Source organism: Limanda limanda, chromosome 17 (assembly GCF_963576545.1).
Source record: "Limanda limanda chromosome 17, fLimLim1.1, whole genome shotgun sequence".
Lineage (NCBI taxonomy): Eukaryota > Metazoa > Chordata > Actinopteri > Pleuronectiformes > Pleuronectidae > Limanda > Limanda limanda.
Window position 1 is genome coordinate 12,753,920 of NC_083652.1, and position 282,144 is coordinate 13,036,063.

The 282,144-nt window shown below is 45.1% G+C and overlaps 19 protein-coding genes and 1 non-coding gene across 26 annotated transcripts in view; 8 read left to right on the top strand and 12 right to left on the bottom strand.

Moving 5' to 3' along the window:
- The first annotated feature begins 10,207 nt into the window (after window positions 1-10,207).
- Window positions 10,208-11,140, top strand: foxd7 (forkhead box D7). The gene has a single exon (XM_061090734.1). It carries the CDS (start codon window positions 10,208-10,210, stop codon window positions 11,138-11,140), a length of 933 nt encoding a protein of 310 aa, XP_060946717.1.
- A 20,947-nt stretch (window positions 11,141-32,087) lies between these two features.
- si:dkeyp-69e1.8 (uncharacterized protein LOC100001340 homolog) lies at window positions 32,088-34,686 on the bottom strand. The gene is made up of 3 exons (XM_061090639.1): window positions 34,579-34,686; window positions 34,152-34,297; window positions 32,088-33,382 (listed from the first exon to the last, which is right to left on the bottom strand). Exons 1-3 carry the CDS (start codon window positions 34,601-34,603, stop codon window positions 32,528-32,530), a joined length of 1,026 nt encoding a protein of 341 aa, XP_060946622.1. The 5' UTR covers window positions 34,604-34,686; the 3' UTR covers window positions 32,088-32,527.
- Window positions 34,687-35,258: 572 nt separating this feature from the next.
- On the bottom strand, window positions 35,259-40,704 carry hmgxb4a (HMG box domain containing 4a). Its single transcript, XM_061090638.1, has 13 exons — window positions 40,648-40,704; window positions 39,867-39,972; window positions 39,149-39,288; window positions 38,963-39,038; window positions 38,300-38,887; window positions 37,989-38,192; window positions 37,564-37,742; window positions 37,376-37,457; window positions 37,222-37,286; window positions 36,998-37,094; window positions 36,744-36,907; window positions 36,440-36,562; window positions 35,259-35,984 (listed from the first exon to the last, which is right to left on the bottom strand). Exons 2-13 carry the CDS (start codon window positions 39,901-39,903, stop codon window positions 35,940-35,942), a joined length of 1,800 nt encoding a protein of 599 aa, XP_060946621.1. The 5' UTR covers window positions 39,904-39,972; window positions 40,648-40,704; the 3' UTR covers window positions 35,259-35,939.
- Window positions 40,705-40,962: 258 nt separating this feature from the next.
- ankrd54 (ankyrin repeat domain 54) lies at window positions 40,963-44,649 on the bottom strand. Its single transcript, XM_061089715.1, has 8 exons — window positions 43,986-44,649; window positions 43,116-43,163; window positions 42,928-43,026; window positions 42,626-42,697; window positions 42,376-42,423; window positions 42,046-42,170; window positions 41,848-41,955; window positions 40,963-41,690 (listed from the first exon to the last, which is right to left on the bottom strand). The coding sequence occupies exons 1-8, from the start codon at window positions 44,359-44,361 to the stop codon at window positions 41,616-41,618; spliced, it is 951 nt and encodes a 316-aa protein (XP_060945698.1). The 5' UTR covers window positions 44,362-44,649; the 3' UTR covers window positions 40,963-41,615.
- A 309-nt stretch (window positions 44,650-44,958) lies between these two features.
- On the bottom strand, window positions 44,959-50,354 carry foxred2 (FAD-dependent oxidoreductase domain containing 2). Its single transcript, XM_061089617.1, has 10 exons — window positions 50,242-50,354; window positions 48,906-49,111; window positions 48,488-48,793; window positions 48,141-48,392; window positions 47,303-47,629; window positions 47,057-47,223; window positions 46,811-46,976; window positions 46,417-46,643; window positions 46,078-46,248; window positions 44,959-45,774 (listed from the first exon to the last, which is right to left on the bottom strand). The coding sequence occupies exons 2-10, from the start codon at window positions 49,106-49,108 to the stop codon at window positions 45,542-45,544; spliced, it is 2,052 nt and encodes a 683-aa protein (XP_060945600.1). The 5' UTR covers window positions 49,109-49,111; window positions 50,242-50,354; the 3' UTR covers window positions 44,959-45,541.
- A 968-nt stretch (window positions 50,355-51,322) lies between these two features.
- Window positions 51,323-53,035, top strand: hmox1a (heme oxygenase 1a). Its single transcript, XM_061089618.1, has 6 exons — window positions 51,323-51,372; window positions 51,445-51,503; window positions 51,629-51,740; window positions 51,826-52,041; window positions 52,117-52,389; window positions 52,780-53,035. Exons 2-6 carry the CDS (start codon window positions 51,454-51,456, stop codon window positions 52,969-52,971), a joined length of 843 nt encoding a protein of 280 aa, XP_060945601.1. The 5' UTR covers window positions 51,323-51,372; window positions 51,445-51,453; the 3' UTR covers window positions 52,972-53,035.
- Window positions 53,036-53,182: 147 nt separating this feature from the next.
- On the bottom strand, window positions 53,183-57,978 carry mcm5 (minichromosome maintenance complex component 5). The gene is made up of 16 exons (XM_061090403.1): window positions 57,806-57,978; window positions 57,010-57,136; window positions 56,770-56,898; window positions 56,506-56,678; window positions 56,259-56,414; window positions 56,009-56,178; window positions 55,736-55,907; window positions 55,540-55,651; window positions 55,305-55,448; window positions 55,150-55,215; window positions 54,668-54,844; window positions 54,472-54,584; window positions 54,245-54,373; window positions 54,009-54,151; window positions 53,656-53,783; window positions 53,183-53,536 (listed from the first exon to the last, which is right to left on the bottom strand). The coding sequence occupies exons 1-16, from the start codon at window positions 57,976-57,978 to the stop codon at window positions 53,435-53,437; spliced, it is 2,214 nt and encodes a 737-aa protein (XP_060946386.1). The 3' UTR covers window positions 53,183-53,434.
- Window positions 57,979-59,249: 1,271 nt separating this feature from the next.
- Window positions 59,250-63,793, bottom strand: gcat (glycine C-acetyltransferase). The gene is made up of 9 exons (XM_061089413.1): window positions 63,550-63,793; window positions 62,180-62,310; window positions 61,996-62,097; window positions 61,764-61,910; window positions 61,423-61,577; window positions 61,229-61,311; window positions 60,953-61,124; window positions 59,969-60,090; window positions 59,250-59,682 (listed from the first exon to the last, which is right to left on the bottom strand). The coding sequence occupies exons 1-9, from the start codon at window positions 63,770-63,772 to the stop codon at window positions 59,531-59,533; spliced, it is 1,287 nt and encodes a 428-aa protein (XP_060945396.1). The 5' UTR covers window positions 63,773-63,793; the 3' UTR covers window positions 59,250-59,530.
- An 852-nt stretch (window positions 63,794-64,645) lies between these two features.
- On the bottom strand, window positions 64,646-71,666 carry tom1 (target of myb1 membrane trafficking protein). Of its 4 annotated transcripts, XM_061090435.1 has the most exons (15): window positions 71,514-71,666; window positions 70,418-70,502; window positions 70,230-70,308; window positions 70,002-70,151; window positions 69,768-69,902; window positions 69,543-69,677; window positions 68,772-68,888; window positions 68,460-68,593; window positions 68,310-68,352; window positions 68,111-68,219; window positions 67,948-68,008; window positions 67,240-67,309; window positions 66,382-66,444; window positions 65,937-65,976; window positions 64,646-65,368 (listed from the first exon to the last, which is right to left on the bottom strand). In XM_061090435.1, exons 1-15 carry the CDS (start codon window positions 71,563-71,565, stop codon window positions 65,280-65,282), a joined length of 1,362 nt encoding a protein of 453 aa, XP_060946418.1. In that variant the 5' UTR covers window positions 71,566-71,666; the 3' UTR covers window positions 64,646-65,279. The 4 variants fall into 4 exon arrangements, with proteins under 4 accessions (XP_060946418.1, XP_060946420.1, XP_060946417.1 ...); XM_061090437.1 differs by lacking the exon at window positions 69,543-69,677; XM_061090434.1 differs by having other exon boundaries at window positions 70,002-70,308.
- A 3,820-nt stretch (window positions 71,667-75,486) lies between these two features.
- On the bottom strand, window positions 75,487-80,240 carry zgc:171844 (uncharacterized protein LOC100151763 homolog). Its single transcript, XM_061090821.1, has 6 exons — window positions 80,159-80,240; window positions 78,731-78,851; window positions 76,994-77,067; window positions 76,200-76,314; window positions 75,739-75,809; window positions 75,487-75,605 (listed from the first exon to the last, which is right to left on the bottom strand). Exons 1-6 carry the CDS (start codon window positions 80,238-80,240, stop codon window positions 75,487-75,489), a joined length of 582 nt encoding a protein of 193 aa, XP_060946804.1.
- A 407-nt stretch (window positions 80,241-80,647) lies between these two features.
- On the bottom strand, window positions 80,648-83,332 carry mfsd6l (major facilitator superfamily domain containing 6-like). Its single transcript, XM_061090506.1, has one exon. The coding sequence runs from the start codon at window positions 83,320-83,322 to the stop codon at window positions 81,556-81,558; it is 1,767 nt and encodes a 588-aa protein (XP_060946489.1). The 5' UTR covers window positions 83,323-83,332; the 3' UTR covers window positions 80,648-81,555.
- A 1,714-nt stretch (window positions 83,333-85,046) lies between these two features.
- Window positions 85,047-90,133, bottom strand: pik3r6b (phosphoinositide-3-kinase, regulatory subunit 6b). Its single transcript, XM_061090735.1, has 20 exons — window positions 90,118-90,133; window positions 89,895-89,969; window positions 89,293-89,405; window positions 89,105-89,173; window positions 88,867-89,002; window positions 88,717-88,786; window positions 88,434-88,620; window positions 87,937-88,084; window positions 87,749-87,841; window positions 87,312-87,696; window positions 87,138-87,234; window positions 86,914-87,033; window positions 86,135-86,245; window positions 85,946-86,043; window positions 85,770-85,824; window positions 85,597-85,687; window positions 85,458-85,510; window positions 85,280-85,380; window positions 85,144-85,191; window positions 85,047-85,107 (listed from the first exon to the last, which is right to left on the bottom strand). The coding sequence occupies exons 1-20, from the start codon at window positions 90,131-90,133 to the stop codon at window positions 85,047-85,049; spliced, it is 2,127 nt and encodes a 708-aa protein (XP_060946718.1).
- A 785-nt stretch (window positions 90,134-90,918) lies between these two features.
- LOC133023299 (phosphoinositide 3-kinase regulatory subunit 5-like) lies at window positions 90,919-96,620 on the bottom strand. Its single transcript, XM_061090297.1, has 17 exons — window positions 96,345-96,620; window positions 95,818-95,918; window positions 95,659-95,727; window positions 95,426-95,564; window positions 95,015-95,084; window positions 94,544-94,721; window positions 94,295-94,466; window positions 94,127-94,195; window positions 93,202-94,028; window positions 92,636-92,761; window positions 92,295-92,426; window positions 92,102-92,195; window positions 91,910-91,986; window positions 91,730-91,829; window positions 91,560-91,642; window positions 91,356-91,474; window positions 90,919-91,263 (listed from the first exon to the last, which is right to left on the bottom strand). The coding sequence occupies exons 1-17, from the start codon at window positions 96,442-96,444 to the stop codon at window positions 91,122-91,124; spliced, it is 2,598 nt and encodes an 865-aa protein (XP_060946280.1). The 5' UTR covers window positions 96,445-96,620; the 3' UTR covers window positions 90,919-91,121.
- A 3,834-nt stretch (window positions 96,621-100,454) lies between these two features.
- ntn1b (netrin 1b) lies at window positions 100,455-136,613 on the top strand. Its single transcript, XM_061090509.1, has 7 exons — window positions 100,455-100,472; window positions 100,610-101,654; window positions 122,213-122,401; window positions 125,896-126,045; window positions 127,729-127,782; window positions 130,248-130,322; window positions 136,291-136,613. Exons 2-7 carry the CDS (start codon window positions 100,613-100,615, stop codon window positions 136,611-136,613), a joined length of 1,833 nt encoding a protein of 610 aa, XP_060946492.1. The 5' UTR covers window positions 100,455-100,472; window positions 100,610-100,612.
- A 27,151-nt stretch (window positions 136,614-163,764) lies between these two features.
- Window positions 163,765-208,852, top strand: usp43b (ubiquitin specific peptidase 43b). The gene is made up of 15 exons (XM_061090103.1): window positions 163,765-164,669; window positions 169,707-169,853; window positions 181,600-181,715; window positions 186,649-186,741; window positions 190,026-190,161; window positions 190,755-190,899; window positions 195,278-195,440; window positions 197,502-197,613; window positions 201,856-201,959; window positions 204,008-204,085; window positions 204,186-204,315; window positions 204,404-204,746; window positions 204,880-205,038; window positions 205,676-205,840; window positions 206,014-208,852. Exons 1-15 carry the CDS (start codon window positions 164,070-164,072, stop codon window positions 207,147-207,149), a joined length of 3,627 nt encoding a protein of 1,208 aa, XP_060946086.1. The 5' UTR covers window positions 163,765-164,069; the 3' UTR covers window positions 207,150-208,852.
- Window positions 208,853-210,247: 1,395 nt separating this feature from the next.
- grb2b (growth factor receptor-bound protein 2b) lies at window positions 210,248-235,222 on the top strand. Of its 4 annotated transcripts, none has more exons than XM_061090099.1 (7): window positions 210,248-210,399; window positions 211,985-212,240; window positions 228,946-229,043; window positions 231,380-231,424; window positions 232,503-232,625; window positions 233,032-233,200; window positions 234,426-235,222. In XM_061090099.1, exons 2-7 carry the CDS (start codon window positions 212,163-212,165, stop codon window positions 234,642-234,644), a joined length of 732 nt encoding a protein of 243 aa, XP_060946082.1. In that variant the 5' UTR covers window positions 210,248-210,399; window positions 211,985-212,162; the 3' UTR covers window positions 234,645-235,222. The 4 variants fall into 4 exon arrangements, with proteins under 4 accessions (XP_060946082.1, XP_060946083.1, XP_060946084.1 ...); XM_061090100.1 differs by having other exon boundaries at window positions 234,459-235,222; XM_061090101.1 differs by lacking the exon at window positions 231,380-231,424.
- Window positions 235,223-240,924: 5,702 nt separating this feature from the next.
- trnas-aga (transfer RNA serine (anticodon AGA)) lies at window positions 240,925-241,006 on the bottom strand. Its single transcript has one exon. It is a non-coding gene; the product is annotated as a tRNA-Ser (tRNA).
- A 1,364-nt stretch (window positions 241,007-242,370) lies between these two features.
- bptf (bromodomain PHD finger transcription factor) lies at window positions 242,371-262,795 on the top strand. The gene is made up of 31 exons (XM_061090532.1): window positions 242,371-243,112; window positions 244,374-245,196; window positions 245,831-246,051; window positions 246,774-246,950; window positions 247,041-247,223; window positions 248,200-248,355; window positions 248,448-248,533; window positions 248,626-248,978; window positions 249,189-249,320; window positions 249,464-249,593; window positions 249,858-249,993; window positions 250,112-250,408; window positions 250,513-252,022; window positions 252,132-252,256; window positions 252,454-252,582; window positions 252,690-252,840; window positions 252,946-253,063; window positions 253,159-253,390; window positions 254,566-254,702; window positions 254,789-254,900; window positions 255,009-255,214; window positions 255,305-256,316; window positions 256,420-257,696; window positions 257,785-257,867; window positions 257,978-258,203; window positions 258,632-259,191; window positions 259,270-259,446; window positions 259,538-259,730; window positions 259,870-259,954; window positions 260,080-260,266; window positions 261,143-262,795. The coding sequence occupies exons 1-31, from the start codon at window positions 242,581-242,583 to the stop codon at window positions 261,156-261,158; spliced, it is 9,762 nt and encodes a 3,253-aa protein (XP_060946515.1). The 5' UTR covers window positions 242,371-242,580; the 3' UTR covers window positions 261,159-262,795.
- An 859-nt stretch (window positions 262,796-263,654) lies between these two features.
- Window positions 263,655-267,272, top strand: kpna2 (karyopherin alpha 2 (RAG cohort 1, importin alpha 1)). Its single transcript, XM_061090582.1, has 11 exons — window positions 263,655-263,723; window positions 263,912-263,997; window positions 264,106-264,246; window positions 265,034-265,122; window positions 265,211-265,479; window positions 265,570-265,664; window positions 265,799-266,062; window positions 266,147-266,380; window positions 266,508-266,690; window positions 266,793-266,942; window positions 267,055-267,272. Exons 2-11 carry the CDS (start codon window positions 263,944-263,946, stop codon window positions 267,142-267,144), a joined length of 1,569 nt encoding a protein of 522 aa, XP_060946565.1. The 5' UTR covers window positions 263,655-263,723; window positions 263,912-263,943; the 3' UTR covers window positions 267,145-267,272.
- A 1,430-nt stretch (window positions 267,273-268,702) lies between these two features.
- The window catches only part of smurf2 (SMAD specific E3 ubiquitin protein ligase 2), a 40,658-nt gene continuing 27,216 nt past the window's right edge, over window positions 268,703-282,144 (top strand). Inside the window, exon 1 of the mRNA XM_061090565.1 lies at window positions 268,703-268,955. Within this exon, the coding sequence (XP_060946548.1) occupies window positions 268,904-268,955 (52 nt within the window). The 5' untranslated portion in view covers window positions 268,703-268,903. The remainder of the gene's footprint in view (window positions 268,956-282,144) is intronic.

Genomic DNA, 282,144 nt, shown 5'->3' on the forward strand with positions numbered 1-282,144 from the left:
TCTCAGACCATTTAGCTCCGCTCTGCTCCGTCCTGACGTCTTTATCGTCAACCTGTCGTCCAACATCTACGTCTCATGGTTATTCAAGTTTCCAAAGATATCATCGTGTCAAATCATCAAGACAACAAGCAAACTTGGTGTGTGAGACTTTTTATTTAATCATATTACATGAAATTAACATGAACGGAAACAGTTTTAACTTATTACTTCTAGAGGTACATGTTGTGTTTGAGACTTTTAACATGTCAAAATCTGTTTAGAGACATTTTTCGTCCTGAAATTGAGATGATTGAGGTGATGACGGGTTTTGAGACATTTCAGGAAACCTCATTATTAACCTCATCTTTATTAAACATCCTTTCATCTGACAAACCAACTCAGTTTCCTGTTTTTAACCAGGTTTATCAGGTTATGCACCTGTTATAATGACATTTAATTGTGCATGCAGTTTGTGTGTGTGTGTGTGTCTGTCTGCCCAACCCGGTCGGATCAGACGAGCGTGAGGTCCGGTGCGTCTGCAGGAATTCTCTCCTCTGAACCTCGGGGGAAGAGTTATGGGTACCAGGGGTGCAGGGGGATGATGGCTCCACTCAATGTCTTCATTGTTCTGGGAACACGTGTTCTGGACCTGGTGCCGGGCGCAGGAGGAAAACGGGGGCGACGCTGCAAAGGGATTAAAAGGGCAAAGCAGACACATGTAGGTCTGCACAGCACCTACAACACAATGAAACAATGAAATATAGTAGACTTAAAAGATGGAAAATGTCCAGATTTGAGCATTTTGATGGTTTCAGCTCATTAGTTTTACAGATTAAAGTCTCAAACATCACAGACCAGTTAAATGTATATTATATATGTGATTATAAACTGTTTTGATCCAGGATCAAACAGTTTTAAAGGGACACTGACCACGTTTACATGGACTCAAATATTCTGATATTGACCTTATACTGAATAAAACATTACTTTGATTATTGTGTGTTTAGTTGTTCATAGAATAATCCATGTCCATATGTCACAGAGCATTATCTGATGATGACTCCGACCTGTTGGTTTTATCGGGTTAACATCAGAATGTTGGTGCCATTAGTTTTGTTATTGTGGCTCGGCTTGTGCAATAATATCCCATTAAACACACACTTGCTGGATCAGTTGTGTTCACATTGTTTATTTAGCAGCTGTGTAATAAACATTATGAGGCTTTTAATCGCTCAGCTTGTCAGACGAGTGTTGACTCGACCGAGGCTCCCGGTCTTACATCAGGACAAAGTACAACTGGTGAGATTCATGTTAGTGGTGCAGGTGAAATACCAGTGAAATCCTCAAACCATTCAAGATAACATTAATCCTATTTGTTATATATTTAAATTGTTATGCTAAATAACACAAAATGTGCTTTTCATTTGTTTAATGAGCCGTTAGTCTTGTTTTGACGACAGGATTTTAAAAGTACTTTAAATACACATCTATAAATTAACTGATGAACCTTCTTTAGTCCACGGGTCTAATCTGAACTTTGTTTTAAAGTTGTGAAGTTGCATAAACCTGATTGACATCACTTCTCCTTTTCAGACCGACTGCAGCTCGTTGTGTTTCACTCTCACTTTCCCTCCCAGTGCTCGACTGTCAAGCGAAGTCAACAGCAATAAAGATTTAATCATTTAGAAAATAGAAATCAGTTTGGATGCCAGAAGACAAAGACAGTTTGGACAGGAAGTCGTCTCGTTGGTTCCTGTTTTCTTTGGCTCATCAATAAGCTCGGACTCTGGAGCCTTCGGGAAATGTACTCGTCGTCTCTTTGGCCATTTCCAAGCTCAGCACTTTTCCCACGTTCTCGCTGATGCAGTCATCGATATTCTGTCATCGCTGATCATCAATCATTTTCGTTCCTGATGAAATTTTCCGTACAGGACATTAAGTCCTGACTCCAACATGCAGGACTTGTCAGAACCTGCTCGCCCTTTGTTACTGTTTGAGATTGTGATGTCAGACTGACGGTGGATTCCAGTCAGTAGAAAACCACGCATGTAAACACGTTGCATTGTTGTAAACACAGAATTTGGCAAGAACAGGGTCAGATAGGCTTCCAGTTAATTATACATGTTCTACTCTGGAAGCCGAAGCTGATCTAACACAATTTGGCCTTTTGATACTTCGCCTTCTCCAAAACCAACACAGGGTTTGTGCTAGAAAGTCTAAAATCCATTAATCTGAAGTTTGTAGTGAAGTTTATTGAGGCGTGAAGACATTAAGTTCAATATTACTGACCCCACTGAGGAGCTGTTTACCTTCTGTTAGAATTTAGAAATACGTAGATTCGTCTGTCAACAACTGATCTGGAGCAACGTGCACGAGCTGCGTCTCACGTTCATGTGATCTGCACATCCTTTTCCCGGAGGATGAGTTCGGTGCAGCACTGTGTTTGTGGGTTCGTGCCGCAGAGCAAGAATGAAAACCTTGGAACCTTCTGCCGCCTGTCATCCTGCACGGCCTCACACGCTTCCAGAGAAAACAGGCTCGCGCCAACAAAAATACATTCTGCAGACATTAGCAGTGGAAAAACCAGCGGCGAGGGCACAGCGTCCACCACAAAGGAAACAAATCTATTATGTGTCTCAATCATCCTCTCTGCGCCTGTGTTGCAGCGGCTGTCAGAGGTCAGAGGTCACGGAGCCGGGGACAGTGGGGCCTGCAGAGCATGTGGCAGCTCACAGGGACCAGGTGGGGGTGTGTAGGCATGTCGGTGCAGGAATGTATCTGTCAGCGTTGAACTTGTCCGGTGGGAATCACCCCTGGAATGTGTTTGGAATCACAGCTGAGGGCGTCGGGATCAGGTGGCCGGGGGGGACAGTGCGAGCTCGAGTGTCAGTGGACGTCCTGCAGAAAACTGTCCTGCAGAAAACTGTCCTGCAGAAAACTGTCCTGCAGAAAACTGTCCTGCAGAAAACTGTCCTGCAGAAATATGTCCTGCAGGATTTATCTTTACCTTTATTTCTATTTTTAAAGCTTTAAGAAGGTTTGAATCCTGGTTCTTCTTTTGGAGAAACAGAAATCTCAGGTGGCAGAATGAAGCTTGTGTCTGTGAATGTGTAAAACTTAAGAATATATATTTATAAAACCATGTCTGTATGATTTATCCAGAAGCTTGCATCATGTATAAGTGTGTGTGCACATGCAGACTAAATATGGATAAGATATAAAGATTATAATATGTCATGTTAATATATGTTTTGACATTTTTCAAACAACATTCCAACCAGATCATGTACAAGAAAAATAAAATAAACAGAAAACTTGGAGCTTTGCCGTTTGAAACTGGAATGTCACCACATTTAAATACACTAGATCTGTCATTTTATTTGGATCGGCACCAAACTCATAAATATCTGGATCTGAACCCTGATCCAAATCTGCACCAATGTTTAATGGGTTTTGTCCCTGAAGGGTTCAACATCCTTAGAAGCTTCCATCAAGCAGTTTTTGCATAATCCTGCTAAAATAACACGACTGGAAACAAAAGCTCCCTGACGCAGGTAATAAAATAATAAAAAACACAGTCATTCATCTACAAATCCCCTCGGGCACATGTGTGTGTCTGTCAGTCGGGCGCTGATGGCTGATGAAGGGGCCGGAGCTGGGAGGACACCAGGCCCTCGCTGTAGCAGCCTGACCTCTAAACACACACTGCAGCCCCCAGAGGTTGCGACCCCCGGGCATCCTGGGACCAGTTGCCGTGTGGCCCCCCTCTCCCCTCACGAGAGAGCATGTGACCCAACCACTTGCTTGAGATGTCAGGGAGTTATTTACTGCGGCGCCTTTGTGCCACAGCAGCAGTTCTGACAAATGTTCCAGCACCTTCAGAAAAATTCTGTGTGCGTGTGAACGTTTCGCTTGGTGAACCTGGAAGAATTCTGCAGCTGTGAAGAGATCTGTGCTCAGTAAGAGGAGAAGTTTGGTTTTCTGAGGTTTCAGCTGAAAAAAAAAACATCTTAAAGTTCAGTTCTTACCAGAACCAGGTGGTCTCGCCCCTTTCGACCTCTGAGATTTCTTCCATCCAGACTCGGGAGCAGCCTCATGAAAGAAAGTGTGCGGCTGCAGCTCAGAATCATCGCCCACGGCTCCGTGCTTCTGCCCGATCTCGTCCCGGCAGCTCTCAGATCTCCTCACTCCTCAGATCCTCGTCTAAACAAACACATGCACTTCTCTGTAACTGCTCCTTCTCGACATGAGGTCATCAACACTACATGGGTTTTGTACACGATCCCATCGGAGGCAGCGGGACGGAGAAAAGAAAAGTGAACCTGGTGTGAACAGACAATTTAGATTCTCCAATTAACTTAACCTGCGTCTTTGATCCAAATCAGAATCTGTATCTGCTGAATTTAAAGAGTTTCATAAAGCCTCCATTGGTACATTTCTATTTTTAACTTTGATCATATCAACTAGATAGACTTAAATCTAAATTCAACTCTGAAGTTCAGATAAATGTTTGATCTGCATGAACACACACACTAATACAAGATGCAGGATTGGTTCTATAGATGCATCTGCCTGAGTTACACACACATACACACACACACACACACACACACACACACACACAACAGTCTCTCTCGCCTTCTTTAGATTTCTCTTTCTCAGAAGCCGGGATTTGAACCTTCACGCTGTGAGGCGCCTGTGGATCTGCTACAGTCTGAAATCAAAGAATTTTACATGGTGAGATCAAGATATACAACATGGCAGAGAAACCCACATTTACCAAACGCTGGGTGACAGGAGGTGTCAGACTAGTTGTTATTACGCCAACATCAACTTGTGTCATCCATCCACCTCCATCCACCTCCATCAGGCCCAACCTCACCTCCTCTCATCACTCTCTCTGGTTCATGAGCTCACTGGTTGCAGCAGCCAGCATCCTGACCCCCGACTGAGCTTTAAAACACGGCTTGTGCATTCCTTCCATCCTCAGGCCTCATCCGACTTCAGGGGTGAACTCGACACTGCAGACAAACCGCCGCTGTCAGTCCTAATATAAAGAAACGCTGGAAGACACCGCTGTGTGTTCCAAAGAGCGTCTGGCAGAGGGCAGGAGGTTTTCAGCCGAGCTCTGATGTGTCCTGACACCAAAGTGTTTCTGTGTCTTACGAGTCAAACGCTCTATAAACAGTCGGGGATCTGACAGCATGATGATGTCTGGGAGAGGGAGACGTCTCCAGAACCTTAAAGTACCGAGGTGGATAAGTGTGTGTTTGTATAAAGTCTAGTTTAGAAATAAATGTCACTTAAAGTTTCTCTTGAAAGCAAGAACTTATATTTGGTGCAGGAGCGCCACCTGCTGGACGAGTTAAGGAGCGTATTTAGTTGAGTTCAGTGCAGAATACTTTAGGTGTTAAATAAATTCCAGTAACATCAACTAATTGATCATTTCAAAAGTTGTGAGAACTCCCCCTGTAACAAAATAATGTTGTTTATCCAGATTCATCAACATATTAATTTGATTTTAGAGTTAAAGAGATGAATAGGCCACATTTTCCTGATGAAGGTTGAACTACGTTCATGTTTTACCAGATAAATCTTATAATTCCTGTTGAATTCATCCTGAAATTCCACCAAATAGAAGGTTTTCGACACAAATCCAGTTTACTATTAGTTTGTTTTATTTATTGTTTTGTTTAGGAGCGATAGTGATTTAGTTATAAAAAGTTATTAAGTCATCTTAGAAAGCATAATTAGAATAAATAAAATATAATCTGACAATCCGTTTTACACCCTCCCTTACTACTACACTCTGATTATTGATCAATTAGCTTTTACTACAACAGCCGCACAATAAAATCCACTTTCAGAGAGTTGATGATGTCATGACACTTTGAACGTTGTTTACTTTCCAGATTGTACTTATGTCATTATAAGGGTTGCAAAATTCCGGGAATATTCAAAGTTGGAAACTTTCCATGGGAATTAACAGGAATTAACGGGAATTAACGGGAATAAACGGGAATATACGGGAATTAACAGGAATAAACTGGAAATGTTGTGGGTAATTTATACTAACTGTATTTACCTTGTCATATACAGACATAAATATAAACATTTTGTTTTGTCATAGGCTGATTTGAGCCCTGAGGAAACTTTGGGCACTTGACTATATGCTTCTGCATCGTTGTGTCATTCTTAACATATGTCTTTGCACAGTATTTGCTAATGCACACAGCCTTTCCTTCTACATTGGATGGGGTGAAATGTCTCCACACATGAGATAGTGCACGTGGCATTGTTCTGTAGAATAAGATGAGAAAAAAGTTTGTAAAAAAACACTAATGCAATGCCAGAGATATAAATAGTTAGCCAAACAATTGGAATCGTCTGTAAACATATTTTACAATTGATGGATAAATGAATGGAAATGGGCTAGATGAACAGATGAACAATCCTCAATCAGCATGCTAATATATTTTCCCCAGTAATATCATCAAAACTTACGTGACTAGTCCTGCACACTACAGCAGGCCTCAATAGCCCTGCTGTAGTGTGAAGGATGCTGGGAATTATCTGTGCAAGTGATGGAAGAATGCACAGTGGAGGGTTGAAATTCAACGTGCAGCGTGTGCTGCATTCCATTCATCTTTAAAATAGAGTTTTGAATGATGTTTTTATTGCTCAGCGTTTAATTTGCGTTTTTTTTTTGTTTTTTTTTCAAAATTCCCGAGCTAAACTTCCCATGGAAAGTTTCCGGAAATTTACCGGAAAATGTCCACCCCTTTGCAACCCTAGTCATTATTGAGAAGTAATTTGTCATTTGTACAGTCTGATGTTCCTGAAGTGGAAACCACAACAGATCTTAAAACACAAAGGAATTAACTTCCAATCAAAATAGTGCAATGGAAGGAGCTCGTCGCTGATTGGATGGACACACTGTTTGATTTTATTTATGAGGGATATGCTGAGAAAGAGTGTTTTTAATTGCTGTCATGTTTTCTTATTGTTTTTTATTTATTCTGGTGATTTATTCACTGTTTAATTAGCTTTTTGTGTTTTATTGTTCTCTTTTGTATTGTTTTCGTATTTATTGTGTTTTTGATTTGCTGTTGGGTTTTCTTTATTGTTTTTTTAATTTATTCACTTGTTAATTTGCTCTTTGTGTTTTATTTTTCTCTTTGGTATTGTTTTCTTATTTATAGTGTTTTTAGTTGCTGTTTCTTTAATGCTTCTTAATTTATTCACTTGTTAATTTGCTCTTTGTGTTTTATTGTTCTCTTTTGTATTGTTTTCTTATTTATTGTGTTTTTTAGCTGCCTTCATGTTTTATTCTTAATTGTGTTTTCTTCTTTATTGTGTTTTTTAGTTGCTGTTTCTTTAATGCTTCTTAATTTATTCACTTGTTAATTTGTTGTATTTTGTGATTTGTTGTTTTAGTGATCTTCACTTCAGGGCCAGCCAGTGCACCACCCATTGAGAACCACCAGATGTCGCCAAACGGTCAGATTTACCACTCTCCTGTGATTGACAGGTCCTCAGATCTTCTGCTTCCGTCACTCCTCATAAAAGACTCACACACACACACACACACACACACACACACACACACACACACACACACACACACACACACACACACACACACACACACACAAACACAGTGAAGTGAACAGGTTGCATCCGCGTGCATGTGACAGGGTCCGTTCATCAGCTCATAAATGTGATGTCAGTGTTTTATAGTCTCTCACATGTGTTTGGCTTCTCTCACTTTTGTTTCTTGCAGTTATGATTCACGATACCTTCAATTACACGTTATATTATTGTCCGGTGCGTTGCCAAGACTGTAAGGGGATCAAGATGAGGGAGGAGGAGGAGGAGGAGGAGGAGGAGGAGGAGGAGGAGGAGGAGGAGGAGGAGGAGGAGGATGTGAAAACAACCTCAGCCCTTTGAAGCACTTTCCAAACTCTCCCAATGAGAAACACTCTTCTCGTTATTATCAGTCTCTGAATCATGCGAACGGCTTCAGGTTTTCTCTGAGATAAGAAAACATTTCTAACTGAAGGAGCCGGAGTCTGACCTGCGTTTATCCCTGGTGATCCAGCGGATCCCCGGGGCCTGTTTAGTTCCTGCCAGATGATGTTATTACTCCGAGCCCCTGGTGGCTGCTGCTCGGCCTCCCACTCATTCATCTGCGATTCAAAACAAATAGAACACCGCTAACAATGGAGCTTCTTGTGAGATAGATAGTTGTTCGAACCTCTGCGTAAAAATGGCCTCGTGGATTCTGCCTGTTTAGAAAAACACCTTAAACTGAGCCGTGGGATCTTTTTGTCATGGTTGGGGGGCTAGAGGTCCTTTATTACCAGGAATATAAATAATTGGAGGCAATATCTGCAAATGTATGACATCAGGAAACATTCAGGCCTTTTCTATCTCTTTTCGTCCACACGTTCGAACCCTCGGTGCCACGTTCACCTTCAGCTTCTCGCGGGGATTTGACGCCCCTGCTCCTGCCACACAACGCGCACACGCACTGGGGTGGGGGGTGCCTGTTTCCAATCTGAGGACATGCGTGATGCATTTGGGGGAAATCATCTGCAGCTTTAGACTGGTACCGTGTGGCCCACCCACCCAGCCCGGACCCGGTCCCCCCCTCGGCCTCGGGGTATCAATACGATTAGAGGCAGGAAATGTGGGAATCCCCAACAAAGGCTCCATCATTAAACACAAACAACCAGAGGCCTCGCCACGCCACCAGCAGCAACCTCCGCTCCTCAACACGCTTTAATGTCTGCGAGAGTAGAAAATCTATTACTTTCATCCCAATATCAGAACCCTGCCTCTCCGTTGCCCATTATTAAAGAAGATCATCCAACAGGGTTACTGTGGACTCTCAGGTCTGAGCTCCAAATGGAAACCAGCGGTGCGCACTTTCTGCCTCAGAAATCTCAGGTTATGCAGATTAAACTTGATCCCTTCTCCATTTCACACACGCATTTTTCAGTATATGTTGTGTGAGTCTGAGCCTCCTCACCGGAGAGACGCCGCGACGCAGAAGCTGCAGGCGACAAATTATTATTTTCCTTCCAGCTGCACAGAAATCAGTCATTGCAGTTGTGTGATCCTCTGTTGTACGTCTGAAAACGTGTAATTGTGCGTCAAGTGTGTGCGTAACGTGCGTCTGCAGGAGCCTTCCAGCGGGATTAGGGTTTAAATCCCTGCCTCACGTGGAAGAGTGTTTGGGGATTTCCCCCCCCCACTCGGTGTTAGAATTCGTGACGGTGATGTGATGTCCTCGAATAGTCTCTGAGATTATTACAAAATCTTTATTGTGTCTTGAGTATTTTCTATTTTATTTGGTCTCTTTTTTGTTTTCATATATTAAAAATATCAAATCAAATCAAATCAAAGTTTATTGTCACCTGCACCAAATAACAGCGTCATCAGAGCAGTGAAATTCGTATGACCTGGCAGGCAGGTTTTTAAATTAGTTTTTGACATAGAAATATTCACGTAATTTTCTTTTACTGCTTTACTCTTTTGAATCATTTCTGACAACTAAAAGTTATATAAAGAAAAGTTATATAGCTCACGAGCAGCCTCGATAAAAGTTGGTGTATCACATTGTTCCAAATGATCAGAAGCTTCTTTTTCTCTTTATTAAATTCAGATTTATCAAACTAAGTTTTAATCCTCTCCAGATAAAATTCCTTCTGCTCTTGTTGTTCATGCGGATGTTTTTAGAAGCTGGTTTTCCATCGCCCGCGTCCACTTGGCACAGATGCCTGAGTGATGATGAAGATGAAGATGATGATGAGAGTGCGCTCCTTGGTAACATTTGCCTCGTTTCCATTGGTCAGAATCCTTTTCCTTGTGACATCACATCCCACCCCCAGCCGCAGAGAAGCAGCGGAGCCTCCAGAAGATGCTGGACACCTCGGAGGACGCACGCACTTTTACGCGTTATTACGCACGACCACTCGCCGACTGCACTTCTGCGCTTTAAGGCAACAAAACACAGGAAATCAGCCTCGATGTGGTGCGGTTTGGAGAATCCGGTTCCAGAGAAGTAGGGGTGGGGGGGAGGAGGAGGAGTGAATTCGGATTTTCTCCACACGTTGCTCCATTTGTTTTGTGAATGGAGAGGAGTCGTGCGTAAAAGAGGGTTTCCCGGTTCCAGGAGCAGAGCTGTCACTCTCCCACCTGTTGGCAGGTGGTGTCATCTACTATGACATTGGGTCTGGACATCATGGAGGATCTTGTTATCGACGTGGTCGGGGAAGGACTCAGAGACCCCGGAGAGGAGCAGCCGGACCCTCTGGATGAGAAGGAGCCAGGAGCTTCCAGCAGCCCGAGCAGAGACACGTTCAGCCCGGTCCCGGGGTGCGATCCCCCGGCTAAGAGCAAGGGTCCCACCTCGGTGAAGCCTCCATACTCCTACATCGCCCTGATCACCATGGCCATCCTGCAGAGCCCGAAGAAGAGACTCACCCTCAGCGAGATCTGCGACTTCATCAGCCAGCGCTTCGCCTACTACCGGGAGAAGTTCCCCGCGTGGCAGAACTCCATCCGGCACAACCTGTCCCTGAACGACTGCTTCGTGAAGATGCCCCGGGAGCCCGGCAACCCGGGCAAGGGCAACTACTGGACCCTGGACCCCAACTCGTCGGACATGTTCGAGAACGGCAGCTTCCTGCGGCGGAGGAAGCGCTTCAAGCGGCAGCACTTCCGCTTCGACCCGCTGAAGGAGCAGCACCTGGAGCCCAACGGCCTGCACGGCTTCCCGGGGGCGTACGGCCTGCAGCTGCCCGGCCTGGAGGTCTACCCGTACCTGCAAGCCCCCCACCACCACCACCCCCCCTCCTCCATCCCACCTGTCAGCAGCATCCTGCCGGCCCTGTCCAGCTTCTTCTCCCGCAGCGCGCTCACAGCCAAGGCCTTCCTCCTCCAGTCGCAGGCGGCGGGCATCGAACCCTTCTCCGCGGCGGTGGCCCAGTGTCCAGGCTTCTCCTCCCCCCCACTGGGCCCCGGTGCACCGTACGGATCCCCTGGGCTGTTCCACCCGCCCCCCCACTTCCTCACTTTGCAGCAGGAGTATCAGAAACTTCAGACTCAACGCGTGGCTCTGGTCAAACACATGCACAGCAGCAGCATCGAGTGAACTTCTCAGGTAAAAACAGACAATTCCAGCAGAAGCTCCGAGTTTCTGCAGCGATGGAAGAAGGAAGATCCGTTTTTAAAAGAATGTTGTAAATAAAAAACAAAAAACTCTTCCCCTTATTCCCCCTTTTTGGATAAAAACATTTTCTAACAGGTGCTTTTTCTTTTTTTTATTTGATCTGGAATTGTCTTCTTTTTTATTTGTAAAAAATATATTTAAATGACGAGTTTCCTATACGTTTCTTTTCTGGAAATAAAAAAGTAAATATTTAAACTTTGGGTTCAGTTGTATATTTTTTTGCAGATCCGCGCGCTCGTGTTTTATTTCCCTCGTGGAGGAAAAATCTTTAAATTCTTTAAAAAGCTTTAATTTCTTGCTTCGAATTAACATTTGGATCAAACTCGTTATTCGGACATTTAAACGAATTCTTCCTCATTATTAAAAGCTTTAAATATTTTAATTGAATTGTTATTAAAGTGTTGCATTGGCATGTAAAGAAAATGTATTTATGCAACTATAGAAAATTAAATCTTCAATTTAAATCAGCTGCAGCTCGATGAGGCCTAATGCATTGAATCACGGTTCAGTTCCAGTTATTTGCGTAATTGTAAATCACAGGGAAATATTTATTATATTGTGATAATAAAAATAAACTGCAATACAGCTTGTAAAATAATATTATAGGATATTTATAGGATAAAATATGTAATTGATAAAGTGACATTTTGCATCACGTTGGAAAACATCCTGGTGCGTCACGGTCGAAGTTAGGAAACGTCCGGATTAACATTTATAGTAATGCAATATTATTATTGTTATGTTATATTATAATTATTTATTACACCAGTTATAATCAAACAGGATGAATTATACTGTTAATCAGCAGCTAATGGACTTCAGGCCAAAGATAAGCGCACAAAGACCTGTCAGTTTGTGTGTGTGTGTGTGTGTGTGTGTGTGTGTGTGTGTGTGTGTGTGTTTGTGTGTGTGTGTGTAATTGGCTTAATTAAACAAAAATGCTTTATATTGCAACACACACACAAACACACACACACACACCTTGTCCCCCTGTTAACACAAGAAAAGTAACTTACGTTTAATCATAAGCTTCTGTCCGATGTTTATTATGAGGAAGTTAAATCCAAAATATGTTTCTAATTATGTTTCCATCATTTTATTTCAGCACATTAAATAAATCCTTTAAAGTCCTAAATAAACAGATCAATTCCTAATTTAAATATTAGGTCACATGATGAATGATAAGATTTAAAAGACATTTGTCTTCTGTGGTGTATTTAATTAGAATTTAGTTTATTCTTCTTAGTAAATAATCCATCTGTTCATTTTCACTCATAAGAATTGGATTTTTCCTGTTTAGTGACATTTCACAGATTGACCTCTCACAGGTTATTTCTTCTTGTGTCTAAAAGGTTAAAAACTGAACTGGTTGAATCAAAATCAAAGAGATTAACTGGTCATCATCGTCATCGTCATCTATCACCAGCTCAACCTAACAAGTCTTTTCCTCTGAAACAGTCCTGGTGTGATTAAGACCCACAAGCCTGGAACTCTCCACCCGTGGCTCCAAGGCCCTAATTCACATTAACTCATTTATTTTTCTTTTCTTCTTCACTTAAGCGAAAGGCAGCGCTGCTCTGCCCTGAAAATGACAGTAGTAAAATAATTCTAGGTTTCCGAGCATGGAAGTATTTATTTAATTCTATTCCCGAGTCTGGTTTAGATGGATTACCGCTCTGGAGCTGTTGGACGGAGCTGATGGATCCCACCACACGCTCAGAGCTCCAGAGACTCTGGCACAGGCAGAGACTGAAACAAATAAAGAGATTGTTACCTGATGCTGAGCTGTGAAGGTGCCCACTGCTGAGAGAGAGAGAGAAGAGAGAGAGAGAGAGAGAGAGAGAGAGAGAGAGAGAAAGAGAAAGAAGAGCTCACTCTCATTGTCTCCTTCTCTCATTACTCTGCCTCCTCTTTTATTTCCCTCCGTTCAGGGACATCTTCACAAACCGGCCCAACATTTCAGATGGTTAGATTTAATCCAATCTGTTTTGAGGTTTTCTCCATTTTTTTTTATTTCACCAAAGCCAAATGTCTAATATTTGCACGGCTGATCTCAAACAGTGCGGCACGAGCTGCGGTTGGAATGAGATTCAAATCACACGCCACAGTATTTCTGCTATTAGAACTTATCTGATTTAAAAAACCAAATATACAAATGAACGGACGTATTTGTCCTCTGAGATTCGGTACTTTGCTGAAGTCGTAAAACTTTTGAAGAAGTTTTTGTGTCTGGAAATCATCGATGCAGGAGGGAACGAGTCCTGGTGAACCTTCTGAGCTGCAGTTCAGCTTCATGGTGCATCTCCTCACTTCTGTCCTTTAACGCAGGCTCCCAGTAAACCCAGTCAAACCACTGAAATACACTGGAACCACTGTCTTCCTCCTCATACACCTGCAACATGAAACCAAACAGAACAATCTGAAGCTCAACTCATCTTCCTAAAGTTCATAATCACACCTCATTTTACCTCCTGCTCTTCTTGTTTGAGTTGATTCCTTTGCCTTAAATCAAATGTTCTGTATTTATTCCTCAGACTTTTACTTTTCCTCATCTTCTTTGTCTTTTTTTTAAATGTTTTGTTTATTTTCTGTACTTTCTCATAGTTAATGAGATCATCTGTATCCAGAGGTGAAATAAAGGTTGAATGAATATGCTTCAACCTCAGAAATCCTTTTCATTATAATGGAGTCTGTTTTCTCAGCAAGAAACTCAGAGAAGAGAAAGTGAAGCAGTTGCAGCAGCTGATCAGCAGCCAGGGGTTGGGGGGGGGGGTCAGGGTCTTTTCTTTGGAGGGGGTGTTGGGAAGCTGGTGCACCTGATAAAATAAGCAAGTCAGACACTCCAGACTGTGTGTGTGTGTGTCTGTGTGTGTGTGTGTGTCTGTGTGTGTGTGGCTATGACTGCACATCAGTTTTCCATCCTGAAGGACGTACAAGTTGCCAGTTGCGCCGCTGCAACTCTTTCTACTTTCCCTCTTTTCCTTTGTGCGTCACTGAGTGTGACACGCTTTATTAAATCTTCGCCGGTATTAAAAGGCAAAGCCTCGTTTTAATGATCAGCAGCAAGATTTTCCTGTTTTTTAACATAACTTTTTCCTTTATGGCCCTTTTTTCATTTTTGAGACGTCTCAAACCTGTAAAATTTAATGTAATCTGCAAAGTCACTCAGGATCTGAAACAAGGGCATTGTGTTTCAGATTGAATTTGTCACCAGAGGACTTCACCCGGTGTCGTATTAAGATGATTCATCTCTGCAGTGGAAGTCCTGAATGTACATTTATGTGACAGCCTGTCAGCGGTGCAGCCATGTTGCACCGCTGCAGCGTCTCAGTTCCACGAGGACGATCGGCTCTGAGTTATCGTGGCAGTGATGTGGACGTCGTGTCCCTGGGAAGAGCGAGTGGATAGAGTCTGATCTGCAGTGAAGCCTGACATGGCCGCTCTGCCATGCTTCCACTCTCCATTCCCACAAAGGCCAAGGCAAACAGGCAAGATAAACTCCAACTCCTCCTGCTTCCAGAGGCCGGGAGAGAGGTGCATTCTGGGACAACCCCCTGCTGCAGTCAGGACAGAAACATCAATGAGCCCATGTGGGTTTTTTCCAGAAGAATGTGAAATGCACCATTTGGACCAAATTCCCCTCGAATATATTTGATCCTGTCTTCGAGCCTAATGGGTTTTCTTCTTACTTTTCTAATTTGGAGAAGCGTCAAACTCACAAAGGTCAAAAACTTCACTCGTTTAGGTCTGATCAGCAAATATGAAGTTTAATACTTCTGAGTCAGTGTCAGTAACTGTGATGTGGAGTTAAAACAACACAACACACTGTATCAGAGTGTGTGTGAGTTATAATTGAGCACTAGAGCAACATGTTATTGTTTCCTTGTGGGTAGAAAACCCAAGACAACGATTATATTATAATGAGAATAATCCTTCTTCTTGGGCGACTTTCTGCCCTGGACCTATTTTTAATCCAGTGCTCTATAGTATAATAATATAATACATTTGAGAGCTGTTGTATCTGCTTTCAGAAGAAGTTCAATCCTCTCTTGAGTGAAAGTCACATGCACGTATTTACCTGTTGGTTTACATTGTTGGTTTAAATCAGCCCAGTATCTTCCTTTCAACCCACTGGCACTGGGTTTATTTTCAACCCACTTTCCTATAATGTCTATAATAGAAATCACTGGGTTATAATTGAGCACCAATGAACCTTTTACCTCAATCAATCAACCACGTTTTATTTGTTTAGGCCACATTCACAAATCACAGTTTTAACAAGGATCATCCTCTGATCTTAACCCTCAACTATAAAGTGGGGGAAGCTTCCAAATAAAAACAACAAAACATATCAACAGGGGAAGAAAACATGGAAACCTCGGAGAGATGTGAAGGATCCACCGCTGAGGACGGACAGAAGAGCAACAGAGGACATGGAGGAGGAAAGACAGCGTCTAATGTGAGGTGTCAAAGAGTATTTATACTCAAGAAAACTTCAGACAGAGATGAAGTGAATCGGAATGTTTGTGATACTGTTTTTATGAGTATTAATATATTGATTTAGGGTTTTCAGATTTTTATAAACCTTTATCCTGGCTGACAACGTTTCATTTAGTTCAAAACTCCAGAAGCATCACATCAGTGTTGGTCTTCCATCATTGTAATTAAATACTCAAACCAACATGAAGTACAGTTTTGAACTGTCAACATATTAAAGTCTGGTGCACATGGATTTGTAGGACTGAAAATGAATCTGTGACACTTTTAACGTCAAACTTGAGCTTGTTATGTTTAAGAATTTGTCAAAATAATCATATTTCAGGTGAGTCATACAAAAATCACATTAAAAACAAAGTGACTGGTTCTTTTTGACCCAGAGATGTTTTCTAAGTGCCCGAGGCTGATGTGTGTTTGCTGCTGTGGAATCAGAGTTGGTAGAATCTGTGGATCGGTGTTGTGGTTTTTTCAGTTATCATTCGTAAATCTCGCACCTTCCTCCTCTCACTTTAATGGCCGACTTCCACGGGCCTCGCTCGCTCTTCGGCGTTTGCTTTTCCTGGCAGGGCCAATCCCCTCTGCCCTGCTTCAGGGAGTTATTCAATTATAAATCTTCCACCCCCCCACACAAATACACACACACACACACACACACACACACACACACACACACACACACACACACACACACACACACACCCCTGCCTTCCCTCTCTCACCGGTCCATGTGTTGCCCTGCCAAGCCCAGTAAAACACACTGCTCCGCTGGTGCACCCCTCTCCAGTCTCGTGCCCAAGGATTTATTATGCTCCGGGTGGCGAGGCGGAGTGCGGTGTGTTTTTGGAAAAGGGACCCCCCCCTCACCCCCCCCCACCTCGCCCCAGTGCCAACAGATGACAGTGACATATAGCAGGAAAGCCACCCAGAAGGAGAATGATCTCACACCTCAGCCACGCGCTGAGAGTGGGGGGGGAAACAGAGGGATCTGCAGCTGGGGGTGGAGGGGACAATAAAATCAAGATGAGAAGGAGGAAAGGATGAGGGAACGAGAAATAAAGAAAAGGTGGAAGGAAGGAAAAAGCAAACAGAGGATGATCTGATGAACCCAGAAATGACCGAGACGTCTATAAATACTTTGCTACACTTGGACATTTTGTCCTGATCATTTCCAAATCTACCAAACTACGGAATATTCAAGATAATTCATCTTGAATATTCCGTCCTCGCCCTCAGAAGAGTCCTATGCACAGCTCCATTAGGCCTCTGAAGAAAATCCACAGTTGCATTAAAGGTTTCATTGCAGATAGATCCTCCTCCATTCCACATCTGTTTCTGCAAAGCACTCGTGAAGCCGCCAGTCTGTAAGTAACTGGCAAAAACTTGGTCTTGACACCCCCCCCCTTCTCTATTTTTCAAACTTCCCGGTGCCGGTCCCGTTCCCCAGCTGGCGACCTCCTGCCCTCACGCTGCCCATGGTGCTTGGCATCGCCACACCGCCCCCCCTGCCAGGTTCCTGCATATCCCCACGTGTGTGTGCGTCAGGTACAAGGCCTCCGAACGCCAGGAGAGGTGCTCGCCCCCCCCACGGGCCCGACATGAAAGGCGGCGGGAGCGTGATGTCACCCACAGCAGCCCCTGAACCACTTACTGCACCAAATGAGAGCCATTAGCTGCACAAACAAAGACTTAAAACGCTGTCATTTAATCACAAGGGGAGCAGGAAGCACAATTAGCATCTGGGCCGAGATGTGTCAGCGGGGGGGTCACGCCGGCTCTCGCAGCGTCCGAGGCCCCGGCGGGCGGTCGGTGCACGGCCTAATGAGAGCGGTGACCCCGGCCCCCCCGCTCCCACTGATCTCTGAGGAAGACAAAGTGCTCGCCTTCCACACCCGGCATCGCCATGAAGCGCAGGATGTTTGAAAAGCAGCCAGTTAATAGTTGGAAACGTCCATCGCTGCCTCTCGCTCTCTCCGTCCACTCACCCTCATCGCTCTCTCTCTCTCTCTCTCTCTCTCTCTCTCTGTCTCTCCCTCTATCTCTCTCTCTCTCTCTCTCCCCCATTACATTTGGTTTTCTCCCCTCTATAACGTCTGCAGTGGCACATTACAACTTGGAAATGGATTTTAGAAGGGAGTGGAGAGCGGGTGCCAGAATGGGAAAAACATGGATTGGCTCGATGGGAGCAGAATAAGTGGGCAAGCCAAACCTCACGCTTTGTAAGAAACAAGAAAAAGACCCCTTTTGTACATTAGTGCCTGGAGTTAAGGACCAACCGCATCGTGGGGGGAAATCAAAAAATCCCACCCTCCTGGAAAAAGAGAGGATGAAAATACCAGACGGTGAATTGTCACCTCATACGAAGGAAAGTGGATTCCTCTCCAGTGTCACCAGAGTGAAAACGACTGGGTGTGAGAGGACCGGCCGTCGGTTCCCTGTCGCTCCGGCAGCTCTGTGTGCTCAGGGAACTAAAGCCGACTCATGGGCCTGCAAACATCCTGCAACAGCAACATAAATCCACTAATTCAGGCCTTTGTGTTTGGTAATGGATGTTGTGCCGTGCTATGTAGATGTGATATGAGAGGATTGATTGCTCTGTGGAACGCCGAGGCTGCTTTTAGCTCCGCCCTGCCACCCAAACCGTCGGCCAACGAGCCGTTCATCCCCATGTTGCCTCTGTTGGTGGTCCCTGGTGTAAGCTATATTTTCCCCTCACTTCTCCCTCGCTCTCGCTCTTTTTTTATAGCTAACACAAAATTGTTCCTAATTCGCTGCTGCTAGAGGGGGGTAATTTGCGGCTTTTGGCTGAGTGTCGCAAGCCCCAAATTTGAAAAAGCTGCTGAGTTGAAGGCGTTCTGTGAGAGGCAGCGGCAGCAGACACAGTAGGGAGAACAGAGAGGGAGCCGGGTGGCCTCCACTCAATCAGCTGAGAAGAGAAAAACAGCAAAACATGATAAGCCTCAAAACGCAGAGGGCTGAGATGTAATAATAACTGTTGGGTAAGTGAGACTCAGCCACTAATAATTGTGGTTGTTTTAATGAAATTACTGCGATAATGTCTCCTCTGCTTTTCCCAGTTGGTATGATTTTTCGATTTTAGCCGTTAGCGTGTTCTAATCAGACTGTTCAGGCCAGAATGATGTCGCTCGTATTGCATCTGACTTTAGTTTCTCGCAGATAAAAACTCTCGCCAGTTGACTCTGTTGCAAAAAGGAAAAACACGACTACATATTCCTTAAGCCAGATTAATGACAAGCTGGTTGAATAATTATCTCTCAGGCTCACCAAAGTTTTTATTTGCCAGACATAATGATCTTTGTCCGTTTGAGAATCTTGGCCTCGTGTGAATCTTTTAATTGTAGCAGGTTGCTCGAATAACATCTTGTCTCCAACACATGTAAACATTGTGTTATTATTTAACTGCAGCTGTTTGCCAAAACAACAGGGTCAGTAACACATATGATAAATTATCAATGTCCTGTTCAGCACTGGTAATTGAGGCTAAACCCGTTTTCTCCCAGTAGGGGGTCATGTGATCGGAGTTGGACGAACCAGCGAAGTCGACGTCATGAACGAAAAGAGCGCCTACGCCATTGTTTCCAAACATCTCTGTCTCTGCCCGTCCAGACTCAAATGCAGCTCCTGGAGTTTTAAAACTAAAACGGGTCCAGCTGTGTTTCCAAACTTTTTGACTGGCTCTAAAACTCTGGAGGAGTTTGAGCTACAGAGTTGAGGTTTTTGTGTGTATATATTGTATGTACGTTCCAAACAATAGATAAGTTTTACCTCCACTTTGAGTTGAAAGACTATAAACTAACTCAATTTGAATTTCTGTAAGAATCCACACACTGAGATAAGTTTGAACGTTTCCTCAAAGTGATAGAAAATGGTAAATATAAGTTTATATATTGTTTTCATTCCCAATAACGGATACTTCTATTTCCACAGTTTCCTTGTGTTGAGGATCTTGACGTATAGTTCAACTAATTTGAAATAGATGTATTTTTAAAAGTGAGACATGTGTAATGTCATCACACTGCACGTTGCATTTGTGTGTCAAACGGTTCAAACTCATGGAGTTCCTCAAGCTTCGGTACTCGGCCCACTTTTGTTTCCAACTTAGCAAATAACTCATAGTTCTGCAGATGATAGAGTTGTGTGTAGCTTTGGCTCTTCTCTCCGGATCACACACCACATTCATTCAGTATCTGATTGAGCTGTGGTTGAATGTAGCGCACGATGGGAGTAACTGAAACCAAAGCTACAGTAAAACTCTAATAATGTTTTCACTTATCCTGACCTGCCGAAGCTGGAAGGAGCAAAGCAGGAGTAAGTGATGGTGACTTCAGTTTCCAGGCCTGCGGACGGTCTCTGCTCCTGCAGGAGGACGCCCGGGTCTCTGCTCCTGCAGGAGGACGCCCGGGTCTCTGCTCCTGAAGGAGGACGCCCGGGTCTCTGCTCCTGCAGGAGGACGCCCGGGTCTCTGCTCCTGCAGGAGGACGACCGGGTCTCTGCTCCTGCAGGAGGACGACCGGGTCTCTGCACCCGGAGGACCGAGTTCCCACCGCGGCCCTGAGAGCCACTCTTTCATTTTGATTAACAGGCCCCTTCACACTCTCATCCCATCCTCGGTGGTTCACTCTCTTCTCGGGGGGGGGAAAGCCCACATGGATGTTTTTCCCTTTTTTATCCCACATGGTTTTTCGCTTCCACAACAGCACATCATTACCCGAGTGTTTAAACACTTAAGAACAGTTTAAAAAGGAGGGAGAGAAGGAGGAGGAGGAGGAGGAGAAGGAGGAGGAGTGAAAAAACACTCGCGAGCAATGAGCAGTTCTACATTAACTCTGTATCACTCGGGGGGGCAGTAAAAGCCGGCCCGCAAGCGAAATGAAGTCAATAAATAAATGTGGCTGTTGTCAGATGTCTGGAAAAGCTTGAGAGGGTTCCAGCGCCGGGGCGGCCCACCATGTTGGAATGAAGGGTGATAAGTTTGGGCGGCCCCCACAGAATTAGACGCTACAAGTTGCTGAGTGCCTTTGACTAATGAGGGTGGGTTCGCTGCAAATGATGAATTCAGAAAAGCGAGTGGAACGTTTGATCTGCAGCAAAACCACAGTTAGTTGAACGTCACGCCGCCTGCTCCGCTCCGGCTGCAGGGAAACGCCATCCCAACACAGAGGAGGTGTTTTATTTTATGCAAGAGGGCTGCAGCAGTCAATCAAAGCAGAAGAGACAACAAACAGCAGAAAGAGACAGGAGCTGTCAATGGACCGAGAGACGCCTGCTTCATCTCATCACTTCATCGGATTAGAATATGTCCCCAAAACTCTGCTGCAACTGTGGCCCTTCCTCCGCAGCTCGGCCCTGAGGGGACACCGGCAGAAAACACAGAACACAAGGAGAAGCAGTAGCAGCTGGATGAGTGTTTTTCCAAGTTAAAGCAATTGATCAGTGAGGGTCCGGAGGGTCCGAGGAGGAGGAGGAGGAGGAGGTGGAGGAGGAGGGGAGGGGTTCAGAGGAAGCTGCAGGTGTGGGGAAGAGAAAACACAATCACATCTCAAGTCAAACAAATGCGCGGCCCCTGATGGAGATGGATGGAGGGTCAGCATTCCAGTCCACGCTGAAGATCCCCACCGCGCAGCCCCAGGTCTTCCCTCTCACTGCTGCTGCCTCGGCCAAACATCTGGACAGAGAGGGAGAGAGAGAGAGGGAGGGAGCAGCAGAGAGGAGTGGTGGAGAGAAAGTGCTGGAGAGGGAGAGGAGGAGTGGAGGGATGAGCTGAGGTCAGCGGAGGAGTTGAAAGATGTTCGACGCACAGGCGTGTTTATCTTGGGGTCTTCTGCGGAGGAGGGAGCCCACTCAGTGAGGAAAGTTCACACCCTCGTGCCTGCTCTCTCTCTTCATCTTCATCTGCTCCAGCTCTCTTCCAACATGTTTCTAACATGGTCCAGGCCGCTGAAGGTCAGAGGCTGCGGTAACTGAGGCAAACATTCTGTCTCATCCTGCAGCCAGAGCTCATCTACCAGGCTGCAGGGAGCAGAAACCTCTAAACTCACTGCTACATACTTTGCTGCGTTATATCTTTCTGCCTCCGTCCTGGTGGTTTTCCCCGGAGTCCTGTAAAAGACTCTGGTCTTGTTTTCTCTGCAAGTCAACAGATGAGCTGCAGCTCATAAAGAGAAAACTCAGAGGGCACACCGAGGTCCTGGGCTCTGTAAAGAGGCTGCGTCCACAGCTCTGGTGGTGGAAGCAGCGGTGGAGAGGAATATAACACACACACACACACACACACACACACACACACACACACACACACACACACACACACACACACACACACACACACATACACACACACACACACACACACACACACACACTAACACACACTACACCTTGGGAGTATTTGATCCCTGTGAACGGTGCACGGCCCGAGGAGGACACGCTCTGTAAAGTCCCCCCTCCCGTGTGCTGTGTTCTCTGTTACAGGAGCATGAGCTTGTAAAGAGAAAAAAGAGAAACACACACATGACAGGTGCCAGAGTCCGGAATGTGAGGAAAGTCAAAGATGAAATATTATCACTGAGGCTGTTTGTTATTTCCTCTGCTTTTAATTGTTTTTAGAGGTGTGTGTGTTTGTGTGTGTGTGTGTGTGTGTGTGTGTGTGTGTGTGTGTGTGTGTGTGTGTGTGTGTGTGTGTGTGTGTGTGTGTGTGTGTGTGTGGGCGCACATCTGTAAAAAATTCTGTTTATGAGCTTGTATATAAACATTTGTACATGCAGTACTGCAGGAAGTACTCAGATCCATTACAAGTAAAAGTCCTGCATAAGCAAAATGGTCTATGGGTATCAAAAGTAAAAGTACTGTGTTATACTGTATTATATCATTGGATTATTAATACTAATGCATTAATGTGTGAGTTGCATTTAATTGCTGGAGTTATGAACATTTTATATACTGTTGGATTAAGGTCGTACCTTTTTTAAATGTGTTTCCTCAGGGAATTTTCTTAAATGCAACATGCAGTTTTATGACGTTACACATGTCTCAGTTTTTAAATTATATTTATTCCCCTTCTTTTCCCAATTAGTTGAACTATGCTTCAAGATCTGTCAACACAAGGAAACTGTGGAAGTAGAAGTATCTGTTATTGGGAATGTAAACAATATATAATCTTATATTTAGCATTTTAGATCACTTCTAGGAAACGTTAAAACTTCTCTCAGTGTGTGGATTTTTACAGAAATTCAAATTGAGTTAGTTTATAGTCTTTCAACTCAAAGTGGAGGTAAAACATATATACACACCTGTTTTTAATATATTTATACTCTTCTATGACTTAAAGCCAATGGGTTAAACTCAGTAGTTTTAACATGCAGTGAAATGTTGACACTACATATGTCTCAATATGTGGATTTTATTAAACTGTAGAAGAAGAAATATAGTTCATCATTTATCACATTTTCTAATCTCATCATATGATGTAGAATCTGAAAAGTCATAAATAACCAAACCTGGCATTAGAGTAAGAAACACATTTTTCATGAATTGTAGTGGAGTAGAAGTTCTTGAGTAACTTTGTTATATTCAGCGACTGCCTGCGTGTGTGTGTGTGTGTGTGTGTGTGTGTGTGTGTGTGTGTGTTTTCACTGCTGATGGCACAGTGGAGGTTTATTTGAACAGATGTGAACTCTCAGTGCCAGGCTGACCTCAGGTCTTACTTGGCTACTCTGCAGCTGATCTCTCCGCCCTGGAAAAATAACACTCACTTTAACAGACTGACCTGAGCAGGAGGACGCTCGCAAACGCACCGTGTTATAAGTCCAGGAATAAGGCTTCACTTCCTCTCACGCTGTAACTGAACCTCAGCGCTGCCTTATCAGTGCCGGTCGTGCTGCAATGTGGAGAGCACGTGTCCGGCTCTGTCCTCGTCCTCTGTGAAATACCTCGGTTACAGTAACCACAGTGTACAGTAAAAACCAGAAGTCATTTTCCTCTCAAAGTCAGATATACGTTCAGCACAGGATTTACACTCTCATTGATTGAAAATGGACGTTTATACCCCAGATGCCCGGCACATTAACGGCAGGGAGCGTGAGTTAGGGGGGGCGCAGAGGTTGCCGACAACAGCCATAAAGGAGTTGGATTTATGAGCTGGAGCGATGCAGGCGGGAGGTCAGAGGCAGAGTGAAGTGTGGAGGGTCGACAGGGATGAAGAGACAGCAATGTTTGGAGAGAGGACAGGAGAGAGCGGCGCTAATTTATACTCCGCTAATTGGAAACAGCAGAGTCCTGCACCTGAACCGCATTCTGGGCCCTGTGGCAGCGGCGGCCCCCCGGGGCAACGTGGGAGGGTGATGAGGGCCGGGGGGGGGTGGAGGGATGGGATAGAGGTGAGGGTCAGTGTCAATGGCAGCCTTGTTGTTTCTGTCCCTGCAGATGGGACGGAGAGGCGAGATGTGCGTGTCGGAGCAGAATTAGTGTGTGTGTTGGAGATTTTCCGGGGGTCATGTTGTTGTGACAGTCTCACACACTAACACACTAACACACACACACACACACACACACACACACACACACACACACACACCAGGCCGAAGCCAGAGCGAAGACCACCCGGGAAAAATCAGCTTAATGTGTCATGGTTTCAATCCGACACGATCTAACATACGACATGGCCGGACTTCAGCGGTCTTAGCTTCCTGGTTAAATAAATACGACAGCCTCCTCAGATAATTACCGAGCTGCGACCATGTTGAGTCATCGCATCCGTTAATTATTAGACGGGCCGTGCGACTCTGAGGATTAATTTCTCAAATCCCTGCCGCTTGTGAGTTTCTGATGTCTGTAATATTTCACTGAGTGATGGTGTATTCAGATGTTGGCTGTGACTGGGCTCTGGCACCGTGCTAAACAATGAAGTAATCTTGGAATTTAGATTGAAAAAACATTGGCGTAGCTTGATGTGCTTTCATATCTGCACGATCTGTTTGCTCTGCTGAGCCGTGAGTCTCGCTGACGGCCGGGTTAGGCCGGCGAGCCCTGACCCCGGGGGGGTGCGGATCCTGAAGCAGCTCAACTGATCTGAGCACAATGAAAAGGACATTTCATTATTATCGATAACAGTTTTAAAGGACTATCGTCTCAACTGTAACACCTGGACACATGATGAGGGAGAGAGTAGATGAAAACCATGACCTTTAAATAAAGATGGACGACATGTCTCCACTTCCTCCAACTATCCAGACATGAAGCTAAGAGCGTGAACTTTGACATTTTAGATAAAGGGGAAGCGGGATTTACGACGAGTATTGCAGTCAGCCACCAGGGGGCGATCTTCAGATAAAGTCTGTGGAAAAACCTAATTAACGCAAGAGCAGCATAAACAGGGAGCTGGATTTAACAGTTCAAATAGTTAGTTTAAAGTAATAAACTGTTTAAATTATAATATAAGAAGTTGGGTTAATGGTTAAAACAGTAAGCTAAAGGTTTTAAAATTATTTATATTTCTAATGAATTAACAGTTAAAAGCCTGAACCATTAAATAAGTTAACTAAAATTACAAAACAGTTCAAATTATGGGTTGTTTAAAAAAAATTTGCTTAAAGTATAAAGAAGGTAAAAACAGTTGAAAATACTTAATCAACTGCTAAAATAGAAATAATAAAATAATAAATATATGTTTAAAATAATCCCATAGAATTACTGGACAAATTATATAAAATATAAAATATATAAAAACATCAGCGTTAAATAAACAGTTGGAGTAGTTAGGTGAGTAATTGACGGATGTGTGGAATGTCCAGCTTCAAAAAACAATGAAACAAAAAATAAAAATGTACATGTACAATTGTTTGATTATTATAACCTCCAGTTTAATGTATATATGGAACATGTGGTGTCGATGCAGAGGTCCCTGAGTTCGTCTGTGGAGAAAACTCTGAACAAACCATCAGCTCAGAATCCCGTTCTTCTAAATACTAAAGAGATTCATCACATCAGAGCCGAGCGACGCAGAACTTCTCTAACATCCAGGAGACACGGAGAGAACAGCAGATAAATACACGTGCGTCCATGAGCCAGATTCCTCCCAAACAAAAGAGCGGACTCGGACATGTGGGCAGCACATTGGTGGGGGGGGCTGTGATCACACACGTTTCTTGTGAGCAGAAGAGAATACAACACGATTTAGATGTGGTAGGGGCTGTTTTGTTTCCCTTTAAAGGCGTGTCAGTTGTCTGCTCTGCTCCGGGACATTTGAGAAAGAAACCCTCTTTCTACTTCATCACTCCCCGTGATTGACATCTCAATAGTCTGCACACATGAATGAGTGTGTGCAAGCCATTTGCGAATTACAGCGCCAAACGTGCACACAACACAATCTCCCACTGTAGCGGTCGGCTGAGACATTGGTCCTGTGTGATATTCCCTCTTTCTCTGTTTCCACCTAGTATCTATTCTGAGTCCCGAAGCTTCAAAGCCGCCACAATCTGTCTGTCTCTCTCACGACTCGTCTCTCACACACGCCGGCTCCCTCTGGTCCACGCCTGTGCACAAACCGTGCACAAACTGAAACACATTTGTGTAAGAGCATGTTATGAGAAGGATTCGATGTATTCTTTGATCACCGGCCGTCTGACAGCGAATCGCCTCACACACACTCTGTCCAGAGACCAGACCGGTTCCTCTCTCCACATCGAAGCCGTGATTTGAACCATTTCTTCCTTTGACTGATCATATTTATAAACGATGAGATGACACCCTGGAGTCGATGCTCACGTTTTGACACTACACACGTTATGATTTCCACGTTGGTTCCGCCGGCCTCTCGGGTCCAGAGTGACGCTGCTGCACGTCTTCATCTTCTCTCTCCTCCGTCCGGCCTGTCATGTTGACTTGATGTTCCCCTCTCTCCTCTCCTCTCCCCTCTCTCTCTCTCTTCTGCAGGATGCTGGGTTTCAAAGGGACCACAGAACAAATCAGAGGCCCGTCCCTGAGCACCGATGGCCTGTCTCTCATTTCGGATGGAGATTGAAGGGCATGTCTGCCCCTGGGGCGTCAGTGGGGATCAGGGGCCCTCAGCAGCACCCGCCGCCCCGGGGCCTCTGTGTTTCCACTGCGTGGGAGCCGGACCGTGACACACACTAAACGTCGAGCTCACCGCAAGAGCCTGTGCGCCGCGATGCGCCGTCTGGTGCACGCTGTCATCAGGACAGCCCTGGAAGCTTCGCCTGCATCCCTTGTTAGCCCAAGGTTGTGTGTGAGCGGAGTGTGTGTTTTGGGTTTCGCGTCCTTTGAAAAGATACGACAATAACAGGCTCTTATTATGTGTTTTGGTGGAGTGCAGGAGCTTGTGTTGCCGTGATGGAAGCCGGATGCTTCCCGGTGTTGTTGTGAGTCGCTCTGGGTTTGTTAGTCATAGCTTACTGTGAAGTGTCTCCTAAGACGCTCCAATTTAGGGCTTGTTTTGAGCAGCGCGGCTCTGAAGTGGTGCGACGGGTCAGCTCCTCTGGGCTTTTCCTGGCAGAGGATGTGTGCGGCTTTGGGAATCTGTGAAAACAACAGGGCCACGCGAGATCAGTTCCAGGTTGACGGCGCTTTCACAGAATCTCCCTGCTCGTCTGGCTCCTCTCTCTCTCTCCGGGCCTCCATTAAGCTCCCTCGGCTTCCACATGACACGCTGATACCCATCGTACCCTGCATGACAGCACATGGACCTGAGTGACATGTGATGTGTGTGGCAGGAGGGGGTGCAGCTCCTCTTTGTGTCTCCCACTCATGTGGTGAGGGCAGGATTAGGACTTGATCCAATGGAGCAGGAGCGGAGGAGAAGGAGCCGGGGTCAGATCTGCGTTGAGTTAAGTCAGTGTTGCAGCAGGAATAATACAATCACCTCCCCCAGAACCCTTTAATACCAGTGGAGGGGAACGTATGTCTGCGTGTGTGTGTGTGTGTGTGTGTGTGTGTGTGTGTGTGTGTGTGTGTGTGTGTGTGTGTGTGTGTGTGTGTGTGTGTGTGTGTGTGTGTGTGTGTGTGTGTGTGTGTGTGTGTGTGTGTGTGTGTGTGTGTGTGTGTGTGTGTGTGTGTGTGTGTGTGTGTGTGTGTGTGTGTGTGTGTGTGTGTGCTGAGCCCGGCCTGTGCCGAGGCTGCGACATAACCACAGGGTGGTGTCCTTTACAGAGAAGAGGGGTCTCCGCTGACGGTTCAAACACAGCCCACGGGCCCCCAGCTTCAAAAGCAGCCCCCCCCCCCCCCAATCATCGCACCCACTTACAGCCAACGGCGCATGTCACTTAATGTGGACCACACTATTCATCAATTATGGTGAGCTCAGGGGCCATCCAACACCCGCACCGCAGCTCCACAAGTAGTGAGTTGTCTTCTTCGCTGACTGGAGCCCCCCCACTACCCCCATCCCCCCCCACACCCACCCCCCAGGACTCCTCAAAGCCCATGTGTTGCAGGAGGTGTGGTGCGAGACCGCTAACTCCTCGGAGCTGTCACACTTACAAAATCCAGCTTTTCTCGCTCCTTTCATGCAGCGTTATCTCGCCACAACCCCCCCCACTCCCCCAAAAAAACTCCTCTTCCTCGTGCTGCACGTCCCTGTCCGTCCACCCCCCCCCTTCTCCTCCGCCCACAGAGGCTAACCCACAGGCCTGTACGACACGCCGGCCCTTGGCAAGTGAACCAAGTCAAACTGGAACTCATTTGAACGCCCGTCTGATTCCGACATGTCTTCGGGTTATGAGCTGAGCCCGAGTGCTTTCCTCTGTGTTATTCAAGTGACATGTTCAGGTTGTTGCAATGAAAAATAAATGACATAAATGTGGCGGCCATGTTTGGAATTCCCTTTAAACAAGCAAGATGACTGAGAGCCGTGCAAACCTGAACCAGACCACACAGCATCGGGCAGGTCTCAGGCCTCCTCCTCCTCCTCCTCCTCCTCCTCCTCCTCCTCCTCCTCCTCCTCCTCCTCCTCCTCCTCCTCCTCCTCCTCCTCCTCCCCCTCCTCCTCCTCCATCCAGGGCTCGGGTCAAATCGGCACGAGGAGACGGAGGTGTGACGGTTGTGCTCGTCCACTTGACTCGTGCCTCTTCTCTCCACAAGGGCTGCTGGTCCATGTGCAGCTGACTGAGTGTGTGTCCACCAGGGCTGTGACCTCAGCAGCTGTGTGTGATTGTGTGTTCATGTTGTGTGGGGGCTTCTCTCCTGTTGTATCTTCCCCTTCCTGTCGGTGCTGACACCTTGTTTTCCGTGTTCTGGTCTCGTTCTGGATGTAATCTGCTGTTTGTCGGCTTCTCGCTTCACCTGAGACACATTAGATCAAACTCACTCCACACTCGGCAGAAGAAAGAAGGGAACATGTTCAAAGGATTAAATGGAAAAAAGTTTTGAATTTGAAATGATTCTTTGCTAAAATAAGTTAAAAAACTTGGAAATATTTTTTAAGTTTTATCTTTTAAACTATTTATATAAGTATTTATCAACTATTAAATTAGCCTTCTTGCATTTTTAGCCCATAACTAATGCATAAATTGTTGAAATAGCAAAAAGACGAGTTAAATTACCTAAAAGTTGTGAAAGAAGGGATGAACTTTTTTCAGAATTTATGTAATCTTGAATTTTCCAAACTAAGGATTTTAATTATTTAAAAAACATAATACTATACACGTTTATGTATTATTAAATGATGACACTTTAAAATAAAATAATCTAAAATAAAGTCAAATTAATATTTTTCTTGGGGCTGTGAGGGAACATCTGAGTTATAGAACACTGGGTTTGGAACCACTGCTTTAAATTTAGCAGCTTTCCTCTTCCAACTGTAAACAATAATACAAAGAGAGAAAAATACAAGTTGCTGCTCTTGAAATAGAATTTGTGAATGTGAAATATTTAATAGATAATTCAATGAAAGTTGTTTTTTGTCTTTGTGTTTTTTATAAAATTACGGACAATCTTTGGCATGATTTTATATTGCACACACACCCACACCCACACCCACACGGACACACACACGGACACACACAGTTGGACGGGGCGAGCGCGGCTTCATAAACAATCGGAGCCACACACACTCACGCTAGGAAAGAACATGAAAACAGCACTAATGGGAAAAAGATGAGAGGGCTCACAGTGAGCACGACCAGAGAGAGGAGAGAGAGAGTGTGTTGGACACCGCTGTCTCTCACACACACACAGACACAGACACACACACAGACACACACACAGACAGACAGACACACAGACACACACACAGACACACACAGACACACACACACACACACACACACACACACACACACACACACACACACACACACACACACACACACACACACACACACACACACACACACACACACACACAGCCCTGGGATCAGATAGAAAGTTTGCAGCCTGAGGTCACATTGTTAGGAAAAGTCCACAGAATTGCTGGGTGGAGGTTTATGCATTTGATCTGCGGCACATGTGTGTTATTTTAAACCGTCTCTTTCCCTGTGTATGATTTATTATTTAATGTGTTGAACTGAATTGAATCGTTTAATGTAATATATTGTTTCGCTACTAAATATATTAGCCACACGTATCATATAATTATATTTTATAACTCTTTTATATTTCTAAGATTTTTCTGGTGTCTTTTTCTGTTTTATTTCTAAATAAAATGTTTTACAATAATTTGTAGTATTTTGATCTTTTCAAATAAAATTCAAACTGAACAGCAACTGAACAATTCTTTTGTGACATTTTACATTTATCGTCCTTTCATTGTTTACAGATTTTGTGTTGAACTCTGATTGTTTGTTGTTTATCATTTTTGTATCCAGGGCTGTTCTTCATTTCCAAATGCATCGTTATCCTGTCCAGATAATTTACATTAATAAAATTAAACTCTTAATTTTTTAAGTTTAAATGATGAACATTGAACGACAATATCCAGTTCAGTTAAAATATGTTTAAAACAAAAGCTGTTATAAAGTCTTGTGCAGTCGATGCTGAGGTTTGACGTCTCTGCAGTGAGAAAAAGACTTTCTGCTCTCAAGGAAAAACTGTGTCATCCTGTGTGTTTGACTCTGGTTTGCTGTCTTTTCCAGCCCATAGGGTGCGATGATAACAAGAAAATATTGCGGTGTCCACGTCTCGCAGCGGACCCCCCCCCCCCCCCCCTCCTCAGTCTGACCAGGGACCACGGGGCCCTTACAACAACAGCCCGGCTCCGAGGGAGAGGAGCAGAAGTTACAGCCTGTGTGTTAATGATGGCTCACTGGTGATTCCCTCACATGTTTGTTCAGATTTTGGCTTTGCTTATACACACATTCACAAATCAACTGGGCGTCCCCCCCCCTCCCCCTCCCCCCTCTCCTCTCTGCTCCTCTCTGACCCCCGAGGCCTCGGCCTCCACTCAGCAGATTGCACCTCCTCGATTTGTGCTGCGTTTGATCCGGGGAGATTTTCCTTTCCTCCAGAAATAAATCCCCCCCCCTTCCAAAGAAATTTCTAATTAATTTTACTTCATAACACCGAACTCTGTGCGTGTGTATCCAGTAAGACGGGATAATATTTGGACAGGTGCTCCCTCACATACATTAACTTCAAGGCTCTGGTTTGCTGTTTCACTGCAGCCTCATAACGAGCAGCAGCAGCAGGCTGGTGGATCCTGAAGCTGCTGGATGTGTTTCTTCATGCTGCACATGTAATCCCCAACAATAAAAAACTGTTTAGCACCAATTTTCCTTTACTTTTAAAAACTTTTTTTTTTTTTTTCCCTCTTTCAGACAAACTGTGGAGGCCACATCTGGAAGACAGATGTGCTCCCAACGCTTGTTCTCTGCCTTTGACTCTCTCTCTCTTTCTCTTTCTCCTTCGGCTGCTTCTCACCCACTCTCTCGCCACTCTCTCTTTTTCTCTTGTCTTTCCCTCCCTCCCCTCTCTCTCCCTTTGGGAAACATGAGAGCTGAGTTAACTCTCTCTCTCTCTCTCTCTCCCACCCTGGCCGGACCACCCACATTCGGAAACGCCTAGCTGCTGCTCCTGAGGCAGAGCCGGCGGCAGTTTGGAGAGACGGGGGGGGGAGCAGCCCGAGTGAGGGAGAGAGATGTAAGGATGGGTTATGACTGACGGTTTTAGCAGAGTATCAATTACATCAATGTCAAAGCCATAACCTGCCATTGTGTGAGCAGGAGAGAGAGAGAGAGAGAGAGAGTCTGGGAGAGACTTCACGCTCGGCTCATAAACCTCCTCCTGCTTGTGTGTGTGATGGAAACACATCCCAGAGAAGACGTGGCCTCGTGCTTCCACTTCCTCGTATCTACACCGATCAATCACTTCACATTCAAAAGGCCTCAAAGGACGAATAACAGCGATGCTCTGAAAACAGCAGCTTTTATTTGCTTGGTCGAGCAGGAAGTGAAATGTCTCTTTCAAACTTGTACAATAAAAAAAGGTCAATGTCTCCATCTGGTGGTTGATTCTCAGTTTTGCCTTTTTTTAATGTTTCCGTACAGAGTTTACGACACTTCTTTTATTTAGTTACTTTATTGGTATAATAAATAACTTATAATTTCTTATTACTACTAAACCAATGACACAAACAGCTTGCTTTGAATACTTCCTCCACTACTATATAAAGTTTGATTTGTCTGCCATTAATAAAGTGTTTAAATAATACAGAATGTGGTAAAATATAAATACCTGCAGGATCTCAGTGGTAAATACTATCCTGACACGTGCTAGCTGTTAGCATGTAGCTTAATCACACAGTGAAGTGACTTTAAGGTGCAGATTAATCTATAATAACATTATCTCTTATTTAGTTTTCTGTGTTTTCCTTCTGCCCACCTCAGTGGCCACTGAACCCACAGTGGCCCCCAGCATGCCGCCGAACGGCCCCCCCATAAACAGGCCGACCAGGGCCCCCAGCAGGGCCTCCCTCCTCACCAGTCGAGGCAGCCACTTCACCCAGTCCCTCAGCTTCTCCCACAGGCCCTGGAGGAAGGAGGGGGGGGAGGGCGTGACGCTGGTGGACGGGAAGATATCATCTAGGTCCAACTCCAGGACGCCGGCGCTCCTCTCTGCTTTGTCTCGGACTGATTCCAGCTCCTCCTCCGTGACGTCCTCCTCCGGCTGGGAGTTGGTGGGAGACGCCAGCTCCTCGGCTCTCCTCCGTCTCACCACCTCCACCTGCCGCTCCCTCACCCTCTCCTCAGCCTGGTCGTACAGAGGGCAGCTCAGGTGACGCGTCTCGCTCTCCTTCACCATCTGCTCCACCTTCTCCAGCAGCTCCTGAACAGCGTCCCTCTCCCCGGCCTCTTCTCCGCTGCGGGTCTCCAGGGTGTGGTAGCGGCCACCGCATCTGTCCACCAGCTCCTGGAGGTCTTTGCGCCACGTGACCAGGTATTCGTCCAGATGCTCGTCCTCCTCCAGCTCCTCCGTGTGGGTGAAGAGAATGATGGTGTGTCTGCTGAGCGCAGACGGGCCGAACAGCTTGGTCAAGGCATCCAGAGCCTTGTCTTCTCCATCAGTCGGCTGGTTCACTGGGACACAGAGCAGGAAGGCATGTGGCCCCGGGCTTGACAAGGAGATGAAGGAGGAGATGTGTCTTCTTCTGTCCTCAGGGCTGAAGCCGGAGCTGAACCAGGCCGGACCGGAGACGACCACAAGCTACAGAGAAGCAGCAAGAAGTCAAGGAGGAAAAGTGTCTGCTTTGTTTTTAGAAGTTATTTTAGCTTGAAATGTCACTGCAGGTACAATGAATGAGAGATAATTGACAAGACTGTGATCTATGGAAAGCAGGAAAGACTGTAAGACTATAAAGACTCGTCAACTGAAACAGGACATTATTATGCACACAAAAATATCTATCAATAACTATTATATTATATTGTATTATATTATACACATTTGCTTCATAAGTGGTGGCCATCCAAATAGATATGTTGCTGCTGGTCATAAACATGTAATTATGGGCTTCGCTGTTCAAGCCTCATCTGTCTGTCTGTCTGTCTGTCTGTCTGTCTGTCTGTCTGTCTGTCTGTCTGTCTGTCTGTCTGTCTGTCTGTCTGTCTGTCTGTCTGTCTGTCTGTCTGTCTGTCTGTCTCACTCTCACCTGTCTGTCTGTCTCACTCTCACCTGTCTGTCTGTCTCTCACCTGTCTGTCTGTCTCTCTGTCTGTCTTGCTGTCTGTTCTCACCTGTCACTCTCACCGTCACCTGTCTGTCTCACCCTCACCTGTCTGTCTCTCACCTGTCTGTCTGTCTCACTCTCACCTGTCTGTCTGTCTCACTCTCACCTGTCTGTCTGTCTCTCACCTGTCTGTCTGTCTCTCTGTCTGTCTTGCTGTCTGTTCTCACCTGTCACTCTCACCTTCACCTGTCTGTCTCACCCTCACCTGTCTGTCTCTCACCTGTCTGTCTGTCTGTCTCACTCTCACCTGTCTGTCTGCAGCTTCTCCTCTGTGTTTACACTCCTGGCTCTCCACCTGGTCCGGGCCCTGCTCTGAGTCTTGCAGGCCCAGGATGGTGCAGCCTGCCGGGCTCTGTCCTGGTCCGGTTCGGCCCAGCACCACCAGCCTCAGCTCTGACGGAGCAGGACAAACACACATGACACAAAGTTCGATAAGACAACACAACTTTGACTGATTATGTATTCTTTCTATTTAAAAGCAGCAGTTTTACTTTATTCTACAATTTCCAGCCTGTTGTGTTATCATTTCCACGAAGTGACACCGCCCTTTGCTTCTCCTCCTCTCGCCCGCACTGACCCGGACTAACCCGGTCTAACCCGGACTAAACCGCACCAGGCCCCCCCTCTCCCTCCCTGTTATAAAGCTCCATAATAAAGAGTCTCAGTGTATTTACCTGACTGTGGAGCAGCGGCTGACATGTCTGCTCTTCTTCTGTCGTGGATCACAAGCAGATGAAGTCACTTCCTGGTTCCTGCAGCCTGACTCACTCCTCCAGGGGAACACAGCTCCATCTGTGGCCGAGGTAGGGCGACTCATCCCGGGGCCCGGGGACCGAGAGGGGTCGGTGTTATCACCACTGAAGCCCGGGGGTTTAATATGACTCAGGTCCTAGTACTTTTATTTTTAAGTAGGAAACACAATGTCAAATCTTTCTTTTTTTGTTGACAACTTTCAACTTTCAAAATAGCCCATACTTTAAATCTAGTAATAAATATTATTTCATTATATTATTGGGACCATACAAAGAATAAACTATTGCGGTCCTTGTCGTCTAATATTACAAGAAAATCCTGCAGAACATTGAGCATCAGCTCCTTTAGAATTGAATTGTATGGATTTTAGATTTGTTTCAGATTTAGACTTAGAAAAAGAAAACACTGAAAGTTATGTTGTCTATGTCTTCTCAGGAAATCGCCTCAAGGACCGACGTAAACAAGGTGAAGGAGATGAAAAAGAAAACGAATGCAAAGAAGCAGGAAAAGCAACTGGAGAAAGAGAAGAAGAGGAAAGAACTGAAGAAGAGAAGGAAGGGAGAGAGAAGGGACGAATATCAAAAACGTTGGGAGGCAGAAGCTGCGTCATATCTGATCAGATCATATTTTATTGTTGCCACAGTTGTGGATTTGAAGCAGTGAACTGCTTGAGCAGCTCATTTTAGATCAAACTGTTTTTCTATCGCTTCTGAACTTCTACAGAACAGACAAAATCTAAACGCTGTAAGAACAGGGAAATATCAAATCTATAAAACAAGCAAATAAGGCATAACAGTACTTTTTACATGGTAAAAGAAAATCAGGTGTTAAATATATTATGTTTGTTGATGATGAGCAGAAGATCAACTACATTGTTCCTGTACATTTCAGTAAAAAAACAGGTAGGGGAAACTCATCGGTCACACGGCCACACCCACTTTACAGCTACACACGTTCAGCACATTACATACAGTCACACACACATTCACACAACAGCTGTACAGTAACAGTAAAACTAAGCTGATACCCCAAGAACAATTAGAATGTCCAGTAAAATGTTTCATTTAAAAAAATATGACAATTACAAAATTAAAAGAATGACGTTCCTTTTTTTTTTTTAAAATACACTTTAAAAAATATGTCGACACTAGAAATATTCCAAGTTTTCAGATGCAGGGCAGTGGCTTTAAATCAAAGTCCGTGGGTCGGTCCTGCACCAAGAACCAATCCTGTCACGTCTGCTGACTCTGGATCTGCTGAACAATCACTCTGCATCCTCCACTCACAGTCCAGGCATGATGTAGGCGATGTTGTCCAATGTATTCGACTGATGTGAAAAGAGAAAGCACAGTTAGAATTAATAATAAAAGGTGTGGCTGCATCTCCTGAATCTAGAAGTGAAGATGTATGGAAGCTGAAAACAGACAAACTAATGTGTTTTACCATCTTTCTTCAAGAGTTTATCAGTTTGAAATGAAATTGTCCCATGAACGAAGATGTAAAGCTATCACCCACAACGAGGATGAACAATACTTATCAACATTACTCTATGGGCTGGGGAATTATGACAAAAAAATTAATAAACACGGAGAGGAGAAATCTGAGACCTGGAGCACAGGATGTCCGTTCAAGTAAGAAAATAGCTGAGTGGAAATTCACAGTTTGAGCACAAGAGGAGAAAATCCAAGCACAAGCAGGAGCAGGCGCAGGGTACTGAGCCAAAGCATAACACAATCTCATAAACTCATTCCAATCAAGCTTTAACAAATGTCAGTACTGTACCAGGACGTTTCGAGGACAGCCGTTTAGCTGTGGTATCTGTGCTGTGAGACAGGTCAGTGGCCCCAGCGCACACAAGATGGAGTCCAGAAGTACAGACAGGCTCCCGGACACGGCCACCATCCCCTGATACAAACACACATCAGTCACAAGATGCACTTTATCAACTGCATTTATGAAACATCTAGACGTTAGACTTAAAATCAGAAATGTGGCGAACACATAAATCTCATGTTTCCATCTGTGTTTGGTTCATTATGAGACATTGAGCAGAATTATGCAGAAACACGTGCATGTTGAAACTCACCTCTGTTTCCTGTAGTCGATGCCCAATCAGGGACAGGGACTCTCCCAGTAGCTGCAGGTGAGCTGCTGCATCAATGGGATCCACCTCTGGGATTCGGGCAGGGGACAGGGACAAGGTGCCGGGGGCTCTGCTCGGCGACACAATCCCGGTTCCTGTTGCTACAACTTTTATTAAAGAAAACACAAATTAAAGACCATTCTAATGAGATGCGGCGGTGGAAGGACAAGGAGTTGAGAGCGTCGGGCTGGAAGTACCTTTGCTTTTGCTCTCGGTGGAGCTCTTGTGTTTGATCGTCGTGGCCTCGGCTTTGTTCTGTTTGTGCTGCAGATACTGAGCCTTCTGCCTCCAGACCTGCACAGTTTGAACACACAGAGCACAGGAAGCAACAGACATTTAGTGCACCACCACAACTGCGGATATTCAGATTGGTTAGACAAACTTCCAAAGCTTTTTTTTATGTTAATGACCAAAAACTTACGAGTTTGTCTTTCTCGGGCATCGCCTTCCACACCTCTGCCAACCTCTTGCTTAGTTCACCAAAGACTGAGGACCAGACGAACAGACAGAATGTTCAGATGGTTTATTTTAGTAATTTAATTTTAATTTATACGGTTATACTATATGTTACCCACCTAGTCCTGGCTGTTCGGCGTTGATGTTGACTCTGTACTCTTTACAAAACACCTGATAGGCTGTTGTGTTCTTCTTCTTGGGCTGAACGAGGAGAAAGAGGACAAACTTTATTGTAACAGAAATACAACAAAGCACAACAGCAAGAGAGGTGAGGTGTAGAATAAATAACGACTCCACAGTATCTTACCTTCTCTTTATCTTTGTCATGCTTGTCCCTGTCTTTCTCCTCTTTCTTCTTCTTCTTCTCTGGTATTCCGTCACTGCCTTGATGGTGGTGTGGAGGGATAGGAGCGCCCATAGCATACATTGGGCCGACAGCACTGTGAGTGACAGTGGGATGGGAGTGGCCGTGGCTCTTTGAGGAATCTGAAGAAAGTGACAACAAGAGTGAGGGTTTGAGAAACTGAAAATGTTTAACAAGACTTTCAATCTGCAAGATTTCTACAAGTTTTAAAGTTTTTCAGGTGATTGCTTTTTCATCGCTCATTGGCACATAAACAATACTGAACTGCCTGCTGGGTAGAAGTAGCCAATTGGAAATGACAGTAATAGTAATTGTTATTACCACAGTACTTAAAGCTAGTAGCACGTCTCTTTACTGAATATACTGACCTCCAAATCCTTTGCTGTGCTTCTTATCTTTCCCACTTTTTTCCTTATCCCTGTCCTTCTCCTTGTCTTTTTTCTTCTTGCTTTTCTTGCTCTTCTTCTTCTTTTTCGCCATATGTGTGTATGTATCATCTATGATCAACTCTCCAGCCTCCAGCTCGGCCCCAGATGAAGAACTATCATCTCCCATTCCTCCTCCGTAATGACCTGTTTAACAGAGGGCAGAAAAAACGCAGAGCACATGTGAAGAAACAAAAGAAAACATGGAGTTCCAAGTTCCAAGAAATGTGTTTCATCTTTTAGGTTTATCTTACCTTCTACCTCCACCTCCTTTCCCACCACAGGCAGTGGATCTCGACTCTGCTGCTGCTTCTTCTTGGACGACTTGGAGGGCTGCGACCTGTCTCTCTCCTTCTCCTTCTTCACGCCTCCTTTGGATGAGTGCGGCGTGAACGGGAAGCTCTCGCCTTCCTCCTTCTCCGGCGACATGATGAGCTTCATCTTCAGCCCGTCTGCCTCACGCAACGTCAGCGGCTCCTCTTTGGGAGCTCCACCGTGGAACAGGGAGGACTTGGAAGAAGAGGAGGAGTGCTTCTTGGAAGAAGAGGACGAGGAAGACACGGGGCGCGAGTGAGAGAGGGAGTGGCTTCCTTTGCTTCCACTACTGCTGTTGCCCTCACGTTTGCGGTCCTTGGAGGAATGTGAGGAGACGGGCGGGTAGGAGGGTTTCTTGTGTAAGTGTGGGCTGGGTTCTGATCCCGTCGCCAAGGGAGAGGTGATGGCCTGAAGGAGGCCCATCGCTGTGTCTGTCGGGAGGGAGGACGACGGGGACGACAGGGTCGGGGAGCGGTCGGCAGACTTGTGCTTCTTCTTGTGAGAAGTTGGACCTGAACCATCGTGGTCTGACACAGGAAGAATATGGAGTTAGAGTCAATTCTTAAGAATAAGAAGATCAATAATATATATTAACATCTCACCTCTGTAATAGTGCTCATCGCTGTGTTTCTTCTTCTTCTTATGCGAATCCCCTCCCAGCATGAAAAGTTCTGAATCCTAATTGACAATAAAGGCAGAAGAGATTTGAAAATCTGACATATTGTTCAAAATTGTACTAAACTGATATTAACCCTTTAGATAAAAGTTGCTGAACAATGATAATTTACCTTGGGTCGCTTCTTGGAAGACGACTTTCGGACCTGAGCAGCCATCTCCTCTTCCTCTCTTAGCAGATCCTTGTACGACCTCCTCTTCTCTCTCTGGCTCCGACCAGCAACAAGGCCCCTGTCTCCCTCCATCCCCACATCTAAAATATAAGAAATCTGGATTATAATCCTAACTTTCAAAGTAAAACAAAGATTCTTTGGGACAAACGCGGTGAGAAACATTTAACGGGCAATAGCTACGTTTACATGGACAACAATATTCAGATTATAACCTGATTAAGATAATAGTCTGAATAAGACACTGTCATGTAAACAGCATTTTGAGCTCATACTCAGAGTAGGCAATAGTTGAATTTACACTTAAACCTTAGGTGTATTATATGGATACGTATATGTCGTTACATTTTCACACGTTCTCCCTTCCTTGCTGCACTACGCACTTCACAATGTTATTACTATTTATAATTCAAACGATTGAGTGGATTGTTTTGATAAATCAATGAAAACAACTTCATCAACTTGAAAATAGCGATGAACCTGCTTTGTGACGTGTGCTTCTCTCAGGTGTGATGGAACTACAGTCAGGTTCATCACTTCTTTGAGTGCCTTGCAAACATTTCTGGTGTCGTCTGTATTTGCATGTTTCGTCAAATCGATGAAGTTGTTTTGTTAATTTCTCTGAGAAATACAGTAAAACCAAATAACAAGCAGTCATTACCCATTCCTCCTTTACTCTTGATCTCCTCAAAAGCCATAGTTGGTCCTTGGTCAACACGTTTGCTTGTAACAGGATGTCACTGACACCATGAAGGCAGGAAAACGACCTGTCAACAGAACACAGAGAGAAACAGTCAAATACAAGTCGAGGTGAAGAACGTCTGTGTATTAACAATAATTAGTCATGAAGGAGTTTGACTTGAAGGAAATAGAAAAGTTAACCAGATACTTCCTCGTGGTGTAAGGTTACCCAGACATGAGCAGAGATAACTGCACCTCAGTGTGTGTCTGTATGTGTGTGTGTGTGTGTGTGTGTGTGTGTGTGTGTGTGTGTGTGTGTGTGTGTGTGTGTGTGTGTGTGTGTTGCTCAATACTGGAGAACTTCATGCAAAATCAAATCAGCGGAAACATTCACAAAAACAAAGAAGTCTGCCTCCTGCACGAGAGAAACAAACGCTAAACAACTTCCCGCCTACTTTCGTAAAGATACACAAACACACCCCCTCTCCATTCACTTTCCCTCCTCTGCGTCCCAGTCCCCTATCTCTCCCAGGAGCCCGGATCCGCCTCGCCGAGCAAGCGACTCGCCGGCCGGCATGAGCCGCCCAGGACAGCCCGAGGCTTCGACCCGCCGCTAGGCCGCGGTCCCCTCAAGTGGCCGAAAACAGCGGCGCCGAGCCCCGGATAAACTGCTCATGTCCCCGGCTTCCGTGAGGTGATGCACCGTGACGTTTACAAACCCCCACAGCAGAGGAAAGCATGTGTTTATTAGATTTTACTACCTCCAGGAGATCTCCAATTTACGCGGGTCCAACCGCCATCTTTATTATCGGCGGAACAATACGTGTCCGCGTAGGGGAGGGGCTTGCGCAAGGCAGCCAATCAGCGTGGAGGAAAGCAGCTATACATTAGCCATACACATGTTAAATCTAAGATTTACTACTTATTAGACATTTATATAAAAATTACTTTATAATACAAACATATATCACTGTAAATAACACAATATAGTATATCATCAATAATAGAATATACAAAATAAGCCTTAATAGATATAAAAGTTCTCACATTGTACAAAAGACAATATTTCCCCAATATAGACAAACATACTCATTTATTGATTTACAAATATCAATTTCCAACAACAGCCAAACCAATTTTTTACACCACAGTTCACATACAAACGTATCAACATGCAACACAAGAGAAAAAAGGCATCGTGAACCAAACGTGGTGATGAACACAAACCCAGATAAGTCACAACAGGGGAAACTATTGACTAATTTCATAAGAACTACACACATCTCATAGTGATCACAGAGCTAATGGCAGGCAACATAGAGAACACACACACTCACACAATAGAGAGCTGAGGTCCCGCTGCACTGGGTTAGCTTCTGTCTCCACAAGCTTCCTGTTTAAGTGTGTTTTTGCCTTGAGGGCCTTCTTTCATCTTTCCTCTGAAAAGCTAATGTGTGTTACGTCCACATGCTGAAAGGATGTCAACTCCATTACAGTGTTGGCTATAGAGATCTGTGCGTCTTTACAATATAACCAGGCCAACACTACTTTTGTTTGCCTTGCTGTCATATTAGTGCGCTAATAAATATATGTTTAAATGTTACTGTAGGTTAATATTCAATGTGGTATATGCACAGAAAACCACAGTATCGTGGTCCAGGTTCACTTGTCTGAAGAAGGCTGCTGTAGCAGACCAGGACCTCAGCTACAAGACTATAAACTTAGTCTTCTACCTATCCCCCAAATTCTGTTTCTGTAGACTGAGCGATGTAAAACTGGCCAATAAATCCGTCACCTCATCCACCTGTAGAAAAACAAATATCTATGAATTGATGAAAAACAAACATACAATGAATCCTCACATGAACATACACATTAACTACATCAGGTCTTGGTCGGGCTCAGACAGAGGAATGCAGCCTGAGATGCCCTCGGATGTGATCTGTGAATGTGGGTCTCACCTGCTCTTTGGTGCGTGTGTGCTGCAGCTGTGTGGAGATGTGTTCCAGCCTCTCTTTAGCTTCACTCTGGCCCATTAAGTTCAGGTATTCCCTCAGCATTTGAATAATCTAGGAAAGACGGTCACGTCATGATCTGTATGTACTCAAGCATCCAGTTCTGATTCGTTAAGCCAATGGAAGGAGATGCTCTCTCTCTACCTGTGTGACTTCCCCTCTCAGGGTTTCTAAGCTGCGAGAATCTCCCTCCTGCAGAATGTTGAGCTTGGAGCGAGCGAGATGCAGCGGGGTCCTGCCTGCTCGGTCGAGGGCGTCCACACGGGCGCCTTCACAGAATCAATAAGAACAAATGTCTCCATTACATATACCTGGAGAGCCTAACACCCTGCTGAAACTTCTTCTTGGCTACAGACACCTTTTTGATATGTATGCATGTATGTATTTTTAGCTAAGTGGTAAAGATCTCTACTTTAATGGGAAGCTGAGCAATATGTATTCACAAAGAATTCAACACTACAGCAGTTGCCTCACCTCCTCTCAGCAATGTGGTGATTACAGGCACATGGTTTGTACAGGCCGCTGCACAAACACAAAAAGTACAACAACAGAGATAGTTCAGTCATTTGTTGCATCACAAAAAATACTTTATTTCACTCTGCAGTATATGTGTACTTTTTAAAACAGGCCTGTGAGCTGCACAGCTGTGCGTAGGAGTCAAGCCACAGAAAGATGCACGACTACAGTGCTGTTTCATGTGTCATCGTGGTGATTGTTCCCTTACCCAGATGGAGGGGGGTATTTCCCAGACTGTCTCGCTGGTTGGGGTCAGCGCCGTGGCTCAGCAACAATTGCACTTTATTCACATGGGAAAAAAAGAAGACTTGATAAATAAATTGTTAACTCTAATTGTTCCTATATATGGTAAGCTGTAAAACAGGACAGTTGTTCTGTGTGTTGGTCAAGGACACTTCAACAGGATGGATCATCGCTGAAATCTGAGTTTATGCTCTTTGCAACCGTCATGCAGCATAATGTGTAATTCTTCATGCTACCGTCCTTCCATCTTCACAGCTGTCAACCTACCGATGTTCTCGTTGCCATTGCAGGAGGAGAAATGAAGAGCTGTCCTTCCCTTGTCGTCGGCTACACACGGGTCTATGTCGTCCTGCAGGAGTTTTCGAACTGCAGGAACACAACTTTATTAACAAAAACTCTCAAAAAGCCTTCTGTTACTGCTTGAGTGAACTACAGAATGACCTTCCTGATCATACCTGTGTCAATATCATTACTGTTGGCTGCTTCCCTCAGTCTTTTCACAGCTGTGGAGATAAGAGATTCAAAGTGAGACGCATGTAAATGTTAGGTCCACAGGGGTCGCACTGGATGTCATCAGGCAAACAATGACAGTATTGACAGGGACACTGGCTTTACACTTTAAAAACAAATTGGCAGCACATAAAACTACTGTACACTTCTCATCTGTGTACAATGTGCCTGTTTGAGATTTAACTAGATAACTGCTATGAGTCTATTATGTTTTGAATATTGAAATGTTAAGTTCGTCTGTTTCACAATGAATACCTGTCTCTGTTTGGTTAGATTTTATTTGCATAGCGACAAATTATAAACATTCATGTTGTCAAGGCACTTTACATGAGGTTGAGACAGCCATAAAATGAACGAAGACGACAACAGAACATGTGAAAGTATAATAACAGAATAAAATAGGCAATAAAATAAAATTTAAATACGGAAGTCATGTACTTAATACTCACATGTTACTACAGATACAGTATAGATGAACTATACAGTATGAATATGAGAATAACAAGGTACTGAATCGATGTAGTTTGTATTTTCTAAAGCTTTCACTGTCTCGATGATTTCAGAGGACATTACATTTACTTCCTAGAGATGAATTACAAACCATAAATACTACTTGCCTAACTTTAAACTACACCTTTAACTAAACTTAACCTTATTCCAGTCTAACCTTAACTTTACTTTAACTGTAACCTAACCTCCTGAACCTAACTTTAAACTCACATTAACCTAACCTACACTTCACCTTATCCCAGTCGAACCTGAACTTTAACCTAACTTTAAAACATGTCTTCACCGGAGATGATTCCCTCTCTTACCGTACACATCCTTCCCGATGGGCCCCAGGCTCCTCCCGGCTCGGTGCTGTCTCCTGGCCCGGCTACCCCCCGCCACCTTCCCCAGCTTGGTGGCCCCTCCACCGGGGACACTGAGCTCGGCTCGTCCCGGTTCCCACAGCAGGTGCAGGTACCGGAGTTCTTTATCGTCCCTCGGTCCGACTCGACCCAGAACCACCTTCCCCTCCCCGATGCTGCTCATCCCGAAGCCGACCGCAGCCGAGCCCGGGTCCTCCATCCGGTCCTCCCGGGCCGCCGCCTCCCGGGGCTCGGGTCCCGGCTCCACCATGTACTCCCCCTCGGAGCTGGACGGGTCGTTGTCCGAGGCGGCTGCTGCGATCGGGCTCCAGCCGTCCATGCTTCACCCGGACATATGGAGGCTGCTCCTACAACAACACACGGTGCTCGCGCCTCCAGGAAGAAAACACACCGGACATCAACACGTGAACATCAGGAATCCATCTTGTTCTCAGCGTCCGGTGCAGCAGCAGCGACTGGAGCCATCGGTCGGTTCGTCCTCACAGATCCTCCCCGGTCAGAGCGTCTCCATCCCGGGGAACGAGCTGTGTTTACACCGATGCTTTTACCTCCACGGAACCAAAATGTCTCCTGGTTCACGTTTTCCACATTTCATCAGTCGGAGGCAGTAACACTCGCTTCCATTTGACAATTGACAGCCTCTGTGCACTGACGGCCAATCAGCTTCCGTCTTCTTCAGCTGCTCCGGACCAATAGGAGCAGTGCAACCTAAGCAGCCAGTCACATTTTACGAGTGACAGGACTGCGCATGCGCACTGTGAAAATAACAATTGTTAAATACTTCAATATTTGTTTATGATTGTATTTATCTTTACAAAAAAAATTAAGAATAAAATAAATAAACAAATAAACAAATAAATCAATCAATCAATATATCAATAAATCAATATATAAAATAAACTAAACCAAAAAACACTTTGTTTTCCCTCTTTAATGTGTATTTATTCAGGTAATGTCACTTAAACTGTAAAATGCATAATCGTTGTGTAACACCCACCCTCCACTATATAGTTTCATATCACCCACATGTACATCAAGTGATAATGGCACATATAATAGATATATATGTATATTTGAGGAATGCTAAGGGACAAGCCACCTCTTGCTGAGGAGCAGTGGTTTCCAACCTGCGGGTTGGAGGCCATGTGATATGTCTGAGGGATTTAACCTGAAGGAGAAACACATTCTACTTATTAATATCAGATGATCCTCTTATTTTAACTTTTTTCTTTCTAGATAGTAAATAACAGGATAATTTGACTCATTCAGGTCCATTAAAATATCAAAATAAAGCAAGGAAAAATCACTCTTTGGTTCAAATAGAAAAGTGGTATAAATCTGCAACTGGGTGATGAGGGGGTTGCAAGCAGGGAAGGCTGGGAACCAATATTCGGTAAAAAATATTTGGTGTTGTGGAGTAAATGATTATTGGTGCTGGAGGTAGAAAGTCTGAGGGGCACATACAGCATCATAGGCTTTAACACGCTTCAGTAAAACAATCAGAGGTCAAGTTTCAGTCCTGAAGACACAGCGGCTCCAGTATGTGCCAGGTAGCTGGGGAACGCTGGGTCGGCGCCCGATGTGCCGGCGTCCTGCTCGGTGGGCATCAGTCCAGCGTCGTGTGCGTGCTGCCACAGCCGACTGTCGTGAACCACACCCTGCTGCTTCAAGTATCCCTGCTGACAGAACAGCGGCGGCTTGCGGTGGGTGAGGGTCCAACGGAAACACGATTCTAAAAGATGTGATGAAACACGGGAATGATTCACCGTCGCCCTCTGCTCTGCAGTTATTCAAATCACTCAGTGAGAGGCGCAAAGTAAAAGTTCAATTTTTTCATTTTCTGAGCATCAGTGTTGTTTCAATTGACCTGAATTTAAAAGGTAACAGGTTCATAAACTGAGAATCAAAATGGAAAGACAGGTGGCTGTGGTCCAGGAGGAACAACAGGTCGTCCACTAACCAGAAGGTCTGTGGTTTGATATACATTAATACAGACCTCTCTCTGTAAATAGAGGCAGCTGCTCACATGCTTTACCTGCATAGAAGGCCCTGAGGTCGGTCTGGACACAGTGCTCCAGGAAGCGCCGCAGAGGCTGGATGTGAGATATGGGACTGTCCCATTCTGTGAGGAAGTCTTCAACCATGTGATGAAGAGCCTTAGGCCTGGGCAGCGGCCAGCCACTGGGACGCAGCTTAATTTCTTCCTCTGGAAAAAAAAAGGATCATTTGAAAATGGTTTGCCAGTGTCTGAATTAGTATTTTCTGATTTAATACTCAGTATATTCACTTTTCAGAGAGATAACTTTAATAACTGCAGTGGTTCTGCATGGAAAAAGTACATCTACTTCTTAATGGCAGCAGAATTCTTACTCACCAGTAGGAAGTTTGTCGTAATAGTATAAAACAGGGTGCAGGAAGTTGGATTTCCAGGCTTTGGTCCAGTCGGTTTCCGCCCTGTTGCGCCCCAGGAAATCGATCTTCTTCTTCCCGTACTGCATGACGAGGACGATCAGTCCCTGGCCGGACACCTCATGACCCGAGAGAGCTGAGAACTGAGGCAGCGCCTGGACTGGAAACTCCTCCACGTATTGACAGTGAGAGCTGAGAGTGGAAGAGAGAGGAAATGAGAGGAACTGGGATGAGGAACAGCCACCGTAGCTCTGACCTTATGTGTCACTTTTAAAGTTATCAACAGAAAACTTATACTCAGCAAACGACAGCAGGCAGATCTCATGCAAGTTATAACTGATGATATCACATGGACTCACCCTCGAAGAAGTATAACATCCCCGAGCACCTCAAACATTTGGTACGTCCCAGAGGCCTCGCCGGCCCGCTTCAGGATCCAGGACTGCAGCTGCGTGGTCAACAGCTTTGTGGATGACCAGGGGTTGCCATGGTAGCGGTGTTCAAGTACGCGATGAACAGCTCGTGCTGTGGCAAAAAAAAATCCCTGATAACTCCTGCGTCATTTGTCACACTGTCAAAATATTTCAAATCAGTTTGACTGTTACCTGTGTAACGGAACCCGTGGATGAAGCCGCCGGCAGACTGGCGGTGGTCTCTGGAGTGAGCAGCAGTTCCCAGCACAAACAAGCCGGGGGTCTTCTTCCCTTCATACCAGGCCGTCACCCCCGGCAACCTCCCTTTTGCATTCTCACTGTTTGGTGGGCAGGCGGAGCTAAAGAGAGAGTTATCTAAACAAAACATCTTATATATGTAATATGGGAAAAACACAGTAAGTCTACATGAATCTCTACCTGTCAAATACGCTGAAGTTGAATCGAAACCCAAGGCATCGAATCACACGGTCGTAGGATTTTCTCATGGAGAAGTTGTCTATGTGATACGCTGGCAGCTCCTCTGCAGTCGCATCAGAGCGGTTCCTCTTCTCCTGGTTCTGTATGTACTTGTTGAGAGTCAGGTACAAGTGTCTCTTCTTCTTCTTCTTCTCTGTCTTATTTCCTCCTGATCTCCTCCTGCCCTCCTCCTTTCGCTGAACGATAACCATTTTCTCCAGCTGAGCCTCCACCAAACCATCAAGAGACTTCAGCTGGTACGTGTCCAGCAGCTCATTGTTCACAGCTCTGAAAAGCAGAGAAAATATTCATGTTTAAAATGGAAACCTCCAATTTAGAACAGTTGAAACTGAAGCTGACGGTTATTATGATTTGATTAAAGATGTATGTCTACATACAGAATAAGTCCTGATAGCTAAAAGAGACAGATCCAAGTGGGACAAAATTTACAAACTTCACAGAAATTCAAGTGCATAGAAAATACTGGGCATATGCACCTTTTTGTTTAGTAAACAGCTATAACACAAAATCCACTTTAAATATATCTAGAACTAATAAGAGGTGAATAAATCCTTTAAAAGTTAATGTGTTCTTCACTGAGCTAAACCACATTTTTAATAATCCTGACAAATAACAAAAGAAACAAACAAATAAATGCTCCTTGTCGGATGTAATAAAGTCCAGATCCAACAAGGTGGATGTCCTGGATCATCTTGTGTGATTGTGTCTGATGAAAGTTTGGGAACCACTGATGTTAAAAGTTACAGAGACAGAAAATCTCCCACATCTTCATCTGTACCTGAGGTCTCCGACATAATGCGTCTGCCACGCCAGTCGAACGGGGCTGGAACTCAGCATGTGCACCCGGCTCGCCCGTCCCATGATGCTCTGGGCCGTTTCAAAAGCAGAGTTCCCCTTCCCCAGAATGAGCACGGCCTGGTCCCTGTAGTCGTCAGGGTTGGTGGAGATGGACTCATATCCCTCAACCAGCTCAGAGCCGACGAACTCCACCTGCTGAGGAACCCACAGGCCTGTGGCCACCAGGAGGACACTGGAGGGGGGGGGGGGGGGGAGCACAGACCACACAATGCAACTCACAGTCCAAACAGAAAACGTTCACCACAGGTTCAGTGTGAAGACAACTACCTGCATTTGTAGTCAGATGCATGTTGATCAGTGAGGACGTAGCTCCTGCCGGTGGCCGACTGCGTGGCCCTGATTCTTCCGATGTCCACGCCGTAACGCACCCTCAGCCCGAGCTCCTTCTCAAACAGGGACAGGTACAGCGGGTAGGCGTCGGCTGGAGGGTAGAACTCGCTGCTCACCCGCTTGAACAGGAGGTCGCGTCTGTCGCTCAGCAGCGAGTTCCAGTCGTGGCGCAGGTTGAACTCCTGGTTCTGCCTTCCTGTGTGGATCTTGTTAATGCTTATGAGCTTCCTGTGCCTGGGATACCTGCACACATACACACAAACACACACACCCAACAAGAGCAGAGCGGGCAAAGGTCAAAGAGGATTCAGGAGGAAACACAGTCGTCCTCCATGTTTTTCACAAAGTCTCTCACTTGTGGAAGAAGCTGCCCGGCCCTGCGTTCCTCTCCAGGATGATGTAGTCTCTTTTAGCTTTGGACAGGAAGTGTCCCATCTGCAGTCCTGAAGGCCCGGCCCCCAGGACGCAGTAATCAAAGTGCCGGGTGACATTATCAGAGGAGGATTCGACCCAGCCGACCAACACAAATAGGAGGAGACAAGGAAGGTTCGAATCCATAACCTGAGGAACAGGAAGGAATGTGGTAAACATAGGATATAACATACGGCTGGGCAATAAAACAAAATCAATATTATCCCAATTTAATTTCTATCAATAGCAACGATAGAAAAGTCCAACAACGATCAATATATTTCCTATGTATAGATTTTTTGTATTTCATTTTTTGGTATCTGAATTCAGTTCATTTATCATTTGGATCAGGTTTATAAAATGTTTTGCTGTTTATCACGTTTCATGTTTAAAACCACAACCTTCACTCAGATCTTGACAGAAATAATAATGTGACATTCATCGTGATATCGACTGACTTGAAGATTTTTATCTCGACATTTTTAACCCATTAACCATATCATCAAGCCTTGATATAACACGAAAAAAATAACACGATAATAACATATATTTATAAAACATAAAGAAAAATAGAATATAGCCGCAAATTAGCATGATTTCCAGTTTTTAAGATTTTGGGAAACAAAAAATCCACTTTGCACACAAGCGTAAAAGAGTGGTGTAGAATAATTTTATGATATTCTTATTATTAACATCATTATGTCTATTATCATCTCTCAGTCTGACCAAATTTCATTTTAACTTCACACAACTGTTCCTGCTCTCTCTCTCTCTTCTCTCGCCCATGTTCCTCTGCTCTCCCCCACCGGACGAGGCACATGTCAGCTGACTCTCACTCCGGAGATTTCTCACTGTTATAACGAAGTTTCAGATCTGAGCTTTTTCTTTGTGGGAACTGTTGTGTTTCTCTATAACATTGTGATGTAAACTGCCTTGAGATCATGTGTGTCGTTATTCAGTGATGCACCTAAACAACTTATTTAGTTATATACATAGAAATAAGTGTGTTAACTCTGTTACATGTTGTGTGTGAACGCGCCTCTGGGCCACGATGAGGCCTCGATGCTCTGGATCACAACAACAAACACACGATCACATACATGCTCATCACATGTTACCAAACTAAAATCTGTGAATCTCAGATTCCTGCTCTTGCTCCGGAGACCCCCGGCTCTGCCTCCACTCCGCTGCCGGGCTCGACTCACTCTGCGGCGGCTGCGGCGGCTGCCATCGACCGCTGATCCAGATGTGAGGTGTGAGAATAAAGAAACCCGCGTTACCTCTTATATCCGTGGATCCGTCTGGGTTCCAGCGAACATCCGACCTGCTACATGTTTACTATCCCGCATTTTAACCCGGGTCAGTGTGAGATTATCAAATCCCCCATGAAAAAATCCACAAGCTCAACCCACTTCCCCCTTTGGAGGAGGAAAACCAATGGATGGCTGCTGTCACCAGGGGGCGTGATTAGGAAATACAACAGCACATAGAGGAGCAGGCCTCTGGAGGAAAGATGAGACCCCCCCACTCCCCCAAGACCCCCCAAGAAGTGCTCTTCACAGATTTAAAATAATATTCATCAGCATTTTTTCAAAGAGGAGATCTGCAGAACCAGAGAGGACAGATGTGTAACATGTTTAAACTTGATGTCAGGGATAAGTGTGAAATGTTTTTGGCTGCAGGAGTCAGCACTTTAGAATGTGTCCTGATAAATCTTACGTATAAATGTATTTGCTCAATGACTCTGATATTCTCAAATATCAGGGTCACATGAGTCCGGTTCCAAACGGTGGATCAAGTTTCATTAGGTTTGTCTTTATTGATCGAGAAAATCTTTAATCTCCAAGTGTCAATAAAGACTGTAATTGGAGTGGAAGTGTAAGGTCGTTTCAAATTAAAATCAAGCTCAGGTAATGTGCTTTGATAAGTTTACTTTTACCAGAGTAAAGATCATAAATAATAATAATAACAGCATTTATATAGCATTTATATCTAGAGGTTACAGTTAGTGTTTTGTTAAATATATGGCATAAAAAACAAGACGAATCAATAATAAAAAAAAAAACATTAGAAAACAAACTAAATCTGTTAAAAATGGTTTAGATCAGCCATTGGAAAGATATACTATAATACCTTAATTCAATATTTATTCTCAGGTAAGTGATTCCTGATTCACCCTAAGTTTCCAGCCTTAACTGATGATTTCTGCTCCATCATGGTTTCTGCTTGCATATCGACACATTGCTTTGTCATGTTAAGCAGCAGCAGGAAAGTGAGTCAGCACTCACACTTCCCATCTGACTCACCATTTGTGTGTATAAAAGAGGCCTGAGAGGTAGGCTCGCTCAGAGGAGGAGACAGCTGAACCTCCAACAGCACGAAGTAGACGAGACCCCCCCCTCCGATCACAGGTAAATAAATCACATTGCACTGTTCTGTAGCTTCTCATTCAGATCGAATGTAAAACCAAGTGTTTGTTACAGTCTGCAAAGATGGAGAACATGAAGCACGCGAGGAAACAAGACAAAGAGGACGTTGGCAGGTATGAGAGCTGAGTCATATGTGTTGAAAATAACTTTGAAACTTGTGTTTTTTATTATAGGCAGCTAATTATTAGAGTTTTCAAGATATGATAAAAGTTCCTCCTGCATCCTGTCTTGTCTTCAGGGATTTATCGGAGCAGATTAAAGCAGCAACCAAAGAAAACCACGTCAGAGCCGAGAACACGCAGCTGATGCTGAGCTACCAGAAGGGTCAGATCACTCTGCCACAGTACAAGGTCAGTTCTGCTCTCCGGCCCGATCAGTGAACTCTGGAAAAGTCAGTCAACGTCCTGTAAAGTGTTTTTTAATCACATCTCTCAGGTGCTGCTGTGTTCCCTCTACGAGATCTACAAGGTCCTTGAGGAGGAGCTGGACAGGAACTCCACCCATCCAGCTGTGGCACCCATCTACTTCCCTCAGGAGCTGGCCCGTCTGGAGTCTCTGGAAAGCGACCTGGAGGTTTTCCTGGGCTCGGACTGGAGGAAGAAGGTGATTGTTCCCGCGGCAACACACAGATACCAACAGAGGCTGCGACAGGTGAGGGAGCTGCTGAGTCATGATCCATCGTTCCAAAACAAACAAACAATCTGATTACAGGCTTTAACTCTACAGATAGGTGAGGAGAACCCGGCGCTGCTGATGGCCCATGCCTACACCCGGTACCTCGGTGACCTCTCAGGAGGTCAGGTTCTGGGGAAGATTACCCAGAAGTCCCTGGGGCTGAGCGGCAAAGAGGGGCTGTCGTTTTTCTCCTTCCCTGGCGTGAGCAGCCCAAACCGCTTCAAGCAGCTGTACAGGAGCCGCATGAACAGCATCGAGCTGAAGGAGGAGGAGCGGAGGGAGGTGCTGGAGGAGGCCGTGGCCGCCTTCGAGTTAAACATCCAGGTGAGGAGACGCACACTGAAGCAGCAGGGGATTGTGGGAAACATGGGCAGGTTCCCTAAGAGAATGGTCAGATGAGATGCTGCCACGTAAACAGCTTTTTCTCTTTACATGAACCTGAATATGATCATAATTAAAATAGGAAATAATCTAAGTACTTGCGGAGCATTCTCACACTTTATCTTGACATGTCGTCTGCTGTGTGCTTTTGTGTAAATACATGGAAAGTGATACTAAACCCTGCATGTGCACACACACACTTGTCCGATAAAGCAGATTCACAACCAGTACTGAACTCACATCAACTCCTAAGAGGAAGTGAATCTTAGGAATAAATGCCGAGCAAGCACAGCTCCGACTTCATAAAGGTTTCTGTATCTCGTTCTCCTGCAGGTTTTTGACGACTTGCAGAAAATGCTGAGTGTCACGATGGCGACACCGGACCAATCACAGAGCAGCTTCGCGGCGGCCGTGCTCCCGTCTCCACAGATCAGCCAGTTCACCATGAGGCTGTGTGTCGCTCTGGCCACTGTCGTCTCCGCCACCAGCACTTTGCTCATCATTCAGTACAACAAGTACGACTGAGAGTTGTGTCCAAGCATTTTATGATCCAATCACAAGTGAATCTGTGAATCCATCAACTTGATGTCTTTCTATATGTATTTTATAATAAACATTTACTAAGTGAAAACTGTCTGAGTTGCCTTTTTATCATTGAAATGACGAAAAACACAAAATGAAACTTAACATTTCAAATACTTTATTAATTTTTTTACAGAGAATGAAGACACTTAATCTTTATATTGACAAAAAAAACAGCATCTACAGCTGAACAGTTTTATCCAACAACTTTCTTTATAACATCTGATGAGACTGTTGTTGCCAGGATTTAAGATTTTACTGAGTCAGTCAGGAAACAAACACAGGAAGAGCATTCACCGTGACTGAGACGAGAGATTACTGGTAAATACAGAGAAGCACAAACATGGAGATAAGAACTATTTACATCAGCATCAGTATAGTGGAGACACTGGAGACGCAGGTCGCTCTACTTGACTCTGTAGAGAACCTTCCTCTGCATGCGGTGCTGCATCTCTCCCCTCCTCAGCATCAGGTGCAGGACCTTGTAGACGGCGTGCTCCGGATATTTCTGTAGACGGGAGGAGAGTTATGTGAGACTTGGAAGCCACTTCTTCTCTGCTCCAAAATGGCATCTCTATTCTTAATTGACCCCCAGTCTGTGTTTTTACACGATTCCCCATGACTGACCTGTTTGGTGAAGTCCTGGACGATGCTGTGCTCCGACACCTGGGAGCCGATGGCGAAGCGTCTCTTCATCTGCTTCTCGATGCGCGAGATCATTTCCTGGTCCTCCTGAGACGTGAAGCCCTCCGCACCTGAACACAACATGTGGAGACACGTCAGAGCAGGAAACTCAAATGTTTATCTGAGTTACAACAATCATCCATCTTTAGTGTTTGGCCTCCCCCTGGTGGACTGGATGGAAGCAGCTTGTTCTAGCTCAGTAACACTCTGTGGTGCATTTGTGTTCCAGTGCGACACCCTGTTCAATATGTGGAAATCTGTATTTGCATTTAACAAATCAAACCAAAGACACGCACCTGACAGGCTGCCGGACATTGCAGCGTCCAGTGTGGAGACCTGGAAGAGTCGGAGCGCCTCGTCCACCTCCGCCTCTCCAGCCACCGCCTGCAGCTTCATCTTCGCCAGAGACTCTGCGATTCGCACGACCGCCTCCAGCTGCCTGAAGAACCACAAACACAAGGTTTATAAGAGCCTGAGAGAGTCAGAGGTGTGAGATCAGGTGCATCACAGACGTGGGTGCGGTTGACAATACCTGACAGTGATGGGGATGGAGGGTCTTTTGTCACTCTCTCTCTCGTGCTCCCTCGCTCCGCTCCTCATCACCACGTATCTGTTCTTCAGCTTCTCAGCAGCGGCAGCAGACAGTCGGGGGCCACATTTACTGTGAGCAAACATCCAGGTCAAATTAAAGCAAATCCAATTCAGTTAGAGGCTTCCAGGAATAAAATGCTTTGTGTGTGTAAAGGCAGATGAACTCACACTCTGGCATAGGCGATGTATTTCTTATAGGTGGCCAGTGGGATCTCTCCCTCAACACCCTCTGTCTGCGTGTGAGCACTGAGGTGAACGTTCATCACGTGACGAGCCAGAGTCTACGAAGAAACAAACATCACTGTCAGGGAATGAACTTTTGATCTGAGGATTTAAAAAGCAGGTGAACCTCCGGCCTCCTCACCATGTCTCTCTCCGTATCGTGGTGGTCCTTGATGATGAATATCATGTCGAAACGGGACAAGATGGTGGGCATGAAGTCGATGTTGTCTTCGCCCTTTGAGTCGTCCCAGCGGCCGAACACCGAGTTGGCCGCAGCCAGGACAGAGCAGCGGGAGTTCAGGGTGGTGGTGATGCCAGCCTGGGGGGAATCAACACGTTAGAAAGTCCCCCAGGAACAGTGTGTGTGTGTTTTTTAACCTGTTAGTACTTAAGGTGCCTGAGAGTTTTCTGATGAGCTGACAGAACTACAAGCATTTACAAAAACTTTAATTTCTCAGCCTCTGAAGTGGAAAGAGACATGAAATAAATAAAATTTGATGGCTTAAAAATTTGGTTTTCATTCTAAAATGTTTTTATCAATGAAACTCCAACCCTAACCCCCTTCGCAGTCTAAAAGCGCTAACAAACAAACTACATTTCCAATAATGAACATCTGGCTGATACCTTAGCGATGGAGATGGTCTGCTGCTCCATGGCTTCATGGATGGCCACTCTGTCGTCTTCTCTCATCTGAAGAACAAAAGCAGAGGTTTGTTTTTAACCCCGTTTGACAAATGAAAAGATTAATAAACAGTTCCTGCGACTCAAACTCTTCGTACCTTGTCAAACTCATCGATGCACACGACTCCGCCATCAGCCAGCACCATGGCTCCGCCCTCCATGATGAACCCTCGGGTGTTGGGGTCTCTGAGCACGGAGGCAGTCAGACCAGCAGCACTGCTGCCTTTACCTGAGGTGTACACCTGAAGGCACAGGATCCAGACTCAGTGTCAGGGGGTGGATTTAAAGATCTAGCAGTTTATAACGAAGACAGATACCAGAGAACATAATTACCCCGATAGGTGAACATCTCTCCACAAACTTGAGCAGCTGTGACTTGGCCGTACCCGGATCTCCCAGCATCAGCAGGTTGATGTCGCCCCTGCGGTTGAGACCATCAGGCAGCCTGAGGGACGGGGAGTAAACACTTTAATACACCTGAGGGAGGAGGTGGATTTACAGCCACTGTAGAGATTGAGAATGTTTTTACCTTTTCCTCGAACCTCCAAACAACAGGCAGGTGATGGCCCTTTTCAGATCGTCGCTGCCGTAGATGGAGGGAGCGATGGAACGCGCCAGAGATTCGTAGATGTTAGGAGACGCCGCCAGTCCTCTAAGCTCCTCCTCTTCCTGCGGTGTAACTGACCCAGTGGCACCACGTCCTGCACGAGACCAACATCACATTAACATCTGAATTCATCCAAGAATGCACCACGCAGATACACAAGAGATTTAGAGATTTAATGCAGAAAATCATGTTCACCTGTTCCTTCCGTGTCCACCTGGATGCCGATCACTCGCAGGTAGGACGCACGGATGCCCACACCGGAGCTCTTCTCTCTGCCGTAGGTCTTGGCAGCAGCCATTTTTTTGATGGAGAAGATTCCCATGATGGTCACCCTGTTGCCCGGGACCACACGGTCACACAGATACCTGAGAGGAGGAGCACACAGGTTAGCTTCTCAGTCGCAGGGAGCACTGGCTCGTGGATGAAAGTGGAACGGGCTCCTCACCTGTCGGCGTAGAGCTGCATGTGCCGCGGCATCTCTCCGTGAGGCACGGCGTCCGGAGACTCCTGCAGCCGCAGCGTCTGGAAGTCCACGCACACGCAGCGGTCAGGGAGGATGAAGTACGGGTCGATGGGACACTTCACGCTGCCGGCGCCCTCACTGAGACGAGAGAGTTTCCAGAGAGTTAAACACGAGGAAATCGAGTTGGAAAGTAAAATCCTGTCTGTCTCAGGGATCTGGTGAAACTCACCTGTTGCACTTGCGCGGCAGAGCGTAGCCCTGCAGGCCGGGGGGCAGAGGGATGTTGCTGATGAGGTTGCGGCAGCCGCGGCACTGCAGACACACCTTGGTGGCCTTGGCCCTCACGGGTGTGGCCGATATGATGATGCCGTGCACCTTCACCAGGCGAGACACCTGCTCCGACTGAGCAACGACAGAAACACAATTTGACCGAGCTGTTGACAACGAACGGAAGAAAGGATGAAACATAAAAGGAGGTGAAGGAAGTCGTTACCTTGAGGCAGCGGATAGACGCGTGATGAGCGTCGCTTTTCACCATGACCTGGATGTCCTCCACCGTCTCCTCCCCCACAGGCCGGGGGCGGGTCACCTCATCAGCCACTTCCTTTGCAGCTTCCTCCAGCTGTCAATCACAGCAAATGGTCAGAGGAAAACAATCAAATAGAGAAAATCATGAAGTTTTACTTAGAGAGCTGAGAAAGTGAGGCGATGTGGATCTTAGTAGAAGACGCACCAGTGGAAGGTTCTCCGTGGGCAGCTTGTAGAGACAGTCGGCCAGATCCTCCTCAAAGCTGGCGAGGTCCTCCATCTCCACCTCCACCCAGTACTCCCCCAGGGTGTAGTGTCGCTTCAGCTCATCTCTGAACAAAACAAAAACATATCAGGAATGTTACTGGAGAACAAATCTCATGCTGCCTGGAAGAGAAGGGACCACACATACTTATCAATACTGTAAGTCAAAAAACTTTACTTCAGAGTTGGTTTAGAAAGTCAAATACCTCCAGAGAATTTTGTCTGAGCTGTTTGAGTCATTGCTGAAGATATCTCATAAATAACTTCAACAGAAGTTACTGATCAGTGTACAGTCAGATACGTGGACAATACTAATGTACTACTTTGTTAATGGCTGCCACACGACTGGACAGTGTTCTCACAGAAATAGAACAAGTTTGAAGATGAGATTTCTGCAGATGTGACAGCATCAGTCCAGATGTTATTGTTTAAGAGTGAATGCAAATGTAGCAGAAAGAATAATCCCTGATGTGGGTCAAACCCCAGTTATTATGAACCCTACATTTCCCACAATGCAACTCTGTGTGCATATTGTCCTCCCTCACTTTGGCTTAATGACATCAGGGTTTTTACTTTAGAGACTTTAGAGAATCCACATCGTTTATCTCTTATGAATTATTATACATGGCTTTATTCGGCCTTTGCCTCACGGTGAATCCATATGTTTGCAGACCACGTGCCTCCTCCTAACAGTCCCACATGACACCATCACTGTTCAACCACATCTGGAGTCTCACCTGTATTTGTACGTGAACCCGGTTCGGTCCGTTCCCACTCGGAACTGCCGGAGGAACTCACGGAACCGCTTCTTGATCTGGGTCCGCTTCAGCCCCCCCTCATCGGGACCGGTTCCCTCTCCGCCTCCGAAGCTGTCGCTGTAGTAAACTCCCGGATCGTCGAAGCCAGACATTCTTCAGCGAACTGGGAAACTTTGAATTCAGTAAAAATAAACTGGGATGGAAGGAAAGTGGCGGAGCACGAGCTGCTCTGTTCCGCGGCAAAATCTCAACTCCTTCCTGTCGGTTTCCCGCGAGCCGATTCTCGCGCCGCCCCCTCTTCTGACATCTGATTGGCTCAGAGCGAAGGAGGCCCCCTGCCATTGGCCGAAGAGACTCAGAGGAGGCGCGGCTTCGAGAAGAAGGCGGAACTGGGGAGCAGTGGTGGCGCGAAAGAGACAAGAGAGCCGGCTCCTATTGGCTCAAGAGACACCAACTGGGCGTGGTTATTGGTTAGAGGCGGGGCTGGTGAGTAGTGATGGCGCGAAAAGTACAAGAGAAACACGAGGAGGAAACATGGAGGAAGTTTTTAAAAACTAAGTGAACTGAAAAGATAAAGGTGATTTGATCTGAAACAAAAGAAAAACAAACCCTCGAACTTAATCAGTTTATAAATTATACTGTTATTGACAATTTAACAATTTCTATCAGTTGATCTGAACATTAACACAAGTATCTCAATTGTATACTTAAGCACAGTACCTGAGTAAATGTACTTAGTAACTGTCCATCACTGGCTAGACTGACCAAAGACAAATAAAGACTGACAGCAAAGAATAATCCAACGTGGGTCAAGATATAGAAATTCCCTTTTCTTTAAATGTAATAAATAAAACTGATACTTGAGACTATGTATCAGTCTACTATCAGTATCTACTAAGACAATGTTCAAGGACAAAAGAGAATAATACAGCATCAAAAAGGACATCTACTCTTTCCATCCTAGTTTTTCTTTAATACTTTACTGAATATATCATAAGTGTGTTCACCAAAGGTTTCTATCACGTCACCAAATCTAATCATTTTTGCACAGTAAAGATCACACATCCAAATAAAGAAATAATAAGCAAGACACACATTTGACTTGAAAATCTTTAATGTTTTTCATTTTCTCTATGACCAGAATGTTGCAGATCTGCTGTTGGATCTCGACAAAGCAGCTCTACTGAGATGATATGATACACAACATAACTCATTCATAAATGTTGGCAATGGCAAAAAAATATGCATTTTATTTTTAGTAACTTAAAAAAAATATTTGGTTCTTTCACTAGTTTTAAAGTATAAGTTCAATGTTTACTATGATAAGTGCTGACAATGCTAAGTTATGTCTAATAGCACCATTACATTCTTTATGTTCTTAATTATTAAAAGACCAACCTGCACTAAGCTTGACTGACTCGTCCAAATAAACTTGTCTATTGTCGACAGGTAAAAAAAACTGAAAAATGTTGTTGCTCTCATTAAATTAATGGGAAATAAGGAGTAAACAGCCCTTTTCTTTTAAATACACATCTACACACGTAACCACACGTACTTTATTAAGCCAAGCACACACACACACACATACACAACATAAACCTCTGTAACCAATATATCCATCATAATCATTCATAGGTCTCGAGTAACAGGCAGCAGGCTTCACGGTTTCTATGGCATCGGCTGATTCTCCTTTGCCTGGCGCCCTCAGGAGACGACGCCGTGCTTCCTGCCCGTCTGGATGAAGGCGTCCACGCAGCGGTCGATGTCTTCGTCCGAGTGAGCCGCGGAAATCTGAACACGGATTCTGGCTTTGCCCTTTGGTACGACCGGGAAAGAGAATCCAACCACGTACACTCCTGTGGAGGGAAGAGGCGAGTTAACAGAGCCAGAGAGCATTTTATTCATCGCTTTTCAAATGATAAACAGTTAATCTGGTCCTGTACAGTGTTTACAATTCACATTCACACACGCATTCAGGGGTTTGGTCTTAAACTGGGCCCTAGTTCTGAATGCAGACTGGAGGAGCCAGGGATCGAACCACCGGCCTTCTGGTTGGTGAGTGGAAAAACTTCTCTACCTCTTAACACCCACAGGGTTTATCTAATGTTCAGCTGTGGTTTCAGGTTTTCCCCCCGGACTCACCCAGCTTCAGCATGTCGTCGGCCATCATGGACGCCAGCCGCGCGTCGCCGAGCATCACTGGACTGATAGGGTGAGCCGAGCCCGAGATGGTGAAACCAGCCTCGGTCATGTTGTTCCTGAACCTGAACAAACAGCAGAGAGACAAATGTTATAGTCACATTCACAAGCTGGACTTCATTCAGCCGTCAGAAGGTAAAATTACTCTTGTTAATCCTGAACATTTCTTTAGGCAATGTGAGGATGAGTCAATGAAAGACAATGCATTGATTTAAAGTTTGTCTTTCTTGTTTGTTTTGGCTACATCATGTCTTCATGTACTTTTTCATAAATACATCCATATAAAGAAAATCCAGATGAGGCATCTGCAAATTCTGATTTCGATGATGTCCAATTTTCTGGCTGTAACTGTTTTTATTTACATGTTTATATTTTTCTAGAACAATCTTTGACCGGAGAGAGAAGTCTCTTCAAATGGATTGTACCCAAGCATAATGAGAATAAAGATCTTTCATTAATTTACCTTCATTCTGAATAATGCTTTGTTCAGCGAGTTGTTCAGCGAGTTGCATAATGTGGCCTGAAGGTTGTGTGGGAGTTTCCGAGGAAGGTTTTGTAACTAGATGCTGGGAAATGTAAATTTGTTCCCTTTTCTCATCAAGAACCTCTAAGCTGCAGACACTAATTAAAGCTTATTTGTGACTAAGATCAGGATGAACATGTTTCTCCAGTTTCTTCACTAAGATGTTTACAGTTTCCATTTCCTCCTTCAGCAAACTGTGTCTATATGGACCTTTTTAAAAACATCTTTTCTAACAGAAGGCCGACACCACAATAATAAGTTGCTTCTGAATTTCTGAAAATGTTCCAAAGACTTTGCAAAAGACCTTGACCTGTTACTGCTGACACCAGCTGCCACTGGGCTACCAGCAAAACCAACAATAGCACAAAGCTCCACCCCCCAACCCCCACTCAGAACAAACGCACCTCATGGTTTTGGCCGTCATGCTCTGTGCGATCTCATTGGAGGCGAGCAGCAGCTCCACAGCCCGGGCGGCACAGCCCACCACAGGGGGGGGGAGGGAGTTGGAGAACAGATAGGGCCGTGAACGCTGCCTCAGCAGGTCTATGAGGGGCTTCGGGCCGACTGTGTAGCCCCCTGAAGAGAAACAGTGCAGAGAAAGAGAAAGAGAGAGGGTTACATCTTATCCCAATAAGCTACTTTCAGAGCAGATCATACACCAGAAGCTGTTGAGGACTGACCTGCTGCTCCACCCAGTGCTTTCCCCAGGGTGGAGTTCACAATCTGAACTCGGTCCATCACTCCCAGCAGCTCGTCCGTCCCTCTGCAAGTCACAGTTCTCATCAATGAACAAACTGAGCTAATCCACCATTTCAATATACACTAATATAAATGTATATTCTTTGTATTTTGGATGACTCGGCACGTTACTCACCGGCCCCGGGCCCCCAGGAAGCCGGTGGCGTGGCATTCGTCTATAAACACCATGGCTCCGTACTGTTCAGCCAGGTCACAGATTCCCTGTAAGGGCGCCACGTCTCCGTCCATGGAGAAGACGCCGTCTGTGACGACCAGGCGCATCCGAGACGACTGAGGAGGACGAGACACGGTGAAGAGTCAGTGAAGCAAACACAGTCAACTGTCCTCAACACTTAGATGTCCTTAGTAACTGTTGCTAGGTGGACTTCTTCATCCCTGCCTGGCTCATAGTGGTGACGGCATGTTTCAGATTCTGAATCACGTGGTTTCCTGCAGCACAGGAAGAGATCCACCCACCTGTGACTCCTTGAGCTGGACCTCCAGATCCTTGAGGTCCATGTGTTTGTAGCGAAACCTCTTTGCTCGACACAGACGGATCCCATCGATGATGGAGGCGTGGTTCAGCTCGTCAGACAGCACCGCGTCATCCGGGCCCAACAGAACCTGGGGTGACAGGGATTTGAGGCCTCGTTGAGCACAACAGGAGAGATCTTCCTCGACTCAGTGTAGAGTGGAAAGCGTGTCGTACCTCAAACAGCCCGGCGTTGGCATCGAAGCAGCTGGCGTAGAGAATGCAGTCTTCCCTCTCGTGGAACTGTGCCAGCTTCTGCTCCAGATCTTTGTGCAGATCCTGTAGATCACAGATCATCAGTGCTTCTAATCATCGTCTTGCACGAGTTAAAGGTGCAGTTTGAGTGTTGGAATGATCGTACCTGTGTCCCACAGATGAATCTGACGGAGCTCAGTCCGGCGCCGTGCGACTTCAGGGCGTCGATCCCGGCCTGAACCACATCTGGATGACTGGACAGGCCGAGGTAGTTGTTGGCACAGAAATTCAATATGTCTGAAAAAGGAAGTTACAGAGAACATGAAAGATTGGAAGGTTGTTTGATTGTCCATGAAATCAAGATAATAAATGCAGACATTTAAGCAACAACACAACAAAACGACCAGGTCAACACATGAGAACAAAGAGTGACAACGCAGTCATCTCTGGGGATTTAACACACGTGACCAGAAGCCAAAGAGCCGTTCATAAATCAGCAGAGTCAAACACTGGCGAAGGTTCATCCTGGAGTGTAAACACCAACCTGCTGTTTGGATCCATGAGCAGCAAACAGGTTAGATATTAGTATCTGAGAGCACATATTAATAGTTTGCTCACTTTTTGTTATTTACGCAACTTCTCCAGAATCTGTGTCTCCCTCAGTTGGCGCAACACAAAACTTCTGATTCATGAACTGGTCACTTCCTGCACTGTCACCTCCTTCTTACTGGTATTTTACCACGAATCCAAACCATCCATCCAACTTTCTTCTGCTGCCTTCATCATCTTCATCAAATCTCCAGACCACATCCCACCAGTCCTCATCCAGCTTCACTGGCTGGAAGCTGGATGAGATAATGTCCCCATGCAGGGAAATTCACTTGTTTTCGTGTGTTGTGTATGAGATATCGAAATATACGTAGACATATATGTCTACGTATATTGGCAGGTATGTATGGGATATGTATGAGTATAAAAATTGCATTAATTCCCCATTGGATGTTAAATAGCAGTATACTAATGTAAAACTATTTGAAGGATGTATGTAAACAAGTGTATTGTATAAATTCACAATAGTATACAGTATGATACGAATGTAAAAAGGTATTAACAATATAAAATAGGAGGATTTCACGATGAGAGCTTAACATATGAAAATAATATAGTATAATAGGTATATGTTCAATAGAAACTCATGTATTGTAGAGAGGACATGATATATTGTCCTTGAGTTCCCTGAAAGGCATCACAGTTATTATTATTACTGTTATAACAAATCTATTTGTTAGTAGTTATTGACTTTAGGTAGTTATTTTAGATTGGATTTAGATTAAAAACTTTTTCACTTCCTATTGAACCAACAAGCTCGTGTCCACCAGTGTTTTAAGGTTAATTAAATTGAGTTGATTGAAGTGACACAAGAAGAAAACACGAAGTCAGATCAACAACAGCAAACAGCCACGTTTCTGTGTGCGTGGTGCGTTTAAGGACCCGCTCTCCCCCTCGTAAATCTCCCCTCTGTCCCTCTAAACTCACCGCCTCGGCTTCCGTCCACGTTGATCCGCGCCCCCTGCTTGGACGTGATGATCCGCTCCGCCTTCCACGTCCCGGCGGCTCGGATCGAGTCCAGCTCGGCCTCCAGCACCACGCGGGCCGCCGCCACGGCGCCGTAGGTCCGGCACGGAGCCCCGGCCGAGGCCCGCCGGAGCAGCCCGCGGGCGGAGGGCACCAAACCCCGGGCAGCTGTTCCGAGAGACATGACGCTTAAAGTGTGGATGAAGCGAAACGTGCAGAGGAAAGGAATCTGTGATTCCTACACGAGCTGGAAGAAGCCCCGCCCCTACCCTGCCTCTGACTGGGCTTCTCTCACATCCGTCCTCAGCTCTAACCAATCATCTCTCTTCGTTCCTGAAGCTAAACCAATCAGAGGAAGGGTAGGGGCGGGGCTTCTTCCACCTGCGGTTGGTTTTAAAGCCCGTAATTTGACGTCACGTAGGAGGAGTGGGTGTATGCGTGGCGGGCCAATCAGGTGGCGACTGCATGGAAGGTGGGCTGCGCTTGTCCAATCAGATTTTAGATGGTGGTTGTTTACTTCTTAATAATTAAATAAATACATGAATACATAAATAAAGTAACGTATAATGTATATAGTATTACATTTGTATACATTGAGCTTAATTACTTTATTTAAACTTACTTAGTTTAAATGTGTTGTTTTACTGAGCTGATCTCTCTCTTCTCGTTCACTTACACATGACAAATAAACCTTGAAACTAGAAACTTTAAACGGTAAAACTACTTCATCTTGTTTATTCAATGTGTGACCTGGTATCCTGTTAAAATATGTGTGTCCTGCTGGTTTCAGTGAAGTAAACACTGCGGTGATAGTGTTTGTGTAACTGATAAATGAGAGCCAAGGTGATTTCAATCACTGTGTACAACACGTTCAGGACTAAACTCACAAATAAACCTAACAGGTACAGATCCGATTCTTTCTTCATATATCCCATTCACCAAGTTTTGAAAAAATCATATTTGATTTTGAAACACTGGTGAAATACTACTACTAATAATAAAACGTCCTTGATGAAGGTAACAGAAACTTTGCACTAAGAATAAGAAAAAGACAAGCTTCCAGTTAACGGACTTAGTTTAATATATGACAGTCGTCTGTCACAACTTCCAGTTAAACTTCCACGTAAAATATCTTAACATGGGAAATTGGATGTTAAAAAAACAAACAAGTTTTCTCTCATCCTACATCAACGATGATGTGAAGCTTCACACGGATCCTGAATGCAACAGCTGAGCTTCTCTTACACACACGTTTACACAGGGGACTTCTCAGTTAACTTTACGTTATATTCAACAATATACATATATATTTATCAGCGATATAATACATAATCTATGTTACAAAAACCCTTTGTAACAACATCCTCTCTCTCCTCCAACAGCAGGAATGTAACTTTATAAAATGTGCAAATGTTTGCATTCCACACATGGACGAACTCGTAGCAACGTCAAGTAAAAACCTCTGTTCCTCTTCATTAACTGTTAACTTCGCCAATTAAAAAAAAACATTTGCTCCACTGTAACTCGCAGTGTACACAGTTACAAAGTCCTTCCTTAATTATGGGATGTAATTCCCCATGTATCCAGTGTGCCATTGAACTATTGGTCTGAAACAGATCTCCGTTCCTCCGCCGCTGACGCAGGAGCAGATGAGTGTTGAGTGTTGTTAGTTTGGCAGGTTCCAGTTCAGTTTAGGACTCGGAGGTGTCCTGTGAGGACGCCCTCACCGACGGCATGCGCTCCGCTGCTTTAGCTCTACCTGCCAGAAACTTGTCGAACTCTGCAGAAGAAGACAAGCAGGTGAGATAACTCTTCATCAACCAACAATCAATAAAGGAAAATTACAGATTTGAATTAAGGGACGAAGAAGCAGATGAGAAAAGATGCAAACAACACTGTAAATAAATGAGAAACCCATTAGACTGATGTTTTCAAGCTGTTTTAAGTAGTGATAAGAGCTGAACTGATAAAAAAGGAGATTTATCTAATTTATTCTGTTAAACATAAAGTAGATTTACTGCAGGAACCATGTGGAGTTGATATCTGTGTTTACTGGTTCTAAAAATAAAAGTATATGGCACCAGATGTCCAGTATTTAAGCCTCTAGTTCCCCCTGGTGGTTCAATATGGAAATATTCACAAGCAGATATAAGACTAATTGGTAGAAAAATAACTAAACTTAAAAATGTAAAGAACGAAGCCACCTCACATTACACCCATAGCTCCAAGTACAAGCTACATAAAGTAGAGAATTATAAAAAGATGCTGCTGATACTGTAAATTAAAAACCCTTTAGTTAAAATGGTGTTTAGTATTTGATCATTTTTAAAAAGTGGAATTAAACTCACCTTCACTGGTCACCCCATCAGATTCCTCAAAGTCATCGTACTACAACACAACCAGAAAAGACATAGTTTAAGGATAATTCTGGTTATTTGATGATAACAATTATTACATAAAAAATCACTACAAATGACTCATTCATTCTGTTTTTTAGTTGTTGTTATTCCAACACAAGTCACTGAGCTGTCAGGCTGTTCGTGTGCATTTATTTATTTTAAAATGTTTAAAATGAATAATAGATAAGCAAAGTGTTTGTCAAATATATTTTTGTTGATACACTTATCAATAAATCCACAGATTTGAGATGGAGTTATATTCATGCGATCGGTTTCCACTTGCTCGTTGTCATGTCAGTGATATAATGTCACCATGTGGGTCAGTTAACCTTGTTGGAGTGGGCGGCCTATAACTAGTTCTCGTGACCTGGGTAAGTAAAAACTAGGTCATTACCTCATCATCCAACTCTAACCATTTCTCAACATCATCCATTACGTTGGCCTGGCTGAGAGGAATCTGAGGAGAGGAAGCAGAGCACCAGGTCAGTTCCAGTAATAAAGGATCAAATGCTAAAGAAACATAATGAAGACCAACCAAACAACAACAAAAGAGCACATGAATGTCGGTTGAGCTGCAGGTGTGACAAGAATGTGGCAAATCAGGACAAACCAAACACTATCATGCTGTGGAGGAGGCGTCGGCCCCAAAATAAAGTCACATTTAATCTTCTTTATCTTCAACACATTGAAAAAACATGCAAACCAAGGTCATTTATCTCAACACATGAACCTAAGAACCCAAACAAAAGCAAACCAGACCACAGCAAAAACTAAATGACAACCACAGACACAGCAGGAGTGTGGAGAAGTGAACCAGTGTGAAACCAGTACAACCACGGACACAGACCCACCATTCCCCTTTTTATCATCCAATCTAACTTTGGTGAGGAGCTGCTGGTGGAGGCCGGGCTGTCGTCCTTCGTGCACACACAGAAAGTTCATTTAGGGAGCAGAACACATTCCGAGTAAAATTACACAATGATAATAAAACTAAGGAGTCGTCTACTCCTCGGGTGATTTCCTGAAACTCACTGACGGCAGCACTTCTTCTTCAACTCTCTCCTCCTACACACACAACACACATTCTGCAGAAACCTGGGAAATCTGGACGTGACAAATTGTTGAAATGTCTCTTGAGCCAAACGAACATTCCCTACGTCTCTTTGTCCACATGACAGATACAAACATTTTTTATCGTGTCAGCTGATAAGATCTTGTGACTGAACATTGAAGCGTGTGAATCGTTGCTCACCGTTCCAGGGTTGAGGAGCCTGTGGTCCAGAGCTTGAGCCAGGCCGTCCACTGCAGCTTCACTTCTCTCACTGAAACAGAGGATTTATATGTTGCTGCATGAGCCGATAATTAAAAGGTTCACACGCGGTGAAACTCTGGCCACATCACTGAAAAGGACTTAAGACGGAATAAGTCAGAATTAAACCCCAAAGCAAAAGGTCAAGATGTCTGCTCATGCCGTGTCTGAGAGTTTAACCCAGAAAGAGCCGCTGCACGACGGCTGAGTGAGATTACATCTGTTTCACACTGTGACTGAACAACTAAACCTGCTGCTATTCAGACGGGATTCTTTAGTGGTTTCCAACCTTGTTTGTCTGCTACCAACCAAGTCCTGTTCTTACTGACTGAAGTATCCTCCTTCAATCCAATAGGTGGAATGAACGATTGGAATGAAAATGTGGTTTGCAACTGGGTCAAAATGCAGCCAGATCCTCTTGATAATTTGATTATTGCTTGCAGATTGAGACAGACAATTACTGGAGTCGGCAGGTGCTGATCTCCCTCACTGTCTTCAAAGTAAAGCCCTGTTGCTGTCATACGTTATATCAAGCTGAATTAAAGAGCTTTTGTTTTGAAGAGTTGTCAAAAGTTGATTCCTTCACAGACCTCTGAGAAAGCTGACATGGAAAACAATATTAAAAACATTTTTATTATATATTTTCTGTACCTTGGTGTTGGTTGAGCTGAGGCGTTGATTTTCGATAATGTGTCATCTGATTCACTCGTACCTGCAAGAAGAACAACAACATGAATCACAGGGAGGTTACAGTTACAAGCTTCATGTGTTAATCATGACACAAAAACAATTAGGATGAGACAGATGAACTTACTGAGTTTAGTCAACTGACTGGACAAACTGTCGCTGGTCGCTGACGCCACCCCCGACTCCTGAGACTCAGCCGTGAGATCCAGTTCTTCCAGGTTGACGTACATGTGACTCTGCAAAAACAAAGAGCAACAAAAAATTCAATTCATGATGCAATAATATGAAAATTCACAACGATGAAAGTAACAAATTCGTTTTTTTACCTTCTGTGTTGTATCTTGACCGTTTGTTATGCGTCTTTCAAACCTGCAGCAGAACAAAGTGATCATTATCAAACAGAAACAGGAATGTTGTTCATATTAAGGCAGTAAAATAATAATAATATTAATAATAGTGATGATAATGTCATTAACCTGTGGTAGCGAGTGAAGGCGGAGTTCATGTCATCATTTGTTGCCAGTAACTCTTCGATCAGCTTCTCTTCACTCAGCCGGGGGACGATCTTTACTATCCTGTCCTGCATGTCCTTACAAACTGTGTACAGCTGCTAATGATACAATCAGACAAAGCATGTGTGGGTGGGGGTTGTGGGGGTACGATGCAGCACAGACACGTGCACAGTGCTAGATCAGTTAAGGGAAACCCACAGTTCCTCAGCTTGAATGGATGGGACATGTGAGAACAGAGAAAACACTGAGATGTTTTTATCCTGTGTTTGTTTTTACCTCCAGCAGCTCCATGTCGGCTTGTTTCACCGTGACGGGATCCAGCTGACTCATCATGTCTGACATCATGGTCAGGTTGCTCCGCACCACTCCCAGCTCCGTCTTCAGCTTCTTCACCTGGAACATTCACAGCATTTCCTCAGCAAACACAACCATGATTAAGCAAAAGCAAATATAGATTTCTTAAGTGGAGGCACTCAAGCTGGGCATACGCTGTGCGACCTCAGTAGTGTTCAGTTCCAGCTCACACATCGATCGATGTCTGGCACAACCTGACTGCTCAAACTACACGCTGCATGGGCTCCTCTGGGTTAATTCTGGACCAAAACATCCAGATATGGACATGGACACACAGGTGGATGTTTAGTTTTGGCTGTTTTGCAGAGAGAAAGCAAATTCGAGGTTAATATGTTGTAAATTGATCGCTAGCTACACTCCGAACCCCTTTATTGCCAGCCCCTGAGGGAAAATGTGCTAATTCTGAGGGAATCGACTTGTAACTATGCTTCAAATGTGCGAAAACCTGACGTCTATATTTTCTGACACGTCAGAAATTCATCCGACCCTCTGATAATCGGTCGGGAGCATCTGATCTGCTCTACAATGAGTTTAGGGACTTAGAAATAGCATAAAATCTGCCTCAAATCACACAGTGCATGCTCAGCTTGAAGTGGATTTTCACCCAAGTTGTGAAATAGCATCTAAGCTCACACCTGTGATTACTAGAAATACAGTGCATTGAAATATCAGAGTGCAGAAAGGGCCCATCACCTGGCAGGCAGTGAAGGCACTGGTTCCCTCCAGAGCCTTTTTAAGCTCACAGGTCTGAGGTTGGACGAGCGGAGGTTTGGAAGAGAGCAGCGCAGCAGGCAGAGAAGTGACAGCCGGCCCATTCCCAGGCACAGTCTGCTAAGCAAAGGCAAAGAAACCACCCAGAAGGAAAATGAGCAAAAGGCGACAGATGAGCAGCAGCAAACCACAGTGCACAGTCTGCACCTGTTTGGGAGGTTGAGCTGAGGAATAACCATCCAGTTCTGTCATGGGGAACTCGAGGCCTTTCCTGCGCAGGTCTTCATACACCGACACCACGCCCGTCAGGTCGGGCGAGCTGCGGAATGCATCGGCCCACGCCTAGACGGGAGAAAACCACAGATAATTACAGAGAGCGGAGCAAGGAAACCGCAGAAACTCAAACAGAGCAACACCTGCTTTTTATCCCGCCTTCCTCACCTGAACGATGCTGAGCACTCGGTCGTGCAGGATCAGCGGAGGGTTGTTCCTCGGGATGATGGCCCGCACCAGGACCCCTTCCACAAAGTCCCGTGTTGTCACCAGGATGTGAAACCTGTAGGCGCAGTTCTTCACACACGTCTCCAGGACCTGAACGCCGGGAGAACACAATAGATCACAAGTCTGATGACACCCGAGCACTAAACACAAGCCGGGAACAACACTCACAGTCAGCGCCAGCATGACCTCCTTGAAGTTCTTATTCCCCGCGATCCTTTTCTTTATGGCTCTGACGGCGTCTCTGGGGCTGTAATCAGAACATTACTCATGGTCAGAGGCAAGAAAAGCTCCAGAGAACGACCTTGTACCTGATAAAGACTGATACAACACACACAGACACACACACAGACACACACCCTTCTTCTGAGCTGTTGATCATGTCGCAGATTTCCATGTTCAGGGCCCAGTCTTCTGACGGGAGGCTGGCGCTGGTCGCATACTCTGAAAAATAAAAAAAAAGAAATAAAGCACTGTCTGATATGAAACTGAGCTGTAAATTGATAAACGTTTCTTCTTAGAGAAACAGAACATAAAACTTCACAGTCATTAAAGTTCACTGTATTTTCTGAAGGAAGACAACAGTAAAAACAGAAGCATTCTAGTAATTAAATTAGATTTAAGTTTGTGGTTTTCCACACGATTCAATCCTCAACTAAAGATGATTCAGCATTTTAGTATACAAAGAAAAAAACTGTTGCTTAATGTGAAGTGCAAGAAAGGGTTATATATGGTTTTAACAATATGAATAATAGAGTATAAAATATAATATTAAACTCGCTTAGAGATTGTACAAAGATGATCATTGCAGTTTTTATTTAACTAAGCATAACTCACATGTTTTATTATTTACCAACAAGTCATAACATGTTTAACATCTAGAGACATCTAGGGATAAATAAAATACGAGGAAAAGTCTAAATCAAGGGATTTATTGAGAGGATCTTTTTCTACCACTTCAAATTGTCGAGGTTACAATAAAAAAATCTGTAGTATTTTAGTTAAAATGTACAATAACAAATAAATACAATAAGATAATATAATATAATATCAATAAATTTAAATAACTAGCTTTCATTGAGGACACATGTCCAGTCGTTTAAATGAGATTTGGGTCAGGAGGATGTGGGCCACTTGTGGTCCCGCCCACCAATTTGCAGGTTAAACTGACACGATAACAGCCAATCAGAGGGCGTGTCCCGGCCTCTAAGTCCCGCCTCTGCCCCATCATTGTCCAGTGGACGCGTCAGTCAAACAATAAGCCGTTGCTCCTCTGTCACTCCGCATGAACTTGAATTGATCATTGGACTGTGATGCGATATGAAAACACATCTGCAGGTCGGCTAATGATCGATGGATTACAGATGTTTACAAACACATCTCACATCAAAGGACAGAGAGCGAACATCAAAGCGAGGAGCTGATACAATGTATCGCTGATGAAAGAGCTCTCACCGATCCGCTGTCCCACCGCGGTGCTGAACGGGTTCCCCAGCAGGAACTCCATGATGAGGCGTGCCCGGGCCGATCCGTGCCGTGCCGAGCCGTTCCGTGCCGAGCCGAGCCGAGCCGTGCCGAGCCACACTACAAGCCCCGCTCCCTGCTGCTGCGGACCGATGCTGCTGCTGCTGCCGCTGCCGCTGAGCACCGCACTGAAGTGGGCCACCGGTTGAACTGCGTCACCGTTAAAGGGACAGAAGCCTGCAAGTATCACGTCAGCACCGGCTAACAGCGCCCCCTAACGGCACAGCACGTGTCTGCACACACTCAAGAGGGTCCACCCTAGACAGAAATAAATCAAATATTAAAAAAAGATAGAAGCAAAAAAGCAATCATAAATAATGAACAATAAATACTTATACAGTAATGTAGAATATCATCTGTTATTATTACGATTTACGACGTAGGTGATTTGAGTCAAAGAAATAAAATAGTACTAAATGAATAAATATGTATCATAAATAAGCTTTTTATGAAAATGATCAGAGATAGATTTCAGGACCTGCACCGTGAGTCAGGATCACATTTCCCACGTCTCCTGGCTTGTGTTGTTTGACTTTCTGCCACGTGGGGGCACTGTTTGATTTGAGTCTCACTGTGTATCCTCTGTACTCAATGATAAGGCATCCCTGCTGCTCCAGGTGCTTATTTCACTGAAAGTTGAGAAGTGGGTTCTTTCGTTCTTTCGTTCTTTCTTCTCATGCCAACTATGATGGATACGGGTGATATATCCATCATAGAGAAGCTGTGCTGCTGTGATGACTTTAGAATACTTCCATGAAACACAACAGACACGTTTACATGACACCTATATTCTGATATTGACCAGATTTAGACAAAAGTCTAAATAAGACTGAAATAAAGACACGTAAAGTATTCTGACTTAAGTCTCATTTTGTTGACAAATAAATACATATTACTTAATCATATGTTGACGTCCTATTGGAGATTTCACAGCATTTTGCGATGCCACAATATCAAAAGCTTGACGACACATGTCCTGGGTTTGAGTGGAAACAAAATGGAGAAATATAGAGTTGAAGCTTTTGTAAAATTAGAAAAAAACAACTTTGTTTGATAGAAATGTGCATTAAACTATTTCAGGTTAAGGTTTTAAAATTCTGGTGGGATAGTTGCACCTATGACATAGTGTATGTATATGTATATTTTTAGTCTTATTTCTCTCCCTCCTTTGGATTAACTCTTGTTTCCTGGTTGTGATTGATTATCTATAATATTTATATGTATTGATTTGATAACAAATGAATAAATTATGTTTATCTGACTCATAATCGGACCCAAACAGGAATATTAAAGGAATAGTCAGATATTCTTTGTTAATGACTCATGTTATTATAATTGGAGTGATACTGGTTCAGAATAATGTCAATAGTCAGATTGTTGGTGTTTTTCACTCTGAAACGTTTCCCCCCCCGACTCTGGGGATGAACATTGTGTTCGATGGCGGCGATGATGTGAGTGTGTGACTCAGACTCGGTGACTCACCAGCCAGTAAACAACAGAGAGTATAACTGGTAGCTCCTCTGTTTACACCAGATCAGACAGTTCGGCCCATTATACACAACCACATGGGGTCATTGCAGTTTTCCTCCAAGAAAATACATCCAAGTTTAATTCTCTGATCTTGCAGGAACAGAGTCAAGTCCACAGACTTTACACTTTAACACATCTGATGTGATTAACTGAGACAATGTGAGTTTGTGTTGGTGAACGTACCTGAAGCTGTGTAGAGCCTGATGCTGCAGCGTGGAACCACCTTAACCTACTGGTTTGTTTGATCACACTGGTTACTGGTTGCTATGAGACTGTATGAAGATGAAAAACATGAACTGACGAATGATGCTGTCACATGTTAGTGAGGATCATACAGAAAATAGATGTAACAAGAATTTCCCAGTTTGAGATCCATCCAACGTGTGATCATATGATGCAATGAACGTTTTTTGAATTCTTTAGAAGTATTTATAACTGTATTCATAGTCGTGCTACTACTGATGAACATTAATAAAGTATATTGATGTTATAATCACTAGAACACTGCTTTCTTTTTGTATTGTTTCATTTGGAAGTATTAGTAAAGTATTGTTTATTCCAACAAACCTGTTCCCTCTGCAGCTGACATACACACACACGCACACACACACACACACACACACACACACACACACACACACACACACACACACACACACACACACACACACACACACACACACACACACACACACACACACACACACACACACACACACACACACACACACACACACACACACACACACACACACACACACACACACACACACACACACACACACACACACACACACACACACACACACCATGATCCTTCATTTACTTTCCCTTGAGGAAATGTCACTGACAATTTCCTGAGCGGGTGAAAATCTAAACTGCTGGAGGGTGGAGCAGCAGGGAAGGAGAGAGAGAGAGAGAGAGAGAGAGAGAGAGAGAGAGAGAGAGAGAGAGAGAGAGAGAGAGAGAGAGAGAGAGAGAGAGAGAGAGAGAGAGAGAGAGAGAGAGAGAGAGAGAGAGAGAGAGAGAGAGAGAGAGAGAGACAGAGAGAGAGAGAGAGAGAAGAAGAAGAAAGAACAATTAATTTGCGTACGATATCAGCTTGTTTCATACTGTACAGGAACAAGCAGCTTTCTCCACCAGCAGCCAATGGGAGTGGGCAGGAACGTGTCTGTCTTCCCAGTATGAAGCCTCCAGATTAGTCTCCTCAGCATGTGAATTAAATACAGTGGTGCAAGTGTGTGCAGGACTGTTTATCTGCAACCGGCTGTGACGGCCTTTCTGTGCACGGAGGCTCAGAGCAGAACACATCACTGTAGAGAGAGAGAGACTCGAGCTGCAGAGACGACAGTAACATCAGTGAGACAGGGACGGACGTGTGTTTGTCTCTGTCTCCAGGTAAAAGGTACAAGAGCTTGAGCTTCACAGTGTGATTCTTACTTAAATAAAACAATAGTTCATCAAGAGATGTTTAGAGACAGAGCTCATCTCTGAGTGTGACTCATCTGTGGCTGCAGTGTGTGCGTGTGTCTGTGTGTGTGTGTGTGGTCCAGGTATCACTCATGTTGTGGGGACCTATATGTGTCCACAGTCACACTGTGGGGACAAAAAGCAACAAATAACCTAAAGCATTACATTTTACAGTATGGACATGTTTTAAGGTTTGTTTTAGGATAGGTTAAGGGTTAAAGTTAGAGCTTGTCTCAATTAAAGCAATATAATATTATAAGCGTGTGTGTGTGTGTGAACAATAAATCCCTGAACCACCGTCACATTCACACACACACCAGCATCTCATCCTGTTGTCATGGCGCTCACTGAACCAGCGACTCCAACAGAGAACATCTGACACAGACTTAAACATTTAAAGCATCGTAAGAGAAAGAGAAAAGCATCAAATGTGTTTATTACAACATCACAGTTCACAGTCAGAGTCCCATTAAGACACAATATCATAGATCACAGTCACATAAGGAGGATAGTTTTAAAATTATACATGTGAAAATACAGTTTTTATACAAAACACAGACTGAGGCATATTTCTTAAACCCACTCAAAGAAGACTTTGGTTTAAATTGTGGAATTCTGGTTTACAGCAGAAAAACGTTTTATGAATTATCATAAAAAATAACCTGCTTAAATAATGACGTCTTGTGTTAATATGGTTACTGTTGTTAAATGAATCTACTGAAATACAACCCTCGAAATAAGAGAAGTCAATCTAACAAAAATGACAAATTCACATTGTAAAACCACATAAAATGCAAAATAAGGACAATAATCACTATTTAAACCTTTAGTGTTAGGGTTATAACCCTAACCCTAACCCTAATGTGGTTATAATACTTGTTCCCTAATGGTGTCTTTTGCCGGGTCACATGACGGAGCAGGTGAAGCCGCAGCAGTCCTTCAGCAGCGTGACGCCAGTTTTACTGATGAACGGCGTCGACGTCTGCTGAGATTTGGAAACCACCGCTTGATCCGGCAAGGCTCCTGATTGAAAACGTGAAAATGTGAATATTAAACAGTATTCACAGGAAAGATTCCTTAAATGGGAATATGCTTTGTCACTTGTTGTCGTATTTAAACACATATATGTTTCATGTGAAAGCATCTTTAAACTCACCCTTTGCAGCCGAAGCCTTGGGAAACTTGGACTGTAAGAAAGCCGCCATCTCTCTGTCTTCCTCTCTCTCCCTGTGAAGGAAAACACGTCCTCCTTTTCTTTTTCATTTCGGCTTTTAAGATTTTATCGCATGTTGCTGAATGTCACTGCGAAAACACACTTTAATTGTAGATTCTAATCTGCATGGTGTGATGTCACTGCTGCAGTCACACACAGAGCCCTGAGCTCCTCGTGGAGGAAGCTGATTCTCACTCTCCTCCTGCCTGTTTATCACTCGGTCTAATTTAGCTCCACGAATAAAATTATGTGTTGGACTGCAAAGTCATCGGCTCAATAACAGTCAATACATCCAGTTGTAAAATTAAATCTCTGCTAAGATATCGTCACATTACAGACTTGAATGAAAGCTCAATTTACTCCATTACATTACATTCTCCGTCAGTGGATTTTTAAAACCTCACCTGAGTCGTTCGAACTCCACATCGTCCACCAGGAAGTCTCTGGTCTCCACCAGCTTGTTGATCTGCAGCAGCAGCTCCTCCTCCCGCTCCCTGTCCTCCTTGGACTTGTCTTTGTCTGTTCAACACATCACACACAAATTAAACACAACCACAAACACACACACGACACAACAAGGCCTTTGCACTACACATGTTTTCTTCATGTGAATATCCAGTCGTCAGCGATTTCATTTTCAGACCAATGTGGACATGGACACATCCAACACGTCCCAATGCATGTTGTGGACAACATCACATTTTGAAACCGTAGAAGAAGAACAACAACTTCCTCCTCTATCGAGTTGATTTATTTAATAAACTTGCATATAACTTTTGCTCAAAGTTATTTTCGTCGTCTAAAGGACGTGATGTCCTCGACTTGAAGATCAAATCAAGCAACAGCAACTTATTGTTTCTCCAAAGCTTGAAATGTATTTGCTAAAGTGTGTTGTGTTTAGTGTGAGAGAGTCACAATTATGTTTTACCAATGTGAAACAGTATATATAAATATTAAACAAACTGTTCACAAACAAACATGATGTGAACCTCATGATTCTATCATCTCCATGTAAATGTGACTGCATGTTTTATGTTTCAGCTTCTAGTTTCCACAGCAACGTTCCTCCACATGAGAGCTGTCATCTTAACTTAATGAGAAGAGGGATGTAAGTCGGGATAATTTCTGACTAAAGAAGAAACATCATGTAACAGAGGCTCATTATTATATGAAATCTGAGTCGTTTTATTAAATTAACCTGGAACTGAGACCAGTTTTTGCAGCTCATTCTTCAGCCTCGTGATTTCTTTGCAGAGCTGGATGTCGTCCATCCTGAGAGGAAAACAAAAACATAAAAAAATAAAAGAAAATGTTCCCCCAAAACCATCAACACGTATTTGACATAAGAGAAAACTTAATAGAGGTTTAAAAAAAGAACATAGACTGGAGTTTGTTTCATTGCAGCAAAGCAATTTCCTCCTGGACTTAGAACTCAGAGGCGTGAAGGAGGAAATGTGAGTTTATCAAACTGAAAAAACAACGGGACCAGATTCTATCAGCAGACTGTTTATAATCTGAAATAACACCAGACAGAATCAAATCTCATTTCACCGCCTCATACGACAGCAGCCACCTGGACGAGTGTGTGTTTGTGTGTGTGTGTGTGTGTGCGTGTGTGTATGTGTGCGTGTGTCACACCTACTTTATTAAACCAACAGCTCAGTGTTTCTATCACAGTGTGTTTATCAGGACAACTCATGTGCTGCCACACGGAGGAGGTGCTGTTTTCACCCCTTTGTTTGTTTGTTTGTTTGTTTGTTTGTTTGTTTATATCAACAGGAAGTTGGTTCAAATCTTGGTTTGGCCAGTTCTGGGTTGGCTCCAGCTTCCTCCCACAGTCTGGAGACATGCAGACTGTGTTGAGGTTGATTGGAGAATCTAAATTGAGCGTAGGTGTGAACTGTGAGTGGTTGTTGGCTCAGAGTCCCCTGGGATCGGCTCCGCCCCCTGTGACCCTGAGAGATATATGAAGATAGATATTGGATGATAGAATTCTGTTTTTACTCCAAATCTTCCCACAAGTTGCGTCTGTGTTGCAGTTGATTGAACACACGTCGACTCACGGAGCCCAGAGGGACGAGGAAGATGTCAGCCGGTTGTTGTCACTTTGTGAGTCTGTGACACTAAGCCATCTGACACGTGTCGTCACGATGCTCAGCTCCGAGCAGACATGGCTGCGTTGGAATTATCTCACGGGAAAATAAATAAATAGGAACCCGGAGCAGAAGTCATTATTATCTGCCTCTGTGACTCATGCTGTGAAAACATGAATCAGAGCTGATCAGCGCTCGCACTCCCTCTGCTCCCGTCTCCAGCCTCGTGTGGCAAAATAATGAGGAGGGTCTACACAGATAGAGACGGAAATAATTAAACAGCAAGGATGAGAGAGAACAGTGTGTGTGTGTGTGTGTGTGTGTTTGTGTGTGTGTGTGTGTCACAGCCTGTTGAGACGGTAAGTAGCACTGCTGTTTTGTTTACACACATCGTGCACTTGGCTTCTCTCGGCGTCGGTGGCTGGCAGTTGTGTTTCTCACTGTAACTCCTGAGGGACTTTTACATTAACTCTGTGTTTTAAGATCCCAGAGCAGCCGAGCGCGATGTGACAGTAGAGAAGCTTCATGAAACTCTATCGATTACATATAAACACTGTGGAAAAGACAGACTTAAGATATCATGTTGTGTGAGGTCATCGTGACCTTAACCTTTGACCTTTGAACACCCAACTCAAATCAGTTCATCTGTGAATCCAAGCAAATGTTTCTACCAAATCTGAGAGTATTACGTTGTGGTGTTCCTGAGATAACGGGTTCACAATACAAAAAGGGTCACTACGCTAAGATAAAACCAGCTAAACTTTTGGTCCAAGTGGACATTTGTACCAAATTGTCTGTAACAGAATAGTGTATACGTCTGTATCTATAGACGCAGATCTTACATGTATCTGAGCTCCGACTCTCTCCGAACCAGGATGTCTCGTATCCGCTCGATTCTCACCAGCTCTCCTTCGATGTCCTGCACCGTGATCGTGGAGTCGGCCATCGACACCACGTCTTCCGCTGAAAGACAAAACAGCCAAACATGGTGAGTTTCAAAAGATTCTGAAACTGGATTTAAGTTTGTTTAACCTAAAAACAGCTGGATTCTGTGCATCCATCCACCGTAAACGTCTGAACTATTTAAAAAAACAGAAGATAAGAAAAGCAAAACGAGCTCACAGTGGCTGGGACGTGTCACACAGGCTCATTAACAGAAAACACGAATATATTGAAGGTCTCACAGTTCTTTATGGACGCTCCAGGCTCCCATACTTTGACACCTCAGATATTCAAGCATATCATTTTAAGCGGCGACTGATTTGTTCAGGTTTTCACTCCTTTCTGTTGTCGTGTTAACATTGTGAGGCTCTTACATTGATGTTTTGCGCTTGTGTGAGAACATGAACCTCCGCCCTGCATCATATCCTCCCTGCTGCTATGATCAGGTCTGAGCCCCCCCCCCCCTCCCCAGCCTCTGACTCCTCACCAGGAGCGATGACTCACCCGACAGAGCTCGGATCGGCTTTTAATTACCTGACCTTGTGTGAAAAGACTTTACGATCACATACGCTGAACCACGGGGGGGCTGCAGGAAAACACAACCCCTGCAAACAGGTGTATTATCACGTGTTGATTATCACATGTGTATCATCACACACATGAACTACCAGTGTGTTAGTGTGTAAACAACCTGCACGGGTGTTACAGTTTATTTTGTTTCTGACTTTAAATTTCACACTGCAACTTGAATTACCTCTGACAGGGAGGTTACGTTTTCACCTCCGACCTCTGGTCTGTTTGTTTGTTTATCAGATTTAGAATAGAAATCAATAGAATTAAACTAATGTGTGTTTTTCACATGATACACATATTTAAAAGGACACAGACCCTCAATGTTAATGACCCCCCCTCTCACAATTGCATAATACTAATACCTCACTCATGTCCTGCATCTATAAGATACTGCAAATATGTTCATACTATACAATAGTTTTATTAATAATACATACACGTATATGTACAATTTATCTATCTAGGAAAAATCCAGACAACACAACGTTACTCTCAAATTAATACATCCAACAGAATATTAGAAGTACTGAGGGGGGGGGGGGTCCGACACTGAAGTGACCTTATGGGGCCCCTGAGGGTTTGTTAAATCCTGTCTCCAGCCCTGCAGGTAACTTAGGGCACATTCATTCTCTCCACTGGAGTTCATGCTGATTCACACTTCACTATGGCTGATGAAGTAAAACTGTGTAAATACATGTTTTCTGTTTTGCAGAAGCATTAAAACGTGCAGTGAGTGAATTCCATTAAAAACTCACCTGGCTCCGGCTTCGCTCCTCCGTCCACCTGCGTCTCCTCCAGAGATCCGTACGGTCCAGAGCATTTTCTCTCTTTCTCCATGTTTCTTTCCAGCGGCTCCTTTTTACAATGTCTCCGCACAAAAAGAATAATCAGAAGAAATATTGGTGCTGCTTGAAAATGGAAATAAAAACGTGTCCATGCACCATAACCGGAGGGAGATAACAAGGAGGAGGAGGAGGAGGTGATGATGATGAGTCCAGGCTCAGACTCACACTGAGGATTTCTCTGCTTACAGGAGCTGAAGTAGCTGATCTCTGCTCAGTGACGCCACCTACTGACAGAGAAAGAGCGCAACACCGAGCAACTGCTCAGAAGCTACTGCATAAACAAAGAGGAGCGATGCTGACTACTCATAAAAGACTGTGTGTGTGTGTGTGTTTATTGGAGATCTACCTATTTTGCATATCTTTGCAATCTCAGTGCATACACACACACTCACAGACACACACATTACAATACACTTTATTTATTCTTGAATGAATTGCCCCCCAGAGGAAAGTTGTTGAATTGAATTGAAACTTTACGGACAAAACAAACATCACATTATGGAGCGTTTTATATTAATATGATCTCAATGCACAGATTTGCAGAATATTAATTCAACATTTGCAGTTTCATATGAATCCAGAGACGTGTTAAAGTGTGTTTACAACATGTTCCCCCACCAGGACAGAGGGATCAAACACAGACAAACTTTAAATGTTCTGTAGCTGCAGTTAATTACACATTGTTTACAATCAGCATCTTCACAGCTTCAAAAAGGCCCAAATGGAAGGAGCCTCTGATCCAGCAGATCCACACAGCTCAGTGTGTCGGGTGTGGTGTCACAGAGCGACTGGTCCGGCCTCACCTTGTGCACACGGCTGCTGTTTGCTCTGCTTGTCAGAGGCTTTTAAACCCTGTTAAACATGCCCGGTGCTGCAGAGAGCTTCTGGCCACATGGAACACTGCTGCTGTGTGGTGTCCTCTCTGTGTTTGTAAAATGGATTACACAAAAACGACTTAGAGGGAGGTGCTGTGAGTCAGGGAAGAGCAAGTTGTGGATCCGGATCTTTGACATTGTGCGACAGGATATATTTTAACACTTCTGATGGATTTGGATGAAGATAAATAAAGCAGGTTTAGGGGACAGATATTTATGAGTGTGTGCAAATGAAAGTCAGAAAACGTCAGCGCGGAGATTGAAATAAAACCAGTCATAACCCATCAGTCATCTGGTTCATGCTACTTGATGAAGATTGACATGTCTGTACAGGACCGTGTTCACCACATGTTATTCTACATATTGTTAAATATTATGCTCTTCACCCACTGTTCTCTTTCGTGCAGCCGACTCTGTAGAGTTCAGTTTCTCTCAGTGGTTTATCCTCCTTCCATAATTGTTATTGCTTCTATCGGTTTCCATGGCTTGGTCGAGCCAGTCCCGCTCCTGCTCCGACTCAGAGTCACTGGCCTCACTGGCGTTGGCGGCCAGGAGGCGGGAGTAGTTGATCCTGCGCTGGTGAGGGGCCTTCCACTGCAGGAGCATCAGACACACGCACCACAGCATCAGAGCCGCTGCCACTGCCCTGAACAGCCACGCCAGCCCGAACCTCTGCACCACAAACCCCCCGCCCACGCTGCCCAGGCTGCTTCCCAGCTGCAGAGACAGGGCGCTGTAGATCCTCCTCACGCTCCTCTCTGCCTCCGGCGTGGCGACGTCCTCACACTGGACGTTCACCGCCCACCATAGGGCTCCGCTGCTGAAGCAACTCAGCGTCTGGGCAGGCAGCACGGCCCAGGGGCCACAGAGGAAGGAGTAGTAGAGGCACTGCAGGCCGAGAGCTGCGGCCCCCACGGCGAGGACCCTCCCCGGGCTGAGGAGCCTGGACACCCGGCCGGCGAGCAGAGGGAAGGCGGCCTGTGAGACCAGAGCGAGGGCAAGAGACGACCCCATGTGCAGCTCGTTGCTCCCGTGGTCCTGCATCTGCCACAGGAGGAAGTTGTTCACGGCTGAGCTCGCCGCCCCGACCAGCAGGGTGGTGACGGCGCAGAGCAGAGCGCGAGGGGAACCACGCACCAGCTGCACGGCTTTCAGGAGCCCGTTGGCCCGGTCGCGCTTCCTGTTCAGGTAGAGAGGGAGGTAACACGCCACGGGCAGCGCCAGGGCGGCACAACCAGCGTAGCAGAAGAAATGTGCGGCGCTCCTCGGGATCCGATCGGCTATGAGACAACTCAACTGGCTGACCAGCAGCCCGGCACCTCCCGCTCCGCACGCCGCTCCCAGCAGACCCCACGGCCCGATGGCGGTGTAGCGGTCGGAGGCGTCGGCAAAATCCAGATATTCATACAGTCCGTCATCGGCCGTCCACTCCAGAGGGTCCGACACCAACTCCCACACCGAGACCAGGATGAGGATCAGGAAGAAGAGCTGGTGTTGAGGGTCCATGACCTTCAAGTCTGCTAAAAAGTCGAAGCGGCTCTCGTCCTCTGTCGTCTGTGGCTCCTCAGAGCTGGATTTGACCTCTGACCTCCTCCTCCTCCTCACAGCAGCAGCAGAGGAGCCGGAGACATTAGGGACAACGGAGCTGCTGATCCCTGGTTCTCGAACAGAAACATCCTCTTGCTGATTCTGTGAAGCTGTGCTCGTCATTACAGAAGCAGATTTAGTCTCAGCGATCGTCTTTGCAGGTAACGTGTCACCAGGATGGGAAACAGGATGTTCTGGGGGAGCGCTGGTCACCGTGGTTTCAGGTACGATGCTGCTGGTGAGCAGGTTACTTTGGGCTGAACCGCTGCTCAGATTCGTGGTGTTACAGGAGCTGCTCTGGGGTTTCACGTCTGTGGTCGGGACGAGCAGCAGAACCAGAGCAACCGCTGCCGAACACACCAGAGAGCCCTTGATCACCACTCGCCTCTTGTTGTAGCGCTTGGAGAGAAGACTCGCCACGGGGCTCCACGCCAGCGAGATCAGGTGTTTGGCGCCCATGACGAGGCCCGTCATCCCGGGGGTGAGGCCCAGCTGCCGGAGGTACAGGGTGAGGAAGGGCAGCAGGCAGCCTTTGGAGCAGGAGCACAGGAAGTTGAAGACGCTGGCGAGGGCGAGCGCTCGCTTGACGTCGATCTGCTTGTTCCTCTTCATGGTCGTCGGCGTCCGGCGCAGCTCAGAGACTCTGCTGGTGTTTCACATGGATTCAAACTGAGAGACACAGAGATCGGAATAATGAAGTTTAAGACAAACGTTTTCATTTCAGAGGTGAAAACTACAGGATATTTGGTATTTTTCTTTCAACATTTTTTTTCCTAAAAGTCGTCAACAACAGCAAAAAATCCTCAAGTCCTCTTCAGTCAATTCTCATTATACATATAATATTAATTAAGGCTGGGAAATACAAAAATCAATATTTATAGTAGTATCATTTTCATAAATTGCAATATAACATAAATTCAATATCATGAGGAGGAATGACACATAATGGAGCAACCTCACATTTATAAATATAGCAAGTGTATATATATTTGTTTATAATTTGCTAATTATCAATATTGTCCATTATTATCTTGATATAATGTTTGGCCAGTTCAGCCCTATTATAAAGAGTATAATCATAGAACACAGTTGCTATCGCTGTCAAAATAAAAAAAAAAGATAAATATCGTAATCTCATCATTTAGAGATGGTTTAGAGATATTTGATAATATTTCAAATAAGTATCAATCAATCGATCTTTATTTGTAAAGCTCGTATTCACAAACATAAACAATGACAACATAAAGATGGATAAATATTTTCTGTTCTTTAAAATCATTTGACAGGACAAGACTAAAATAAAATAAAGATACGTGTGATTGTTCCAGGATCTCTGAGTGTCTGTGTTTCTTTCTCATTCTACATCCTGTTCACATTTGCCTTTAAATCCTGTGTTGATCTAAAATGTTTATTGAGTCATTTATTTTCCTGTCTCTATATAAACAGAGCTAACGTGGTTTTTTAGAAGCTGATGACAGAATAATTCACACATCTTCACTAGCGCGGAAAAGAAGCTGCAGTTTAACCTTAAAAATAAACATTATAACAAGTAATAATTCAGTTTTCATGAGGAGGAAGAAATAAAGTTAAACAGGGAAGCAGGAAGTAACAGGTGTCGCGTGGATGCACCTGTTCCTGCAGCAGAGGACACGTCACAACTTTAACAACTTAAACAACTTTAACAATTCAAACTTTTACCTTTTCACTTCTTTTCCACTCGAGGATCCTCAGACTTCTCCTCATCGATCTCCTCTGGTTTCTACATCCACACGTCGTCTCCTAGAGAAACACGTGACACCCTCTGGGGGTTCTACACACACCTGGAGCCGTTCTCATGACTCCAGCGCCCCCTGGCGGCGTGGCTGCCTCAGTGTGGGCCACACACTGACATGATGTCAGATTAAATCCTCAGAGAAAGACTCAGTTAATGATCTGAATTTAACAAGATCTGAATCCAACAAGATCTGAATCCAACAAGATCTGAATCAAACTACTACGATCTGTGGTCGGTGATAAGAGAATGTTTCACAAACATAATTGAAGCTTAGTTTATTATCACATCTTGAAATTGTACATGACACAACACAACAGAACCCAAGATGAGAAGAGATAAAACACAACCCGACCCGACCTGTTACTGATATTCCTCGTGTTCCTCGTGTTCCTCGTGTTCCTGATGTTCCTGATGTTCCTCATGTTCCTCATGTTCCTCATGCTCCTCATGTTCCTTGTGCTCCTTGTGCTCCTTGTGTTCCTCATATTCCTCTTGTTCCTCATGTTTCTTGTGTTACTCGTACTCCTCATGCTCCTCATGCTCCTCATGCTCCTCGTGTTCCTCACAGGGTCACACCACTGAAGGTGTTGATGGGCAGCGACAGGACGTTGTTCAGATACTTGCTCAGCGGCAGCTCTCGCTGGTTTCTGACGTTGAACCTGGAGCGGAGGCTGCATCCTGGGTCCAAGCACGGTGAGATGTCTATTCTGCAGAAGAAGAAGTGAAATTACACTGTGGTTTAAACTGGCGTCAGGTGGAATAGAACATAAAACAACGTGTAGGGAGGAGAATGACCTTTCAACGTCAGTGTACGTCCTGCGAGCGTCTCTGTCCAGACACACGGAGAGGGTCCGATCCTCCGTCGTCCCGATGCTGATGGTTTGGGTTCGGATTTTCTGTGAGAACAGGAAAACCTTAAAAATAATACAAATATTTTTTAACCATAAAAACATCTAATTAGTTAAGTTCGTACTTTTTTGTTTCCCAGGTTAATGCTGTCGAAACTGACCGTGAGGAAATCCTCACCTACAGGAAGGGAAAAATAATTATTCATGTTTTTTAAATTATTCTTCTTTTGTTGAAATAAGTATAAATGGATGTTAGACGTCAACCTGTGGTTTCAGCCGCCGGCTCTGAGGTGATCACCACGCCACACGTCCTCAGAGCTTCTCCTCTCACAACTGTGCGTTTGCTTAAAGACGTCTGTCAACGAGAAAAACAATAAAGCCAAATTCTACTGTACAAGAAATGTTACATGACTTATAGTATAAGGACGTTTCAGTACCTCTGTGTAATTGACGGTGATGACGGCACCGTGGACGATCACCGTGGACTTCTTCCTGCGTGTGGACGGATCCTCTGTCGAGCACAACAACACTTCACGTCACGCCACTACACACACTTTTCTGTGTCCACACACACACACACACACGAAAGAGATGCAGGAACGTACTTGGAAACTTTTCTTTGAGGTATCTGAACTCTGGCATGTCGGCCTCCAGGTGGGACACGAACACGTCCTCCACCACAGAGGACTGGTCACTGCTGCACCGCGTCATCTGAACACACACACACACACACACTTTGATTTCCTGCACAGTGAGGTATGTAAATGTGTGTTTAAATCCAAGGAGGACAGCTGCACTGTACCTTCACAGAATACATGGGCAGGTTCACAGGCTGCGTCCCACAGCGGAGGTAGTAACACAGGGTGTCCAGCAGGAAGAGGTTTTGGTCCTTTTCCGACTCCGACTCCGTGTGCTGCAGACGGACAGAAACAAGATGGCTGATATAAGTTCACCTCCTCTGCTGCTGTCCTGTTTGTAGAGTGTGCAGACCTGTTCCAGGCGTTTCACTCGATCTGAGACGGGTTCAGACAGAACATTGCTTCCTGAGCCAAAGTCTGAGTTCAAGATGGACGCTATGTGTCCAAATCCTTTTCTTTAAGTCCTCAGATAATGGTGGTGGACCACGACCAAGGTGGCAGCTGATGATGGATCTTAACTGGCAGCAGTGGACCATGACTGTGGACTATAGTGGATCCGATCTCAATGGTGGATCATGATCTTGCTGGCTGCTGACCATAGACTATTTATTTATATTTATATAGACTATGATTGCAGCAGGACTGCTTGACATATAGTATTGAAGTTACCAAAATGTTTACCCTCATCATTGCTGCTAAAACCTTTATCCTGATGATGTTTTCCCACACTTGACATCTGTTGCACTTGTGTCCGTCCTTGGAGAGGGATGCTCACATGTGTCTCTCTGAGGTTTCTACGTATTTTTACCAGTTAAAAGGGTTTTTAGTATTTTTTCCTTACTCTTGCTGAGGGTATAGGACAGAGGATGTCTCAAAATGTTAAAGCCCTATGAGACAAATTGTGAATATGGGCTATACAAATCAAATTTGATTGATTGATTACCGTTCTGGCCAGGTTGGAGATGGTGGCTCTCAGACTGTTGATGTTGCTGTTGTACCATGGATCCAATCTCCCCAACAAGCCGGCGAGAGACAGTCTCCCCTCGTCCGGACACGGGCCGACCTGTCAGGAACAGGAAGAGATATTATATATATATATATATATATATATATTATAAACAGCTGTCTGAACTCACACCAGTCAGTCGGTGTTGTGGTGCCACTCACTGGTGAACTGGGCTGAGGCTCCACATCGGTGACGGGGACGTAGTACAACTGCAGGTTCAGCTTCTTGGTCAAAACAAGATGTTTGGACTCTCGCTGTCTTTTGGGAAACATACAGGGGACATTACTGAGCTGCACCAATCAGGTATGAACACAAACCACAAACCTGCAGCTCACCGTATGGAGAGGAGAACCCTGCTGAGCCGCCCGAGCACCCGGTCGTCCCCCATCACCACCACCCGCGCTGTGAGACACCTGCAGTCGTCTCGCTGGACACGACGGCTCCCAGCAAACGTGTCCGTCTTCTCTCTCATCAGACTCAGTTTATCGAATGAGTTTGACTTCTTGTAGGCGTTTCTCCGTGAGAATGCTGACGATTGATTTCTGACCCGAGGCTGCAACCTGTCCTGCATGTCACTCGCGGCCCTCAGACATCTCTTGATCCCACCGTCCTCAGCCCCGTCTCTTCTGTCCTTCTCGTCTCCATCCACACTGGAGTTGGAGTTGGACCTCAGGGAGAAGTTTGCCAGAAGACTCCCTGCAGGGAACTCCTTTATTTTATCTCAGTATGAACAGACACATCATAGCAGAACTTTTCTGTTTCTTTTACTCACATAGATCCTCTTCGTTTGTCCACAGCAGGAATTTGATCTCTGGAAATGACAACGTCCGGCTGCTCACGGAGCCGCAATCTTCCTCAGTTACTTCTGAGAAAAGAGGAGAAAGCTACAGAGAAACAATCCTGCAGAAAAGTTTCCTCATACCTCTGTTCCTTCATCATCTGTTTAGGTAGAACACACACCTTCCGTAGCAGCAGTTAGAATCTCTTCCTGTATGTGTTGCAGTCTGTTCAGATACGTTGTGCATCCGCCTGGACCTTGTTTTATACTCTGCTCCACGGCTCGGACCACTTCCTCGAAGTACTTCTCTACAATCTGATCGTCTAAAGCCTGAAATACAACAAAAGACACAGGGTCAGATTAAAAAAACAAAGGTTTATCTTGTTGGCATGACATTGGTGATAGTTTTGTTGCACAAATGTATATTTAACACTGAGAATGAGGGAATGTTAACAGATCAGATCATATCTGCTGCAATTCTGGGGCACGAAGGATTAAAAACTACAAAATTGAATCGTCTGGGGACCATGAAAGAAAGAAAATGTCATGCAAAACCATCACAGAGATGAGGTTGTTGGTTTGAATCTTTCCTTCTGTTTGGAGTTTGCATGTTTTCCCCATGTGGCCTTTGTCTGGCTTCCTCCCACAGTCCAAACAGCATCTTTACAAACCAGCGTACCTCCAGAGCCTGAGCCAGTCTGGAGCTCCGACACGCCGTCCCCAGTCCCTTCTGCATCACTCGTAGCATCAGATTTTTCTCCATGGCTGTGGGCGTGTCCCTGAGCACGCAGGACACCTCCAGATACGCCCTCACTGTGGCCTCCAGCTGTGCAGTAAAAACATCTGGGTCTGCGAGAACAAACACCCTGAGGGACACCAGCAAACACGCAATACGGCTCTAAATGAAATGGTTAACTCAGTTACACTCGGCACCTTGTCCACAACAGGAAGTGTTTCCTCACCTTTCTTGCAAGGTGCAATGCTTACTCTTCAGGTTCTGCTCAGCGATGACTCTCCTCAGGTACAAAGAGCCTGTGGAGGAGAGAACGGGTCTGAAGTTCCACAGCAATGCTCCAGTGTTGGAAGACGGATGTCAGCTGTATGTGTTCTACCTGGTGTGGTCATTTCCATCTTAACGCTGCTCAAGGTGCTCAGGGCCACGGTCGAGTAAGGCATCGGTAGAATCAGCAGCTTCATCAAACACTCGTCTACTCGCTGGTAAAGACTGCGAGGAATCAAGGAGCCTGACTGCGAAGTTTCAGAATTAGATAGTGTACAAAGAATAATGCACAGCACTGTTCACTATTACAAACACATCATTATCCCACATGTCACACAGATGCATCGTACCTGAATGACTGCATAGGAGAGGGTGTGCAGTATCGGGATGACATGCACGTGGGATCCTATTTTATGCATCTATATCAATAGACAACAAAAAGTTCCTTTATAAACAGCTCTCATACATTTTCACAATATCATTTTGAAGGGTGTGACCCTTTTATTTTGAAATCTGGAGGCAGAGTTGAGGGAGAAACGTTGAAAACCTTCTTCAGCTTCTTCTCCAGCTCCTTGACCAACACGGAGATGAGGGAGACGCTGCAGGACGGATCAACCTCCACCTTCTTCTCCAGGCTCCATCTTATCCATCCTGCACACATAGGATGGATGAATAGGGCAAGAGAATAAAGTCTTATAGTATTACATGAATAACATGTGTATAAATTAATGTGTTACTGTATCAGAAGATGAAATGAGGAATGTGAAGCGACTTGTAACGTTATGAAGCCGCAAAAATACGGACATGCAAAACATAATTAGCTTTTCATTCTGCAAGAATAAATCATTATTCATCTTATTATTTATTCTATAAATAACAATGCCAAACATTTTATGAGAAGATTGATGCCATTTTGCTAGCTTAGCTCAGTGACTGGAAACAGGGAGAAACTGCTAGCCTGATTCACTCTGAAGCTAATAAACAATTAAAGCTCATAGTAATATTATATCTCTTGTTATATCACCCACTTATAAAGGCTGCTGGGTTAATGTGATATTATTTTTTGAATTATGTTTTTTTTTTAAATTACATATTAACAATATCACTGGTTTCATCACAGCTGGTATTTTCTCCCTCTACCTTTCTGTGAAGTACATCTGCTGTTCATCTCTTTGAGCAGCGCCCGGACGTCAGTGTGCAGACTGGACTGCACAGCTGAGAGAGACACGTCAGCTGGAAACACATCATACATGTCACTGTCGTGTGTTAACCACCATCAGGTTTGTGTGATTCCACAAAGCTTAAACCTGCAAAACAAGTTTGTGTGTGGAGGTAGTTCAAATGAGGAAACACAGGCACGCACCTGCGAGATCGACCATTTCTCCTGATATCTGAGGATTAACCTCTGTCTGCAGAGTTCACACCTGACGCTCTTATCTCCTGTCAGCGGCACGGCCACAGAGTTCAAGAAAAAAGATAAGTTCAAGATAAAAACATAATCTGCTCCTGTCTGCGATGAACACTTTAAAAATCAATGCAACCTCATTTAGAATGTGTAAGTTACATGATAAAAACTTACCAATGTAGATCAAATCTTTCTGAAATAGAAATATAAAACAAGTTTCCGCTGGAGCTTCTCCACCGGCTGCCACCACTGAGTGAATCAACAGCCGAGGCTGAGGTGCATTGAGGTCATTGAAGGAGTGACACAGGGTGTAATTAACTTGTAGGAGGAAGCTCAAGAAAGGAGCAAACAACACATAAACACAGGAAACACTTTTATTTGATTGTGTGCCACATTAAAACAAATTGAAATGAAAACACAACTGTTTCCGGTATCGCTTCAAAAATAAATAGCTTATTCTACAAGACATTTCTTTTAAAAAAAGGGTTTAACACAACGTACACAGTCGTAATCAAGTAATAAGTTTGATGTCTCTCAAAGTTCTGCTGAGAAATCCTTCATTCAAAAACATTAATAACATGAATTAACACACAGTTAATGAGTCTTCTTCTATAGATAAAAGCTGCAGAACAGACACACCCTCTTCCTCCTCCTCCTCCTCCTCCTCCTCCTCCTCCTCCTCCTCCTCCTCCTCCTCCTCCTCCTCCTCCTCCTCCTCCTCCTCCTCCTCCTCCTCCTCCTCCTCCTCCCCCTGGTGAAACACACTCTGACATCAGCTACAGGACAAACCTGAAATATACACTAGGCTATAAATGTTATCGTTATTATTTGCATTGGTGCCACTTCTTCTCTGCCTTCATATCCAGATGTTATTCAGGAGCCAAGTTCTGCATCTGTCGTGTGTTGCCTTTGGTTTGCAAGTCGCTGTGTGAGGATCCCTGCAGTGTTTAACCTCCCAGGTGTCAGGAGGCGGAGAAGGAGGTGATGGGAAGGCAGAGCAGGGAGCAGTAGGACGGGTGCAGAGGCTGAACCTGACCTGGGAGCAGCTTGTACGACCTCCAGTCCGAGCTGCTTCCTGGTTTACAGCACAGAGACACGTCACACCTGCAGACACACAACACACACCATCACTGCATATACACCTTTAAGTATTTATTAGTCTGGTGGGATATACTGTGAATGATTCTGTGTCGTACCTGGTCACACTCTGGATGAACTTCTTCTCATCCTGATCCAGACACACGCCGAAGGTGGAGCCATCGTCTCCACCGCTCACCTGCACCTTGTCCACCTTCACCTCTGATACCGAGATTTGCTGAACGCGGAGAGAGAGGACAGGGTTTAAAAGGTTGGACGTGCACGAGACTGTGTTTTCTACCACGCGTCAAACCACCATTCACCTGGTTGTGGCACTTCTTCGACTTGGAGCAGTTCCTCTTCGTGACTTCTGTCATCGTCAGCTGCAGAGTCTCTATCCTTGAATCTGCACACACACGGTTTCATTTTCGTTAGACATCACAATGTTTGCAAAAAAACAAAGAACAGAGTGAACGGGCCTCGTGGTAATCACCGTCACAGAGGTGCTCAGGCTTCTTGGAGGCTTTCTGAAGATTAATGGATGTGCAGATGATCTCCGTGTCGATCCACTGGCTCCTTCCACTGACAGCCACCTGTGACATGAGGGCAGATGTGTGAGTTCCAGCTGTGCACTGTAATAAATGTCTTATTGTTTGAGTTGTAGGAGCAATACCCTGTTGTAAGAGACGCTCAGAGTTAAAGGGACAGCCTGATGCTCCTCATCGATTCCAAACCTCTTGCTGGCGGATCCTACAAACACAATACACTACACATTACACTGTGTGCGTGTGTGTTTGTTTGTGTGTGTGTACGTGTGTATGTGGTGTTGTGGTTGTCTGAGCATGTCTGTGAGACTGAGACTCACCCATGGCTTTAACAGCTCTGGCTCCAGCCGAGTGGCCGAGCTCCAGAGAATGAACAAACACTTCCCTTCTCCTCTCTCCTCCAGCCAGGGTGAGCTGCAGAGGAAGAGACAGGTGAGTCAGCACTGATTGATCGTCACACAGGTATTCACTAGAGTGTGTTTGTGTCTGTGTGTGTGTGTGTGTGTGTCCCACCTCCGCCTGGTAGAGCGGTACCAGAACAGGCTGGTCTGCATGTCTGCAGTAGTAAAGCACCAGTTGGGTCAGTAGAGGAAGACGCTCTTCGCTGCCGCTTCCCTCCGAGATGTCGGCGTCCTTACAGCCAGTCTGTGAGTGAGTAACACAGAAAAAACATTACATATTTTATCATAACATCATGTTCAAAAGATCAATACCATCTATATCCCAACAAGGTCCCACGTGCAGAGAGTGGAACATGTTCTGTAGTTTTAGTTTCCGAGCCCAAACCGAGACAACCACAGTGACATCATCATGTTAGTCCAGTTCTCTTTACTTCCTGAACGTGTGAACCGCACCTGACAGAGGACGTCGGAGGACAAGCTGAGCAGACTGAGGACGTTACGCTCGTACCAGGGATCCATGGCGCCCAACATCTGGGCCACGTGGGTCGTACTGTCCTCCAGCGCCACGTCATTAGACTCCTGTCGTATATAAGGAATATCAGGAATAAAAAGGTGCTAACGACATTTCCTGTTAGTGTCCTGCTTCTTAATGAGGTTCATACTGTCAACGATGGCTAAACTATGAGTTTTTGAATAATTTACTTTAGATAAACCAATAATATGTATTTAATCTGTGAGTCTTTGACCTCTGACTCTCTGGAGAAGTGCTGCAGAGGATTTGAAGCATTTATTACAAACAGGTTAAAGTAAGTTATCAAAGATGATTTTATGCTTTATTAACCTATTATTAATGGTTTATTAACATTACATTTATTCATGACATGATATTTAATTGGTGTTTTATATCTGAGCTATAAAAACATAATACATCCTTTATAATAGGCGCCTTGAGAAAGCATTATCTTTCTTCCTTATATAAAGTTTGAATCAGCCGGGATGTGACAGTCACTCAGTCTCACCACAGACGCGACAGCTTTGGTTGAACTTCCTGTTGTGCCTTCGGTCGGCGTGTTTCCTCCTTGGCTCCGCGAGCTTCTCCTATTGGTCGGGACAAAGTAAAACTGCAGTTTGCACTTCTTGGTGAGTCTGGGACATTTGCTCTCTTTCTGCTGCAGGTCGTTGTACGCCCTGGACAGCCGGCCCGCCTCTCTGTCCCCCCCGAACACCACCACCCGGACCAGGGTCGGCCCCTCGGACCCGTCACAGCTCAGGATCGGCCTCCTGCGGACACACACCTGCTTCTGGGGGGACAGAGGATCGGAGGTGGAGATGGACGCCTGTCTGGACAGGGACCTGTAGAGTTTGAGTCTCGACCCGGTTCTTTGAAAGTCTTTGGTGAAGTCACTATGATAACCCATGCTCTGGACTCGGCGGCAAGTGCTCGGGCTGCGGGGGTTCTTGAAGAGCATGGAGATGCGCTCCATGCCTAAAAGGGACCTGGACTTCTTCTTGGGTTTCTTCCTAGGTTTCGGTCGGCTGTCCTGTCCCTCCTCTGTGTCCTCGAGGCCCGTGTCCTCGCTGAAGTCACTCTCCACGCCGGACGAGGCGGAGGGCACGGACCAGCTGGAGGAGAGGGAGTGGCTGGAAAACATGGAGTCCCTGGAGGACGAGGACGTGGTGGAGATACGGTGGTTTGGAAAGTCCTGGTCCACTTTGCTTCCATCCTCCTCTTCTTCCTCATCCACACTGGTGTCGTCTTTATCGTCCTCGTCTATCCTTGCTTTCAGGAAACATTCCTCAGTCGAATCCACTTCCGACTCACTTGGGAGGATTTTGTTCAGAAAGTCTGACAAACGCAAACAAACAAGAGGAAAGAGTTTTACAGTTAAAGATAAATCTCTGAAACATAATGCATGAAATGAAGAGTTGTTTAAACTGATTTACCAAAGTTGTCGTTCTCCCAAGTACACGTGTGACATTTGGGGAAGGGCAGCGCGAAAGTTTCAACAGAACCTAAAGAGAGGAAGTGATGCTTGAATTAAAGAAGAACCTTTCACTCAGTGCAACAGTCTGGATGTGAGATTCATGATGTTTTTTAAATGTCTGTCTCACCAGTCTGAGTGCAGCCAGGAGCTGGAGCAGGAGGAGCGAGGCCTTCTCTGATCCTCTCCATGTTGTTCAGGAGCTTCTGCCTCGCTGAGCTGAAGTCTGCTGCTGACGCTGCCATCTCCATGTTCTCCGTCACCTCCTGCAGGAGCTGCTCCAGCTCCTCCGTCCGCTTCGTCTGGAGGAACAAGACCTTTGTTTCAGGATGGATTTAAATAAACAAAAGAAAATACAAAGTGTGGTGCCCGGTGTTACCTGTAGGGCGGCGTGAAGAGCCTGCAGATCGTATTTGGTGCCCAGCACCGCCTGGAAGCTGTGCAGGATGAGGGTGGTGAGGACGTCTCTGTTGGAGGACTGAGTGCTGCTCAGCTGCTCGGAGACGAGCTGGACCTCTGGAGGGACGTCTTCCTCTGGACTCACTAACAGTACCGTCCTAATGAAGACACATATTCACATTCACAAGGAGAGCAATGAAACACAGGCCCACATCAAGTTAGAGTAAAGTTATAGGGTGTAGAAGCAATCAGGCTTAAACTGTACGTGAAGATGGATGAAAGGGAGATGAAACAAACTAAAAAGTCAAAGTACAAGTTTGAGTTTCAACTCCAAGATGGCATCGTATCTGTGGCTTCATCAGCAGACAGTGTGAGGAAGAGGCGCGGCAACAAGGAAGACCAGAAAACAAAGTGTTGATAAAGGTGTTAATGACAGTCTGAGGTAACTCACATGATTTTAGATCTGTGGATCTCGGAGGAAAGCCCCTGCTCTGCCCTCACCAGCCTCTGAAATGAAATACCTGCAGCAAAAATAAACACCACCTCCATAAGATCACAATGATGCACAGAGAAAGAACCACAGCAACATGACATGTTCTTTAACACCTTTATACCACAGATATAAATAGCTTCTGTTTCCACTGGTCACATTTGCAGTTTCAACCACATGAAATGAATTGATCTCAAGGGTCCAGGATGTTTTCTGTAATTCCAAGTCGTTCTTTTAGTTATTTTATTGTTGGACGCGGTGGAAACACCCTGGACAACGAGTGTGGGAATCAAACCATAAAACAACTAGAACATTCCCATGTGTGAAATAAAACCCTTTCTCTCTGGTTCACTTCAGAGGAGGAGAAGTCACCTGGTGCTCGGAGCTCCTGCTGCATGATGCCCAGCAGGCGTTTGCTGGCGGAGCTGCACGGCTCGGGCCAGGACAGAAAGCTATGGAAGAGCAGGAAGGCCTCCGACACCACGTCACAGTCCGGAGCCACGTACGGAGCCTGAAGAGGACACAGAGGTTTACAAAGCTCTAGAATAAAAGAAACATGATTTACCCCAATGGTCTGTGCTTGGTCGTAAACTACATCCACTCACTTTGAGGAGGGTTGAAGAGAACAAGAGCGAGAGGGGAACCACCAGTTCATACTGACACCGCTCCAGAACCTGAAAAACAGAGGAAAACAGCTGAAATCTTTCCCCACATGAAACCAAGACATCTGGAAGAATAACGTAGATGTTGTTTGTTCTCAGCACCTCTTTTGTTTTCCCGAGTATGTTCTGCAGAAGGATGAGGAAGTTGTGGGGATCTCTCTTCACAAGTTCCTCCAAACACCAGCGGTTCATGCACAGCCCGGCTACAGACACACACACCAACAACAACAACAACACAGCTTTTATTTCTCCTTTTAGGTTTAATTCTGATGACCGATTTACAAAACACATTTTTAACGAAGACAGGAAAAGTGATTACACCACTTCACCTCATTGCTCAAGCTCTAAATTAAGGTGTCGTGGAGTATGAGTTAGTAATAGAAAGTAAAGTAATGATTCTCCTCCTTTCTGTCTCTCACTCTTTCTGACTTTCGCTTCCCATTTCACTCTGAATGATGGACAACATGTTCCCTTATCATTGTTCTTAATATTCCAACTGTTTGCTCTCACAAACACATGTATGTAGAGATCTGAGGACCCAGGTTCTGTTAGTTTGTGTTATTGGATGGTCCAGTTTGTTTCTGCATCATGTGGGCATCACAAGCAGGTATTATGGGATGGCGTCTTACCGTTCCAGAGCTGTTTGTCCGGAGTGTCGACTCCCAGGTCGCAGAGGCAGCGCTCCAGGACGTGTTGGATCCGATCCTCCGTGCACGACCTGTGCTCCATCTTCTTCTGCGGCGTCCACACACAAACACAAGAGATCAACCGACGGGAAGTCCCAGAATAAAAACTAGAATAACACCCCTGTGCTCCGGGAAACCAATATACATCAAGTCTCTGTTAGAGTTGCTTCCTGTTACTGCCGCTGCCAAACACTTTAGAATAATTGTTGTTCCTGTCCAGAGACACACACTATTCAGAGTCACACACGCACACACAGAGCTGTGGACACTGATGTCCCCAGTAGAGACGTCAGGGCACAATGTGCAGCTTGCCACTTCCCCTCAGGACCAGTGAGTCATCAGCGTGTGTCAGAGGAGCCGAGGTGAGCTGCTCCCGAAACCCCACAACTTCTACTTTTTCATTCTTAAAAACAGCTGCTCACAACACATTTCATAAATGATTCAGAGCCGAGATGGAAATGATTCTTACACAAGGACAACTTCCTATTTGACACAGCAAGTAGAGAAAGGTCCTGTGTACTGACAGTTTCCAAAGAGACAGAATTCAACTGAATATAAAACCAGATTATATGTGACAGATATAAAGAAAAGAGAGAATTCATGGAATGAGCACAGAACAGAGCATGTGACTCCTGTGGTTGGAGTGACTGCGTATTTAGTGACAAACAACTCAAACCACAGTGACCACACAAATAAATACACAGTTTGGGGAAACAATGGAATTCCACTGGTACTTAAATGTTAGCAGGTTTAAAACGGCAGAGTTTCCTCCTGTGCCTGTTGGAATGAATTAAAATCAATTCGAAACGTGGCATGTCTCACAGTGAAGACAAATGTGTCCCCTGAGAGTCTCCAGGATGTCGGTGCTCATGTGTGCGGAAGCTGCAGTTGTGACCAGCTGGAGTCGAGACCAGTCGCTGCCAGTGGGATTCAACTGGTTCACCTGTGCCCGTCCAAACAGGAAAGGAGCTTCCGGGAAGTGATAAATGAATGAAATGCTCCTAAAGATCCTGCCGCTGATTTTCTTTAGAGAAGACAAGAGGAGAAACTGCATCTGGTCACACATTCATAAATAAAGAGCAACAGCTCATCAGATCAAATCAATATGAAATAAATTCATATATGTAAAACCATTAATCCATATTTAACAGGTTAATCAACACTGGATCCATTAGTTAACAACACAACGTAGCACCAACTCCCAACATCCTCTTTTCTACTCTATTATGAACAAGTTTTTTAATCTAACTTTTCTCACTGTTCATTTTTAGATGTTTAAACATTTATCTGTTACTTTCAAACACTTCAATCCATTCGCTAACTATCCAGCACATTGATTTTTAGCTGCTTGTATATTAATATTATTATGATTATAATTATCCATCCATTTTCTTCTGCTTATGAGCTCGGGTCGTGAAGGAGGCCGGCCAAATATTATTATTATTATTATGAAGCTATGCCACAATCGTTTCACTTCATGGCAACTGAAATAGATGATGCTAAAATTTTACTCTTAAAATATGGCTAGAAACGATATTTATATTTATATATAACAGGAAAACCTGCCATGCCACACACACACACAAACACACACATACAAACACATATGTCAAACCGTGTGGAGGGACACACAACTCTGTGCAGAACCTGGCACATCCCACTTCTGCACACCAGCCCATTGATTGTCCACTGAGGAAGCAGGTGTTTTTTTTCCATTGTATACAGTCAATGTGACATTGTCCGGCTCGGCCATATGAACCTGAGTGTTACCACCTCCATGCAAAAAACATCCTGATAAAAAACAACAACCCCTGAGGCTTAATTTAAACACAGGAGCATTTCAATGCAGACGCTGCTGTGGCTGCACATGTTAGAGTGAAGGAAAGACAAAGGGAAGCAGAAGAAACTGAGTCATGATGCTCGAGGAGGAAAAGAGGATGTGAAGCTTCCCAAAGACAAACAGGTTGAAATCAGTAACTTTCAATAAAATCCAAACTACCTTTTTTCAACGCTTCCCCAACCAGTTAAACACTTCAGCAAACATCTTGGACTCTGTGTAATCCTGCGTGCAGCGACATCGGCTTCAGGCAGATGTTGTTAGAAGGGGAACAGGAAATGTGCAAAGCTTGAAAAACCTCTTTGCAGTTGGGTTGGATGAGAGTTGAGCAACAAGAGGCTGGGTCTTATAAGAGGAGATGGTGAAGTGATAACAAACGATATCTTCATACTGTGGCCAGCTGATGACTTGTGATACAGACACACACTGGACATGTTCTGCAGATGTGTTGAAACATCAAGTAAGAAATAAAGAATTACTTAATAGACAGAGAGAGAGAGAGAGTGAGAGAGAGAGAGGGAGGAAGAGAGAAAGTGAGAGAGAGACTCATCTCTTACCTTGAAGTGCAGTTATCAGCGTCCTACATCATCTCCGATCGACCACATGTGAGCGAGTGGAGGGAAACGACGCAGAGAAAACATCCTCCTCTGCTGGTGCTCGTCTGAACTCGATCCTCAGACTGCTCAGCCCAGAGAGCGTGTGCTGCAAAACAGGAACTGAACCAGTGTTGAAGGCTGAGCTGGTTCCCAGTTCTACCAGTGACCAGTACCATGACCAGTTCTGACCCAAGAACTGCTCCAGAACACCACACACCCTCATAGAGAATATGAGACGACAAACTTTATGTGATGATCGACTTGAATTTAATGTAAATGTTTGCATCATGTTGTAAGTTTCAGTTGTAAAGTGGAAATAGGTCGACCATCTGCACCACGGCCTATTTGTTTCAGTTGATTTCAGACTCATGATTTATATTAATATGAAAAGTAAAGTAAAATAAAGAAATACAGTACTATAATATACAAGTTTGCACGTTTTACTATTGTTTGTGAACTGTTAATATTGTGCAGTGTGAATATTTGCATTGCGTATTTATCAAATTCCATTGATAAACATAAACTGAAAAATACATAACCATACATAAGAGAATCTTTATGCTTTAGATAGAGTAGGAATTAATGATTTTTCTTCTTTAATATGTGACAAATAAATAAAACTACTGAGATGAGAGAGGAGGTCGAGTCGTGTGAGTCAGACGTGATGTGTCCCAGGGAATATAGCAACAACCCAATGAGTTAAATCATTGTATAACACACTCTTTAAGAGTTTTTACAGAAGCTGGTAAATGTGTAGATGTGTGAACGCAAAGTGGAATAAATACAAACTGTAAAATGAGCAACAATATGAAATATATACATGAAATTGTGTTATTTAAGCTCTAATGTGACGGCAATCAATTTTATTGAAAAAATTCTATTCAAACCCATTAAAGGGGTAAGGTGTAAAAAATATGAATTTGTGAAATGTAGATGCTTAGAAGTACAGTTAACCTGTTGTGAAATGCTCATAAAAACATTTATGCGACAAATTATAAATTAAATATATAACATACATATGTAAGAGCTGCAGAAATGTGCATTAAATGTAGCAACATGGACAAAATTTTAAAAAATGCACATGCAAGGAAGATGTCATGTATTTTGGAACATTTCCTAAAAGTTTATAATAATATCTGATGATTTCCTTAATTAAAACATGTGCAGATCATCAATCTGTGGATCTGTTGTGATTATACAACCAAAACACGTCCTGTTGTAAAGGCTGGAGATGAACGTGCATCTCTAGCACTTCTTCAAATCAAATGATGGAATTTGCAGGACACAGGTCTCTTGGCTTGTAGTTGACCTTTCCCACCAGGAGATGTCGCTGTCCCCTCGTCCCTGCGCAGAGACACCCACCAGGCTCCTGTCCTCCGGATCAGTGGAACCCCCTTTCTCCTGCAGATCCACAGGGAGGGAATGGGACAGACACAGATAGAGGTGGACAGAGGTGTGACTGTGACTGAGACGGAGCAGGACTCGGAGCCAGCTGGGCATCTGCCACATCTTAATTTTATTTAGAATCAGTTGAAAGGAGAGAGGGTGGGGGGGGAAGGACCCGCAGGAGTTCCATCAGTTGTTGCTCCACGTTCTCAGTAGTTGCGCTTCACTTTCAGACTGAGGAGTTTATTCGGAGCTAGAGTCCTGGGTGGAGTTTTCTTTCCCTCGTAAGATTATTTTACACACATTTTGTATTGTTTCACGCTTCGTGTGCATCACTGGTCCCTTGCACTGACTTTGTGTTGTGTTGTGTTGTCTCCCTTGCCTTGCAGCGCATGAGTCCCTGCGGCGCACGGATTACAATGCAGATGCTCCTGGAGCTCTGGCTCACCTTGGTGTCCGTGTCCGCCCTGACCCGAGGGGTGTTCGCCGGGTACGGGCTGAGCATGTTCGCGGCGCAGTCCTCTCCTCCGGACCCGTGCAGCGACGAGCACGGGAACCCGAGGAGGTGCATCCCGGACTTCGTCAACTCCGCGTTCGGGAAGGACGTGCGCGTGTCCAGCACCTGCGGCAGCCCGGCCTCCAGGTACTGCGTGGTGGCCGAGAAGGGAGAGGACCGGTCCCGGGACTGCCACAGCTGCGACGCCCTGGACCCCAAGAAGTCGCATCCACCCGCGTACCTCACGGACCTCAACAACCCGCACAACCTCACCTGCTGGCAGTCGGAGAACTACATGCAGTTCCCGCAGAACGTCACCCTCACCTTGTCCCTGGGCAAGAAGTTCGAGGTCACCTACGTGAGCCTGCAGTTCTGCTCACCCAGACCCGAGTCCATGGCCATCTACAAGTCCATGGACTACGGCAAGTCCTGGGTGCCCTTCCAGTATTACTCCACGCAGTGCAAGAAGATGTACAACCGGCAGAACAAGGCGGCCATCACCAAGCAGAACGAGCAGGAGGCCATCTGCACGGACTCCCACACCGACATGCACCCCCTCACCGGGGGGCTCATCGCCTTCAGCACCCTGGACGGGAGACCCTCCGCGCACGACTTCGACAACTCCCCGGTGCTGCAGGACTGGGTGACGGCCACGGACATCAAGGTGACCTTCAGCCGGCTGCACACCTTCGGGGACGAGAACGAGGACGACTCGGAGCTGGCGCGCGACTCCTACTTTTACGCGGTGTCGGACCTGCAGGTCGGCGGGAGGTGCAAGTGCAACGGGCACGCGTCCAAGTGCGTGAAGGACCGGGAAGGGAACCTGGTGTGCGAGTGCAAGCACAACACGGCGGGACCGGAGTGCGACAGGTGCAAACCGTTCCACTACGACCGGCCGTGGCAGCGCGCAACGGCCCGGGAAGCCAACGAGTGCGTGGGTGAGTGTCTCTGCGTGATGTCCTTAATTCAGTGTGGAGCTGCTGCAGAATCTGCAAGAATCTGCACTAAATTAAATCTGCATATTCATGTGAGAGATGTTGTTAGAAATCAGCCACTTTCAACTTGGCACAGCTTTTACGCACAGAAATTACGCACCGGCCAGTTGTTTATTCGTTAATGGGAATTTTGTATTAACCATTTCTTCTTGCTGGGAATCCTCGATTCAGTGTGGAGCTGCTGTAGAGTTTAAAACTGACCTGCACTAAATTAAATCTGCACATTCATGTGAGAGATGTTGTTAGAAATCAGCCACTTTCCACTTGGCACAGCTTTTACGCACAGGAATTACGCACCGGCCAGTTGTTTTATTCGTTAATGGGAATCTTATTTTTAGCATTTCTTCTTGCTGGGAATGAAATACAGAAACATCTCGTGTCTGAAATTATGATAATCCTAAATTAGCTTTTTTTTAACTGTATTTAGACGCAGAGTTAAACTAATTTGTGGTCAAATAATTAAATGAAGAGAGATGAGGCCTCGATTTGAAACCGCACCACCTCAACTGTAAAGTAATAATAACATTTTTAAAACGTTATTCAAATTAAATTAACTCTATGATGTTAAACGAAATTAATACACACATCTAATTGGTGGTAGCATCAACTTCAAATAAAGGAAAATGTGGCAGATATTTATATAAATTGGTTGTAAATGTAGACAAATGTGATATAACTTAATTATAACTAAATAAACTAAATAAAAGTCGTTTAAATAAATATATATATAAATTAAATATCAATTCATGTTATATTTATCAATATAAGGTCAGCCTTTTTACAGAAACAAACCCTTCACCTGACTCATAGTAGACATTGTTCAAATGTTTCCTTCATGTCCAGATGAAACCCTGGATTTCAGAAGCTGCATTTCTCATTTTTATTCACTAGCACCAGTTCTTTGTGTGCATTTTGTTGAACCTTTTGATTTTTATCAACATCCACAAAAACAAAAATTCCTGAGCAGAAAGAGAAAGGAGAGGAAGTCATTTGGCCCAAACAAAGTGCGCCTGTCCCGCTGTGTAATTGCGTTGTGACCCGTGTTTCCGACTGTAGTCGCGCTTTAGTGGGAAGGAAACCTTGCAGCTGCGGCGATAGACTGCAGGGGCGTGTTGTGTTTCCATAAGCAGGTGCTATTACAGATTGGATGGGCGATTAGGGCGGTTTTATTGACATTTCTGGCACATCGAGTATAAACTGCCACTTTGGAGCCAGTGAACTATTCAGGGAGGAGGACAAAGAGGAGCGAGGTCAGTGGAAGCCAGATCTGAGTTTTTGTATTGTAGCACCAGCAGCACCAGCAGCACCAGCAGCACCAGCAGCACCAGCAGCACCAGCAGGACTAAGAGAGGGTGTATTTGCTGTGATGCCTATTTTCAACAGAGCTTGGGGTGGGTTGGGGTGGGGGGGTTATATCAACAGCTCAAGCCCCCTGAGCCGTGTTGAAACAAACCTGGAAAAGTAACAAGTTCCAACACTGCCATGGTTTGCTCAACCACCCGGAACAAGTGAACAAGTTGTTCCCCTTGGCCTCCGCCTCTCGCCCCAGCAAAGCCAACATGCCAGTGTATTTTACTGAAACAAAAGCTTGTCACTTGTGGCATCCATCGTGCTGTCAGCAGGAGACCCCCCCCTTCCCCTTCCCCAGCCCCGGCCCCCTTTCACCATCTCGCCTTCTTGTGTGTGAGCAGTGTCATCACATAAAAACCTCAGAAAAGCCAGGCTGGGCCTGTTGTCCAAAGAGGAGGTAATGAGGGTGGTCTGACACCTTAGCATGAAAGAGGACGACCCGAGGGGGGGCAGGGGTGGTTTCCATTGAGTGTGTGTGGCCCCCCGGCGGAGGGGATGGTGCTGATGATCCGTCTGGACGTCTCCTCCCGGCAGTGAGGACACGAGGATGCCGAGAGGAGAATGAGACGGGAGGTGTGGTTCTGGGAGAGGAGCTGGTTTCACTCACTGGCGGCAGGCATCAAGCGAGTCGGAGACAAAGTCGGTTTCCCATGACTCTACACGCAGGGCTGCCATCATCTTGTCAAAAGGCATTTGTGTTGGCAGCCGCGGCGACAGCTCCCACATTCCTATCGAGTGGAGCTGCATGACTTACAAATACATCCAGGAGAGCAGGACCAGGCCGAGCCGGGCCAAGCCGAGTCAGGCCGGGTCAGATGGGTGGCATGAGGTCCACCATGCAATCTGATTGTCCTCCCACCCAGTTGGCTTGTTAGTTGAGGACCTGTCAGGTACAGTCCCAGTGCACACTCCTGCTTAAAAAGAGAAACACAGTGCAAAGTGCAAAATGAGATGAAAAACAATCTTTATTTAAAGAGACACAAAGTAAAATCATGAATGTTTAGAGTCTTCAGCTGTTTTCAGACATGAACTCTGGATCCGGAGTCAGTGCAGGTCTGTTTGTGTGTCTGTTTCTTTAATGTGTTGCTCTTTTCTAGAAAGTTTGAGCTTCCTTTCACACGTCTTTTTTGCAGATGCGTCAACTGTCTCTTCACACATTTTGATTATTTATTTGACTATTGCCAAGAACTTTAATTTTAAATTCTGTCACAAGAAGCTGATTCCCAGTCTGCCTCCACATTCACACGTGTCTAAAACACACAAACGAACATCTTTTTAATTAATTTATTCACGATAATGTTTGACCACGACCTATAATCATTTATGTAAAGGAATGAAGGGGGTTGCCACACACCCCCCCACACACACACACGTCAGGCGCTCCTGTCCCCGGGCAGCTGCTTCATATTCTCTCCATGTTCAGCGTGGCACTGACCCCTGACAGTCAAGCCACCCCCCCGCTCCTCTGCGGCCTGACTGATGGGCTGTGAAGGGAACTGTGGGAAAACTGCTGCTTGCCAAGTGGGTTTTGAGGCGAGTTGAGAGAAGGTAAAGCCTCGGCCACTCATACGTGTAATTTTGCACTTGTCCAATTTCCACGCTTGTTTTTGTTGTCCCCGTGCCACGAGGTCTGAGCGTCGGCCGGGGGTCCGATCAGACGGGTTTTCCTTCCACTTGAGATGAGCATTCAGGGAACACGTTCCTGCAAAGCAACCTCCACACGTCTGTTCTTCTTCTCTGGCTTCAGACATGAACTCCTAAAGAGACACTTGGGGGGGCTCAGTGGATTGTGGGTGATTCCCTGAGCAACTCTTGATCTTTCCTCGTTTCCTGCGGTTGGGAATCACTCGTGTAGACGCATAGAGTCAGTCCAGACAACTGCTTTGAGTAAACATCTTGTTTTCTGTCCGAGCTCCGACCCGGAGATCAAACCTGAATCTGCTCCTAAATCTACAAGGTCACAACTTTTACACGGTTTGGTTTACGGTTCAGCCACAAAGATTTAAAATCCCAAGAAGCCTTTAGGGAGGCGCACTGCGAACCTACCGACCGGTCTGTGTCTTTGTGTCTGAGCGGGACCACCGACCCCCCCCCCCCCCCGTGTTGCCAGGTTGGGCCGGGCCCTGTTCACCATCTGGGTCTCATTCAGCTCCACAGCAGCGGCCCATGAAAAGCATGATGTCATAGACTTTCTTGGTATAGAAGTTTTACTGAGTTTCACTGTCTCACTTATGTCTATACACATTTATATATATATATATACACAGTGGAGTCCAAAAGTCTGAGCATTTGGGCCGTAGAGTGTGTATGTAAAGAATATGTAGTTTATATTCAATTAATGCATATTGTATAATGACCTCGTGCTGCATTAGCAAAGTTAAGGATCCTCACCCATATTCATGATGTGATAAAGTTATTATAAAGATGAAAAAAGGGATTCAGCATTTAACCTTTTGAGCATCTTCAAATTAAGAATATAAAAAAACACCAGAAATATTGCGAAAGCATTTTTTTACAGTGCTGAAATGAAAAGTTGGCGTTTGGAGGACGTCTCTATGTCATAAGACAAAAGTTTATTGATTCCACGCTGGGGAACTTCATGACAGTTATATATATTTGAAGAATGTCAACACCCTCTAATTAAACATGTCGCAAAAGTGTGTGAGCTGCTTCTCGAGTCGTAGACAAACAAGATAACTATTGAAAAGTTGCTTCAGCAGAAACGTAGGAATGAGGTTCCACTTTAATAAGAGAACCTCGGTTCACGTGACAGAAATAAGTTCTTACAGTAGTTAGAATGAAAAGCAGACTCTGGTCATGCAGGAGAAACAATGAAAACAAACAAATGTGATGTGATCGTCTTGCTCTTGTTGTGGGTTGTTTGTTTGGTTTCACATTAGTCGACTCATTCTCCCTCAGGTCCGACAGCAAACTGAGTTACAGTCAGATGTGTTGTGCAAAGGATCCAAATAAGACCAGGGACTGATCATCATAGTGTAAGAATAGTGTGTAAAGAGGATGAGATACCAGGGTGGGAATGTGGAGTAATAGGAACCAGGTGGGATGCAGGTGAGGAATTCTCAGACCTCCTTGGAAAACGCAGCAGGGGCAGAGAAGCAGTTCGATGGACGGACGAGTCTCAGTCGTCTAGAACGTCTCACGGCTCGAGGACGGCTCGGCCTCACGGGGGAGGAAACTCAAATAGTCTGAAATCGGTTTCAATCAGCAAAAAAAATCAAAGATGAATCAGACCCACATGTGTTTTCCTTCCAAACACGAGACGAGGATGTAACTCTGTTAACACAGCTCTGGCGTGTGAGCGTCCTCTGGAGACCAGCTGAGCTGAACCTGCCTCAGAAGGCTGGAGATGGACTTTGTGGAAACTGTGTCGAGGACAATCGTCTGAAGATCGTCCTCCTGCCACGACCTGCTGCGCCAATCAGTTCCTATTGTTCAAGGTTCCGTCAGATTGACATCGTAGAGTCCGTGTTTACAAGGATGAACTGAGACTCTACATGGTGGCACAAAGCAGGAAAGGTTCTATTCTCTTAAAAACTTAAACACTCCCCTCAACATAAAGAAAAACTCCACATACCGACAATACCACAACAGCACTGATCACAGACTGCATATAAAGATGAACGTCTCCACCTTCTCCCACTATTCAGAAATGAAGCCAAAACATCCCAGATACAAACGCATCCAGCCACTAGGGGGCGATCAAGACACCTCGGCTTCCCTTTTTCTGAGGGTGCAGCTCACGTTTAAACCATAAAAACGAAATGGGACAACAAATCTTTCCATCTGCTCTCAGGCTACTAAACTCAGACAGTGGTTATTTTAAACGACCGGTTTTATCACTGATTACACATTATTGTTATTTATTTTACCTCCTTCATCTTTATCTTGATGTCCTTCACCGACCTCTGTTCGTTCGTTGACCTGTGCTTTGTCATATCATATCGGATGTAGATTGTGAGATCCTGAATTGTCCAAATCTGAATTTCACTAAACTAAAATCACAAAATGTCATATTAAAGAAAACGGTGAATCCTCTACTCACTATTTATTGTCCAAAGATATTTCAGGACAATTAATTAGGACACATTCTACTTTTTGGCAGCAAACAACAATGGTGATTTAAAAAATGGATTGAGATGTAACTATTTAGAAAAACATCCAGGGAATGTTATCCAGTGCAATCTGCCTCTCTGTGTTTGCCCCACAAGCTGAGGACTGTTGTCCTCTGCTTGTCACTGTGCCCCCCCCCCCACCCCCGTGACCCCGTGTGCACAATAAATCATCATTTATCGCCGACTTCTTAGGTTTTCATGATAAAAATCTGAAGATAGGGAAAACGAGCCCTTCAGCAAAATGAAAAACTACACCACCCACCCCCCCCTTTTGTCATCTACCCCTTTCAGAAGTAATTATCTTTCGTACCCTATGGGAAAAAAGGAGATGCAATATATGCAATTAATGTGCTACGGCGTGTACAGTGTATATGATTGTGCCGTAGAACTATAACCTACGTTTCTGTGATTAAGAGTATTCTCCGTGTCTGGTCACATGCCGACAGTTATCACAGGATATGTAGCGTGTCCAGAAACATCCTGATAACTCGCTCACGATTCCACAGCAACACTTTTCAAACTGGACTTCACAGCGAAGTGTCTCTGGTGAGAGTTTCTCTGTGGACGTAAAAACAAAGACGTGCAGAAAAACATCCATCGCTCTGCTACGATCCCGTGTCCTCTGGGTACAGGCTGCATGTTTTGAGGATTTTTGTTTTGTTGAGCTCATAATTCAAGACAGACGAGACGTTCCGAGCCAGAAAAGGTTTCACTCGGGCTTTTTAAGAGCATACTGCAAAAAATGTTGTTCTGCTGTGATGTGGACGGCAGCGCGGAGAAGTGACTCAATGTTTTGAGAAGAGCGCGTTCTGCTTTGATTTAATGTTCGTGTCCTTCATGCATGAGCTGTAGGACATCACGCCATGAATGAAGACATGAAGATATGGACAGATATGAACACGACAAAACTCCCAGGAACATGATGCACATTTAACAATAACAAAAAGAAACATTCAATTATTTTTAATGCGCATTAATGAGCCTCAATAACTTTCCATCTGTCTTTACCGGATTAGTTGCAGGATAAAACTGTTTTGTCGCACGATGTCGAAGTTTGTCATCGGAGACAGATGAGCTGAATTTAGAGACATGGAAAGTCATGGATAGTTATTTTAAATTATATGCATATCAATCTTTATTGTCACACGGATTTTCTCCCAGCAATCTTATCCTGACATTTTATTTTTAGTCACATTTCAGACCAACTTCATTCAACTGGAAAACCTTCAGTTATTAAAGCTAGGGTTGGTAATCCTGGAGAAGCAGGAGCAGGCTAATCTTAAAAACTAAAATGCTAACGATACGTCCCGTCCCATTGGCTCCTCTCATCAAAGCTCCGCCCCCAAAACACACTAACCCTAACCCTGGCAACTGCTTGAAGACGACTTCTCTGACAGCGATGAACCAATGAAACGAAAGGTTGTGTAGTGACAGTTAATCAGGTTTATTGCTGGATTATTGTTTGATCAACTTTTGCACATGCTTTAAACTGGATCTTATGCTTATGAGCAGCTTGACATATGGAGAGTTGAAGACTATTTAGCACAGGTTTTAGTTTTTTAGTCTAGTTTATCTCTGAGTCTGGATGTGTACGGACGTTTTCTTGCCTCATTGTCTCCTGAAGTGTGGATCCTAACCTCTGAGGCCAGAGTCACCGTCCGTCCACGCGGCGCTGCCCAGGGCTGGGACTTGCACGGTGGCATCAGGACCACCTAGTGCACGTCGAGCCCCCCCACCCCCCTTTGAGGCCCTGAAGAAGGGGAGGCTGGGAAGTGAGCACCGGGCCAGAGGAGTGACACGCTCCGCGGCTCAGCTTCAGATCCGCAGCCAGCCCCCCCCCGCTGCGCTGCCACCCGACCCAGCCGGCTCAGTGACAGCGCCGCTTACACGCCCACACGCTTCCTCTGTGTCGCTTACCCGACTTACCGCCCCCCCCCCCCAAAAGCATTAAGAAACCCTGCAGCTCCTTTGGCTCGTACCATCCTCCCTGCTGGGCGTCTTTTCACTGGACCACAAAGATGACAACTGGATCAATTATAGTGTTGACACTTGTTAGAAGGGAATTTTCTGCAGCTCAGAGGTTTAATTTCACTCCTCTACTCAATAACAATATGTACATTAAACGTGACTGCTGCTTCACACTCAAACAAAGAAAGTGTAGACGCCTCGAAGCCTCGAAAAGGGAGTTTTCTTCTTCCTGTTTCATATTTATTTTTCCATATTAAATCTGCGTGGGCCTGCTCTGCCATATAATGGATTCCTACTTCCTCCCGGGCTCCGTCTCCATCTCTCACGTCCCCCTGTGACCAATTCTTCTCTCGGTGAGAACGAGGAACCACTTATTGGATCTGAGGGGATATTCCGCAGGATGAATGGGGGCGGGAGGAGAACACCGACCACCGCACATCGGTCCCCACATGACCATAAATATCCCAGAGTTCTGTGTTTCCGCTCGGAGGAGAGAAAACCTGGGGATTCATCAATTCAGCAGTTGTCTCTTTGCACACTGTGTTTGTGATTGAGGCCGAACTCCTGGTCCGAGCAGGAGCATCAGAGCATCCACAGGCGGAGGATTAAACCGGCGCTCCTGTACTCTTCCATAACTCTACCGGTGTTTGTGCACATGTAGACAGAAGATGTCTGAGACAGGAACTCGCAGTTTGCCTTTCACACATAAGAAAAGGAAAAGCAGGAGAAATCTCCGGAGCCTTCATCACCAAAAGCTCTCTTGACATTTCCGTCTGTCTTCTAGGTTCACAGCTCCTCTTATTCCTCCTGAGATATTTGTTTTCTTCTTGTCTTGTTTCCGTCACGTGTTAGAAACATCATGAACACGCCCACTTGCTCGCGGTGAATCTTCCAGAGAATCTCCTGCCGTTTGCCCACATCTTATCATCAGGACAACCTCCGCAGTTTTTACTCAGGGTGGCAGACCGGAGAAAGTCCAGCGGCTCTCACTCAGACATGTGGGTTCTCACAGGGTTAGGGTCCAGCCCCTCCGCAGTGTACCGCCTGTTCCCATCCTATTGTCGTCTGGTGTCCAGCTCAGCTTCTGTGGAGCAGATGACTCACGGCTCCTTCACACGCTCAGAACCAAACAGCAGAAAGTCACTTCCTTCCTCTCCCGACATCAGACGCTTCCCTCTCGTCTCTGCAGATCCTTCAGGGGCTGAGCGTGCGATGTGAACTCCCACAGCTCGTAACCTGCTCACACGTGTGCATGTGTGTGCATTGGGTTTATTTACACAGACAGTGAGACGCAATTTCTCATGATAGCAAGTCCGAGATAGCGCAGCGTGTCTGGTTCCCACTCAGAGAGGCAGCTGGGAGAAAGAATGACCTCAGAGCAGCGGGCCCGACGACCATGTCAGATTACAACGTGATGTACAACACGCCTGCAGAGCCTGGCGTCTGTTACAGCAGGTTTTTGTGTTCAGCAGAGACAAGAGCAGATCTGAAAACACCTAAACAATGGAGCCGTCACACGGAACAGAGGGAAGAGGAAGATACAGAGGTGGCAACAGCGTCTGGTCAGGATTTCATTGGACTCTGGGTTGTACACATTGTCTCTTGTTACGTTTAAATTATAATCCTGAATATCCTTGAGGATTATTTATTGATTGCAGGGTTCAATTCTCCAAAGTCTCAAAATTCATCTTGACGAGTGAGCGACTGTCGGCCGGCGTTGAGGGAAGAGCGAGTTCACGTTCGTCTCAGCCGGATAGATTCTCATCAGGCAACGTTGCTTTACGACGTCATTAAACTAATGTCATCTTGTGTTATTGTTTTGATTGAAAGACCAATCAAGGGCGAGGTTACATATCATACATTTAAAAGAAACCTGGTCAGAATTGATGCAATAGAGATCTCGTGACGTAAAAGCAGATGAAGACTAAAGATTACCAAAACTATTAAACTGAAGAAAAGCTCCCTTCAGAGCCGCAGAAGACAATTTATTATGCAACAGTTTCCGTGAGTAGTAAAAAGCTCCAGAGTGAATATCAAAAACAGCTGATGTTATGATGAACGAGAGTGAAATAGATTAAATGCAACAGTCCAGAGGGTTGAGTCACGTCGGTTTGACTGACGGAGGCTGAGGTTCCTGGTTCTGGACGTCTCCATCAATCCAGGGGATTTGTTTGAGTCATTAATACCGAGGTCAAGGGTCAGCGGGATCCTGCTCAGATTGCCGGCGGCAGGAAGAACCAAGCCTTTTCCTCCTCGGCTCAATACCATGTCCTGGACGCCGCCTAGCAACCAGCAGGACAAACTCTGGAATAAAAATGAAAACAGTAGTGAGACAACTTTTACAATGACCCCTCAGTGTTTCCATAACTACAGTTATCCACCGTTCAATCCCGTCCTGAGAGCTGGGAGCACAGGGTTCTGTCAGTTCTCCTGAGGTGCTGCTCGTTAGATTTCCTCCATTGAGTTGAAAACGAGCAGCGACGCATGCAGAACATGGATCTCCTGTCATTAAACTATAGGGTTAAATCCTTGACGCAATCTAAAACCGCACGGGAGAGACATGTCTGACACGGGGATGTGGCTGGTTATAAATAGACCCTTAGAGAAAAGTGTAAAACAAAAAAAAGCACAATAAACATGCCAGAGGAATGATGGATTGTCACCTCAGGTTTATGATTTACGGCCGAGTGGCTCCTCGCCTCCTTTATTCCCCGAGCACGGGAGAACACAGCGGAGGAGCCGCGTGCCAGAGTGTTAAAATAACCTCTCGGCTCTGTGGGAAGGATTTGGACCTCGGCCCAACGCCGGCTGGGATCCAGCCCTGAAGCAACCAGGCCCCGTTTAGATGTTCAGCTCAGGTTCAGTCTGGAGAACATCAATTCTGACCACAAGTACAATTAGGCCTGCGTTCATGTAATGTCAGGTTTTTACTGTAAATACAAGCAAAAGTATTCAGGTCGGCCTCAAGCTGGTGATTACAGTGAGGGTAATAAAGTGAGGTTTCTATTGTGTCAACATGCAAACCACTGTTATCCAAAATGTACTCATAAGACAAAAAGAGTAAGAAATACAAAGTTATTTAGACGTAAGAAGTCATTAATAAACCACTAAAAATAATAAATTAACAGTTTAAGTTATAGACTTTATATAAAGATGGACTATGTGACCAATGCGCAAGATGGCAGCTTTTGTATCTGGGATATTTTAGTTTCATTTCTAGATAGTGAGCGGAAGTAAGAACTCTTTGTACTATGGTTTAAAACATTAAGGTTAATGTGTGGACTTCGCTAAGTCTGTCATGAAGTGAGACAACTGTGTTCATCTGACTGTCACATGACACATCTGGGGAGAAAAAAGGTGGAAATCACTTCTTTACAACATGTTTGTGTGGATGCAGTCGACCTTTCCACCCACAGTGAAACACTTCCCATTCCAAACAGAACAGAGGGAACAGAATTTGCTTGTGGAGCTTCGTGACCGCGGAACCTTTTCATCACCTCTCCCATAAACTGGAGGAAATAAAAGCTGAGGAAGGAAAAGGAGCAGCAGTTTCCACACCTTCACTGTGAGAGAGAGAGAGAGAGAGGAGAGAGAGAGAGAGAGAGAGAGAGAGAGAGAGAGAGAGAGAGAGAGAGAGAGAGGGAGAGAGAGAGAGCGCTGCAGCTTCAGATACACACGGCATCAAACACAAACACCAGGAATTAATACACTTTTATGAGATTATTACTCAAGAGAATGTTTTGGTAATAATCCCAGCAGGCGTTTTAATTTACAGATACAGACGCGCACACACACACACACACACACATGCACGCAGGAAAAGGAAGTATTTCCTGGTCAACGCCCTGAGCTCCTGCCAACCAGTCACAGCAGGAAACTTCCTCCACCGATCCATTAGCTTTATGCTTTAATTGGTCGTTCTGAGACCGGCCTGGTTTCCTCCGGCGCTCGCTCGGGGAACAAACCTCACGTTTGATAAAGTGACTCGATTCAAGATTTGGCGAAAATACAAAATGCTACACAGCTGACCCCTGACGTTCGGGGAGGATCAGGTGCGAGAGAGGCCGTGAGAACAGAAAGAGAAACGACTACACAAAACACAGAAACACACGCTTCCCTATCCACCTCCTCTTTGTGTCCTTTCTGTCCCGTTTGCTGGTATTTTCCTTTTTGCCGGCGCCGCTGCTTTAATGAACGAGTTCCACGGCGAAGAAAGACAAGACAAATGGCCGATAGAAAGTGGGCGACGTGCAACAAAGATCCCGGGAGCGAGACTTGTGCAATTACACAGCGTACGATCCAACCAAGTGAACCAGGGGTCCGCCCCCCCACGCCTCCGCTGGCCCGCCTCCAACACGACAAGAAAGGGATAAATGGGCTGAGATGTGCCGGATATTATACTTTATAATTCATAAGAGAGGGTTTGTTATCACTGGCAGCAGCTCGCAGCGGCTGTTTAGAGAGCGAGTGAATAGCTTCGGTCATCGCTGATTACACAATCACTGAATGCTGCCGGTAGGAAGACAGTAGAATTCTTTCTTCTCATGTGTGAAATGATTCAGATCAAACAGGGAACAGATGAGCTGCTTTCAGACCTGCACTGAACTCCTGAGAATCTCCTGATGTTCTCCAGAGGAGCTGCATGGGAGAAGTGTCCAAAGTGAGAGAGGCTCCGGACTTTCTCTGGAGGTTCTCCTGCCAGCGCCCGAGTTAAAACTCTGGATAATGTGAGAATAGAGCAGGAGATTCTCCAGAGGATTCACCACGAGCGAGCGGGCATGTTTGTGACAACATGAAAAACACAAGAAGAAGAGAAATATCTCAGAATGATCGGTGTCATTCACGTAGAAGACAGCCCAGCATCTCTTGCTTCGTTGTTTATGTGTGAAAGACAAACTCTGGAGTGAGTCCAGACCAGGTTGTGTGGACTTTCTCCAGAGTTCACATCTGAAAACAGCTGAACTGTCCTCAGCTGTTCCTGGATTTGCCTGAAACGAGGCTCGTAACCAGAAGTGATCGACTCCATATTAGTTCTGCTCGCTCTCTCGCAAATCATTGTTAGATCACATCTCTTCTCCTTGGCCTCCTTCTAGAGTTCAAAACATTATTATCACAGCAGAATTATGATATGATATATTACGTTTTGCTGTTTTCCTGTCGTGCCTGTTACTTTGTAAAGCACTTTGGTCCACCAAGTTGTTTTAAGTGTTTTATATAATTAAAGTTTCCCTGTAACTCCTACACATAGAGGAACCTATTTAACCTATTCCCTCTATAAGTAGATCAGCCAGGGATCATTAAAGCCTGTTTGCATGTGACTACTGGTTTTCTCCAAGTCACCACCAACAGGTCGTTTCCACCAGCTGATCTCATATTACATAGACCGGTGGTGTGTTGTGTGAGCTGAGGTCACTGTGTGTTACCTAATGAACCCCCCCGCCCCCCCCCCCCCACACACACACACACACAGTGGAGGAGGAGCCTGGAGAGCGACCAGCGCCCGGCTGAGCTGCGGCTGTTTGTGTCACCGGGCAACCAAACGGTTTCTGGGCAGTTACTCACACAAAAGTACGGGGGCGGGCTGATTGCTCAGCTAATTGATCTCCACCAGAGATCACAGGGCCGCGCTCGTAAAGAGAGGGAACGCCCCTTCCACCCCCCCATGACATCAGCGCGGGCTGCATGGTGAGACGGGTGCATGCAAATCAACAAGGAGACTTATTCCCACTTCTGGGAGAGAGAGCAGAGCGAGGAGAGAAACCACACTTTCACACACACACACATTTACACAACTGTTAATAAAGCTCGACAACCAGCAAACGGATCCTATTAAGAGAATTCTGCTGTTGGAGCAGAGGGGACGGAGGCCAAGAGACCACCTTGTTAGAGGAATTACACAACAGAAATATGAACTGTGTAGCTCGGGAAAACATTTGAAACACCACATCCTCTGCAATAAAAAACAATGAAAAAACATTTAAAAAAAGGTAATTTCCAATCCAAAATGTTGCTTATTCTTAACGGCCGTGGGCAAATTCTTCCGGGGTCAGAGGTCAGACGTGGCTACAGATGCTGATGTGTTTTAAGTACGTGGGCGTGATGTGAACTCAGGCTGTCGGTTTAAAGAGGTCACACCCGACACTGCTGCACCTTGATGCTTCACATGTGGGAGAATAGAACACAGGGTCATGATTTTAATATCATTTCATCTTATCAACATTGTATTTGCCACATTCTTGTTTTTCTGAAAGGAAATAAGCAAAGTTCTGATCTTTGCACACATATTAAGGATGTTTTCTTTGAATGAATGCATTAATCCTCTCAAATTACTTATGCAATTATTCAATTAACAATAATAGAGTAAAGCTTTCATTTCATATAATCCTTGTTAAATGTTGCACCAAGACTTTTTATGATCTTTTCTACATTTCCAGTCAGAATCCAGCTCCTGACATTTGGCTCTAAACTTTATTAAGACCAGTTTATACCTACACACACACACAGACACACACACAGAGACACACACACACACACACACACAGACACACACACAGCGAGCAGCAGCGAGTCCCACAGACACAGCAGCGTGCTCAGACCTGGCTGAGGTGGAAGAGGGAGATGGCTTCAGATAGCCTTTCATCCTGAGCACGGCTCAATTCATTAGCTCAGCTTGTCCCTTTTCCATCTCTTATCTGGTCTCTGGGCACAAAATGGCCTCATGTGTGGTTTGGCAGCTCCTCGGGGGTGAAAGGTGAGCTGAGTGATGGCTCATTGTGTGTCTGTGTGTGTGTGTGTCGTTACGGTCGCGGAGGAGACACAACTTCCCCACAGGGAACAAATTGGCCATGATGGCATCATTAGACTGATAACATCTGTCCCGACACAGGGCAGATGTGGCTCAGCGGCTTCGTTGACCTCTGACCTGGACGATCAGTTTGGACACTGAAGAAGGTTCAGGGCCGGTTTCCTGTCACAGACTGTGGAGAGCTCACCTGTAGGTTTATAGAGGAACCTGTGAAAGCCTGTGGAGTCAGTTTCTATAGAAGTCTGAGAAGATAACTCGACCTCTCAGTTGATTTATAACTTCAGGAGATAATGTCTTGATCTCTAGTTTCAAGTTGTCTTCAACATAACATGACTTACGGTCCATTTAGAGTCAAATAGTCAATAAAGCACCGTCTGGGGCGTGGATACAGTCTGGCTGACAGCTAGTACCGTCCACAGAAGTTCTCCACAGTCGAAGTCTGAGTTTTGTGCGACGCATCTCTTTGTCTAAAATAACACGTGGCTTCACAAAGAGTATCTACAGCCTTCATCTTCACATTGTCCGTCATTAGAAGGAATAGGAAGTAAATCGATGGAGCGATTGAGATGGAAGTCCAGGAGCAGCAGCTCAGCTCAGAGACAAGTGCAGTGAAGACCTGCTTCTCATGTGTGTCTCATTAAAACCAGGTCCCAGCTCCTCATGGTCCAGCTCAGTTGTTTGTCTCCTTTAACTCGGCCAAAGAAGAAAATCTGCTTTACTTGTTTATGACACCAAGGTGAGCTGGTTGTTATTGACGAAGCTCCTCAGAGGTCAAACCTGCACCGGATCAACATCTCCACTGCAACTGCTCCTATTGTTTTTTTTTCTTCTTCCCTTTTCACTGTTTACATTTCTTTGCCTCCAGTGAAACCACGAGAAGCCGGGCGGGGGACTTGTAAAAGGATTCATCATCTGGAGAGCCGGTTGCTCGAGTCTTTGTTGTCGTCCTCGCCCTCATCAAAACCACAGCTGCTGCAGAGACGTGTGATTGAAACGTTTTATTATGGGAAGCGTGCGCGTCTGGGGGGGGGGCTGGAAGCAGCTGAGGGTGACGGATCGTGGCACTTGGTTTTTTTTATGTTTGTGCGTTACCGAGTCAAATGAGCTTCATCGGAGAGAGGCCACGAAACGCCGGGCGACAGAGACGAGTGTTTGTCGTCGGCTTCGATAACGATCGGTCTCAGCTGATCCCACTCGTCTATAAAACTGGATTTACGACCACGATTAACAAAACCTTCGCGGCAGAATTTATTTGTGATTTATTCTCCCGGCCTTCCAGATTTATAATGATATATCGGTGAAGTCTGTTTGGACGCAACACGCTGTGATTTAGTGACTCGGAGTTATGTCTCTATAATCATTACAACCACATCCAGAGCCTGAAGCACAATCACTGACTTATTCATTGCCTTATTAGTGAAGCTATACGGCGTCCCAGTTTCAAGCTAAAGATTCAGTTATGACTTCATCCATTGAAGCTCAGCAACGCTTCACATGACGACCCATGAATCACAGCGTAATTATTTAATGCTGTATATTCAGGGTTTGTAAAACCAGATACATGTAGTGGGAAAGGAATGCAGAGACATTGGGCAACATTGTTGATATTCCACCTAAATTAGATGAGGCGTTATTCGTTTAATATATGTGTGATATACTTACAAAATTCACTCTTTTAAGACATACTGTGTAAAAGCTTGATTTTTGTCTTTTGATTCAAATTCAGAGAGGCTCAGAAAGAGAATAATAAGAAATAATCAAGCAAATGTCAGTAAGATTATAATGTCTCTTATGTTTTATTCAGGGAAATATATGTCAAGATATTTGACGTGTAGGAACTATAACTCTATAATATGGTTAAAATATTTATTGTCAGTTGTCACATTGAACTGGAACGGTGATAAATAAGTATTCTAATAAAAAAGAAACTTTCTATTCTCATGTCAGACTTCCTTTCTTCTCCCAGCTTTTTTGTTCAGTGAGAGAAACGATCTATCTTCCCCTGTCGATGATTTTGAATCTGAGCTGGAACGGTTTAATATCACATTACTGGTTTTTAACGCTTTGTCAAAATATTATAATGATTTATCGCTTGGAGGTCCGGGTCAGGATCACACAGCCTCTAGATCCAGATCTAGACTGTGGCTCGCCTGTTAGCGAACTCTGGTCTATGTGATAAAACACTTGGAAACTTAATGTATCGAGGAAAATACTGATGTTAGAGCGTGTTTTATGTTCACAGGTAATGAGGCTTTGAAAATGTGTGAGAAATCTGAAAGTCCTGTAAATATATGCATCACCTTTCAGAAGTGCTACCTATGTTCTTTTAAATAGACACTTCATGTTTATTAATGAACTCCTGTGACACTTCAGAAACATCACCCACGTGCAACATAGGTGTTATGCAAGTATTGTATAAGCTCTATATGCAGCGAGACCTTTCAATCGAGTGGATCTGGTGCAGCTTCACCAGCGTGTGTGTGTCTGTGTGTGTGTCTGTGTGTGTGTGTGTGTGTGTGTGTGTGAGGCCACAGATCTGCAGTAGCACAGAGAAAAAAAACAAACTCTGCTCCCTCCTCCAACAAACACACACACAGTCTAACTCAGAGAGACATTTCCCAACAAACACAGTTAGCGTCTGAAACCACCGCTAAACCAACTGTTGTCATGAGAATGTCGTCTTCCCCCCCGATCCACGGCCGTGACGAGACTTGAAGCCTGTTTGATTTGGGCGCACGCACGTCATCGGCTCGTGATACGAGTGTCTGCCCGGGATTACACACAGCGAGAGAGTAATTGGTCCTGGATAAACAACAATTGTGCTGGAATTCCATCTTTCTCCATCTCTGAAGGAGCAGTGCATTCTTTTCAGTGCAGATCACACACAAGTCTTTCTCTCTCACACACACACACACACACACACACACACACACACACACACACACACACACACACACACACACACACACACACACACACACACACACACACACACACACACACACACACACACACACACACACACACACACACTCACACTCTGTACATTTACAGATTTGACACCTGTGGACAGAGCTGGTTAAATTCCTGCAGCGCTGAGTTCTTCAAACCCGTCCATAACTGAATCTCATCAGAGACGCTGGTGTACAGATGGCTGATTGTTTCTGAAGTGCGCTCGCCTCTGCAGGCCGAGCAAATCACCACCTCCACCGAGCTGTGGGATGATTTCCATCCAGTATGCACACCCACCACGGCCTCTTCCTTCACTAAGCCTGATAGATGCCACTTGAGCATAAATAGATTGGAATAGCATCGCTCTGAGAGGCTCCTCCAAACCAGATGAGAGCCGAGCCGGGAAAGACACCTTGCTCCTCTGCATGTTTAAAAACACGGCAGGTTTTGCAGTAACCAGTACTTTATATGCATTTGTGTAGTATTCACACTCTGTCAAAATTACTGTGACGTCTCCTTTGGTTTTATAATTTCACACAAAACTTGTTTTTCTGTTCGATTTCTACTTTCAAACAAGCGGCTGCAGGTTAAAAACTAAAAACATATCATCTGATATATTTAGCTTATTTAGAATGAGTGGAGGAAACGTACAGATTGAACATAACACTATTCGTTGTTCTTTATTATGCAATTATACATTTGTATTATTATATGATCAAATATATTATTATTGAATAATTACATTATCTTAAGCAGGTCAAGGTTTGTCACAAGCAGGTGTATAGTCAGTTATGAAATGAAAAGATGAAATGAAAAGATTCTTACAGAACCAGTCAGAGGTGAATGATCAGCAGTTCACAGCCAGTTGATTCATAATAAAAGGAATAATTAATAATTTCATTTAAAAAAAACAAATGAATGGGCTGTAACTTTTTTTTGAAAAGTCACTTATTAATAATGTTTAAAATATAGTCTAAATAGATGAGTAATCAACTTTAAACACAAGTTAAGATCGTCACAGTTTCAGTTAACAATAGTTTCTTTTTCATCCGACAATGTAGTTTGAAGTTTATATATTATTTTTACTGGTGAGCCCAAATAATCTTTCAAAAAGTACGAGGAGCTGGAAAAAGTTTGCAGGTGTTGTAGTCCACTAAAGACGGATCAATTAATATGTCCACATTTGGAACCTGTGTGACAGCAACAGGCTGAGGGAAAGAGGGTCACCTGAGCCCTGACTTCAGCTTCTCCGTCCGTGCCGTGGCCGACGTGTGACAGATGCAGTAAAGGCAACCGGCAGCCGGTTGCTTATCAGCACCGGAGCTGTTGTCACCGCTGGCCGGCGGTGGCTGCTCCGAGTGTGAGAGAAGAGAGAGGACGTGTGGAGGAGAGCGAGGACGTGTGGAGGAGAGAGCACAGCGTTACTCAGAAGGGCCTGGGGACAGCTGGGGAGATAACGCTTATTGATCACATGACTTGTTGTTTTGTTGTCGTCCTGAAAAGTGATGGTTCAAGCGCTGGCTGCCTTGTTACACTCATCTGTCTCTGCACGTTTTAAGAAGATGAAAGTTCAGAACCTGCATTGACTTTGTTCTCTGCTGAGGACTAAGAGCATTCCTACTCGTGAAAAGGCCTCTTTGCATTTCCCCCTCACACGTCTCCTAAGTGGAGATAACATCTGGGATAAGAAAGTAGTGCAGAGGGAAATGGAGGCGGGAGGGTGTGAGTGTGTGTGTGCTTGTGTGTGTGTGTGTGTGTGTGTGTGTGTGTGTGTGTGTGTGTGTGTGTGTGTGTGTGTGTGTGTGTGTGTGTGTGTGTGTGTGTGTGTGTGTGTGTGTGTGTGTGTGTTTGTGAGAGAGAGAGTTCTTCAAAGCTCGGTGTGGAGAGTGTTGAATCAACCCTGGGAGGGAAGTGAGGGAGATAAGCCTGTGACAGCTGCCAAACACAGAGGTGATGTGTGTGTGTGTCAGTGTGTGTGTGTGTGGGCCCCCCCTTTTTCAAAATGAGTGTGTCTGAATCCCAACCACCTGCCAGCTCCGGTCCCTTGTGGCAGGTGTGGGTGTGTTTGTACGTGATTCCAGCCGCAGATGAACGTGGAGCATATGTGTCTCTTATCTCCTGCATCTCGCCGTCATCAACACTACAACAAGACGCAGAGATTAGTGAGACGTGAGGAACTGCGAGGTTTCGTTTCGGCCTAATTGAAGGGAAATAAAGTGATTTAAAAAAGCTAAACATCTCTAACACAAGCTTCAAAATTGTTTTGTGGGAGCTCTATGCTTCTCTTCTGGGGGGAAACTACTTAGCTCCCTTGTAATTTAAAAGAATAGCATTGTTGTTTGACCTGAATAAGAACAGGAGCGAGCCAACTTACTAACTAACTAATTAAATAAACTATTCCCAAGGAACAAAACTCACTTAATGTTAAAGAAAGAGATTACAATAAATTGTGGATTCACACTTAACCTGAAGTTTCAAAGTTTGGTACAAATCATTAGTTTTTTGCGAAACAACTATGAAAGAATCACGATGAAATAAATAATCATCTACTTTTAATATGAGATTGTTATCTCACAGATTGCTGGATCTTATTTTTATTTATTTTAATATCGAACGCTCCCATAAGACAAAACTTGGCGGCGGCCTGAAATCCCAGCAACACATCATCAGTGCGTGAGGGACTCGAACCCCCGAGGTCAATATCAACGAGTGAAAATAGCAAGGACAATAAATCACAGAGCGCAGCCGTCGCTCAGATGTGTGTGAGAGCGGAAGAGCCTTTTCCTGCCTGACATCACCAGGGGTCAGAGGTCAGATTCACAAGCAGGTGGCCAAGTGAAAGAGAGCCTGGACCCGGAGGTTTCCTGCAGCCGCTCCATTATTCTCCACCAAAGCTGCGCCATCTGGTTCAATAACCTGTTGTCCCGATATGAAACTCACACCACACGGCTTCACCATGTCCGGCCACTAAACGTATGTTCTCAGGGTCTCTCACAAACTTATCTGAGGTTTTGAGCCGAGTTCGTGGCGGTCAGATAATAAGCTTGTGTTTCCAAGATGTCAGCCTTCCAGGAGCTAAGAACAACAGCTTGAACTCCACCTTGATGACACTGCTTTTCGGTTTCACGAGGGTTTGTGGTTCCTCAGCTGACAGGGAACCGGTGTCGATGCAGCCGGAGAGAAAACACCAAAATCCGCTTCCGGGCGATTGTTTAATCCGAGAACTTCACCTATATCTTCACTTTATGTCCACAATCCAGTGGTATTCATTGTGTGTCTCTGTGTCCGTGCAGCCTGCCACTGCAACCTGCACGCCCGCCGCTGCCGCTTCAACATGGAGCTGTACAAGCTGTCGGGCCGGAGGAGCGGCGGCGTCTGCCTCAACTGCCGCCACAACACTGCGGGACGCCACTGCCACTACTGCAAGGAGGGCTTCTACCGGGACATGACCAAGTCCATCTCCCACCGCAGAGCCTGCAAAGGTGATTGGAGACAACTCAAGCTTCATTTATTTTATTGTTAGAAAACGAATCCTACCTCAGTGTTTATTTAAACTATGAAGACACTGTTAGGCATATTTATTTGTCCATTTTTTTATCTTTCATACACGCTCTTCTTTTTCTTTTTGGTTAAAGCAAAAGGCATAAAGCCGATTTTATCTTTAAAGCATGTTTCCTTCCTAGGGAGATAAATGTGCTTCGTATACACACATGCTGTATTTATTGTTAATGAATACACTCACTTTCTGTTTATTAGGTTCATGTACAACATAAGTGAAATGTCTTGGAAAAAGTCCGGAGAATTGGGTCCAGACATTGATTGGCAGTTTTAGCTTTTAGTGACTGTGACATGTTTATTTACAAAAATGAAACATATCATCAACTTTATTAATCTTCTCAGCATTAGATTCAACTCTTTCCTCTCAAGCTAAAAGTTGGGGAAAGGTTTAAACGCTCACATCTTTCTCTGAGCTCCGTTTCACACTTGAGGTATTAAAGGAATTTTCTTTAGACCAAGGTGCACAGCTGTGCTGGTGTCAGTGAGGCGACCCGTGCTGCTGCAGATCCTCTGAGGAGCCTGACAAGACAAACACAACACACAGAGCAGAGGTGTGAGCTGATCCACAGAGCAGAGCAGTGGAAACAACTCGCTAATCGTCCCTCACAACACAAACACACACACACAGACACACACACACAGACACAGGTGTGAGCGCAAACGTCAGGACCAAGCTGCTGAGGATTAATGTGCGTGGAGACAAAAGCTGAGCTCCTTCTGTCCCGCGGCTCCCGAGGGAATAAAGACGTCCTCCGACGCTCTGAGAAAACAAACTGCTGTCACTCAATCACTTTGTCCAAACACTCGGCGGAGAAATATCCCATAGATGCACAAAGTACACAACTTGTACGCATTCCTATGCCTGTATCGGGCTGTTTGAGAGAAACCGACACATCGTGCGACCACGTCAGATTCTGAGAGGATCCAAACTCTATTAGTAAGAGCAGAGACGGATCAGTGTCCCCAGTGTTTGTCCCAAATGGAACTGAAGATTGATTCTGATTGTTTGAGGGAAAACAGTTTATAATCTGTTTACACAACAGAAATGAATAAATCTTACTGCAGAACCTCGACGAGCTAAATGTGTCACTAGAGGACATTTCTGTCCCCCACCAAACACTGAAGACACACGAGAGACCATCGTGGTCTTCAGCCGCATCCACCGCTGAGCTGTGATTGGCTGCTGACATGATTCAAGATTCAAGATTCAAGATTTTTATTATCAAATGCACAACAATAACACTAAGCAGTCGCTGGCAATGAAAAGCTTGAGTCTCAGGTCTCTTCTAGCAATGCTCAAGTCTAACATAAAAATAAAATAGAATAAAATAGAATATCAAAAATTTAAAATAGAAAATAAAAAGTATATATCTAAAAAATATATATATACATGGTCCCGGTGATGCCGATCCCTCGGTGACTTTTCAAAATAAAACGGGACGAGCAGCGTTTTTCAAATCTGTCCGTGTGTTTTTAAAACGAAAACTCTTAGTGTGGATGCAGCCAGAGGTTCTCTCTATCCCAGATTTACAACTTCACCCCTCATCAGGCGCAGTGTAAACACGACCCCCCCCCCCCCCCCCATGCTCCCGCCCCTAACAGTTTGTTTTCCTGCCTTGTATGTTTGGCAGTGGAAGCGACTTCACAGAGATGAAGCTGCATGTGCATGGTTGGTTGCACAGCACTTACCCCCCCCCCCCCCCAAGGACCCCTCAACAAACATTGAGCTCCATGGGATCCCCGCCCCCGCCCCACTGCAGGTTGAATTTAATTCATGTGTCCAGGTTGTAGCCCAGTTACGTCCTGACCTATCGTTCGCTCTCTGACGATAAACAGTCCAATCACATGTCGTGTACATAAAATAAATATAATCAAGGAGAACAAAGTGATAAACGGCTCATATACAGAGATTTTCGTTTTTTTAAAACCGGAAAATTACGGTTTACATAAACCAGATCCTTGGAAATAACCACTTCTCGTGTTGATCTCATGTTTTTCTGCCTCCTGCATCTTCCAGAGACCTGTCAATCAAATCCTTTGTCTGAAATATTACCGTCCTGATCCAAGTGGAGTGAACTGTTCAGTCAGGCTCGGTTCTAAAGAGGATTCTGAGGCGATTGTAAATACTAATGGGATCCAGACTGAAGCGTACGTTTTGAAAAACAAGCCGGAAACTCCTGTTTGACTTTGGCTCGACTGGAGTTTAACTTGTCCGATTCTCAGCAAGAAAGCAAATGAAAATATTCTTCAAAATTGGTAAAAACAGAATTTTTTTTGTGGTTTCATCCTGAAATATTTAGTTTAAATTAATTAGGAGAGTTAGGGTTAGTTTAACAAAAAATATATTTTCATAATTTTCCTTGATTTCATTATCAGACAATAATTCATTCGCATCTTGATGGAAAAAATATTCGGGTGTGTTTACAAGGACTGATATGATTTATGAGTTTGTGTCATTTAACATTTAAATTTGTATCGAGGGGAATTTAAAAGCGGTTTTATAAGTGAACAACATAGTGACACTGACACATTCTTAAATTGAATCCTTATAACTTTCACTGTTTGATTTAATAAGAAAGTCGTTGTGCTAATGAAGCTCAAATAAATTCAAAGTACAAGTGACTCCGACCACTTCAAGCTCATTTCACACAACTGTTGGTACGTTTAGCACATGCAGGGCTAATAGGGAGGCTGGGCTTCCACTTCAAACACGGGCTTTATGGTGCATGTTTGGCAGAGCACACACACACACACACACACACACACACGGAGAGAACAAAATTCTCACATTTAACTTGTGATCCTCCCAAATAACAGCATACTTGGACTTTGAAGCGCGTTCCACTCGTCCATTAATAAGAAACATTATTCTGGGGAGTATTTTGCGAGGAGCTATTTGCCAAAAAGCTTTAGATCGGGAAGCGAATCTGAAAAGCACACAAAGTCTGATCCCGATGCTGCAGACGACACAAAGACAAATTCCAAGAAGCTCTCACACACAAACACACACACACACACACAGCCAAGTGATACTGCGCAGCCAGAGTAAAATACTATAATTAATCAAGTTATTTACTCTTTCCAGCCCTAATAAAGACTCCTCTGGTCATTATGGGTGGAGCGGTGCAATTTGATTGAGGTTTAGTTCTGGTCCGGGGCCCAGTTCTCCATCTGTGCTGTTCTGGAAGGAAAACAGAGCCCACTCTAATGTGGATGATTTCTCACTAGGTTTTTTTCTTTAGTGCTAGGATAAATTTGTTTTTTATCGTATGGAATCTGTAGAGTCAGCAGAGGAAACGCCAGACACACACTGGAGGCATTTGAAAGCCGATATTTGTTTTGTGAAGCTGCTGGTTTTGTGAATCACTCACAAGTTGTTTACTTGATGGATCTGTGCTTTTTTTATTTTCCTACCCAGCATGTGACTGTCATCCGGTGGGAGCGGCAGGGAAGACGTGTAACCAGACGACGGGTCAGTGCCCCTGCAAGGACGGCGTGACAGGCATCACCTGCAACCGCTGTGCCAAAGGTTACCAGCAGAGCCGCTCGCCCATCGCGCCCTGCATCAGTAAGAACCACTCAGGATTTTCTATGCTTTATAGATGAGAATTAAGAAGCAAACTTTTGTTAAAAATCCCTTTGCATTGGTTCAAACTCTCCAGCACTTTACTACAGGAACTACAACTGCAGGTTTGATTGGTTGTAAAGCAAGAAAGTCACATCCTTCTCCTCCATGTTGGTGGATGAGACACGAACCACACAAACAAATTCAAGGACACGTAAAATACATTTCTGTCATTTTCGGTAGTAAATTATGTTCCTGTTCAAGTGTTCAGTCTTTCCAGTAAGTATTTAATTAGTTACCTGATGCTATAAAAACAGGGTGAACGCCATGACGGACATCTGAGACTCGCAATTGGTCAAACTCAGGAAGGGGCGGGACCACACGGCTTCATCCCCCAAATCACTAACGTGCAGATTCTGGCTTTTTCGTATATATCGGATGTTTTGGCTTCTTTTCTAGATCGTGGGAGGAAGTGGAGACATGTTCTCCATCTTTTTAAAAACAGTGTATGCAAAATATTTAAGTGTATTTACTCTGCAACCACCAGCATCTCCTAACTGTGAGGCATTCCATTTAAAATTAATTGATTGCAGCCCGGCCCCATTGCCAAGCGTGCTCGGCCAAATCCTGCAGCTCGGATTCAGGCTCCACCCGCGATATCAAAATCTGATAATTACCACAGGACAAGACCTGAAAAGGACAGGACATGTTGTTGTGCATGAATTCATGGCTCGCGCTCATCTTGTGTTATTTTTATACCCCTGTTCCATTATTTTGGATAGATGTTTCGCTGTTTAAACCAGAGCCTGGATAAACAGACCATTACTGCTTGCCTAACATGGCCTTGTGTGCCGTCAACACCGTTAACGGTCCGTCTCACAATAAATCCCCAGAATGAGTCCAAGGGAATGATGGCTGATATGTTTATTGGCTGTATCTGCTGCCTGCAGATTCCAGGCGCTCGGCAGTAAACGCCAGCGCCTCAGAAACAGAGATGCGTCGCTATAGAAGCTGCGAGCATCGAGTGGTCGGCTGGCACCGGCAGATAAGATAAAAGTCTGGGAGGTCACGCACACACACACACACGCACACACACACACACACACACACACACAACAATCGCCCACTGTGTTACCGGGGTTACGTTTCTGATAGATGGAAACGAGACGGAGAAACGGAGTGATGCGTTTGGCTGGAAAACCACGAGGATCATTTAAAACCTTGTGAAGCTGCTGGAGCAGGATTTTTCTTTTCATTTTGTTGGTGTAAAAAGGAGGAAATGGGCTTTTTAAAGAGCAGAATACATTTGGTTTCTCATATATTTTTGGTTTTAATAGTACGATATTAAATATTCCTGCTCTCTGCCTCCCTGCCAGCTCCGACTTTAACAAGACTGCCGGCTTTGGCTCGCTCCGACTATAACACATGCACCACAATGAGGAGGGAACAAGGCATTAACAGGAAACTCACTTTCCTGCATGTTTTTCCACAAATCAGTGTCATTAACAGGACATTGTATTAAAGTATTTTTCATATGTGCTCTGAGGGTATGCACATATATGCTCAGGGGTCTAATTTTGCTCTAGAAGTGGAATTCTTTGTTTTTTATGGGTAATTTTACGGTATTTTCTTCTCATTGCAATACGATAAAAAGGTGAAATATATGTTTGTTCCTCTTTGTCCCAGAGATCCCAGTTGCATCTCCCACAGCGACGTACAGCAGCTACGAGGAGCCATCAGGTGAGTTACACATAATATCCATTAAACACACAACAACACCTTTTGTATTTTCTCTCTCTACACACACTTACAAACAGATTTCTAGCACATGCATGTTTTTCCATCCACTTATTGCTGCACACGTCAACCAAACACTGAACACACACCAGTGAGGTCTGAGCGCCGCTGATGTAAACTCCAGATATTTTGCCAGTGCTCCCTGTGGCCTGGTTGCCAGTATTCCCAGTCTGCCCTGCAGCCTCCCTGGGGCTGCAGCCCTAATCTGATTACATGCTTCATTTGCACCAGTTTGTATTTCAATCAAGTCTGGCTGCACCAGAAGTGGAGCGCCCCCCCGGCCCCAGTGTTCAAGTGCTCTGACATGTGCCACGGACACATGTACCTGCAGGTTTCTAACTGTTAATGGTTCATGCACTTAATCACCCAGGAGGACGGAGAACAAAGCTGTTGCCTTCGCTGTGAATTCATCCACTCACAGAACGTCACCAGAATCAGAATCAGAATCAGAAGGTATTTATTGCCAAGTAGGTTTACACCTACCTGGAATTTGCTCTGGTTATTGGTGCATACAATGAACATAGAAACATAAAAACACAATAAATACACCACACATAAGAAAAACAATAGTAATAATTAAAAAAACAATATATATTTACTCACTATTTACTTCTTATTTACTCACTTTTTCTCGTATTTATACAAGGTAGCATTTATTTAGACATAAACATATCTATATAAGAATATATAAAATATATAAAAAGTGAAATGCAAAATGCAAAACAGTGTCAAATTGCAATATGCAATGTAATGCAGTATAAAATAATATAATATAGTATGTGTTCATTTAACACATCCTTGAGGTATAAAAGTCCAAGTCAGGTGGGGGTCCCGGGCCTTGTTGATAAGGCCAACTGCAGTCGGGAAGAAGCTGGTCTTGTGGCGGGCGTCCATGATCCAGGCTCGTGTGACTGGACCGACTCACTCAGCTCGTCCATCAGCGGCTGACGCCAGTGGCGCCACTGACTTCACCGAGCTTTGTTCCGGGTCCCACTCTCTGCTGCCGGGCGGTGAGGAGTTGGACTCCCGTCAGAAACTCTGCACAGACACCACCCTCCAAATTAGGAGCCGTGTGGCCCCCCCGCAGAAAGAACGTGGCCCTGCCGCCGGGACACACAAAGCGGGCGTTTGTCCTCGCAGCAGGAGATCGGACCTTAATGGGAGCACTGGGTGTAATGGCCCAATGCGGAGATTGCGCTCCGGGGCTAATGGGCAACGTCAGCTATCAAAGGGAGGTATGATGAAGGCCCCCGGGGGCCAGTGGGAGATAAAGCGACCCCCCGCCCTCACCACTTCATTTACATGGAAATCAGGCGTGCTCGATATGGACTCGTCAAATTCATTTACTTTGGGATTTCCTCCTTTTCTTATTTCTCCCGCCACCGCAGAAAAAGCAGCCGGGGCATTCCAGTAGAAAAACGCTTTCTCTACATTCGATCCTCGTCCCACGTCCCGGAACGCTCTTTTTTTTTTTTTTTTAGAGAGGGAGGAGAGGGGCGTTTTTTTCTTCCTCCATCATTACCCAGGCAACCTCATTCACAGGGAGTATAATGGGGAAGAAAGGGGGAGACTGGACAGAGGGCTGGAAGAAATAATGAAGTTTGTCCATATTCAGGGAAGCTGAAAGGTTCTCGACTGCCCCCCCCTTTCCCGTCAGACTGCCCAGCCCAGCTTTCCCACCCCCCTAGAAAAGAGCACAAGGCTTATTGCTCTGGGAGAGGTGGAGTGGGGGGGTGGGACAACACTCGTAGATGATCTGGTTCCAATTTGTGTCAGTCGGTGGAAAGTGGAGGGAACAAATGATTTCAATTTTCGGTTTTGGCCCCTGGTGCCAACGCCAGCTCGCTAACTGCTTAAAAAGGTATCGAGGCGCCGGGGACAAAGCGGCGGTGATAGAGGCCATTGATAAATCCCTTTGGCACGCAGGTACACACACACTGGTGTGAAAGGAACCCTGCAGAGACATTAATCATAAGTCTGTGCACTGGGACAGGGCTGCAAAGGGTCCCTGCTAATTTTCTGGTGTAGGTCACAAGCTAATTTCCCCACCCGTGACCTTCCTCTGTGCGGGAGTGACCTCCGCGGAGCTCGGAGATCGCACAATGCGTGCCAGGCCAGTGACGAGGCAGCCGGCTGCGGTGGAAACGTTGTGGAGGAGTGTAGTGTAGTGGAGTGGAAGTGTGTTGACAGACACAGGAGGATGTGTGTCAGCCTTCAGCCGCTTCACCATGGCACTTTGAAGGCATCTTTAAAAACCCCGGGGGCAGCGAGGCCCATCCAGCTGGAGTCTGGCCTGATGATACCGAAACACACTTGTGGTGTTGCAGGGTGAAATTTGCCGTCTGACTCTTTCTTTCCTTTCCCTTCCCCCCCCTCCCTTCCCCTCTTTCTTTCTTTTTTTCCAGCAGATTGTGAATCACACTGCAAAGCTTCCAAGGGAAAGATGAAGATCACCATGAAGAAGTACTGTAAAAAAGACTACGGTGAGTGAGTCCAGTTGTCAGGAATGTGCGCTGCCCAGCCTCAGCCAGAGGTCAGGAGGTCAGATGTCTCCATTAATCAGATGGCGAGCACGGCCGACCCACACCCCCGGTGCTGTGCTCCAGGTTTTATTGACAGCTGACGTGCACAGCCTCAGGTCACCTCCACTAGAACAGATTTTTATATGAAAATACGTTTCTCTCTCTCTTTGAATACAGAGAGTCTATAAACTGTGAGCTTTTCAAGACTGGGAGCAAATATTCTTTCTCTCTTTTGAATCCATCAGTTACAGGTGTTTTCAAGACACATCTTTCTTTTCTGCTATCAAGCAACTTCTCGAGCTGTCGTGTTGCAAATGCCCAAGAATAACATTTAGCCTGGGTCAACAAATAATAGTGATAATAACCTATTTATACAAGACACCAGAGGCAGAAGAGTTGGGAAACAAAAACAAAAATACAACAAGGACAGAAAATAATAGTTTAAACACCAGCAGGGAATAAAGAAACCATCGTGCAGGATCTCAGAAGAGAATGAGAAAACATCCATATTACTACAAATTTGATTTAAACTGAACTGGTAAAGTCTGGAAATGCTACTGGTCTGGTTTGAGTTTGAAAACTCGGGGGTTGCGTTTCTGTCTGAACGTTGTCATTTGGAAATGATGATGTAGACGCTCACAACCGCTTGCTGATGAAAAATAACGCACAAAATGTTCCCAAACCAAAAAGCTAAGAGAACACATTAAATCATAAAAAGAAAATCTGGGTAAATGTGGTTTATTGACTCTTTCCAGTCGTCCCAATTACTCAATTAGGACACACCCGGAATGAATGCAGCCTTTTTTCTTTTTCTGTTGAGTTCATCTCAAGATCTTTTTGGATTTGTATTGCTCAATTATATTGAATAAAAAGAAAAACCCGACTGCACCTTCCAGCCCTGCAGAGCATGTACGAGTCCGACTCTGGCAAACGCTTCAGAAGTGATAAGAGAAGCCAAAACACACAGGAATCACATTAAGTTGTCAGTGAATCAACAGAACAAGTGATGCAGCTGAAACACGACCAACGAGGTAAATAAATATCATGTTCCTGTATTAAAATATGAAGTCAAACGAGTCAGCAGCTTGGAACGAGAAGGAAGTTTGATGTTGATGATCAATTATAAGGATCGATCGTCTGTCAACGAGAAACCACAGCGATAGAAGTGTAATGTCTGTAACTCCCACCGGGGAGAAGGAGAACTCTGCCCGACTGGAGACGCACATTCATCCACAAGTGATCCAAGTGGTTTCATGCACCATTAATCCCAGAAATGTCATTTATCTTTTGGTCTATCTGTTATCGATGGATCCAAACACACACAAAGAGAAAGAAATATGAGGCAGATCCAGGACAAATCCACTCTCCTCTCAGCCGAAAGGACAATAAGGACGTTTTCAGACAGGAAGTCCAGAGAATGTCCATTGCCGTTTTCCCACTCGGGCTCATTTGGACATTCTCCAGAGTTTTTACCAGGGAGCGAGAAGAAACTCCGGAGAAAGTCTGAAGCCTTTCAGTCATCAGGAGATTATCCAGAGTTTAAAAATGCATCTCTGGAGTGAATCTGCATTTTTCTTTATATGTTTTCCTCTTAAATTTAGAAGCGGTATCGTTAATAACTTGAGGAATAACTGTCACTTAGATTGATCCACACACACACAAAGAGAAAGAAATATGAGGCAGATCCAGGACACAGCCACTCTCCTCTCAGCCCAAAGGACAATAAGGACGTTTTCAGACAGGAAGTCCAGAGAATGTCCATTGACGTTTTCCCACATGGGCTCATTCGGACATTCTCCAGAGTTTTTACCACGAGCGAGAAGATACTCCGGAGAAAGTCCGAAGCCTGTCAGTGATCAGGAGATTATCCAGAGTTTAAGAATGCATCTCTGGAGTCAATCTGCAATTTTTCTTTATGTGTTTTCCTCTTAAATTTAGAAGCGGTATCGTTAATAACTTGAAGAATAACTGTCACTTAGATTGATCCCCACACACACAAAGAGAAAGAAATACAATAAGGATGTTTTCAGACAGGAAGTCCAGAGATGGTCCATTGACGTTTTCCCACTTGGGCTCATTCGGACATTCTCCAGAGTTTTTACCACGAGCGAGAAGAAACTCCGGAGAAAGTCCGAAGCCTGTCGGTGATCAGGAGATTATCCAGAGTTTAAGAATGCATCTCTGGAGTCAATCTGCATTTTTCTTTTACATTTAGAGGCGGTATCGTTAATAACTTGAAGAACAACTGTCATTGAGCTTTCAGTGGAAAAGTTGATGCCAATCTGAGCACGAGCCAGTTGCAGTAAAGCATTCGTCACTCTTCCCTCTGCTGTGATTCTTTCAGCTCCTCTCATGTTGATGTGTTTCACTCGAGATCATCACCAGCGAAACCTCATCAAGCGCCTGTCAGCAGCAAACCAGCTCTGTGCACTTTGAACAGCGTCCAGCAGAACAACGGCCAAATATATTTTATTCCCTCTCTAAAAGTTGAGTAAATACTAATTCAGGCCATTTGTTGCGTTTTGCTCGGAAGCCAAAATGCAGCGATTATTCATATTCCCACCGAGTTGAATCTCCATCATCGGAGCCGAGGGCGAGCGGGCGTCTATAAATCAGTCGGGCTGATTCGAGCAGCGCGGGTGGCTCCTCTGTAGTTTCCTCCTCCTCGCTCTGATTCGTTTCTCAGGCCTGTCTCTTCGCTTTTGTGGGTCTTCAGAGTCTCTCCTCTGTTCTTCTGGGGGCCACAACCCTGATGTGTGAGTGCTGCTGCCCCCCCCCCAGGGGTCACGGGAAGGGGCCCTCTGTTTAAACACAGTTGTGCGCTCTGCCGGCACCGAGCATTCCTCGGGGGGGCAAACAGGTGGTGAATTAGGCCGACGGTGACGGATTGCCACCCCGGAGAGAAAGAAATATGTTTTGTTTATTCAATTTTTGTTTTTCATCGCTGCCGTCACTACGGAGACGGCCGACACAAAGGGATTATATTCTCTCCTCTGCACACACGTACCCTCCCTCTCGCTGCCACCAGGAGGACAATGGATCAAAGGGCCGAGTGTTTACCGATGCTCCAGGGTGGCGCTCAAGGGCAGAGCGCCCCGAGCCCCCCCGGCCGCCCCGAACCCCCCCGGCCGCCCCTCCGTGCCCACCCGAGGGCTGCAGGTCCCGGATCATTCACTCAGCTGATAACCAGAGGGGACAGGGGCCTCACAGCGCTAATTAAGCGAGCTCTAATTTCATTAGCCCCGGCTTGTTGGTGGCATGCTGTGTCAAGCCGCTGCACGCTGCCCACAGAAGATCAACCCAGTGGGAAGTCTGGCTGTGGCCGGCGCTCAGCTGGCAGGAGCAGGATCATCTGACACTTCTCTCCTCTCCTTCACGGTCGCTCTCACCAAACACCGGTACCGCTTCCTAATAGCTTGTTTGACCCCCGGGCGCTTCGGTGTCTGTTTAGCTCCGACCGAGCGGCAGAAGGTGTGTGTCTGTGTGTGTGTGTGTGTGTGTGTGTGTGTGTGTGTGTGTGTGTGTGTGTGTGTGTGTGTGTGTGTGTGTGTGTGTGTGTGTGTTTAAATACTCTGAGTAGAGACTGAGAACACACTTGAGAGAGAAAGCGAGTCGGACTGAGGCCGGACGCCGCCGCCGCCGAGAGGAGAGCCGCTATCTCCGCTGGATTCTCACGCTGAGAAGTTGGATGGAGCTCTGGGAGCAGAACCCGGATTGCTCATGAGGTCGGAAACACATCCTTATTCTCCTGGAACTTTTTTCTGTGGCTGGGAAGACAAATAGTGGAACCCCCCCGCCCCCCCCTGCACACAAGCCCCCTCCTCACACACCCTTTATGTGTGTGGATGAAGGAGAGGGCTGCGATGAATGGCCGGGCTGTGAGAGCTCGCTCTCCTCAGCACAACAAACCGTCTTTCTTCTGAAATTGTGTGCGATTTGCTCACGCCATGCATTGACACACACACACACACACTCGAGCGCCCGGCTCCTCCGGTTCTCCTCGTTCTTGGCGGCGGAGCGGGATGACTGATGGACGCCGAAAGTGATCATGTTCAGCCAGGAAGGCAAAGAAAAGGCGAACGTATACCGAGGATATCAGAATCACACAATGGGAAGAAAAGCTCTTTCAGAAAATAGAGTTATCACACTTTACGTAGAAGTTAAATAATTAATATCCGCTCAAACTCTGGAGCGTTCATGAGTAAATTCTGCTGCTGATATTACGTGTCTTTGTTTAAATCACATCTGACCTCACCACCAAAAGTTATCTGGAGGATCTCCTGCCATGTTGTCACTCTGACAACTTTTATTATTATAAAATTATTCTGCGTTCAGACATATAGCCCCTCCGGAGAATGTCAGGAGTTTATCCCGAGCTCAGTGTATGTCTGAAAGCAGTTTACGCAAATCACCATTAAATAATGGGAAGATAAGGTCTTTCTTCGAGCAGGAAATAGAGTTTGGATATTATTATCACACCTGCAAGTCCATTCCGTGACAGTTTATGATCCTTACATGTTTGCCAATAACAGAAAAGCATTAATTTAAATAAATAGGTAAATATATAAGATTTGTCCCGGGCATCCGGACGCCGCATCACAAGTGTTTCTCATCATCTAATCCTGTCGTCTTCAGATTAGATTCGATCTCACAGTTGTAAGTGAACACCCCCTGAAAGTTAATAGCACATTCCTGAGTAAACCCACTTCACCTCAAGTACAGATTAGCTCTGTGGCTGCGGAGCTGTTTACCTCTTGTTCCGATCAGGGTGACGGAGTAATAGCGGCTTCGTCGGACAGAGAATCGACGCGGGGGGGAAGCTTTACTCATTTCCTCATATTAAAATATCTGCCACAAGTGGTGCTCCGATAGTTCCCAGGTTCAGGGTGAAGGAGCCTGAGGTGCTCAGATGTTCACATGATCAACCAACTGGAGAGGATTTCATTCTGTTTGCAGATGTGGTGAAACTCTGCAAAGTTTTTCCTTTAGACATTTTTAAATAAATAACGCCGTCCGACACAAAACAAATTCTCCACCTTTCTCTGAGCTTTAGTCTTAAAGTTCTCCACTTGAAGCCTTTGTGTCTGTGTGCTATGGCAACGGCTGCAGTAAAAAGGAGAATGTTTCGGAGGAAAGGTCAAAGGTCACAGATGAGAGGGAACAAATTCTGGTTCAGGCTCAAACAGCTGCTTCTTTACAATGTTGGCATCAACGTGTTGGCATCACTAGATACCTTATTCAGAAGAAAAAAATTTGATTAGATCGTCTCACGAGTTGCTTGAACACTTCCATTCATATTCACAGAGAATATGACTTAACATTTTACATTTTTAATTGTTTATTTTTATATTCAGGTTAAGATAAACATGTTTAAATGGCAGCATCTTATTCAGACTCTTGTCTTAATCGGTTTAATGAACTCCAGCCTTGTCTGATATAAGAAAGGTTTCCTCATGTTTCCCTGGAAGTTTTTAGCTTCATCATTTATATCCAAATATTTCTCCAATTTCTGCATTAATGCTGAGTATTTAAACTGTCACTTATCTTTAGACTTTCCACCATTTCTCTGTCACCCGTAATTGTCCTTTTCGATAATTTCCCCTCTACTTTTATCTAACCACTGCAGTTAGATTCTCTGATCACGTGCCAGCGCTCTCAGTCTCAGCATGTGTTGTTCAGGTATTGATTCAACATGTGGACAGAGTTACCCTGCAGAACAAACAGTGTGTTACAGGAGGTCCAGTACATAGGTCTCATTAGGAATCACACTTGCAAGTCCATTCCCTGACAGTTTATGATCCTTACGTGTTTGCCGATAACAGAAAAGCATTAAACGAGTTGAACGCAGAAGATAAATAGGTAAATATATACTACTTTATGATATGAAGGTGATTTTAACCCAGTTTTTCTTTCTCTGATCCACCACCAGCTGTTCAAGTGCACGTTCTGAAAGGAGACAAAGCCGGCGAGTGGTGGAAGTTCACCGTCAACATCATCTCCGTGTACAAGCAGGGCGAGCACCGCATCCGCCGCGGGGACCAGCTGCTGTGGGTCCGCGCCAAGGACGTGGCCTGCAAGTGCCCCAAGATCAAGCCCGGGAGGAAGTACCTGCTCCTGGGCACGGACGAGGATGACTCCCCCGGGCAGAGCGGCGTGGTGGCGGACAAGGGAAGCCTGCTCATCCCCTGGAAGGACCTGTGGGGCCGGCGGCTGAGGAAGTTCCAGCAGCGCGACAAGAGGGGGAAGTGCTAAAAGCAGCTGGGGAGGGGGGAGAAAGAGAGGGAGGCTGGAGGGGAGGTGGAGGCAAAGAGAACTGCCTCCATACTGGGATGGATGCAAGGAGGAGGAGGATGAGGAGGGGGAAGAGAGGATGGATGGGTAAAAAAAATAAACTGGAAGAATAAAAAATGGAGAGAGACACAGGTGAGAAGTAGGGAACGACTGAGTGCTGCTGCTCTGAGCTGGAGCGAAGAGATTAGAATGTTTGTTTTGTTTTTCTTAGGAACTTTTGTGAAGGAGCTCATTCTACAACTTTCTGTTTTTTCGTCTCTCAAGGTTTTTGTTTTGTCGTGTAATTGCAGAGTTTGCACCTAATATTACAGATATGTCACATCCTGACTATTCCACCCCACGATGCTGTTTCCCCCCCGTTCGGTTGAGTCTACTGTATCTCCCTCTTTGTGTCTTCAGAGGATCCAATTCCACCGGCCTGTGTCCAGGAGGAGTCACGGAACTCCACGTGCGTTTGAGCAGCTGCTGCTGAAACCTGCTGAACTATGGAGAAACTTTCTCAGCAGCTGAAAGTGATAAAATTGTGAAATTGTTTGAAACTGTGGCCGGAATTTACCTGAGAACCCTCTGCTCATACAAGCTGTTTTCAGACTTGTACGCACTTAAGGATCCAGACTTTCTCTGGAGTTTGACTTTCACACATAAAGATTCGATTCTCGTTTCTTCACATGAGCTCACTCAGAGATTTACTGAAAAAGATTTACATTTTTCTGACTCTATGACTGGACACTGGGATTAACTCCACGTTTCACTCAGTTATAAAAAGTTGACAGAATTATCTTATATATTTTTCCTGCTGTTAAGAAGCAAATCAATTGAAAATTATATAAATGTATGACACAAAACTAAAATGGCATAAAATCTAACAGAATATATACACAAACATGGACTTAATTGTTGTTTTCAGTCATCGTAATCCTCCTCCTCCTTAGCCTTCTTTTTCTTCTTCTTCTTTTTCTTCTCTGTCGACTCTGGTACTGCTACCTCCTCCTCTTCCTCCTTTGGTTCCTCTACTGCCGTTTCTGCTTTCACACGTCCGGAGCTCAGTGCAGGTCTGAACGCAGCTTGTGTGAGTGTTACCTCGGTGGTGTGGGAACAAAAATGCCATAAAACGATCCTCTCCTCATTCTGTACAATGATATATTTACATGAAAGTATCGATGTATCCGCAGCATGTTGTGGTTGTGACCTCTGCAATGTAAAGTAACCATATGTGCATACTTAGACATTTTTAGTAGATTGGTGCCGTAGCATCAACTAGACGTAGAGTAGACGTGTCAACCATGCACTTATTTTTACTAGTCAGAACTTTCTTTTTTTAGAACATATGAGATATGTTCACCATTATTTTTAGCGTGGCGTCCAAAAAGAAAGGAAACCTGTACAGATACACACTCATCTCACTCATGTCTGTTCTACAGAGACAGAGACGTCTCACAAACACGAAGGAAAAGCCACGACACACAGAGAGGAAAGTAACTCGGCTCGGCTCGTTGTCAACATTCACGTTGTGGCATTTGAAGCATTGTCGTCACTTTTGCAGTTGTGTTGTGGCTTTTTGCGTTTTCGACTCAGATAAAAAGACTTAGTGCAAGTCGGATGTCCCAAATATCTGCAGGTGAGAGTTGGTGAAGTCTCACTTCGTTAAAAAAAGGAAAATATCGACCTATCACAGCAAATCCTCAAAACCACTGACACGCTGCATGCTCACTATTTACTGTTGCTGCCTAACAACCCTCGTGAATCATGTACACATTTTTATTTGTATTCAGTATTCAGTGTTGTGGGAGGAGAACCTGTGGAGCAATGGAATATCACGTCTTTTTGACGACTGGATTCCACTGTCAAGACTTGGTACTCGACAAAGAGGCATGAGCGAATGTCTACGTGTTATATAGCTGTATAGTATTACTTTTTTGTTGTTGTTAAACATTAACTAGATGATCTCCATGTGAACTTAACCAGACTCGTTAAATACTACAAGCTTAACAAATGGAAAAGACGAAATAAATGAATGTCAGAGAAATCGAAATGTCACGTTTACTTTAGTATGTGCACCGGGAGGATCATACACACACACACACACACACACACACACACACACACACAAACAAACACACAGTACACTGAAACTTATGCAGGACCACACATGCTACACACACACACACACACACACGTACACACACACACACACTCTGTGCATCAAACTGTTTGTATCTCAGATTTACTACCTGCTAATAAAACCTCTGCCAACACATCTGTGCCGAAAACATTTCAACTGGATTTGCAGGCGTTTGCATAAAAGGTACTCCACCCCCCCACCCCCCACCCACCCTCCTCCTCTGCTCTCCATAAAATATTATACCTGAATAATTATCTGCTCATGTTTATACATTGGCTTGTAAATGTTGTTTAGCAGTGTCCATTGCAAATGGTTGTGTACTGTCCTGTAATACTAATATATTATGTTTATCACAAATGAATATATTTAATGACACATGAAACAAATGTGGCTTTTGTGTAATTTTCTTTTTTATTTCCTTTTCTTTCTTTTTTTGGGGGAGACTGTTTATTTTGTACTTTTTGCATCGAGTTGTTAGACGGCTGTAATGAAACGTATCGATTAGTGTTTGGCTCTTTGAACGGCCGGATAGAAGTGACCATTAATTCATCTGAAATAAACTGTGTAAAAACATATTTTTATTTTTGTTGAAGTTCTTTTCTTCCTGTCGTCTCTAAAAGGTCCGATAAGATGTAAGTGTTCTATTCTTGTGCATAAACACGAGAAGACAGCAGCGTATGAAACAGTTCTATACATACAGATAATAGTTAAATACTCAAATAGAGCTAATTCATTATCAGCCATAATATTTCAACCATCCAAGTAGAATTACCACAAGCAACTAGATAGTAAAACCATGTTTTATTCTCCTGTAGAAGCTCAAGTCTCTATCATTTCAACTGTGTTTGAAGAAAAACGTGTTTTATTCGGGACATCACCTACACGACAATACCCAGAATCCTCAGGTGTAATAGAGACGTGTCTGGTTGGTGGAAATGTTACTTCATGTTTAGCATAGAGGAATTTAAAAGCTTTGGTTTGTAGAGATAATGAAAAGAGTCAGAAGGTGAGAATCACTAGAAAGAGGTTAAATTCAAGAAGAAGCAGCAGGAAGTCTCGATGGTTTATGGGATTTGTAGTTTCTTCAATAATTGTTAACGGACCGTGTCTTGTATCTTTGCGGTTTTCTCGTTTTTCAATATTTTTTATGATCCGAATCCAATGTTTTATGGTTGTGATTCTTCTGGAAGCTGCTCGGCCGGGTTCCAAACAAAAACCCTCTTCTGGAACGTCAATGGAGAAAATGTAGGGAGACATTTCGCCGTCATTCTAAAAGTGGGTGTTAACTATTAATAATAAGGATTAACAATTATGATAAAATACTAGGAAACTAAGTTATTTGTAAATTGAAGGATTGAACATGGGAGGAAACTCAGTGAGTCTGGGGGGTGCGGGCTGTAAAGTAAAATAATTAGTAATTATTAGTAAAAATAAAGTCGTCTCTTTTCGCGTCACTGCAAATACGTTGTAGTTAAACTCGTATGTTGAAGTTGTACATTTTTTTAACGCATACCTTTAACTCCGCTTCATGAAATTCCGGCCGAGTCTTTCGGTCATTTGTCTTTACTTTCTGTTTATTTAATATTTACTGGATAATTTAAATAAGCACTAAAAGGGAAATTTAGTTCCCAAACACAGATTTGTTACCTCCTCACCCCGTCACTGTATTTTTAGTGGCGCACTAAGTATTTTATTGATGGCCTATATATATATATAAAGGATATTTAAATTGCAATTACAGGCCGTAACTTAAAGCGTCGCCACAGTTTAATGAAAGTGCAGGAATGTTTCTGGCAAACACGTCTCAGTGGGCTCAATGTTTTCATTCTGCACCATGCAAGTGATGTAACACCTAAAACTATACAATACTTTTACTGGGAATGAACCATTATCTCACTGTAACGTCCACATTGACCTAAGTCGAGGATTTAAGGACTTTATTTAAGTGAATTCTCTTAAGGGAAGTTGTCGCTGTGACATTTGCTGAACATGTGAATCCAATCGTAAGAAAATGAATTAAAACACCAACTGCTGCCAAAGAGGTTTGAGCAGCGCCGGTCATCATTTGTGTTGGATCCCGAGCTTCTATAAACTTCAGAGACAATAAGGGTTTTCTGTCAGATTGCTATAACGCAGGCGTATTATTAAAAAGGGTGATATCACCAACGTGTGTCTAATCCAAACCGCAGATGTTATTGTTGTAGCCGAGAGGTTCTGGCATCAGAGGGAACCCTTAACTTGTTCCCCGGGGGGTTTTACACAAAAACACACAATCCTGAACCGTCTCCAAACGAGAGCCCATCTGTCTTGGCCCGTGTGCAGAGTGTTGATATACTGCTCCTGAGATGCCCGGTGCAAAATACTCCAAAGGGGCCAACCAATTATACAGTCAACGCTGAAAGTTCAGGCTGCGTTCTCCATTAATATCAGGTCACCGGGATCAGGAGCCGTAAAGGACCACCGACTCCGGGTCGATGGAGGGAGAGAAGGTGAGGGAGACTTCTATGAAGTTTCAAATATGAAAAATGCAACAGACGATTTTGGCATTCGTATCAGAAAGAGATGAATTAATGGGCCGGTCACTTTTCTATCAGCGGCACTTCCTACTGAGATGAATGTTCACACAGCAGCAGCAGCCATTGTCTCCGTACTAACAGTGAGGATCCTCCTTGGAAAACAAAGTCCTGCAGGATCTGGTGATGCAACGTGTTGGTCCTCTGCCCATTAAATGTACGTTTTCTTAGAGCGGCCAGAAAATGGAAAAAGGAAATGAAACTGCTTCAACTCTCCCCTGAGATCTTCTGCACTGGTCTGTGATGGGGACTGGATGGAACCGATAGAACCATTTTCTTTCCTGTTCTTTATTGTTCCTCTCGCTCTGTCAGAGGTTTAAGGTATGTCGTATGCCGGCATATATTTGCATTGGCCGAGAGGTTTTGTGTAAAGCGCCGATAAGATTGAGGCGACATCCACACAACTACGTTTTCATTTGGAAACGCATCAAATCTGCCCTGTAAGAAATCACGCACAATACCAGTGTAGAATCCACTATGGATAATCTATAACAAGCGTCACTGACCCTGTTGTCTTTGCTAAAAACTGTTGTGCAGTTAAACTCTGTATTTTACTATGTTGCCGCCGTTAGAGACCTTGAAATCTCACAGAATCTCACTAAATTCGTCTTCTTCACTTATATCATGTTTGATATTGACAATTCAACATCAGGGACTGTAAACATTCACCATAGCTGTGGCCTGAGAGACGTGTGCTCATCTCACAAAAAGGCAAACTCCTTCAGTTTTGTTTTGATAGCATCGCTCGTTTATTCCAGACAATATTTGCATGAATTGAAATTGACTCTGTGTTTGTGTGCGATGATGGTTTTCTCGTCCTTGAGAGAAGCAAAAGCAAACGAAGATTTCAAATGCATTTTGTTCAGGAGAGAAAAACTGTGTTGTTCCGTTCACTCGGGTGTTGAGAAGCAAACAAAACAGCGTCTGTGCTGCGGATCCACTTCTACTGGAGAAGCAACGAGAGTTCAAGTGGGTTTTTGAAAAACATCACCATGATTGCATATAGTTTCTCATCTCAAAGTGGTGCTGGCAGATTTTCCATGCATAAAATCAGAGTTCCTCTGCGACAGGACTTGATTGAACTTCACTCTGCGTTAAATGAAGTCGTCTTTTCCCTCGGCCTTGTCCCCCTCGTCTGTGAAGAGAGATTAGAGACGGTGTCGCTGAGCGATGCAAATCAGCCTCTGTGATCCTCTCCGGTGGTGTTCCTCCTCCTCCTCCTCCTCCTCCTCCTCCTCCTCCTCCTCCTCCTCCTCCTCCTCCTCCTCCTCCTCCTCCTCCTCCTCCTCCTCCTCCTCCTCCTCCTCCTTCTTCTCCCCGAACAGCTAATCCACTCGAGGATCACAGGTCTCTCGGCTCTCTACCCTCACTCATTAGGTTGTTTCCCCATAATTAGTTTTCTCCCTCCCTGTGTAATAAAACACCAATCACACTCATTAAGACATTTACACTGATGTTAATGGACGTTTTGTCAATACACTGTAATTACTCGCTAATTAGATTGTTATTGGACATTTTGAATAACGCCTCTTTCGCTCTTTTTAACCCAATGTGCTGTCTGGCCCGTTGATGAGGGCGTTGATGTGAATAGGATTAGTCCGACTGGGCCAACACGGGTTTCTCAATAGATTTCTAGGAGCTTTAGATTTAAGTTTGATAGATTGTTCTCGAGTCTTTCCAGAGACAAGAAACGGCGGCAATGCACAGAAGTTACACAATCTATGCAGAATTTAATTGCCAGAGACTTGCAATTGATTATCCGTGTTGCGTGCTACACTTGAGGCACATGTTTTCCTCTGGAAGGGGGGGTCACGTGATCGGAGCCTGAGGAATCAGCGACGGATGCATCATGACCGAAAAGAGCTGTTTCCAAACATCTCCGTTTCTGCACGTCCAGACTAAAACGGGACCAATTTCGTTTCCAAACTTCTTAATCCAGAGTTGATGCTTTTTACTTTGCTCCTACGTACCCGACCCAACATTTCAAAGTATTGTTTACAACAATCATCGTACACAAATGCACAGTTTAGTTGAATTCATGCAAATATGCCAGTAAATTTGCCAATAATCAATCAATACCATCAAATCCAAGCCGAAGGCGTTTGTCTTGTGTGCGACACCAACACACTTCTCTGAGTCTTTGCACACAACCAGGTGACGGGCTGTATATTCCACTCTCTCTCTCCCATCCGTCACTGGTCTCTCTTCTGCTTCCCAGGCTTCATTCACAGTCGGGCTGCAGCCGAGTGGGGGAACTGGGCTCCATGAAACAAAGACTGAAGCACCTCTGGAGATGGAAGGAGGCCTTAAAGAGGCACTTGATATCAGCCCACTGTGTGACCACCACACACACACACACACACACACACACACACAGACGCACACAGACACACACAACTTAGGCTCCAAATGTATTAAACCCTCTGCTTTTGACACAAACACCTTTAATCACCCCCGGCCCCTCACCCCTTCTCTCACTCATTCACTCCCGCCCAAACCACCTCTTCATTTTCCTCTGTCTTTCAATGCACATGGTTCAAAAGGCGTATTCCTGGCTTACGAGTGTGGAGCACAAAGACTCCTCTTGTGCGTCCTGGAGGAGAGAGGCCTCCATCTCCTCCTGGACAGCAGAGTGCACACAGACACAGTTAGTCCTCTTTTTATTCGCATTTCCATTTCCATACAGGATTAAGCCACTTGGCTTTTGGATGGTGTGTACTATATTTCAACCCCACTCCCTCCCTTCTCTACATTCTCAAAGTCTGAGTTAAATGATCACTGAGACAATCAGCTAATAAACCGGCTCTTTTTAAAGTCTATTGACCGAGCCTGGTGAGTTCAGGCGATGCCAGAGTGGACGGATCTGTTTGGAGTCTGCGCCATGAGGCCGGTGCTTCAGCCGCTTGTGAGAGCTTCCTGTTTTTAAAACCCTCCAGATTCTAACAGGGACAAGAGGACGAAACAACTCAGTTTAACAGACACTGAAAACAATTAGAAGGTTCATTTATAGTTTAAATTAATTCCTGATTTTAATTAATTCTGCAGGGTCATTGTAGGAGAAATTCTTGTTGAATGTTGAACGTAGCTTATTCAGTGAAGAATAACAGAATGTTACTGCAAATCTTTAAATGAATATTAACATTTTTACCAATGCACAGGGTTCAAAGGGTTCGATTTACAGCTTATGTTCTCTGAAGATCTTTATCATTTCTGAGAAAAATTGGTATTGTAACTGAAATATCAATGATCAAATCCATATTCAATCCATTTGGGACTTTGTGAATTGTGAAATATCTTCCTCAGTGTTTCTCTTGGTCACAAATTTAACCTGAGATGATTGTTTTTGTGCATTCATGTGAAAACGTATGGTTGATTTTCACAATGTGCGACAGAGACGTATAGAAATCTGTTCTCCTCCTCCCTGCCCGACACTGCCCCCCCCTCTCTACTACCCTCCCTCTCTTCTCATCCGAATACATTAATATCTGAAAGTGTTGGCTCCCACTGAAGATACTCATGGACTGAACAAAGTGCAGAGTGACTTCAGGGTCTGGGATCTTCAAACAAACCCTGCCTGGGTGTCCCGGGGACCAGGAAGTGGAATTAACTGCTATATTAGCTGACCTTCATCTTGTTGTTTGTCCCGACCTGCCGGTGCTGGCCCGTAACCACGGTCTCCCGGCCCAACAATGCCGGCATTTCCCTCGGCGAGGAAAAAATAAAACACACATAGGCCTCGGGGGGGTTTACTGAGCAAACAAGACGAGGGCTGCCAAACGCTCCTCGCTCCCACATTTCACAATCACTTTTTCTATTGCCCATTTTTCCCCTCTTTTGCTCGGGGGCCGTCCACGGAGCTCGGTGAAGGTACCAGACAGTTCTGGGTCGAGTGTGAGAGACAGAGATGTCGGGAAACAGAGCGCTGACCTATGTTGAGATTTAGTGAGAGGAAAAGCGTTCAGAGCGATAACTCTCAGGACGTCTCTCTTCTGTCTCCAGAGTGGCTGAAAAGGTTCTACCTTGATTCGCTTTTCACGTTCCAGCACAATAAATCATCTCAGATAAAAACGTCTTCATCCACATTATGACTGTGTAACTTCACCTCAGCGCCCTGGTTGTTTTACAGGTCTGGTTCTGCTTTCGCCATCAGTCAGTGTGTTGCTCCATTCGACCGGACCCGACATAAAAGCAGAGTAAAAGCCAAGTGGTCCTGCGTCGCTAATAAATCAAACTCGTGGCTCGCTTGGATTAATACAGGAAGACTTCAAACGCTCAGGAAACAGAACGGTTACATAAAAAACACAGAGAGCGACAGGACAGAAGTGGAAAGACTTTTCTGTGTTTCCTGTGAGTTAGGAAAAGACTCAGCAGCAACTGGTCTCATAGGAAGACATATCTTTGTCAACAGGAATGAAAAAAAAGTCGATATAATAAAATATCTGTGAGGTTTGAGAGTTCGAGCCCCGGTTCGTCTTCAGAGGGAAGAAACATCTACGACAAATATCAACGCTCGAGATTAAAGAGACAGGAAGGAAACTGTTCAGTCTCCTGTTGAGAAACCAGGTCCGACGGCGCTGTGTGGTCAACTGCGTGTGTCTGTGTGTGTCTGTGTGTGTGGCGACCTGTGTGTTTCACAGCGGGGGGGGTTGGATTCAATCTCATCGCGGTATCAAAGTGGGTGCGGCCATCAGAAGCCCAGCATCAGCACAGGGATCAAACCCGTCTCAGCCACAGCAATCATCCTCAGGGTCACAGGAGGAAGAGCTGGGTCAGAGCGCCAGCCAGGAGGAAATCCATTAACACACACACACACACACACACACACACACACACACACACACACACACACACACACACACACACACACACACACACACACACACACACACACACACACACACACACACACACAAACACACACAGGCTCACCTTCAGGATTTGACCTTGCTCTTCTTGCTGTATGATTGTAAGGATTATTATGAGGAAACAATAATTAGAGTCATAAACCCTAAATGCCTTGATTGAATTTTATTTTGACCATTAGGAAACATTATAGTTATGCCTCATTAAGCAAAAACTAATGTGCAATAATGAATGTTTTAATAAATCCTTCAAACATTAAGATTCCTGCTTTGACAAGAGTCTGAAGGAGAAACAGCTCCGAGCTCTTGAGTCAGACTCGGCTCGTCCAATCAGGTCTTTAGATTCCTGAGAGATGTGTTTGCTCCCATCTGGACAACAGCTTTCATCCACCACCATGAATCACAGCCTTACTGGTTTTAATTGGTGAATACATATACATACAGTGCCCATGACACCGTGGTGATGTCCAGTCATCCCTGTTCACGCCTGGGAACCAACAGGCTCTAAATTTGTTTTGCTGTGGAAAAACAAGCACTTCACAGCCGGGCCACTTCACCAGCTGAGCCGCGGTCACGCTGCTGAGGAGAACTCTGATAAACCGAGGACCAGTGAGGACACGAAGCCATTACCGGAGTGTGCCAGTGCATCTCAATGCCCGAGCGTCTCACAGAGGGAGGGTCGGAGCTTTGGGGAAACAGCGGCTACATGCATGTGTCCAGCCAGCGTCCCACAATTAATGAATTAGTTCTCCATGAATAAAAGGAGAAAACAAAAATCAGAAAAGCAGAGTTTGTGACGCAGATTTGGATTAAAACCCTAAATTCAACTTTTCCATTGTGGAAAAGGGATAAACACCCAACCCATTGCTTTTAAACTCCTCTGAACTGCAATAACTCCACCAAACCAGCACCCTGGCATATTTGAATATTTGCACTACTGCACAAATTGCACTATTGTTGTTTTATTTTTCTCTTCATCTGTAAAGATATATATTTAGATATATATATTTTATTTTCTATTTTAAATTTTGATATTCTTTTTTATTCTATTTTATACTATTTCTATTTTAATTTTAATTGTATTGGTTGTAGTTACTTGAGCATTGCTCAAAGAGAGCCTGTGACTCAAGTATTTCATTGCCAGCGACCGCTTCATGTTATCTCTGTGCATTTGACAATAAAAATCTTGAATCTTGAACACTCATTCATCTAATGTGTGTTTAACTCATTTGTGTGACAACCCCCCCCTCCCCTGAGATTTGACCCTCTACCCATGATGCCTCCCTAACAGATTCAGAAGGTGGACGGATTACAACGTGTCCTCGCTCCAGGAGGAGACACATTCCACGGCTTTGTGTCCACGGCTCAGAGAAACTGCTCCAGTCATCCAGTCACTTCATTAGTCTTTTTATTAAACTGATGAATTATAACCAACAAACATTTTCACCTGACTGAAGGATAGATTCTGAATGTACAGGTCTCGTGTCTCACTGGGAATCATCTCATGGTCGACTCCACGTAAACAAGACGGTTTAAAAACACCAGGTGACGTTTTGATCCAAGTTCATCCCCTTAAATGTAGATTTTCTTTCATAAATCTGGTAAAAATGTGATATTAACACCAGCAGCAACATATTTAATCAAATAACAATCATATAATTTAGTTCGAATTATTAGATATTATATTGCTCTTAACTCTAACTAGCCTTTTTTAAAACCACACAAAAGGTCTCATTTAATTCCCATTTCTCATTCATCATAACATCATAACAGAGATCAACGCTTCTTCTTCATGGGGACAAACACGTTTCCCTCGTGGAGTTTGGTCACACCCCCAATTACGACTGGATGAGATAACCCAAGAAGGAATAAAACTTTCACTGGCCTGCCTGTCACGATATCTTGTTTTGCAAACCTTGTTATTTATCTTTTATTGCTCCTCTCGTGCAGCGCTGCTCGTTCTGCCTGAGATTTACAAGCCGAGCGATTAACACTTATTTCTCGTAAGCTCCGAGTCTATCAAAGGAAAACAGCTCTAATAAATACGATGATAAAAACTCGGTTGGGTGAGACACAAAAGGAAAACACGAGCTCCCTTTGTTATGACGACAACGAGACAAGAAGCTGTGAAGAGACACGATTGCTTTGGTCTGGTTCCAGATCTCGTGTCCCTGCAGCAGATGAGGTCATCACTGACCGTCCTGTGTTGACGAGGAGACAAGGTCAAAACATCGTCCAGAGCTCGACGTCCACAGGAACAACCCTGGGGGGGGGGGGATTACCGCTGCAACAGCTGTAACACATTGAGAGATGGTAATCATTAACCACTCGGAGTGAGACGTCAGATCGCAGAGGTCAAGGCGAAACACCAGCGTCTGTACGTGACTGTTACTGGAGCAGACAGATCATATGGAAGAGATAGACCTGAGGCCCGAATCCCTTTTATTAGACTGGTTCACCTTGCGTGAGGGGGGGGGGGGGGCTCCGTGTAGACTCAACAAACTGAGGCTGTGTGTGTGTAATAGAGATCATTCCTTAAACCAAGTTAACGTGGTATGTGTATCTGCATTCTCTGAAGCCGGCCTGACCTCCTCCTCTCGCTCCTCTCCTAGGGAGGTGCTGTAAGGAGCTCCTCCTCTCGCTCCTCTCCTCTCCTGGGGAGGTGCTGTGAGGACCTCCTCCTCTTGCTCCTCTCCTCTCCTAGGGAGGTGCTGTAAGGAGCTCCTCCTCTCGCTCCTCTCCTGGGGAGGTGCTGTGAGGAGCTCCATGGACTTCCCAGCATCTGGCTCTCAGAAGTGTCTGCGAACACATGTGACCATTAGTTCCACCTCCGGCTGGACTCCCACCAGATCACTGCTGATGTGGTCTCCCCCCCCCCCCCGGGGACCCCTAACCACCCAGGCACCAGAACAAATAGCTCGGCTCTTACGCACATGTCTTTATGGCAGGTGATTCCTTGCCCTGTGTTTCCAGAGTGTGCTGGCGACTTCAAAGTTGTTCTCACCCTTTGGCTTCCTCGTCTCTGAGCTGCCATAGTGAGGGGTGCACAGGGGGGGGGGGAGGGGGTCAGCGAGGTGGGAGTCGAGGTGTTCTTTGATGCCGGAGAACAGGCCTGAGTAACGCTTTCACATGTACTGTAAGAAATGAACAATCATCATTTCTCTCCCGTTTCATCCACCATGATCGAACCCGTGTCAAAATGCAGATGTTGATTGTTCTACAGGTGTTTTCTCTGTGGCCTGTAGGAGGCGCTGGTCACTTCCATGAACCCGCCGAGCAGCACGACTTATTTAGAGCTGTAGTGACTGTATTTTAAGATGGCCGACATGACAAGTTTGGGTTTAATTTGTTATTTTGACTCTTTACAAATCGATAATGTGATGATTGACAGCCGTGACGGACTCGTGATTGACGGAAGCTCCGCCCCCAACAGGCGACCGCACAGACCCTGGATCCACATGGTAGCGTCCGGGAGATTTGAGCTGGATGTCACCACTCCAGGTAATCATGTGTTGTGGTGTTACATACTCTAGTTTTAATGAAATACTCTTTGGCTTTGGAAGTAATACTGCTTCACTTCTGTAAGGCTGTTAGTTTGATAACTTTTGCATCTGACATTAGAAGGAAACAAACTCACTCTTAAATCCATTCTTTACAATTTAGCTGTTGGGTTTTGGGGGTTTCTAGTGGCTACAATGAGTGGAAAGTATCTGACGTACACAACTTTAAATATAAGGAGACATCAGGACCTTGTTTCAGCTGCTGAACACCACTGATGTTTTGCATTCCGAAGGAGGGGGCTGTAGCGAGCGTTCGTTCATTTTCTTTCCCGTCCATCACGTTCGATTTAGTTTGACTTGGGTTGAGAGCAAAGCGTTTGTGCCACCGTCACCGTGAGGGTGAGGAGAGACGGGCCACTCGACTGCAGAGAGGCGGAAAGGGATAGCAGAGGGGGGGGGGGGTGCCAGAGGAGTGGAGGTTATCGACCAGCTGAGGAAACACCGCAGCCGGCTGGTTCTCCCGCTCTGTGGTTGAACATCAGCTCTGCGGCCAACGAAAATGTTTGTGTAGAAAAACGGTTAAAAAATGGGCCACACGGGAAATAAGAAGAGCGCACTTCACTGACAGGAAACATGCGTCCTCTGAAAAACACATCACACAGACACAGTAAAGGACAAATTCCTCCTGACACCATTGTAAATGTGCTGAACTTCCATCAGAGGAATTAAAGGTCACAGTGTGGAAATCTTCACATGAACCAGAAACAAACTTCATGTCCAACACGCTTCCCATGTTTGAGTCCTACTCTACAGGCTGCATGACCACGAGTTTCAGCTCAAATATTATGAGCACATTTCAATAATTAATTTGTTTTATGTGCTAAAGTCATGCAATTGTCTAAATCAAAGACATCATGGGACATGTGTGAACCAAAGTCTAGAAACCAAGAGGTCTCCTTCATGCTCAAGATTTAAGATCAACTTAAAATTTTAACTTTTAATTTTACCCAAGCTGCAGCCATAAAAACACAAACATAGAAATTGCCCTCAAGATGTGTTGTACATGTACATAACAAGGTACTATACAGTATGTACCTGACCATATAGCAAATACATGTACATATACAAAGATTCTTATGTATACAGTCAGATAAATAAAATAAAAACTGACGATAACATCCAATTGAAAGGTATTAAAATAAATAGATAAACACACGAAGGGGCAAATAAGGGGAGTTGTAAAGGTGAGAACTCATATTCTAACTATTCTAACCTATTTGTTTTCTGTGGTGAGATAAGTTAGAGTAAACCCAGGTTAAGTTGGTTGTGTTTAATATTTAAATGAATTAATTGTTTGGACTTTATACTGGTGATACTTGGGACTGGGAGTCGTTTGTATGATACGCTGCTGTTTCCCCACCGACCAATATGAATGAAGTCAGACGAGATCACACCAACCAACCAGGGAGGAGGAAGACTCCAGGGCTGCATGTGAGGAGGAAGCATGAAGTTTGAATATTATTTTAAAAAGCACTGAGAGTCGAACTGAAGAGCAAAGAAGTGAAAATGTGATTTAAGTCAGAAACCCACGAGAGCTCCAGGTCTGTTGAACCTTCACATATCTACTGGAGGTGAAACAAACTGAAACTGTGGACCTGGAGATGACATCATCAGCCGAGGCTCCACTGCCAGACGCTCAGTGTAGGGAAGATCTCCCCCCCACCCCACCCTCCCAAACACTTGGCAAGAGCAACGTAGGCTCCAATCCCCTTTTATTGCTATTTACCTCTTTGCCAAGCTTCCACGAAAGCACATAGTTTCACAAGATGAATGTGAGAGTGAAAAAAAGACCCCACAGCTAGGCTCCTACAGTCACCGAGCCCCCCCCCCCCCCAGGTTTCATATGTGTGCTTCCACTTTGGTGTTGATTCTTCCCACCTATAAAAGATTCCGTGCTCTCTCTCTCTCTCTCTCTCTCTCTCTCTCTCTCTCTCTCTCTCTCTCTCTCTCTCTCTCTCTCTCTCTTGTCGAGGTGCATCACAACAGATCGCTCGGGGAGTCTGACCCGAGGCCCAGCAGCACTCAGCACACCACGCACATTTTTCTAAATATGTACACAAGTGCACAGGAGACCAGCGGCGGGCCCGGAGGAGGAGGCCGCCATGGCGCTCGCTGCTACACCCGCGGATCATAAATCCAGCGTCGGACAGGCAGGCGGAGCGGGAGCGTTTAGACACCGTGGGTCAGGTGATTTATGGATCCAAGTAACCTCTGCAGTTTAAAAATAACAAGAGCAACACTCGCCTGGGATGGAATACCTCTGCACGGCAGCGATACTGTAAAACCACTCTACAGACATTTCATCCACTCCACGGGAAAGTGCGAGTTAGAAAGATCTGATGAGTTATGTGATGGAGAGGGTGATGCATTATAAAAGAAAGACCCCAAGCCCCTTATATACAGTATATGGATGAAAGGCTGAAAGGGAGCCGGTGTAATGCCGGGAGCTCATCGCCTCTTCTAGTTGCTGAAACACACAGGGAGTTTAATAAGTGGTTGTTAATGGAAATATTATTGGAGCTCACTGTTAACAGCCTCTTTCCTCGCCACTCCAGGCCAGAACCATTTCCTTCTGACTTCTTTGTACACGGCCGTGGAGATGGAGCATCACTCACTCCCGGCGAGAACCTCCAACGAAGACGCCGACCTCCACCAGCTCCACACGCCGGCACCTGCAGGACACGGGAGAGCGCCACTAACTCACGGCGTGGCAGCAGATCCCAGCTCAGGCCTTTCCGACACGTGGAGGATTTACTCTGATGACAGAATCCGCCACTTCCTCCCTGGGCCTCACGTTTAATGGAGTGCAAAGATCCCTTTAATATTTCTGCAGGTGTCGGCGGCCGGGACACGGTAGCACAGAGGTCTTCTTCTAATGGAGACGCCTCGTAAAATGTTCCATAAAAACACCTTTTTAAAGAGAACGGAAGATATAAAGTATGCATTAGAGGGAGATTATAAGGATTTCACTTTATGAAGATGGTGTAATACAGAGGACTAACACTTTATACACTCAGCTGTTCATCATCTACTTTGGAAAAGGCCTGTTTTTCTTGCTGAAAACATGAACACTTTGTCTAAACATCAGTTGAACAGCGTGTGGGGCAGATAACCCCCCCCCCATCACTCCACAGGACCAGACACTTTGTCTTCATTTGGCCCCAGAACACGAGCAGCCTTTGATTCCACCGACCGCAAATTCAACTCGATAATGAGGCAACGCAGACAGATCGCCGTTATCCTGCAGACACTCATCTCTGCGGCTCACACACACACAGACACACACACAGACACACAAACATTTGCTGTGTTGGGTGTTGTTGTTTTTAAAAGGCACCGACCACATACAGCTGTCATCGTCTCCATTCACGAGGCCTAGATGAGCAGGAAAACACTAATCATGTCATCGCGGCTCGGCAGAGGAGCGAGAGACCCGTTTAGCGAGATAGCAGCTTGTAATGACGTGGTCCTCGGGGGGGCCGTGGCGTTCTGCTGGGCCCTGACCAGCGCCAGGAAAAGCAGCGGAGGAGATGATTAACTTGGACTCGCCTCGAACATTCTTATGCGATGTCTGACTGCAGCGAAGCCACTGGTGCGACCAAAACAATCGTCACTAATGGTGTTCATTAGTGACAAGTTAATGCTCTTTAAATACCTCATAGACCAACACACACACACAGACATGGAAACACAGTATCTTACATGTGCTAACACACAAATAAACACAGATTCCTCTCAGCCGCTGCTTGATCCTGAAGTTATTTTAATAGAAATATGATAAAGAAGCGTCTCTCTGCAGAGCTCTGATATAAACACTTACCTCAGCAGGCTCACAGTGGAGTTACGGGTAATAAGGTATCCCACGGTATTTAAACATGGAAACGATGCCCGTTTAATTACCGTCATGGAGAAACACTGCTGTGCAAAGTGCTCAGTAAGTGCAAGATAAATGCTTAAGCACCGCTGTCTGTATTCACACCAAATTAGTTGTGAATAGATGCTGTTAATGTTTCCTGTTCCATTTCTGATGTTCAGGAGAATAAAACTAAAACATGGATCCCATCGTTGTCAATGTGTGAAAAGAGCGGTTTGTGTTTAGCATCTTCTTAAACAAGAAATATAAGTCTAGACAGGATTTACATGCAATGAAATGAACTGTCTGTTTCTTGAAGATCCTATTCAAGCTACAGATGTAGTAGAGGTCTAGGTGCTTTCTTGAATGTTCAGTGATCTACCCAGAGACTCGTGAGATTTACTTGGACGTTATTAAAGTCGACTTCAACGCTGCTCAACACACATTCACAGATGCAGCTCCAGCATAAAGGTGTCAGTGACTGGGAGCCTCCACCCTTCAACACTGGGAATCCTGTAGTAAACTCACTCGACTCTACGTTATCTATCATTGTTTAAATATGTGTGTTGCATTTCTAAATATCAAATAAATGAGTTACTGCACCGAGTGTTTCAACTTGAAAACACACGTGTAAATTTGACAAATAGAACGTTTGGAGAGTAGGAGTACGAAGCACGGTAATAATAACAAAAGCATCTCTGAGAACACACAGCTACAGATGCAATCACAGTTATGGATCACGGTGTTTCACATGCATTGACTTAACTGCATAAACATCTCTGGGTTTCCTCAGCGTCTGTTCATCTGAGATCCGAGCACGACCGAACCGGTGAAACGAGGAAGAGCTTGTTTTGTGGTTTTCGTGCTTCTACTACATCATGTGAAATTCTCTGTAAACAGAGGTGAACCGAGCGCATACCAGAGTTTTAAACACGTAGAGTATCTGTTTTATGTCCTGCCACGGTAACACCAAATACCTTGACCCAATAGAAGGGGGGAAAACTAAAGAGTAGCGTTCGAAAACACAATTTGATTAATCACGGATGCATTTACGAGATAAACGTTTAATTCATTTAACAAATGTTTAAACGCAGCAATATCTATGTAATCCTTCACCTTGGATCCTGCAGAGAAGTGATGGTATCAGGAGCTTATCCAATTAGCCGCGTGCTAAGACGGGCTGGGCCAATCAGACGCCTCTAAAAGGGCACGGCCGCACGATCACAGACCAGACGAGCCAAAGAGGAAAGTGAAAAACCCAAACACGGCAATAATGGAGTTTCCTGTTTTTCCACAAACTAATGTTCAATTACCAGGCTGTTATTTAAAGCGGTTTCTTAAATTGGTTTTGCAAACTACCATTAGAGACAGGAAAAGCTTAACTAATTCAAGCTTGACTAATATTGTTAGGAGACCACACACCACGCCTTGAGCCGTCTCACCAACACAACCAGAAAGGTAGAGCAGAGTTTACTGTTTAACAGTTTGGTCAAAACTAATGTACGATAAACATATTTTGGAGACCTGTTTCCTTAAAAGCTCTACTTCCTGGACACCACTGTAAACTGGGAGCACATGGGAGAGGGTTCCAGCCACTGTCATATTTTCACTGGGTTTTATAATAAAGCTGGACGAGAGTCAGCGGTCAATAAAAAAAATTCCCACATTTCCAAACAAACCGCTGTGTTGACGGACTGGGACGAGCTGGCAGCGTGAATTACAACAATTTGCCTGAAGTCATTCATAATTAGAGGAGCAGCTGAGCCAAAGCCTACAACAGAATGATGCTGGGCCACCTCTGTGGTTTTCTACACTGACTGAACTCCCAGTAACATTTCCACAGGAAGTTTGTGTTCCTCTGTCCTCCATCCTCTGCTAAACACTGCCCCCTGCAGGGCGAAGGGGTGCAGGCGTACGGGTGGGGTGAACAATAAGTCTCCTTTTGGACTGATGTGCATAAAGAGCGACTGTTTCTCGGTCATGCTTCCGACTCACAGATTAATGTTATATACGAGGAGCTCTCAAAAGGCATTCTGAAGTTGTGCGCTAGTCGTGTTGGACGTGCTTCCGCCTGCCCCCCCCCCGGAGGTCGGTGGCCCAGCGTGACTGAAGGCCCTTTGAGCAGAGGTGCCACAGGTCATCTATGTCAGAGAGAGAATTATGACTACTTTTTCCTCATTTGTCATTAGGGTACACAGCGGTGAATGGGGCTCCACCCACACAGCCGGGTGGTCCTCCGAGATGAATGTGACCCCAATAAAAGAGCTTTGAGACGAGCCGCCCTGAGCAGCGCCTGCCCGAGCATGAACCTGCTTTGTGGTCATGTCAGGAGGCCATTGATTCAAGACACATTATGCAAAACACAAAATGGACAAATGGAACGTCTGTTTGCTATTGAAATGTGTCGCGAAGACGTCAGCCTACTTTCATCATATCAAGAATAAAACGTCACATTTTATCATCATTACAGTGTTTTCATCTGGGTTTGTTCGGTGTTTGGCAGAAAGTTCTAGACCAGGGACATCTGGTGGAAGGATGTGTTACAGGTCAGAACGCACCCATTAAAGTTTGGTGCTTATCCAGGAATTAATTTAGACTTTCTTTAACATTGTGACTCGTTTTTCCTGGATTTCTCTGGATCCACGGATCTTGATGAAAAAAGTCATTTTTAGGAGACTGATATTTCTGAGTGTTGCAATTAGGTGCAGATCCAAATAAAAATCCAGATGTAGTGAATTTAATGTGATTCATAAGGAGACTGTTGAGCCTTGACGGAGGAATTCTCTCTACTGACTGTCCCTCTGGTTATGTCCATGTAACATTTCTGCAAAAAAAAAAATATATAAATAAGTGTTTTTAAGTGATCGAAACTACAGCAGTGATGACACGTCAATTTCAGAAAACTATACTTGATCATGCATCATCTTAAACATTCAGACTCTGTGGAACTCTGCTCCTCACATCACCTCTTCATCATCATCACGTGAGCTCACCCTTCATGTTGTTGTGTGGAGTCTCCTCTTCCTGTTTGAAGAGGGGAGTCCCACACCAGTCTGATAAATGAAATAAAACATAAATGTATCGTTTTGTTCAGTTAAAACTTTGTTAAAAGGAGGAAAAAGGGAGGATGGAGTGAGAGTGAAATCATAGAGACCTGTGTGAACTCCTGCTGCTCTCAGCAAACAGAAAACGGTAATTAAATGCAACATGATTAGATACCAGAAATGTCTAATTCCTACTACTCTGTTTATTGTTGTAGCTTTTTCTTATTAATTACTTTGGTTTAGATTTTCTAATGCCTCAGTTTAATATTTTAAAAAGTACCGTTTATTTGATTATTTAAGATTAAAGACGGATGTTAAAACTGGTTTTCAGTAAAGTAAATAAGAAAATTAATTATTTGAATTTTTTTTGTAAATAACTGTTTTCTTTGGAAGATTATCAAGCGAATGAAATCTATCATAAAACCAGTTATTTTTTTTACAAAAAAATAAAGCAAATATAGAAGCAGACTGAAAATAAATGCATTAGACTGAGTTTTCCTCTGTGTCCTTTTAAATGGTTAAAGATGAAAAACCCTTTAAATCAAGTACCATCATATTAAAATACAGCACGTTATGTACACAGGTAAATTAAAACTGAAACACACACAAGTATTTAACATTGGAACAGTAAATCCTTTATATGTAAAGAAATACGAAGTATTTGCTGACATATTTAACTCTCTGTGTATCTGAGGTTAATGGACGAGGTCTTCACTTCGTTACCTGAACACGTGACGCTAATGGAAACTATTACTGTTGAAGTCACACCTGAGCTTCTTCTCCTGACGCAGCACTTCCTGCTTTAGGAGAAGAAGAAGAAGGAGGAGGAGGAGGAGGAGGAGGAGGAGGAGGAGGAGGAGGAGGAGGAGGAGGAGGAGGAGGAGGAGGAGAAGAAGAAGAAGAAGAAGAAGTTACCTCTGACGCTCTGGTGACCTGGCAGGTGCTGATGACGTCATCACACTTGAAGAAAGAACAGTCGAGAGAAGCTGAGCTGAAAGGTGAGAACACACACACACACACACACACACACACACACACACACACACACAAACACACACAAAAAGGACAACAAGTCACACTTTCACTTACAAACCAAAGTATGTTTATATACATTTAAAACCTGAATGGTTTTATAGTAAAGACAAGAAATACAAGAAATCTCTCTCTGTTGTTTTTTATGGAGATTGTTCCAGGAGAAACAACCTAAAATATGATCCACTCTTGCATTTTATTTTAAATAATGAGGTTAAACTTGACGTCACGTGTCCTTCTACAGAATGTGGTAGTTTGCATTTTGTGGTCCCAGGTGCACGATTAGAGAACCAGATGGTTGTGGTATCCTGACTCAGCAGAATCTTCCCCTTCACCTACACAGACCACAGAGAAGTGTGTGTCCGTGCTGGTACTGTGGCTGTTGGCTTGTTTCCCTGTGAATAGATTGTGTGTGTGTGTGTGTGTGTGTGTGTGTGTGTGTGTGTGTGTGTGTGTGTGTGTGTGTGTGTGTGTGTGTGTGTGTGTGTGAAACACCAACGTTGAACAAGTATTAGACAAGTCAAAACATTGTTTTAGAAAGATGTGATAATGAAATATCACCATTACATTATATAAAAGTGGGCATCACCTCATTGGGGATATTTACAGCTGATGCTTTTCCATAAATCTCTCATCAGTGCATCATTGAAGACATCAGAGGAATCTATGACCCCCCCCCCACCAGACACACACACACACACACACACACACACACTAACACACTGTGACACTCGTGTTTTGATGGCATATAATAATAATCAAACGCCACCTAGTTTGAATCTCCACGTTGTTGAGATGACGTCATTTAAAGTTGATCGAACGTGTAACGTCAAAAATTGGCGACTTCCGGTTGCGATTTTCCATAATGCTCCGCCATAACGCCTTTTTTCCACAAAATAGCCGAAAAAGAAAAAAAAAAGTATATTTACTATATTTTTTTATATATATATATATTTTATAATATAATATAATTGCTCTGATGTAGTGTGAGCAATTTTGTATCAATTCGACAATGTAACAACAACTTAAGTTTTCTCTCTGGTGTGTGTCACAATCCCATTTCACCGTCATTTAAAGTTGATCGAACGTGTAACCTCAAAAATTGGCGACTTGATGATTTGCCATAACGCTCCGCCATAACGCCTTTTTTGTGGAACTGGTATATAAGCGTATATATACCAATGTAACAACAACTTAACTTTTCTCTCTGGTGTGTGTCACACTCCCATTTCACCAGTAGAGGGAGGCACAACAATGCATGTGTTGCAGCCTGCACTAAAGTCCTGTGTGCCACCTTTTAGAACCTGTACACCCAGTGCATGCTGGGATTTGACGGCTTATGCCACAACCTGAGAGAGAGAGAGAGAGAGGAGAGAAAAATGAGGAAGAAGAGGAGAGGAAGACCCACCAGGGGATCTGACCAAAACTAAAATGGTGATATTCATGATAAGCCTACAGGCCCATGAGGCATACGTATAGTGTAATTCTATTTGAGTGCTAAATGGGAGCTGGTTTGGTTCCTTGCTGCATGTGTGTGTAGTTTCCTGGGATCAGTTCAGAGAACAGGGCTGGTTCTGGATGAAATGGGCGACAGCCTGAACACAAATAGCTCCACGCTCTCCGGGTCGGTGACCTGATGTGTGCCGGCGTCTCTTCTCCGTCCAGGTGCGTGTGCGTTTGCTCGTGTGTGGGAGATCCTGCCCAGGACTCGCAAGCTCCCAGGATCCAGGAGAAAGCATGAGGCCTCTGCCAACTGCATTAAGATTAAAGGCACTGACAAGGAATGTGTTATTGCCAGCTCAGATGGGGCCTGCATAATCTGGGACCCGGTGGAAGCCAGAACTCGCCCACTCAACCCCTTCTGTTTCTTTTCTGCTGGAGCTAATTCACTTCACAGGAACGGTTACATCACTTCGGCTGCGTGGACGCCGGTCGTCTCGTTGAACCTCGACAAAAGTTGGTGTAGAAAATCGACTTCAGATGGAGCTGTTGGAACACGTGGGGCCGGATTGATTACTTCCTGGGGGTCCGGCTCTGCAGGAGTCAGGTGGTCCAACTCCTCTCAGATGAAAACCTGCTCATCCAAGAAACAGACGCGATCAAATCAAACGACAAACTGAACTTTTGTTGTTGCTAAGCCGACAAAACTTGTTCAATTCTCCTGCCTGTGGTTGTGTTGTGTGTTAACATGCAGCCATTGTGGGGCAGTGTGATAGTGACAGTGCATTGTTCTTTCAACAAAGGGACAGTTTGTTCCTGCAGCAGACAGAAGATATGACTCAGGCGACCAGATGGTCTCTGTTGCCCACTTTATCTTTGGGGATGACATTCCCTTCTTCGCAGAGGAGCACGTCACAGAAGCAAGAACTTCTCCATTTATAGGCAGAACATTACTTAACTGATAGGCCAAGGTGCAGCAGCACTGATCTGATTATCTGGGCTCCACCAGAGAAATGCACCTTTCTGTCTCTTTGGGTTTGGTATTTTCATAACTTCATGTTCAAAGGCTGATGTCATAGATAGTTTGTCACATCACAGAAAATAAAAATCTATGACACATTTCCATGAAAACATGTCTGTCGTAAGTCTTTATGATTTACTTCTGTTTGCATACATTCATTGTTTTTACATCCTTTGAGGGTTGCTAGTCTCCCATCAACCTGCATGTCTTTGGATTGTGGGAGGAAGTCGAAGTATCCAAAGAAAATGATTGAAGAACATGCAATCTCCACACAGAAAGGGGTTCAAACCCAGAACCTTTTTGCTGTGAGGCAAACCACTGCACCACCGTAACACCAAAAGACTTCACACGTTACAGAAATAGATTCGGGTCTTTGCTATGAGAGAAATCATCTCTGCATGAGGAGCATCAGAAAGGCACCTGCCTTGTGAAAGGGAAAATGCAGAATCGCTCTAAAATTAACATCAAATGACTTTTTGAAAGAGGCCGACAACACAAAGAGGAGAGAAACTCGAGGGTGATTTTTGCTTTTCAACAAAGATCTCCGATCTGTGTTAGAGACGGCAGCAGCACGGAGGTGCTGCCGGGGTCATCAGCAAATTAGTTTGAAAAGTTGCAAGTCTCATCCGAGCTATAGTCTTTTAGAGGAGAATAATGAAAACACTTTTTGTGAATGTCGTCATCTTTTTTTTCAGTGAAACAACACCTCGAGGCCAAATGGGTTTGTTGAGACTGAAATGTCAGGGATTCAGACGTAAGAGGAAGGAAAGTACAGTGTCTTTAAAACAAGCCACGTGATGGTTGGAGTGGATTGATCTCACCTGGTCTGAACTGGAGGGATCCTGGAGTCCCATAACTACTGCCAGTGAAACAACTGGTGGAAGCATGAAGCCTTTACTGGTATTAAATACAAGACCTGTTTCAGCATGTCTTTAAAACCAGCGTTTAGTTTTCACATCAAATAATTGTGATTAAATAAGCAACAGTCAGTTATATCTTGGGGAAAACCCCTTATCTTAAGATTTGACTGGATTTAGGCTCCAAACCTCTGCGTCATCAGGACCGTGTGTGTGTGTGTGTGTGTGTGTGTGTGTGTGTGTGTGTGTGTGTGTGTGTGTGTGTGTGTGTGTGTGTGTGTGTGTGTGTGTGTGTGTGTGTGTGTGTGTAGGGGGGTTGTTTACTGATAGTGACCAGGCAACGTAAGCAGTAAATACTTGCTACATTTTTAAATCAAAATTAGCTGATTGGTGCACCATTATTACGTTTTCTTCCACTTCCTGTGAGATCCCATCACTCGTGCTGAGAAGGTTTTTGAGGTTCCCTTTTTAATCACAGTTTACCTCTTCACTGGAACAGGTGTCATGTGTGGCGTGTGGTGTTTGAGAGAGGAGATTATTGTTTAGCCTCCTCTTCTCAGAGTCAGGTGGTGTCGGGGGGGAAAAGAGGAGTCAGGGAGTTTGGGGAGGTTTGGTTGTGTCGAGGCCTTCAAACTTAATTCACACCTATGGCCAATTAAGAGTTTCCAATTAACCTAACCGCAACCGACATGTCTTTGGAATGTGGGAGGACGCTGCTCTCTCCATACCATCATGTCACCATAACCTGGGAGGAGGAGGAGTGGGAGGCTCACAGAGACTTGGCTCACTCTTCAGGTTGCATTAGAAGTGAGGAGGAGACTTTCTGCTCAGCGCTGCATGAAATCTGCAGTTTGAAAGCGCCGGTGAAACGTCGGCCTCTGTGTGATCAAACATATCTCTGTGGTGAGCACAGGAGATAAGCCGAGCGGCTCCCCTGTACTTCACGGCTCAGGAATGACTGTTATAATCCAGGAAACCGAAAGAAATACCTCCTGGGGCTTAGCTAATGAATTTTCCCTGTCGGACGCTGGGTCACACTCACAGATTGTCCTTTTTTTTTACTGTGAATTGGCAGTCAGTGCATTAAAGGGTCTTTTATTCACTGGGAGGAGTAAAGTGGCTGAGAACAGCAGGAAGCTCATTGATACTGAAACATCAAACCCAGGTAGCTGATGTCACTGAAAGAGTTTAATGTTTTCTCACGGCAGCACAGAGATAATGTAGTTCCCTCCACGATAGAGCAGTTTGTGAGAGCTTTATTATAACTCGTCAGTTTTCTCTATTATAAATATATCCGCCCTGCATCGAACGTTTTGGTAAAGAATAATAAATGTTGCTGAACTTTTTTTGCGTGATGCACTTTTCATCATTCAACCTTCTGATCTGTGTGGAGCAGCGGTGGGAGGTCGTTCACCTGATTACTGCAGAACCGTACTGTAGAAATTGGGCTTAACTACATCCCACCACGGCTTTCCACAGATTAGTAGGTTGGAAATATTCATGTAAACAGGGGCGTTGCAACAGGGTGGCCAGGCAATTACCATGAACCCCCACAGAGAACGGCTAATTACATAATTTTGGGGGTTTGATTGAAGACTAGAACGTCTAAATGTGTGTGTATGATGAGGTTTGCAGTTAAACCTTACTACTTAATGATTATTTACGTGTGCAGAGTATACACAGCTCATGCACTTTGTTTATAAGTTCGGTGTCAAGTGTTTCTTGGGGGGTGTGGGGGGGGCTGTTGTCTCTTTTGCCTGTGGCCCCCAGATCCCTTGAAACACTCATGATTGCAAATATTCTTGCATTTAACCTGCATATTTGCCTTTTACTACTTAGTAGTATTCTTCTAAGCTATGTGTCTACATATCTTGTATTTTTAACTCTTAACAAACAGATTATTGTGCACGTTCTGATTGGAAATGTTTTTTGTCTGTGAACACAAGAACAATATGACAGTGCTGTACACAGGAAGAACTAAAATGACAAATTTCTAATGATGTGGACAATAAAGTTTATCAATCGATCTTTCTATCATTCACTGAAAAGCTGTGTCAGATATCTGAGCTGTTAAAAGATTCTCCACATGGTTTAAATCTAACTATAAATGGTATTTCTTCATATCTCTAATATTGTTCTTTACTCCATGAATCATCTCTTGTCCCGGATTAATATTTGTGACCCTTTCCAGGACCTAACCCCTGTGGACTGGGGACCACTGCACTGAACTACCAGTATATATACAGATGTTAAAATAGCTTCAATTCACATTACCAATCTTATATAATTCTTATATGTACCAATTTATATTCAAATCAAATCAAAATCAAATCAAATCAAAGTTTATTGTCACATAGTACAACAATTAAAATTTAAATGAAGGGCTAGCAGCAGTTTACAGGGTGAAGGAGTGAAGAATATTAAATTAAATAATATGAATTTATGTGTAGTAAGTGTAGTTGTATGAGTGGGGGAGCAGAATGTACATGGTAACTGTTCAGTGGGTCAGAACTTTCAAATTGGATTCGAATCCTTTTACTTGTGAAGAAGTACTTTTACTTACTGATAGTAATAGTAACTTTGCAGTGAATCTATTACTACAAGCCTGTGTCTGATTCATATCCAGTGGCAGCAGCATGAACCCAGTGTTCCCAGCTCCATGTGGGGAGGGGGGGGGGGGGGAGTGGGAGGGTTCTCACCAGCCTCTTCCAGTGGAACTCGCTGGGAGCGCGCAGTGCTGCAGCTGGACGCCGGAGCAGCTCACGTCGTCGCCGGGACACGACGGGATGCTGCGTCCGGGGACCGGTGGTTATGATGATGATGAAGACCATGGTTCAGTAAGTCGCTGGGATGGATGAGGAAGGTCTGCGGACAGAGTCCGGAGGAAGAACAGGGAGCTGCTGTGCGTCCTGGCTCCGCGATGCCGCCGGACAGAGGACACAGGAGGACAGAGGACACCGGAGGACAGAGGACACAGGAGGACAAGTGACACACAGGAATCTGCAGCAGAACCAGAACCAGCCTCGGAGTAACGCGCAGAGGCGGTAGAGGACATGGAGAGACACCGGGCCAGGGAGGAGGCACCCCCCGCTGCGAGGGAGGAGAAGCGCCGGGAGAAGAAGCCCAAGTCCGGGAAGCTTTTCAGAAAGAAGCCGTTGAAGTCGGTGGGAAGTTTCATGAACAGGATCCTGAGAACTTTGGGCACTTTGGCCCACTTTGGAGACGCGGACGCGCAGGACGCGGAGGAGGACGACGGGGGGTTCGGGCACGGAGCACCGTGCACCCTGAGTGCCATGCCCCGGGAGGAGGGACAGGGGAGACACGGGGACCCCCGGGGGGCGAAGACCACCTCCAGCACCTCCTCGTCCCTGTGCACCGGCAGGGAGAAGCTGCTCTGCCGGTTCGGAGACCGGGTCCCGGGCGTCTTGGGGCTGAAGAACCACGGGAACACCTGCTTCCTGAACGCAGCAGTCCAGTGCCTGAGCAACACCGACCTGCTGGCGGAGTACCTGGGCCTGGACCGGTACAAGCTGGACCTGGACCTGGGCCGGGTCAACGGCCTGGTGAGGGGAGAGGTCACCGAGCAGCTGGCCTCACTGGTCCGGGCCCTGTGGACTCTGGAGTACACACCACAGCTGTCCGTGGACTTCAAGGTAATCTCCACACAAGCACAAGTGCTCCTGTGACCTCTGTGGTGACAACACCTATAGGGGGTTTAGTGTTTATGAGCTGTAAACTAAATTAAGTGATATAATAATCACATTTATTACCAAAGAAATCTACATTTGTATGTTGTTTGACTCATAACGTCTGAGAGAGTTTCAAACTGTCCTGGACGTTGCAGATGTTTACGTAGAGTCAACTGTTTGCTCTACATCATCCATCATTTATACAGCTTAGGGTCACGAGAGGTTATCTGGATGCCAATCCTGGTTAAGATATGGGTGCGAGGTGAGGTGCATCCTGGGAAGGTCGCTAGAGCATCACAAGGCCAACAAAACCCATTTTCAGACGTGAGGATCTCCAGAGACTTGGGTCTGGACTTTCTCTGCAGTTTACAACCATGTTTCGGCTTTTATCACCAAAAGATATTAATTCTTTTGTCATTTTTGAGACTTTCACGTTTTAGGAATGTTGTCAACACACCCACTTGCTAGACTCAAATCCTGCAGAGGTTCTCCTGCTGCGTTCTCCCATCCACTCCTTCTGAGTCAGGGGGCTGGCAGGAGAAACACCTTCTAATCAGAGGTGGGCCACCAGCGACGGCTCACGAGTTTGAATCTTGAAAGCTCATTTTTAAATCCATGTTGAGTCTAAACCACGACATCATCTACCAGTCAGAGACGTCCCCCAGTCCCTACCGCCCCCCCGGCCGTCTGTCTCTCTTTGTCTCTCACAACTCGGCACCACCACGCTCCTCAGACACAGTTAACCCCGGGCTGTCTCGTCTCGTGTGGGACTGGTAGTTCAAACTGAGAGGGGGCGACCGTGATCGTGGCCGTGAGCAAACATTTGTGCTGCAGACGTGTGTGTGTGTGTGTGTGTGTGTGTGTCTGTTTGTGTGTGTGTGTGTGTCTGCTGCAATAGGAGTCTGACACAACCGATGCAACTTCACTTTACCTTATCGCTCGAAAGGCATTTTTGGAATTTCCAGAAACTGGCACTTCAGCCAAACCATGGGAACAGAAGGTGAAAAGGTAGAGGCTGTACCACCATCATATTATTATTATTATTAGTTATGGTCTGCCCTCTGCTGAAGAATAAGCTACTGTAGTCAGACATAATCACATGTTATGATCATAAACACCTATGAAGTGCAGCCGTGGCCTTTTATAAACATCAGTCACTGTAATTGCCGACAGTAGAATATTGCAGCCGCTGTCTTTTCCCTGTGACTCGACCTTCCAGGTGATTATGAGGCTGCTGCAGCCTGAGGTCAAAGGTCACAGATTCAAGGCCCTGTAGCATGACACTGAAAAATAAAAGGTTCACCCTGTCAGCAGCAGTTAATTAGCAGCAGGTGTGTGAGGATGCTGAGGGAATCGCCTCCTAATGACATCTCTGACCCGCCCCATGAGCAACGTGGTGTTTATCTCCTCCTGCAGTTTACTTTGTTGCTCCGCTGTTGTGATTCAAAGTATGTTGGCACAGGAAAGAGATGATTTACTTAAGAAATCTTCCTTTCGGGATCAGGGGATGTGAGACTGTCCTATCAGGAGGCAGCCAGGCTTTCTCACTGTGCCCACGCTGGAGAGAGAGCGAGAGAAGCAACCGCACTTTATCTGCCCGCAGCTCTGGATTTCCCTGAGCCATAGTTCACGGCGAGAAGTAGATAATATGGAGCCGCGAACAAAGAAGCTCCCCAATGGATCTATTCTGGGAAATGTTAATTACTCTCCTGGAATATCTTGACCCATTCTGTAGGTACATGCAAGATGAAATGTACCGAGGAGGCCCAAAGGTTTTCCCCGAGAGTAACAGGGTTGTTGTTGTTGTTGTTATTGTTGTTGTTGTTGTTTACAACATTTAGTCTTTATGCTCTTCAGTCTTCGTTACTTCCCTGTTTGGATAAACTGATATCTGATATTTTTCGGAAACCCGTCAGAGGGAGCGTCACGGAAACATCTTGACAAGATTAATAGACGGATTAAAAGAAAAACGCTGACAACTCCCCCACTTATGTGATGGGATGCTTCCTGTGTTAAAGCACACACACACACACACACACACACATAGACACACACAGACACACACTGCTGTGGGTCTGGGTCTGTGACTGTAGGAGGTCCAGAGTTCACGCAGCCTCGGCCCTGTTGAGTAACACCACAGCTGCCTGGAGGGAGGCATTAGAGAATCTGATATCTGGCCGGCTCGTGTCTGACCGGCTGAATTAGCTTCCAGCTGCAGGAGCTCCAGACAAACCTCTTTTAATCAATCCTCCAAAATGGAATCGGCCTTTGTTTAAATGATATCGGTTAATCTATTCTTTTGTTAGTCTATTATTGTTTTTTTTGACGGCCTCTGAGAGTCAGGGGCTTTAATCAGACGGGTGAAACTTAAAAGCAGCACCTATGCTCACCCACCCTCACATCACATGAATTTTGATGAGCAATGATCAAAAGGGCAAGTGTCTAAAAAGGAATCTCTCTCTTTCTGACATTCACCTGTTCACTGCACATCTTATGTTTCTAATGAATAACGGTGCTAGTGTGTATACCTGCCTCTCGACATGTGGACTCATCCGGGTTCTGATCCTCCTCAGAGTGAACGGCTCGGCAGTGGCCTCCACTCTGGGACGAGGTCAAACAAAACCAACAGAGTCCTGAATACCTGGAGCTCTGCCACATTCCAGCAGCACCTGGACTGTAGGGAGGAGAGAGTAAGGTGGAAGCAGCTTTTATAAATCTTCATTAAAGATCAACTATTCATGCTTGGCTTTGTGATTCTCCCCCCCGAGCCTCCACTCTCACAAATGTGTCTCCGACGCAGCAGTCCAAGCGTTGACTTTCCTCAACCTGGGAGCAGATGTGCTCCTTTTGATCTGGACTGTTTTCGTGTGATTTTTAAGAATCCCCACCCCCCCTCCCCTGGAAAGATGGTGTGTTTGCTCCGAGGGGCCTGGACAGGGACAAACCCTGAAACTCAAACAGTTACTCAATAGCCAATTTATCAGTTTCCATAACAAGAGGCCAGGAGAGAGCGGGGGGGATTTGATGACTGAACAGGAATGTCATCCTCCCTTTGCACTGATGGGCCTGTCGAGGAAGCTACATTTATTTTCTGTGCACTGTGGGTTTCACAGCTATGTGACAGTATTTGCTGTCTCCATGTTGATTTGTATTGGTTACCTGTGCTGCTGGTTCAGTTTAGTTAGTTTCCATTCGACGTAGAAACATGACGCCCGGTTGGACGTGCTACTTTCCAGCCCTCTTTCACTCTGTGAAGAAAAAAAAAGAAACCTTATTTTTAAACAGAGTGTTGATCACATACAGAGTTGTTCATCTTTGCTAATGATGCTAGCTCTGGGGTTTTATTTTATTTTATTCTTTTTGGACACAGTGGACTCAAAAGTCACAGCTTCCAACTTTCACCACCGAATTCTCCTGATTTCCATCACAATCCAAATAACTTTTGAATTAGACACTTCACATTTATCACGTCCTGACCCACTTTCACTAAACCAACATACAAACAAAGCACCACATGTATGTATTCAACACTAATGTGTCTGCATGCGTGTCAATCAATCAACGGTTCATTGTGAACGCTGTTGTTAGCCTGTGAGCGTGCGGCTCTTTCTGACAGAACCTGTCAGTGTGATAATTGTTAGTCGTCGTGCTTGTCAATCAGTCATTGTGAAGGAAGCTGCTGGTCTCACTGGGACAGAGCAGTGTTCTACTGGTTAGCTGTCGAAAGCTCCAGTATAGCTGAATCATTCCTTTGTCAATAAGCAGACAAATACATACGTATATATAGCGTACATGTGCGGGTGCATGAATGTGTGGCACTGTTGGGGGTCCTGGTTTGGGGGTTTGAAAGAAGGGACCACTTTCACTGGGTTGTGCAGCATCAATAGACTGTATAATAAAGAAATATTCATCGTTGCCCAAAAGATAATAGTTAAAGAATTTAGTTAAATAGTCACGAACCAGGTAATCGATGAATCCCCAGTTGCTAAATGATGAAGAGGAAGGTGTGTTTTCATGACTTTATCTTTGCAGATGGTTACAAACTGGCCAGTGGTCATTGTGCCACAGGGAACAATAAAAAAAAACGCACAGGGCATTTTTCCACAACCTCAATTATGTCACAGAGACAATTGCCACCTTCGAAAATGCTGATGGTAATTACTGTTATTGCTTTGCTGTAACGACCGGCTGCACTTTGGGATTGTGTGAGTCCACGGTTCACTTGGTTTATATCAGTGCTTTTCTACCAAACAAGCCTGAATGTCTCAAGAACAAGAACACAACATTCTCTCTGCTACACAATTAGTTTGATTCAGAAACATTTGTGGTTATATCACAAGGCAATTCTGACTTTAATTCTTGCAGGTTGTGAATTCATCGTCCAGGGAATTCATGTTTGAGGTTGTGAATATCTTTCTGTGAAGTTTAGTGCAAACTTAAGACTTCAGAAGAACAGTTAACAGTTGCAGTAACTCTACATTTAAGCTGTTTTCAGACGTGAACTCTGGAGAATGTCCGGACAACAGGGTTCAAAACTTTCTCCAGAGTTTCCTTTCACATATGAACAAGGCAGCAGGAGATTCTCCACACAGATCAGAACAACACAGAGATCTCAGGAGCTTTCGGGTGAAGGTTGGAGACGCATGGAGGAGGCAGGACGTAGCGCAGACATCTCACTCAGACATCTCACTCAGATATCTCACTCACAGCCCCTCTGGATAAATGTCAGGAGATTATCCGGAGTTCAGTACATGTCTGGAAGCGGCTACAGATGAAGGTTTCATGTGACATGCGTTCCATGTACCATGAGCGATTGTTTATTGAATTAGTAGGTGGATGTGAATCATAAAAGCACTGAAGTGTTTCCTTTGCTCATAATCAAGCACAAAGTCCTGATCTCAGTCTCCTCACGTCTGCTTCTCCCTCTCTCTCTCTCTCTCTCTCTCTCTCTCTCTCTCTCTCTCTCTCTCTCTCTCTCTCTCTCTCTCTCTCTCTCTCTAGACGATAGTGTCCAAGTATGGATCTCAGTTTCGTGGGAACTCCCAACACGATGCCCTGGAGTTCCTCCTGTGGCTGCTGGACCGCGTCCACGAAGACGTCAACCTGGCCTCCCACAACAACAACAACAAGACCAAAGCTCCCGGACAGGTGAGAACCAAACACAGACAGTCGGCAGTCGGCACGGTAACGATAATAGTGTCGCTCTTTCTCTCTATCTCTCTCTCTCTCTTTCTTTATCTCTTTCTCTTTCTTTCGTTGTTTCTTACTTCGTTTTTCTCTCTGCTCAAAATCAAGATAACGTACATAGTTCAAGTTCTTTCTTTCTTTCTTTCGAAGGCCAAATGCTCATTCATAAAATCAAGATTGTATTCATTGTTAAATACTCACCCATACATCTTATCTCATACACATGTTTTTTAGATGTTTATCTTCCGGTGGTTCATATCTTGTTATTATCAAACTAACCTCACCAAGAAGGTTAGACAGCCTTGTCTCAGTATCTCCTCAGAGCTTTACCTCCAGGCCTCCTGCCACAGAACCAGCGATGCATCCTGCAGTTTGCAGCCTCACGGTTTCTAATGCGTCGCCTGTGGACAAGGGGGGGGGGGCCCAGTGTGGCCAGGCACTGTTTGATTTTCTCTCCACGCGACTCTAGGTGGTCGCCTGCTGTCACGGTGCATATACTTGAATGGAACTGAGCCGCGAAAGCAAATATTTTCATGTATAATTAAAAACAGGTTTTTCATTTTTTTAAAAAGACATCCCTCTTTTTTCGTGCCAGCGGTTTGAAATATTAGAGAAGTGCTGTCAGTGAGAGAAACTCTGTGCTCGTCCTTTCCTGAGGCTCCGACTGTGATGATTCATTCTGCTGTTTCATCATCGTGGAATCGGGAGATACCAAGTTCAGGAAGTCTTTCTCTCCCGAGGCAATACATTATATTATCTAATATACAGTAGAATTCTATGAAATCGTAAAGAGCTACTTGCAACCTCCTCCTGCAGAAAAGAAAAGACAATGTTTTCAGGCAATGCAATGTCAGCAAATCATTACAGAGCCAAGGCCAGATTGAAATATTTGACTAGTCTGTGGATGTAAAGCTCCGTCTCTCAGGATTAAGTTTAGTGTTTGCTTCTCTCTTCCTCTATATTCTTTATAGAAAGAGATTGAATTTCAAGAGAAATCTGTGTGTTTCTGACTCGACCACAGTTCTCCTTCATCTATGGTGAGACTCCAGCTCTTTGCATCAATGGAAGACGACAACTCACTTGTTGCTATACACAATGCTCTGATATCATTTAAGTCAGTATTGGGTGAACGTTGAGGGTGAGGCCGGGCGATGGGAGGCGTCTGGATTGTGTATGAGAGTATGGGACAAGTCCTCAGCGCCGCGGGGAGAATACCACCACACCTTGTTAGCACCCGAGGAGCTGGGGAGGAGCGTAGGAGGAGCGGAGGACACAGGGATCAACACTCGGTCCTGGATCCTGTGAGATGATGTTTTCAGTATCATGACAGAGGAAGTTATTCGACCTGTTTTCCTTCACTGCCGTCCAACACATCTACAGTGTTTCCTCCCAGACTTAATTCAATCTATGGCCGTTAACGGGGGCTGCACCACTTCTTCAATTGATGAAATCTCTTCCTTGTGGTCTTCTTACTTTAACTATCAACCACACTGCCTCCATGATTTCATCTGCTTATACCTAAGCTTTTCCGAAGACTTGCACAGAGATTGATTGATTGATTTATTTAAGCCTCGGAAAACACATTGAGGAATAAGACCCTCATTTACAATGGTGCCGAGGGTAAAATGAAGAGTTGATATATTGAAATAAAAATAAATAAATAAGAATGAAATAAATATGCATATATATAAATATACAGTAATACAAGGGAAAAGGTCATAAACAATCATTTTTGACGATTCAATAAAATACTATGGTTAAGTCAACTAACAGTTACAATCACTGCAGGAGAAGTCAGTTGTACATGAGATAAGATTCGAGAATGAATGACAGACAGAAGACTCAATCCATTTCCATACAACTTGTAGTATCGGCCCTGATGTAAAGTCCCTTGTTAATCTTCGTGCCATTTCACGGGACTGTTAGAAACCTGCAGGATGTTTGATTATGGATCATGTCGGTGCTGTAATAGAGGACGCTGCATATGAATAAATATGCCCTGCGGCAAGAGAGAGAAGCAGAGCAACAAAGCAGAGCAGTGGCCGCTGTCCAGTGAGGAAAATATCTTGTGACAGTTGTCTCTTATGTTTGTCCAGGCCTGCTGCCATCAGCCAGTGTGCAGACACCAAGGTTGTCATGGATTTCAGTTTTATCAGTGAGGAAACATGCAGTCACATAGATACTGTGTGTTAGTTTCAGGAAAGGGAGGGAAGCAAATCCTCTCTCCCGGTGAATCACGGTGCTCTCTGCTCCGTCTCCCTCCTGCAGCTTGTATGTTCTATATCTCTAATGTCTGGTAAAGCTTTGGTATGCATGCTACTATCACGGCTCCACCAACAAAGAAGCTTTGTGGAGGGGGGGGCCTCAGCGAGGGGCACGACGAGGTTCAGCTCAACGTGTCTCAATCACATTCCTCTGCAACGTTTAAGAGCCGTTCAGCATCAGTTCTACCCCGTGTGGTTTATTTATTTATTTTCTTGTTTGCTTGTTTGTGTTTTTTTTCACCTGAATCGGCTGTGGAGCTGTGCTGGTGCCGGCCGACTGGCAGAGTCATCCGGGGTCACAGCCAGGCTGGCGGGGGGGTGGGGGGTGGGGGGGGGTTTACCACTCCGCGCACGTTACCACTCACAGCCAGAAAGAGTTTTGCAAGCTCGAGCCATCTCTGCTCATTCGGGAGCCTGTGGGCCTTTTGCTAATTGTGTTGAAGCATGTGTTGTTAGTTACCACTTAACACAGGAGAGCCAGGGCACAAAGGCAGAGCCAGACACACACACACACACACACAGACACACAAAGACACACGCACGAACACATACACACGTGCGTCAATCCACTGTCGTCGCATCCACTGAACGTCACACTGCAGTGTTGTTGGAACCTATTATTTTTCTATTTGTAAAGGAGGGTGACATTTCACAATCCTACACACACACACACACACACACACACACACACACACAGACACACACACTTTCTAACATTTATCGTTTCCTCTCCGTGGCTTCGACTCATGTGAAGCACATTCTCTCTCAGTTTGTTCAACGTTTATCGCTGTGGAAACAACACAAGTGTGAAGCTCTTCTCTCTCTCTCTCTCTCTCTCTCTCTCTCTCTCTCTCTCTCTCTCTCTCTCTCTCTCTCTCTCTCTCCCGGCTTTATGAATGTGGCTCTTTGTAAGTGGCAGGAAGAAAGAGACACTTGTGCAGCCTCAGAGGAGATGAGGTGAGGCTGAGTTCTCTGTGACAGTGGGCACCAGTGACCAGTGTTGGGTCACTTTTAAAATGTGTTTCTCTGTAGATTACAATGATAATAATAATAGTAATAATGTTCATATATATATATAGTTTGTGATGTAGTAGAGTAGAAAGTACAGATATTTGCTGATATATGTTGTGGAGTAAAAAGGGTATGCATCTAAAAATGAATCTACACATGCATGATCAAATTAAAAGGATGTACTTGTTACGTCCTGTTCAGTTTGTCCTCAGTAGAGTAGGACAGACGTCCTGGGAGGTGTTTAAAAGTCTGGTCAACCATCAGTATCTGCTCCTGACTCGTCCTCCCTACCCTTCTTCTTCCTAGAGATTTGATTTGTCCTACGTGGGCGGTAGTGTCCTGAAATGAGACGCAGATCCAGACAGAGACACAGACATCGTACTGAGATCTCCAATTTGATTTCTTTTCACTCATTCCAGCCGAGCTCGTCTGTAAGTGCACCTCTAACCCCACAGGCGAGCAGGGCTGTGTGTGGCCAGGGCTGCTTCCCACTCAGGGCTGGAAACACCGACGGTTCTGTTGTGATCTGTGTGTGTGTGTGTGTGTGTGTGTGTGTGTGTGTGTGTGTGTGTGTCTGTGTGTGTGTGTGTGTGTGTGTGTGTGTGTGTTTCCTCTCCGTTCTGCCCTCGGTTCTGTCGGCGCTGCCAAGCTGAAATGGCGTCCTGTGGCTCTGAGCCACCCAGCTGGAAAAGCAGCTTGAAGGAGGGAAGGGTCCGAACATGACCTCCCTGTGTTCGAGACCCCCTCTCACCACCGACCGACCTTTGACCTCCCGACCACAAACACATGCTGGGATGAGAGATGCTTGTGCGTGGGTGTAAAAACTGGAAAACAGGATCTAAAGCTGTTTTCAGTGATGCACAAAACTCAAACTAATGAGCTCTAGACTCTGGGGGCTCGACATCTTCTCTCATTTGTCCCGTCACAGTTTCATAATGAAGCAAGATCTTCATTACGCTTTTTACCATCCACGCAGACAATCAGACCTCAGCTGCTTTGTCACCGCTATATATTTAAATGACAAATGAGAATATATAAATCTCCTGCTGCATTCTTCATACGTGAAAAGCAAACTCCAGATAAACCTTGAGTCCTTCTAAATATAGCTAGTATCTCTCTGTCATGGAGTTTCTGATTTGAGGCCGGCGCTCACAGACAGAAGGAAGCTGAAACTGTGAGACCGCTCCAGACAACACGATACATCACCACCGGGTAACAGAGCAGTAAGAGGACGGTTCTATAAACTGCACTCGGGCTCTGCAGGGAGCCCGAGTGCAGAAAACAGTCGCTTATTAAGTTGTAGAGGATTTTTAAATAAAAGGAAACAAGGTCACATTTGCTTGTGTGTGTGTGTTTGTGTGTGATTGTGTGTGTGTGTGTGTGTGCATGGTTTCACTGAGCAGGTCTACAAGGGATTAATTACTCCAAACATTAGTCACCAGTTAAAAGTTGAATCATCAGTAAAACTTCTCCATCTTGTTTTGTTGGGGAAAAAGTGTTAAATCAACGAAGCAATTCTTTGTTTAATATGAAGAAATTCCTTCACACGTACATGCCCCCCCCCCCCCCCCCTCTCCCGGCTGCGTGTGATTGGCAGACAGCACCGACCCCGGCGATTGAAGTGATTCAGATTTGCTGACTTGACGCTTTCCAGAGAGTGTGTCGATTGAATTGCCCGAATCCCGGCCGACTTGAATGATTTAAAGAGTTGTTGATAGAAATAATTTAAGCTCGGAGCCGGGCCTGTCACGCCAAGTCCGGTTTTACTGTGTAATCTTGACTTCAATTGAATCTGCCTGTGAAGATGAATGGATTTATTTATGAAGCAATAATTATCAACCCGACTTCACCGACAACGTGCAGCTTTTAGAGAAACGAGCTTCGATCAAAGCAGCCACAGCAGAATGTGTATTCTACCTTTTAACCCTCATTAATCCTGCTGTGGTTTTAAAGCGTGCATGGACATATAAGTGGCAGGAAGCAGAGGCTCATCTCATCCTGATCTGTGTCACCACGCTCTTCAGCAGGAGGGTGATAATAAACCTCATCAGCCCAGGAGGCCGAGCTGCCTTCATTAGAATTAATTTCTCCCTCAGCCGCTCCTGCTGCATTCTTCGTACAGGAAGGATAAATCTCCTTTAGAGTCAGATTCTCCAGCAGAGCTTGTCTTTAGTTTTCAGGAGGACGCTGTTTAAACTGTGTCTGAGTTCTGTTTCCTGTATCGAGTCCCTGTAGCAATGATCGGCTCCACTGGACCGACTCGAATGTCTTTGATATTTAATCCTCTGGCTCCATCGAAACAAACAAGTAGGTAAATTACAGCCTGCTTGGCCTGGTTGTTCATATTCATATTGAAAAGGTTTTAGTGTTTTGTCTCAGCTGCCATTGTTTCTCTATCTTCCCACGACACAAAGTTAATCACTAAGAATACACAGTTGCTGATCCCCCAAAAGTTTCAGGGTATTGATCAATTTTGTACAACCAAAGAATTTCAAGAATAAAGTCGCAATATTATGAAAAAAGTTGTGATTAAATGAGTAGAAAGAATTAAAGTTATGATAATAAGCAGCACCAGACTGTTAATTTTTTACTACTGTATTATCCCGCCTATAGTGTATTCATATTTATATATATTTATATTTTTATCTTGCTCATAGTGTATTCATCGTTCTTATATCATACAATACCTCTAAATACTGTACTATTCCATATATATTTCTTACTTTACATATCTCTTTATTTACATATTCCACTTTAAATATGCACAATACTCTGCACTTTTACTGCCTTTTTTGCACCTCTGGTTAGATGCTAAACTGCATTTCGTTGTATAAGTACTTGTGCAATGACAATAAAGTTAAATCTAATCTGAATCTAAAAAAGTTGAGCATGTCCATGAGCTCCATTCCATCTAGATCCAAAATCTAGATCCGCTACAAAACCACTTTGAATAGAACACAGATACATTCAGGTACGGATGGCACGGTGGAACAGTGGCTCGCCCTGTTTCCTACAGCAGGTTCGATCCCGAAGGCCGGCTGAGCCTATCAGTGCCTGTGTGGGTTTTCTCCAGCGGCTCCGTCCTCCTCCCACTGTCCCAACTCATGCAGCTTAGATTAATTGGAGACTCTAAATCGCCCCCATGGTGTGGATGTAAGCGTTGTTGTCTTTATTGGTTGTGTGCGCGTTGGCCCCCCCGCCACACTGCCCACGGTTCATCAGGTGCTTTGGATCGGAGACTTCCTGCTGGCGCTCAGAGCAGGCAGCTGGGACGCCTCATGAGGGCTTCTGATTGGCCGGTTTGAAGGGAGATGGAGCGGGTACCCAGAGGTCTCAGCATGTCCAAACCGGTGCACCCCCACCCTGAGCTCATGGGGAGTAATGGGTCGACTGGTCAGAGAGAAGAGCTGCGAGTATCGTTATTACTCGATCTATTTATAGAGCGGTCAGAGACTGTCTATTATTTATCGATGCTCTTTATCACCGGCTGCGTGCTCTACTTTCAGGTCCTCTCTTTTCTCTCTTGTTCTGTCTCCATCCATCCGTATCGATAAACACATGCAGCGTCTGCTCCACACCTCTCTCTCTCCTCCTCCGTCTCTCTCTCTCTCTCCTCCTCCATCTCTCTCTCCTCCTCTGTCTCTGTCTCTCTCTATCTCTCTCCCTCTCTCTCTCTCTCTCCTCCTCCTTCTCTCTCTCTCTCTTGTTCTATCTCCAGCCCTCCGTATCGATACACACATGCAGCATCTCTACACCTGCTCCACACCTCTCTCTCTCTCCTCCTCCTCCGTTTCTCTCTCCTCCTCCGCCGTCTTTCTCTCTCTCCTCCTCCTTCTCTCTCTCTCTCCTCCTCCTTCTCTCTCTCTCTCTCTCTTTTGTGTCTTGTTCTATCTCCAGCCGTCCTTATCGATACACACATGCAGCGTCTCTACACCTGCTCCACACCTCTCTCTCTCTCTCCCGTCCTCCATCTCTCTCCTCCTCCACATCTCTCTCCTCCTCCTCCGTCTCTCTCTCTCTCCTTCTCTCTCTCTCCTCCATCTCTCTGTTACGATCAACCCGGGGCTTTACCTTCTTGTTCTCTATCGCCCCTCTATAGTGCTTTCTCCAGCAGAAGCACATGTCCATCCCTGTGTGTTTCCACGGCTTGTTTAAATTATTGACATCGGGGCCATTACTGGGAACACTCGTCCCCCCCCCCCCCCCAGACCCCCCTTTACGATCCGCCTCCCCCCAACCCCTGAAAACCCATCAGGATGAGCCAGGTGGTCTGTGAGGACGGGGACGGGGGGGTGGGGGCACGTTTCCTGGACTCCTGGAGAGTGGCCGAGTTCCTTTGCAGAGATGAATCACTCCCAGCAACATGTTTTTTGGGGGGTGAATTATTGAACGCCCCCCCGATGGGAAGGAGTGCAGCGTTAATCTGAGCGATTTCAGTTTCTCGTGCTGAAGATCACAGTCACTATTACACTCATGTTCAGTTATTATAATATCTGGATATAACTTGTTAAGCTCGAGTTAAGAATCATTGAATTACAGCCTGATTGATATATTATTTGTACTTTAATTACAGCTGATATGAGCCTTAAAGACACACATCAGTTCCTGTGTTTGCTCACATGCCTCAACTTAGAAGTATATTCATTTTCCTGATACATTTTCCATATATTTGTTGGTTTCTTATGTTTTTATGCGGTGGTGGTGTAAATTCCCCTGAAGAAACCACTTTTAAATTCACTAGATCCAGATTTTCATTTGGATCAAATTGAAAACTCATTACTAAGTCCCCTCAACATGCCTGATTCTTCTCATCAAGAGTTGGGAAGAGAAACAAGATCCTGGTTTCTGATCTGGATCTGGAATTTCATGGAAATCCATCCAGGAGATTTTGTGGATTCTGCTATTTAACAGACAAACACAGACATTAGACATATAAACCCAGATTGTCAGTATCTCTCAGGATGGTTTTCTCAGTGAAACACTCTGGTATCAGCTGGTGTTTCTCTGCTGTTTGAAGAAAACGTTCCCTTTCTTTAGCCAGCTGCACCACACTCTGCTTATCGTGTTTATCTCTCTCCACCGGCCCGGGCCTCCGCTCTCCTCCTCTCTCGGTCACAATCGCAGTCAGTTGACCTCTGACCTCTGTCAGAAGGCACTGAGCCCAGCGGCCAGACTCCTGCCCACCGCTCGCTAGCATTCCATATCTCCGTCATTTATCTAAATCCCAGAAAATTAATTACGGCACGCCAAGGTGCCAGGGCGAGGGATTTGAGTTTTTAATTTTCTCCTTGCTCCTCAGACACTGGCACACGTCCCTCTCCTGATACCGAGGCTTACGGATTAAGCGGAGGTAGACAGTTCTCTGGCTGAAATATGAATTTTTCTGCATGGCACCTCTGCAGTTAAGCAAGGCCTTGTTCTAAAGTTCCATCTCATCTTAAGATGCGGCCAATAACTCTGGTCGTAAGTTGTGTTATCGAGGAGAATCACCTTTTTAACCTGCCAGTAGATGAAATATGTGTTATACGATACGTTAGGAGAGTTACATCTTGATGTGTTAAACCCTTATCTCTTCCTGGTCTCCAGTCACTTAGGGTCACTAGATTAAACTGTCTACCAGGCCTGAATGAACCAGACCTTCTCTCAGGCGGCTGTCACACATATGGCAATGGATTTTATTTCTAATTCTCTCTTTACAAACCAAACAAGTGAACATATAAAACCATTTCCCATAAAGTTAATCATTACATTTTAAGGTTAAACATGCTTTAAGGTTATGGTTAGGTTAAGGTTTAAGTTTCGGTTTAGGTTAAGGTTAAGGTTAGGACAAGGGTTAGGTATTAACTATGATTGTGTGTGCGTTTGTGTGTGTGTTTGTGTGTGTGTGTGTGCGTGTGTGTGTGTGTGTGTGTGTGTGTGTGTGTGTGTGCGTGCGGGCGTGCGTGCGTGTGTGTGTGTGTTTGTGTGTTTGTGTGTATTGTGCCTTCATCCATCAGACTCATTAATGGTTGATCTATTTATTTTAACACAAAGTTTTGTGTATTTAATACTTTAACTCTTATAAATGGTGTTTTCCTGTGTTGTCATATATATCTTGTATCTTGTTGGGATATATTTGAACAATGTCTTTACACAAGTTAATTTCCTAATGGATAAATAAAGATGTTTGAATTTGTCGGCTGCAAATTGACGAATACTGTAGTTGAGTGTAAAGAGTGAAAAGTCTGACCCTGTGTTAGCCTCAGTTGATCCGACCTGCCTCTAATAATATCGTCTCAGATCCCCCCCCCCCCCCCCTGTTGCCTTCCTCGTTGTATTTTTATCAGCTGGTAGTTCGGTTTATTTTCCCGACAACCAATTTCAAAGATAGCATCTGGATTTCAGCGCGGCACACGGCCCCTCTGGAGGCGGACCCCTGATCAGTCTCTAAACAACCTTTACAACCAGCAGCCGTTACTCCGGGGGGGGTGGGGGGGGGGTCACTATCTGTCAGATGACTGAGGCCTAATCAGAACCACATGTCAGCGAGGCCTGTGACCCGTCCAACGCTTTCTCACCAAACGTCCACATTGCCGACGGCTCCTGTTCACGCCCGGCCGACGCCTCAGACCCGGACATGGCTTCCTGAGAAGTGATAAGAGCGACGCGGCCTGGACCAGTGCGCCTGGACGCTGCTTTGTTATCGCCACGTAGAAAAGATAGCGATGTAATCCGTTAGCAAGTATGTGAAGGAGCTGAATCCTCGCCTCTTTCATTCCTAACCTTACATTGCACGTTTCAAATGAAGCAGACACGAGATCAGCCGGGGTGGAGAACTCCCTCTTTGGCAGTCCTGAGGTTACGTGGGAGAACTGCACAACCCCCCCCCCCCCCACAGAGGAATGAGTGAGAGAGCTTTGTGATTGTGCGTGCCCGTTGGAGCGCCGAGCCGCAGGAAGGTCGGGTCTCGGCCTTGCGCTCGCCCTCTGCAAAGCTCACACGCTTTTCAGGAGAATGGACTCAGGGTTTGAAATGGTGGTGAACTGTAATAAAGGACTCTCCTGATTTCCCAGACGCACAAATGCACAAACGCACACGCCCTCCACTTCCCTCTCTCCCCCCCTTCAGAAATTTCTAAACCTCCTTTCAGCTCCTGTTTGGGAGCGGAGGTCATGGCCGAGCTGCCAGCCTGGGAACCGGCGGCAGCCAGATCAGGACCAGGAGCCGCAGATCCGTGGAATAGTAAACACACAGAGCGAGTGTGTGTGTCAACAGAGACGTCTTAGAGAGAAAGTGTGTTTCAGTTTGGCCCGGTGAGCCTGGTGTAAAAGCACAGCTGCGGTGATATGATGACTTAATGCACTCTCAAGTAACTGACGCCTCCACAGGGCTGATAGCGTGAGAGCAGAGGAATCCAGACCCGGAACATCACGCCCTTTCAGGCACAGACACTTGATAACTGAAGGAATAATAAAGAAAAGTAGAATGGCCCTAAGAGTGCAAACCTCCACAAGCTGCACCACATTTTTTTTTTTTACTTATTTTTATTTACTTTTCAACAAAACAATATGCATTTTCAGATATTTTACTTTCTTTGTCCATTTTTCAACTGTATACAATATTGTTCTACATGGTATTCAAGTACAGTGAACAATGCATAGAAAGAACATAAAACAGTGCTCACTCCAAAAGAAAAAGAGGGGGGGTTAAGAATAAGAATAAATGGTTGATTACATACATAATTTATTAAATAAAAAAGGAGAAAGAACAAAGAAAAAACAAGTAAAATGAAAATAAAACCAGGGTTAAAGAAATAGTAATTGTCGCTGCAGCACATTTTATACAGATTTCTTTTAATTTTGTGTTTTGAAACGTGCTTTTTAAATAAACCCTGCTTACCTTTTTGTATTTCTCTGTTTGCAATGTGTTGTGTTTGTGAGATTTTCCCTTAAGGAAAAATAAAGGTCTTGAATCTACACTGAAAACATTTGTATGCAATGTTTTTGCTGGTTTTTATTACACTACAGTATAAAAGGCTTTGAAGAAAACTTGTTTATTGTTCTGTAAAGCTGGTGCAGAAGGTTGTTCTCTTAGTTCTGTGCCCCCCCCCCCCCCGGCTCTATCTTCCCCCTCTTCTTTTATCTCAGTCCGAGGTCAGCCTCCTCCTCTCTCTGAGAAAGTTGCGTGTATGAAAGAATAAAGACGAGGCTTTCCCAGGGGTTATGTTCAGGTCACTGCTTTTCGCCCGATTTACAACATCCCTTCATTGCCAAAGAAAAGTGGAAAATCGTGCTGACGCTGCACTTTACAGACGCCGACGCCGACGCTTTTCTCTGTTGTTATTTACAGTGTTAGCTGATTCTCACAGCGGCTCCTGTGTGATGGATCTCTGCTGAATGTGACAATATGACAACTCTTGTGTTTATGGGATGTGCTCCTCCTCTGTGCTGCAGGGCCCCGGGGGAGCTGAGGAGGCGCCGTCTTCAGACCCGTCCCCGTCCCAGTCCCAGTCCCAGCAGCCACGTGTCCAGCACAGCTTCGTCCAGGAACACTTCCAGGCCCAGTACAAGTGAGTGTCCTCTCTCACACCTGCAAGAACTCGAGTCAGTTAGAAACCAATCAGCAGGGTTTGTGAGCTTAGTACTCCACAGTTATCTTGTTTTTGTTTTTTTGTTGGTTTGTAAACAAGACTACACAGAAACAACTGAGCAAATTTCCACCAAACTTGTGAAAGGATTGCGGGATAAGTCAGAATAGAAACGGTTAAAGTTTTGTGCCGATCCGTGAATCTGACATTAATGTCAAAAAGATTCTTTCCACATTTTCACCAGTTTCCAAGGGAAGAATATTAAAACATGCACATTTATATCTATTGCAACATCCACACTAATATGTTTTTGGTGTCTTCCCTGGATTCGCCCGGTTTCCACGTTACTCTGAAGGTTTAGAGAAAATTGGAAACGCTTCTGGCCCTGTTTTACTTTGAAAACTCCCGTGCTGCGTTTTACTCTGGAAGGGCAGAGATTGTTTAAGGTGAATGTTGGACCATGGAGGAGGAATGAACTCCACTGAGTGACGTTCTATTATTAGCATGTTACATCCCACTGCCATGTTGTCAGATCACATCTCACTGCCCACCCACTCTTCTTGAGGCTCCATCGGTTAGATCAGGGTGTAATTGCCTGATTCAGCCACTATAACAAGGATGTCAATATGTATTTTACACAGAGGTCCTCAGAGACACACATGCCAGGTTAGTAAGAATAGTAAATCTCAGTAATTACGGAGCAGGCAAACTGCCCCGGTGCTCCAACCCCCCCAGAGCCTCTTAGGGGAATAGAAATCCTTTCCTGCGCAAGTACTTATTTACAGCTTAGCTCTTGTGCCGGGGTGAAATAATTGAGGCTGTTGGCTGTGCCAGCGGTGAGGTGTTTCCACTGTTGTTGATTCTGAAGTGTTTCTCCAGCAGACTGGTTACAGGCGCTTCTCACCACACTGTGCTGTCAGCTGTCCTCATGCAGCTGGACGTCCTCACTGCTCCCATCAGTCAGGCATCAAGTCCCAGATAAACATAATGTCCACATCTGTCAGCTGCAGCCTCCTGGGAGACGAGCTTCATTCAGACACTCGCAAACTCATCTGTGTCCGAGAGGAAAGAGAGAAATATTTCTGTTTTTTGTGGGTTTTTCTTTGTCATTAGTGAGTCCTCCTCAAGCACGTACATATATATTGTCACTTTTTGTATAGTTTGTGTGCTGGACGTTGTTTGCAGAGCTCGCAGGTTCAGAGTGAAGCTAGAAAACTCTGTGTTCATCCCACCTGGTTTTTCTGCACTGAAGATTTTTATAGGTTTCACAAAAAGAATTTGCTTTATTACTGTTCACGCGTACTCAGCCAATTACCTGTAGTTTCTGTGTCCCACAAACTGACCAATAATCACAGGTCATCACAAAAATCTGATCTGGTTCCGTTAATACAACTCCTCAATAAGCCGTCCCTCCCTGCAGACCGAAGCACTAACGTCTTGTTTGTCGCTCCCTTCCTCCGTCGGCTCATTCCTCAGAAAGTTGTCGTCTCAGTGTGACACATCTGTCAGGGCGCATCTCTTAATTGCCGCCGTCGCTGCTGAGCGTTTCAGATGTAAGACCTTCGGGTGTGTCTTGGCAGGAAGCAGCAGGGAGAATGTGTTCCTGTTAGAAAGCTGCGACCCTGAGTGCGACTCTACGGACGGAAACATATAAACAATCTGAGTTTAACTCTGTGAAACCTGCAGACAGGAGGACTCCCAAGGGCGTGAGAGGTTTCTAAGGGAGATGGATTCTCTGTTATCATCGCTGGGATCGATCTTTTGAATTAATATCTCTCGACTCTCGTCTGAGTCCTGAGCTTCCACCACTGACTTGAACGTTTACAATGCGCTGTCTGATGGGATCCAGCATCCAGAGGTGACTGACTGGAGAGTTATTCTTGTAATGGCCTCCGTTTGTCACTGTGAGTCATCGCAGCCGCTAATCAGCCTCAGACGAGTTCACTCACAAGCAGCACGAGTCATCAGATCTAAACTTGTGTTGTGTGTCATCACGTGCTGAGGATTGTTAATCAGATTAGGTATCGTTTAGGGGGTTTTCTACATCTTTCTACATCTGGTAAATCAAAACTTTTAGAATGAAACCGGTGGCTTAATGGTGACAGAATTGATATTTTTTTATTAAGAGAACAGTTTAAACTTTACTTTACTTTAAATGTACAAATTTAAATAACTGCAAAACTCCGGACAAATGTACGTTACAAAATCAAATAATGAATAAAACCGAAAACCAACTATAATAATTTAACACAACAACGTGCTTCTCATGGCGTATCACGTAAAAGTTTGTCATCTTCCTCCATTTAAACTGAATCAATTTCAAACTGCTCGTCCCAGTGTCGGAATCTTTTCACGTCAAATTTACGTACACACACAATACATTAAATCGTTTAGCTTTTGGTTTGTTGTTGTGTTGACTAGAGTTTGTTGTTGATTTTGGTATCCAACCCTATTTTTCAGTGGCGTGCAAAACACAGCTCGTATATCAGCTTCACCGCTAAGATCTGGATTCATCCTTGGTCTATTAATCTGTTGCTCTTGTCGCTCTTGATGAAACCCGAGTTGCATTGGAGCTGTGATCTTTGTGCAGACGTGGATTCGAGACACATGTGGGTGAGACAGTGGACTCTGCTCTGAACTCGTCCGTCTGTCCAGCGTTGTTCCTTCTAGAGAAGCCGAGTGACAAGCAGCCGAGCGTTTCAAATAACCACCGAGCAGCAGTTCTCTGGCAGAGCGGCTCGTCTTACTCTTTCTCTTTCCCTCGCTTCTCACCACCTGACCTCTGTGGTGATCACACCTGCTGATTGGTTATGATTTGCAGGGCCGGATCGAGTTCATACAGGCCCAATACTGGCTCTGTTTATTATGTGTATATTACATTTTCAGTTAGAGAATTATGAGGCACACATTATGGTTTATGCCTTTTCCATCTCGTGGTGAGTAAACCTCCTTTCATCCCCGAGACTCACTGAAGAGAATCAGCTGCCAGTCGATGTCTCATTTCCAATCGCAGATCTTTAATCAGCCTTCCTCAGGAAAGAGAATCAGTCCGAGGTGATGTGTCACTCGGGAAGTTTCTCCTGGTGCAAAGCATCAAGCTCCGAGTCTCTTCAGCATGGCTGCGTCCCAGACAGGGGGTGGGGGTGGGGGGGTACATGCCTCTCAACTTTTGCACGCTTCCTCCATTAGAGCATCACCAGAATATCACCTCTTCCTCTGCTCTTCCTTTTCTCTTTTTGAGTGTTTTCCAGCAGTGCGTGGGAGCATCTATGTTTTAGTGCAGCCTGAGTGTGATCTGTATGCAGAGTGCAGCTCACCCGCACTGTTTCCTGGCGAGAATAAGACATCCGTAGGGCAACCACTCCGCTCTGCCAAGACCGAGATGCACTAAGAGCCAGTGTCAGCTGGGCTCGCTTGAATGGAGCTTTATTCCCCTGCCCCCCCCCTTCTAACCCCCCGGGTCTGTCAGGTGCCGTCCTCTGAGGTAAACACGTTTCTACAGTTCATCTACGACTTCATTTCCAATGGTCAACGCACTTTGCACGAGTCTGTCGCCAGTTTATGTGACGTGGTGCATTCCAATATGAAAAACTGACAAAGTTATTTCCCATTTCACACGGCGGGCTGATTTATATCCGTCCTGCTGATAATAAAAGAAATGAGATGAAACTGTAAATCACGACCGTGGCTCTGTTCACCTGTAAATATAAAAGTGTGTTCCCTTGTTTGTCCATAAAAGTTTATCGCACATGTTTCTTCAATATCATTTTTCACTGTTAATTACTGAACTAAACTTTTCTCATTCAAACTGCTGAAAACTTTATAAAACGCCTCAGGACGTGTGTTTGTAAAACATTGATTGACTTGTTGATTGATTGAAGTACAATTGCAGCAATAATTTAAAAAAACTAAACAATTAAAGGAAATATATTTTAAAAAATAGACATTAAAAGAGTTTCATATTCTGCTCAGATGTATTCCTTTCAATATCAAGTTGGATTATTTTTTATTAGCTGCTTTGCTGATACATTTTGTGATTAAATGAGTGGGTGAGCTTTTTGGCATCGTTTTTAACTTTGTTTTTAATTTGTAGAGCGAGTCATCAATCCTTCCACGTAACCCTGGCAACCGCTTTCACAACTCCCCCTGTTTTGGAACTGTTTCCATTCCTGTGGTTGATAATCAAGTAATTCCACTTGTTTAATGACATTTAGTTCTCTTTATATCCAGTGGATAGGCTCCACCCACTCATTCCCCTTATCCATGAAATCAAGAGGTCGATAGAAAACATCTTTTCCAGACTTGTTTGATTATCAAGTATTTACATAAAGTCTAATCCAGGAAAAGTATTGGACAAAATATGTAATGTAGTAGCAGGACAGTTTCTATCAGTCATTAACTTTAATGGCCACATGTGACTCATTGCTCAGTGGAATGAATGATTCTCCTCCTGGGGTGAAAAGAGAGGGAGGAAGAGGAATCTGTCTGAATGGAAACTCCTGGTCTGGGTTCCTTCATTTCCTCTTGTTAAGGATCTGTGTCCTGACGTCACTCAGAGAAACTCCCGGCGTGTCTGAGCTCCGGATCCTGTGATGACGGCTCATCAGCCCGAGAGAAGTGAGGCTGATGCAACCAGACAGAAACCGCTGCTGCAGGTTCCCGTGTGTGTTCACCGCAGGGGTCCACGTCTCCTGCTCGCTGCTGTCACTCGCCCTTCTTACATCACTCACCTTCTCCTCTCTCACCGTCAGATCAAGACGTCTTCATCACTCCTCTGTCGTTCATTTGTGTAACGAGATTAAAACGTCTCCTCCTCCTCTCTCCCGCCGGACGTGACTCAGGAGGACTTTGGGATTAATTGGGGAGTCGGTGTTTGTGTGAAGACTGATGTGACTCTGCTGTGTCCCCCCCTCAGATCCTCGCTGACGTGCCCCCACTGTCTGAAACAGAGCAACACCTTCGACCCTTTCCTCTGCATCTCACTCCCGCTTCCTCTGCGCCAGACCAGGTGAGCACGAACGACTCAACTCCATCACCTGTCAAACCAGTGTAATAAACAGTATAAACATATAATATCAGTGATTTTTAGGATCCCTGACTATTATAACACAGCTCACTTTGATAGTAACCTCCACCAAGGCCCAGAGGTCTCCAAATGAAACCACATTTAAATTCACTAGAACCCGATTTGGATTTGGATTCACTCTGAATTGCATAAACTAATAAATATCAGTTTAAAATACAGGGATTATTCTCTGAGAAACCAATGTGGATATTGGAAAAACACCATCTCACATGTGTAGACGACTTTCCGGGTCCCACTCTTTCATACAGTGCAGCATATTGGGGCATTTCTCAACATGAGTCCGACCTGTTTAGGGTATAAATAGTGTTGAGTCACTCTAACATCAGCTCCCATCAATCCAGATGTTTTAAAAAAGGTTCCTGGACACCACATTTTGGAAAAAATCATTTAGTAGGGGAGCTTTGTGTTCTTGTCAACAGGTAATTGATATATTCACATTTGTTTTTTTTGTAATGAATTAAACAAACAAGATTAAAAATGTAAATTTAGCTGCTGTCATGCACTGAAGACATTTTCCAGAGGAGCTGTGCATGAGAAGGCAAATATCTGTTTCTCTGGACATGTTCACAAATCATTTCCTCCCGCTCATGTCTGAAAACTGCTTTGATGTGCTTCTCTCCCTCACTGCTGAAGTGTCTCATGTTACATATTGAACAGACAGATAAGGTATCGACCTTTTATCCCTCAGCATAAAGCAAATAAACCTGTTTACCCAGATGTGAAGCTGTTGCTTTAACGTGAACATTGATGGGAAGAGTTATCTCAGACTAAATTGTACCTTCTACTACACAGAGGTGTCGCTCTCAAGATTCACCAGAGATTCTCTCTCGCCAGATATTGACGTCCTTTCAGTTTTCAGTCTTTTAAAGTTCAGCCAACGTCCCGTCTAATTTGGGAAATGATTTTTTGACGGCGTTCCAAGTGAAGAGCAGTTAGTTCCCATCCTTTTATTTCAGAGTGTGTGAGGAGAAACACACACAGAACAGATGGATTGTCCTTTTTAAAGCATTGTTTTATTTCTCTGTGTGAAGAGATCAGCTCACGTTCTGTTTGTTAGCAAACCAACATTGGCTTTGCCCGGTTATCCAAACACCTCCTGTCCCTTGGCAGTCACATGCACTTTGCATGTTGCATGGGTTTTGTTTACACTTCTTTGTTTATGCAACAGGGACGTTTTTTGTGTGAGAATATTCTCTCTCAGTAATATCAGCAATGAATCAAACTCATGAACTCAGCGACTCGTTATCGGTCGAGATGCCTAACACAAGCACATTAACAGAAAACACACAAATGCAAAAGCCACAACACAAAAAGCAGAAGCCAGCGGACACACAACCATAAGTGAGTGACAACAGATACAGACAACAGGAGACTTACTTCCTGCAGTTGAATGAGATCGTCTCATTTCCAGCAGTGACCAAGTTTCTGGGTTTTCAGCATTTAAATCGTCTCACTTGACTCAACATCCAGGACCTGACCTGGTTTCTCTGCTTGTTTCGTTGTTACTCTCTTCTGTTGTGGTTGTGTTTCCACTGTGTGGCTTTTGCATTCGTGTTTTCCGTTGTTGCGCTTGTGTGAGAATATTGTTTTCTGTTTATTTGAAAACTGTAATCAACATAAATTGAGGATTCCTCCTTGAGCAGTGGCTGGATAAGTGCTACCAATTTACTGTTCCTCTTTCTTTTGAAGTCTCCAGCCCCCCCACCTCTACCCAGATCAGTGGAGCAGGACCAAACATGTTGGTTTGTAAACGGATCAAAAAAACAATCGCACATAACAAGAACCAGTGGAATTATGCAGATATCTCCTGTTAATGCAGAATTCTCAGACTCCTGTTCGTTATAAGACTTCAAAGTGCTGCTGCTGGTTTATGGATGTTTTTACTGCTCAGGGCTAAAATACATTTGTGAGATGCTTGAAGAATATAAAGGTCTCTCAGATCCAAAGCTAAAGCTAATAGCTCGGCCTAAAGGGAGGTGAATGCGTATGGAAGCATAGTTCAGGTACATATAGAAGATGTGGTTTGAAAGATAAGAACATTTACACAAAACACACACAGACTCACACTAAAGGACAGTTCATGGTTTTTGTGTCTGCGTGAAGCAAAGGTCTATGTGATGGATATTACATCATCCACCTGTAACTTCTTATTTGAGACCAGGCAGACTTAACTGCACAATCTCCTTAAATAAAATGAAATCAATGTACCACCAACAAGATATTCTCTAATAATAATCATCGTTTAAAATCAAATCAAATAAAAAATGCAATTAAACTAAAAACAGGCATAAAAACTGAAAAGAAAGAAAGTGCAAGATCTAGTTAAAGGCTGAAGTAAAGAGAAATGTTTTAAGTTTTCTTTTAAAGACATTTATTCAACTAGCTTCTCTTTGTATGTTTTATGCAGTTTAGTTCTGACCTGTAATCTCACACAGTTAAAACTATTTAATCTCTTTTCACTGGAGTTTTTAAGTGGAATTCTGATATTTTGACACATGTTTAAACAGGAGCTTTACCCGTCGTCCTTGTCTGGAGAGCAGAGGTTATTCTAAGTCTTGTGCAGCGGACGTCTTTCTGGGGAAACGGCTTATTGTGATTTTGTTATTTCATTTTTTATCTTTTAGAGGAAACTTAATGATATTTGATGAATTAAGTTGAGCGCTACGTTATCTAAATGATTCACGTGTCCTTGAGTTACCGTTTTGCGGCCGTGACAGTTTCCTTGTGCTTGGTAAAATGTTTTATCCTCTCACCTAATTTGATATTTTTTATATTATATTCAAGTGCACATAAATAACAGAACCTCTCCTGCCACCACCCGCTCGTATCTCGGTGTAATTGCTCTTGGCCCCGGCACATTCAGATACTCCACAGGTTCCTGATAGTGTTCGTCAGTGGGCCGTTACTCACTGAAACCATTACATCCCAGTCAGCGCTGACTGGAGAGGTCGGAGCCAAGCGCTCCCTTGTTTTTAAAAATGCAATAGAGATTCCATTATTTTGCACACATAAAAACTCCTAATGATCTATTATTAATGTTAAAATGTATTGAGTTATTCATGAAAGTCTTCTTTTGTCCCGTCCCGACCGTAAAGAGGAGGCTGCAGGAGCGATGGCACAGATAAATCTAAATAGAGGCCGTTCTATTTCCCACCCTCCCCCTGATTGTGTGTTCTCTTGTGTGTGTGTGTGTGTGTGTGTTGCAGGCCGCTGTGTGTGACGCTGGTGTTCAGCACCAAAGGGCAGCGGTACCTCCGCACCGGGCTGGCTGTGCCGCTGTTCGGCTCGGTGGCCTCTCTGAGGAGGGTGGTGGCCGACGAGGGGAAGATCTCTCCGGACCAGGTAACGTGAAGACACAGAGAGGAGCCTGATGTGTGTGATCGTAGTCTGACCTGTGTGAGAGTAGGACTTATTGGTTTTATATTCAGGTATTTGTAGCACTCTCACTCAAAACCCTTTGCTGCTCTACCCCATCAGAAGCCAGATCACTGGTCATTATGGAGCAGCAAAGTCAAGGATGTCAAGTTTTACAGGTTATGGGAACATAATTGATAGAAATGATAAAAACAAAATAGTCTTCGCCCTGTTTCTTGAAGCTGGAGTTCAGGAGAAGGGTTTATTAGAGATCTGAACATTCAGTCACGATCTCTAAATAAAAGACCACACGTGAGATAAAAAAAATGCTCTGATATATAAAAAATTATGTATTTTGTCCACTAAACGTGTGGTGAAACATAAAATGTTTTATCATAAATTATTATTTTCAGCATAACAGCATAATTAAGCATAATCCTGCTAAAGAACACAGAAGACAACATAACGTCCTTGTGCTAAAAATGTGAAACTGTAAAACTATTGGTGTTTCATAAGATTCAAATTAGTTATATTATAAGGAAATCAACAATTAATGTCTCTCTCTCCCTCTCTCTCTCCAGGTGATCCTGACGGAGGTTTACTCCACGGGATTCCAACGCTCCTTCTTCGACGAGGACGATCTAACAAGCATCGCAGAGAATGATGTCATCTACGCCTTCCAGGCTCCGCCCCTCTACATCAGAGGAGGCTCGGCTCGGATCTCAGGTACCTGAAGTCGAGGCCAAACAAACACTCAACGCTATTTATAGAACACACACTCGTCTTTGTAGATAGCTCGACGGTGGCACCACATTAATATTTCTCCTTCTGGAATGCGGATGTGCTCACAGATCTGTAAACAAACCAGTGTTATTAGGGTATTATTGCTTAATGAAACCCTCGGGGGTGCCCCTCTCGCTGCACGGGGGCCCTGGGGGGGGCACATTAAAAAGAATACAGCTTCCTGCAGAGCTCGGTGAATCACATCTCGCCTCATGTCTGTATTTCATCTCTGTGTCAGTGATGTAAAACACGAGCTCAGAGGAACAGAACAACAGCCTCTTGTTTCTCACTCGGTGCCGTGTTCACACCGCCGCTCCATTTGGAGAATGTGACTTTTAGTGCTTTAATTTATGTTGCTCAACGGCCACACAAAGCCTGGCTGCCTCAGAGGGAAACCCCCCCCGGCCCTCGCCACAATCACCACCTCGTTCTCTCTACAATCGTCTGGTCTGGTTCTGACCGGCTCGGCCTCCTGGGCTTGATTACGGAGGTTCTACAGCACCACAGATTGTCCTGTGAGACTCATTGCCGTATTTTTAAAGGAACTTTAATTTGTCATCTGAAGTCTCCTCCCACTCCCATTATGTTTTTGGGTTGTCTGTCCGTCTCGTTCTTGTGATATCTCAACAACACCTCGAGGGATTTTATTTAAATTTTATTCAAACATTCAGTTGGACTCAAGTTTGACCTGATTAGAATTTGGTGGTCACACGTCAAAGGTCAAGGTCCCTGTGACCTCAAAACAAACTTTTTCTTAAATAAATCCTTTAAAATTTAGCATAAATGTTCATTGATGCTCTTAGACATGCACTGAACTCCGGATAAACTCCAGACATTCTCCAGAGGGGCTGAGTGTGAAAGTGTCTGAGTGAGAAGGACTTTCTCTGGAATCAAGAGCTTTTGGTGATCAGAGCCGACGCATGATATCTCAAATCTGTCTTCGATCATTTCTTCACATGTTGACCAGTTGTCACTTGAATTTAAAGATGAATGGATTTCAAGGTCAAAGGTCGCGGTGACCTCATACGAGTCTGTAGACTGAAACTGGGATTAGAACCACAGGCTGATGATTCTAGTTCCTCCTCCTGTAACATTTCTTAAGGTCAACACCAGCGTGTTCTGCTCCTTAATGTATAAAAATATCCCACCACCTTCCCTTTAATTACCTACACACATAAATTTAAATTAAAATCCTTTATTTTTATTTCACTTACTAGAAGACAAGTACATCCGCAGCACATAAATATCCTCGGCCTAACTGTGATTAATGACGACTATAAAATCAAAATAGCATGTGTGTAAAAAATAAATGTTGCACTGTTCTTTACTCGGTCTGGCACCGTAAATTAAATCCTATGCCTCTGCTGCCGCGGCTAAATTTAAACGTCCTTCTGACCTCTAATCAATTTTCTATACATTTGTAAATGAAAGAAACAGTTTATTTCTTGCAGGTGAGATAGGAGACGGGATAATAATAATAAACTCCAGTCAGAGATCTCATTAGAGCTCAGTCTGGTATCTGAAGCGTTTTGTGTGCAGTGAATTAAGGAGAAGGTATCAATGTGGATTTTGTTGTCAGGCGTTGAATGCGTGGTGAGAACTGAGCGTGGTGTGGTTTTATGACGCTTCACCTTGAGGGTCCGATTCCCTCGATCAAACCAAACCCACTGATTGATTAGAATTCGGCTGGCGACGGTTACTCAGATTTAAAAGCTCCTGATGTGAGAGGCTGTTCCCAGGGCTGAGAGAAGAGCGGCTCAGTGTCTGTGATGTACATGAAAAGAAATTAACCTTTTGATCATGTCAAAAGTAAATCAGGGGTGACCTTCCTAATCTCCCTGCTGTATAGTTCTCATATGAATTAAATATCTCCCCTCTCCTCTGTTCTGTAAAGTCAACATTTCATTCTTTTCCTGGCACTTTGTTCGTCTTGATTTCTTCAGCATAACTTGAGTTATTAGTTTAACATTTTGCAGAACATATCCGTGCACGTTCTGCAGGAGAGGAGATTGACGTCCCACTCGATTATGTGCAGTGAATGTTAAATGACAGCCAGTAGCAGATTAGCTTAGTTTAGCATAAAGACTGGAAATAACTCATATTATCACATCTGAACATTCGGGCCCTTTTAAGAAACAGCAGCTTTTAGTTGATCGACTGACTCTCGGCTGCAGACACATTTTAAATCATCACTTCCAGAGCGGTCTGCAGTGTTTTCATGAGCTCACCATCTGCGGTATCAAGTCATTTCCATTAATAATTAATTGTATAAAATCTCAAAGTGCCGCTCACAAGTGTCACCTGAGACAGAGACAGCCTCAGTTTGGGATTTGATGATTCACCGTCACAAATTAATAAGCATGATGTCCCTGTGTGGCGTTCTGGGGCCAAGGGGGACACTTGAATGTGATATCACCTGCCAAATAATATCTGGACACAGAGAATTGACTTTCACATCTAAAGATCCATTTCACATTAAGTAATTGCTGCTGCAAACTCCTCCCTCCTGTTTTATTTCGACCAGTTTTCAGTAAACAAATAATCAAATCTCCATTTGTCATCATATTCTTGTTTATATGTGACAAGCAGGATGACATTGTTATTTGAGCAAAGGGGAATTTCTTTAAATTTGCTATAAATATTCACTTGGACTCAGAGATGAACTGAATAGAATTTAGAGGTCAAAGTTCAAGGTTAACTTGACTTCACAAAACTCTTGTTTGCCTTGTGAACGTGTTAGTTTAAGAACACCTCGAGAGAATCCTTTCAAATTCTGCTCAAATGTTCAGTGGGACGCACGGAGGAACTGGATCGATTTTGGAGGTCAAAGGTCAAAGTTCAAGGTCACTGTGACCTCACAAAGCATTTTTGACCAGTTGTCACTTGGACTCACAGATGAACTGATTAGATTTCAGAGGTCAAAGGTCAGGAAGCAAATGTGAATAGACTGAAACTGCACTGGTTGATGAAGGTTTCGAACCACCGGCCTTTTCATTCCAGTTCATTCCAGCTTTGGGAAATGTTCAATAAAACACAAACATACAAACACACAACTACTCCTATAAATAAAGTTTTAAAATAGAAACATAAGCGTTGACAAGAGCCTTGTAAAAAAGAAACATGTCTAAACAGTTTATTTAATGACATCTACTCAAAAACTTTGATTTAATGAGCGATGATATCTCCTAAATCTTGAAGCACTGGGGCCGGAGGTGACCTTTGGGTTTTACTGCAGATTCACGAGCAAGTTCCACACGGTCTTTAAAAGCAGATTTTCCTCCATAACTCATCCCCACAGTTAGCAGAGGTCGCCGCTCATGTAAATTACAGCACAAGGTTTTATCACTTACTTGATTAAAAGGACAGTAATGAATGTAAAGCTGTGCATTCTTATCATTCCTCTCCTCCTCGGGGTCGAGACACTGCAATCAGAGGTTTAAAGTCGAAGCTTTGGTGGCGTATGTTCAGACTTTGATTAGTTCTGAATCGTCTCGTCCTTCACACGCGACTTTATGTCCTCGCACCCCGATTATTTCTGTACGAGGACGGATGTGTGATCACACCAGCTCGCTGCTGAGCAAAGAGCTCGCTACATGCCCAGCAGAGGCATTTACCATATCTGTGATGAATCAAGTGTAAACAAGAGTGTTTAATGAAAAGTTTGGGGAAGGCACAGCCGCCGCGCTGAATCAATACCTGCTCCTCTGCGTCTGAGAGTCTTATTCCTGTGTGATTTATCACTCGGAGCTTCTGAGGCGCTGACCTGCCAGTTTAAGAACTGACTTTGACATCTGCCTGGCAAGGGGGGTGGGGCGTCACCGCCGACGTCACCGGGGATCTCGGCTTTGTGTCTCTCACTCCTGTGCGTTGGTGGCGAGGGGGAACGGGGGGGGAGAAGGAGCTGCCTGGATCGCTACCAGGACAGGATGTGGAGCAGAAGCTGCATCAGATAATGTCTCCTGCTGAGAAGACACTGGTCCATCTGTCGTCCCCTCTGAATCACTGCTCCCCAAATAGAAAGCTGCGCTATCATCACTTTCTCCTCGCTCCTGGTTAGAGGTGTGAAGGGAAATTATTACACTTTCAGTATTTGAGTATTTCCTCAGCTCCTTGGTGAAGGAAATGCTGCTATGAAGGTTTCTCGTCCACATGCAAACAGCGTTTTAAGTCTGTTTCTAAGTATTTTGTAAACCGAACGTCATGTGGACAGAGGTTTATTTTAAATCTGGGGGTTGAAATGTCCACAGTAGTGAAGACAAGGCCTCATTTGTTTGTTCTCTCTTCCCCTCTTGGTCCCCCCCCCCCCCCCCCCCCCATGCAGGGTACCACCACAGCCTGCCATCGTCTCCGTACTCCACCGGTCCCGAGGGTCAGAGGTTACCGGCGTCTGGGGCCTTGTCCTCAGAGTTCCTGAACCAGGGCGTCCCGCTCAAGATCCTGCTGCTGGTGTGCAACGCTGCCGGGGGGGGGCAACAGACTGTCAGGTAACAGAACATCCTTTGATCCTTCAACCGCAGCTGTTCAATCATAAATCACCAATCAAATCGATCGACAGATCCGAGTTCAGTGATGAATTCAGACTCTTGGCGCCTTTTGTTTATGTTTTTTATTTCATATTTAATCCAATTGTGTTCAAATAAAACCAGGCCAGTTTGATAATGGAGGTTGAAAACTGGGACATACGAGTGTTTTACAGACATTCGTCGGGTCCCGAGACACCAACACTGAAACCAGGACAATCCTGGATGAACTGGGACACACGGTTGCCGTAGTTACGGTGTCAAACTCATCACTTAGGATGTCCTCAAACCCGCGTCTCTTATAAAAGTGAAAATACAAGCTTTTGGCAAAAATAAAGTGTTTTAGCATTGGTATAGTTTTAAGTATTCAGTTATCAGACTTTTTTATTGTGTTCCAACTAAAAGTTCATCTGATGAAATTTGCAAATGTTTTATTTATCTCTCGCTCGCACAGAATAGAAATAAACAGGAGGTTCACCATTGATTCATAAGAGAATGTGTGACAGTGGCCTTAAGGTAGAAAAACTCTGTTTTTCTGCTTCTTTCGCAAAAAAACATTTAATTTTTTATCATTTAAAGAACAATTTGGACATGTTTACTGTAAATTAAGTAGATTTTTATCCCTGAAGGAGACTTGATTGTCCATTCAACAAACAGCCTTTACTCAAAAGTGAGCTCTGTGTACAGTGTTTCAGTCGATATGTATTTTAAACCTGACCTCGCTCAGCACCTCAGGGTCGTGTCAGCGCTCTGTTAGAGAGACGACTCACATCTCACACCCAGCGACTGAGGAATCTGACATGTGGAGCGATACAGAGATTCATTAGACAGCCGTCTCCCTGACAGAGTCCAGAGATCAATACAGGTGAGTTCAGCTGCTCGGCTCCTGTGAGAAACTCCAATTCCACGACTCCCTGACACCTCGTCTCAGTTTCTCCTTCAGACGCTTCTGTCGTCCATCAAACCCCCCCGAACTATCTCTGTCTCATCAAGTGACAGCTGGACGACTTGTGTGGGCCACGATAATGACATCGGAGTCACATACTCTCGCTCTGCTTCTCTGAAGGAAAGCATCACAGGCACATTTCTGAAATTCAGAAGCGTGTGAACAGTGTTGTTGGTTTAGTTCAAGTGTGAAAGTGAGGGATACAGAAGATGGGAATTCAAGAAGTTTCACATTTCATGTGTGAAAACGCAGACGTTCACTGTTTTTGCATTTCTCCTCTCGACAAATTGATCTCATGACATTTCATTTCCTTTGCGCCCTGACGCCGACACTGTGTGAAAATAAATAATCTACTCAGCTCAGAAGTGGGAAATAGACGTTTCTGCATTCTTAGACGGACGTGCAGCTACAGAGCTGCTGATAAAAGGCCTTCGAATTCAAAACAAGTCAACTAACAGCAACAATTAATGTGTTTGGACTGTGGAAGAAAACCCTGCAAACACGGGGAGGACATGCAAACTCCACACAGAGAGAATTTGAATCAGCTCATTGATATTTCATCATGATCTTATGAGAACATTGATGGTCTGAGAATCTGTTTTATAGTTTTAAATCTGCAAATACAAAAGAAAAGCAATGAAAAAGGGAAAATATGCTATTTTTTATTCAATATCCTCATGTTTGTTTTGTTTAATCTACAGTCGTCACTGTGTGTGTCTGTGTGTGTGTGTGTGTGTGTGTGTGTGTGTGTGTGTGTGTCTCTCTGTCGCACATGCTCTCATAAATCTAATAAATTATGAGCGTGCAGTGAAGGGCTGCCCTCAATTAAAGGTGTATAATAATAATAAATGTGTTATGTGATCCGTCATTTGAAGCGCTGCTCGTCCCTCTGCTCATTATCTCCCTCCGTGCCTCCACAGAGACGCTGTAATGAGAATCTGCTCGAAAGCTGATAATGTTCATCGACAATTATTTACATTACAATAGAATAAGATGAGGCCGGTGGGGGATTGCTGTAATATTTGAAATGTTTTATTCCACTGATTTCACTCATTGGTTTCCTTTATTCCCTGTTTAAGGTTTGGTCCTCCGTTTCTGATGAGGGAGGACCGGGCGATTTCCTGGGACCAGCTGCAGCAGAGCATCCTCAGCAAACTTTACTACCTGATGATCAACGGAGCTCAGGCGCAGGTACCGGTGATAAAGTGAATTCATGGGAGAAAAAATGCTGTTTCCTTTCTCTCCCTCTTCAGCAGAATATCAATGCAGCGGCGTCAGGAGCTGCCAGAGATTCATTAACTCTTTAGCCGGCAGACGCTTGAACCCGTGCCCTCCGGTTAATGTCTGTCAGCCAACTGGTAATGACCTGTCCCCGTCCAGTCAGGGGACAAAAATTAACACGAGACAAGAGTTAAACAAAAACGAGCTGTCTCCGTCAATTAAAGCAGTGGGAGACAAACTACAGGGTGGATATAAAAGACCATTTTCATTACGACGGGGGAGATTTATTTTATTCTCATTTCCTGCAACCACAACCAGAACACCCTTTATTTCAAGTTATAGTTCTGCTCTGTGTAATAAATCAATAGAAGTCGCTGCATGGTGCTTGTAAAACGTATGTATTTAATATCTGTGAACCAGCCGGAGGCAGACAGGGGACATGTCTCCTTGCTGTCAGGCTGCCTGGTGCAAATGTTACAAGACATGTTTATTGGCTCGAGCAGAACACGTCCACACACATACAATGTGAGGTGCAGGTCCAAGAGCTGCAGGCCGAGAGGAATCTGTTTCCTGGTGTTGCAGCCGCTGGAGCTCCTCACCAGAGTCAGGTATACTGGTCTGGGACAGGAAGTGGAGTTCTGTAGGTGGTCATGTGGCTCATCTGCGTGTTCGGGCGTGTTAGTGTGGACGGGGATTAAAACTGAGCCTCACTCTCAACCAGAAAACAAATTCAAAATGTTGAACAGTTAATTTAAGAGAGACAGTATCTGAGAAACACAGATTGCTGATTTCAGGTCATTTGTCAGAATATTACATCTTATATATGTCAATGAACATTTAATTTATATGGTATCAGTCGGATGTAACCCACATTATAGCAGATATGCATGTATATTGCAGTGTGAGCTAATGAGACTAACTGAATAGTCCCTTCATGGCAGAACAGAAGCATGTTTACTGTAAAACACGAGAGGTAGTGACAGGAACAGTTTCCTCGGATGCTTCCTGCTGTTTGTCTCTGTCACATCAGTTATTCACTCCACTGCAGACGACGCCTCTGTTTGCTCACTCGCTCGTTCTCTGCACCGTCGGTGTCGTGTGTGATTGTGCGCAGCGGCGTCCTGTTAATCATGCAGTTAAACAGATTCCTGATCACTGTCACCTGTCACCGCGGCAGTAAGAGGAGCCGTGTGGAGCGGAGGAAACTGAGGAGGAGTCAGCCGGTGGTCTCTCTGTGCCAGGAGCGAGAGGAGAGGAGTCAGGTGCAACATGTACAGTCGCTCTGCAGGAGATCTGTCGTCTTCTTTGTGCGCCCCCACCCGTGGTGTCAGCCGTTTAATTCAACTTGTACGGCATAATCAGTTTGCCGGAGCCCGCCTCTGCCAAGAAAGGAGCAATGCTCGGAGCAGATGTTTGCTCTGAAGCTTTCATCTCAGCAGAGTCGGTGGTCGACTCACAAGTGGATTTCTCTGCTTCGCTCTAATATTAGATTCAATTCAGGAGCAGAACTCGGCCTCGGTGGCAGCTCTGCTCCTGATAATGACGCTGATTGACAGCTGGATTCTAACACTGGCTGGTTTTATGTTCACTTACAAAGACTTGGCTGTAGTTTATTATATTCTACTGCAAACACTGACGACTGCTTACTGTCTACAGATCTTAAAGAAACGGTCTGATGACCATTATCACAGAAAACACAACACAAGGATTTAAAATATATTAAAGAGAACAACGTGCAGTAACACACAGTGCATTTGTATATGGAGACTTCAGAGGATATAACATTGACTTACTGGAGACTTATTCTAACCTTAACCTTAACTTAAACCTTACTTTAACGTGAACCTAAACTTAACCTAAGCCTAACCCTAACCTTAAACCAAAAGTGAACCTAAACTTAACCTTGAATCAAGTCATTGCGTTATCCATGGGGACTTACTTTTTGTCCCCTAATGGAAGACAAGTCCCTAAAATATGGCCAAAATTTAGGTCCCCACAACATGAGTAATGCCTGGAGCACACACAAACACACACACACACAAACACATACACACACACACTGGCTGTTTGCATGGGCTGTAATTGGAGATCTTTTGCCCTGTCGGACACAAACAATGCCACAAACATTCCCCACCACGCTCTCACTGGACACAGAGAGTGATTAACCTTGGCTGAAAGCAGGATCGAGTGTTTTCTCATGGGGAAACATTTCAGAGTCTGAAGTCTCCAGCAGCTCCTCCTCTCCTGCTCCCTGTGGGGGGGGCTCTCACATGTTCATTTTCCTTTGTCTCGCTGACATTGTGTCTGGTGTCACTCACAGGTTTCTCCTCTTCTGTCTCTAACGGGAGGAAAACAAACATGGGAAGATGATTTAATATTTCCAGCATTGAAAGGTTCACCTCGTAAAAAGGTCTTTAACTTACTTATCATGCTAAAAGATTAAGTTGTCTTCGGCTGCGTGTTCCATTTGAAGATCTGACGTGGAAATAAACATTGTGAGCTTGTTCTATGCCAAAGAAATGTAATGAAGACCTGATATTTAACAGTTTTATCAAACATTTATTTAAATAACCATAGGGGAAATATATATTTTATGTGAAAAGGAAGGAGGACAGAGATAATGTCGGTATGTAACTGACCTGAAATACCCAGAAACAATCCTCAGACCTGGTGAATCCTCCCGGTGACGCACCCCGAGGTTCTGTAAATCCCTTTGGAATGTGTGGAGATGTATGGATCTTATCATAAAGGAATGTTCCCCTGATTATTCAAACAACGTTAAAATCTTTTATTCCTCAGACGTTGGCGTTAGCACGACTCCCCAGGTGGTCTTCACGTGTTTTCGTACAAGCCCTTTGACTGTTGAGCCCGTGTCAGGGAAACATCATTCACTTGAAACCGAGCGCGTAGGAAAGTGGATGAGTTCACTGGAGAAGTAACTCTGGGCTCCACGGGGAGGTTTGATTCCCGCGGTGTCTATAAACGCCTGATGCTGAAACGCTGTAGACAGGATGATGTAGTCTTAATTACACAGCTCGGTATGAGGCCGTGAGAGCAGAACTCCACTCGGCCCACAAGCTTAAGTTATAGCTGCTGCCTGGTTTCAGTATTTCATCTGACCGGCACTTTCAATATTACAGTGCATCGGGTATTTGAGCCACTAATGTCAGAGGTATTGTTTATCTGCCCTCGAGGGTCAAGCGCTGGTGGGTGTTTCCAGGAATCTGATGTGTGTTCACTTCTCCTCACGAACCCCAGCAGGTGTTTGTGTTTGAGCTCAGCAGCTAACACACCAGATTCCACCGGAACAACAGGAAATCAGCTTCATTTCTGCAAAAGCCTTTTAGTTTCTAAAGCGCCTCCAATCCAAGCAGATCTCAGAGTAATATCAGCGTGTTCCCGTACGAGTAGAACAAGATCTTTTTTATTTCAGACTTTGGCTTTTAGAGGATGAAACGAGAGAGTCGTCCGATTGTCTGTGGTTTTATTAATGTTTTTGTTTCTGTAAAATGAAACCGTGCCCTGTGCTGCGTGTTGATTCAAACTGAAGTGAGCTCAAACTGTCTCTGCAGGTCTCAGCCTATATTTCATGATGGCCCACTTTGTCCTCTGCTCTGCACACAGCTCTATGATCTCTGATAAATACAACCCTCAATGTGCCAGGGTTTGTTTTTAACTTCAACTTTCTATCAACAATGAAATACACAGAAGAACATTTCGGCAGATTAAAACAGAATGAAAGTCTTAAATGCAGTTTCAATGGCAAAAGACACTGACAATAACCAGCAGTGAGAATAATTCTCAGCATTTTCTGAAAACGGATGATGAATCTTGTATTTGCTGTGAAGACAGATTTGTATCATCGACGGTTTTTACTTATCTGAAGGTGCACAGCGAGAAATGCAGTAGTTGAGCGAGTCTGATTCTTCAAGGAGAAGGAGAATGTCCCAGTTCTGGTTTGAACGCTTTAGTTTTGCGAGACCTGATAAAACCCGCAGTAAACCCTCGTGTTTCCTTTGGTTGTTGCACAAGAGAATATTGAAGGATTCAGACGAACTCAAGCTCATCAGACCAATGTTGCTATAATCAGGTGGATCTATGTAATATAATATAATATAATAAACAGTATATAGCGTCTAAAACAATGTTTAAGCAGTGAAATCGTGGATTCACACGATTCTCACATGTTTTTTGTTTTTACTCTGCTTTCAGAATACCAGAGTCCTCTTCAACATCCGCGTGGTGGGAGGTTCAGCGTTTTACAGCTACCTGTCACCTCAGGACGGGCGACCGCTCTACCACCCCGCCGTGGACAGGTCAGTGGCTCCTGGTGGACTGACTTCACACAGACAGACACACACAGACACACACAAGGGTTGTAACATGACGCTGTTTGGAATGTGTGGGAAGAACGTGCAAACCACACAGTAAGGCCTCACTGGGATTCGAGCTGGGATTCAAATCCTCTCCCCATCCATATAATCACCACTCGTATCTTTTATTTGCTTTTGGCTCCGGGTGTTGATTGTGCTCCCGGTTGAATCTGAAGCCTGAATCACCAGCTGCAGCTTTGTGACGCAGCCACAGTCTCAGAGCTCGGTTCTGCCAGATGAACGAGGTATAAAAGCTCCTGACTCGCGTGATCCTGACAGGAATAACCCAGGACTCTTTTCTGGAGAAGCACTTCTTCCGTGCATGTTCCTGCAAGGTGGACGTCTCTGCAGGTGTGAACACTGAAGCCGCTCAGTGGCTGTTGTTGTTTTGGATGACTGACGTCCTCCTGTTATTAGCGGAGAGGATTATCCTAAATGCGTTCTGTTGTTGAGGAATTAGTGGCATTGTGCTCAAACACTGAAATGACCCAACGTTCCCTCAGGCTCATTCAAATTTGATCTCATATAATCGATTGTAATGCACTTTCAATCTGCTCTAATCTAATCTAATGAAGCGTTTCTTGAGAAGCACAGGCAGGCGGCCAGTTCCTGAACATGTCGACCAAACAACACGCTGCACCCGAGCAGAAAGCCCTTAATGTTTCCATACAGACGTCGACTTGTATTGATTTTTAATATATTTCCCTCTAACTGTAAAGGTTAGACACGATTTTACAGCCCCAGTTAAAATGTGCAGACATTTTTTTATATCCTTTCCCGTGAAAGCACGTCTGATGCCTTTCACTTTCAGGAGGGAATTGCTGTTTCTAAGCGGCATTTTGTACAAAGTCTTGAAAGGAGTTCCATTCGTGGAGCTGCTAAGAACAGAGCATTCATTGGCTGAATGGTGCTGATGGGGGCAAAATGCCTTTTGAAACCTTTTGAGATGCAAATGTGCCGCACACTGTATCCTAGAAACTCATGTAATGATAGTGTCTGAACTCTGAAGGTTCAGAAATATGCTCTGTCCCCGAGTCAACCCCCATCACACACGACGAGGACGAACCAGTGCAAAGTGTTTAAGTGCACGTTGTTCTCCTCCGGGTAATGATACGTTCATGACTGTGTCTCTGTCGGCTTCTTCTGCGTGTGTGGCTCTGCTTCTCCATCCGGAGGTATTTGTATTCTTGTTGTTTCTCTCAGTTTCGTATCGGTCGCGTGTTAAAAACATCACCAACACACCCACTCGCTCGCAGTGATTTTCCTCTTTCTGTTTTCTCTCATGGGCTCATTTGGACATTATCCAGAGTTTTAGTCCAGGGAGCTGGCAAGAGAACGTCCAGAGAAGATTATCTGGAGTTTGGAGAATGTCTGAAAGCAGCTCTAGTGTTTAGGGGTATCCCAAACTATATGTCCCTAATACACACACACACACACACACACACAGAGACACACACACACACACACAGACACACACACAAACAAACATCTAGTGTTTCTTAATGATGCTTATCAAAGTTATTTTTCTCTGTGCCCAACTATCAAGAATTCATGAAGTGTAGTGATGTTGACACCTAGTGGTTAAAAGGCATCACTGCAAGTGAATTCCACATGATCCTAATAAAGTTGCTGGTTCACAGTGGTGGAAGGAGAAGAACATTTTACCACATTAATTTATATTTGAGAAGGAGTATTTGTTTTTAAATATACTTGAAATATTAAAGGTAAAAGTACTGCGTTGTGGTGGGAGGGGCTCTTCCAAATCCTCTCTTCTTCACCTGTGATGCTGCTACAGGAGGCGGGGTCTAATGTTTCCTCTCTGTTACCCTCTCGTTATTGATTACTTTTAAAAATATAGAAAATACAGATATTGGCTAATGCATGTACAGTGCAGTTACAAAGTAAATGTACTTTATTACATTCCACGGCTGCTGGTGCAGTAAATGTCTCTGAGGTTGAACATGCAGCTTCTGTTGCTCGGACGTCTTTAGGGCTCTGAAGCTCTGCAGCTCTGGAGGACCTCCACACGTGAAGCTCATCATCGAGTGGGAGCACAGGATCAAGGACTGGTCAGTGCATTTTAGATGACAAAACCACCTCAGGCTCACTCTGCATTTTGCTCCCTGTAAACCTGACATTTATCTAATTTGTGCATGTTCTGGACTTCAGCCTGTTTGGAAACATCCAGGAGGAGGTGGTGAGAGATGCAGAGAGTGTGAGGAATCAGCAGCAGCAGCATGTGCAGCAGTACAGCTGCACCCTGGACGAGTGCTTCCAGCTCTACACCAAAGAGGAGCAGGTGAGTCAGTAGACAGATCTCCTACCTGCAGCCACAGTGAAGTCTTGTGCAGACACGATGTGTTTCCCTCCGCTCTCCTCTCCACCAGCTCGCCCCAGACGACGCCTGGAAGTGCCCTCACTGCAAGCAGCTGCAGCAGGGCATGGTGAAGATGAGCCTGTGGACGCTTCCCGACATTCTCATCCTGCACCTGAAGCGTTTCCGGCAGGTGGGAGATCGCAGGAACAAGCTCACCACGTTCGTGCACTTCCCTCTGACGGGCCTGGACATGAAGCCCCACATGGTGAGCCGCACCCACGGCGCCCATCCGCCCCCCCCGCAGCCCGGGTGGAAGCAGTCCCGACGGCACGACCTGGCTCCCCCAGACTACCTGTACGACCTGTATGCTGTGTGTAATCACCACGGAGGGATGCACGGCGGACATTACACAGGTTTGAATAACCGACGTGAATAGTAATGTAACAAGTTAAAGAAAAGTGATGTAGATCCCTGGGTTTCCCCACAGAAGACCCATGTTCTGTTACTCAGACAGTTCTTCTCTTTCCTTTGTTATCGTGATTGCAGCTTCCTGTAGGAACTCTGTGGACGGCCAGTGGTACAGCTACGATGACAGCAGTGCCGAGCCCGTTCCAGAGGCAGAGGTGGTCACACGTGGAGCCTACATCCTCTTCTACCAGAGAAGGAACACCATCCCGCCGTGGTCGGCCAGCTCCTCCCTCACGGGTTAGTCTCACATCCTGGTTCAGCTCAAAGACAGATGGAGAATCAATAATCCCTGAATCCCTGCTCACACATAATTATTCACAGTCTACCCTGAAAAATTCAGTTATTTTTCTTCTCCAGTTTCAGTTTACCTATAATTGTTTGATGTGCTGCTTCTCAACAGCATCAGGGCATCAGATATTGATTTTGGCCAATAAATAAAGATTCTCTCTCCATTTCCTGGAGTCAGAGAATCTATCATTAAAATGCTTTAAAGCTCCTTTCAAACTAATCAAATCCATTTCTACCTACTTTACAAGTGATAAGTGATAGGACAAACATAAATGAATTAAAAAAGACCTAAAACATTTAGATGTAGAGACTAACACATACCAAATTAATCAATAATAGAAAAGACAACAATAAAAGAAAGATAAGATAATAAAATATACAAAGTCTACACAGAGACATAGGATAAATAATAATGATAAAGTAAAATAATAAAACTCAAAGCCAGACTAAGTAGATTGTAACATATATTATTTGTTTTCCCGTGTGAATCCAGCATTTCTTCCCCCACCATGTATTTTCAGCAGCAGATGGAAGTCTTCACTTTGTTGATTTGCATGTTTTTTACACTTCTCGTCTTCCTTCGCAGGCTCCACCAGCTCCTCCACCTCGGATCATTGGCTGGTCCGGCTCACTGGGGGAAGTGGGAGGGGCAGCGTGGTGTCGGGAGGACCCCTCCCTGTGGCGGCGGGACCCCTACAGGCTCCAGATTCTCCTGAGCTGCCAGTGTTTGTAGATGAACCATCAAAGTCAAGTAGGTACTTTAGTTTCACTCGATGCCACTGCACACAAAAAACACATTTAAAGCAAAGTAGTAACTCTTTCATTGTCATTTCATCGAGCTGAAATACCACAGAAGAGCAGCTGCTGTAACTTGATCAGAGTCCAGTCTCACCAGGTCTCCTTCTCTGTGTCTTTTTCCCACAGACGGGTTCGAAGCCAAGCCGTTTGTCCGTGGGACCCAAGGCAGGAGTGTCAGCATGAGATCTCCAACCAAGTCCAAGGAGACTCTGAGCAAAGTTCTGCCGCTGCGCTGGTCCTTCGGCCCCAAGGATCGAGTTAAACCCCCAGCGCAGCCCCGGCCTGGCGAGCTGGTGGAGTACCTGGAGTCTGGGCGCCGGCCTCGGTGTACCAAAGACCCCATCGTCCAACTGGTGGCCACCCCCCCACAACAGACAAGAGCCTTCAAAGTGGGACAGGGCTCGCCCAGTGGCAGCAGCCTCAGCTGTTCAGACAGACCCTGCTCGGACACATGTTACTCACCCAAGCTGCCGGAGGGACAGAGCCGAGCCTGTGTGGAGAGAAGCCTCGGCCAGGGAGTCGGTGACAGCAGCAAAGCCAGAGACGAGGTTTCTCTCAGGCAGAGGTTGTCTAAGCGAGCGAGGCCGGACCCGGGCAGGACCCTGGACCTCCAGCTGCACAGAGGACTTATCCTAGAGGGTCAGATCAGCCACAGTGCCCCCCCGAGCAGAGACTCCACCCTGAAGAGAACCAAGGTCCAGGCGGGGGTGACATTCAGGCCTCAGAAGGACTTGGTGCATATGATCCTCCAATCTGAGGGCCGGGGGGGGCAGGAGGGTCGCAGCCACGACAGCCTCTTGTCTTTCTTCAAACCCGGTTTCATGAAGAAAGGCATTCTGAGGTCACCGACCAAGGGCATCGACCGGCGTGTGAACGGCCACGGACACCTGGAGAAGCTGGCAGGAAGTCCTCTAGCCAAACTGTCCCTCTCTAACGGGACGCTGACCACGGTGGCCCACGAGGACAGGAGAACCGGCGGCGCCCCCTGCTGTGACGCACACAACCGCAAAGTGCCGCTGCCGAACGGGAAGGCCGGACATCCCGAGGCCGCGGACATCCAGCGCGCTCACAGCTCCACAAACATCCAGACCAAGCTGGATCTGACTTTCCGCCGGTGCGCCTCCCTGCAGAGGAACGGCGAAGTGGCGGCGCATCCAGAGCCCCGCCTCCTGCTGCAGGACAAGCCCGGCTACGGCCCCCTGCAGAGGACACGCTACAGCACCACCTCCCTGGGTCGGCACCGGCCCGTCCCCGAGCACTGAACCCTGCACTGCACGCTGAGCTAGAGTAGGACACTCCACACAGAGCTGTGGGAACTGTTTGTGTCAAACCAGCACAAATATCACTGTAAACAGAGAAGTGACGACAACACGTACAGGAAGTGGGAAGCTTCCTCGCTGCTGGGAAAGAAAAATACAGGAAATTAGATATGACATGTGGTATCGATACAAAACAAGTGGAAGAGCCTCAGTTTTCAACGATCAAAAGTACAGATCCAAGGTCTGTTTTCTTATGATCGTGAATATCAATCTGAAGCTGTGTCTCAATTCAGACGCCTCTGTCTCCTGAGGACCACAAGCTCCGCCTCCTCCTCCATGGGCCGCGTGCACCGTGGGAACCGAACCGAGACGTTCCGGTTCACAGAGGCTTTCTGGGATCGAGGGTCACCAGCTCGCCCCTCCCCTCACTGCTGTTTCCGAGCAACCGAGTGTGACGCACTTCCTGAGTTGAGACACATTGTGACTGATTGTTCTGTCCTGTGTTTTTTTAAAAGTGCCTCTGTGACAGCCCAGAATGACTTTTGAACACTTGGACCTCTCGACGCACGGAGAAGACCCCCGGCTCGACACAGCGCTGGAGACAAAGCAGATCCTCTCTCTTCCCCCCCCCTTCATAGTACTGTTATCACCTACCTGTGTGTGTCTTAAACTCAATCTATGCAGTTCGTTTACTGAGGAGAGAAACTGCTGTAGTGTGATGGGGATTCGTTCAAACCAAGCAAGATGTGGTTTTATTCTGAAAAGCAGAGAGTGATTTGTCCATTGTGGAGTAAAAACACTGGAGTCTTTGGAGTATTCACAGTTCAATGGGATCAAACATGTCAGATTTTGCATAAAAGTATTAACACCTGTAAATCAGCTGCTGAAACAACACGCTCCACGGCTTCGTCATGTATGATCATCCTCTTGTTTTATTACCAATGCACTTTCTTTCTTTTTAAAATTCCATATGTCGCTACATCACCTGAGCTTCTATGCTGACGTGTCTAATTTCTAATTTAGAGGCAATTAGCCCAAAAGTAGCAAAAGAAAACTGTTTTATACGGAGAGAAATTCGTATCATTGTTTGATGCACGAATAAAAACCGAGATTTGACGGATGTGTCACATTCCCACTCACTGTGTTTGAGGAACCACCACAGACAACATGTATATTTAATCACATTGTTTCTGTATCTGCACAACTTTCCGTTTGTTTGCTGCAGGAGGACGACAACGAAAAGTTCACAACAAATTAACTTCATAACTTTTTCCTCTCATTCTTTTCAATTTACATTTTTTTTAGTTAACGTGTGTCACTGGGGATTATTATGGGATAGAAACGAGTGCCGATTGTTTGCCTCCACTGTTACTGTTGTGTTCACGCTGTGTGATTTAACTTTACTGTTTTAACTACCGCTACCAAAACGACATGTTCGCGAGTGAAGGACGTTTCTGAGACGTATGGCTAGATTATATTTTATTAACTTTTTTAAAATTCTACAATTTTTACCTGATGTGTAATATTGTAATTTAAGATCAGAGGTGTGTGTTTCCGGATTCTGTGTAAGGTCGGATTCAAACATACAGTAAGGGGGGGGGGGGGGTCATTCGGACACAACACACTCAAGTCCCTGTACTGGACTGTCTACAGTAAAATGTCTGCTTCATGTACTGCAATTAAACACAGAATTTCTCACAGATAAACTCATGTTTGCCGACTGGTTTATGACAACATGGCTGTTTTTATCGTTCTCATGACAGTAAATATTATTTTATTTGTATATAATTGTCCTGACACTTTGCTCATGACGTCTCCATCCTGTTGGTCTGTGACTGTAGAATGAAAACCTTCCACTAGATGTCAGCATTGTCCAGGTTATTAAAATGTCAGAATTAAAAGCAGATGTCGAGAAAATAGAAAAACAAAGAAGGACGAACAAGTATCTAAAATATTTGGCAAATAGCGATACTGACACACTCCCAGTAAACCACGTGTTGGGTGAAGAAGTGTGAGTCTCGTAGTGTCGTAATGGAGAGGCCATTTTTCTTTTTTCTTTGTAAATCATTATGCGTGTGTGTGTTTCGTAATATGACACGTCCAGGCATAACAATGATTAATGATTATACATCTTATATGTGTCAATAACTTCAGTGTATAGTTTCTTAATGAGGTGAAGAGGTGATGGATTTGAAAGGGTCCTCGTCAATTCATCACTCTCTTTGGAAGGAAGCATCAATACACACATGTACACAGCAGTAAACAACACAACAATTCACACAAAATATTGAGAGTGTGTGTTGTAGCAGCAGTAAAACTACGCGTCACTTTGCAGACGTCAGTGGAAACAGTTTGACGTTATTTCACTGTCATAAATCTTTTATCCTCTCAAAGGATAATGGGTGGATGGAAAATCTCTAAGAGTTAAGATGTTCTAGAACTATCTCCCTTATGTTATATAATAAAACAATAATAATAAAGATACATAGACAGATAGACAGAAAGATACATGGATAGAGAGATAGATAGATGATCATAATAATGATAGTACTAAATGTATTTATATAACACATTTCGAAACAGAAAAGGACAAACAAGAGAACAAAGAAAACATCAAAGATGGATGGATGAAGTTATGGATGGATGAACAGATGAATAGATGATTAGATGATTAGATGATTAGATGAATGGATGATTAGATGATTAGGTGACAGCAGTGTGTTTGACTGACAGGGGGCTGCTCCACTCACATGAATAGATGAACAGATGAACGGATGAATAGATGATTAGGTGAATGGATGATTAGATGAATTGATGAATTGATGAATTGGTGAACTGATGAAATGATGAATTGATGACAGCAATGTGTTTGCCTGACAGGGGGCTGCTCCACTCACATGAATGGATGAATTGATGAATAGATGATTAGATGAACACATGAATAGATGAAAGGATGAACAGATGATTAGATGAGTAGATGATTAGATGACAGCAGTGTGTTTGACTGACAGGGGGCTGTTCCACTCACAGCGGACCCTCCCTCCCTCCCTACGAGGCGGACGCTGCTGTGGGAGGAAGCGGAAACAAACGTCGCAGTCAGAGCTAATGCTAACAGCTACATCCAGGCTCCTCGGACGGGGTGGAAGCGACAGCAGACCGACACCGTCACCGCCTCTCCGGGGGACACAGGGCGCGGATCGAGGGGGTTTTCCGGTCGTCACGCCGGCCGCGGACACACGGAACATCTCGAGCGGTGAGTTCCCGTCTCGCTTTCCCGGTCACGCAAAAAAAAGTTGTGCTGCTCCTGGAGCTTTAGCCGGAGCTAGCTTGCCGGAGCTAGCTTGCGGGATAACCGCGCTAGCTTCACAGCAGCAGCTCGCGCTACGAGGAAAAAAAAAGGTGTTTTCTTCCTTTTCGCGTTCGGCGGCGTGAAGCTAGCTAGCAGGCCGCAGGCAGAGCCTCACATCCGGCGGGGACTTTTTCAAAGTAACCCCCCAGCTCCCGGAGGTGTCATCGTCCCCTCCCCGGCTGTCGGGACCTAATCTACGGGGTGAAGTTTAATAGTCGCAGCCCCCATCGCAGTTATTGTTAGCCGTTAGCATGTATGCTAGCTCCGGGACGCTGGGCGCAGTCTGTTTTGCTGGATCGATTCCCCCCCAATCAACTTCCCGGGGAAAGTGGTGACCTAAGCCGGGTTATGGGGGCTGGGGAACGGGGTTACAGGCCGGATGTGGGGGTCGTAGCAGCGGGTCGGGGTCACGGGATCGTTGTGGATAAAGTTGATTCCCCAGCTTCCCCTTTCTCTTTCCTCCGTCCTCCTGTCAGCGATCTGCTCTGTTTACAGTGTGTGTGTGTGTGTGTCTGTTTGTGTGTCACTGTCAACACGGGTCACACGTTCCAGCTGTGGCGATTACAAACACCCACACACACACAATCAGAAGTGTGTGTTTGTGTTGTGCTGTCAGGTTTAATGGCCTTACCGCTTGTATTAGCGTGAACCCCTCAGAGCTGCAGCCTGCTGGCATGTTAGCAAACAACTTAATGGGATAACAAAGCTTCATCCATTTAACTCTGGCCACTGGCAGCAAGTTGAGCCAATGTGTCACTGTGTTGGATCCAGTTCAAAAAGGCTGCTGGTTTTGACCTCTGCTTCACCTGAGGGTTAAACTGGGAAAGTCTGCGGGAGATGAGGCTGCTTGTTGGGAACTTTGGTGGCATGGTTGATCCGGATTCTGCAGGAACAACAGGCCACAACATGACTTTTCATATAGATCCAGCCTTAAGTACGTGTGAAGCATCGCATACATGCATCTCACACATGCACTGGACTCCTGATAATCTCCTGGAATCATCCGATAAACGCATCTGCTGCAGACGTTCTCCTTCCAGCCTCCTAGAATAAACGTTGCCTTTTTAAACGGTGACAGACGCAAAATTGACCAAAACAAAAAGAATACAAATATCTCAGAATGAAAAAGAAATGGATGACACCGGTGGAGATGTAAACAACGAGATCGGAGAGTTTTTGGTGATACAGGCCGATGCCAGTGTGAGAAACCAGTAAACACGATCTGTAGCCACGCCAAATTTCCACTTGGTCATAGATGTCTACACTCTACAAGATTCCTGCATTTTTTCTGTAAAAAATTTCACAAAGTTAATACACGTGGGTGAGAGATGCTTGATCTGCACCATCCATCCACTAAGTTGTCTCTAATCCTGCTTATAACTACACAAACAAAGCATCAGGCTCACAGATGGGCTTAAAAAAACATGGTGGAGATAACTAACCAAACAGTTTTATTTTTTCTGATTGAATTTCACATTGTTTCTTGCAGGTGCCATACTGTGACCTTTATGTGAGGTCTAAGCCCTAAAGGAGCGGGTCATAGACGGGAGGAGAGACTCGGAGAGAAGCATCTGGCCACAGGCGCCTGGATAGGTGTTTTTATTTTTTACTCGGTTCCTCAAACCTGCAGCCACAACCAGCAGTTTTGACGGCAAGTGACAAGGACCATGGAGGCCATTGCCAAATACGATTTCAAAGCCACCGCCGAAGACGAGCTTAGTTTCAAACGCGGAGAAGTCCTGAAAGTAAGTGCGAACAGTTTGATTATTCAGTGTTGGGGCTGGTCTGTATTACTCATCACGGCTTGAAGTGCTTGAACATTTATTCTTGCTGTTGGAGTTTACTTCCTGTTTGACTTCTTACATCCGTCTTTTTTTTATATTAAAAAACCCCATCAACCGTTGCAGTTTAATCAGTTACGCCATAGTTTTATCAAAAAAGAAACCGTACGATTGAAGCCGCCACCGCCACCACAATGAAGCAGCAGTGTTTAAGACTATATCTTATAATGAGAGGTATTTTAAATGATCAGACTGTTTCCTCAACATTGAACCCCCATTTCATATAGAAAAGAAAACGCCATTCAGCTCAGATTGGGCTTAAAACACAAAACACACTGCTTCATAATTTGATGGTGCACATGGTTATTAATAGAGGCCTCAGAACAACAGAACCTGGGGCCTAGATGCTTGAGTCCATTGGAATATAGCAAAGAACTCTCTCAGCAATGCTAAGGCACCGTGGTTTTAAGAGTCAGAAACACTGCAAGGTTTTTTGTAAGGATTTGGTTCCATTATGAACTATTTAAAGTGCTCTCTGTGAAAAACCCTGGTCTATATCCTCCGGCATGAGAAGCTTATTCAAAGCTTTACTTTCCTGTTGCACGAAAAGCGTTTATGTCATTCTCTGACCCCGAAGAGGAAGCTAAGAAGTTAGAAAGTACGTACTGCAATTTTCACTGCACAATGATTCTCTTAGGATTTAAATGCAATTGTCATAATCCCTCTGTTTCAAGTCAAAGTCCTGAAGTGCTGGATGTAAAGGCAGGAGTGTATTAAAAAGAAATAGACTTATCTTTTTAAGAAAATTAATCAGACTAAATATCTTTACTTTAAAAGACCCTTTGATAATGCACAACTATAATAAAAACATAATTTGTATTTAATCCTGTTTAATAATACTTCTGAAACACAGTCAAGTGTAGTAGTATATTTTTGCCATTGCTTAAGTTCCATTAATACTGATAATGGAGTAGTGTGCACAATTGTTTTATGTTTTTATATACTGCCTCATAATATAGAGAGTGTGTGTGTGTGTGTGCACGAGTTGGCTGCTCTGTTCTCTCGGGGGATGAGTGCTGTATTTTCCCTGAATAAGAGATTTCAGAAGGGAGTTTTGAAAAGACTTCTTATCTCAGCGGGGGGGCTAGAGAGAGAGAGAGAGAGTGGGCTCAGGAAACACCGAGCTAAATGTGAGTTCTTATTAAATTTGCATATGAAAAAGTAAGTACTGTACTCTCCCCCTGATTCCAGTGGCCAGATCTCTTGATGGAAAGATCTCTAGCTTTTTACCAGATGGCAGAGGTCCAGCCTCCATGTTAATGGGAAATACCACAGCCCCCCCCCTCCTTTAATTGACGTCATTAGAGATGAGCTGTGCCTCTGCGATTTCTATTTAACTGAACATTATTTTGAGAAATGCTCTGCGTCGTCTAAATCAAAATGTATCAGTTCCCCTTAATATTTGCATATTGTTGCTCTCCATTTGTTTCCGTCCTTTCGAAATGCTTTTAGTTTCTAGCTCTGTTCTGCAGAGCGTCTGTCTGGCAGCATAGAAAAACATGAGGATGGTGTAATGTCAAACATTATTGTTTCCTCTTCATTTTTCATATTCAGTCATATGTGTGAAGATCTACTTTGCTTCTAGGCTGGAAGCAAAAACAAAGAACTACACTAAGCAATGCAATACACTTAATTTGTAAGTTTGTCAGCCACACTGATGTTAAAATGCGTCTCCACACGTGACTCCAGTGACGAGTTGTCATCTAATTTAATTTCCCTGCTCCTCTACTCAAAGAAACAATGATGACGTCAGACCAGAGGATGTTGTATTTAGCCAGTCAATCAATAATGTGTCAGTGGCCATAGATAATTCAATGTATGGGACCCAGTGAAGCGGGTCAGAGGACGTCAGCTGAGTAGGCCTTCCTTCCTATGGGGCCCAGGACACATTGACACTGTTATAAGAACGTGGCCACACCAACGACTCAGAGCCGTCCACCTATGACGTGATCACCACAGACGGATGTAGATACAGATCTGAACAGGGTCTATAATCCACCTCAAACCCAAGCTGGCAAACCACGTTAATACCATGTTAATACCAGGTAAACAGACAGTTCTCTCTGGTGCCCAGCTCTTCTACACAAAGTGGCTTCACAATGAGATGATGATATAATGTATCTATGCCAAACATACTTTACCAAAGCCAGTGAACAATCTTAAAAGATACAAAATGCTTGGCAGGTTATTTCTGCCCAGAGAATCTGAACTTGAAACGTGGAAAGAAAAGCCTGCAGCCTCGGGCGCCGTCCATATTTCATCTGAATCATTTGTTGGCTGCCTTGCCCATAGGAGCAGTTCACTCTTTTAGACTGAAGTAGCACGATGTTTGTCAGAGACCACCCCCCCCCCTCTTCTTTCATCCTCTTTATCCAGTTCTCCTCTTTTATTCCTCCTTGCTGCGCTCGTACATTAGTGTCAAGTCTGAATGTTTCCCCCTCAGGTAATTTCTGAGAAACAGGATGGAACAAGCTCGTGTCATTTACGGAAACCTCCTGCTACACAGGTTGAACCCTGTTCAATATTATTTTAACTTTGACTAATAGGCTGCAGATGAAAGTCTGTCCGTTTGCTGGGTAACAGTTATTTCATTTATCGCCAGGATGTCGCCAAGAAAACGGTCAATTTGCAGCAACTTAGTAGCGCAAAGTCATTATTGTGATAATTTCTCTTGTTAAAAAAATTACAACATCCTGGTTTCGAAAGAAGTGAAAATGAGCTCATGCATAGTCAGGTACCAATTACACAAAGGTTGGCTGTGGTTTGTCTGCTGTCAGCTCTGATTCTGCTGAAGTCTTTGCCTTGTTTAATTATTTCCAAAGAAACGAGTTATAAAACTACAACATCTCTCTCTTTCTCTCTGTCTCTATCTCTTTGTTCTGTGCTCTTTGCATTCTGCTTTGTATACCACTGGAATATTTGGTTATATAAGACATCCTGTAACATAACCAACTGTTCTCTTAGTTGGCAACAGCACCACGAATAATAACACATGCAAAATATCTTTTGTCACAGTTTCCGTTTGTCTTCGATGTTCACGTTTCTTCACCCTGTGCCGTACAACATGCTGCACACGAGTATTTAGAGAAGTACGTGTAAAGAAGAAGCTCTCTTGAGGTGCAGTGTGTTTTCTTGTGGCTTCTTCTGCTTCCATCACCAGTGCTATCTGTCTGCTGATACTAATACTAAGCAGCTCCGCTCCCGGGACAAAGGCTCCCTCTCATGAGAGAGCCGGCCTGTGTTCAGGCTTCGCTTGTATGTAGCATCCTTAACTTCTCACTAGTTCCAGTATCAGTAGGAGATGGCGGCTGTGTTTGCCGGTCGAAATACAGGCTGATCTGTTTTACTGATTGTATTCAGGATATCATCATCACGCTTGTGAATGTGAACTGCACGGGGATGATTTATTCATTGGGTTAAGGCAGATGAAGAGAAGCCAGTGTGGTCGGGACCTTTTATGAGACTATGTAGGAAGTATGATCAGCGTTCGCGGTACATTTAGTTTAAGTCTGAGCGACTCAATAGAATTCACTGTGTTCAAGGCCAAATATTAGGCAGCTCTGGCTTATTGCCACAAAGCTACTGCTTTCAGGAAAGAGCCTTTTTATTTAATCATTTATCTAAAAGTCTGCCAGTAAGGAAAGGAAAATAACTTTTTAATCATTATAGATGTAAATGAAATGTCACGTCTTGTGATCTACTGGAGAATTTCCTTTTGTTTTCTACTTGTCTTTGCATTAGTGATGGTTTTACTTTAGCCGTGTCCCGATGAAGGGGGCCACCTCCATCAGAGGATGTGGCCCATGAAGGAGGCAGCCAGCGTAAGACATGTAGACTGGGAATCCCAAAAGGAAAGGAGACTGTCTGCCGTGATTTGTGTCACCAACTTGTCCCCCCCCTTTACCGCCGGCGCCAAGCAACAGAGCTGAAGTTGGACACAACCAGAACGTATTAATGCCCCTTGGATTTTTAAACACGCACAGTTGGCTGTTAGATTTAGTTCAACACACTCAAACGAACGTGCGTATGAACGTGCATATAAATCCGCAATGAGTCTTTGGATGGGACAGTCTAGTTTTGCCGTTGTGACACAAACGGTCGTCTATTGCAGCCTCTGAAGGACGCGCCCCGTAATCTGCATCAGTTAGAAGATCCCATATTGTCTAATGTCACTGAGCGGTTCAGTAATCAGGTTCCCCACCTGTGAGGGCAGGGCTGTGTGTCTCTGTGACTCACAGCTGGTTGACCAGACAAGGCTCCTCTCTAATTTGCAGCCGTGAGTCTCACACCGACGTTTAGGTCTCGTGTGCAGCTCATGAGCAGCTTCTGTCACTTTATAACCTCCCTCCAGTCCTCCGTCACACGACAGACGCTGAGCACGTCGGAACCATTAAAGTTTAATGCAGCGTCTCTGCTGTTATAATTAAGTGACAACTTTTATTACACATGTTGCCTTTTGGCTCCTTATCTGTTTGTCACACACAGAGCTGCCACCACCTTCCTGTTTTATCTTTACAGCCAGTTCCAAGAAGTTCAACAGTTTCAGCTTCTCTCGTGATCTGAAACTAGAGATAGATTAGCCGTTTGAAATTCAGATAAGAAATAAGAACATTATCTTTTAAATGTACCTGTATTCTGCGCTCAATTTTGAAGTTGTGGGTTTGGTGTTGGTTTGTTTGTAGAACCTGAGGCATGTGCACACTTGGAATCTGTGATTGAAGCATTAAACAGACGAGGATGTCAGTATAAAAATCAATAAGGGGTAAACCATCATCATATCCGCAGCTGTGTCCCGGCTCAAATACACAATGACCATGTCACAAGAGCGAGTTTAAGGTTTCAGATTTAATCCAAATCAAGCAGCTGTATCTAAACGGGCCCGTTACAGACCTCATCGTTGTTTGACCAGTGATATAATCAAATCAGCTGTTTTTCAGAGCTATTTCTATATTTTCTTCTTCTGCCGCTTCAGTCCGTTCACATGACTGCGATGACCAGCCCAGACTGTGCCACTGTGTCTAAACAGATCTGGAGGCGAAGCAGCAGGCGTGTGGAGGCCACAGTCGACCGTGGTCATTGTGCCTGTGCACTTGTTCTCATTTCCTCCTTGAATAAATAAAGATTAGCAGCCGTGCTAGCCGGCAGAATAAGCTCCCATCAGCAGATCTTTGAACTCTGACCACGGAGCTTGGTGTAAGATCTGCCTTTCCACTTCCTCACTTCTGCAAACTGTTGTCTCCAGATTCAAAGTGTTTTCCTATTTGAACTCTGCTCAAGTCCTGTTCACTATATCAACATTATACTGCGGACATAAACCACAAAGAAAAGCCATAAACTCAGAGTGACGGAGCTTTACAATAGATCAGTGTTAGACCGGACTTCACTGGGGAACATTAAGCCACTCACTGGTCATTATGTCTGGCAAATGGCCGTTCACAATAAATGTCAGTTATTATTACAGTGAGAAATTAAAAATGATATCGGAGATAAAAACAAAGAATCACTGTGCATTTGAAAGAGTCTCTAAGTAGTTATCATTCAGCTTGTGATATTTTAGCAGGCAGGGCCAATGAGTGTTGGAAATTGAACACTACAGAATGATAAACTGTTTTTTTTTCGACCAATTTCAGGTATTTTTCCAAAATAAATGTCCTGATTCAGACAAGCTTTTCAACTGAATGTGGAGAAGGTATTTTTCAATGAGAAGGAACTTGTAGAAGTTCATTCACACTCCCTCAAGGCGTACAGGAGCCCACAGTCACCTTGGGCCTAGCGTCTGCAGTACAGTTGTCAGTATGTGTGTGTGTGTGTGTGCATACATTAACGCCACAGCGTAGCTGTTTTCACATCCTGTTTGGCGTGTCTTCCAACCCCCGGCAACTTCCTGTGTCTCCACTGCAAACTCCAGCAACTCGCTCGCTGTGCATCTACCACACCGCATCGAGGGGTGGGAATCTCTGAGCACCTCGCGACTCGACTCCAACTCAGGGGGCTGCGATTAGATGATGAAACGATAATTGATGCATCAAAGAATTTAATTTCTACACACGAATTATCGTTTCATCACTGTGCATCTTCACCAGCCTCATGGTTTGTGCTGTAAAGTATTTTAGACCGTTATTATAGGTGTGCTGTAATTTACAAAATAAGGTTTCCAATTCATAAATCAGACAACAGTCCGTTTATAACAGTGCTCGGCATCGAGGGGTTTTCCTCCTCTGGTCAACAAGAGATTCTGCTTCTCTGCTCTTTTCTAATCACTCACACTTAGAGCTCATCTTTATTAAAAAAAAAAACTGAATTCATATGTTCCTGTATAAAGGGGGCGTCGCTTCTTCTGCAACAATGAAGTGCGTTGTGTGATAATCTTCACTGTGTGCCGTTTGTGTATATTTATGTGTGTGTGTGTCTGCCCCATCTCTGTCGCTCCTCACACACAAACTGACAATCACATGTGTTTACTTATTAATCGATTATGTTGCGTCTTGAATCTGGATCGTTCCAGTCACTTTAATTCTGATGTCTCGTGTTGAACGTCGTGTGCACATGTTTACATCCGTGTCTCATGAACTCTAAAGCCAAACACAAAGTAAACTTCAATAGTGTTCGGGTCCTTATAACTAGTGTTTATTGTAAAGGTGTAAAGTGAGCAGGAGAGTGGAGGGAGGACACTGAGGCAGGAGAGTCCGACACGGTAAAAGACGGCCGGACCTTTTAACGTGCGTCTGTCCTGATCCTGAAGCAGCAGTGGAACGTCGCTAGAACAACGAACGTAGCGTGGAACTTGAATCGATTATGTTCGATGCAGAGCTGCCCAGAAAAAAACATACATTTCCACAGCTCTGGAGTTGCACACAAATGGACAGACTGTTGTGACACAGACATTTAGAAATCCACTTCACCTAGACTCTGCTTGTGACAGACGTCTTCTTGTACCTCTCTCTGGGTCGTGTTGTAGAAGAGGAAAGAGCTTTTAGCCTCGTTACTCTAACACTATCTCTGAAGGTCCACCACCCTCCTCTGATTAATGGCTCCCTCATTGCCTATTAGTGCTTACGTATTGATTTCCCTTCCCCCGTCCACTTGACCACTGAAGAGTTGTATCGGCGTTTCCTTGTGACGCTTGAACGTCTTAAATCCCAACAAACTCGTAAGCCGTCATTAGGGATTGAGCTCCGGATCCAAATCCAGCTTTTTGATTCCGTTCCTTCCCAAACACTCGAGGGTTCCAGTCAGCTGTGGTTTTCTTGTGGATTCCTTGGCCTGCTCTGAAGCAACTGTACAGATGACTGCTGGCGGGTGGGGGGGCAATAAATCGCTGCTAGGTTGCTCATCGTGCACTTCTTTGATAAAGTTGCGACTCACCCTACTTACGCTGCCAAAGGCCTGGTAGGATCTCACTGGAGTCCAAGAGACTGCGTGTGTTCAACTCACATTTGCATAGGAACAGGCTGGTTTCTAATTAAAAGCTGAATCTCTGGGGAGAAAGCTCAGATAAGTGTTCCGGCTATTTTTTTCTTTTTCCTCTCTCTCTCCTTCCTTGTGTAATTAAAACTGTGTGACATTGTTAATGTAAGAAAAAAACTTTTTTCCAGGGACTTGTTATGGAATATAGCTAAAGGACAAAGAAACACACTCTTAGTTGTGTTTCAGAATGTGATTTCTCAACACAACGACTGCAACCTTATCTGCTTTCGAAGTTCTAATCACATTACTTACCTTGTATGGAAGCAACACTACGGCCATCACTTCAAACAGAAATATAATCTACTGTATACCTGAGCTCATATTCCGATCGTACTGGTGTTGCTTTTCATGTTTACACTTTCCTGAGCTCTTATATTGATTTTCCTCAGTAAAACAGTAGTAGCCAAACCAGTGTGAGAGCTGAGAGGACACTCGTGTTCTTCTTCAGAGGAGCAGACATGGTCACCTGCAGGCGTGTTGTTTGCAGCGCCAGTGGAAGATGGAACTGCAAATATTGCCTTAGCTTAGTAATGGAGAGACGTGTGTTTGCAGTGACCATTCTGGCCTTTCTCCCCTCTCGTTGTTGGCTTATTTTTACGTCTATGAATTCTAAGAAAATGTTCCAAGTCGACATATGGCAGCAGGCCTAGCTGGCTGACACTGATTCGTCCCAGCAACTACCCACTCTGGGCTAATAGCTGCCCAGCTGGGCAAGGTTTAATGTGTCAGCACTCACGCCCGTGCTGGAGCTGGGGTTGAAAGCTGCTCTCTTAAATGGAAACTCTCTCGCTCCCTCTATTTCTGCTCCTGGCTTGCTCACATGTTGCCAGATCCAGTGAGTGTCTTTGCTCAGGAACAGCCTGTAGATGTTATATCCACACAATTAATGGACGTATTGATCATCATAGTCAAGCCTCTTATCCGATTGCATTTTTGAGCACGTAGACACAACACAGTTTTTTTTAGGGCAGCATAGAGCTCAGCAGCGAGGTTCTGGGTAGAATAGACATTTTGATTATCAGCCATGATACAGATTTACCACAAGCAATGAGCTTGTGAAACAGTGTTACGTGCCCCTGTAGACGGATGCAGCACCATAGACACACTCTAATTCTGAAATTAACTGCAGGCGAATTGTGCAGCTCATGTAATCATCAGCCATCTGAAGCAGGAATCAGGACAGCTGTGTCTTTGATCGCCACACATGGACATAGACGTCTCTCTAGATGTCCCTCAGACTGACTATGTCCAGTCTGTGTGGCCAAAAACAACCATCAGAACAAAGATGACACCTTCATCATTCTTTTTGTGTTAGCTGTTGTGGTTTCTTTACAATAAAAAACGGTATTTTAGCTGCAGGTACATGTAAGGGGAATAAAGATGAAGCTTTGCAGCATGGGAATGAAAAGACAGCTTTCCCTTTCAGTGGATTGATGGGGCATCACAAAAAGGCATTCAGTGAGTGAGCTGCCGCAGATGGAGGACGGTGCACGCTGCAGAATAAAACATAGCGAGTTTGGCTGCTCTGAAAAAGAGATGCCCTCATTTTATGTTATTTGCCCTTGAGGAGTTTTCCTAAGCTGATCACAAGGATTGTGATTCTTCAGTGGTCCACTGTGTTCTCCCTCTGCTCTCTCCCTCCTTCCTTCCCTCTCTCGCAGCTTGTGTCACTGTTTGCGTCTTATTTATTATTTTTTGTACCTCCTCTCCAGCTCCATCTGCTTCTTTTCTCCCTGCTCCAACTCTCTGTAGTGTTAGTGTGAGTCAGAGTGCTGTAATTGGGCCTCACTCCTTCTCATCCCTCCTGATGTGCCACAAAGACACTGACAGCTGTATTTAAACCAAAAGTTATCATTCTCTCTCTTGTGGCTTCCTTCTCTCTGCTCTCTAGCTCCCACTCAGCTCAGCATAAAAGTGAAAGATAGTCCCAAAATTAAAAATACACGATTGATACGGCTCTAACGATCCATGTTCCGTGACGTGATTGATCCTCAACCTTTGGCTGACGCTGCCTTTTTGTAGATTGCCAGCGGTGGATGTGCGCTTCTCCAACAGCAGCTGTTGAAGCTCAGCAACAAACACATCCTCAATCCTACATATCACTTCAAGAGTTATTCCTAAACACACACACACACACTTTTCTAAGCTGCCACATCTGTTTACTGCACAAGAGATTTTTAAGCTGAGGGCATTGAATCGTCAGAGGGCAGTGCCAACGTAAACTGTGCTGAGAATTCAAGCTGTGATAAACAACAGCATCATGTCAGAGAGGAGCCCCCCCCCTCTACCCAGCTGCCTGAGTCAAACTGATGTTGAGAGGAGCCGGGGCTAAGCCAAACTTATCCTTCCATATCAGTTATCATACTTCCACTGTTAGAGTTTGCCTGCTGCATTATTCTAAACCCCCCTCTCCCCCCCATCACTAACTTTTGCTTCCTAAACCCATCGGCCAATTCAGCAGAATTCAAATTATTCAAAAAATGTTTTTTATTTTGGTCGGAACTCAAAGGGAAGAAAAAACAAATCAAAGGCATCAGTATCAAATTGGTTAGTTTTGTTAATTGAAGAAGATCTATCGACTTCCAATTACTAAATCAATACCAGAGTAATTTAAATCGAAGGTGTTGTTCACATATTTTTTGTGTCTCCAGTTATGGGGATGTTGGTTCAGTTGTCCAACGTGTTGTGTCTTTATTCCCTGGATGGGAGGTGTTGTGTTTGTTTGTTTGAAGCCACAATCGCCACGATTCCCCTCCTGCTAATGGCCTGGAGTGTTATTTTAATTAGACGGATGTTATAATCTTTTTATTTGCCAGAATCCAGTGTAATCTCCTGTGTTCTTCTGCACCCGGGTGGCACGCGTGGCTCTGACCCGTCCCCATGTAAGTCTGCAGCCTCCCTGCTGGGAGCTAAAGAGGTCAAACTCGTTTTAACGGCTTTTATGGGTTTTTCTATCAATGTTATTCTAAACAAAGCAAAAACAGGGCTTGTCTGGGTCTTAGTTTCATCTCACCCCCAGAACCTGCTGTGATATTTAAATCTGTCTCTCTCCACATCCTCCGTCCTGAGCAGGGTTGGGAACCTCTCCCCCATAAAGGGCTATTTCCATTTTTAATACCATCCTTCAGGGGTAAATTATTGAACACGTCTCACTAACCTCTCTAATGTGATTCCTGGAACTGCTCCTCCTTGGCTGGACGTCTGATGTCAGGTGATAGTGATGATGATGGTACTTGCAGCTGGTTTTAAAACAACTTGTTCAAACATATCTTTACCTTTTCATAGCACCTTGTTTCAAAACTGTTACGTGTACAACCCAAATGCCAGAGGCTCCTCAGCCCTGGTCTGTAGTAATGTCATTATTTATCCTTTGTGATAACACGCTGAGGGTTTTTAACACCAGCATCACCCACTTTCTCCATAGACGTGATCCCACAGTGTCTGTGTACTGTCCGGGGGGGGGGGGGGGGGGGGGGATCAGTGTCTCCTCTGTGTAAGATCTGGTGCCTCAGCGTGGTTTACCCCCAGCTGCCTGCATGTCAAAATACCAGGCCTCAAATTCCATTCCTGCTGGAAAGCCACACAGTTGGTACTCTCTCACACACAGACACACACGTGCACACACACACACGCACACATTTGTTCCGGCATGTACTTGGATCCAGTCCTGCCTGATACCCCTGTATTGTCTGCTAACATCTCTTGTTTAGGACTTTATAGGACTACTTCTTATATTTTAATAGTTCCTCATCTTCTCTGTTCAGCGTCTGCACATGAACGGGGGGGAAATAGGATTTAGCCATGCAAATATGTTCATGAGAGGGCAGCACTTACAAGAAACCACGTCCTTACTCAATCGGTCTGATTCTGTGGAACTGGGGTTTGTATTTTGTAACAAATATGTTTTGGGTTAAGAAGTAAAGATCTGCGGCGTCATTCTGTGACTGTATTTCCTCTTTGCTTTGAATTTGTTCGTTTTTTCCAGTAACACTCTTGTAATTTACCATTTTCTGAGATCCGATTAGAAAACCAAGCAGCGTTTTTATGTTGTCGTGATTTCCACCTGCAGAGCAAACAGGCAGAAAGGAGCACAGCCAGGTTTATTAAAAATGGCAGCGCCAACAAGCTTTGGCCTCGGAGGGTCTGATGAAGCTTTAGCTCGTCTATCTTTATATCTGGCTGACTGGCCGCACGCTGAGATTAACTCACACTCGGGGGTAATCCCTGCTGCTGATTTATTACAATCCCGTGCAGACGTGGTTTATTTAGCATCTTGTTTTCTCTGCCCCTACTGTCTCTCACTGGTCTTCACTTTCCAACTCCATCTTGTATTTAGAAGCAGCCGTTTGTACACTTCTTTGTTGTTACTTTATGAAAATGGTTATTTCTTTGATTTTACTTAATTTGTAAAGGATTTACTAGGTGACATTTAGGTTTAAATGACAGGAATAGGAAATTAGGGGTTTTAATTTAATCTGTCCAAATTAATCTGTGTTTGCTCTGCTTTGGTATCAGTATTAATTCAGATATTTAGCCCACACACGTCCTGTACTGACCCATAGCTACAGGTCACACGCTGAAACCAACTTCCCTCCTTTAGTCATAATGTCTGTTCATCAAAACGACATAAATCCTTTAACATGACAATAGGATGCAAGTCGCCTTCTTGACTTTTCATTCCGTGTCAGTAGAAAGAAGAGAAATCCTATTATGCCGCATCGGTTTCTCCACATCTGATTAAATAAATCTCCAGAGCAAAGACAACACAGCCTGAGAAGATTATTACTGACGTCGAAACTCAAGATGTTGTGTAACTCTGTGGGTTTTTAAAGAGATGCAACGAATAAATAAACATGTCCGTGACATCTACACATGTTGAGCGTCACACACGGGTTTGTGGAGTGGAAGTGCTTTGTCTAATATTTTAGTGAGTGTGTGAAAGTGAAAGAAAGGGGGGGAGGCCGTCTGCAGTGGCAGCTGTGGAGGAGATAATCCACGGCCTGAACCTTAGCCTCTCAAATACCAACTCTTACAACTATTGTGGCTCAATCAGATTAAAAAGACAAAATAAAATGAGAGGGAGAGAGAGTGAGAGAGGGGGGGGGGGAATGTCTGTCATCCACAGAAGTGCAGCAGCACAATGCTGGCTCAGCTGGGAACAAAGGGAAAGAGCTCAGTCTCACACAAAGCTGCGGTTGTCTCCTTTTCTGTATGGTTTTAAAAAAGGAAAAAACTGCCAGCCAAGCAAATATTTTATTTCTGCTTTTCCTCATGAGCTGCCATTCTTTCACTTTTGAGAGTCGTCAGACGTAAGAGAGTTCAAATGTGGCTCTGAGGACATAAAGCAACAGTTTAACGTGATGTATGAACACTTTCTTGGTGAGAGTCACTGTTTTAATATCCGGGTCGACGGTGTTTATCTTTTACAACGAGCTGAGCAAAATGTGTCAGAGCTTGAAAAGACGACGTGACTCAGTCGTCACAGGTTTCTGTCTCATCAGAAGAAGTAGAACTTGACTCAAAGCAAATGTTTTACATTCTGGGAAATACACTGACTCACTTATTGTAGTTTGGTGAGAAGATCAACATCAGTTTCATTTCTGTATGGCAAACATGAGGCTGCAGCCGGCTAGCTTAGCTTTGTTCAAATACCAGAAACGCAGGGAAACTGTAACTCCACCGGTTGCCTAGCGACAGCTCGGATCCAACTAATAGTCTGGTGTTTAATCTGATGTAAGACTGTGAATCCTTGTTTTTACACTCACCTTTTTTCTGTGGATTAAACCAACATGGTGAATCGTGTTGATTGAGTGGTACACGAGCTGAACGGCTTCTTCACTGCTGTTCACATCAGACAGCGTCCAGAGGGAAACTTCAAGCTGCTGCAACACAACAGTGGAAACATGTTGGTCACATAGTTTGGTGGTTTTATGATGGAGCGAGAGACAAAGCTGCATATTTTATTCCCATCAGCGTGATTCATGATGTGGTTATTATCAACTCGCTCAGACAACTTGTGCTTTGGTCACGAGTTCTGTTTTGTTTCTGTTTTCTGAGTTCCTTGTTTGTTTTAATGGATCCTCAAGAGCCATGCAACACTTTGCCTTGTTGTCATCGGAGTCGTCGTCCCACAACAACAAAAGAGTTTATGTAAACACCACAACATGTGACACCCCCGATTAGTTCCGTTTGGCTGTCAGCTGAGTGTTATCGTGCACTGGGATGAAGATTCATGTTCATGTAATCCTGACGTGCAGATTGTGTACGTCTCAATCACAACGTGCTTCTGGAGTTTTCACATCATTTAGCGACATCCAAATACGACATTTACCAAAAGCTCCACCTTGCACAACCTTGGTCAGAGTGTAAACAAGTGGGACGTAACTTCAGACTTTGCTTTTTCACATGCTACTACAAGTTCCTCATGTAAACATCGTCAAAATATTATAATAGGGTCAGTAGTATTGTTTATGTTCATACAGTGTGTGGTCCGCTTGTGAATCTCTGGAAAAAATTCACTTAAGCATCTTAGCAATTGAAATAAAGCTCAGGCGAACTGTATATCTCGACACCTGCTGGGCTCTATTATTAACTCCTCTGTAGACTGGGCAATTATTCCAGGTTGCTGTGGTTGGTGAGGAGCGGGGGGACGCGTGGAGCTGCCAGACACATTCTGTCACTGCTCAGGAGAGCCGGGCTTTTTATTACTGACATCAGTTAAATGTGGACTGTGTGAATCAGTGTAAGGCCGATCTTATTCAGGGTGTTAACTATGAGATCGTTAAGATATGACTTTAATTTAATGGAGAGTGCTTTGGAACTCTCCCACCTACAACACACATATTCTTCTCCTCCAGTGATTCGCTGCTCTCTGTCCCAGACGTGCTCCCGTCTTGTTTGTGTGTGTATATGTGATAAAGTGTGTTTTTTCTGCTTTCTCGCTGACAAACTTTACACAGAACCTTGTTTCCTTCCACTCAGCACCGCTCGCAGCCCGAGGGCAGGCCCGCTGTGCCGCGAGCCCGGTTCCTCGAATCTGTTTTACTCAGGCACACATGGATCGAGCACATCAGTCACTCGCAGCGTCACATGTTGCTCATGACTCGGAGCCCAGGGCGTCGTTTTAGCGTCTCGAAATTAGATTCCCTGTGAGTCAGTACTTAGTGTCAGAGCACGACGACTAAGAGCGAACACAAACGCTTGGATGTGTCACAAAGTACAAGATATGGAGAGTGTGTTCATGTTCTGTTAGGTACTGCTAAGAGGAGTACTATTAAAGTTCACAGTATTGATACTGCTCAGGCCCAACACTCCCATTGGCCCTCACAGTTTTTACTGTGGTTTCTGTAGTATGTTTGTAAAATGGTAAACGCAAGATTGCTGAGTGGCACAATATTAGTGTTTTGACTGGTTTGTTTTTCCCCTCTTTTTACCTTTTTAGCTATTCAAGCATCATGTTGCTATGAATGAGAATTGGCATGAAATTCTCTTGATTCAGACGATCACCTGATGTTTCCTCTGGCTCCAGCGTGAAGCTGTAATTTGTGGCTTTGGAGTGAGATGTCTCCACAGCTGTGTGGATGAATTAGTTGGAAAAATAATTTTATACAAGCAGCATATCTTTCTTTGACAAATCTTAAACAATAGCTTGTGTAGCCACGATATTTTAACACAAACATTCTCGGTCCCTGAAAGATGAGTTTTAATATCTTTGATGCCCTGAACTTTCTTGTCGTGCCATCATCAAACCGTGAGCTGACAGAGCCTCGCATGTCGGCGGCCGGCGGCCACAAGGCCACACAGTGTTGGAGCAGTGTCCCTGTGAAAGCATCGGCTCTTAAAGGTCGGTCTGGTGTGTCAGCACACAGCCCAGAGGCTCAGGCCCTTTGTCGGAGTCTTGGCTCTGACAGCGCTGCATTGACTCTTGTAAACACACGAACCCTGTTTGACTCTTCCCGTCTCTGTGAACCACAGTTTACCCCAATATCTGCAAGTCCACTGAGTTGCACACTGTACACAGGCACTCGCACCCCCGCCCCTATTTAGGGTTTTCAGTCCAAGTCTTGTGCCGGGTTAGAGGACAGCTGGCCGACTGCACACAGGGGACAGCTGCCTCGGGTTGGGTGGGGGGGGAATTATGAATTTAGGTAGAGCGATGAAGCGAAGCAACAAAAATAATGTGATTTAGAAACAAGACGGATATAAAGAAATAACTGTTTTAGTCGCATCAAAAGTCTTGTGTTTCTCACAACCTTTTCTTTTGCATTTTAGACTTTTAAACAATCTGCTGATCAAGGTTGGATAAAAGTTATCAAATAAACCTCAGCTGCTTGTTTCAGTGTTTTATAAAAAGCCCGGGTTGAATATGAGTCAGAGCTGTGGCTGGATTTTCCTCTGAATACGACAAGTTGCTTCTAAAAAGCAGAAGTGGAACCGTGATTTTTACAGCTTGTGCAGCCCTGTAGGAAAAGTAGTTTAATTATTCTCACTCTTGTCCCTTTATCTGAATCTGCTGTGTTTTGCTTGTAAGAAACAAACCTACTCTTAAGGTGTTGTAGTAGAAATATAATATTCTATAAGGGTTTTAATGGCTTCTCATAACCCAAACACAGCATCAATGACCTGACGTTCACTTGAGAGGAACATTTCTCGATGATTTTAAACAGATCAAACTCGTGAGAATCATTTCTGCGGCTGCTGTAGCGTGAAGGTTGATTTCCTTTAGATTTACCAGCACACAGATACTTTTAATATTGACTTGGACACACATGGACGCACCACTGGCCCCCCCACACCTTCAGTAGCTGTCAGACATGAGTCACAGCTGTGTCACTGAGGCCTGATGCTACACACCTCACATACAAACACACAACTGTTCTTTAAACCAGTTAGAATCTCATCTCCTGAAGTACTGGCCCTTGTTTTTATCAGGTTCTATTTGCCTCCTCTGCAGTCGGGTGTGGAGTTACTCAATATTTGCTCGGCAGTTCTCCAACACGCACCTTCTGAAGTCACAGGAAATTAAATTGATTGTCGTAAAAGCTATATTTAGGAGAGTGTGCGCTTGCTTTTCCATTGTTCATGTTTGTACGTGGCACTAACCTGAATAACTTCTCTCTCCTCTCCTCTCTGTCAACACCAGGTATTAAATGAAGAGTGTGATCAGAACTGGTACAAGGCCGAGCTAAACGGAAAAGACGGCTTCATCCCCAAGAATTACATAGAGATGAAGGCCCATCCGTGAGTATTACAAATGCATGTTACTACAAGTAGAGATTGTAGAGTGTATTTATGAAATTGTGTGTGTCAAATAAAAATAAATTTCCCCTGATAAAGTGAAACAAAGAGATTTTTACAAGCAAACATGCTGTAGGTTTCCTAAACGTATATTTACATTAACTAGATAATTATACATACAACTGAATTAAATAAATGGTAAAATTGACCACAAGTAAACCATCAGTTTCTCAGGTTAATTGGGTTAAACTACTCCTGTCCTGTTCACCCTTATAGGCCTGCAGTGCCCTGGCCTCTGTGTGTGTGTGTGTGTGTGTGTGTGTGCATGTGTGTGTGTAACCACTTTAGACGACGCCTCACAGAATCCTTAGAGGACATTACCTCTGGCCCTGCGCTCGGTGCCAGATTAGCTTTCTCTTTATTAATGTGCTCGAGGCCTCTTGCTCTTAATTGAATATTGACCTCCCTGCATCAGAGCTGTGGAGCTTCACAGGGTCATTGTGCTCGAGCCTTTTTCTTTTAGCGTCTTTATCGCTGTTGATTTTTTTGTCTCTGCCCTTTGTGTGTGGCGATAATGTTCACGTGTTAATAGTGGAATCGATATCAAGCTGCGTCTCGTATCATCGTGTAGCTTCTCAGGGTGTTAACAGCCTTTATATAACGTTATCAGCCTTTATAACGTTATCAGCACTTTAAATACTTAATGCAGTGTTTCTATAAGTTAATATACATGCAGAAGAGTGCCAATACTTATTGCCTTCGCTCGGGAGCAATGTCTTCATCACCGCAAAAACCACTGAACCAATTTCACTGAAACTTGGGAGTTTAAAACATTTTTTTTATTTTCAATCTTCTCAGGAATTTCTCAAGAAACAAAAACAAGATCTTTATGAAAGTTAGTTGGAATATGTGATCAGTTAGTCTCCTCTTGGACGGGTCGGGACAGAAACTTTATCGTGCGTTTGAGGATGAAATATCCACACGAGAAAACAAGAAGATCTCTTAAGGGGCTTCTTGTAACCTCACACTTAGGAGAGCATTACCTTACAAATACCAATGATGAGTTTAAACACATGATTAGATATAAAATATGTCTGCACCCAGTTTGAAAAAAGGTAATTGACCCCATCTGTCGTGCTAAGAACTAGTCTAACACCTCCTGTCTTTTTGATTGTTTTCCTTCTGGTGAACATGTCGACAATTAAAGGAAAAAAGAGTTTTCCGAATTGCATTCAGGCCAAATTCCCACTAAGGCCTGATCCATTTCAGTGTTTAGTGAGAGTGAGAGGTTTTCTAACGTCTCCTGTTCTGCTCGGATGGCCTCGCTGTCCCCGCCCACTTTTCAGTGCGATGTGAGTCAGTTGGTGCAGGAGAACAATCTGCTGCACTTCTCTGATTCACTGTGATGCAACACGTGGGGTTTCTAACTTTATTCAGAACGAGAGAGAACGTGGGTTTGCTGTTAAATGTGGACTCGAACACAAACTCACTCGCACTAGAAACACTGGTGATGGTGATGATGTGGCAGGAGTTTGCCTTTGTCCCCCGATGTGGTGACAATGAAGTGTCGCCCGGCGCCCACACAGGCCAGCAGACACACACACAGGCCAGCAGACACACACATAGGCCAGCATACACACACACAGGCCAGCAGACACACACACACACAGCTGTGGGCACACTGCAGCCCTGCTCTCCTCCCAGTCCAAGAGCTTTCTGTGTGTGCACAGATCCACAGCCCACCAGTAGCTGTGGTTTTGTTGCTGACGCGTAGCTTTGTGTGACAATCAGAATAAGGCCACTCCCACACTGCTACTCTTTGAAAGCAGCGTTTTCAAACTATAACGATCTCTGTCCAAAGGGACTGGGAGCGTTGGGTTGTTGGTAAAATACCGAATTCAACCACACACAACACCAGGATCCTTAGATGAGTCGATTCGTTTCTAACAAATCTACGTCGTGTGGAAGAAGCCCTGGAGCTTTCACATCACAGGGAGTGTGTGAGTGTGAGAGAGAAAGAGAGAGAGAATGTTATTCCTGTCGTTTCCTGGGCTCCATTAATTGCTGCACTATCACTTCTAGAGAGAGACTCAGAGCTTAGCTGTGTTTCTGGTCTCAGACCCGAAGCGGATTAGGAGAGTTGACCATTTCATTATTGATTTTTTTTCACCTACGTGTAAAAGAGCCTGGATGTCATCTTTTGGCTGACTGTACTTTTTAATTATTTACACAAGTAAAGAGCTTTTACTGGCTTTGTCTCCCATTCGCCTCTTCCTCCCTCTGTCCATCTTCACCACGCTCGCACATTCCCTCCGTCCGGGTCTCGCTCTGTGACGTAGGAGCTGCACACCTCCAGCTAAAAATACACAGGTGCCATCGCAAAGGTGATTATAAAGTAGACATTGAAGTTTTAATGCTTTTCTTTATTTGATGCTCTATAGAATAAAAGATGGAGAACATTGTTATTATTTAATGACCTTGTCTACTTCCTGGTTTCCTGTTGGATAAGATTTAAGCTCTTTTCAGACACGAACTTTAGAAAATGTAGTATTTTGTTTGGGTGAAGTTACAGTTTCTGTCGATTCCTGAATGTTTTCAAGTGGATAATGACTCGTTAGGTGAGTTTCAAAACTTGTTTGAAACTTTGTTCGTACAGGTTAACGTACTTATTAAGTTTACATCAACATCCAGGCGGGGGGGGGGGGTGGGCTGGGTAGAGCAGGATAGGACATAAGATGATTGTTCCCAGCACATCTGCACCGGCGTCGACTTAGAGATATTCGTATTCTTCTTGTTTCTTCGTTTGTTTTCCAGTTTTGCGCTTGTTGAATGTTGCATGTTGAATGAAGCCTCATCAACCCCCCCCCCTCTCTCTCTCTCACTAAGAACACTTTAATTTGCTGCAGTCGAATCCAGTAAATCTCTGGATCAACTAACACGGCCTTCAGTTGGTGGATAATTTTAACTTATTAGATCTAATCTTTTCTCTTTAATTCAAACGCGTCAGTCAACAGGAAATCCACCTTTTTATTTTTAGGTTGACACTGCTATTACGGGTCCGCCCCCCCCCCCTCTCTCCCCCCCCTCTCTCCACAGACCTTCAGTTAGTGTAACATGCTCAGAGGAGTGTGTCTGTGGGTGTGTGTGATTGTGGGTGTTAACTTAGTCAAAGGTGTACGTTGCCTCTTGCTCAATTCCTGCTGGGCTTGACCTCTTCATTAAACTGATAATAATAAAATGAAATATGGAGTCACAGCCCCTCATTGACACAACTGAGTTATATTCCAATAATATATATAGTTCTAGAAAACTACTCATTGTTCCATTTCCACATGTTTCTATTCACTTGAATGTGTATTTGTTATTTTACCTAAGATGATGATAATGACTCTGCAGCCTCTGTGGTTTGAGCCACGTCACCTCTGACCTCTCACCTCTCACCTGTGGTGTTTCCTCCTTCAGGTGGTTCTTCGGGAAGATTCCTCGAGCCAAAGCAGAGGAGATGCTCAACAAACAGAGGCACGACGGCGCCTTCCTCATCAGAGAGAGCGAGAGTGCACCGGGGGACTTCTCTCTCTCCGTGAAGTAAGCGTGATTCACACTCGCCCTGTTCTCTATAAATAAGATTCACCGTTATTCCTCGTATACCAGAGGGGCGTTTCCTCAGTGCTGCTCAGGTTAATACGTTTCCATACTTGGTGCTTCTGAGTCACAGCCACTTCCCCCTTCCTCGGGGAGCCTCGGTGCTGCCCCCTGGTGGCCAGTGTCAGGCAGTTATCACTCTATGAGTTGGGGATCAGCCACGTGCAGAGATCACATCCTCTAATTTTAACACGTCTCCATTCTGAGATCCACAAACACATCATCAGGTCACAGCAGGTTTCATGTGAAGGATCTGAATTACACGTCTACATTTCTCAACATCTGTCTCTTCTAAATACCAATGGAAATCCCCCCCCCCCGCTCATGGTTTTCCTCTCCTCTTCCGCAGGTTTGGAAACGACGTCCAGCACTTCAAGGTCCTGCGTGACGGAGCTGGAAAGTACTTCCTGTGGGTGGTGAAGTTCAACTCCCTCAACGAGCTGGTGGACTATCACCGCTCCACCTCCGTCTCCCGCAATCAGCAAATCTTCCTGCGAGACATCGAGCAGGTCCCCCAGGTAAGAGAAGATGAGCAGAGTCATTACAGAATGATAAACTGTGACTCAGCAGAACGTAGACGTGGTAGTTTCCATCCGCTCCCCCTCGTCTTCATCGGCTGTGGGGGAGTGAAGCTCTCGATGCTGCAGCAGCTTGTTGGTTTTCAGCCTCACCACATAATTCTATTGTGTTAATGTTGTTGGTTGAAGTGCAAGTCTCTCATTACACTGAGTGCCGCTCCCCACAATGGATTCCGTCATAAATTGGACGAAGAGAAAATGATCAGAGAGAACCATTAAACGTCTGATTTGTTCAGAACGGATTCACCAGATGGATTCAACAGGTTTTCAAATGAAACATTTTGACTGTGATGCTGTTGAAGCTTCAAATAAACAATGACAGAATGTATGAGACACATGAATCAGCAGCTGCTCGTCTAGAGTTTCATGTCTCATTTAATTTTTCATGTTAAAGAGAGTGAGGGGAAACTAATCCTGGCTCCGCCCCCTTAATTGAATCCACTACACAACTGAATGTGTTCTTACACCACCTGTACTCCACCCCATAGATATATATATAAGGCTAGATGTATCGGCCATTGGAGTCGAAGGTCCGCACATGGCGGCCATCTTGCTACTGGCAGCTCGCCCACCCATAACATTGTGATCTAGTGGTACGGTCTTTTTAAATAACCATAACTTACTCAATTTTCAACCGATTCTTAAACGGTTTGGTTTGTTATAAACGTCAGAGATGTAGTGATGACACTGCATACTTATGAATAATTATATTATTTTCAAAAAAATTGAATTACTATGCAGTGTCATAACTACATCTCTGAAGTTTATAACAAACCAAACCGTTTAAGAATCGGTTGAAAATTGAGCACGTTATGGTTATTTAAAAAGTACGTACCAGTACAACACAATGTTATGGGTGGGCGAGCCGCCTGTAGCAAGATGGCCGCCATGTGCGGACGTTCGACTCCGTTGGCCGGCAACACAGACGAGACATCTAGTCTTATATATATATCTATGCTCCACCCTTCCTCCAAGATTTAATAGAATCAGCTCAGTCGTTTTTGTGTATTTCTGCTATACTGCTTCAGTGTTTTAACTTTGCAGAACTTTTACTCTCGCTAAAAACCTATTGATGAATCAATTGTGAATGTCTCTTGAGTTGTTGTTGTTGAATGTGTTGTTTGAATCCTGATTCGTATCATGACTTGCCCGACCGGCTCTACAGCCTCTCCTCTCTCCTCTCTCCTCCTCCTCACAGCATCCCACGTACGTGCAGGCGCTCTTCGACTTCGACCCCCAGGAGGAAGGCGAGCTGGGCTTCCGGCGTGGCGACTTCATCCAAGTCCTGGACAACTCCGACCCCAACTGGTGGAAAGGAGGCTGCCACGGCAACACGGGCATGTTCCCCCGCAACTACGTCACGCCTGTCAATCGGAACATGTAAACAGTCCGACCATGTAAACAACAACAACAACAACAACATCAACACGGCAACCATCACCACCACCTTCATCATCATCATCGTTCTTCATCAGCCATCCCATCCCCCCCAACCACCCCTCCATCCCTCTCGGCCATTCCACGATATCGGGAGCAGACAGGAAGAGCGAATAGCTGAAAGAGAGAGATATTAAACGGGAGTAGAGCTGCCGTGGGCGTCGCTGTGTGGGCGGCAGCGGAGCAAAATCAACTTTTACTTGTGCTGAGAATGTCCCCGTCCCCCCCGCCCCAGCGAGCGCCGCCGCGGCGAGGATCGAACCGTCGCCGAGGGAAATCGAGATGCGGAGAAACTAAAGAGTAGTTGCACCAACCATGAAGAAAACCAAACGATTCCACCGCTCCGACCACGGCTGCTCCCGTCTTCTCCGACACTTCTTAACATTCTGCCTTTTTCTTTTTTGTGTTTTTCTTCTTCTCTTCCTTTGCCGCATGTTGTTTTAATCTCCTTAATGAAATGCCTACCGATAAATCCTAACTCTGTTTTAAAGAAAAAAAGTCAATAAAAATATAAAAAAGAAGAAATGGTTTTTAAAAAATTGTACAAAAAAGAAAAGAGAGGAAAAGAAATGATGCCATCTACAGTACAACAAGTTTCCATGTTTAAGTTCATTGGCACGTGAGCATTGTACATCAGCCATTGGCTGTATAAATAAATCAACTATAGAGAGAATCCATTTTTTAAGAATATATATTATATATTTGTATGTGTTTGTCTGTTTTACCTCTCATCAAATTGTTTTTTTTTTTCCATTTGTAAATTATGTTCAATCCTCTGTTAGTCTGGATAAGACCTAGTAGCTCTAGAATGTGCTGAGATGTCAGTGTTTCCTTTCTGTTTGTTCTGAATCTATCTGAGGGCTCTCAGATAACACAGCATGACATGTACGGGGTCACGAGTTCCATTTGAGAAGGAAAAGGTTTCTCTTGTGTCTGTAATGCAAACGAGAAAAAAAAGTCAACGTTAATGCGTAGAAACCTTAGAAGAGCTGAACCCTGTCGGGAAGCAGGTAGAACCACGAATGCTGCAAGAGCTGTTGTATTACAAAGCCCTGTGTAAAGGTCAGCCACCTTTTCAAAGCCAATGTATTTATTGCAGCCATTTTTACCTGGGCAGTGAATGTAGCTGACTGCGTCCACAGACATTTAACATGAGGGAAGCGAGGTCTGAGAACTGAACTACACAACCACGCAAGGGATTTCAAAACCAAGAGACACGCTGAGGCAGTGGTGTCGTCGATATTCACACATAGAGAAGAGAGAGAGAGAGCGGTGGGCGTGCCGGTAGTTAAACATGCGTATTCAAACACGTTCATTACATGCATGCAGACGCTCTCCTCCTGGATACACGTGCACGTAGCGACGAGGCAGAGTTTGGATAATCACATTGTGTAAATCACCAGTGCAGATGTGCAGCTGGCACAACAGTCCAGAAAACTGAGAGATTGTCTTTTATGCTCAAAGTTGAGAGATCAGCTTAAATAATGTAAAAGATTTTTTCCCTTTTTTGTTTTTTTTGTTTCTTTGTCCAACGTGTGGTCAAGCACTTTTTTTTTTATTTTACTTTTGTTTCCGTCGAGCGTTGACTTCCTGTTCCCGTGTGTGTGTTTGTTGACTGTGTTTGTGTTCTTCTTCTTCTCTCTGGATAGTGCCTTTCTCTCTGGTGTTTTCAGTGTCTCCGACCTGCTACTTTGAGCCCCCCCCCCCATCCACCCACCCCCACCCCTCCCTTTACGGGGCTTGCCAGTCCTGCAGTGAGAAACCGTGTACATAATCCAGCCTGCCCCCCCCCCCCCCCCCTACATCCACCCGCCTTCACCTTTGTCCTTCACCAACGTGGAACTCTTCTTATTTAAATGTCTCTCGCCTTGTCTTACCTAATGATACGTTTTTTTGTTTTTTGCTCTTTTATTTTTTTGTTTTATTTGCATTTGTTTGTTTTTTGTTTTTGTTTTTTGTTTTCAATTAATAAAATGCAATTATTAAAAAAAGGAGAAAACTGTTTGTGGTTTGTGTTTCGCATAATAAAAGATTCGTCACCGATCTGGATGGTGACAAACTGAATTCAGAACTTTGTAGATTCTCAACACTAATCGGATATTTAGCTTAACCCTAACCCTAACCCTAAAAGTTAATACATTTTACAAACGCCTTCCGAAGTGCAGATCTTTAAAAACAGGCCTTGTGCTAAGCTAACTTGTAGCCGGCTCCATATTTATCTCCTATTCTGTGTCGGTTCAATCCTGTGATTTAAGTCTCAACCAAGAAGTTAACACTTTAATTTATTTTTTTAAAAACATCTCACTAACATCTGTTAAAAGTTACAGGTTGAAAATATAAGAAAATAACAACTGCAGCACAAACAGCTTTGGCCTCTAGGTGGCGTCAGTGGAATTAATACATCTGCAGCTGTAAACCGCTGTTGCCTTTCATGAGGCAAGATGTTTTGGTTTATTATTGGTTAAATGTATTTGATGTGTACTTGGAATCATCCATGTCCCATCCACTAACATGGAGGAGGTGGGGTTTATGACCTGTACCGCAGCCAGCCACCAGGGGGCGAACCACACATTTGGGGGAACAGTCTTTTTATGGTTTTAAAAAATGCAGCAGCTCCAAATGGTTCTTAGAGGCGACTGAGTCTGGTTTCTGACGTTGAGCCTTCGGGCTCCAGGCGCAGTTAAATCCTGTCGACCTTGTTCTGTTTCATTAGATCATAATCTGGGCTGTGATCTAAAATAAAACCACAAAAAGAAATCTGCATAGTATGAAAATAGCAGCGTCTCCCTGACACCAGAGAAGAGATGAGTCAGTGGGAGGTGTTAGTGGAAGAGCGTCAGGTCACATGTCACATCCCTGGAGCTGCAGAGGATGATGAGCATCTGTCAGTGGATCAGATCAGAAGAGGCAGCGAAGAGGAAGATGATTTCATTTCTTGACGAGGAAACCCCGGCAGCGCAGAGGGATCTTTAACATCACGTTAGTCACAGTCTGCTGCACCGTCTGCTCCACATTGCTGACTCCTTCCTCCTCGCTCCCGTCAGGCTCCTTGCTCCTCTCTGGCTCCTCGCTCCTCACAGGCTCCTCTAAGGCTCCTCACAGGCTCCTCCCTCCTCTCAGGTTCCTTGCTCCTCACAGGCTCCTCTCAGGCTCCTCGCTCCTCACAGGCTCCTCACAGGCTCCTCTCAGGCTCCTCTCAGGCTCCTCGCTCCTCACAGGCTCCTTCTCCTCACAGGCTCCTCACAGGCTCCTCACAGGCTCCTCTCAGGCTCCTCGCTCCTCACAGGCTCCTTCTCCTCACAGGCTCCTCTCAGGCTTCTCTCAGGCTCCCTGCTCCTCGCTCCTCACAGGCTCCTCTCTGGCTCCTCTCAGGCTCCTCACAGGCTCCTCTGAGGCTCCTCTCAGGCTCCTCTCTGGCTCCTCTCAGGCTCCTCACAGGCTCCTCTCTGGCTCCTCACAGGCTCCTCACAGGCTCCTCACAGGCTCCTCACAGGCTCCTCACAGGCTCCTCACAGGCTCCTCTCAGGCTTCTCTCAGGTTCCTTGCTCCTCACAGGCTCCTCTCAGGCTCCTCACAGGCTCCTCTCAGGCTCCTCACAGGCTCCTCTCAGGCTTCTCTCAGGCTCCCTGCTCCTCGCTCCTCACAGGCTCCTCTCTGGCTCCTCTCAGGCTCCTCTCAGGCTCCTTGCTCCTCACAGGCTCCTCGCTCCTCACAGGCTCCTCTGAGGCTCCTCTCAGGCTCCTCTCGCCTCACAGGCTCCTCACAGGCTCCTCACAGGCTCCTCACAGGCTCCTTGCTCCTCTCAGGCTCCTCACTGGCTCCTCTGAGGCTCCTCTCAGGCTCCTCACAGGCTCCTTGCTCCTCTCAAGCTCCTCACAGGCTCCTCTGAGGCTCCTCTCAGGCTCCTCTCGCCTCACAGGCTCCTCACAGGCTCCTCACAGGCTCCTCTCAGGCTCCTCACAGGCTCCTTGCTCCTCTCAGGCTCCTCACAGGCTCCTTCTCCTCACAGGCTCCTCACAGGCTCCTCTCAGGCTCCTTCTCCTCACAGGCTCCTCACAGGCTCCTCTCAGGCTCCTTCTCCTCACAGGCTCATCTCAGGCTCCTCACTGGCTAAACAGAATAAATAAATAAAATTACATAGAATTAGAAACTGCAATAAAATGCGAAAAAAAAACTCTGATCTGGATTTTAATTCCTGGATTGAAAACAATGGCCTTCCCAGGGATTTGACCCAGTGACCTTTGCTCTCTGACCTTCGACCTGACATGAGCTCTAATGTGAGTGGAAATCTATTTAAGTGTTTTCTGACGTATATATTAAACGATATAAAATCCTGTGTCTCATGATTGTTGGAGGTTTTTCTAAAGTACGAGGCCTGAGCCTGAATCCTGGCCTCTGGGTTCCTGCCTCTGGAGCTCGGCTGCTCGCCACATGCCGCTGCCGCCGCCACCGCCGCCGTCGTGATGCCAGCTCAAAAGCCTCAGCTCTCCACCACGCTCGGACGTTTTAAGATGATTTGAGGATTTGCAAGTGAGGAGGACATTTGGTGCAGCGAGTGACTGAGCAGATTATTGTTGGTGTATGAACTAGTGACCTGTTTGTACACAGCGTCATAATCATTCATACAAACATGTTCAGCTCAGTCTAGACACACAGGGTTTTTCTCACAGACAAATTCTATCTGCGGTGAATGAAATATGATGTTTGGTTCTGGTTTGGTGTCAGAATGGAATCCAGTTTGGGGAAGTCACATGCAATAAATTATTTGCAGTGTGTGAGCTGTGTGAAATAAAAAAGGACAGATTGTGATTCTGCTGTTTCTCATGAAGCATCAAGATGAAAACAACAACAGATCATTGCGTGAAGTTTTGGGGACACACGCCCGGGTCTGATCGGCCTCTGGTGGACCTGAACCAGCCGAAGGGGAAGTGGTTCAAACCTTCTTCGTGTCCCGTGTTCTAAAGGTCAAAACAACAAGATGGACAGGAACTGCAAAGAGACAAAACTCGACAATAAGAAGGTCGGTGAGAAAAACACACGAGGAGGAAACTAAAATGCCTCCGAGGCCAAAAATCACTGAAGTGAGGTTATTTCACTTGTTTTTTAATCACACATCCTCTTTCCAGCCCAGCCAGTCGGTTACTGCTGCTGCCAAACGTCTCATGCACACAGAGCGCACACGACAAAACTTTATTATTTACACAAACAAAGTACAAGTTAAACAGGTAATAACCAGAAGAATCAGGCTGACAGTGTAAAAACATAAATTAAGGAGCAAAACAAACCAAATCCACAAAAACATCAACATCCCAGCTACTCTGTTTCCTGCTCTTTCAAAATGAAATCAACTTTTGTAGTTTTAAAAAAAATTGTAAAATATTCAAATTCAAACCAGAACACAAGGTGACGTGAGGAGAGTTATTCCAGTTCATTAATTTACTATCTGACATTAAAAATCAACTTTGACACCAAAAATAATGAATGGAAGTGATTCTGACTCTGATCTGTCATTTCTGGTTCACTGCTGCCCCCTGCTGGATGAGATCCATAGTCAGAGTGAAGAGACATTTTTTTTCTGTTTTATATATATACACATTTATTTATTCCTCTATTTCACATCTGCTGTATATATATACATTTATTCTATATATTCATCTATTACACATCTGCTGTATATACATTTATTAACATGCTACAGTATTTATGCATCTGCTGCTACCGGGTCCTGTTCATTTATTCTCATTCACCTGAACTGCACTTACTTTATATCTGTATTATTTCAATCATTCAGTATTTATCTCCGTTGTTAAATCAGTTTTTTACAGCTGTTACTCTGTTCACCTACTTTTACACACATAAAAACTCTTACTTTATAATTAAATGTTTTACTACACAGATATTTAACAGTTTGTGGATATTGTTCTGATTTTATTGTTGTTTTCTTTCTTGTTTGTACTTGTCTTGTCTTGATTCATAAATGTGAGTTAGAGTTATCCTGCAGAATTAGAATTAGAATTTGAATGTTAATCCTAGCTGTCCTGGTGATGTGACGCCGCTGGACGGTAGGTGACGCTCTCTACCTGTTCATGTATTTTATACAACGTTTCCAGATGTTTTGTTAAAAATTAGGAAACAATTCGTGTTTGTTTTTGTTTAAATAACAAAAGTTTATTATTATTACTATTAAAAACAACGTGGTTTTTTTAAATGATAGAAAAAGAAAGTGACGTTGTCGGCAGGATTCGAACCTGCGCGGGAAGATCCCAATGGATTTCTAGTCCATCGCCTTAACCACTCGGCCACGACAACTGTATACTATTAGTAGTTATGGTACTTATTATTCTCAGTGAATGGGATATATCATTTTAATATGTTTTCTACGTGTTTAATTGTTTTTAACGAGCTAATTTATTGCAGCAGTGAGATATGAATCTGTGCTGCAGCCTTGTGTTTGTATTAATACATAAAATAACAGTGTCCTGGCCAATACACTTTATTTTAACAATAAACTCGTCCTGTACTTTAAACTGATTCTGATTTTATTCCCTGTTTCTTAAAGCTGCTCCTGGTTTGCGTATTAATTTTCCACATGCTGCACACACGGTAAACACTGAGATCACTAGTTAGAGTTTAATGTAGTGTGATAGTTAATGTGACTATTGAAGCTCATTTTTGCTGATGAAGGAAAAGACAAAGAGATGAACTGAGTTCATACGATGAGATTAAAGTGGAAATAAAAGAGAAAGACATAATTATTCAATTGAAAGAGAGAGATTTCCCTTTTGCAACGTTAGAAGACATCAAGGATTCCTTTGATATATGATCACTGAGACTGTCACCCGTTCCTTTGATGAAGGCCCCATTTCTCAGTATATTACGGTTAAAGCAGTTTTCCCAAGAGAGAGACAGACTGACTGGTTATGAAGAGAAAGCGACTGGGACACTGAGTGGGTCTACTGGTCTACTGGTTCGCCTGAAACAGGTGAGATCTAGATTCTAGACCACTACCATTAAAGAAGAGACACCTACAATCTAGCGAAGCCCTCGAACCACAAGCAATTATTCAAAAACAATAAGTCCTATCCAATCCCAAGACTTTGCCAAAGTAATACAATAAAATACATTATTTAAAATATATTTATTTATAAGACGGTACGTTTATTTAATAAAAGATCGAAATTATAATAGATCAACACAAAATTAAATATTAAATAAAAACACAGTCAAAGTAAATCATAATCATGACGTTGGAAATCGATATTTTAGGATACTAAGTCATTCATTTATTTTGGTCTTTGCTTTAAGTCATAATTTGAGATGTCAAATAATTATTTTCTAGACATTAAGTCATTTTTATTCTGTAAGTCATAATTTTGAGATACTAAGATAATTTTGGGAGTTTCTAATTTTAATATTTTTTAACAAACATGACATGAATATAACGAATCATTTGGATTTATGATGCTAACTTGACTTAACTTCTTGCACATGAACGTAAAACGCGTCAACTTGCGTTAGATCTCGTATTAAAACGCAGAAAGCACGTGATACAAACCATGTAAATAATGCAGATAATTAAAAACATGGCTCGTGGATTCTCATTGTTGCCCCCGGGCTGGAAGCCGTGTGACCACGTGACGGGCCCGTGGAGCCACAGAGGCAGAGAAGAAGAAGAAAGATGGCGGCTCGGGGCGAACCGGAGCGGGACGCCGGGCCGACGTTCTAAGCCTTCACACCGGGAGAGACGCGGGGGAACCACCGGGCCATCGCACCGTCCGGACCCCCGCTGCTCCGGCTGCACGGCGGTACCGCGTTTACCCGCCTGGTCCTCGGCTAGACCCGCCTAGGGAGTGTGGTTGTAGGAGAAGAGACAGCCGCGGATCATGAGAGGGAAGAGAGGCCGGCCGCCCAAAGCCCAGCCGGCCGACGAGGAGCCCTCCCCGGCCGGGACGAGGGGCCTGCGACCCCGGAGGACCCTGAAGCCCCGGCTGCGGGACAGCGGGGACGAGGAGAGCCCCACGCGGGAGCCCAGCAAGCCCAGCCGGAAGAGGCGAGGGGGTCCCGGCGGAGGGTCGACGCGGGGCCGGGGACGAGGCAGAGGCGGCGGCAGAGGAGGACGCGGCGGCCGGGGAGGGAAGCGGAGCGCGGCCGCCTCCAAAGCGGTGGTGTACGACGACCACGAGAGCGACGAGGACGAGGACGATGCGGTCAGCCTTCGGTCCGAGGAGGAGGAGGTGGTCGTGGAGCCCCCGTCCGAGGAGGACGAGGCCCTGAAAGAGGAGTCCGACTGCCTGGAGGAGGATGTGCTGGACGAGGAGGAGGAGGTGGTGGAGGAGGAGGAGGAGGTGGAGGATGATGCCAGCCACTGCACCGAGAGCAGCTTTCGGAGCCAGAGCACACACGCCAGCACCCCGGGTAAATACCAGCGAGGGGTCGGCGGCTCCGGGGCCCGGCTCCCGGCTGCAGGAGCCCGGGACCCGCTGCTTGTTTATCTCCGGTGCAGGAAGCTGGAAGGTTATTGTTCAAAATGGAGAATGCACAGTGCACGAACACAGGCCGCGGTGCTGCTCAGAGGAGCCCGGGAAGGAGGTGTGATCCCGGGGCTCCACCAGCAGCTTGACCCGCTGACTAAACAACACAAATCACGTTTTTACAAAATCATCCACGTCTTCAAACAACCGCGGATCCACGTTACTGTGAATATCAAGTGCAGCCAGGGCTAGCTTAGCTGCTAGCATGCTAACGGTGGCTAGTGGTAGCATCTCATTCTGTCAGACTGATGCTAACATGCTAACTGTTTACACTCCTCTGGTTTATTATGAAAGCTTCAGTTTGTTTATTATTATTTATTTAAGTTGTTTATCAAGAGGGAGAGGAAGGAGCGTGCTAACCAATTTAGCCTGATTAGCTCGCCTGTCATTTGTAAGCTAGCCCCCCACCATCCTCAGTTCATCCCTTCATCCCCTGAAGAAGTGATGATAGTGGAGAGTTGTGTTGATAAAGTGTAGTTCAGACAACACGTGCATTGATAAACAGCTGCACAGCCAAAGTTTGCATGGATGCAGGACCAGGAAATAATTATAATAATGATAATAATAATATTAAATGTCACCATGTAAAAAATAATATTTAAAAGCTTCCATTCAGAGAAAACTCATCATTCTCATATTTTGATATTTGCCATGAACCACAACTACAATCATTCACTGCTTTTATAACACCTATTAATAGAGATATTTCTACACAAAACGGCAAAAACAATTTATTAATTGGTAATAGACAACTATTTTGATAATCGATTTATTAATGAAAGAAACCCAATTGTTTGATTTCAGCTTCTTACGTCTGGACATTTTCTGGTTTCTTTTAATGATGGTACAGTGTAAAATCTTTGGTTTGTGGACAAAACAAGAAGTTTGAAGCCACAGAGCCGCATTGTTTATAATTTTCCACGAGTAATTGGTTAATCAAGAAGAAGATAATTGTGCAATTAAGGCCTTGTATACGTTGTTTGTCTGTTGCTATAAAGATGTGACCGTATTTTAACCCATAACTTCAATATACAGTAAGAGTCTGTCTCTTCATGCAGCAATAAACAGAATATTGATGCTTTGCTGTAGTCTATGGATTAAAGTCATATAATTCTGTTTAACTAATATCCCTTTGTTTCCCACAGGCAAGAAGAAGCTTCGTGCTCCTCGTGCTCGCTCTCCCATCCTGGAGGAGAAGGAGGTTCCTCCTCTGGATCTCCCCGAGACCTCGGAGGATCTCCTGGTGCCGAGCGAGGAGCTGCTCAACGCCACCTCCGTCTACGAGGTGCTGAGGAACTTCAGCACGGTGCTGCGGCTCTCGCCCTTCCGCTTCGAGGACTTCTGCGCGGCCCTGGTCGGCCAGGAGCAGTGCACGTTAATAGCAGAGACTCACAACTCCCTCCTGAAGGCCATCCTGCGCGAGGAGGACACCTCCAACACGACCTTCGGCCCCGCTGACCTAAAGGACAGCGTCAACTCCACCCTGTACTTTATCGACGGCATGACGTGGCCCGAGGTGCTGCGGGCGTACTGCGAGAGCGACCGGGAGTACCAGCACGTCCTGCCGTACCAGGAGGTGGACGAGTATCCCTACGGCCCCACGGAGAGCAAGATCAAGGTGCTGCAGTTCCTGGTGGACCAGTTCCTCACCACCAACATCGCCCGCGAGGAGCTGATGTCCGACGGCAGCATGCTGTACGATGACCACTGCCGCGTGTGCCACCGCCTGGGCGACCTGCTGTGCTGCGAGACCTGCTCGGCGGTCTACCACCTGGAGTGCGTGAAGCCGCCGCTGATGGAGGTGCCGGAGGACGAGTGGCAGTGTGAGATCTGTGTGGCTCACAAGGTGCCCGGGGTCACGGACTGTGTAGCAGAGGCACAGAAGATCCGGCCCTACATCCGCCAGGAGCCCATCGGATATGACCGGCACCAGAGGAAATACTGGTTCTTAAACAGAAGGATTATTGTGTAAGTTGGAGTCTCACGGCCGCTCTGTTGCTCTAGAGTTACATCTCACTCTGCTCCAGATCCTATTGTCACCTGAAATGTGTGTTAAGTTATCACCACACAGGATATCTTCCAGTGGAGGTGTGAAGAGTCCTTGACACAATCATTTCTTTAAAAGTGCGAGATTGTGTTTTGACAATTTAACTGAACTTTCCCAGAGAATAATTTTTGCTTTTTTGCCAAAGAAAATGTGTTATTTTTAGAGGAATGATTTGTGTGAAGTGTGTGAGATTCAGTGCAACTATTTGGGGTCTTGGTATTGGGTTGGGGGGGATATGCGCTCTACTGAGTGCCGTTAATTATCTTCATTTCTTCACAAGCACCAGTAGCTAGTTCCTGCAGGAACCACCTTGCAGCTCTAACTGTAATCTAGTCTGGCACCAGATGGCCGGGGGGGTGGGGGTTGTAGTTTTTTCTCAGTACCATGTAGCGGCATCCTAAAAGTGATCTATAGAGCAGAGAGTTATGTTTCTTGAACAATCTGCAGCTGCGACAGTTGGGCTGTATCTTCCATATTCAGGCCTTGCTGTGAAGTGGAAGAGGAAACTTGTGTGTGTGTGGTTTGTTCTGACATCTTTCTCCTGTTCTTCCCCAGCGAGGAGGACGGGGAGCACAAGACGAAAAAGATCTGGTACTACAGCACCAAGGCGCAGCTGCAGGAGCTCATGGAGAGTCTGGACAAGGAGTACTGGGAGGTGGACCTGCATGCCACGCTGGAGGAGATGAGGGAGGAGGTGCAGGCTCACATGGACGTCACAGAGGACCTCACCAACAAAGCCCGTGGAAACAACAAATCCTACCTCACCGCTGTCAACGGTAACGGATTTTGAATTTGTCTTCACACCCAAAAAAATAGTATTTGTGTTGTCTTGTTGTGGTACTTGTGAGAGGACACTTGTGACTGGGGTTGTGTAGTGAAGGTGTGTATCAGCAGGGTTTCCTCTGTGACCCCAGTGCTCTGTAGATCATGACGGTTGCACAGACGTGCTCGGAGCTGCCATCTCTTCCTGTTTCACGCTCTTGTCAGACTGAGCGCTTTTCTCCCTCAAACATCCTCCAGAGTAGTTGGATGACTTTTTATGACCATGTCAGCAGTTTCCGTTTGTGTGTTTGTCGTGTTTCCCTGCGTGTCTGGTGAAGTAACTGTTTTTCTACGCGTCTGTCACCAGAAAACAGACGATGAAGGGCAGCACGTTTTTTTATTTATTGGATTTAAGAATGTTCTCTGCAGTCAGGAGGAAATCGCTTATTTGTAAAAAGCCACTGCAGTGACTTTTATTTATTTGTGTCCATCGTAACTGATTTATGGGTTTTAGTAGTATTTCTCATCTGTTTAAAAGCCCAATGCTGCAGCTGCCCAGCTCTGCCTGTACCTTCCTGTTCTTTGAGCTGCTGGAGATGCAGTTTTGAAACATGATTCTCTGCTTTTCATCAGAGAAAGTCTTCCAGGTTTTGGATCTGTGTGGATCAGCCATTGTTTTTTCTGGGTTAACAGAACTGTATCGTTTATTCTGAAATATGTTTCATCCTGTTTGTAGATGTGATCACAGAGCATTTGAAGGTCAGGCAGCAGGCGAAGACTCGAGCAGAGGAGGGAAAGCAGGAAACGGAATCGGGTTCTGTTAAAGCAGCAGAAGAAACTACCGACTTCACCTCGCAGCTAGAGAACAGCGAGCTTAAAGTCCCCGAGTCCAGGGAAGATGCTGGTTCCCAAGGTAAGAGTGATCCCCTTTCTAAACTTACTGATAAATGAAATTGTGACTCTGCTCGTGCTATAAGCTTTGTGTATGTATGTCCTTCCCCAGCAGCCTCAGTTCCTCCTCCTGCAGATGAGAGCTGCAGGTCGGATCCTAACCCCGACTCAGCCTCCCAGGACTCGGCTGTGCCCAAAACAGAATCCACCGAGACCAAGGAGGAAACCGAGCCCGGTCAAACCAGGAGCCTGGAAAGTGGAGATTCTCCTGCAGCGGCAAAGCAAGAGAGGACAGGTTCGTCAAAATCTGACAAAAATCCTCTCTTGGTTGTCTGACTGCTGCTGGCTCTGTTTTAACACAACTTCAAACATTGTGTTGTGTGTTATCTGCCCATTTCGCCCTTGATGCATACTCCTGAGGCTCTTAACAGTCTCCATGTGTGACACAAACTGGGAAAGGATTTCTACTGGAACATAAATAACATTTCAGACAAAACCTTTATGCTGCGGCTCCTTTGTGTGGATGATTCAAAAATGTTTAAGCTCTTACGCAACACTAGAGTTACTGGAATCAGCCTCTTCCTTTGTAACTTTCCTTTCCATTGTCTTCGGTAAACATCCAATTAGATGGTGTAGTATCAGAGACTTTAGGCTGTTGCAGGTCATTTTCAACTTGTTCAACCGAACTTCAGGTGTTGCATTCATCTCCTGCTGTACTGGTAAAACAATCAATTTATTTCTGCAGCATTTCTTGTCCTGAGTTACATATTGCCTCCTGCTGTCGTGGTCTTGAAAAGCACACTTTTGGCACTGTGGTTGGTCGGCGTCCTTGGCAGCGGCCCCACACCACGTCTGTCACAAGCAGCCCCTTATTCTCATTCCAATTTATAGGCCTTTGGGTGGGTTCCTGCTGGTCGGACAAAGGGCTCTCTGCCTGGAAGCACCACCTGCTACCTCGCCAACAAAGAGCTGCATGTACTGTATATGCAGGACTCGACCGTTGAAACACAAAGGCAGAGTCTTGATTTGGATTTGCAGCAAAGTGCCCAGTCAGCTTGTTTAAGTTGGGTTTTGGTTTTATAGACCTAGATAAACACTTAATGGTCCACCAAAAAGTTGTATTTTTTAAACAGCGTGTAGGTCCTATGTGAAAGCCAAGATTTAAGGCCTGGTGATACTCTGAATAAGATATATTGAGTTGCCAATGTCTTTAAAATGTCATTTAGTTGTTTATGTGTATTTAAAACTGCATCTTTCTGTATTTTTCTTAGATGAGAACTTGAAAGCAGAGTTAAACAGCGACAACCCGCTGACACAAACCCAGGTTCAGCCTCAGCAGCAGTCGTCTCAGCCGGAGACGAGCAGCAACCTGCCGGACCTGGCTGATCGCTCCTCACAGTCGTCTTTCACCAGTCAGGATGGGGCAGGTAAACACGAGAGACACTCCTCAGTACTCAAAGTAAACAATCAGGGAATCAGTGTTGTTAAACTAATGGTGTCGCTGGTTTCTGATTGACAGAGGATTATAACGAACGGGTCAAAAGTGAAGGAGTGAAGGGAGCAGCCCAGGAAGTGAATAACCAGATACCCAGAGGCAGCAAAGAGGTGATCATCTGTTTGTTGTCAAAACCTTTTTATATGAAAAAAAACATAAAAAACGATTTATTAAATCCACTGTATATCCTCTCGTGTTATAGTCATCCCCAGTTCGCTCCGACGTTGGCTCTTTGCGACTCAGCTACTTGAAAAGGGACCTGACGGTGAATCTGAACAGCTTGTTCAAACTGGGTCAGGAGGGTAAATACAGGGTCTACCACAACCAGTACAGCACCAACGTCCTGGCCCTCAACAAACATCAGCACCGCGAGGACCACGACAAGAGACGCCACCTGTCGCACAAGTTCAGCCTGACCACCGCCGCCGAGTTCAAGTGGAACGGCTCCATCTACGGTTCTCGGAGCCTGACGGTCTCCACCCTGCGTCTCACCATCATCCAGCTGGAAACCAGCGTGCCCGGACCCTTCATGCATCCTAACTGGGCAGCGCACAGGTACAACTCACGCCAGGTTCATGTTGTTTGACAGGCGACTACAGAACAAAATGTAGTTTTACCCGTAAGATACAAGTAGATTATTTAGCGAGATTCCGAGGAACTACTGCTTTTCATTAAGAAAGGTAATAGGCAGATATTCAGCTTCTAAGAGTTGTGTTGTTGTTGTTCTACCTTCTGTCTAATGGTGTCTGTCTCTGGTTTCTCAAGGAACAACTGGAACAAAGCAGTGCAGATGTGCAGCAAGGCCAGGGAATTTGCTCTGGCCTTGGCCATACTGGAGTGTGCCATCAAACCAGTGGTCATGCTGCCTGTGTGGAAAGATTCTCTCGGTCACACAAGGTGAATGAAGCAGAAACCTGCTTGAACATTAACATCTGCTGTCTCTTCAAGGTCTAAATGCACCAGTGATTTCTGCAGCAGTTAGGATCCTCACTCTCATTTCAGCACTGCTCATGTACATATTCTGTGTTTTCTCACCTAAGGCTACATCGCATGACCTCCATTGAGCGGGAGGAGAAAGAGAAGGGGAAGAAGCGAGAGAAGAAACTGGAGGATGAGGAGACGCTGCAGCAGGCCACCTGGGTGAAGTACACCATCCCCATCAAACACCAGGTAACATATCACAGCTCTAACATCAAATACACTGATGTAGACCAGTGGTTAGAAACCTTTATCACCACCACCAGTCGTGCTATAAAATGTATAGATATGAATTGTTGTGGTTTTACTTTCTAGGAGTGTTTATTATGGACAGAGATAATTTCTGATCAGTCTGAGTTTGTTGTTGTTTCAAAATGGAATTGAATTAGAAAGGACATAGCCTCAGATAAGTGTTACTACATTATAGTTGTGTGTTTGAATGTCTTCTCCATGTAGGTGTGGAAGCAGAAGGGGGAGGAGTACAGGGTGACTGGTTATGGTGGCTGGAGCTGGGTCAGTAAGACCCATGTCCCACGTTTTGTTCCCAAGTTACCAGGGAACACAAACGTAACCTACCGCAAAGAACTGGAGGGTAAGCGCTGAACACTTGTACCGCTTTTATTTCAGAATCAGGTTTATTGGCCTCCATGTGTTGTTCTGCTAGAGGCAGTATTAACTCATATACTAATGTTTTCTTCCTGTCACCATAGCAGCTAAACTCAAAGAGAAGGGAAGGAAGGAAAAGGCAGCATCTTGCAAAAACAACCAGAAGAAGTTGACTGAAACTGAGAAGCAGGATGCAGCGGATGAGGACAAGGAGCAAACTTCTCTCAGTGCATCAGCTCAGATCACTTCATCAGAGGAGGACTGCAAACCTCAGAGCTCAAAAGAGGAAGAAACCCTTACTGAGAAGAAGGAGGAGGGGAAAGAAGTGGAGGAGAAGACAGTTGATGAAAAGATGGAGGTTGACCCCTGTCCAGCACCTGCTGCTTCAAGTGATGAGAAAGGTAAATGGAGGAATTGAAATGATCCCTCACTTATTTTTTGGATCTTCCTTGATGCTGTTTATATGTTTCCATCATCCGCTGATTTGTGACTCTTTGCGTTGCAGATCAAGCTGAAGACAAAGGCCCGTCCTCGTCGTCTGTGGAGCCTGTGAAGGAAGAAGCCGTCAAGAGTGTAGAACAACCCAAGCCGGAGGAGAAGGCTGCATCGAAGACGTACTACGATGTCGTGAACGTCAGCGAGGGCTTCCAGCTGCGGACGGCGTACAAGAAGAAGGTAAAGCCGTCGAAACTGGACGGGCTTCTGGAGCGCCGGGTCAAACAGTTCACCCTGGAGGAGAAGCAGAGGCTGGAGCGGGTGAGGCAGGCGGCCATGCAGTCCAAAGTCCCAGCTACTAAGACTAATGTAGGGCTGAAGACCGAAGGATCCACGTTAGACAAACAGCAGCCACCTGTGACCCCGTGTGTGAAAGCAGAGGAGAAGGAGGAGAACTTGCACGTGAAGGACAATGTGGTGAAAAAGCTTGACTTTGAGCAGGAGGCGAAAACGGACAACGTGGACATCAAATCAGAACCAACGGCAACCAACCACAGCAAAGAGACAGAGGTGAGCGCTGTGCAGAGCATAGAGGTGAATGGAGGGCCCTTAGCAAACAGTAACAATTGTATATCGGAGGGAAATAAAGAGAAGACAGAGGTGACGCTAGCGGGAGAGAATCCTAAAAAACGTGGGTTCGAGGAGATGGAGAAAAGCAGCGGACAGAGCGTCGCAGAGAGCATGGAGGTGGAGCAGAACAAGAGCAGTCCGGTGCAGGTGAATGGAAAAGATATGGTCCCTGCCGCTGCTGCAGACTCAACCAGAGTCCAAGATGATATCAAGCCGGTCAAGTCTCTGATGAATGGAGGCCTCTCTCAAAATGACGTGTCTGACTCGTGTCATCCACCTCCCCTGAAAGTCCCCAAACTGGAGAACCACGTGGCGGAGAAAGGAGACGCTCTGAGTAGGAAAGAGGATGTGGCGGTGGACAGTGAGGGAACCACACCTGCCAAGCTTTCATCCTCAAGCACCTCCTGTGTGAAAAGCTCTGACAACTGCAGTGGTAGCGAAGGTTTGAAAACCACAACTGCAGAGTCTCAAAATGTCCCAACAACCAGCAGCATCACTAAGCCTGATGGGACGCCTCAAGCAGCCGGTGGTGCAGTCTCCTCCCTCACCACCACCACCACCTCCACCACCCAGTCCAGCGCCTCTGCACCTGTAGCAGTCGTCCCACAGAGGAGCAAACATCCAGTCGCTGACACCAGGACGGGCTCGACAGGTTCAGCAGCAGCCAGCTCCATGACGATCAGTAAGGAGTACTCCACCAGAGACAGAGTCAGCCTCCTGAGGTTCTCCAAATGCAAGAAGGCTCGCTCGGGCACCGCGCTGCCGTCCTACCGCAAGTTTGTTACCAAGAGCAGCAAGAAGAGCATCTTCGTCCTGCCGAACGATGACCTGAAGAGGCTGGCGAGGAGAGGAGCCATCAGGGAGGTGCCCATCTTCAACTACAACGCCAAGCCAGCCCTGGATATCTGGCCGTACCCTTCACCGCGACCCACGTTCGGGATCACATGGAGGTTTGTAACACATGAAGACCTATTTTGGGTGGTTAGAAATAACGTTGGGAGCGTCTTAAGTGTAAACAATACTTACCAGCTCTGTTTAATATGACTATGTTGCTTTCAGGTACCGTCTGCAGACTGTGAGGTCACTGGCAGGGGTCAGCCTGATGCTGCGGCTGCTGTGGGCCTGTCTGAGGTGGGACGACATGGGTGTTAGAGCAGCTTCCAATGCAGGGGTCACTCGGAAAGGTGAGAAAATGCTTTGCACCTCTGTTTGTCCTGTATTGATGTTTTACTTCCTCTATACAACTTCTCTGCATCTGGCTTTAACGTAGCATTAATGGATTCATTTCTTTTTCATATCAAACATGCAACTTCACAAGCCTCTAGTATTTTGACTGCCGTAAGTGGTGCCGTTGCACTAATATGTTTTATTTTCACCAAAGAAACCTCGGACACGGACGTCACCACGACAGAGATCATAAAACGAAGAGACGTGGGGCCGTATGGCATCCGCTCGGAATACTGCATCAGGAAGATCATCTGTCCTCTTGGGAACAGAGACACTCCCAAAGGTATTCAGTAACATTTGTTTAGAAGCAGTGTGAGAGAGTTATTTAAAGAACGACCGCAAGGGGTTGTGCTGATGTCGTGCATTTTGTTCCTCCCTTCACACGAGTAGAGACCCCCACTCCACAGAGGAAAGGTCTGCGCTCGAGCGCCTTGAGGCCCAAGAAGCAGCAGCCAGCCAAGCCGACTGGGCCCATCGCTGTGGAGACGTGGGTAGCCGAAGAGGAAATGGAGCTGTGGGAGATCAGGGCCTTTGCAGAGAGGTGAAAAAAAAACAGATAACAAATATGATCCTTCTTGGGAACATTGAATTCTTCTGGTGGAGCCCTGATTCGCCAGATTCTCACCTTGTTCCATCGGTGTTACAGGTTAGAGAAGGAGAAGGGTTCAGATCCCTCCAAGACTGGCAGCAGCCTGAGGACGGCAGAGGATGTCAAGGCTCATCTGGAGAACCAGCTGAAACAGGCCAGACTGGCTGCTCAGCAGGTGGGAACCCTGTGTTTTGATGCTACAGCTTCCTGAGAGGTCACTAAACTCCATATACCCGAAACTAAATGCTTTCCCAAATCATTTTGTTTTAGAAACGTCTGGAGCAGCCGAGACCGGGTACACCTGTTTCCACCACAACATCCACCCCCCCCTCAGCAAGCTCCCCGGCATCCACGGGCCTGAGGACAGGTCAGGTCACATCTGGAACCAAGATGGTCCTCGCCTCCAAACTGGGCTCAACAGTTTCCTTCCAGCAAGACAAGAATTTCCACCAGTCGTTCGCTTCCTGGGTCAAGCAGGGTCAGACCAACAACAGCAGCTCAGGTAAGCAGGTGGAAAACCGTGGGAATCATCTTAAACCCAAGTGACACCCTGGAATCCATCATGTTCTGTGAGAGACAGATGTTCTCACACATTTCCTTTCTAAGTCTTCAAGCCACATGGATTTGTAAAAGGTCGATCGGCACAACTCTTTATTTTTTTCAATCTTTTTTCTGTCCATTTGTTACGTCGGTAAATAGATTTGGTTTCCCAGAGTGACTTTGAGACTTGTGGTGTCCACTTTCAGTCCTGTTAAAATTCTAAAGGATCATAAAAAACTCAGAGAGTGTATACCTCTGCCAAGGCTAACACCCAATCTCACCATGTTAAAGTAAACATAAAATCCTGGATCTGCCTGTTTATCCAGATCTGCTCTGAATGGGTTCCTCCTCGGTTCATGTTCCACCCGTCCACAAAATATGGAAATCAGTTGCGTAGTTTTTGCGTCGTCCTGCTGACGGACAAGAAAAGACGACAAAGTGCAATAGAAACACATTCTCCTTGGCAGAAGTAATAGTTAAACCTTCCAGTAGACACCACAGCTGTAGACTGGCATTTTTCGTGGCCCTTGTGGGTGTGCATGACCGCAGGTGGCATGGTGTGTCTTGCAGCCTCCTGTGGCTCGGTGGCCACCGTGGCCAGCAGCATCACCACCTCAGGGCAAACCTTCCAGATCGCTGGCAGCCCAGTGACTGTGGCGGGCCAGGTCCTCGCTGCCAAACTCCCGCTGCCCGCTAACAGCAAGATTGTCACGCTCAACATGCCCACCACTCAAGGAGGTAGGGAGCACGCGTCTCATCCATTTCCGCTGGTTTGGGCTCACGCTTGCCAAAATGGATGAAATATTTGTGTCGTGAGGCAAACATCAGCATGGATGATGCCACCATTTTCTTTTTTTTTATCTCAAAGTGAGCGTCTGCTTGTTGTTGTTTTTCAGTTTTGTGCAGCCGTCTTTAAACCACCTCCGATCTCTGAGTTGCGATTTAACTGTTGTGCAATGAGCTGAGTGTCCAAAGAACATGACATTTCTTTTCATTTAAAAAAAACAAACAAGACATTGCAAAGCTCCTCCCCTGCAAACACCCAGCATGCCACCGCTACTTCAATATATCCTTGACCTATATTACCTGAATCTGCTCAGTACACATTCATCCTTATGTAAATGTTCTTATCGACAGGTGTAGTCCAACAGAAGGTTCTGGGCATCTTCCCCTCTGGGCCTCCTGCGAACCTGAGGACCTACAGCACACTACATCCTACGACCGGCAACATCAACCTCAGAGCCTCCACCTCCGGCTCAGCTGCTCAGCAACAGGTGGGGGTTTCACCATGTCTTTTATATTGTTTTGACTAATGAAGCATGATCCCTTATATGATTTTACCGCTGGTTTTGTTTTCTAGGCCAGTACAGCTGCAGGTCAAACCCAGCCTTGCACTGCGATAGGCCAGCCAACCCCCCTGTCTACCTCTGTGGGCTCCGCGATGGTCCGAAGTCCAGCGGTGACTCAACAAGGTGCTTTGTTGATTTGATCTTTTCTATTTCCCAGTGAATGTCAACAGCCTTTGTGGCTCACGTCATGCAAGTTCAAACTAAAACACCTCCCTCTTCCTTCTCCTCCAGGCCAACCTCAGCAGATGGTGCCGGGTTCGACGCCCGTGCCGACGGCCGCAGCCGCTCAGAGAGCAGCGGCTCCTGCACCATCACCTCATGCAGCCGCCACAGCTCCTGGACAGTCGCCTGCAGCTCCCGCCCAGACCAGCAGACCACAGCAGGGCCAAGTCAAACTAACTATGGCGCAGCTCATGCAGCTGACACAGAGCGCTCAGGTAAGGACCACATTTTAACTCCTTTAGTGAAAATGAAGAGTTTTATAGTATGACTGAATCTAAAATGTCTTTTTGTTTGCATCTCCACAGGGTGGAAACCCCGGTCTGACGGTGGTGATCCAGGGTCAGGGCCAGAGCCAGGGTCAGCTGCAGATCATCCCCCAGGGTGTGACAGTCATTCCCGGCCCCGGGCAGCAGCTCATGCAGGCCGCCATGCCGAATGGTCAGGTCCAGCGCTTCCTCTTCACTCCCATGCCCCCGTCCTCATCACCCACTACTGCCACCCCCCCTGTACCTCAGACCCCTCAAACCCAAATGTCGACTCCAGCTCAAGCCAGAACCACTGCACAGGTCCAGACGACTCCCTCAGCCTTAGCCCAAACACAAATGACAGCTCCTCTACCTACCCCAACACAAATGCCAGGTGTGGCCCCTGTACCTGCAGCCCAGACCTTTTCAACTGCTTTCCCACAATCCATCCCTGCTCAATCACAGATATCTGCTCCTGCCGGGCTCCAAGCTGCAGCTCAGGCCTCCTCACAGGTTTTCTCCTCCACACCAGGCGTCCTCCCCACACAAGCCCAAGTGGCAAGATCTGGGACTGCACCCCCGCACCCAACCCTGGGTATGACTCAGAAAGTCTTCACCTCAGCCCCTCAAGTCGCCACCTTTGCCCCAGGCTCGTTCCCAACACAAACCCAAACTTCCATGACGCTGCCTGTCCCTGGGCAGTTTGCACCTCAGGCCCAGGTCCAGGCCCTCAACACCTCCCCGGGCTTAACCCCGACCCCTGTCCAGATGCACATCACTGCCCCTTCCCCTGCTGTTGCCCCCGTCTCAGTCAAGGCTGCCCAATTTGCAGCCGCTACCAACTCAGCCCAAACACAAGTGTCTGCCTCTCTTCCCTCTGCAGTCCCAGTCCCCACCCCCGCTCTCGCTCCGGTCTCTGCTCCTGTTTTAGCTGGTGTGTCCGGTCAGATTTCTGTCCCGTCCCCGGCTCTAACACAAACTCAAGTCACGGCTCCAGTTCCCCTCCACGCTGCTATGGCCGGTGCTGTGGTCACACCGGTCACAGCCACCTCCACCACACCTTCAGTGCCAGGTAAAGGACCCACAACTACTGTTTTATTCTGGTGGTCTTACACATGTTTAAAATAAATGGCATAATTTAATACCTGTCATCTCTTTGCTCCCTCCTCTTGTAGCTCTGATAGAACAGAGGGCAGCTCAGCCCCAGGTTTGGACTCCAGCCGCACCTCAAGGTCAGACTCCTGTTCAGCCGGCTCAGCAGGCGGCAGCTCCCATTCAGGCCCCTGTCTTCACGCCCCTGCCACAAGCATCTCTTACTCCCCAGTCTCAAGCACAAGTCCAGCACCCGACAGTTGTGTCCATGCAGCAGGTTTCTCAAATGCCAGTCTCATCTGTGCAGGTTCAAATGAAGGGAATACCAGGTTCTTCTGTTGTTACTACAGTGAAAGCCCCCCAGCCTCAGCTCCAGCCCCAGACCACTACCCAGCTGCAACCCCAGCCTCAAGCCCAAATCCGTGCACAGATTCAGGTCCAGCCCTTTGGCCAAGTCCAGCAGATACCCCACATTCAGGCTCAAGCGCATCTCCAGCCCAAAGCACAAGCCCAAATCCACCCGCAGGTCCGAGTTCAGTTTCAGCAGCAAGCACCCCAAGCCCAAGTGCAGCCCCTCGCTCAAATCCAACCTCAGGTGCAGTTTCAGACCCAAACCCAGAACTTTCCCCAGGTCCAGTACCACCCCCAGGTACAAGCTTCATTTCAAACGCAGGCGCAAACCCCGACTCAACAACAGGTCCAACCTCAGCCCCAGGTACAGTCGCAGCCTCAGGTTCAGTCTCAGGCCCAAAACCAACTCCATCACCAGGTTCAGGTCCAATTCCAGCCACAGGGTCAGATCCAGCCTCAGGCCCAGCAGCAAACGCAGCCCCAGTTTCAAATCCAGTCACCGCAGCAGCTCCAGGTCCAGTTCCAGCCTCAAACCCAGAGTCAAGTTCAAACGCAGCCCCAACTTCAGGTCCAGTCTCCCATCAGGCATCAGCTCATCACTGTCCCCGGCCTGCAGCAGCCAGTCCAGCTCCTCTCAGCTCTTCCACCCCATGTCGCAGCTCAGATCCAAGCTCAGATCCAGGCACAGGCGCAGCAGCAGGGCGGCACGGTTCCACAGCAGATCAAACTGCAGCTGCCTATCCAGATCCAGCAGGCGGGGGGGCAGATTCAGGCCCACCAGATCCAGAACATGGTGACCATACAGGCACCAGCAAGCGTCCAGGAGCATCTTCAGAGGTTGCAGGTGCAACAGCAGCAGCAGCAACAACAACAACAACAACAACAGCAGCAGCAGCAACAACAACAACAGCCACCACCACCAAAGAAGAAGAAACACCATGAGGCTAAAAGGGAACAGAAAGAGCAGAGTCTGCAGACTCTTAGCCCCGGAGACGGAATCCAAAAACAGGTGCGACTAAGAAAAATTCACAAAAATGTATTTCTTACAAAGTCAAGATACTGAAATATTACAACATAATTGTTTTTATTCTTGTCAGGTGGTAGTGAAGCAGAATGCTGCAGCAGAGCAGCTGAAGCAGAGGAAGTCGCTGGCTGCGGCTGAGCGAGAGGAGAACCAGAGGTTTGTTTCACTGTCATCGTGTGGTGTGTATTCTCCTCACTGACCTCAGCTCTACCAGACCTGAACAGACTCTGTGATCAACATGACATCCTTCTGTCTCCGTTCCTCAGGATGATCGTGTGCAACCAGGTGATGAAGTTCATCCTTGACAAGATTGAGAAGGACGAGAAGCAGGCAGCTAAGAAGAGAAAGAAGGAGGAGGTGGTGGAGCAGAAGCGCTTCAAGCAGAACGCCAGCAAGCTGACGGCGCTGCTGTACAAACACAAAGAGCAGCTGAAGGCCGAGATCCTGAAGAAGAGGGCCCTGCTGGACAAGGAGCTGCAGCTGCAAGTACAGGTTAGCAAAGCAAGATGGATGGAGTGTAAAACCCACTTACATCCACCAGCATCTGGGTTTGTCTGCAGAGGAAATGGTTGCAATGACTCGGCAGTAAACACGGGTTTTAATTGACTTATTTAACTTCTAGGTGTTGGATCGTAAATAGCCACGAACGTTTGTTTACTTTTTGTGCAAAACCACTTTTTACTTCCTATCGTGCACAACAGAGGTGATTAAGTTTGTCAGTCTGTGTTAATGAGTCGAACATGACTCGTGTTGGAAAAAGGGAAACTCATCTACTGGCAATGGGAAAGGAGTCAAATACCTTTTCAGCTGCTTTCACCTGCGTGAAAATACATAAGACTCTTTCTTTATCAGGCATATTGAGGAGTTTAAAACAAGTGAGAAACCACACATGAATTTTCTGTGTCTTCTCTTCTCCTCAGGAGGAGCTGAGGCGGGACCTGGCCCGGCTACAGAAGGAGAAGGAGAAAGCCCGAGCGGCCATCACCCAAGCTGCTGCAGCCACAGTCAAGGCAGCGTCCTCCCACTCCTCCCATCCTTCCCACTCCACACATTCCCCTCACAGCAGCCACACAGTCACCTCGCCGCCCTCGTCCCACAAACGCAAGAGGGAAGAGGAGAGGGACAAAGACCGACCCAGAGAAAGGGACAGGCACCACGACAAGGACAAGAAACGGGACCGGGACAAAGACAAGGACAAGGACAGAGACCGGTGTAAAGACAGAGACAAAGACAAAGATAAAGACAAGGACAAAGACAAGGACAAAGACAGAGACCGTGATCGAGAGAAGGAGAAGGAGAAAAACAGAGAGCGGGACCGGGAGCGAGACAAGGACAGAGAAGGAGACAGAGAAAAGGATCTTCCAGGAGATCCCAGCTCATCTAAACACAAGAAGAAGAAGAAGCCCTCCTCTACCTCAAAGGATCACAAGAAGGACAACAAGCTGTACTGTGTCTGCAAGACGGCCTACGACGAGTCAAAGTAAGATCCCTGGAACACGCCACTGTAAAGTTGACTTGGTGACACTTCCACTGAAACCTTTTACTGTTTCCCTCTCAGGTTTTACATCGGCTGCGACCTGTGCTCCAACTGGTTTCACGGCGCGTGTGTCGGCATCACGGAGAAGGAGGCGAAGAAGCTGGAGGACTTTGTGTGTAACGACTGTAAACAAGGTCAGGAAGCCGAAAGCAACGAGGAGCTCTTCTGCATCTGCCGGACGCCATACGACGAATCACAGTACGACAACACACACAGCTGCCTTAACTGCCTTTTTCAAAACGCTTTTCACTGGTGTGTTAACCAGGATGCATCTGATTTCCACCTGCAGGTTTTACATTGGCTGCGACCGCTGCCAGAACTGGTACCACGGGCGCTGCGTGGGCATCCTGCAGAGCGAGGCCACGCACATCGACGTGTACGTGTGTCCACAGTGTCAGTCGACAGAAGACGCCATGACGGTCCTCACGCCGCTCACCGACAAAGACAGCGAGGGGTTGAAAAGAATATTACGCTCGTTACAGGTATGAAACCAGTGTCTGTAGCTTCCTGTGATGGTTAACTTTGTTAAGATGATATTTGTTCAATCTAAAAACAAGCCATTTCATTTGTTCTTCAGTTTTTAAAGCAACTATGATTTGTTTCACTTGTATTTTCTAACAGACTCACAAAATGGCGTGGCCCTTCCTCGAACCAGTGGATCCCCACGATGCACCGGATTATTATCGCGTGATCAAGGAACCGATGGGTAAGAATAAGCAGCAGCAGCTTATGAGAAAAGTTGTAAATTTCCCTCCGGCTGATCCATACTCTGTGTTTCGTACTTTGTGAATATTCCTCTCACGCTTCCCTCTTTCCTCGATCCCCTTGTAGACTTTTCCACAATGGAAACCCGTTTGCAGAGGCGACATTACCACAAGCTCACTGAGTTTGTGGCCGACGTGACCAAAATCTTCGACAACTGCCGCTATTACAATCCCAACGACACGCCCTTCTTTCAATGTGCCGAGGTGCTGGAAGCCTTCTTTGTACAGAAGCTTAAAGGATTCAAAGCGAGCAGGTGAGGCTGAGCACTCGTCCTCCTGCACACTCTCCAGGTTCCCCGGGGTTCTTCTCAACTTTTCCATTCTCATGTTTTTGTGCTTTACACCTCTGACTCCACGCTGGTTGTCATGACAGTCTCATTTATTCCTTTTCCTTGTTTTGCATTATTGCCTGCCATTCACTTCTTACTTGTACTTCTTGCTCTGGCATGTCTGTAGTCGTGGTATTTGGCTGTAGAATGAGTTTTACACTTAGACTCGAGTTGACTTTAAACACTCAAATGGTTTTAAGAGTCGCTTGGAACTAAAAACAAAAGAGCCTCTGCTGTCATTGAGCTGATAACTGAAATCTCATAATTGTCCTACATGCCACTGTGCTCTTTTATAATGATAAAAGTCTTATCTTTTTATTTATTACTTGAAGGCAGACCTGCTGGACTCATCTTTGGCATTGTGGCCCAGACCGGCCCGCTATATCTCCATATCAATATCTCCACACCTCCCTTCTCCGTTTTACTTTCAGATTAATTATTTAATGACGCCGGCAAATCAATAACAAGTGTTATTGACCCTGTTGTCTTTGCCAACAGCTGTTTACTATGATACAACTATTTATTGTGTAGGAGCTGTTATTCAAACGATTTCAGTTTCACGCATGCCCAGTTTACATTTAAGCAGATTTAAACTGATGCAGAGACAAAACACTTCACAGAGATCAGTTAAGTTTGAAATAGATAATCAAAAATCATCGTATTTGGATGGAGCCTCAGTGCTGTCCTTACAAACCTTGGTGCCATGTTACATCTGTGTCGTGAATCATCTTGCATTTGTGTCTGTTCACCTTTGCTGCATGCTTTTTTATTTATGCCATCCCATTCTCTTCTTTCTTGCAGATTGTCAGATTCTTAAGTGGGCCAGTCTAGCTGGAGTCTGGACTGGATGCTGGGGTTTCTTGTAATAATGACCTGGGAAACGCTCTTGTTTCCAGAAAATCACAAAAACAAAATCCATTTATTAGGAAAAACAAAATCAACCATCACAATAACAACCACACACACTCAAACACCAAATGTGCTTTCATTCAAATGTGACAATATCTGGTAATCATGACTTATTTGCAGCCATGTTGACAGTGTTAACCATGTAATTGAGGGACATGCTTTCTTCCAATCACAGTCACAAGGTTGTTTTCAGTGAGATTTTAATGCATTTTAGTTCTTAACTTTGTATTTATTTTCAGTTACTCATCTAAGTTGAACTGGACATGTTGAGAAGGAAGATGTCACCAGAAATATGGATATAACAAAGCTGCATATTTTATTATAGAGATATTTATATGATATTTTGTATGTTAGAGTTTGAAGAAGCTGGTTGTCTTGAGTGTACCAACGTTTTATCATGTACAATGGTTGTAAGATATCTGACTTTGAATGTTTTAAATGATATGGAAACTAAACATTTTAGAAAGTATTGTTTTAGAAGACCAGAGTTTGACTTCATAACATGACCTCAGTTCTTGTCCGTGATAAAAGCATTCCCTGTAAATTACACCAACATGGCTGCAGGATCCTCCCTCCGATCCTTTTCACATTCTCTCCATGTGTTCTTGAGCTGTCGTGACAGTGAAAGAAATAAAAATAAAATGTGAAGGGCTTTCAACTCTCCCCTCTCTCCACATCCCGTAGGTCTCATAACAACAAACTACAGTCTTCGTCAGCCTCTTAGAAAGCGTCGCACATTGCTCAAAACAAAATGCACTTACCAAGAATGTGGCTTTTCTGAACTGTAAGTCTGTGACGGACTCAGCCTCCCCCCCTCCCCCCCCCGGTGTTTGGGACGTGCTCCTCTGAGTGTCGGCGCAGCCAGCACTGCTGCTTCTCACAGAACCTTTTTCGGGCCGGAGCTGCCGTCGGCCCATTTCAGCTCCAAGGGACCTTTTTTGTTTGGACCTTCATCAGTGGGACTGTACTAAAGGAGCGTGAGCAACTGAGGCATTTCAGAAGAAAGTTTACCTCGGAGAAAAGACTCTTAAGGAGCTCTCACATTTCCATGTACTTTGTTTTTTTTTATCTCAATCTTTTTATTTCACTTTTTTTCTTGTTAAAAAATCTCTCAGGCCATCCTTGTGGTCATCATGTCGGAGACGTAGGAAGCTGAAACACTCACTGACCAGTGGCTGAGTTTTTACCGAGCATCATGTATCGAGGGTTTTGTGTCACCGAGGAGAAACTCTCCCATTTCCACTCGTCATTTAGTCTGAGGTGGCATGAGAGACAGTTGTACTAAATATCTGGACATCAGTAGTTTGCTTGGTTAAACTCCTATAACCTCCTGGACGTGTGGTAATAAGCTGTTGTAAATGACTTGCTCTGCAGTAGTGACTGACCGATCGACTGAGAAGGATGAAACCGTGTATCTGAAGGTTCCTGCCCCGTTTGTAAAAATTTGTCAGATTTTTTTTGACTTGATTTCTTTTTTTCCTTTTTTTTGTATCACAGCTGAAGAAATATTGATGTATATGGAACTTAATAAAAAGCTAAAGACTGGTTTCTTCCTGTTGTGTGTTCATGGCTGATGGTGGGTTTGGTGAAATCTTTTGCATCTCAAGAACTAATTTAAAGAAGGAAAAGTGTAAATGTATATTAGTATATCATAGATAATAGATATAATGTGAATAGTTTTCACTACAGTTGTTTTTTTTCATTATTGAGACATGAATGTATACAATTCAAATTACAAAGTCAACATTTGGTCCTTGTGAGCTGAAAAACAGTCCATTAGTCAATTAAAACATTTGTTTAATTATTTGTATTTCATTAACAATTTTCAAGTTCTAATAATTCAGGACGTCCCCTTGAGCACAAGGTATATATTTTCCTGACTGTAAAAGAAAAGATTATTCATCATTCCTTTAATCCCTTTTCTGTTAAAAGTATTTCAACATACAAAAACATCAAAGCTGTGACACAGGAACAGGAAATGCGTCACAGCGTTAAATACGCACATGTGTCTCATTAGCCGCAGTTTATGCACAATACAAATAAACATCTGGCAACACACAACAACTCATCTACTTCACACGTGTACTGACTCAGACTCACACACACATGCATTGAAACAGACTATTTGTGTAGTGTGTAGTTTTAATTGTGTATTTCTTTAAAGTATATCGACTGTTTCGTTTCTCTGACGGTGAACTTGAAAATAAAAAAAGTTTAAAACCGCATTTATCAAAGGATAAGCACGTGCTGAAGTCCGGCGGTGACGTGTGTTCTCCCTCGCCATGCTTCCTGCGCAGTGACGCCATTTCCGGTGCGCCGTGCGGTATCTTTCGAATCGTCCAATGAGAGGAGGCGGCCGGATGCTCCAGCTCGAACGGGCCAATCAGGAGGCGTCGTTGCGGGACTTTAAAGGTCTGTGCGGCGGATTCCTCGCACAGCAGCTCGCTCTCCAGCTCCAGCTCGGTCCTGTCCTGTGAGTTATGAAAAATTAATCCTTTTATCTTCCAGTAAAATTTCACATTTTGACGTTTTAAACCTCGTGGTGTTTGCGGTGCTTCCGGGGGACGCCAGCTAGCTAAACCGGCTAAACGTCAGATTAGCTTCGTGACTCCAGGAACTCACGAGGCGCTTCCGCTTCTCTCCTCTTTTTTAAATCCACAGGAAACAAACTCGTGTCCATCTTCACATTAAACATGTCTGAGAACGATCGTCTCACCAGCTTCAAGAACAAAGGCAAAGATGCCGGGGTGAGTTCTTCAACTTTTAACTGTTATTAAAACTTCCGGACATTGTTTGTTTCGTGCACACGAAGAAGAAGAGCCCTGATTTTGATTATTTAAATGTTTAAATTTCAGGAGCTCCGTCGCAGGAGGGTGGAGGTTAACGTGGAGCTCCGCAAAGCCAAGAAGGATGATCAGATGTTCAAGAGGAGGAACGTGGCCGCGTTCCCCGACGAGGCCACGTCTCCTCTGCAGGAGAGAACCCACAACTGTCAGGTAGCCACACCGTTATTAAATCGAACTGGAGGATGATACTGTCCAAAATGATCCATCTTCTGATCCCCCTCCCATTGTGTTTCATGAATTTAAATGTGTAATACAAATGAGTAAAGTTTGAATGTGTTTTATCATAGTTAAAACTGTTAAAAAGCCAAATTAGTAGGTGTAGTTATAAAGCACCTGTCAAAAACAGTTGGAAGCCATTTGACAATCACAAAGGAGAAGCCACGCCTGTAAGAAATGCATCTGGAATAGTAATAATCAACTTGTTCAGATCCGTTTAAAACCCAGTGATGAGTGGCTTTAAGCTGAACATTTGAATTCAAACAATAGGTAACACGAGAAGTTTGAAGATCACATTCAAAATGTTATAGATGGGGGGGTGAATGATTAAAGTGGTGGGTGAGATGTGGGAAATGGGAGAGAGCTCCAATAGCAATGTGTCAGTAATGATAAGCTTTGATTATGCGGCACCTTTTTTTTTAAAACAGGAAAACTGTTAACGGGAACAATTGAAAGTAGTTTGAAGATTACAAGGAAAAAGAGCAGTTGCAGAAATAAGAAATGTTAAAGATGAGAAATAGGAAAAAGTAGATTAGAATAGTTTGGAAGGTCAGAGCTAGGAGTCCAGAATGAGTCTTAGATTAGAAGTCGGCAATAAAGTAGGAAGCCATAATCTTGGTAAAATGCAATAAGGGGCATTGCAGTGGTTTATTTGTAAAGCTGTTTATTAGGTTGACTTCCTGTGAGTACATGTCTAATGGTTGTTTGTGACGACTCGCAGGCTTCCATGCCGTGGACGGTTGAGGAGATCATCACAGGAGTGAACAGCGGTAACATCGAGTCCCAGCTCTCGGCCACACAGGCTGCACGGTAATAACTGTTCATCTCACTGTACATTCCTTTACTGCCCGACCCTGTTGTTCCTTCACTCACATTCTCTGTATCGTCCCGACCGCAGGAAGCTTCTGTCCCGGGACAAGAACCCTCCCATCAACCAGATGATCAGCGCCGGCCTGATCCCCAAGTTCGTGGCGTTCCTGGGGCTTGTGGACTGCCCCCCCATCCAGTTCGAGGCGTCCTGGGCTCTGACCAACATCGCGTCCGGGACGTCCGACCAGACGTCTGCCGTGGTGGAGGGCGGGGCCATCGAGGCCTTCATCAGCCTGGTCACGTCCACGCACCAGCACATCAGCGAGCAGGCCGTCTGGGCCCTGGGAAACATTGCTGGTAATTCACAGATTTCAATAAAAGTATGGTCACAATTATTGGTTTAGAGGCGACAGGTCATAATCTGTCTTTCTCCTTTTTTGTGTCCAGGTGATGGATCAGCGTTAAGAGACCGGGTCATCAAGCACGGAGCTGTGGCCCCTCTGCTCAGCCTGGTGGCGGTCCCTGACCTCTCAGTATTTAATGTAAGCAAATTCAAATCTGACCACCCAACCACATTTATGCCTCCTGTTGTCCACTAGGGGGCGACCTAAGTCAACTGATTGCTGCGCCGTGTCAAACTGACCCCTTCACTTCTCTCTCTTGATTTGCTTTGCAGACCGGCTACGTGAGAAATGTGACCTGGACGCTGTCGAACCTCTGCCGCAACAAGAACCCCTCCCCACCCATGACGGCCATCCAGCAGATCTTACCGGCGCTTGTCCGCCTGTTGCACCACGACGACCGGGAGGTGCTGGCCGACGCGTGCTGGGCCCTCTCCTACCTGACTGACGGCTCCAACGACCGCATCCAGGTGGTCGTCCAAACCGGCATCATCCCCCGGCTCGTAAAGCTGCTCGGCTTTGACGAACTTGCCGTCATTGTGAGTATAAAGTCGTCTATGTGCTCCTCGCATGCTCCTCTGGTTCCCCTAGATTGTAAATGACCCCTTGACCTTTCCCCTCAGACCCCGTCGCTGCGCGCCATCGGCAACATCGTGACCGGCACCGATGAGCAGACGCAGGCGGTGCTCGACGCCAGCGCCCTCTCCATGTTCCCCCGACTGCTGCGCCACAAGAGAGCCAACATCCAGAAGGAGGCGGCCTGGACTCTGTCCAACATCACCGCCGGGAGAGACACCCAGATCCAGGAGGTCATCGACTCGGGCATCGTCCCGTACATGGTCGAAACTCTTGCTAAGGTGAGTTGACTTTGTCTCACCAGTGGGGGACTATAGGTTTATTTTTACCAGTGCGCTTCTGTAGAATCACATTCTTTCTTTAGGTATTACTCTAACTTTTGAGGTGTTTATCCTCTTTTCTCTGCAGGGAGACTACAAAACTCAGAAGGAGGCCGTGTGGGCCATTACCAACTTCACCAGCGGGGGCAATGTCCAGCAGGTGGTGTATCTGGTTCAGGCCAATGTGATCGAGCCTCTCCTGAGTCTGCTCTCCTCCAAGGACAGCAAAATCGTCCTGGTCATCTTGGACGCCATCACCAATATCTTCCTGGTGAGTGGATTGTCCTGGCAAAATACGGTTCTTCCTGGATTTAATTGGTCCTGCTGATGAGTCATTATCTCCGTGTGACGCTTGTGTGTTTTTTGGTTTCAGGCCGGTGATAAGATCGGCGAGTCGGACAAGCTGAGTCTGATGATGGAGGAATGCGGTGGACTGGACCGGATTGAAGCGCTGCAGTCTCACGAGAACGAGATGGTTTACAAAGCAGCTCTCAACCTGATTGAGAAATACTTCTCTGCGGAGGTGAGTGTCTTGAAAGAGGCTTGGACTGATTTATTTATTTTATTCTATTTTTATTTCCATTCCCATCGCCCTGAGTTGTTCTAACCGTTTTCTATCTTCTTGATTCTTAAAGGACGAGGAGGTGGAGTCTGTGGCCCCAGAAGCCACCAATGATGGTTATGCTTTCCAGATCCAGGAGAGCCAGAGCACTTTTGAATTCTAGATGACTTTCTGATCCCTCCTTCCTTCTACTGTACCCTCGCTACCACTGTTTGTCCTTTTGTATGTTCTGTACATACTCTTTTAACTTGACTAAGAAAAGATGATTGTAAATAAAGTTGTCAGATGATGTTTGAGTGTTTTTATTTGTGCCAAGTGGGATGCACCTTCTTTTAAACTGGTCGGTCACATGTCAGGAAACAGTGGTGTAGGTGTTATAGGTCATCGAGTAGTTGCATTCCTTTTTAGGTGTCAGACGTATTAACATAATTCTCATTTTTAATAAATATGGAACTTAAAATAAGCAATCAGTTAAGACTAAAATAGAAATGACGTTCATGTCACAAAGTAATTAAAAGTTAGTTTCAATCAAGTGTATAAATAAGAACATGATATAAAACATCCTCCTTAATTAAAACAAATAGATGTGGGGATGTTCTGAGCCAAGTTTTTGTATGGTTACAAAAGATATGGACCCATGTGTTACCTTTCAATCTGCTGAGCCTGAACACTGAATTAATTTTCCACCAAATCACATATTCATTCGTTCAGCTCTGGAGATGCAGCTTTTTCAATGTCTTAACAAATTTCTGGACTCTACAATTCCACCATAACAGAAAATGCTCTGATATCCATCCCCTTGTAAACACATGCACATTTCTAACAGAATTTTAGTATGAGGTGTGTAATTGTTGATATTGCAGGTAAATGCCCACATGTGCAAATAGATTTTAATTAAATTTTTAAATTTCGGATTATAAACCCTTGTGTTACGAATATGAACCATGCTGGAGAATTGTCTGACCTTGATTTAGAGAAATCCTTGATCTGCCACTGACTGTCTCCATGTACAAATTAAATCATAAAATAATATGGGGGGATATGGAAAAACTTGCTTCGTGATGGCACATGATGGAGAATTTACTGCCCTCACGTTTAAAACTGTGGCTCCTGATTGAAACAAATCCTACATTCGCCACTTCTCAATGAAATAAAGCTTATTAAACTTTTAAGGATTTATAAAACTTTGCTGTGTGAATGTGAACCATGCTAATCATAAAGGGGTCCCCTCTATGTCCCCTGGGTTAGAATAAACCTAGACCAGCCCTGCTGAATATCTTCATATACAATTTAAATGAAATAAATTCATGTTTCAGGGGGTTAATATAACGTTGCTTTGTGAATGTGAACCACGCTGGAGAATGTTACTGCCCCCAGCCTAAACTGTGGTCCCTACATGGCCCCTGATTTAGAGAAAACACAATTAAAAGTGTAAGGATAAATAAAACATAAAAGTGTAAAAGCATGAGGATGAATAAACTCTCTCTCCCTGGATGTGACTCCCCCCCTCGGAGTGTCGTCACCGGGCAGCTCCTCCAGCTCCCTCCCGGATTCGAGCTCTTAAAAGCGGCTGCTCTTCACCGAGCGGAGCGGAGGACCGGGGCCAGACAGCGGCTCCTCCCGGAACAAGTGAACACGATTCCCGCAGCTCCTCAGTGCACAAACCCCCTCCCAGCTCCACTCCTCCTCCTCCACCACCCCCTCCACCTCCTCCTCTATCTCTCCCTTTATCTCCCTCCCTCTTTCTCTCTTTTCGGGGGGTTTAATTCTCCCGGAGCCATCGCGGTGGCAGTTCACTCCACATCCGGGACCACGGCGGTGCGTTGACTCCATTATTGTCCCAAAGTGGCGGAGTGCTCCATCCGACCTGTCCCCCATCTGAAGACACGCTTCCCGGGACTGGAGGCCGGGACCCGGAGGACATGTCGAACCAAGGAGTGCGGAGGAACGGCCCGGTGAAGCTGCGACTAACAGGTAGCTACACCCCCGGGTTCGGTGCCCCTCTCCCGGGCACACTAGCTAGGAGGGCTCGGTGTGTCTCCTGGACGGGAGCAGCTCCCCTGGGCCACTCTTGGCTTCTCTACCGGTTCTCCCATAATATCTTGTCTCTATAACATTCATAACAATGTGTCGTTCCTCTTATTTTTATTATAAACCTGATATTTGAATATGGCTGCTCTTTGGAATTAGCCTCCACCGAGCACCGGTTCTCCGCAGCAGCAGCAGCCGGAACCCGGCTCCTGCAGCACCGGCACGTTCCGCTGCTTCACCCGGGACTTGTGCTGCCTGTGGGGTGGGAAACCACACCGGGATTATTACACTAATATCTGCACATTAACATGTTACAACCCCCCCCCCCCTCGGTGCGTTGTAATGTGTAATACACACTGCACACACACACAGGGGAAAGGGGAAAGTTGGCTAGCTGCTGTTAGCTTAGCCACATCGGGCTAGCTGCAGCCGAGCCCCCCCCTGGGTGGGGATGACAGGCAGCTCCACAGGTCACCCGGTATCCACTCACCTCTGGGCTGATGGAGGTGCTGGGTGAACTGGTTGGAGTCCACTAAACACTGTCTGGAGCTGCAGCCAAATCCAATATAACTTAAGTGAATTGTTATTAATTCTTCAAATGTAGAAATACAACATCACATGCCTTCATGCTGCTTGTGTGGTTTCATCCGATTGTCTGCAAACCCAGACATTCAAATTTTACTCGAACTGTCAGAGTTGAATTTGACTGTCGGTGCTTGAGGACACTTGCATGACATCACAGAAGCCGGATGGAGGCAGAGAATCAGAATCAGAAAGGATTTATTGCCAAGTAGGTTTACACCTACCTGGAATTTTCTTTGGTAAATAGGTGCATACATTTAACATAAAGCATAAAAACACAATAAGTACTTCACATAAGAAATAAATAACTGTATATAAAACAAAACAAAAATATATACAAGACATGAAAAAAGTTAAATAAAGAGTAAAATGCAAAACAGATATATACAAGATATAAAAAGTCAAATAAAAAGTCAAATGCAATAAAAGAGGTGGTTGTCTTATTACGTTTAAAGAATAGGTCACCATTATTTTGGATTTGGCTTCAATGCCGTTTTACCCATGAAACTCCAGAAAGTGTTTCATGGACTCAAACCCTCCGTGGACACAGTGGTGAGGAGATAATGAGTGAACTTTCAGTTTTTGGGTCAACTACATATTTGAATATTGTCATCCACTTCTCAGGCTGGAGGAATTTCTCCTCCGTGGTGAAGTGTGTGTGCACACGTCTCCCTCTCTCCACCTCAGCTGTTTTTGGGTTTTTGCCTTTTCAACACAAACAGAGGGAAAAGGTTTACACAGTGTTTTGACCGGGGACACGGGCTCCAGCGTCTGATGTCCGTCCAGGGCTCCGGCCCCCCGAGTCACATTCCAGGGGTCGTCCACTTCTATCAGGAAGAGCCAAATTCAATATTTAGCATGGTGCGGTGTCTGATGGGAATGAAGTGGAGACGAGGAGGAGGGATGTTTGATGAGAGGGATGTGATGAGCTGGAGATGGAGACAGCAGGGCTTCAGTGTGGTTATTACACAGGTGTCATATCATATCTCATATCCACGGAATCACACAGATTATCTACAACCATCCACTGTTTTCTCTCGCACACATTACACAAACGCTGATATTCTGTCCTCACTCTCAGATGTTGGTTGTCGACGTCTGGACTCGACACAATGAGTTTCCAACCGTCGCTCTGGTTCCGCTCTGCTTGTTGTGTGTCGTTATTTTACACAACATCAAACATATGGTTGTATTGTTCTCACAGGCACATGCTTTGGTCATAATGGTTGTGTTGTTTTTATATCCACATTTCAATCACTTTCGGTTTCACTTAAATTTGCCTTCTTTTGCAAGTTCATGCCTTTCTGATTCAATTTTAATGTTGCATATTTAATAGGATCTGTGTTTTATAATTATCTTTATTTATTAAAAAAATCACAGTCTCATCTCTACTTCCAACATAGTTAAATTCTTGTAGAGAAATTTATGTCTGGCTGGTTTTTAACATGTTGTAATGTTATATTTGAACAGTTTTGACAGTCTGAATTGTTAACTACTCATAACCTGTTACATGGGCATAAACGTGTCATAGACAAACACGTTACTGGTCTCTTTCTTCCCCTTAAACTGGCATCAGATTACCAGTTTGTCACTGCGTAATAAAACTAGTTACTTCCCCCCCGATGTCCTTCAGAGATGCATCGCCACAAAAAGTGTCCAGAGGGGCCCGTTAGGTTTGTGAATGAGTTTTGTCACCGCACTTTGAGAGGGACCGCAGTGGTCTCCCAGTGGAATGCTAAGAATGTGAGTCCACGGTGAAAGAGATGGCGAGAGCCGGCCCTCACAGTCCACTTTCCTCCTGATGTGCTGCCAACAAGTAATCCTCAAAAGAAGAAGAATAATGTGAGAATAATGTAATATCGTGTCCTGACATCATGAGGACGCTCTAAAGGAAGGCTGGTGGTAAAGCCCAAGTGCTCACTTTTAACTGGGAGGTGTCACTCCGTATATACTCTCATTATGTGTTTCTTTGTTTAGCTGCGTGTACGAGGTTTGTGCGATTGCCGAAAGTGTCGGCGTGACATCGTAGCCGCATGTTGTCATCTGCGCTCCAGTCAAGTTTTGACACATAGTTGTCGATGAGTCTGTTTCCAGGCAGGTTGTGAATGATGAGCTGCTCCGTTTAAAAACAGGCCTGTAGCTGTTTGTGCTGCAGGCGTCTCTCCTTGCTGACAGCCCCCCCCCCTCCTGTCCATCTGAACCAGATGTTGCAGATGTTCGCCAGCTATTAAACTGGGGAAAAATATGGCAAGCAAGCTGCTAAAACTAACACTCGGGGTGAGAATTGCCCCTTGACTACACAGGACAGGTTTCCATTATTCTCCTCAGCTGATCTCTCCTAAATCACACGACACACAAAAACACAGGTTAACGTGCAGCGATTCCATCGGCTCGTAAATCACGCGGTCGAGACACGGCTCGTTGCTGCGTCTGATCATTCTTAAATTCTGTCATGCTGACATAGCTCATGGCATAATTTGCACCACTTTCCGTGCAGCCATAAATCTGATGACACACTGCTCGGTGCCAAGTCAGAGTTCCCTTTAATGGGATTGAGACTTTGCAGAGGAGAGAGAGAGAGAGAGGCATTCCTCCCATTCATCGCAAGCTGATCACGTATTAGATAGAAAACGATGCTTCGTCTTTGCCCTTTTTGAATAAATCGGTGCAGCAGAGCAGTGAACGAGCTGCTGTTGGTTTGATTTTCTGGTTGGATTCAGGGTCTTGACGTTTATTGCCGTTTGTGTCTAAGCCGGGAGTTTACATTCGACTTGTGGAGCATATGGTTTGCTCGTCTGAATTCTTTGGCGCGGTGCAGCCCGGCGAAGAGAGAGCTATCTCAGTGGGATTCCCTTCGAATTCTCCATTCGCATTCCCACCTCTTCCTCTCTGAGTCACTCCTGTTCTTTCCGACTGGAGACTTCTTCCCCTCAGACCAAAGTCCAAAGCACATTTCACTCCCAGCCTCACTAACTGAGCTTCCTCCACGTTTTCTTGATTTGTCTCACGTCCGAAAAATGATCCGCATTTAAAACGTGCTGCGGACGATTCTACAAAAAGAGCAAGCGCTTCTTATTTGTGATTAAAATGTAGCTTCTCTTTTCCCTTGTAAGACGACACAGATGCCCCCCCCGAGCATAAAGCAGACTTATTTCAAAGATGCAACAAAGGCCCCGGGCTTTCACACTGGCTCCCTGTGTGGCTCCGAGTGAAAGACCAGCGTCTCTCTCTTCTCAGGGCAGCTTGCTCTGACTGTAGCCCACAGATCGGGGGGTCTTTGGATGCTGGATAATTGAAGACGAACCCCCCCCCACCCACAGCTGGGCAGAGATGTGGTATGAAGGCACAGGACCCGATGATCAAGAGAGTTTTCATGTGGTCGGCGCCGGCGCTCGGCACATTCATGTGGTCGTCGTCAGAGCCGCGTTACAGAGCGGCTGCATGGAAGTGATTTGGGTTCATCTGGGTGTTCAGACAGGATACGTGGTAAATACACAGTGATTAGCTGCATGTGGTGAACTGTTGAGTCTACCGGCTGGTCGTGTATTTTCAGCAAACATTTTTCCACAATTTTTGCCAGAACGAGATGTTAAAGAAAACAAATTAACCGTGGGCAAGAGAACAGAAAATAAATGAGGTTCAAAAGGAATCGAAGCGGGAACGTAACAACGATTATTGCATTTCATTTTCACACATACTTCTCCTACCCCCCCCCCCCCTTGCTCAGGGCCTCCCATCATTTTTAAATTGTTCCATCAATTAATTGACGGGCCGGGGTTTGGCTTTCCTGTTGGTTCAGCTGCTCGTCAATGAGGACAAAGCTCTACCGTTAACCGCCACCAGCAACGGCCCGGAGGAGACCAGATGTAGCGTGGGGGGGGAGAGCGAGAGAGAGAGAGCGAGAGAGGGCAACTTCTTACAGAGAAAGTGCCCCCCCGACCCAAACACTTGTCCAAACGTCACCCGCTGACAGGTGGGGTCCAGAACTCCCGCTTTTGAGGTTCCGCCACAACAATAACGAAGTGCAGTCATATTACTCAGCAGGATGTCGGGCGTTTTGCCGGTTACTTGTGTATCGCTGGGTAACTCTCTCTCACTGGACTATAACAGCCTACAGTGGGTTTGATTAGCAGGCGGGTGAGGTTTGGGGGAGACACACTGTCTCAACAGATCGTCAACACTTCAGAATTGCTGCTTTGAAACATCGACAACAGCTAATATATATTTCCCTGTGTCCTCACAGCCTGTTTCATTTAGAGCCTGAAAGAAAAAACACACAAACAATGTCATGTTCATGCACAAGAGTCCTACATCAGGGATTTCCAACCAAGGCTGCTTGTTGGGGGTATTTCTGCAGTTGTTAAGGGAAACATACAAGATTTATAACTCTGCTAATTTGAAAAAATGCAGCAAAACCACATGAGTGTACTGGGACATTATGTAGAAACTATTTCTGAACAGTTGAAGTGGCTGAAAATGATCAAGAGGATTGAGTGATTGATGAATCAACCGCTGATCCCCTGAAAATCTCCTAACCCGTTCCTAAGGGTCTTCATGTGAGCCGGTCTGACTCAGTTTCCTAAACTTCACCTGCCAGCGCCCGAGTGAAACGTCCAGAAAAATGTCCATGTGAGTTTGCAGAATGAAAGTCCAGGATGAATCCTCATGATATTTATTTACATGTCAGTTCAGGATGTATACGATGAGCCTCAGACTCTCAGTGGTCGTGTGCATGCTGTGAGGGAGAAGTGCTAATCCTCCTGGGTGGGTCGGGAAAGACCCTCTTCAAAGGCCTGCTCTGTTAACCTGGTTGTGGTGGTTAATGGGTCAGAATTGGATTAGTGGTGAGTGTAAGGGGGGGGAGCTCCAGTGAGAACTAAACTGCTATCATCCCTGCCAGGCTGTTCCTACCACTGTCCCCTCGCCTGACCTCGGCCGGCTCCTCTATTTCTTGCCTATTTCCCAAATTAGAGCTCACTTTGAAGTTAGGAACTCCTCTTGAAGTTTTTTTTTATAATCTGAAGCAGTTGCATGCATATCCTGTGTCGGTATGGAAACTTAACGGTTTGACTTTGGACTGAGATAAGTTAGAGCATCTGATATTTCCAGTAGGTCTTGTTTTATTGCGTCTGTAATTCATATGGCTGTTATGCTCACGATGCACATGGAGCTTTTAGCTGCTGTTGTTGTTTGTGTAGTTTGAAACCACTGGAGAAATTATCTGTGTTGTTTCTGTGTCGTAATGAATGCACCTGACCAGAGAATCTCCTGCTACATATGTGAAAGGCAAACTCCCGACACCATTGCCTTGAGAATTAATGTCTGAAAATGGCTTATCACACCCAGGCCAGTTCCAATGTGCTGCCGGTACAACTGAGCCTTTTCCTCTAATCATTACACTGGTCAATGTTCTACTAGTCTGGAAGGTGAAGGCTGTCTGGTTGTGAATCGATCTGTGGCATTGAACTCGTTTCCTGCTTCCTTTTGTCTGTGTTTATTATATCATCATCTATCCAGCGTGCCCGGATGAGATCACTCGGCAAGTTTGCACAAGGTCTTATTGGCTCTTCCAGATATCCACACATTGAAAGGTGCTTTCACTTTCCCCAGAACCAGCGGTGGAGGCCGGGTGGGCCGAGCGCTGCTGCCGAGCTGTCTGACTAGGGGGGGGTAACCTGAGATTAATTCTTCAACGTGCCGGCTCTGCTTTAAACCTGGATGGACACGGGTTGATACGATTATCTCTGACTAACCTCAAGCAGATGGGGCTCTCTCCAGTCTCCACTAGTGGGGGGGGTGCTGGTGCGAAAGCCGCAAGACGCCAGCAGCTGACTGTAGGCGTCTGTCCGTGCCCCGGCCTGACGTCTGAGCCCCCCCCAGTCCTCTGAGGAGACGGGATCAGAAGAGAGATGTTTATATTCACACCGGATCACATTTCAAATGGCATCGCTGCTAAAGTTGAACAAATACACCGCAGGAGATTCCTGTGTAGTCGAGGAGAGAGAAGCAAATGGGATATTTCTACGATGAGGTTTTGACTTCCTAACCCTCTCGCCTTTAGATGTAGAGGAATCCTAAGTATGCACAGATCCCTGAAGGTTCTCACTATTCATCGTCTACTCGCGAAGCCGCTTGTGATGAGGGGCCCTGATGCTGCGGAACTTCCTGATAAGAGTCGAGTTCTGTTTCGCAGGAAATTCATGGTGAAACTAACCTTCTAATCTGAAACTGGGAGTGCCACGTGCCTGATGATTCAGCTCGCAGGCAGATGTTACAGAAACTCATGTTGGGGAATGTTCAGCGATGGAGACTCATTTTTATTCTTCCGAACTTTCATATTCCATGCAGACCACTGGATTTACCATTCCCACACAGTTTAAGGCTGAAACAGTCCTTTTTAAGTTGATGACGTTACCCTAAGCCAACTGAAAAGTTAATGCCTCCTTGGTTTTTTCAGGGCTGAATGAAATATGTTTATTTCATTCAAATATGTTTATTTCATATAAAGCATTTGACACATTTGAATGTGTCAAATCAAGGTCCTTAAAGATGAGTGTTAAGCTACAAAACAGTATGTTTATGTGTCAAATATTTAATTCAGCCCTGACACATAAACATACTGTTTTGTAGCTTAAAACTCATCTTTAAGGACCTTAATTTCATCTGTTAATAAAGCATTTGACACATTCCCCAGTATTGGAGCACAGCACGTCAGGTTATGTCTGGAACCAGCTCCAGTGAGACGTAAGGGCTCATGTTGATGGTTGCTGACGATGAACACCTCACGTTACAGAGAAACGAGGGAGGATATTGTGATTACGACATGATTACTGCCCTCTCTCTCAGAAGTGGCTGAGGATCTTCTCCGTCCAACGCATTTATGTAGAAAAGGAAAATCAGCCGGGTGGCGATGACGTTACGCTGCTCCCAGCTGAAGCTGAGAAATCATTCTTAGAAACTAAGACTCTCAAGGATTTGGGGGGGAAAACCAAAGTGGGGAAGCAAAGCCATAAATCTGGCAATTAACGCGGCAGTGTGGTGTTCCTCCACTTCTGTTAAACAGGTTGGTACCATCCACTCGTCCCAGGTCGGGCCAGTTCCTCTTCTCCATTCTCCTTCATTACATCAGAGGAGGCGAAGGAGCCAAGACGCCAGGAGAGCGGTGCGGTCACTCACGGCAGCGGTGCAAGCTTGCAGAAGCACGAGCTCCCATTTTGACTTCTCACTTTGTGGCAGCGGTGATGGTACTGTGGAAGACTTTACTCGCCTGGCTGACTCTCTGTTGAGCACATTGTATCACAGAGTGGAAAGAGCGGGTGATGCACTGTGCAGAGGCAACAGGAATGCCACTAAAAATTGCCATTATGGCATCGTTTCCCACTATTTGGAGCCTAAAATAGTCGGGGGTGGACTCCTATTATGCAATTACAGTTTCTATCACTGAGGGAAAAAGGTGACGTGAGATGGATGAAATGTTCTCACACTGAAAATGCTGCCAGCCTCTTTCCTCTCTCGTGTGGTTGTGTGGTTAGTTTCTTCATGTAGTAAAACAGGTTTTGGTAAAGGAAGATAAAGACTTGTCTCAGTTGGTGGAGTGGTTATAGTTGTTCATCTTTAACCTGCACCTTTTTGCTTTTGTCGGTTTGCTTGAATAAGATATTGGTTCAGAACCCATCTCCCTGGCCATTTATTTGTCTTGGCTTTTTTCCCAAACGTTAACAATGTCTAATATTTAATGGTCCTTAACGCTGCATCCTTCTCTAACCACAGCACATCACTTCTAAAGAACTCCACCTGGCAGAGCAGGTCTCTGCTTCCTCTCAGCGTGTTTCACCACATCGCTCATCACTGCTGCAGCAGGTGGTGAGAGTGAAGTGTAATGATATCTGGCTGCTCTCAGTCAAAGCCTTTTATCCTCTTATGAAGAGAAGCTGTGGGTGACATATTATGTCTTCTGTCTCCTCTTTCCCTCTAATTCCTCGTGCTGGTTTTGTCTGGTCCCAGTGATTCGGTGCAGCAGATGTCCCCCACATGTCCTCAAGTGGGTAAGAGGAGTCCTGGGAGTCGGACCTGTCTGTGTTTGCTTTGTGATGATTCACGCACGTCACAGGGAATATGAGTTTCTTAATGTGCATCGCTTCTGGTTTCCTCTCGCCGCCCGGTTGTTGACGGGTTGTTCTTTCCCCTCCTCACTCGGTGTGTGAAGTCGAGATGAAGCCTCTGTAAGAACCTTGGGAGTTGATCAAGGACCTTTTTCCTCCTCTTTTTCACACAGTGATCCTTTCTGTTTTCCTCTCAGTGTAAAATGATGCACAGGGAGATTTTCTTACTCTTTTTCCTGGTCTAATTTTCTAACTCTTGGGAAATTGTAGGTCTATTTAGAGGCATTAGCAGATTTTCCTGGCGTTTAAGAAGTTCCATGATCACTCTCCATTACCAGTGACTCTAATATCTGTAATATGTGACCAGAAGACGTCTTATCAGATTTGCATATTACATAAGTGGATTTGCCAAAGCTCAGATATTTCCCAGTGCCTGCGAGTCAATTTGCCTTAACCACATTTCCACAGTTAGCCTGCACCCCATGAAGAGCTGGACTGGGTTTTTTGAAATTCTACCCGGCTTCTTCACTCTCTTCTGCCCGACTCCAGTTAAGGGCTTAAGTTAAGTGGCATAGCCAGGTCTTTAAAAAGTGAACCACTTTTGTCGTGAGCAGGGAAGAGCAGAATGTGGTGTGGTTGACTCTGTGGCTTTGGACCTGTAGAGCAGAACTTATTTTTCGAAGTTGTTTGTCTGGTGTCGACTTTTGAGCGTCAATAAGGGTTTTTCCTGCAGTTATACACGGGTCTATATGACAAAATAAGTAAATGTAAGATGCTCTTAATTTGTAGGACCTTCCCAAGGAACCCCTGCTTCTGATTTTCCATATAACTCATGGATCTTGATGGAAGGAATCCGGTATATTTAGCGGACTGATCTATGAATCTGTGCATTCTGGTGCAGCTTGACTGGATCTAATGGGATTTTTGGGCCTTGGCGGAGGTTTGTGCTCTTGAGTGCTGACTTTGAGTTTTCTGTTTTCATATTCACGTCGCCCACAAGAATGCTGAGTTGACATAAGCTGGCTGAGGATTGGGATCACAGCATCACTTCTGAGTCTCATTGCATTTGTGTATTCAAGCATCAAACCCTGATCAGATCGTCTTCCTCGGAAACTGTAGAGACGATCTCAATCGTTTCCACTTAAGTTTCTATTCACACACAAATATTATTTCTTTTTTATCCGCAACTGCTCTTAAATTGACGTGAAAGATAACCACTGGACTCTTTCCTCCCCAAGTGTAGTTCATCACACTCAGGGAGTAAAGATCCTGTAACCTTTCGGTTAAAAACATCAAATGTTCATAGGTTCACTGCTTAATGGGATTTATTCCCAATGAACTGCGCTTTGTTTCCTTCCTGTGTTGGACTGAATGGCTCGGTGTCTGTGAGATTGCCATGCATGAAAGCTTCAGCGCCCGGCTTATATCAGCCTCCGTCCACCGCTGCCTCTTTGACGGGAGCTTACAGAGGCAGAGCTCAAGGCCAAAGGTTACCCTACATATTGTCAGAGGAGATTTCATTAGCATATGGTTTAGAGTTTAGTCGGAGACGGCTTAAGAACAGGTTCACTAGCACCAACCAACCTACTTGTCAGTCATTGCTCGGTCCTTCTTCATCTCCGTTTAGGTTCTATGTCCCAGAGAGGTTGGGGAGGAGTGGCGGGGGGAAGAGGAAGCCTTTTGTTTATAGAAGAACAATGCTGCGCATGAGAGTGCACGGTCCTGGTTCTGGAGTCAAAACAGGGCAGACAGACAAACAGGCAGACAGGCAGAGGAAAGGCTGAGGGCTGGGAGAGTGGTGGGAGGAGGTGGGAGGAGGTGGGGGTGAGTACTGCTCCCTGAAGATGTGTCAGACTGTCTGGCGGGTCTGGGTCAGTGCACTGGACTGGAGGAACCAGGTGGACAGGAAACGAGCTTCAGAATGGGGTCAACCTGAGCTCGTGGGCCGGAGGAGGTTTGTTTAGATTCTCACACGAGGATGATTCCACCGAACCAAGAGGAACATCTCATAGTGAACAACTCATCTCCTCCGTCTCATTATAAAGCTGCGTTTTCACACAGTTTGGACTCAGAACCGAGCTGGTGAATGCTGCAACATGACCAGGCACTTGTCTCGGTTCCCACACCCCCCCATTTCCTCCTCCTCATAGACTCCACACTGATGGTTAACCGCAGAGCAACAGACCAGAGGACGTGTGAACCCTCTTTTCCCCTCAGTGCTCTTTTCTTTTTCCCACACCCCATTGTGTTCATGGCTGACTGTTGATGTCTGTGTATGTTCGTTGACAACGGTTGAGATGTCGGTTCCCAGTTCCATCTCGTCTCTCCACTGCCGATTGCTGCCATGGTGACGCCCCCCCCTCCCCTGCCCTCCCTCTCTCTGCCAGACGTCACGTGTGCTATGCTACCCCTCCCCAGGTGTTTGGCTTGAGTCTGGCGAACTTCATTGATTCGCCTGCACAGTGGGGCTCTTTGTGTCCCGGCCTGGGAGAAAGAAACTCGGCCCATCCTCTCCCCACAGGTGGAACTTTAACTTCGCCCCCAAGGTTTCGGTCGCTGCTGTTGCCACTCTGTGGAATGGATTTTTTTTATTATTAAGAGACAGTCTGGCAAAGGAAGGAGCCGAGCAACAGCGGGCTCACAATAATTTGTGTGCGTGGTGTTTGCTTAGCCTCCTCGGCCGTCCTCTGGGAAGCAGCCGGGTTCGGGCTGTAATGTGGAAAACCATTATGTGACTAATAAGCTGCAGCTACCGAGAGCCGACTCACTTCCAGGGCTCATGTGCGAGGCTGTAGGTGGTTCTTAGATGATGCTGCATTTTTTGAAAACTATGCTTTTATTTGTTTTAACCTTTTTGTTTGAACGAGCCGCCAACAATCACATCCTCAAATTCCTTACGCTGCGTTTCTGGTCGTGTTTAAAACAACAACAATCAGTGAAAGTGAATTGGGCTTTCAACCTAAAAGCTTTTGCTTAAGAGTTGTGAAACTAATTGTTGTTAACAGGGACAAATTGTGAGTGAATGACCTCCTTCAATAACCAGTCTGGTGTAAGTGCTGCAGTGGAGAAAGGGCCTTCGACACACTTTTTCTTTTGATCTGTCATTTTAAATATATGCACTGGTCCCTCGCTGTGAATCTCTCAGTGGTGCTCATCCTGTCTGTCTCTCGGCGGGGGGGCGGCGGCGAGGGGGGGGTATCAGTCAGCACCGCAGTGCCCGGCTGTGTGAGCGAGGCAGTGCGACCGGAATGAGAAACACGGGCGACACAGAGGAACCCTTCTCTCGGCTTTGCCTCGATAGTTGCCGTCGCCATGACAACAGAGGATCTGAGATGGTCTGTTTCATGTGATGCTTTTCCGGAGCGATTTTGTCTGGTGTGGTTTTGTGACACAGAAGAGGAAAAGTTGGAATACACTGATGAGTGTAATGAGAACGTGATCCAATGGTTAAGTCTCATATGTGATGCTTTTAATCCAACACACAAAACTGTGGCAGAACAACTTACTTATTTCTTATTTAATAGCTGAGAACTTGTTCTTCTAAGACTAAACCTTAAGGCACTACTATGTTTTCAATTGATCCATGTTGTATGATAGAAAATGGAGTCTTTATAAATCATATTATACATAACAGTTTATTCATTAATGCAAATTGTGGCCCAAAACTAAGAATCTCAGAGAAAGAAAAAATTTTTTGATGGAGCACGTTTTTTACTTTTCCAGACCAACACCCAAATAAAACATGTTCAGAGAAACACTTTTTATATTTCCCACCAAGGGCAATAACACAAGTGCCAAAGAACCTACAGATTCAGTTGATAGAGCCGTGCATTATTGAGTTCCTGATGTATATTGTCACATTTTTCTCATTTGAAATATTGCGCTATAACACGTTGTTGCACCCTTGTGATGGTCTTTCTGACGAAGGGGCGGCCAGAACTGTTTATAGGCCGGCGGAGAGCTTTTTCATTTACGGTGTAGTTATCCGCCCATGAACACACCGAGGAATTATGAATTCACTTCTGTGTAGGTTCTCACTGAGGCAGTTTTCTGTTTTAATGAAGGAAAAACTAAAGTTCTGAACTTGGCCTGTCTGACCCCCTCACCCCATATTAACACTGGCAAGCCGCTCCATTATGTGGTTTCAGAAAATATTGTCACTCCCTAAAAAACAGCACTCTGTACAGAACAGCCGTGGAATAATAATAATGATGTGATTCTTGCTGGGATCTGAAACAAGCTTCTAATGTTTCCAGCTTTCTTTTAAACCTAGGACAGTGGGAATGCCTTCATCCGTCATATTACAGGGCTGACTGTGTGTGTCTGTGTGTGTGTCTTCCTTCTTTGTGTACCAGCTCATAATTACATTTGTCTGTGTGTGTGAGCATGAGAAGGCCAGTCCAGGGTGACCAATAAACCAACAGATTTACGATAGTGCCCTGTAGGTG

What these genes read in the sequence shown, in the direction of transcription:
- foxd7 (XM_061090734.1), top strand. Translation starts at nt 10,208, where the DNA reads ATGACATTGGGTCTGGACATCATGGAGGATCTTGTTATCGACGTGGTC.
- si:dkeyp-69e1.8 (XM_061090639.1), bottom strand. Translation starts at nt 34,603, where the DNA reads ATGTCAGCCGCTGCTCCACAGTCAG. An exon ending in AGCCGCTGCTCCACAGTCAG is followed by an intron (nt 34,298 to 34,578) that starts GTAAATACACTG and finishes CTGCTCCGTCAG; the next exon opens with AGCTGAGGCTGGTGGTGCTG. An exon ending in GAGAAGCTGCAGACAGACAG is followed by an intron (nt 33,383 to 34,151) that starts GTGAGAGTGAGA and finishes GCTTCTCTGTAG; the next exon opens with CTTGTGGTCGTCTCCGGTCC.
- hmgxb4a (XM_061090638.1), bottom strand. Translation starts at nt 39,903, where the DNA reads ATGGCTTTTGAGGAGATCAAGAGTAAAGGAGGAATGG. An exon ending in GCACAGCAAAGGATTTGGAG is followed by an intron (nt 37,743 to 37,988) that starts GTCAGTATATTC and finishes CACTTTCTTCAG; the next exon opens with ATTCCTCAAAGAGCCACGGC. An exon ending in CGCCGAACAGCCAGGACTAG is followed by an intron (nt 37,287 to 37,375) that starts GTGGGTAACATA and finishes TCTGGTCCTCAG; the next exon opens with TCTTTGGTGAACTAAGCAAG.
- ankrd54 (XM_061089715.1), bottom strand. Translation starts at nt 44,361, where the DNA reads ATGGACGGCTGGAGCCCGATCGCAGCAGCCGCCTCGGACAACGACCCG. An exon ending in CATCGGGAAGGATGTGTACG is followed by an intron (nt 43,164 to 43,985) that starts GTAAGAGAGGGA and finishes TTATCTCCACAG; the next exon opens with CTGTGAAAAGACTGAGGGAA. An exon ending in ACACACGCACCAAAGAGCAG is followed by an intron (nt 41,691 to 41,847) that starts GTGAGACCCACA and finishes GTTTTTCTACAG; the next exon opens with GTGGATGAGGTGACGGATTT.
- foxred2 (XM_061089617.1), bottom strand. Translation starts at nt 49,108, where the DNA reads ATGGATTCGAACCTTCCTTGTCTCCTCCTATTTGTGTTGGTCGGCTGG. An exon ending in CCGGGCAGCTTCTTCCACAA is followed by an intron (nt 48,794 to 48,905) that starts GTGAGAGACTTT and finishes GTATGTGTGCAG; the next exon opens with GTATCCCAGGCACAGGAAGC. An exon ending in CATTATGTCGGAGACCTCAG is followed by an intron (nt 47,630 to 48,140) that starts GTACAGATGAAG and finishes TCTGCTTTTCAG; the next exon opens with AGCTGTGAACAATGAGCTGC.
- hmox1a (XM_061089618.1), top strand. Translation starts at nt 51,454, where the DNA reads ATGGAGAACATGAAGCACGCGAGGAAACAAGACAAAGAGGACGTTGGC. An exon ending in GACAAAGAGGACGTTGGCAG is followed by an intron (nt 51,504 to 51,628) that starts GTATGAGAGCTG and finishes TCTTGTCTTCAG; the next exon opens with GGATTTATCGGAGCAGATTA. An exon ending in ACCAACAGAGGCTGCGACAG is followed by an intron (nt 52,042 to 52,116) that starts GTGAGGGAGCTG and finishes TTAACTCTACAG; the next exon opens with ATAGGTGAGGAGAACCCGGC.
- mcm5 (XM_061090403.1), bottom strand. Translation starts at nt 57,978, where the DNA reads ATGTCTGGCTTCGACGATCCGGGAGTTTACTACAGCGACAGCTTCGGA. An exon ending in GGGTTCACGTACAAATACAG is followed by an intron (nt 57,137 to 57,805) that starts GTGAGACTCCAG and finishes TGTTTTGTTCAG; the next exon opens with AGATGAGCTGAAGCGACACT. An exon ending in TTTGGAGGTTCGAGGAAAAG is followed by an intron (nt 55,652 to 55,735) that starts GTAAAAACATTC and finishes CCCGTCCCTCAG; the next exon opens with GCTGCCTGATGGTCTCAACC.
- gcat (XM_061089413.1), bottom strand. Translation starts at nt 63,772, where the DNA reads ATGTCTCTCGGAACAGCTGCCCGGGGTTTGGTGCCCTCCGCCCGCGGG. An exon ending in GATTCATCTGTGGGACACAG is followed by an intron (nt 62,098 to 62,179) that starts GTACGATCATTC and finishes TGTGATCTACAG; the next exon opens with GATCTGCACAAAGATCTGGA. An exon ending in TCCAGCTCAAGGAGTCACAG is followed by an intron (nt 61,578 to 61,763) that starts GTGGGTGGATCT and finishes CGTCCTCCTCAG; the next exon opens with TCGTCTCGGATGCGCCTGGT.
- tom1 (XM_061090434.1), bottom strand. Translation starts at nt 71,565, where the DNA reads ATGGAGTTCCTGCTGGGGAACCCGTTCAGCACCGCGGTGGGACAGCGG. An exon ending in GAGTGCTCAGCATCGTTCAG is followed by an intron (nt 69,903 to 70,001) that starts GTGAGGAAGGCG and finishes TCTCCCGTCTAG; the next exon opens with GCGTGGGCCGATGCATTCCG. An exon ending in CCGACATGGAGCTGCTGGAG is followed by an intron (nt 68,594 to 68,771) that starts GTAAAAACAAAC and finishes TTGTATCATTAG; the next exon opens with CAGCTGTACACAGTTTGTAA.
- zgc:171844 (XM_061090821.1), bottom strand. Translation starts at nt 80,240, where the DNA reads ATGGAGAAAGAGAGAAAATGCTCTGGACCGTACGGATCTCTGGAGGAG. An exon ending in AAAACTGGTCTCAGTTCCAG is followed by an intron (nt 76,315 to 76,993) that starts GTTAATTTAATA and finishes TGTGTTGAACAG; the next exon opens with ACAAAGACAAGTCCAAGGAG. An exon ending in GTGGAGTTCGAACGACTCAG is followed by an intron (nt 75,810 to 76,199) that starts GTGAGGTTTTAA and finishes TTTCCTTCACAG; the next exon opens with GGAGAGAGAGGAAGACAGAG.
- mfsd6l (XM_061090506.1), bottom strand. Translation starts at nt 83,322, where the DNA reads ATGAAGAGGAACAAGCAGATCGACGTCAAGCGAGCGCTCGCCCTCGCC.
- pik3r6b (XM_061090735.1), bottom strand. An exon ending in TCTCCTATGCAGTCATTCAG is followed by an intron (nt 89,003 to 89,104) that starts GTACGATGCATC and finishes GAAACTTCGCAG; the next exon opens with TCAGGCTCCTTGATTCCTCG. An exon ending in GCCGGCGGCTGAAACCACAG is followed by an intron (nt 85,511 to 85,596) that starts GTTGACGTCTAA and finishes CCCTTCCTGTAG; the next exon opens with GTGAGGATTTCCTCACGGTC.
- LOC133023299 (XM_061090297.1), bottom strand. Translation starts at nt 96,444, where the DNA reads ATGGAGCACAGGTCGTGCACGGAGGATCGGATCCAACACGTCCTGGAG. An exon ending in TACTCGGGAAAACAAAAGAG is followed by an intron (nt 95,728 to 95,817) that starts GTGCTGAGAACA and finishes TCTGTTTTTCAG; the next exon opens with GTTCTGGAGCGGTGTCAGTA. An exon ending in GCAGGAGCTCCGAGCACCAG is followed by an intron (nt 95,085 to 95,425) that starts GTGACTTCTCCT and finishes TTTTTGCTGCAG; the next exon opens with GTATTTCATTTCAGAGGCTG.
- ntn1b (XM_061090509.1), top strand. Translation starts at nt 100,613, where the DNA reads ATGAGTCCCTGCGGCGCACGGATTACAATGCAGATGCTCCTGGAGCTC. An exon ending in GCCCATCGCGCCCTGCATCA is followed by an intron (nt 126,046 to 127,728) that starts GTAAGAACCACT and finishes TCTTTGTCCCAG; the next exon opens with AGATCCCAGTTGCATCTCCC. An exon ending in GTACTGTAAAAAAGACTACG is followed by an intron (nt 130,323 to 136,290) that starts GTGAGTGAGTCC and finishes ATCCACCACCAG; the next exon opens with CTGTTCAAGTGCACGTTCTG.
- usp43b (XM_061090103.1), top strand. Translation starts at nt 164,070, where the DNA reads ATGGAGAGACACCGGGCCAGGGAGGAGGCACCCCCCGCTGCGAGGGAG. An exon ending in CTTCCTCTGCGCCAGACCAG is followed by an intron (nt 186,742 to 190,025) that starts GTGAGCACGAAC and finishes TGTGTGTTGCAG; the next exon opens with GCCGCTGTGTGTGACGCTGG. An exon ending in AGGCTCGGCTCGGATCTCAG is followed by an intron (nt 190,900 to 195,277) that starts GTACCTGAAGTC and finishes CCCCCCATGCAG; the next exon opens with GGTACCACCACAGCCTGCCA.
- grb2b (XM_061090099.1), top strand. Translation starts at nt 212,163, where the DNA reads ATGGAGGCCATTGCCAAATACGATTTCAAAGCCACCGCCGAAGACGAG. An exon ending in ACACAGGTGCCATCGCAAAG is followed by an intron (nt 231,425 to 232,502) that starts GTGATTATAAAG and finishes TTCCTCCTTCAG; the next exon opens with GTGGTTCTTCGGGAAGATTC. An exon ending in ACATCGAGCAGGTCCCCCAG is followed by an intron (nt 233,201 to 234,425) that starts GTAAGAGAAGAT and finishes CCGGCTCTACAG; the next exon opens with CCTCTCCTCTCTCCTCTCTC.
- bptf (XM_061090532.1), top strand. Translation starts at nt 242,581, where the DNA reads ATGAGAGGGAAGAGAGGCCGGCCGCCCAAAGCCCAGCCGGCCGACGAG. An exon ending in TACCCAGAGGCAGCAAAGAG is followed by an intron (nt 248,534 to 248,625) that starts GTGATCATCTGT and finishes CTCGTGTTATAG; the next exon opens with TCATCCCCAGTTCGCTCCGA. An exon ending in TGCTTCAAGTGATGAGAAAG is followed by an intron (nt 250,409 to 250,512) that starts GTAAATGGAGGA and finishes TTTGCGTTGCAG; the next exon opens with ATCAAGCTGAAGACAAAGGC.
- kpna2 (XM_061090582.1), top strand. Translation starts at nt 263,944, where the DNA reads ATGTCTGAGAACGATCGTCTCACCAGCTTCAAGAACAAAGGCAAAGAT. An exon ending in TTGACGAACTTGCCGTCATT is followed by an intron (nt 266,063 to 266,146) that starts GTGAGTATAAAG and finishes CTTTCCCCTCAG; the next exon opens with ACCCCGTCGCTGCGCGCCAT. An exon ending in CCATCACCAATATCTTCCTG is followed by an intron (nt 266,691 to 266,792) that starts GTGAGTGGATTG and finishes TTTTGGTTTCAG; the next exon opens with GCCGGTGATAAGATCGGCGA.